This window comes from Bos javanicus, chromosome 6, assembly GCF_032452875.1.
Source record: "Bos javanicus breed banteng chromosome 6, ARS-OSU_banteng_1.0, whole genome shotgun sequence".
NCBI classification, from domain to species: domain Eukaryota; kingdom Metazoa; phylum Chordata; class Mammalia; order Artiodactyla; family Bovidae; genus Bos; species Bos javanicus.
Genome location: NC_083873.1, coordinates 88,473,588 through 88,758,060, shown reverse-complemented (window position 1 = coordinate 88,758,060; position 284,473 = coordinate 88,473,588). Strand labels below are relative to the sequence as shown.

The 284,473-nt window shown below is 37.0% G+C and overlaps 2 protein-coding genes and 1 long non-coding RNA gene across 15 annotated transcripts in view; all 3 read left to right on the top strand.

Annotated features, from left to right (window-relative positions):
- The first annotated feature begins 112,858 nt into the window (after positions 1-112,858).
- ANKRD17 (ankyrin repeat domain 17) lies at positions 112,859-279,004 on the top strand. 12 transcript variants are annotated; one of them, XM_061420434.1, is made up of 34 exons: positions 112,859-113,779; positions 189,517-189,670; positions 194,540-194,696; positions 199,331-199,478; positions 199,738-199,885; positions 201,047-201,280; positions 203,993-204,087; positions 206,014-206,251; positions 207,350-207,541; positions 207,927-208,036; positions 210,173-210,260; positions 211,665-211,792; positions 212,037-212,180; positions 212,823-212,925; positions 214,390-215,142; positions 219,525-219,670; positions 227,740-227,851; positions 227,981-228,126; positions 230,904-231,046; positions 231,457-231,670; positions 232,696-232,871; positions 233,897-234,059; positions 237,353-237,448; positions 240,229-240,345; positions 251,074-251,245; positions 252,512-252,959; positions 253,409-253,564; positions 255,584-255,733; positions 257,083-258,719; positions 266,316-266,513; positions 275,495-275,743; positions 276,289-276,467; positions 276,868-277,032; positions 277,935-279,004. In XM_061420434.1, the coding sequence occupies exons 1-34, from the start codon at positions 113,357-113,359 to the stop codon at positions 277,992-277,994; spliced, it is 7,842 nt and encodes a 2,613-aa protein (XP_061276418.1). In that variant the 5' UTR covers positions 112,859-113,356; the 3' UTR covers positions 277,995-279,004. The 12 variants fall into 12 exon arrangements, with proteins under 12 accessions (XP_061276418.1, XP_061276416.1, XP_061276415.1 ...); XM_061420432.1 differs by having other exon boundaries at positions 219,522-219,670; XM_061420431.1 differs by having other exon boundaries at positions 207,903-208,036.
- On the top strand, positions 135,812-142,877 carry LOC133249685 (uncharacterized). Its single transcript, XR_009737058.1, has 2 exons — positions 135,812-136,645; positions 140,561-142,877. It is a non-coding gene; the product is annotated as an uncharacterized LOC133249685 (long non-coding RNA).
- A 4,765-nt stretch (positions 279,005-283,769) lies between the features above and the next one.
- The window catches only part of LOC133249684 (cytochrome c oxidase assembly protein COX18, mitochondrial), an 11,914-nt gene continuing 11,210 nt past the window's right edge, over positions 283,770-284,473 (top strand). Inside the window, exon 1 of one of the 2 annotated variants that reach the window (XM_061420443.1) lies at positions 283,770-284,199. In XM_061420443.1, coding sequence (XP_061276427.1) covers positions 283,858-284,199 — 342 coding nt within the window. In that variant the 5' untranslated portion in view covers positions 283,770-283,857. The remainder of the gene's footprint in view (positions 284,200-284,473) is intronic. The other variant, XM_061420444.1, reaches the window with a different exon arrangement.

Sequence of the window (284,473 nt, the reverse complement as noted above, 5' to 3'; positions counted from 1 at the left end):
GTATGGAAGCAATTCAAAACTTTCACTCACTGTCAATTTAATTTGACTGACAGAGAATCAAGTGCCCTCATGTGGTTAAGAGGTCATGATCAACCTGATATTGATACTGTATGTCCTCCCACATTTTTTAATTTCTCATTGGAATGTAATCTGGGAATCAATCTAGTTGGAGGGATAAAATGGAGGTGAACATATTAGCAGTAGACTTCAATTCTGGCCAACTGAAAAAGCTGAGACACTCTTGCCATTAGGCATGTGGAGATATATTTATCAATAAATAGCTCAATAATATATCCCATTGACCCCGTAGCCACATTCATTGCCTGGAGTGTGGCTCAATTCTTAGCCTGTTGCTGTATGACTTGACACTTCTTTGCATTCCCTATCCAAATCCAAGCCCCAATCACCACTGATTCCCATTCATAATCTTTTGCACGCAGTGTAGGGGAGTAAACAAAAAGGGTGCTAGAAAAGTTCAAACATGAAAATCTTCCCAATGACTCAACCACCCTGTGACACAAGGCCATCTGTAGAGAGATTTGTTCAAGGCCGCTTACTACCCTGGTACTATTGCTTCTTCATTAACCAAATTAAACTGATGGTTACAATAACCTAAATCAGTCCATTCAGAGGTTGCTTCTTTGGTTCATTTTGACTTTACCTTAAAATTGTGAGCATATTCCTGGGGAATATCAAATATGTGATGTGTCTGCAAGCATGAGGAGAGAAGGCATGTGTAACATTCCTTTACTCTCTAGGAAAAATCTGGTGTAGTCAGACATTAATACAGATGTCCTTCTTTTTAAACTAAAACACAATTTTATGTCAAAAAAATATGATTAGATTGCATGCTATTTTTGACATTCTTTGGTATCCAGATCCTGGGGTATGTCTAACTAACTTGTTAGAGTCTGCCTGTAACCATGGTCATCTAGGAAGAATTTCTTACCCTGTGAACTTGAATTTATTTCCTAACACCTGATGGCACAATCCAAAATCAGTATTAGCTTGCTCGTTATTGCCAAAAATCTCTACAATGCACCAACTACAACAAGATCCTGATTTCAACTATCTTTAGAACAGTTTTTCATAAAGAGTCACAAAATAAATTTCATGTACTGACCAGTATTTTTTAGAAAAATGAAATGAGCAGAATTGATCAGAGTGCATTACATATTGTAGGGAAAATATCATTTTGTGGAATGTTTGCTATATATGTGTATATTAGTTCATTGTGTAAAATGTATTTCTTACTATGGTCACTGTTAAAACACTTGAAGATCGATTCCTCCCCTCACATAAGCTCAGTATGTGAGTATGTTCAAAATAGATTTGTCATCTTCCCACCACAACCCTCATTTAATTTTTTTCCACATTTATCCACTTAACCTATTATTCCTTAATTCTCCATGTCACTCATTTTTATAAGCTCGTAGTAATTTTAATATCTTTTTCTCCTTAACCTCAAGTATCCAATCTGTTCCTAAATAATTTTGATTCATTCTTTAAATCTCACATTTATCCTTAACTCCAAAATACTTACATAACTCTGGTTCAGGCTCTCATCAAATAATGCCTGAGTTATTATAATAAACTCTTAATTAATGTTCATATCTAATATTTATATCTTCTAATTAATCCTAAGACTTTTTTCCTTGAAATTTTTTAATGTTTCCCTGTTACATTTTAATAAATTCCAGGCTCCTTACCTTGGTATGCAAAATGTTCAGAAACTTGATTCACTAGTTTATAAAATCCATGAAAGCAGAAGCTCTATCTTTCTCAATTCCTTCAATATCCTCAGGGAATAACACATGATTGGCATGTAACAGATATGCAGTAATATTTGTTGAATGGGTGAGTAAAAGAACAAACAAATAAATGAAGGAATGGTCTCTGTAGCATAATCTTTTACTTCTCTTTCACATATGAGTTCCCCTACTGAGTCAGGAATATTCGGTGTAACATTTTTCACAATCCTATAAAGTATATAACACTGTAATGAGAAGACTGTGCAAGGGGCTGCAAGGTCATCTTCATCTTATCCAGCCTACCAAGTTCATATCCAGACCAAGGTCTCTGTTTATTAGGCAGTCTCCCACCATGATGACTTTCCTCTGCTTTCTATTTCCTCCTCTTCAGAGCATACCTCAGAACTTTCTCTCCCCCAGTCTTATAGTCTTATCACTGTCTTCTAATCATTTCTGCTACTTTTATTAGTTCTTAATCTACCTCTTGAATTTTATGGTTTGATTAAATTTTCATTTTTTTAAGAGTAAAGATTTGTTCTCTGATGGCTTAGTTGGTAAAGAATCTGCCTGCAATGCAGGAGACCTGGATTCGATCCCTGGGTTGGGAAGATCCCCTGGAGGAGGGCATGGCAACTCACTCCAGTATCCTTGCCTGGAGAATCCCCATGGACAGAGCAGCCTGGTAGGCTACAGTCCATTGGGTCGCAATGAGTTGGACACGACTGAGTGACTAAGAACATTGCATTCTCCACAAAATCTCGGTCTAGTACTAGACACCCAATTCAGTTCAGTTTAGTTTCTCAGTTGTGGCCGACTTGTTGCAACCCCATGGACTGCAGCACACCAGGCCTCCCTGTCCATCACCCAATTCCTGGAGCTTGCTCACATTCATGTCCATCAAATCAGTGATGCCATCCAACCGCCTCATCCTCTGTCGTCCTCTTCTTCTCCCAACTTCAGGGTCTTTTCTAATGTCAATTCTTTGCATCAGGTGGCCAAAGTATTGCAGTTTCAGCTTCAACATTGGTCCTTCCAATGAATATTCAGGACTGACTTCCTTTAGGATGGACTGGTTGGATCTCCTTGCAGTCCAAGGGACTCTCAAAAATCTTCTCCAACACCACAGTTCAAAAGCATCAATTCTTCGGCACTCAGCTTTCTTTATAGTCCAACTCTCACATCCATACATGACTACTGAAAGAACCATAACTTTGATTAGGCGGACCTTGGAGGCAAAGTAATTGTCAGTAAAGTAATGATGCCTCCTCCCTATAACTGCCATTTAAATTCACCAGAACAACCTAGTAGAGAAATGTTAAACCCATTAATTAAATTTAATTTTAAAATTTATGAAATGTTTGTATAGTGGGAAATAGGAAATGTTATTAAATATCCATCTCTAGCAAATTTAAGAGACATACAAGTAATTGCATACATTCTTCCATGTAGTATTTATGAGTATTCATTCACAATGTTCATTGGGTGAACAAATAAATAGACAAACAGTTTCTAGTCTAGGGTCTATAAACCCTTTGATATCCATAAAAGCATCATGAAAGTCCATGGGTTTATTGGGCTTCCCTGGTGGCTCAGACGGTAAAAGCATCTGCCCACAATGCGGGAAACCCAGGTTCGATCCCTGGGTCAGGAAGAACCCCTGGAGAAGGAAATGGCAACCCACTCCAGGACTCTTGCCTGGAAAATTTCATGGATGGACTATAGTGGTGGGCTATAGTCCACGAGGTCGCAAAGAGTCAGACACGACTGAGCAACTTCACTTCACTTATTGTCAATAGTGTAAATAATAATAATAGAAATTTTGCATTCACTCATGATGAAACTTCAAATATTAAGATCTCAAGTGCCTTTACACTAGGTTAGAGCTAGTTCAACTATACCGAAGCACTGCTGGGTGTGTCAGGAGAAAAATGTAGCAGTTTATTTAATAAACATTTATAAAGTGCCTACAGTGTGCCAACCCCTGTTCCTAGCAGTGCTCAGATTAGCTCATTTGCTCCTCAGGAGAACCTAACAAGGGCAACACTGTTATTATCTTTATTTTACAACTGAAGAAACCGAGGTAAAGTAACTGAGGTTAGGTAACTAGCCCAAGGTCAACAGTTACTGAGCAACAGAGCAAAGATTATAAACAAAGATACGTAGAGTCAACTGGTAATGTCATTCAAAAAATTAGGGCAGTTGTCCTCCAATGATAGTCCTTAAAAACTTTCATTATACTTGCAAAGCCACATTCACTGGCATTGGCAGCAGAAATATTTTTCCTTCGGTTTGAGCTGCAGAAGCTCCCATAAGGATCTACCCTTCGCATTTTGTTTTATTCTTTGTTCTCCTAAAATCAAGTCTCTGTCACAGAGGCATGGCTTTTTACCTTTCCTGGGAGAATCCCGGAGGCTGAAGCAGCAAGATAGACAACTGATAGAGGTGACAGTGCAAGATAAGGAGGAAAACAGAAGCTGGCAACCACACTGGGAATCAAACACTAAAGTATCCGTAAATATTTCAAATTTCAGATGATCCAGCAATAAATTAAAGCTGGAATCTACTATTTTATTTTATTTTACTATTTCAAAAACAAGCACACAAATCCTTATCTTAAAATATTTAAACTCATATTCTTTTCAATCACTGCTCTTCCACTTCTAGAAGCCCTATAGAAAGGATACTCTTCCATAACTCTAAAAGCCAAAGTCCTTCTAAGCCACACAAAGTCCTGCTCATCCTAGGAAGATTAGGTTTGAGGTTATTTTCAATTTAGTTTTACTAACAACTGCCTTTCAAGCTCAGTGGGTTAGATAAGACATCTGTGGAATTTGTTTGAAGACAAATGGATGCTCAGCTATAAAGCTGCTGGGTTAAGCAGAAGCAGAGTGGACTGGAATGATAAATACAAATACAAGCCATGTGAAGGTGATATAATTGATATTTTCACTTCAACTCTTGAAAGGGAAGTTGCTCAGTCATGTCCAACTCCTTGCAACCCCATGGGCCTACCAGGCTCCTCCATTCATGGGATTTTCCAGGCAAGAGTACGGGACTGGGTTACCATTTCCAGAGAATCTTCCCAGGTTCTATTCCTGGGTCTCCTGCATTGTAGGCAGATGCTTTACCCTCTGAGCCACCAGGGAAATCCAAGGTGGCAACCAGAAAAAAACAAGGTATTCATGGTAATGTGCATCTTCTCAGTAATAATTATTTGGGAAATTTCTGGATGAGCTCATATAGCTATGACATAGAACTGCTACTGTACATTTTTCTCTTTGTTATTTATTCATTCAGCTCACTCAAATGAATATCTAATGTCTCTTATATTCCCCACATATTTTTAGAGTCTCTGTCAGGTACTATATGGGTCAGTATCATGTGTTGAGCACAGACTTGGAAACACATTTCCCAAGTTTAAATGTCAGTCCCACAATTGGTTATAAGCAAGTTACTTCTGCTTTCTCTACTTCGATTTTCTCTTTTCCGAACTAGGGATAATGTTAATTCATGGGATCATTATGAGGATTAAATGAGTTAATGCATGTCAAGAGTAAACAGTGCCTGGCACTTATTGACACTTAATGAATTTTAGGAAAATCAGGCTGGCACTAGCACAGGCTCTTACTTTTGAGTGTGTTCAAATGAAATTGAACCTATAGACACACATGCAAGAACACTTTAACTAAGAAGGCAAAACTGCACAGGGATAACTGCGAACAGGCCTTTAGAGACGCTGAAGTTATCCAGACAGAAAAGGCCACAGGGAGCTCCTCAGAGCAGGGTGATCAGAGGTATGACTTAATCTAGGTCTTAGAATATGGGTTCCATCTGGACATTTTCCTATCCTCATTATTCTGACCATACAGTTATAAGGGACAAAAGCAAGATCTTAGGACTAGAAAAGTCCTTATAGATAATTGGTTCCATGTCTTTTGTTTTACAAAAAAGAGTATAAAGGCCAGGTAACCAGCTCATCATGCTTCCCAAGTGGTACTAGCAGTAAAGAACCTGCCTGCCAATGCAGGAGACATAAGAGACGTGGGTTTGATCCCTGGGTCAGGAAAATCCCCCAAAGGAAGGCATGGCAACCCACTCCAGCATTCTTGCCTGGAGAATCCTATGGACAGAGGAGCCTGGCGAGCTACAAGTCCATTGGGTTGCAAAGAGTAGGACATGACTGAGCACGCACATACATATATATGTGACAATCAGAACCAGATTTACCTTCATAAAAAAGATAATAAATTTCTACTTTTACTTATTTGCAGTCCCACTAAGTTTCAAATGGTATTTTTGTGTAATATTGCCTGGTTATCCTTATGAATAATTCATTGGTTAGTCACATACACTCTCTGATTTAATGATACAATACCTATCTTGGCAACCATACCTGTATATCTTGACCCTACACTTTAAATATTCTTGTGCAAATAATGAGATAGATTTATAGTTGCATTTAATTTGGACAAAGAGTTAATTTAAAATCTTTCTTGAGAATATACATTGTATTATAATCAATTTGGGTCCTTTATGATATGCACAAAAATATGACTATGCACAGAAATTCCTCCCAAGGATTTTACAAGTTAAAAAGCAGAGAAAAGCCAAAAAATCTATGATATAAGACATTTAGCAATGAGGGCTAAATAAAGATATAGGCAAAAAGCACTTCTGTTCATTCAAAGTTTGGTTTCACATTTTAATATATAGAAATATCTCATCCTTTAAACTTTAGAATCACCTCTGATCATAGTTAATTTCTTTTTCATACAACAAAGCATCCTGTAGAAATCTTTCAATATACTAAAAAATGAAATCATCTAAAGATTTTTTTTTAAACTATAACATCAGGCCACATAACGTTGAAGGCCAATAACCTGATGTTTACACTTTAATCCTTTACCACAGATAATTTGCAAAACCCAGGCAGACAGCAAATACTTTACAACTCTGATCAACAAAGAGTGAACTATGTCCATTGAAAAGTATACTCTGGGCAAATGAATTACAGAAAGTCCACACAAAGAAGTGACCTCCAGGGAGTAGCCTCGCTTTGGGGAGAAGAAGAAATGCTGAGTCCAGCATTTGTGTTATCAATCAGGGAGACCTTACCTGGTAGATATTTAATAAATGTCCCATCATTCTATAATGTGGTGATAATGAACAATTGTGAAGAGCTCCAATGGTAAATACAATCAAACAAGCACTAACTTAAAATATGACAGTGATCTAATCTGGGGAGATATTTTAAACTATTTGTTATGTCTCACATGTTCTGCTGAGTCCTCTTAACACATCAGTGAAGAGGTGTTTGTAAGGGACAACCTGGTGAAGTAAAACTAGAGATTCTAGTATCAGTTTTCTATACCTGACATCACTTTAGCTCTTCCAGTATGAAAAGTCTTAAAAGTATGGCTGTGGGTGCCATACATGTGAGCGTGCTCAGTCGTGTCTGACTCTTTTGCAAGTCCATGGACTGTGGCCCTCCAGGTTCCTCCGTTCCAGACAAGAATATTGGAGAGGGGTGGCATTTCCTACGCCAGGGGAATGGGTGCCATCCTACACACAAATGAGCGAAACGATTCCAGGGACATTAGACTTTGTTTGTAGAAGTTCTTTTTCCCTCTGACCTGCTGTCCAAACCTCATAATGTACAATATAAGAAGAACCTACAGCTCTTATAACAACACTCTCATGTTCATAGAGAAGTAGCTCAGTACACAGACTGTCTCAGTGTGATCTTCCCTCCACCATTTACTAGTTTTTGCCATCCAACAGGTTACTTCTTTATGCCCCAATTTCCTCAACTATAAACTGGGGACATGAGTTTGTTTTAAAGGATTCAATGACTTAATATATGTAATGTATCTAGAAAGTACCAGGCACACAGCAAGAACTCATGTTAAGTTGCTTCAGTCATGTCTGACTCTTTGTGACCCTATGGACCTTAGCCCTCTAGACTCTTCTGTCCATCATATTCTCCAGGTAAGAACAATGGAGTGGATTGCTGTGCCCTCCTCTGGGGGATCTTCCCCACCCAAGGATCAAATCCCCATCGCTTATGTCTAACCGCATTGACAGGTGGGTTCTTTACCACTGGTACCACCTGGGAAGCCATAAGAATTCAATAAATGTTGACTATTATTACTATATATTTTATTATTGCACTGTATGTTATAAACACACAAGTACATGTATGTGTGGAAATTGTGATGTCCAAAAAAAAAGAAAAGAGCAAACAAATGGGAATGAAGAGTCCAAGATGTTTAGCAAACAGGATATACTTTAGGTGTAGAGAGATAAAAAATGCACACAGCAACTCACATATAGCTTATTTTTTATTACTGATATGTGCCCAGATGACTCCAGGAAACGTTGGCTAGGTTAACCTACCAATCTTTGTAAATAACTTTTACATTCTCCCTATTTCAAAGTCTTAATATAGGTAAAAGCAGCCAAGATTAATCTGGGATCCCTAAGGGGAAAAAGTTTTAAAAACTACTAGAAATTTTTTATTTTATTTCATTTTAAATATACATGTTACATGTCTAGAATAGTGCCAGGCACTGAGCAGGACCCTGATACGAGTGTTAAAACAGGAGTTAAGAGTCAGTTTCAAACTCTTGCCACTAACAGGCTGTGACCTTGAAGTGAATTACATTTCTGTCTCAGTTTTACAGCTACAAATGCAAGAGATAATAGTGACTACCTCTTATTCTTAAGTGTCCTCTGGTGTTCAGCACTTAAATTTTTTTAAATGAATTGTCTCATTATTGAATAGTCTTAATCATTCTCTAAAACATCACAGGAGAGATCATTTCTCTAAGGATTTTTACCTTTTGTCTTAATCTGACCAAAAATAAATTCCTCAGGATGCCCTTATTTTATAGGAAAATTCCCAAAATTTGGTGGGGGGTGGCTTTGACACTACTGCCACTGGTTATTTACCAAATACTCACTAACTGAAGATGATCTGACTCCATAAAATAAAATATCTGTACCTACGTGATGGGATCACATTTAATCTAGTAACTTCTCCTTTCTACATAAAATGTTGATTTTTGTCAAAAGCAGTTAAGGTATTCTGTGCTAAGTGCTTCGAAGGAGGGCTATAAAACGATAGACAAAGAGTTCTCTTTAATGTTTGGGTGGCTTCTAAAACGTAAGCTCTTAGAGGAGTTGAAACTATTCCTGAAGTAAACAAAATGTTTGGGAGAAGTGCTTGAGGAAGAGCAAAGGACAAGAGATAAGACAAGAAATAATTTCTTAGGCTGGGGAGAGGAGACAGACATGGAGACAGATACTAAAAATATAGTCCCTGGCAAATAACAGATGAAAGGACTTATATGTGGAATCTAAAATATGATACAGGGATTCCCTAGTCACCAGAGGTTAAGAACCCACCTTCCAATGCAAGGGACGTGGGTTTGATCCCCGGTGAGAGAGCTAAGATCCCACAAGCCAAGGAGCAACTAAGCCCTCCTGCCACAGCTAGAAAGAAGCTAGCACACCATAGCCAAGATCTGATGCAGTCAAATAAATAAATCTTATAAATAATAAATAAAACGTGATACAGGCAAATATACATACAAAACAGAAACAGACTCACAGACATAGAAAACAAATGGTTTTCTATGGTTTATGGTTACCAAAGGGGAAGCGGAAAGGGAATAAATTAGGAGTTTGGTATTAGCAGATACAAACTACTGTATACAAAATTTAAAAAGTCCTACTGTAGAGCATAGGAAACGTCATTCAATATCCTCTAATAAGCCATAATGGAAATGATATAAAAAGAAATATATACACACATATGTGTGTACATACATACACTGAATGTACATATATGTACATATATGGATATACATATATATGTATGACTGAACTACTTTGCTGTATGCCAGAAACTAACATAACATTTTAAATCAACTATATTTCAATTTAAAACAAAAAAGAATATGGTCCCTCAGAGTCAGAAAGAAAGGCTTGTCTGAAAGGTTCTTTTTCTCCAGAAGTGAAGGAAAGATTAAAAAAAAAATTAGTATCTTGAGAGAAGGACAGACCCTGTGTTCTACTCAGGAAGGGTTTGGGAGGTAGCAAGACCCTAAAGAGGAATAACTGTGGGGGGTGTCTTAAGTTATTCCAAAGTGAGGAAGATGAAAACAACTCTACTTAAGCAAGTTCAAAATTGAAATAAATTTCACTTAAAAAATTTAAAGACATTTTCATTCTTACTGCTTTATTCAAATACACGCATGTATTTAAATAAAACTAATTTTTCTTTGAAAATTGACTATATCCCCCAAATTTTTAGGAAATGTCAAGGGTATCACAATGCATGATACATTTAAGAACCTAGGATAGCACATATAATTTTAAAAATAATTTAAATAGATTAATTATTCAGACTTGTTTTTGCTATTATTTATAAATCGTATAATTTTATGAAAATAAGTTATAGTACAAAGATTTTTCAGAAGAAACTGGATATAAGAGCCATGTTCAAAATGTCCTTCATCTTGATTAAATTATCAATACCTCTAAATACATGTTTTTTCAATATAGTCACAATATTGCATATATTTGCACATATTCAGAAGCTTCCTTCATAGCTTAGTCAGTAAATCATCTGCCTGCAATGCGGGAGACTTGAGTTCAAATACAATTTTTCGGTAGCTTCTATTAGTTATTTTCTTTAAACAATGGAAGTCAGATTTATGATTCAATCTGACCACCTGGATTTGCTACATTTCTTTCAGTTTTTATATCACTGTTACGTATATTCAAGAATTTAATCATATGTTATAGTAAGAATTTTTAGATAACTCTTTAGCTAACTTTGAAATATACTAAGCATTTAGTCAGTCATTCCACAAACTTTTACTGAGTGCCTATAGAGTACTAGGAATTATGCTAAGGTATAAGCAAAATACCTTGTTACCAATACACCACTGTTGAATAATCAATAATAAATATTTTCAACAGGTAGCTTTTAACACATTTTCATAAAGTCCAATGTATTAGTGGAGATTATAGTGAGGTGATTACACTACTAAAATTCTGTAGTTTACAAAAAGCTTGGGAAATTAGAAAATTTCATTAATATGAAAAATGCATAGGAATAGCTAATTTATTTTTCAATTACATATGTTACATGAAATTGAAATGAAATGAAACAAAAATTTATCCTCTCATATTCCATTTGATTTACATTATTCATCCATATTAATATATCAGTTATAGATGTAATTTGACAATTTAGTAGTAAATTTTCAGAGGAGAAGAAAGAAGGAAAAAAGAAAAACCCACCTTGAAAAACACATATCAGTTGCAAGATGCTTCCTAATTTTAGAAATGCTACAATGATAAAATAAATATTCATTTTAGATTAGGAAACTAAGGTATTTAAAGACCATTTTGAAGTTATTATTTTATTTTCATTGAGCAGATTTATACTACTCGGAATGCAGAATACAAATTTAAATGGACTACTCCTTGAAAATTATACAACTTTTGTCACAGAAATATCTAATGAAGTATCACTACTTCAGATAACAAATTTATCTGAAGCTATCAATTGCAATCAGAATTTATCAGCTAATTTTAATATCGAAGATGTCACACATACCTTATCATACATTCTATCAATTCTGCATATACATCAAATTCATAGATCATTGTAGTAGCTGATGTTCCAGCCTCAAAATTCAAAAAATAAAGAAATTTTATAATAAATTGTAACAAATTTTATGTTTATAGCAAACTTGCATATACCATTGCAAGTTTGCTATACCAACAGAAAAATTATAGAGTCTATGAATTCAGGATGTATTTAAAGTGAATTTAATTTTATTTTATTCAAATTAACACAAAAGATGGTACTCTGAGTGCTGGGAAAAATAAACTAAGACGTATGTGATACCAGTCCAATTAGAGAATCAATCAGAATAGAAAAATATATCAGACCTAATTCAGCCACCTAGTCTCAATGACCCTTCCATGTTATATATCGTTTTAAAGGTTGAAATATGTGAGATAATATACAGTCAGTCAGTCAGTTCAGTCACTTAGTCATGTCCAACTCTTTGGGACCCCATGGACTGCAGCATGCCAGGCCTCCCTGTCCATCACCAACTCCCAGAATTTACCCAAACTCATGTCGATTGAGTCGGTGATGCCATCCAACCGTCTCATCCTCTGTTGTCCCCTTCTCTTCCTGCCCCCAATCTTTCCCAATATCAGGATCTTTTCCAATGAGTCAGTTCTTTGCATCAGGTGGTCAAAGTATTGCCGTTTCAGCTTCAACTTCAGTCCTTCCAATGAATATTCAGGACTGATCTCCTTTAGGATGCACTGGTTGGATCCCCTTGCAGTCCAAGAGACTCTCAAGAGTCTTCTCCAACACCACAGTTGAAAAACATCAATTCTTCAGCGCTCAGCTTTCCTTATAGTCCAACTCTCACATCCATGCATGATCACTGGAAAAACCACAGCCTTGACTAGGTGGACCTTTGTTGACGAAGTAATGTCTCTGCTTTTTAATATGCTGTCTAGTTTGGTCATAACTTTCCTTTCAAGGAGTAAGCGTCTTTTAATTTCATGGCTGCAATCACCATCTGCAGTGATTTTGAAGCCAAAATAAAATAAAATAAAGTCAGCCACTGTTTCCCCATCTATTTGAGAAATATACAATAGGTCCTTAAAATTGTTGTCTTAACTCTGAATTTGTTAATACCACAGTAATGAGTTACTAGACAAAGTAATTAGAAACCTAAAAAGCAATACTGAAATATACATGGGGCTGGCTAGACATTTTAGGTGACAGCCTGGCTTACAGTAAATGCACAACATATTTTATTTATTTGGTGAAAGACAGAATAAGTGAGTTACTCACTCAACATTCCAACATCCTCAGTTAAAACATATGACTCAGCACAAGTATCAACTTTTACATACAAAGGACCTTCAGAGTTGCTTGAAAGTAATACAAACTGTGAATGTTAATCTGCAATTTCTAAAGATCTAACTATTCCAAAACCTTTGACTATGTGGATCACAATAAACTGTGGAAAATTCTGAAAGAGATGGAAATACCAGACCACCTAACCTGCCTCTTGAGAAACCTATATGCAGGTCAGGAAGCAACAGTTAGAACGGGACATGGAACAACAGACTGGTTCCAAATAGGAAAAGGAGTATGTCAAGGCTGTATATTGTCACCCTGCTTATTTAACTTCTACGCAGAGTAGATCATGAGAAACGCTGGGCTGGAAGAAGCACAAGCTGAAATCAAGATTGCCAGGAGAAATATCAATAACCTCAGACATGCAGATGACACCACCCTTATGGCAGAAAGTGAAGAGTAACTAAAAAGCCTCCTGATGAAGGTGAAAGAGGAGAGTGAAAAAGTTGGCTTAAAGCTCAACATTCAGAAAACTAGGATCATGGCATCTGGTCCCATCACTTCATGGCAAATAGATGGGGAAACAGTGGAAACAGTGTCAGACTTTATTTTTCTGGGCTCCAAAATCACTGCAGATGGTGATTGCAGCCATGAAATTAAAAGATGCTTACTCCTTGGATGGAAAGTTATGACCAACCTAGATAGCATGTTAAAAAGTAGAGACATTGCTTTGCCAACAAAGATCTGTCTAGTTAAGGCTGTGGTTTTTCCAGTGGTCATGTATGGGTGTAAGAGTTGGACTGTGAAGAAAGCTGAGCACCAAAGAATTGATGCTTTTGAACTGTGGTGTTGGAGAAGACTCTTGAGAGTCCCTTGGACTGCAAGAAGATCCAACCAGTCCATTCTAAAGGAGATCAGCCCTGGGAATTCTTTGAAAGGAATGATGCTAAAGCTGAAACTCCAGTACTTTGGCCACCTCATGGGAAGAGTTGACTCATTGGAAAAGACTCTGATGCTGGGAGGGATTGGGGGCAAGAGGAGAAGGGGACGACAGAGGATGAGATGGCTGGATGGCATCACTGACTCGATGGACATGAGTTTGAGTGAACTCCGGGAGTTGGTGATAGACAGGGAGGCCTGGCGTGCTGCAGTTCATGGGGTCGCAAAGAGTCGGACATGACTGAGCGACTGAACTGAACTGATTGCATTTAGGAGCACGACAAAACTGAGAACTAAAATATCGCCTGCTGTATCAGTAAGCAAAAGATGTTGCAGCCATCAGGTCTTTAATATTACAGCCTCCAGATGGTGAGCCCTGAGAGAACTCAGGGAAGAGACAAAAGGGCTGTTCACTACCAAGCCTATCTAGCAGTTAAGTGCTGCAGCCACCAGCAACAGTGTGCCTGAGGAGACTCAGGATACTGGCCCAGACAGTTGAGGTACATTATCAAAGGAATGATCATGGTAAGCCCAGACTCATGTATCTTCCTATACATAGAAAGGCACTAAATTTTTCAACTTGGTATATCAGGGTTTCTTTTATGAAATGTAATTTTTTGACATTCCATCTACCTGGTCTTTGTTGCAAAAACTCCTATATATCCTCGCTCCTCCCTTGCCGCATTGGAGCAGTCTCTCAGAGTTACCTGAAACGCTACGTCTCAGGCTTGAGTTATCAGTTTGTCCACTGAATAAAACATAACTCTCAACTTTAAAGTTGTGCACTATTTTGTAAGTCAACATAACAGTAAACTCATTATCTGAAGGTCAACAAGTGACTCAGTTGGCTCCAACAAAGAACTAACATAAATCAAAATCTCAGGGAGAAAAGGACTTCCCTGGTGGCACAGAAGATAAGAATCCCCTTGCCAATGCAGGGGACATGGGTTCAATTCCTGGTCTGGGAGGATTCCACATGCTGTGGAGCAACAAATTCCATGTACCACATCTACTGAGCCTGCACGCTCTAGGGCCCACGAGCCACAACTAGTGAGGCCCTGTGCTGCAACTACTGAAGCAAGCGTGCCCTGGAGACAGCAAGTCACGACTACCAAGCCTGCATGTTGCAGCTACCGAAGCTCACGCGCCTAGAGCCTGTGCTCCAAAAGAGAAGCCACAGCAACAAGAAGCCTGTGCATCGCAACCAGAGAGTAGCCCCGCTCTCTGCAACTAGAGATAGCCCACATGGAGCAACGAACACCCAGCACATCCAAAAATAAATCAATACAGAAATGTATCAGTGTGTACACGTCAGAAAATAAACTTTTTAAAAATCTCAGGGAAAAAAAATACTTGTATAGAAATACTCCTTACAAGTAATGGCTTTCTCTTAATACATCTGTTACTGCCTGTCTCTCTATCTGTGCTTCCTCCAGTGTGGCAAACAAGATTTTGCATGGTAAATTGAATTAAATAGAATTTAGTTAATTTACACACTTAGAATAACATTGCAATAAAATTACTTTTTCTAGTGTTTTATCCAATACAGTGAGAATACTCTTTTTTATATATCCTGCTATAAATTGAGGCAATGATAGCATGTATTCTTGTTATAGAATGCCATGGACTGCTACTGTTCTATCCTCAGTATTCCCTGTTTTCCATAATCCACCAATCTTCTTTTTTTGTCAAAGAGAGTAGAAATATTTCATTTACTTGAACCTATCTTAAGCATTTGTAGCTTCATACTGTTCTCTCTCTTAACAAGAATTCTCATATGGGGGCTCAGACAATCCACATAAAATACGAGAAAGCAAAATCAGAGTAGGCCTGGGAAAGCCTCAAAAAGCTAGAGGCTTTGAAATCTGGAATTTTGATGCTGCACATTAATAAGGTTTTCCACATACATTAAAAATCTAAATGCACAAAATTAGAGCATCTTGAATCAGAGAAAGACAATAAATGCAAGTCACAGCACTTAAGCTCTACTTAGGTTTTCTTATTCCATTTGTAGCCTTGGATAAATTCAAGCTCTTAAATCTCACTTCTACTTGGTGGGATTTTGTAATTCAGTTCAAATCAGTTCAGTTCAGTAACTCAGTCGTGTCTGACTCTTTGTGACCCCATGAACACAGCACACCAGGCCGCCCTGTCCATCACCAACTCCCGGAGTTCACTCAGACTCATGTCCATCGAGTCAGTGATGCCATCCAGCCAGCTCATCCTCTGTCGCCCCCTTCTCCTCCTGCCCCCAATACCTCCCAGCGTCAGAGTCTTTTCCAATGAGTCAAACCTTCACATGAGGTGGCCAAAGTACTGGAGTTTCAGCTTGAGCATCAGTCCTTCCAAAGAACACCCAGGACTGATCTCCTTTAGAATGGACTGGTTGGATCTCCTTGCAGTCCAAGGGACTCTCAAGAGTCTTCTCCAACACCATAGTTCAAAAGCATCAATTCTTTGGCACTCAGCTCTCTTCACAGTCCAATTCTCACATCCATACATGACCATTGGAAAAACCATAGCCTTGACTAGACAGACCTTTGTTGGCAAAGCAATGTCTCTACTTTTTAACATGCTATCTAGGTTGGTCATAACTTTCCATCCAAGGAGTAAGCATCTTTTAATTTCATGGCTGCAGTCACCATCTGTAGTGATTTTGGAGCCCACAAAAATAAAGTCTAACACTGTTTCCACTGTTTCCCCATCTATTTGCCATGAAGTGATGGGACCAGATGCCATGATCCTAGTTTTCTGAATGTTGAGCTTTAAGCCAACTTTTTCACTCTCCTCTTTCACTATCATCAGAGGCTTTTTAGTTACTCTTCACTTTCTGCCATAAGGGTGGTGTCATCTGCATATCTGAGGTTACTGATATTTCTCCCAGAAATCTTGATTCCAGCTTGTGTTTCTTCCAGTTCAGCATTTCTCATGATCGACTCTGCATAGAAGTTAAATAAGCAGGGTGACAACATACAGCCTTGACGTACTCCTTTTCCTATTTGGAACCAGTCTGTTGTTCCATGTCCCGTTCTAACTGTTGCTTCCTGACCTGCATATAGGTTTCTCAAGGCAGGTTAGGTGGTCTGGTATTCCCATCTCTTTCAGAATTTTCCACAGTTTATTGTGATCCACACAGTCAAAGGCTTTGGCATAGTCAATAAGGCAGAAATAGATGTTTTTCTGGAACTCTCTTGCTTTTTCGATGATCCAGCAGATGTTGGCACTTTGATCTCTGGTTCCTCTGCCTTTTCTAAAACCAGCTTGAACATCTGGAAGTTCATGGTTCACGTATTGCTGAAGCCTGGCTTGGAGAATTTTGAGCATTACTTTACTAGCATGTGAGATTAGTGCAATTGTGCAGTAGTTTGAGCATTCTTTGGCATTGCCTTTCTTCGGGATTGGAATGAAAACTGACCTTTTCCAGTCCTGTGGCCATTGCTGAGTTTTCCAAATTTGCTGGCATATTGAGTGCAGCACTTTCACAGCATCATCTTTCAGGATTTGAAATAGCTCCACTGGAATTCCATCACCTCCACTAGCTTTGTTCTTAGTGATGCTTTCTAAGGCCCACTTGACTTCACATTCCAGGATGTCTGGCTCTAGGTGAGTGATCACACCATCGTGGTTGTCTGGGTCATGAAGATCTTTTTTGTATAGTTCTTCTGTGTATTCTTGCCACCTCTTCATAATATCTTTTGTTTCTGTTAGGTCCATACCATTTCTGTTCTTTATTGAGCCTATCTTTGCATGAAATGTTCCCTCAGATCAGATCAGTCGCTCAGTTGTGTCCTACTCTTTGCGACCCCATGAACTGCAGCACGCCAGGCCTACCTGTCCATCACCAACTCCTGGAGTTCACTCAGACTCATGTCCATCGAGTCAGTGATGCCATCCAGCCATCTCATCCTCTGTCATCCCCCTCTCCTCTTGCCCCCAATCCCTCCCAGCATCAGAGTCTTTTCCAATGAGTCAACTCTTCGCATGAGGTGGCCAAAGTACTGGAGTTTCAGCTTTAGCATCATTCCTTCCAAAGAAATCCCAGGGCTGATCTCCTTTAGAATGGACTGGTTGGATCTCCTTCCAAGTCTATCCCCCAACCAGTAACACTGAAGAAGCTGAAGTTGAACGATTCTATGAAGACCTACAAGACCTTTTAGAACTAACACCCAAAAAAAGATGTCCTTTTCATTATAGGGGACTGGAATGCAAAAGTAGGAAGTCAAGAAACACCTGGAGTAACAGGCAAATTTGGTCTTGGAATATGGAATGAAGCAGGGCAAAGACTAATAGAATTTTGCCAAGAAAATGCACTGGTCATAGCAAACACCCTCTTCCAACAACACAAGAGAAGACTCTACACATGGACATCACCAGATGGTCAACACCAAAATCAGATTGATTATATTCTTTGCAGCCAAAGATGGAGAAGCTCTATACAGTGAGCAAAAACAAGACCAGGAACTGACTGCAGCTCATATCATGAACTCCTTATTGCCAAATTCAGACTTACATTGAAGAAAGCAGGGAAAACCACTAGACCATTCAGGTATGACCTAAATCAAATCCCTTATGATTATACAGTGGAAGTGAGAAATAGATTTCAGGACCTAGATCTGATAGATAGAGTGCCTGATGAGCTATGGAATGAGGTTCGTGACATTGTACAGGAGACAGGGATCAAGACCATCCCCATGGAAAAGAAATGATCTTTTTCTTTTGGTATACCCTTGGTATCTGTAATTTTCTTGAAGAGATCTCTATTCTTTCCCATTCTGTTGTTTTCCTCTATTTCTTTACAATGATTGCTGAGGAAGGCTTTCTTATCTCTTCTTGCTATTCTTTAGAATAGAACTAAAGAACAGAGTTAGTTAGAACAGAGTTAGAATAGAACTAAAGAACTAAAGAACAGAGTTCTTTAGAACTCTGTATTCAGATGTTTATGTCTTTCCTTTTCTCCTTTGCTTTTTGCTTCTCTTCTTTTCACAGCTATTTGTAAGGCTTCCCCTGACAGCCATTTTCCTTTTTACATTTCTTTTCTATGAGGATGGTCTTGATCCCTGTCTGTACAATGTCATGAACCTCATTCCATAGTTCATCAGGCACTCCATCTATCAGATCTAGGCCCTTAAATCTATTTCTCACTTTCCTGTATAATCATAAGGGATTTGATTTAGGTCATACCTGAGTGGTCTAGTGGTTTTCCCTACTTTCTTCAATTTAAGTCTGAATTTGGTAATAAGGAGTTCATGATATGAGCTGCAGTCAGCTCCTGGTCTTGTTTTTGCTCACTGTATAGAGCTTCTCCATCTTTGGCTGCAAAGAATATAATCAATCTGATTTTGGTGTTGACCATCTGGTGATGTCCATGTGTAGAGTCTTCTCTTGTGTTGTTGGAAGAGGGTGTTTGCTATGACCAGTGCATTTTCTTGGCAAAACTCTATTAGCCTTTGCCCCACTTCATTCGATATTCCAAGGCCAAATTTGCCTGTTACCCCAGGTGTTTCTTGACTTCCTACTTTTGCATTCCAGTCCCCTATAATGAAAAGGACATCTTTTTTTGGGTGTTAGTTCTAAAAGGTCTTGTAGGTCTTCATAGAACCATTTAACTTCAGCTTCTTCAGAGTTACTGGATTAGGGCATATCCATCAGTAAAAACCTGTAATGAGCTTACCTGCCTAATAGGAGTTTTTTTAAGTGGTGTTGGACAAGCTGTGGAAAATTCTTAAAGAGACAGGAATATCAGACCCCCTGACCTGCATCTTGAGAAATCTGTATGCAGGTCAGGAAGCAACAGTTAGAACGGGACATGGAACAGACTGGTTCCAAATAGGGAAAGGAGTACATCAAGGCTGTATGTTTTCACTCTGCCTATTTAACTTATATGCAAAGTACATCATGAGAAATGCTGGCCTGGATGAAGCACAAGCTGTAATCAAGATTGCCAGGGGAAATATAAATAACCTCAGATATGCAGATGACACCACCCCTATGGCAGAAAGTGAAGAAGAACTAAAAAGCCTCTTGATGAAAGTGAAAGAGGAGAATGACAAAGCTGGCTTAAAGCTCAACATTCAGAAAACTAGGATCATGGCATCCTGTCCCATCACTTCATGGCAAATAGATGGGGAAACAGTGGAAACAGTGTCAGACTTTATTTTTCTGGGCTCCAAAATCACTGTAGATGGTGACTGCAGCCATGAAATTAAAAGATGCCTCCTCTTTGGAAGAGAAGTTATGACCAACATAGACAACATATTAAAAAGCAGAGACATTACTTTGTCAACAAAGGTCCGCCTAGTCAAGGCTATGGTTTTTCCAGTAGTCATGAATGGATGTGAGAGCTGAACTCTAAAGAAAGCTGAGCATTGAAGAATTTATGTTTTTGAACTATGGTGTTGGAGAAGATTCTTGAGAGTCCTTTGGACTGCAAGAAGTTCCAAGCAGTCCATTTTAAAGGAAATCAGTCCTGAATATTCATGGAAAGGACTGAAGTTGAAGCTGAAATGGCAATACTTTGGCCACCTGATGTGAAGAATTTACTCACTAGAAAAGACCTTGATGCTGGGAAAGATCGAAGGCGGGAGGAGAAGGGGGCAACAGAGGATCAGATGGTTGGATGGCATCACCGACTCAATGGAGATGAGTTTGAGTAAACTCCAGGAGTTGGTGACAGACAGGGAAGCCTGGCAAGCTGCAGTCCATGGGGTTGCAAAGAGTTGGACATGACTGAGTGACTGAACTGAACTGAACTGGACGAGCAATTCAACTTCGTTGAGTCTCTCAAGTTTCTCATCTATAAAATGAAAGGACAGGGCCAGATGATTCATAAAGTTTTTTCTCCAATTTGGATTCCTCTGAAGCCACTATAAAGTGCAGATTTTTTGCTCGATGTCTAAAAACTAAATCCCTAAGAGTAAGGCTGTATAGCATCAGCCAGAGGAAATAAATGTTTACTCCCTCAAACATGAAATAGCATTTATGATGAACCTTGCTCTAATCACTTTACCCATAAGCACACTTTTAATCCTCACAAGCAAAACAGGTATCATTATTACATCGTTAACAGATAAGGAGCATGAAGCATCAGGGTAAGCAGTTCAGCTTGTTCCAGAGCACACAGCTAGTAAATAGTGGAATCAGGATGCAAACCCATGCTGTTTGGCTTCAGAATCAGTGCTCTTTACACTGGTTATTTCAGACTTGCAGAACTTTTCCAGGTTCCCTACACATTAACTAAGGTCAAGGGACAGGACTGACTAGATGTGTGTTGTAGGAGCTTTGGAAGGATATGTGACTTGAAACTGCTGATGTTGCAAATTTAACAGTGATCAAAAATAGCCTATCCTTGGGAAAAAAAAATTATAATAACCCTGAAGTTCCACCCAACATTATAATGATATTTGTTACTAATTCCATTCAATATTACCTTTAGTTGGAAACATAACTGCATATGATTTAATTTTATATACTACACTTTAAGTTTTGCCATTTACTCACAAATTTAAAAAAATAACTTCTTAGACTAAGCACGTATTTTTGTTTGAAATATGATCCACATAATTTAATTGGATGGGCCCTGGTCTTTTATTCTAGGACTTTGTGATAGTTGTAATAATGTTGTATATCAATGCAACACAATTTCTCATGTAATGTTAAACATAATTATTTCAATGACTCTGGGAGACAATGAAAATAGTCCAGAGAAAAAGACAAACAGATCCAAGGTTAAAATTTGGGTAAGTAGTAGCAGGACATAAAACCTAGTTCTTCTAAGTTGGGGTCAGCAGCTTTTCATTATCCTAGTCCTCATTTAAAATACCTTAAGTAGATAATCAGTTAAAGAATAGAAAGATTTATCAATTACTATCAAACTATACAAAAGATACATATGTCAAATAAAATATTTTTAAAGCAACATTTACCAAAAGAAAACAAAACTACTACAACAACAACAACAAAAAAACATGATTTATTCTGTATTTTGGGGGAGGTGAAAGAATGAAACTGGGAAATAACAATAACAATTGTGCTTTGGTTATGCATTGTAAGGTAGAAAGGTGAGCTTGTCTTTTTAAGACCTTTAAAAGAAAACTGAGAACCAATCACAATAAAACTAGGGAAGAAGAACCTAAATGAGCTTTAGGAGGTACTTACTGAGTTAATGTGCTTGCACATTAAGCATCTATTAAATGAGTTTCCATGAAATTCAATCTCAACCAATGATGGTTTATATGGTCTCACTGAAAGAGCAGTCATTTTTGCAATGCACAAAAGATGTCTTCAATTAAAAACAAGATATCTGATTTATACTGTTGACTTAAAAAAATGCACAATGTGAGAGTTGTGAGTTAAGTTTTCTGGGGCATAAAATCAGGATTGCAGCCCAGGAGAAAGCATTTCAGATAGCTCTGAGAAACTGTTCCAAAGAGGAAGGAGGGGAGGTCATATACATGTGATTAAGGTGAAAGGGGAATCTATGAAATCAACACATATTTTTCCAGAAATTTTCTGCTACTCTGATGAAGTTTTAAGCTAGTCACAAGAAACAGTCATTACCATGAAGGATTTTAGTACTTTTCTAGCGAAAGGCAAGGAGAAGGCAATGGCACCCCACTCCAGTACTCTTGCCTGGAATATCCCATGGATGGAGAAGCCTGGTGGGCTGCAGTCCATGGGGTCGCTAAGAGTCGGATACAACTGAGCAACTTAACTTTCACTTTTCATTTTCATGCATTGGAGAAGGAAATGGCAACCCACTCCAGTGCTCTTGCCTGGAGAATCCCAGGGACGGGGGAGCCTGGTGGGCTGCCATCTCTGGGGTCTCACAGAGTCGGACACGACTGAAGTGACTTAGCAGTAGCAGTAGCAGCGAAAGGCAAAGGAGAAAATGAAAGATAAACCCATTTGAATGCAGGGTTCCAAAGAATAGCAAGGAGAGATATGAAAGCCTTTCTCAGTGATCATTGTAAAGAAATAGAGGAAAACAACAGAATGGGAAAGACTAGAGATCTCTTCAAGAAAATTACAGATACCAAGGGAACTTTTCATGCAAAGATGGGCACAATAAAGGACAGAAATGGTATGGACCTAAAGAAGCAGAAGATATTAAGAAGAGGTGGCAAGAATATACAGAAGAACTATATAAAAAAGATATTCATGACCCAGATGATCACGATGGTGTGATCACTCACCTAGAGCCAAACATCCTGGAACGCGAAGTCAAGTGGGCCGTAGGAAGCATCACTACGAACAAAGCTAGTGGAGGTGATGGAATTCCAGTTGAGCTATTTCAAATCCTAAAAGATGATGCTGTGAAAGTGCTGCACTCAATATGCCAGCAAATTTGGAAAACTCAGCAGTGGCTACAGGACTGGAAAAGGTCAGTTTTCGTTCCAATCCCAAAGAAAGGCAATGCCAAAGAATGCTCACACTACCACACAGTTGTAATCATCTCACACACTAGCAAAGTGTAATGCTCAAAATTCTCCAAGAAAGGCTTCAACAGTACATGAACCATGAACTGCCAGATGTTCAAGCTGGATTTAGAAAATGCAGAGAAAACAGAGACCAAATTGTCAACATATATCTGTTGGATCATCAAAAAAGCAAGAGAGTTCCAGAAAAACATCTATTTCTGGTTTATTGACTATACCAAAGCCTTTGACTGTATAGATCACAACAAACTGTGGGAAATTCTGAAAGAGATGGGAATACCAGACTACCTAACCTGCCTTGAGAAACCTATATGTAGGTCAGGAAGTAACAGTTAGAACGGGACATGAAACAACAGACTGGTTCCAAATAGGAAAAGGAGTACATCAAGGCTGTATATTTTCACTCTGCTTATTTAACTTATATGCAAAGTACATCATGAGAAACGCTGGCCTGGATGAAGTACAAGCTGTAATCAAGATTGCCAGGAGAAATATCAATAACCTCAGATATGCAGATGACACCACCCTTATGGCAGAAAGTGAAGAACTAAAGAGCCTCTTGATGAAAGTGAAAGAGGAGAATGAAAAAGCTGGCTTAAAGCTCAGCATTAAGAAAACTAAGATCATGGCATCCTGTCCCATCTCTTCATGGCAAATAGACGGGGAAACAATGGAGACAGTGGGGGAATTTATTTTGGGGGGTTCCAAAGTCACTGCAGGTGGTGACTGCTGCTCCTGCTGCTTCTAAGTCACTTCAGTTGTGTCCGACTCTGTGCGACTGCAACCATGAAATTAAAAGATACCTCCTCCTTGGAAGAAAAGTTATGACCAATCTAGATGGCATATTAAAAAGCAGAGACATTACTTTGTCAACAAAGGTCCATCTAGTCAAGGCTATGGTTTTCCTAGTAGTCATGTATAGATGTGAGAATTGGACTATAAAGAAAGCTGAACGCTGAAGAATTGATGTTTTTGAACCATGGTGTTGGAGAAGACTCTTGAGAGTCCCTTGGACTGCAAGGAGATCCAACCAGTCCATCCTAAAGGACATCAGTCCTGAATATTCATTGGAAGGACTGATGCTGACACTGAAATTGCAATACTTTGGCCACCTGATGCAAAGAACTGACTCATTTGAAAAGACCCCGATGTTGGGAAAGATTGAAGGAGGGAGGAGAAGGGGAGGACAGAGGATGAGATGGCTGGATGACATCACCAACTCAACGGACATGAGTTTGAGTAAACTCTGGGAGTCGGTGATGGACAGGGAGGCCTGGCGTGCTGCAGTCCATGGTGTTGCACAGAGTTGGACACGACTGAGTTACTGAATTGAACTGAACTGAGGTCTGAGGAGAAATAAGAATTGGGCTCATAATATCGGCTCCTGAAAATATCTAACTATCTGAAGACCTGTCCTACCAGTCCCCCGCCACTCTCTACCAAGCTGAGAATGCCTCATTTCTGCTCTCCACCTTGAACTCCTTTCAGGGGATGTTGAAGGTCAGCAGCTCAGCAGCTCATGATTTAATCCTTGTAGAGATAGATGGCAAGTGCCAATTTATAGTCGACAATAGATATTTTTGTTTCAGCAGCTAAGAAACTAAACAAGAAAAAGCCTAAACTTGAGTTTAGCAATCAAGTTGTGAGCTTAATCCTGTTGTTTGCACAGAGAATGTTGAAGACCCCTAACAACTGTATTAGGCCCCCTGACCTTCATGAATAAACAATTAAAATTAAACTCCAAAAAGAACAATCTAAAATTGTGGGGTATGGGAAAAAACAAAAATAAAATATAGTCACCCATCTGTAGAATCAAGGAACCTACAGTGGAAAATGATTACCTGAACCTTGAGATAAACATTAATGATTAAAATGAGGATGATGGGTCCCCAAAGTAATAAACTTTTGCTTGCACTGAAAGAGTGTCAAGGTTATCACTGCTTTTCTCTAAACAAATTCTAAAACCCACGCACGGTAACCTTTGGAATTTTAACAGAGCATCACCAGACTTGCACTGATTGCTTCAGTTTACATGCCACTGGTCATAGAACTTTGAACTGATCATTTGGTTTGGAAAACTTGAAGATACTGTATCTCTTTAAGTTAAACAAACCCTTGGACATACACACATGCTGTTTAATGAGTGTGGTCCCCCACAAATGGAAAATTTTCCTGCTAAAGAATTGAATAGAATAGTACAAACCAAATCGAAGAGTCCCCAAGTTGTAAAACTGATCTAATTTTGCATCTTTTCTCTCATCTATATATTATATACTTATATTTTTTAAAAACTTTGCCTTTCTGCTTCATTATTCAAGAGAATGAACCTTTGTAATCTAAAGCTATACCTATTTGGACTTAACATTAAAATGTCTTATGTAGATATCGTAGATATGATAAAACTTCGTTTTTGCTTTACAATATCTTTATTCAAATACAGAGATGTTTATAAGCAAATTTCTGATAGTGCAATTCTATTTTTCTGCTTAATTTCATGAAAATATCATTAGCATATTTTATAGGAAAAAGTAGAGCCCCTTGGTAAACCAAATCTACATTTAATTCAATAGCAAAGAAAGTTTAAGCCATTTAATTAAATATATGAAAATAATTTCCCACAAACATTGACAAAAATGTTCTGAATACTAATAATTTTATTGTATCTAATTACTACATCTCAGAATAAAAATATCAAACAGAAAATAAACAGCTGTGTTAACTCTGACAGTATTCATTTATTTTTCTTTTATTGAGGTTTTAAACACATTGGTGTTTGCTTTTTGTCTAGATTCTTCTACTGCTTCAGACTAGGCTAAAAGTGGGTGGAGGTTAGAATACATTCAAGAACTTGCTAACAATGCAAAAATTGCCCAGTCTAAGCTCTACAATTGAAGGCCGGTCATAGTGACAATTCAGTGACATTCTCCTATTGCTTTTTCATTTCCCAAACTTTTAAGTCAGTCATGAGCAAAGATAATATAAGAAATCTGAAGTTCAACCCATGTATCCATTTGATACAGGGCAAAGTTGTATGACTAGACCATGTGACAGGAACAGAAACTCAATGAGAGACCCTTTTTATACCTCAGTTTAATAGAAGCATTCTCAAAACAGGTTGTTCAAATGCATTTAAACTCACAGTGCTTATCCTGCAGCAATGAGGTTTTTAAAAGCTTCTCAATTTGCATACCATTGGGTGGAGGACACCCCATCCAGTTTACTACAGGAACATCACTCCAATAGTCTTATACCTCGCCTCATTCGTATGTTTGTGTTCTACCTGTCTGGTCTTGGTTGACAGTTGATTTTCTAACCCTGTGTTAAACTGGCGGGTATCCATGAGAGCAAAGAGAACTTCAGGAATGTCCTTTTTTATCATGACAAATAAAGAGAAAATGATTGTTTTAAAGTCTAGAAACATTTACAATTTTGTAATTCACCCAAACGAAAAAAAAAATAAGTATAGTCAAGCTGATCAGGGGAGTGTCAGGAAGCCTGGAGCTCTGAAAGCCTGGTTTCTACTCTGACAAAGGAGTCCTGGTAGTACTGGATACCTGGACAGTAGCAGAGGCAGACTTCCCTATGATTAACTGAAAGATTAAAGAAAGAGAAGTGGTGAGGCCTCCCACCACTGCACTCTGTATGCTCAGTCGTGTCCTACTCTTTGCAACCCCATGGACTGTAGTCTGTCAGGCTTCTCTGTCCATAGAATTTTCCAGGAAAGAATACTGGAGTGGGTTGCATTTCCTACTTCAGGAAATCTTCCCAACTCAGGGATTGAGCCTGTGTCTTCTATGTCTCCTGTGTGTGCAGGTGAATTCTTTAGCAATGAGCCACTTGGGAAGCCCACCCCTGTAAGGCCTGTGAATGTAGAGTTCAGTTCTTAACAGGAATTTTCAGTACATCTTGTAGTGAGATCCAGCCTAAAGAAAAGTGTGTCATAGCCATGGTTCTCCCATGTGCAATTAGCTGATAATGACACCTAAATGAAACTACTCATTCCTCTCAGTTTCCTCCAAATGCTTTCCATCTCTACCACTGCTATGAATTGAATTGCCTCGTATTCAACCGTAGTAGGAAAATATTTGCTACATGTTTCATGCATAAAAGAGGACCAAGTCAATGGCATTTGACTGGCCTCTTTTACATTGATTCCATAAAATTACATTATTCTAGTTCCTCATTTCCTTGAGCCAATTGTTTTCTTTTTTATTTGCTTATAACACTTTTTTATCATCGAACCAAGGGCTTCTTCATCTTCTATTGAGTCAGTCAAAAATCAGGTAGTTCTTTCTTCTTTGGGTCTTTCTATTTACTCTCTCTCTGTTTCATTTCAGTTAATGTATTATAGGCATACTTCAAACCACAAGCAGGACCTGTATATTACTTCCACAAATATCTTCCTAGAATATTATGTGCAATCATTACTCTCCTTTTGCTCAAAAGTTTGTAATGATTCTGTATTGCTTAAAAAATTAAATCCAAACTAATAATGTGCTGGAACTTGTGCTTGGTATGCAAAGCAATTGGGGACAAGGAACGTCACCTGCAGTATCAGTAAACAAGGGTTGCTGTGGCCATTATGCCATCAGCCAATGCAGCCACAACTCCACCCCGTCTCAAATATGCAGAAATTAACAGAATTGCATGATGATAGAGTTCTTTAATATGATCTACAACATTGTGTCTTACTAATTTATAATCATATGTTACACAAATGAAGGAGAGGTAGGACACTAAGCTGATGGGTGTGAAGTCAGGGCAGGACAACCCTATTTGGTGAATTCTGCTTTGCTTCTGAGTGTAGCCATATATGGTGCCACAGAGCTTTATCATAGTTATGCACATACAGTTGAATTTTAGCATTTTCTCCCCTGTGTAGAGAGTATGCTGTAGAATCTTGTGGAATAGGAAAGTTAAATGCAGGAATACTGAGAAGACTACACAATACTCCAGATCAGTGAAAGTTAAACACATATATTCAGCAGACTGGGAACGCTAAATCTTAATCATTTCTTCAGGTTAACTCTAAATCAGAAAAGAAATGAGGTGCCGAACAGTGATCATCACACTGACCTTCTTGGTCTGTCTTGTGATAAGAAATGGTATTCTAGACAGGTCACAAGCAGAGTGGCCCAAAACGTCAGGGGGTAACAGTCCCTTTGGCAATAGTTTAATCACTAAGTTCAATGTCACATGGAAAAGTAATCTAGAACATTCACAGCGTGTCTTATCCCAGAGAGCCCACCCACACATGTTTGTCTATGTGCTCTACACAAAATTTTACCACTCCTGCTGAGAGCTTGTTTGTTGACCCAGCCATGAAACACTAAGCTCAGGATTAGAAGTCACACATTACCAAGATAGAACTCATTCCCTCAACAAAAAGTAACAGAAGACAAACATCCCTCCCTTCTACAATTTTCCATTCTTATTCCAATGTTTTCTCACTACTCTCAACAAAACACCATATCTCCAAAACACCAAATAAACCTTTGGCATTTACTTTGAGACAAGATACAAGAGTCACTAACTTCCTTTTTTTTTTTTTTCCTGACATGGGCCTCCTTCTCACTTGCATGGAGAGAATTTCCTCTCTCTAACCCTTTATTTACTTCTAAATTTGATGTTCAGTGGGACTTGAAAATATCTGGCCTTGCAGAAGAGAGTATAAATGGGAAAAAGCAGTATTATTTGCCATTGTGAAGCGACCAGGTAAATGTGAACCCAAGAAATACATGTGAGATCCCATTACCATTCTAGGGGAGTAGGTCTCAATTATTCATGTGTTTAAAATCAGCAATGGGATAGTAGGATATCTCTTACTAAACCATATTCTTTCAACAACATTCCACACTAAGAATGATTTAATCCAAATTTTCAAATGATAAAATTTGCACAGGTATAATTGTGCAAATTATATAGTAATTATACTATATATATATATATATAAATGTATACACATAGCAGATGACATGATGCTATATATAGGAAAACCTAAAGATGCCCAACTATTAAAACTGATAAATGAATGCCACAAGGTAGTAGAGCGCAAGATTAATCTACAGAAGTCAGCTGCATTTCTTTACACTAAAAATGAAATATCAGAAACAGAATATAAACAACAATCCCCTTTAAAATCACATCAAGAAAAATATTTAGGAATAAATCTCACCAAGGAGGTGAAAAGCTTATATGCTGAGAACTACAAGACAATAATAAAGGAAACTGAAGATGATTTAAAAAATAGAATGATATCCCATGCTCTTGGATTGGAAGAATTAATATTGTTAAAATGTCCATACTATCCAAAGCAACCTACATATTTAATGTAATCTCTATCTAAGCATCCATGACATTTTTCACAGAACTAGAGCAAATAATCCTAAAATTTATAAGGAATCATAAAAGACCCAGAATTGCCAACGAAATCCTGAGAAAAAAGAAGAGAGCAGGAGGGCTAATCCTTCCAGACTTCAGACAATACTACAAAGCCACAGTAATCAAAACAGCATGGTATTGGCACAAAAACAGACACCTGGGTCAATGGAACAGAATAGAGAGCCCAGAAATAAACCCACACGCCTATGGTCAATTAATCTTCAACAAAGGAGCCAAGAATATACAATGGGGAAAGGACGGTCTTTTCAGAAAATGGCATTGGGGAAGTTGTACAGCTGCATGCAAATCAATGAAGTTAGAAAACTCCCTCACAGCACACACTAAAATAGATTCAAAATGGTTTAAAGACTTAAATATAAGACATGACACCATAGAAATACCACTATTGATGGAAATGTAAATTGGTGCAGTCATTACAGAGAACACTAGAAGTTCCTTAAAAAACTAAAAATAAAGCTATCATATGATCCATTAATCCCACTCCTGGACATATATCCAGACAAAACTGTAAGTTGAAAAGATTCATGCACCTCTATGTTCACAGTAGCACTATTTACAATAGCCAAGATGATGTATGATATTGTGTGTGTGTGTGTGTGTGTGTGTGTGTGTATGTACAACAGAATAGTATTCAGCCATAAAAAAGAATGAAATAATGCCTTTTGCAGCAACATGGATGGACCCAGAGCTTATCATACTAAGCAAAATCAGAACAAGAAAGACAAATACTATGTGATATCACTTATATGTGGAATCTAAAATGCAATACAAATGAACATATTTACGAAACAGACTCACAGACATAGAGAACAGAGTTGTAGTTGCCAAGGGAGAGAAGGTGTGGGAGAGAGACATATCAGAAGTTTGGGGATGAGCAGATGCAAACTATTATACACAGGATGAATAAACAAGGTACCATTGTGTAGCACAAGAAACTATATTCAATACCCTGTGGTAAACCATAATGGAAAAGAAAATGAAAGAATATGTATGTGTATAACTGAATCACTTTGTTGAGCTGGCCAGACTCCTCTGTCCATGGGGATTCTCCAGGCAAGAATACTGGAGTGGGTTGCCACGCCCTCCTCCAGGGGATCTTCCCAACCCAGGAACTGAACCCACGTTTCCCGCATTGAAGACAGATTCTTTACCAGCTGAGCTACCAGGGAAGGCCCTTTGTTGTACAGCAGAAATCTAAACAGCACTGTAAATTAACTATACTTCAGTAGCATTTTTTAAATATGATCATTCACATCTAAATGTAACACTGCATCAATTCAATGGAATATGATGCCCCATACAAAAAAGGAAAAAACTCTTATAAATGCATATGAAATTATCTCTCAGGTATATTTCTCAGGAAAATAACAAAGTATAATAAAATAAGAACAGGAGTTTTTAAAAGTAGTGTATTAGGAGGGACATATAGGTATTGACTCATCATGGTAAAAAAGATCTGGCTTGACTCAAACAATCTGGAAGGATATGTAATAAAATGGTAACACTTGTTGAGTCCTGGGGTGCTGGAGCTGGATGACCATGGAACAGTTATGGAATGGATACTTTCCACAGAAATATTTGTTTACGCCTTTGTAAACATGTGAATCATCTTAGTGTATTATTTATTCAAAAATAATTGAAACTAAAACTGAACAAACATTTAAGGCATGAAGTAGTCTTATAATCTTAGTACTGGTAAATTTTGTTGTTCTTATTTTTCAATCACTAAGTTATGTCTGACTCTTTACAATCCGTTGAACTATAGCACACCAGGCTCCTTTGTCCTCCACTATCTCCCAGAGTTTTCTCAAATCATTGAGTCAGAGATGCTATCTAGCCATCTCATCTTCTACCACCCCCATCTCCTTTTGCCTTCAATCTTTCCCAGTATCTGAAAGTGAAAGTGAAAGTCACTCAGTCGTGTCCAGACTCTTTGCAACCCCATGGACTGTCCATGGATTTCTCCAGGCTAGAATACTGGAGTGGGTAGCCTTTCCCTTATCCAGAGGATCTTCCCAACCCAGGGATCGAACCCAGGTCTCCTGCATTGCAGGTGGATTCTTTACCAGCTGAGCCACAAGGGAAGCCCAAGAATACTAGAGTGGGTAGCCTATCCCATCTCCAGCAGATCTTCCTGACCAGGAATCGAACCAGGGTCTCCTGCATTGCAGGTGGATTCTTTACTAACTGGGCTATAAAGGAAGCCCTCATTTCCATTGAGTATGCTCTTTGCATCAAGTGACCAAAGTAGTGGAGCTTCAGCTTCAGCATCAGTCTTTTCAATGAATATTCAGGGTTGATTCCTTTAAAATTGACTGGTTTGATCCCCTTGCTGTCCAAGGGCCTCTCGAGGGTCTTCTCCAGCACCACAGTTCGAAAGCATCAACTTTTCCACACTCAGTTTTGTTTATTATCCCACTCTCGCATCCGCATTCGTATATGACTACTGAAAAAACCATAGCTTTGACTATACGGACCTTTGGCAGTAACATGATGTCTCTGCTTCTTCTTTTTTTTTTTTTCTGAAAAAAGCTTTATTGTTTCCACTTGGCCCAAGGCTTGAGAAAGGGCTCCAGAGTGTTGAAAAACTGCCTAGTAGATTCAGAGAGGGGCTTCAGGCAGCCCTGATGTTAAGGGAGCTCCTCAAAGGCCACTGGGTTCCAGAGACTCCTAGTCATGCTTGAGGATGAGCTTTTCAAAAAGATATTTGCCCAACCCAGCTGGGGACCAGCCAGCCTGCAGAGGTGAGTCGGGTGGTCACCCATCTTCTTGAGAGTTTCACCTCATTTGGAAGTGGTTCTCCCGGAAGTCACAGATGTGGGGGTCTACACAGGCAGAACCCAGTCTATGCAGACCCAAAAGGGCCTGGTTCAGATTCTTCTCCTTGAGAAGGGCAGCTTCCATAGCATCCTAGGTTTTACCCCACTCATCTTGAGATGCTTCTGTATGTCCAGGGAGAGGGCGCAGCCGCACTGGTTTTGCATTTTCAAGAGACGCTGTGTGCCCTCATGCTTCTCCTTGACCAATTTGCATAAAAAAAAAAAAAAAAAACGTGGCCCACATCCTCCAGAACCACATCGTCCTGGTCAAAATAGAAGCAAAGAGAGAGGTAGGTGTTGGAGACCCACAGATGCATGTTGACCAGGAGGTGGAGGGCAGGCTCCACCTATCGAATAATTCTGATGAATCTGGGAGCTCATGGTTGATCGGTAATAAGGAGTTAAGATTTAAAAAAATGGTCGCTGGTCCCAGTGATCACGGACAGCTGAGTGGCTGATTCTGAATGTTGTGACTGGAAAAAAGGTTGGAGAGTGGTCGGAGCCTGAAGCAAGTGGCATCCCTAGGTCTGTTCGGTCCAAGCACTGTGGAAGCAAGAGACAGATCCACGGGACTGCTGAGCGCACTTCCGATGTCTCTGCTTTTTAATACACTGTCTAGATTTGTTTTCTTGCACCATCATAATAATCCTAGGAAAGTATAGATGACATTAGAAATCACATATTTCATATACCTTCTTATATAGTTTCACAATTGGCTATAGACGCTAAGGAGAATGAGAAACTGCAGAAGCATACTTCAGAAGTTATATCTAGCTTTAAAGCTTTAAAATCCAATTAACTCTTGATCATTGCACATAGTATTTTGCACTGAAGAATAACAGAATTGATCTTAAAGAGATTAAGGAAAAGCAAAACAGAAAATTTACCCTTTGCAAATGCAATCATTTTCATACTAGTTGGAAACTAGACAACAAGCTATATTAATGTACACTTTATTGAATAGCCCCTCTAAGATTATGAGGTTCTCTCAAGTACACACCATCTCTTACTGATCCTTGTAACAACCAGTATCAAGAGCAGTGATTTTTCAAGTTATGTTTCTGTGACACTGGAGTGCTTCAGATATTCTGCAAATATTTTATTTTATTTACTTCTTTTAATTATATATAGTGTTTAAACTATGTATGTGTGTATACACATATATATCTACATGTGTTATATATATCATACATATTAATAAAATATATATTATATATAAACACATTTTATTTAAGATTTTATACCCAAATTGGAGACTTTGGAGACAATGAAAATATTAATTTCTGGGTATCTCCCTGGCGGTCCAGTGGTTTAAGACTCAATTCTTCCTCTGCAGTGGACACAGGTTCAATTCCTTGTTGGGGAACTAAGATCCCTCATGCTGCATGGTGCAGCCAAAACAAAAAGAGAGAGAGAGAGAGAACAAAATATTAACTTCCATGACTAGGAAATCTTACTTTTAAATAAATGTAAGAAAAATATTCTCTATGCGTATATTAGAGCTTCTGAACATGTCAGTGCTTAGGAAGGTTGAAACTTTGCAACTGGTATTTTTCTAACATTCAGAACTAGACATCCATGTATAAAAAATTTTATAGAAGATTCATTCTGTTCTGCTGGATAGGCAATTTCAAACTGATTCTTTCTAGTCCCTCTTGGATAAAGAAAAATATCTGACTTCAAGTTACCTTACTCCTTAAGATGGCTAAAGCCTCCAACCTTTTGGGAGTGTGTGCATTACAAGTGTCCTGGGCACTGTCAAGCAGAAAATTATCTGAAAGTGGGCTGAGCAGAGCTTCAAAGTACAGAGGATGTCACTCCAAACTGGATAAATGATAGCGAACTGACCCTTTTTGTGGCTGGTTTTGAGCAGTGACAACAACAGAACAACATGGAACTCTTCTAGGTTCCATGAAGTTTCCCAGTTCTAGAACATTTGAGGGAGGCCTGCTCTGGCTGCTTGGAGTGAAGGGGAGGGGATTGTGAAATTCTGTCTCTTACCTCTTCTTTAGTCATGTATAATTTATAACTGTGTGCATATTCTGTATATCCATGGGAAAGTCGATGTTGCCATCTTGCTAATGTCACTCTAGATACTTGGAACTATTTTTCTTGAAACCTTGCAACTTAGGGCTTCCCTGGTGGCTCAGATGGTAAAGCGTCTGCCTGCAATGAGGGAGACCCAGGTTCGAGTCCTGGGTCAGGAAGATCCCCTGGAGAAGGAAATGGCAATCCACTCAGCACTCTTGCCTGGAAAATCCCATTGATGGAGGAGCATGATAGGCTACAGTCCATGGGGTCGCAGAGTCGGACACGACTGAGCGACTTCACTTTCACTTGCAACCTTGGTGTTAGAGACATTTGAAAAAAACTGGCCCAGGTCAATAACCGTGACAAAAAGCAGGTTGAAGACAAATTTAAAATTCCCTTCTTATCCAAGTAAGACCATTTTACCTTTAGCAAAATTCAGAATCATATAGCATAGTTAAAAAGGAAAATTTGAGAAACATATAGGTTGGAAAGTAGTCTTGCAAATATTGTTACTTCAACCTTGAAGTAAGGAGATAACATAAGAATTATGAGTCATTGTGAAGTAATTTGATTTCAAGAACTTGATTTTAATAACCATAGATGGACAAAACAAACTTACTTTATTCATGTAGGGGTTAGCTGTGATAAATAATAGTCTTATTTTCAATAGCCCTTAATGCTTTTTCAAATTTGGTAGGCTATATTTTACCTTTTAAAAATATATGAAATTTATTTATAAGTGAGAAAATGTTCACATATAGTCTTAATAAACTGGGCTTCGTAAATATAAATTCTCAGTATTTCATACAGGACATAACTTTCTTAGGTTATTTCACAACTGTCATTGATTCATTCATTCATTCAACAAATATTATTGCTGCATATTAATTTTAAAAATCCTATTGTCATAAAATTTACCTTCTAGCACAGGGAGACAAACAATTTTAGCATAATAAATAAGTAAATTATATTTTAAAGGGTGCATGGTATTATGGAAAAATTAAAATTAGAGCAAATAAAGGGAGACTCAGAGTGCAGGCAACATAAGATTGCTTGCAATTTTAAATAAGGCAGGCAGAGTAGACCTCACTGAGAGTGTGATAGCTGGGCAAACACTTGAATGAGATAAGGTAGGTGTCACATATGTATAAGGATAAAGAATGTTCAAGACAAAGGGAAGAACTAGTGCAAAGGCTCTGAGACAGGAGCATCCCTGATATATGGGAAGAATAGTGACAGTCGGTGTGTCTGAAATAGAGTGATCAAATGGAGAGAGACCAGAAGAAGTCAGAGAGGTAAAGACAGCAGATCACAGAGCATCCTATTGGCCATTGAAGGGATTTCAACTTTCACCCAGAGTGAAATGGAAAGGCAATGTACGATTTGCCTATATAATATAGCAAACAGTATTACTCTTGCACAATAAGAATTGTATAACAGCATGAAAGTGAAAGTCGCTCATTCGTGTCCAGCTCTTTGCGACCCAGTGGACTGTACCTCTCTCCATGGAATTCAACAGGCAAGAATACTAGAGTGGGTTGCCATTCCCTTCTCCAGGAGATCTTCCCAACCCAGGGATTGAACCTAGGTCTCCTGCATTGTGGACAGATTCGTTACCATCTGAGCCACTCTCTCTATGCATGCGTGCTCAGTAGCTTCAGTCGTGTCCAACTCTTTGTGACCCCATGGACTATAGCCCACCAGGCTCCTCTGTCCATGAGATTTTCCTGGCAGGAATACTGGAGTAAGTTCCCATTTCCTTCTCCAGAGGATATTCCCAACCCACGGATCGAATCCTCATCTCCTGTGTCTCTGGCTTTGCAGGAAGACTCTACGGGGTAATGGCAAACTATGAGTTCTGTGTGAATGTGTGTGCTTCATCTCTCAGACATGTCCAGCTCTTTGTGACTCCATAACTGTAGCCTGCCAGGCTGCTTTGTCCATGGAATTCACCAGGCAAGAATACTGGAATAAATTGCCATTTCTTCCTCCAGGGGATCTTCCAAACCCAGGGACTGAACCCATGTCTTCTGCATTGTCAGGAGGATTCTTTACCACTGAGTCACTGTATATATATAATTCCTCTTCTAAAATCCTACATTCTGGGGAGATTTTATTCTAAGACCCTATTATGAAAATTGTTGAGTAGTCACTATGTTCCAAGTGATGTTCATTAATTAATTCAACAAACATTTATTAAGTGCCTTAACCATCTTCAGAGACAGTTTTCTCATCTGTAAAAGAGAGTAATAAATATATTTCTTACACTATAAGGTTCTGTGAATGATATTCTGGTTGTTATATGGAGAGTAGATATTAGTGAGAAAACATAGGGAGTGTTATTAGGGGATATAGCAATTATTTAAAGGAGAGTCCGAGGTAGTGGCAAAAGTGGTGAAAAAATCACCAAATTCAGGACATGTTTTGGGATTTAAGCCAACATAATGTAATGATTGATGAATTCGATGTGGCATGTAGGGCAAGAGATGAAACAAGGGTAATTGCTATGTTTTGGCCAAAGTTACTGAATAAATCATGGGTCCATTTTATTCAGTTGTTGAGGTTGGACATTTTGGAGAAGGAATTGAGTTCTATTTTGGATATATTACATCTTGGTTACCTGATAGGCATCCAAGATTTCAAGTAGGCATTTGGATATATAAATTTAAACCTCAAAGGAGAAGCCAAGGCTGAAGATTTAAATATGGCATATACCAGATGGCAACTCTACCATGAGATAAAATTAATTGCTTAGATAGAGTAAAAGAAGATGACCAGGGACTGAGCTCTGGGGAGGAATCAACAGAGGAAAGAGAAATGGTCAGTGAATTAGGAGAAAAACTAGACAAGTGAGACGTCCTCATTTAAAGATAAAAATCATTAAGGATAAGGAAATAATCAGGAAATAATAAGGAAATATCTCAAAATCCCTTGAAATTTTGTGGAAATGAGGCCTGAGATTTGAGCATCAGTTATAAAAAGATGAGGAGGTCATTGTTGACTTTGACAATAGTAGTTCCAGTGGAGTCATGTGGCTATCGCCTGACTGAAGAGAGAATTGAGGTGGGAGTTAAGAAGTAACAGTGGAAGAGTAATTAAAGACAACTCTTTTTTCCCCTGAATTTTGCTATAAATGGGAACAGAGAAATGAGGCTGTACTGGAGGAAGTCTTGGGCCAAGTAAGAGTTCTTCAAGATGGTGGTGATATTTATATTCTGATGGGAATGATCCCAAAGAAAGGAAAAACTAATGATGCAGGAGAAAGGAGCCAAATGAAGGAGAAAATCCTTGAATATGCCAAATGCTATACATGAGTTGAAGAGTAAGCCTTTAGACAGGAGCTAGGATAGTTCAGCTACTGAACAAGAGAACCCAAAGCTTAAGAACAGGTGAAGACAAGATGGTAATTTGAGGGTTGGAAAGATGAGATAGCTGTCTTATGATTGTGTCTGTATCCTGAGTTAAGAAGGAATCACAGTCATAGCTTAGAACGATGGGGAAGAGAGACTTTTTTTCTGATTTTCTGATACTTTTTTCTTCCTGGAATCCTTGGCCACTTCATATATGCATGTCCTGCACCCAAAAGGGATCCACTTGATTTAGTGCTCTGCTGCTGCAGTCTTGAAGTTCTTAATAGTTTTTTTTTTTTTTAACAAGGAGCCCCATATGTTTTTTGATTTCTTGTTGAGCTGCAGAAATTAAATATCTATCCATGCTGGAAGCTTTTGACTCTTCTTCACCAGTGTTCTAGAATTTCATGAAGTACCTGGTATGAGTTTTTTCAGCCATTGCACTGGATCATAATTCCCTCTTTTCAAAACAGTCATTACAGTTGACCCTTGAACAATAGGGAGATAGGGGTGTCAACCCTCTGTAAAAATGTGTGTATAACTTTACAGTCAGCTCTTTATAACCATAGTTCCTCATCTGCACATTCAGTCCTCTATGGATCACGTACCATCACTATGGAAAAAATCCGAATGCTAGTGGACCTGCACAGTTCAAACCTGTATTGTTTGAGGGTCAGTTATAATGTCCTTCAGGTCTAAGAAATTTCCTTGCATTGCTTCACTGACAATTTCCTCTCTTCAGTCTTTCTCTTTATGCAGATTTATAGTTTGGTTCCTGAAGGCAGAGTGAGGAAATCAGAAAGTAAGACAAGAAAAAGAGAAAAGGCAGTGACGGCTGTGTTGATGGGTAAGTTACTACTGTGGGCACTTGGGGCTTGGTCCCACTGGAGACTCCTTGAGGGCCCGAGTGGAGCACAATTTAGAACTGTCAGCAGCTCTATCCCTCATCAAATGAAGACTTTTTCTGGGAACTTAACCTCCAGCATGCCCCCATGTCTTCTCATAGCAGACACTTAAGAGGGTAGCACATTATAGGCTCCCAGTAAATACTGATTGAATGAATAATAAATGAGATATGTAGAGATTTCTGGAGACACTGGATAGAATAAGAATAGAGATCTAAAAATATCTTTAAAGCACATTAACAATTTTTAAAAATAAAACAATAAACAAACTAGTGTTAGAGTTTGCTTCTGTTTGTTTTCCTGTATAATATTATTTAATGCACTAATCTTCTATAACAGAAAGACCTCAAAATACCGTGGCTTATAAAGAGGAATAAATTCAAGTCATTTGTAGTGCAGTGGATGAACCTAGAACCTGTTATACAGAGTGAGGTGAGTCAGAAAGAGAAAAACAAACATATTAACACATGATTTTTCCAGTAGTCATGTATGGATGTCAAAGTTGGACTATAAAGAAAGCTGAGCACCGAAAAACTGATGGTTTTGAACTATGGTGTTGGAGAAGACTCTTGAGAGTCCCTTGGACTGCAAGGAGATCCAACCAGTCAATCCCAAAAGAAATCAGTCCTAAATATTCACTGGAAGGACTGATGCTGAAGCTGAAACTCGGTACTTTGGCCACCTGATTTGAAGAACCAACTCATTGGAAAAGACCGTTATGCTGGGAAAGATTGAGGGTGGGAGGGGAAGGGGACGACAGAGGATTAGATGGTTGGATGGCATCACTGATGTGACGGACATGAGTTTGAGCAGGCTCTGGGAATTGGTGTTGGAGAGGGAAGCCTTGGGGAAGTCCATGGCGTTGCAAAGAGTCAGACGCGACTGAGCGACTGAACTGATGCGGAGTCTAGAAGGATGGTACCAATGAACCTATTTGCAGTGCAAGAATAGAGATGTAGATGTAGAGAACAAGCTTGTGGACATGGGCGGAAGGAGAGGGTGGGGTAAATTGAGAGAATAGCATTGACATCTATTACGTGTGAAATAGATAGCTAAAGGGAAGAGCTATACAGCACAGGGAGCTCAGCTTGGTACTCTGTGATGACCTAGAAGTATGGGATTACAGGAGGAGGGGAGACTCAACAGGGAAGAGATAAATGTATACTTATAGCTGATTCACATTGTTGTACAGCAGAAATCAACACAACATTATAAAGCAATTATCCTTCAATTAAAAATAAAGTACAGTGGCCTAACTAAAATACAAACATCATTTCCCTAAAGTAACAGCCAGATATAAGCAGTCTGGGGCTGACATATTAGCCATCTTTAATCTGATGCCACCCATCTCTGGACTCAAATCAATTGTACCATGCTCTGCATCCTCGAGCTAGTGGAAACCGGCAAAAGAGCTGGGGGAAATAGGCTCATCCCTTTGAAAGATAAACCCAGAAAAGGCACACCTCACCTTTTACTCACATCCTGTTGGCATATAGTCACATGGACAAACCCAATTCCAAGGAAGGATGGAAATGCAGTCATTTTCTAGGCATGCCCAGATAAACTTGCTGCTGCTACTGCTGCTGCTAAGTCGCTTCAGTCGTATCCGACTCTGTGCAACCCCATAGACGGCAGCCCACCAGGCTCCCTCATCCCTGGGATTCTCCAGGCAAGAACACTGGAGTGGGTTGCCATTTCCTTCTCCAATGCATGAAAGTGAAAAGTGAAAGTGAAGTTGTTCAGTTGTGTCCAACTCTTAGCGACCCCATGGACTGCAGCCCACCAGGCTTCTCCATCCATGGGATTTTCCAGGCAAGAGTGCTGGAGTGGGGTGCCATTGCCTTCTCCACCAGATAAACTTGGGAGTCTATTATTAAGTGGGTTCTGGTAACGGAGGCAGTTTCTCACAAATTTATATTTATATACAAATATAAATATACATTTACACATAAACAATATTTCTGGCTCATATGGTAAAGAATCTGCTGCAATGCAGGAGACCTAGTTTGATCGCTGGGTCAGGAAGATCCCCTGGAAAAGGGAATGGCAACCCGCTCCAGTATACTTCCCTGGGAAATCTCATGAACAGAAGAGCCTGGCAGACTATGGTCCCTGGGGTTATGAAAGTTGGACACGACTGCGTGACTAACATACACACACAATGATTTCTAGTGTGGCGAAATGGAACTTTAGAATCTAGATAAGAGACTAGCTTGCATGTGTGTTAAGCCACTTCAGTCATGTCAGACTCTTTGAGATCCTATGGACTGGAACCCGCCAAGGGATGGAAATAAGAACTAATGTCTTCTGCACTGGCAGGTGGGTTCTTTACCACTAGCACCACCTGGAAAGCCCAGAGACTAGCTTCAGTTCAGTTCAGTTCAGTTGCTTAGTCGTGTCCAACTCTATGCCACCCCATGAATCGCAGCACGCCAGGCCTCTCTGTCCATCACCAACTCCCGGAGTTCACTCAGACTCACTTCCATCGAGTCAGTGATGCCATCCAGCCATCTCATCCTCTGTCGTCCCCTTCTCCTCCTGCCCCCAATCCCTCCCAGCATCAGAGTCTTTTCCAATGAGTCAACTCTTCCCATGAGGTGGCCAAAGTACTGGAGTTTTAGCTTCAGCATCATTCCTTCCAAAGAAATCCCAGGGCTGATCTCCTTCAGATGGACTGGTTGGATCTCCTTGCAGTCCAAGGGACTCTCAAGAGTCTTCTCCAACACCACAGTTCAAAAGCATCAATCCTTCGGTGCTCAGCTTTCTTCACAGTCCAACTCTCACATCCATACATGACCATTGGAAAAACCATAGCCTTGACTAGACGGACCTTTGTTGGCAAAGTGATGTCTCTGCTTTTGAATATGCTATCTAGGTTGGTCATAACTTTTCTTCAAATGAGTAAGCGTCTTTTAATTTAATGATGGCTGCAGTCACCATCTGCAGTGATTTTGGAGCCCAGAAAAATAAAGTCTGACACTGTTTCCACTGTTTCCCCATCTATTTCCCATGAAGTGATGGGACCAGATGCCATGATCTTCGTTTTCTGAATGTTGAGCTTTAAGCCAACTTTTTTACTCTCCTCTTTCACTTTCATCAAGAGGCTTTTTAGTTCCTCTTCACTTTCTGCCATAAGGGTGGTGTCATCTGCATATCTGAGGTTATTGATATTTCTCCCGGAAATCTTGATTCCAGCTTGTGCTTCTTCCAGCCCAGCGTTTCTCATGATGTACTCTGCATAGAAGTTAAATAAGCAGGGTGACAATATACAGCCTTGACATACTCCTTTTCCTATTTGGAACCAGTCTGTTGTTCCATGTCCAGTTCTAACTGTTGCTTACTGACCTGCATACAAATTTCTCAAGAGGCAGGTCAGGTGGTCTGGTATTCCCATCACTTTCAGAATTTTCCACAGTTTATTGAGATCCACACAGTCAAAGGCTTTGGCATAGTCAATAAAGCAGAAATACATGTTTTTCTGGAACTCTCTTGCTTTTTCCATGATCCAGCGGATGTTGGCAATTTGATCTCTAGTTCCTCTGCCTTTTCTAAAACCAGCTTGAACATCAGAAAGTTCACAGTTCACGTATTGCTGAAGCCTGGCTTGGAGAATTTTGAGCATTACTTTACTAGCGTGGGAGAAGGCAATGGCACCCCACTCCAGTACTCTTGCCTGGAAAATCCCATGGATGGAGGAGCCTGGTAAGCTGCAGTCCATGGGGTCGCTAGGAGTCAGACACGACTGAACGACTTCACTTTCACTTTTCACTTTCATGCATTGGAGAAGGAAATGGCAACCCACTCCAGTGTTCTTGCCTGGAGAATCCCAGGGACGGGGGAGCCTGGTGGGCTGCCGTCTCTGGGATCGCACAGAGTTGGACACGACTGAAGCGACCTAGAAGCAGCAGCAGTAGCAGTTACTAGCGTGTGCTGCTGCTGCTGCTAAGTCACTTCAGTCGTGTCCGACTCTGTGCGACCACATGTGAGATGAGTGCAATTGTGCGGTAGTTTGAGCATTCTTTGGCATTGCCTTTCTTTGGGATTGGAATGAAAACTGACCTTTTCCAGTCCTGTGGCCACTGCTGAGCTTTCCAAATTTGCTGGCATATTGAGTGCATCACTTTCACAGCATCATCTTTCAGGATTTGAAATAGCTCAACTGGAATTCCATCACCTCCACTAGTTTTGTTCGTAGTGATGCTTTCTAAGGCCCACTTGACTTCACATTCCAGGATGTCTGGCTCTACATGAGCGATCACAACATTGTGATTATCTGGGTCATGAAGATCTTTTTTGTATAGTTCTTCTGTGTATTCCTGCCACCTCTTCTTAATATCTTCTGCTTCTGTTAGGTCCATACCATTTCCACCCTTTATTGAGCCCATCTTCGCATGAAATGTTCCCTTGGTATCTGTAATTTTCTTGAAGAGATCTCTAGTCTTTCCCATTCTGTTGTTTTCCTCTACTTCTTTGCATTGATCCCTGAAGAGGGTTTCTTATCTCTTCTTGCTATTCTTTGGAACTCTGCATTCACATGCTTATATCTTTCCTTTTCTCCTTTGCTTTTTGCTTCTCTTCTTTTCACAGCTATTTGTAAGGCCTCCTCAGACAGCCATTTTGCTTTTTTGCAATTCTTTTCTATGGGGATGGTCTTGATCCCTGTCTCCTGTACAATGTCATGAACCTCCGACCATAGTTCATCAGGCACTCTATCTATCAGATCTAGGCCCTTAAATCTATTTCTCACTTCCACTGCATAATCATAAGGGATTTGATTTAGGTCATACCTGAATGGTCTAGTGGTTTTCCCTGCTTTCTTCAATTTCAGTCTTAATTTGGCAATAAGGAGTTCATGATCTGAGCCACAGTCAGCTCCCGGTCTTGTTTTTACTGACTGTATAGAGCTTCTCCATCTTTGGCTGCAAAGAATATAATCATTCTGATTTCGGTGTTGACCATCTGGTGATGTCCATGTGTAGAGTCTTCTCTTGTGTTGTTGGAAGAGGGTGTTTGCTGTGATCAATGCATTTTCTTGGCAAGACTCTATTAGTCTTTGCCCTGCTTCATTCTGTATTCCAAGGCCAAATTTTCCTGTTACTCCAGGTTTTTCTTGACTTCCTACTCTTGCATTCCAATCCCCTATAATGAAAAGGACATCTTTTTTTTGGGTGTTAGTTCTAAAAGGTCTTGTAGGTCTTCATAGAACCGTTCAACTTCAGCTTCTTCAGCGTTACTGGTTGGGGCATAGACTTGGATTACTGTGATATTGAATGGTTTGCCTTGGAAACAAACAGAGATCATTCTGTCATCTTTGAGATTGCATCCAAGTACTGCATTTTGGACTCTTTTGTTGACCATGATGGCTACTCCATTTCTTCTAAGGGATTCTTGCCCGCAGTAGTAGATATAATCGTCATCTGAGTTAAATTCACCCATTCCAGTCCATTTTAGTTCGCTGATTCCTAGAATGTTGACGTTCACTCTTGCCATCTCTTGTTTGACCACTTTCAATTTGCCTTGATTCATGGACCTGACATTCCAGATTCCTATGCAATATTGCTCTTTACAGCATCAGACCTTGCTTCTGTCACCAGTCATGTCCACAACTGGGTATTGTTTTTGCTTTGGCTCCAACCCTTCATTCTTTCTGGAGTTATTTCTCCACTGATCTCCAGTAGCATATTGGGCACCTACTGACCTGGGGAGTTCCTCTTTCAGTATCCTATCATTTTGCCTTTTCATACTGTTCATGGGGTTCTCAAGGCAAGAATACTAAAGTGGTTTGCCATTCCCTTCTCCAGTGGACCACATTCTGTCAGACATTGTACACAATTTGAAATAATTACCAGATATGTCTATAACTGTAGTGGTATTAAAATTTTATTCTCACTATACTCAGATGTATGATAATAAAATATATAGCTTTTTTTGTTTTCCATAAATAATTATGAGTTCTTTTCCCATTGGGGGAAAGGGGTACATTTTTAATTTTTGAATTACAGTATCTGGAGTTCCCTGGTGGTTCAGTGGTTGGGACTCTGTGCCTCCACTGCCAGGGGCTCATGTTCAATCCCTGGTCAGGAACTAAGATCCCACAGACCAAAAAAAATTAAAATGACCAGATGAATTACAGTATCTGTATCAGTCAGACCAGGCTGCCATAACAAAATACCATAGATTGGGAGGCTTAAAGAAAGTAAATCTGTTTTCTCCCAGTTCTGGAGGCTGGAAGTCCTAGATCAGTATTCCAACATGATCAGGATCTGGTGAGAGCTCTCTTTGTGGCTTGCAGGTGGTCATCTCCTCTCTGTATTCTCAACGGCACAGAGAGAAAGGTACTAACTGTACTGATTCAATTACGAGGATCCCTCCTTCATGACCTCATCTAAACAACATTACCTCCTAAAGTTCCCATTTGCAAATACAAGCACACTGACAGTTCGGGCTTCATCAGATGAATTTTGGGGGGAGGCACAATTCAGTCCATAGCGATATTTTCATCTCTCCTACTTTAAAAAAATCTGCTTCATAACTCAGTCTGTTTTGTTTTGATTAAGTGGCTGTTCTTTCAAGTTGTGCTCACCCCAGCATTACCCATAAATGGCATCAAGCTATATGAACAAAGAGGTCCATGTGACTTCGTGGCCTTGGGTAAAGTTAGAGGCCTGCACATATACGGTAGCCAGGCACTGCCCCTGAGGTGCGGTCGGCAGGAACCCATCGCTGGACACTTCACTGTCTGCTTCAGTGTATACAGCTACGGAGAGGGAGGTTTATGAGTGTGAAACATACCGTGGCTTGGCCTCCCCACACTGTTCTACCCATTTACTCTGTTAGGGCTGCCCCATGTGGAGCAGGGTCTCCCTGCAGACTGGTGGACACCCAGCTGACCAGAGGAATGGAGCAAAAACCCCTCTGCTCTCAACACCTGCCCACCAAAATAAATGCACCCGCACCCTCAACAGACATGACTTAGCAGACATGCTAAGTCAGACATGACTTAGCAACTGAGCAGCAACAGCAATGCCATCAAATGACCTAACACATCTCCCCTCTAGGATTTCAGCCCAGAGAGGGGAGGTCAGGATATGTGTATCTCATGGCTCTCTTGGTATCTAATTCTCACAGTCTCCTGGGGACTAAACAGGCAGATTCAGGCTTTCCTCCTCCTTCAAATCCCTTTTCCACTGTAGAATAGTAAGCCTCATGGTACAGCCACCATCCTTAGAACCAGTATCATTTCAAAGCTGGGAAGAAACTCCATGATCAGAACCCCTCAGAGCTGGTTCTTGATATTCATGTGGACTAAAAACTTGGACAACTTTCTTCTTTCTCAACCAAATCTAGATTTCAAATGTATTTTTAAAAATTTTATTGGCAGAAAAGAGTTGAACCACTCTATTTTGTCTTTATGTATTATCTAAAATTTGCAAAATTACACAATAGTACAGGACATAGTAAAATGTATGCATCACCCACATTCAAAAATTATCAACATTTTTGATATTGTTTAACCTACAACTCACTTTTTTCTTCTGAATTATTTTAAAAGGAATTCTACATACCATGTCATTTTTTTCTTTCCCTTTGCATTCTTTCTGTAAGTCCAAATTCTACCAACACTTAAAAAATAGAAGCTAGGTACATTAGGCTAACCAGGAAAAAAATGTTTGAGCATGAAAATGCATAAGAATAAACTTTCCTAGCACATTAGAGAATCGCCAAATTAAAAGACATTTGTTTTACAGTAAGTGCTTTACATTAAAATATGTTTCATTTCATTTTTAATAGTAAGCTGTAATTCTATAATTATTTTCTCACTTTAGTTTAACAATTTTCCCTTAAAAGTCTTTCATGTTTAAAATTTAAACATCCTTTCAGTGACCAATTTATAATTGACTCACATTTAAACAAAAGTATCTGAAAATTTAAATTTTTCTTTTTATACGTTCTCATTTGAAAGTGTAATGCACATTACCTTATGACATTGAGGAAAGTCAGAATGGAAATTTTATGTGTACTGTGAGTATAATTATGTATTTTAAGTAGATACATGGAAGGAAGGTGTATAAACTAGAAAGCAGAATAGTGATGTAATTACCTTTCTAGAACTGAACCAGAAATTTTCTCCCATTGAAGTTTCCAGATATTCCATAATGTAGTTATAGCACTTCTATAGAAGAGTATTATTTTTAAAATAGAAATATATATATTCTAAGGATCTTCTCACTAAAATTTCTCATTTTTTTCACTTTATATGGTGTCTTGCCAAATTACAAATTATTTCCAATGTTTACCCAGTTACACAGTGTATACCAAGAGCTCCAGATGGCTTCTTACAACAAAGTGAAAGCAGTCTTGTTTCTATTAAACAGACTCATGAAAATTTTCAAGAGATAAATGACGCAAATACATTTTGATGGGGAAACCAAACACTAGAATACATAAATCTCTTATTTGCTCTTTGGGGTACGTGCGAAGACTCTGTAACATTACTCAGATGGTGGCAAAATGATGTTGAGTATACAAAGGGGATTGAACAGGGAGTCAGGGAACCTGAGTTCTAATCTCCAGGATGCTATAAATTGCTCTGCAATTTGATGGTTTTCTAACCTATTTGATCCTAGTTATCATCTGCAAAACCTGAAGATTATTAGCTTCTCTCACATCACAGTGCTGGTTGGCAGATAAAGTACATTAACGTTACTTTAACTTAATGGGTTATAAATCACAATCCAAAGGCAACTAAAATGGTAATTGTGGCAAGCGTCTGATTAGCAGCTATATTAAACAGGACTAATTCAATTCCTCAAACTTAATGCAAATCAGAGTTTGGGAGGAAAAAACGGGTTTAGCAAGAAAGTGAGGACATGAGTTTCAGCAAACTCCCAGAGATAATGAAAGACAGGGAAGCTTGGCATGCTATAGTCCATGGGGTCACAAAGAGTCGGACACGACTTAGCAACTAAGCAACAATAATAAAGTGATAAGAAGAAAATTAGTTGGAAAATATCAGAGTACTCAAAAGAAAGACATGGAATTTTCAGAAACATTATCTTTAATTAACCAAAAAGCTCTACATTAATTACTATTAGTAAATTATGTTTGCCCACATATCTGCCCCTTTACTAAATTGAAACCCCTAATGATGGTGTAAATTCATGTGCTCTGCTATCTTTTTCCATCAATACATGCACATGTAGCCTTTTGGTTCATGGATAACAGTCCTGTTTATAAACCTCTTTGGCCTATTTCAGGTGCTCAGATCATGTTTGTGGAACAGAATTGAATTAATTTATATAGGCCACTTAGATATTGTGCAAAGAAAGCTACCCAGTTTCAACAGGGGCCAAAGGTCCAAGAGAATTGCTATTTGCACATAACTGTTTATTAAATGTCTAATGCACTTTAAATGTCCGTAAATTATATAAGTCAAGAAGTGCATAAACTTATTTTAAGGCAAGACATTTGCAAGTAATGCAATCATATAAAAGAAAAACACTGTAAAAGTATTTTTCTTTACTTCTAGGAACCAAAAATCTCTCAAAGTGAGTATAATTCATACACCTATGATATATAAATATCTTACTTCCCTAATTCATAGATACCTTAGAAAGAACTTAACAGTAAAGATACTACACATCTAGAAAGAGTATTTTGCATTGCCTTTGTACACCATTAAGCAACTTGAATTATTTTGTCAGCCAGCTAATATTTTAACCACCTGTGGCTTCCTTGGTGTTCATCCAAATATTTGTTTTTTCACGTAATGTTCACTCCATGGCCATGGTAGCTTTTAAACATTAAGCTCTTCTACCTTTGGACTTCAGGGCATTAACAGATATTAGGCATTTCTGCTGTGTTTTCTATGAAGGGAAAAAAATATTCCATAGTGCTTTATATCATGAGGAAAATAGTCCATAGTCTATAATGGTTGGCTCTGTGTAATTACAATAAAAAGCTAGCCCTTTCTGAGCACTTATAATGTGCCAAGCACTGACTTTTACAGGTATTATTTCACTTGACCCTCACAGCAAGAAGAGGAAATGGATGCTCAGAGGAGTTAGGTAATTTACCCAAGGCCATAGACCCAATTAGTAAGTTAGCCAGAATTCAAACCCAGATCTGACTTAAGCACCTGGCTGCTAGCACACACCATGCTGTTAGTTCAAGAGCGCTTCACTAAATCTTGCTGCAAATGTGGTATTTCAAGAATATAATGTATCACAACATTGTAAAGTAATTATCCTCCAATAAAATTAGTTAATTAATTTTTAAAAAGAAAGTAAATTCAATTCTAAAAATAGTATTATAGTCATAGCTTTAAAAATATTACACAATAGAAATCAAGAATAGTGACAAGACTGAAATATTATGTTTTGAAAGAAAACTCCAATATCACATTAATAAAATGTATTCATAGTTACATATTTAATATTAATTAACCTCAAATAAGGATCCATTGAGTAATTTTTCTATAATAAAATCTGAGCAAAAAAAAAAAAAAAGGAATATAATGTATACTAACACTTAAGTAGTATAACCTTTCCAATTCCTCTACATATAATCATTATTTCACCTGTGCCTAGAGCTATAAGAAAGGAAGGAAGAGCAGGAGAGAAAAGTAAGGGGTGAATAATATTTTTTATTTTTCTCCACTGGAAAATATAAGTTAAATTCCAAAAATATATCATTTGGATCATATTAGTTGATTCGTAAACAATTACCTCTCCACTCCAAACCCATTCTTCCTTTCGGTATTTTGTACAGCTGGGATTGAGATTCTGAAAATTGCACTTCTGTCAGCTAATCCCTGTTAAAATCTGCCAAAGGCAGCATCAGAAGTAAATGAGAAGGCTGAAGGAGGTCTGATATATAATGCGGAGAAAAGCAGAAGTTGCTGGAATAGGAAAGATGCAACAGAGAAATTCAGTAAACACAAAACGTGGTTCTTTAACGATTTTAACAAAATTTCCAAACCTCTGACATAACCGATTGAGAAAAAGAGAATGCAAAATCTTATGTAACATACTTTATATTAACATAATATTGTACATCAATTATATTTCAATTAAAGAATGAAAGAAACAGTGAGAGGCTTCCCTGTGGCTCAGCTGGTAAAGAATCCGCCTGCAATGTGAGAGACCTGGATTCGATCCCCAGGTTGGGAAGTTCCCCTGGAGAAAGGAAAGGCTACCCACTCCAATATTCTAGCCTGGAGAATTCCATAGACTATATAGTCCATGGGGTCACAAAGAGTCGGACACGACTGAGCAACTTTCACTTCACTTGCATGAAATGTTCCCTTGGTACCTCTAATTTTCTTGAAGAGATCTCTAGTCTTTCCCATTCTATTGTTTTCCTGTATTTCTTTGCATTGATCACTTAGAAAGGCTTTCTTATCTCTTCTTGCTATTCTTTGGAACTCTGCATTCATATCCATATAGCCAAAGCTATGGCTTTTCCAGTAGCCATGTATGGATGTGAGAGTTGGACCAGTTGAAGAAGGCTTTATGCCAAAGAATTGAAGCTTTTGAACTGTGGTGTTGGAGATAATAAATGCTTAGTCACTCAGTCGTGTCTGACTCTTTGTGATCCTATAGACTGTAGCCTACCAGAGGGGTGGGGTCCTCTAGGCAAGAATACTAGAGTAGGTAGACATTTCCTTCTCCAGTGGATCTTCTCGATCCAGGGATCGAACCCAGGTCTCCTGCATTGCAGCAGATTAATTCTTCACCATCTCAGCCATCAGCTGTTTTGTTTTTGTTCAGTCATTCAGTCGTTTCTGACTCTTTGTGACCCCATGGACTCCGGCATGCCACGCTTCCCTGTCCATCACCATCTCCCGGAGCTTGCTCAAACTCATGTCCGTTGAATCAGTGATTCCATCCAACCATCTCGTCCTCTGACATTGCCTTCTCCTCTGCCCTCAATCTTTCCCAGCGTCAGAGTCTTTTCTAATGAGCCAGCTCTTCGCATCAGATGGCCAAAGTATTGGAGTCAGCTTCAGCATCAGTCTTTCCAATGAATATTCAGGATGAATTTCCTTTGAGATTGACTGGTTTGATCTCTCTGCAGTCCAAGGGACTCTCAAGAGTCTTCAACACCACATAGCCACCAGGGAAGCCCCAAATAAATAATAAAGGTAACTAATCAGCATACTCTAAAGCAGTGTGCAGACACTAGTTATCTTTCTCGGGTTGTTGCTATACTACTTTCTGCCCTCGGTCCTATTGTACCAGGGTACTTTCTCAACCTCACCCATGGCTCTGCACCCGGTTAGCTGTTCAGTCTGTCAGGCAGTCTTCCAATGGCAGTCAGATCTACCACGGTCTCCTGAAGCTGCGTATCGTTTATCTGAGGGACTGCTGTACAGCACTCACTGGGATGAGAGCGCCACCTCGTGTTGCATCGCTGACTGTTCACAATCCCCAACGTGATTTCTTTTCACTAGAACTCCTTGCAGATGAGGCCCCTGAAGCTTCCTCCCGGGAGTAATTTGGCCACGAAAGTTGCTAACAAATATTTTCCAAAAAAAAAAAAAAAAACAGAAAAAGAGCCCAAGACCTTTTCAATATAGTAATGGTGCTAATGCCTGAACTTACTAGATTGGGCCCTACATGCTGCTCCCCATATCCTTAACCTATGTCCTTTGAATATTTGCTATATTTGTTTTTCATAGATTCTTTTAAAATTATGTTTTAAACTACAACTGAAATTATGATCTGAGAGCTGAAATAGGTTTGGTAGAAACCTACCCTGCTCTCTCTCATAGAGGCCCATACTCAATAATAAGTTCTGAGAAGAGATTCCAAGAGGTTGTTTGAAAGCACATTCCTTGGTGTCTGCAGAAGACGCTACAAGCCTTTGCAGGCAGACCAACTATTTAAACTATTTTAAAAGAATTATTAGAGAAAAAAATTTTCTTAAATTCCTGGAGAATGACCATGAATAGACTCTTATTGCCACTTCCTCCCCACAGTTTTCCACAGGTAGTTTTGCTTTACTTTTCTGCTCTTCTGGAGAAAAATGAGTTTCCATTTTTTCCTTATATTTGTTGAAAAATGAGCTCCCAATACCTGGGAGCTTGTTGATGCTTTCTTAGTTAAAGTATAAACCAATATGTGCCCATAACCACTATACTTTATTGCCTTTAAATATAAAATGCAAAGACTTTCCTGGTGGCTCAGCAATAAAGAATCTGCCTGCAATGCAGGAGACAGAGATTTGGGTTTGATCCCTGGGCCAGGAAGAGCCCCAGGAGGAGAAAATGGCAACCCACTCCAGTATTCTTGCCAGGAAATTCCCATGGAGAGAGGAGCCTGGCTGGCTACAGTCCATGGGGACACAAAAGTGAGACACAACTGGGCGACTGCACATATAAAATGCAATAATTATAAGGATATACTAGTGCTCATACCTCTTAAGTAAAACCCAAGATAAATAAAGTATGTATAAATGTCAAAATAAATATAAATTTGGAAGTAAGATGATCATTCAAAACTTACCATAAAATTTAGTATCAAGACATTGTAGTATTGGCATAAGGGTAAAATATACATTAATGTAAAAGAATAGAGAGTCCAGAAATGAACCCATACATCCATAATCAACAGATTTTAAATAAGGTGCCAAGACCACTTATAGGGAAAGAATAATCTTATTTTTTTTCCCCCTTCAGCTTCATTTTTTTAAATTTATTTGTTTTAATTGGAGACTAATTACTTTACAATATTGTATTGGTTTTGCCATACATCAACATGAATCCACCACGGGTGTACACGTGTTCCCAATCTTGAACCCCCCTCCCGCCTCCCTCCCCATACTATCCCTCTGGGTCATCCCAGTGCACAAGCCCCAAGAATCCTGTATCCTGCATCGAATCTGGACTGGTGATTCGTTTCTTATATGATATTAAACATGTTTCAATGCCAGTCTCCCAAATCATCCCACCGTCTCCCTCTCCCACAGAGTCCAAAAGACTGTTCTATACATCTGTGTCTTTTTTGCTGTCTTGCATACAGGGTTATCGTTACCATCTTTCTAAATTCCATATATATGCATTAGTATACTGTATTGGTGTTTTTCTTTCTGGCTTACTTCACTCTGTATAATAGGCTCCAGTTTCATCCACTTCATTAGAACTGATTCAAATGTATTCTTTTTAATGGCTGAGTAATACTCCATTGTGTATAATAAGAATAATCTTTTAAAAATAGTACTGTGACTAATGATAACCACATACAAACAATGAGGTTGGACCCTTACCACATACCAAATACAAAAATTAACCCAAGATATAACCAAGACCTAAGTATGAGAGTATTTATATTTATATAAACCTAAATCAAGTGGGGCTTAGAAAGCATCGCTACAAACAAAGCTAGTGGAGGTGATGGAATTCCAGTGGAGCTATTTCAAATCTGGAAAGATGATGCTGTGAAAGTGCTGCACTCAATATGCCAGCAAATTTGGAAAACTCAGCAATGGCCACAGGACTGGAAAAGGTCAGTTTTCATTCCAATCCCAAAGAAAGGCAATGCCAAAGAATGCTCAAACTACTGCACAATTGCACTCATCTCACACGCTAGTAAAGTAATGCTCAAAATTCTCCAAGCCAGGCTTCAGCAATACTTGAACCGTGAACTTCCTGATGTTCAAGCTGGTTTTAGAAAAGGCAAGAGGAACCAGAGATCAAATTGCCAACATCCGCTGGATCATGGAAAAAGCAAGAGAGTTCCAGAAAAACATCTATTTCTGCTTTATTGACTATGCCAAAGCCTTTGACTGTGTGGATCACAATAAACTATGGAAAATTCTGAAAGTGATGAGAATACCAGACCACCTGACCTGCCTCTTGAGAAATCTGTATGCAGTCAGGAAGCAACAGTTAGAACTGGACATGGAACAACAGACTGGTTCCAAATAGGAAAAGGAGTACGTCAAAGCTGTATATTGTCACTGTGCTTATTTAACTTATATGCAGAGTACATCATGAGGAATGCTGGCCTGGAAGAAGCACAAGCTGGAATCAAGATTGCTGGGAGAAATATCAATAACTTCAGATATGCAGATGACACCACTCTTGTGGCAGAAAGTGAAGAGGAACTAAAAAGCCTCTTGATGAAGGTGAAAGAGGAGAGTGAAAAAATTGGCTTAAAATTCAACATTCAGAAAACGAAGATCATGGCATCTGGTCCCATCACTTTATGAGAAATAGATGGGGAAACAGTGGAAACAGTGTCAGACTTTGTTTTTGTGGGCTCCAAAATCACTACAGATGGTGACTGCAGCCATGAAATTAAAAGACGCTTACTCCTTGGAAGGCAAGTTATGACCAACCTAGATAGCATATTGAAAAGCAGAGACATCACTTTGTCAACAAAGGTCCATCTAGTCAAGGATATGGTTTTTCCAGTGGTCGTGTATGGATGTTAAGAGTTGGACTGTGAAGAAGGCTGAGAGCCGAAGGATTGATGCTTTTGAACTGTGGTGTTGGAGAAGACTCTTGAGAGTCCCTTGAATTGCAAGGAAACCCAACCAGTCCATTCTGAAGGAGATCAGCCCTGGGATTTCTTTGGAAGGAATGATGCTAAAGCTGAAACTCCAGTACTTTGGCCACCTCATGGGAAAAGTTGACTCATTGGAAAAGACTCTGATGTTGGGAGGGACTGGGGACAGGAGTAGAAGGGGACGACAGAGGATGAGATGGCTGGATGGCGTCACTGACTCTATGGACGTGAGTCTGAGTGAACTCTGGGAGTTGGTGATGGACAGGGAGGCCCTGCATGCTGGGATTTAAGGGGTTGCAAAGAGTCGGACACGACTGAGTGACTGAACTGAACTGAACTGAAATATGAGAGTATCTAAAACTATTAAACTTTTAGAAGAAAATACACATAATCTTCATGACCTTGGATTAGGCAGTGATTTCTTCAATATGACACTAAAAGCACTAGCAATAAAAGAAAAAATAAATTAGACTTTGTCAAATTAAATACTTTTGTCCTCCAATAAAAACCCTCAAGAAAGTAAAAAGTCAACCTATAGAATGAGATAAAATGTTTGTAAATCCTATATCTGACTGGTACTAGGATATAAAAGGAACTACAACTTAATAGTAAAAAGGATATATAATCCAATTCTAAAATAAGTAAAGGATCTGAATCAGACCAGATCAGATCAGATCAGTCGCTCAGTCGTGTCCGTCTCTTTGCGACCCTATGAATCGCAGCACGCCAGGCCTCCCTGTCCATCACCAACTCCCAGAGTTCACTCAGACTCACATCCATCGAGTCAGTGATGCCATCTAGCCATCTCATCCTCTGTTGTCCCTTTCTCCTCCTGCCCCCAACCCTCCCAGCATCAGAGTCTTTTCCAATGAGTCAACTCTTCGAATGAGGTGGCCAAAGTACTGGAGTTTCAGCTTTAGCATCATTCCTTCCAAAGAAATCCCAGGGCTGATCTCCTTCAGAATGGACTGGTTGGATCTCCTTGCAGTCCAAGGGACTCTCAAGAGTCTTCTCCAACACCACAGTTCAAAAGTATCAATCCTTAGGCGCCCAGCCTTCTTCACAGTCCAACTCTCACATCCATACATGACCACAGGAAAAATCATAGCCTTGACTAGATGAACCTTTGTTGGCAAAGTAATGTCTCTGCTTTTGAATATGCTATCTAGGTGGTCATAACTTTCCTTCCAAGGAGTAAGCATCTTTTAATTTCATGGCTGCAGTCACCATCTGTAGTGATTTTGGAGCCCACAAAAATAAAGTCTGACACTGTTTCCACTGTTTCCCCATCTATTTCTCATAAAGTGATGGGACCAGATGCCATGATCTTCGTTTTCTGAATGTTGAGTTTTAAGCCAACTTTTTCACTCTCCACTTTCACTTTCATCAAGAGGCTTTTTAGTTCCTCTTCACTTTCTGCCATAAGGGTGGTGTCATCTGCATATCTGAGGTTATTGATATTTCTCTCGGCACTCTTGATTCCAGCTTGTGTTTCTTCCAGTCCAGCGTTTCTCATGATGTACTCTGCATAGAAGTTAAGTAAACAGGGTGACAGTATACAGCCTTGATGTACTCCTTTTCCTATTTGGAACCAGTCTGTTGTTGCATAGAAGTTAAATAAACAGGGTGACAGTATACAGCCTTGATGTACTCCTTTTCCTATTTGGAACCAGTCTGTTGTTCCATGTCCAGTTTTAACTGTTGCTTCCTGACCTGCATACAGATTTCTCAAGAAGCAGATCAGGTGGTCTGGTATTCTCATCTCTTTCAGAATTTTCCACAGTTTATTGTGATCCACACAGTCAAAGGCTTTGGCATGGTCAATAAAGCAGAAATAGATGTTTTTCTGGAACTCTTGCTTTTTCCATGATCCAGCAGATGTTGGCAATTTGATGTCTGGTTCCTCTTCCTTTTCTAAAACCAGCTTGAAGATCAGGGAGTCCACAGTTCAAGTATTGCTGAAGCCTGGCTTGGAGAATTTTGAGCATTACTTTACTAGTGTGGGAGATGAGGATCTGAATAGATCTTCAAAATAATATACAAATGGAGTATAAGCATAAGAAAAGCTGCTCAGAATAATTAGCCATCAAGAAAATGCATATAAAAAACAATAATGAGATATCATTTCACACCAACTAGGATGATTACAATAAAAGAGAAAGACAATAATAGGTGTTAGCAAGTATGTAGAGAAATTAGAACCCTTATACATTGCTGCTGCTGCTGCTAAGTCGCTTCAGTCATGTCCGACTCTGTGCGACCCCATAGAAGCCCACTAGCCTCCTCTGTCCCTGGATTTCTCCAGGCAAGAATACTGGAGTGGGTTGCCATTTCCTTCTCCAATACATTGCTGGTAGGGCTTAAAATGGCGTTGTCACTAACAATCTGGAAGTTCCTTAAATGGTTAAACATAGAGTTCCTATATGATCCAGTCATTCCATTCCTAAAAATATACCTACAGGAAATTTATACACAAAAATGTACACATAAATATTCACAACCACAATATACATAATAGCCAAAAAGTGGAAACCCAAATGTCCATCAATTGCTGAATGTATATATAAAATGTGGTATAGCCATGAATAAATAGGCCTTCACATTGCAGTTTTGGACTATTATTCAGTAATAAAAAGAAATGAAGTAATGATACATGCTATGACATGGGTGAACCTTGAAAACATGCTAAGTGGAAAAACAGTCACAAATACCATATATTGTATGATTCCATTTATACGAATTACAAGAATGGGCAAACTGATAGAGACAGTATATCGCTAGGGCTGGGAAAGATGAGATTAAGGGGTGACATCTGCAGGATGTGTGTGTGGGGGGGTTATCAGGTAAGGAAATATTCTAAATAATTGATTGCAGTGATGAATGCATAATTATGAATACACTGAGTGACTTCATTTTCACTTAAATTATACACTATTTTTTTTACATGCTGCACAGGCCTGGGCAGTGAAAGTGTTAAGTTGTAACCACTGGACAGTCAGGGAATTCCTGAATTGTACACTTTAGGTAGGTGAATTGTATAGCAAGTGAATTATATCTCAATAAGACAATAAAAAATGCTAGTTGTACATGATGGTTATTCAGGAATATTTTGCCTTGAACACAGAAGCAGAGAATCATGTGCTGATTCTGAGAGAAGTCATAAGTCAGATGTAAATGCAAAAAACTGCAAGCCTCTAAGCCTCATGTGGGCTTCCCAGCTGACTCAGTGATAATCTGCCTGCCAATGCAGGTGACGTGTGTTCAGTCCCTGGGTTGGGAAGATCCCCCGGGGAGGATAGCAACCCATTCTAGTATGCTTGCCTGGAAAATTCCATGGACGGAGGAGCCTGGTGGACCACAGTCCAAAGGGTTGCAAAGAATCAGACATCACTGAGCATGCACAAAGCCTCACGTAGTTGCTCTTCAGAAATGTATTAAAGATATTACTGGTTTAAAAAACTAGGAGGCTAATGAACAAGCAAAGAAAAAGTACTTAAAGTAGTGAAACTGCTGTAAAGCTTACCTTGATGATATTGAAGATACAAAGTCATATTGCTAAGTTATTAGCATAGACATTCAGAGCTTATTTTCAGGTTTTCTTTGCTGTTGAAGCAAAGAGAAAACTTAGTCACTATTCTTGTGCAACAAATAACATATTGGTTTGCTTGGAGATTACTCAACTTCTTTAATAAATCTTAAAATGACAACAAGTGGTATTATCAGTACTTCAGGAGACGTCCTGTTCTTGAACTAATATTTGTAAAACCATGAACTGCTAAGGAATACTGCCTTTTAGAGTAGGCATGTTTCCCCAGGGACTCAGCCGGTAAAGAACCTGCCTGCCAATGCAGAAGACACAAGAGACTCGCATGTGAACCCCGGGTCGGGAAGATCCCATGGAGAAAGAAATGGCAACCCACTTCAGTTGGGAAGATTCCATGGAGAGAGGAGCCTGGCAGGCTACAGTCCATGGGGTCACAAAGAGTCAAACATACTGAGCACACATGCACACACATACACACGTAATATCTTAATAATGAAGAACTGCTTTTAAAAACTTCATTTTTACCTGAAAGAGCCATTCAAGGATTCAAGGCAGAAATTTCACGGAATATTCTAAGTAGAAATACAGGGAAATTTCTTTAATGTCAGTTCTACACTTATGTTATTTTTAAATTGCTTTATATATAGTATATAATAAAACATGTATATCCATATATAACATGAAAGGAATAAATTATGAAACAAAGAAGGGCTTATGAAGGGAAGGGAAGAGTGGAATTGGGGAAGATGAGGAGATTGAAGAGTGATGATCAGGGATGACTACATATGTATATTAAGCTATGTATATACATATATGGGCTTCCCAGATGGTGGTGGTAAATAATCCACCTGCCAATGCAGGAGATGCAAGAGATGCAAGTTCAATCCCTGGGTCAAGAAGATCCTCTGGAGGAAGAAATGGCAACCCACTCCTGTATCCTTGCCTGGAGAAGGAGCCTGGTGGGCTATGGTCCAGGAGGTCACAAAGTCAGACATGACTGAAGCAACTCAGCACAGCACAGCACAGCATATGTATATATACATATTACTTTTATGATTTTTAAATTAAATTTTAATTGGAGGGCATTGCTTTCAAGTTTTAATTTTGAACTAATATCCAACCATTGATGAATGTACTAATCATCTTTTGCTAGATGATACTGCATTAACAGAAATCTTAGTCTCTCAAGGGCTTATAGCAACAAAGATGTTACTGCATTTGTCAGCTGGGGGTTATTGTTTACTCCACATTCTCTTCCCTTCTCCATTCGGATAAAGAAGCAACTTCTATGTGGAACTTCGTCATAGCTGTGGTAGGTGGAAAAGTGAGAGAGCAGAACCTAGGATGACTCAGAGCTTCTGATCAGAAATGGTACACACAGATTCTGCTTATTTCCCATTGGCCGATTTATGTTGCCTGGTGATGCCTGATACCACTGAGCAGGAAAGTGTAATCTTCTCACAGGGAAGGGCAATTCTGGGTACATGACTAAGCCTGACATTAGAGTATTGGAAATTATCAAAGTTTAACTGGAAAAAGCAACAAATACATTAAGAACAATAATCTACCATCACCATGAACCATATAATCTGAAGAAAATCTTAGCGATCATCTATTTCATCTCATTCAAACTCATCTGTGGATAAAAAGTCAGAGACTAGAAAGGAAACGTTATTTCCTTAGAGTTATAAAACTAATTTAGAGTCAAATCTTTGATAAACAGTCCACTTTCTCTCCCCATAGCAGAATTCACCTTTGTGTTTACATGAATAACCTGTAAATGAAAAATAAATGGTTGGGTAGGTCAACTTAGCTATAAATTTACACAGAAGAAAAATATGCCCAGAGTAACTATTTTCAACCAGCTCTGGGAGTTGGTGATGGACGGGAACCCTGGTGTGCTGCAGTCCATGGGGTCACAAAGAGGAGGACACTACTAAATGAATGAACTAAATTGAATTAAAGGTTGTATAATTTATATCCAACAGGGAACTTACATAGAGAAGAAAAATTATTTCTATTTCTTGGAAACAGTACAAATAAGCTCTTGATTTGTTGATTTAAGGACAGATTTAATAAAGTTATGGAGAAAATATTGATGATGCCGATTAAACTTAAAAGTGTATCATGTCATACTACATTGTAAGTAGCATAAAAATATTAGAGAAATTCTTTCAGTATTTTAAAATTTTATCTGATTCAGTAAAAAAAAAAAAGAAAAAGAAAAAAAGTTACACAAACATAACTATAATACAAAGCAACAAGTAGCCAAAAAGAGTAGGAAAGGTAGTAATAAAGCAATGATGTTCCAGTGCACTTTTATCAGAAACTACAAATCTAAAAATAGGAATGATGTTTACACATGTTCCCAAAAATTAGAAAAGTTTTATTACAAACATAATTAGAATTAGTGCTTATCAGAGTGTTTTGTCATAGTAAGTCTTCAACACACATATTGAATTGTACTAAAGGTGAATGTGCCAGAAAGAAAAATCTGTAGAGGGAGAAAAATTGGCAAGGACTGAGTTTAAGAAGAGGCTCACTGATGATAAGGCAGAAAGGTAGCAAGGGACATAGTAGTCACTGTCGTATCCGACTCTTTGCAACCCCATGGACTGCAGCACACCAGGCTTCTCTGTCTTTCACTGTCTCCCAAAGTTTGCTCAGATACATGTCCATTAAGTCAGTGATGCTTATCTAACCACCTCATCCTCTGTCAACCCCTTCTCCTCCTGCCCTCAATCTTTCCCAGCATCAGGGTCTTTTCCCATGAGTCAGCTCTTCACATCAGGTGGCCAAAGTACTGGAGCTTCAGCATCAGTCCTTCCAGCGAATATTCAGGGTTGATTTCCTTTAGGAAGGCAAGAGACATAGAGGGAAGTTGATATTCTAACAGTCACACCTGTGGTGAGACAGATGGTGGAACCAACTCATTCCGGGGTGGGGGGCGGTGCACAAGTAACTGGCATCTTCAGAAGTTCTAAGGACTGGGTTCCACCTTGAACAGTATCCTCAAAGGAACAGGATTGAGGGGAGATAGATACAGATGTCAATTTATCTGCCTTTCATTTTGAGTTACCTAAAAGAAAAACTTCAGGCTTCTTTGCAGGGCTTTCTATTTTAATGCTTTATGAGATTTCAAGCATCCCATTGACTCTCTCATTATATATAGTCTCATCTCTTGCAGATACTTTTAAAACCCACAAATGGAGAACAGGAGTTAAATGCAGGTGAAGACTGAAATTCAAATTAGCTTCAGATTAAATATTATCAGACCACAAATAAGCATCAGTGATAGAGTCTCTGATTTCCCTGGTTTTGATGAATAAAGACAAGGCAAAATAGATAAATGATAAATAAACAAGTCTGAAAAGGGAAAAAACTGCAAAAAGAAAAATTTAGGAACAAGACAAAACTCTGAACTTCCACATCTTTAACTTCAGAAACAAAAACTGTGGAGTAAGATATTTCATGACATAATCGCAGTTGTAGTTTAGGTTTCATAAAGGTGTTTTTGCTTTTAAATTATGTTTAAATGAGAAACCTCCCTGGGAATGTCTAACTGAGGTGTCAAAATGAGTGTGTTGCTTTCATTTCCTTGATTTGCATATCAGAAGGATGTACCCATTGTTTTATTTCATAATGTGGTACAAAGAAATCAGATGCCATTATCTCTAGAGTCTACTGCATTTAAAAGATTAACTTGCGTAAGCAGAATTTTTCAACTTGATAAAATGAACAATAAAAATGGCCTTGACAGTTCAAAAAACAAAAATGTAAAGTACTATAGATAGAATATGTAGGGTACCTAGAGTGCATCTAGAGGTAAATCGAAAGTCTTAACTGCATTTATGGGGGATTGGGGAGGGAAGGGGGGGGATTAAATATGTTAAGAAAATATTTAGAAGCAGAGGAGAGAAAACCTAACAAACTAGCTCCAGAAAGGAAATAATAAAACTACACTCAGAAACTGAAGAAATGGCAAAGAAAAAAAAAAAACAGAAAATCTGAAAGGTAGTTATCTGAAAAAGCTGAATTGAAATAGACAAGTTTCTAGAAATCAAGGGGAAAAGACGCAAAACAAAGCATATCAGGAATGAATCAAGAGGAGATCCTTAAAATTATAAAATAGTAATGCAAGTTTTGTCAGTACTTTTTGGTTTTTTATATTTTATATTTCAATAGATAGTACATTCATGTGGCTTTAAACTCAAAGTGCTCCACATCTATATGATAAAAATTCCCCTACCACCATATTCTGCAACTACCCACTATCTTTCCCAAAAACACTCTAAGGTTTGTCAATTACTTATAAAAGCTTCCAGATACTTTATTCATTTATACATTAACACAAATATGACTTCTCTTAGCCCTTTTCTTGCTTGCTCTTTGGAAGAAAAGCTATGACAAACCTAGACAATATATTAAAAAGCAGAAACATTACTTTACTGACAAAGGTCCGTATAGTCAAAGTTATGGTTTTTCCAGTGGTCATGTATGGATGTGAGTTGGACCATAAAGAAAGCTGCGAGCTGAAGAATTGACGCTTTTGAACTATGGTGTTGGAAAAGACTCTTGAGAGGCCCTTGGACAGCGAGGAGATCAAACCAGTCCATCCTAAAGGAAATCAGTCCTGAATATTCATTGGAAGGACTGGTGCTGAAGCTGAAACTCCAATACTCTGGCCACCTGATATAAAGAACTGACTCACTGGAAAAGACCTTAATGCTGCAAAAGATTGAAGGCAGGAGGAGAAGGGGACGACAGAAGGTAAGATGGTTGGATGGCATCACTGACTCTATGGATGTCAGTTTGAGTAAGCTCTGGGAGTTGGTGATGGACAGGGAAACCTGATGTGCTGCAACCCATGGGGTCTCAGAGATAGACACGACTGAGCAACTGAACTGAACTGACCACTTTTTTCACACGTAAAATAAATTTAACTGGTAGGTTTAAAAGATTCTTCATGACAAAAATGTACAGGTATATTTCCCAAAACCTTCAAGAAGTTTATCATGTCTGCCTTATAAAAGCTGTTTAAGATAACTAAGAATGGGGAAGATTTTACACAGACATCAATGTGGATTGGCTCATTCAGTACTATTCCACCTCCTTAGAGCAGCAGAAGTCATATAACATATAGCATTTCCCAGAACTGCTCTTGATCAGATTCCAGATGTGATTTGGGCTCTGATATGCAATTTTACTCCTGTGAAACTGTAATTTGACAGTGAATCAAATGGGGAAGGAGGCAGGTTGCAAGGCATCCACTATGCTGTGGTGGATTGTGACAAACTCACTGTGGTTCCTGAGCCAGTAACAAGCAGCAATGTCCTGACTGCAGAGGATGTCCTGGCTGCAGACGACTTCTGGATTAGTAGAGGTGGTGTAATTTTGGAACTGGCAATACAGAAGCTTCTGTATATCGACTGGCAGGTAACTTTCTGATTCAGTGGCTTTCTAATCTTAGCAGAGATGGTAGCATCTTAATCTGTCAAAAATTTTTATTACTAATTTACTCTCCTACATAATTCTTTTTTTAATTGAAGTATAGCTGATTTACAATGTTACATTGGTTTCAGGTGTACAACATTGTGATTTAATATTTTTATAGATTATACTTCAATTGAAATTATAAAACTTTTTGGTTATACTCCTTGTGCTGTACATTATCTTTGTGTCTTACTTAATTTATACCTATTAGTTTGTACCTTTTAATCCCCTTTCCCTATTTGGTCCCTCTCCCATCCTTATAAGTAACCACTTATAATCACTAGTTTGTCCTCTGTATCTATGAGTCTGTTTCTACTTTTTTATATTTATTTGATTGTTGTACTTTTTTAGATTTTACATACAAGTGAAGGTGTACAGTATTTGTCTTTCTCTGTATAACTTCATTAAGCATAATACTCCCCATGTCCATTCATGTTGTTGCCAAAGGCAAAATTTCATTATTTTTTATGGCTGGTTTGTTGTGATATAAACCACAGCTTCTTTATCCATTCATCTGTTGTTGGATGTTGAGATCACATCCTTATTTTGACTATTATAAATAATGTTGCTATGAACATATATATTTTCTAATTAGTGTTTTCTTTTTCTTGGGATATGTACATAACAGTGGAACTGTGGATCATATGGTAGTTCTATTTTCAGATTTTTGAGGAACCTCTACACAGTTTTCCATAATGGTTCATACCAACTTACATTCCCACCAACAGGGCACTAGTGTTCCCTTTTCTCAACATCCTGGCCAACAATTATTATTCATTATCTTTTTGATGATACCATTCTAACAGATGTGAAGTAATAGCTCATTGTGGTTTTGGTTTGCATTTCTCTGATGATTGGTCATATTGAGCATCTTCTTATGTACCTTTTGGCCATCTGTATGTATCTTTGGGAAAATGTCTAATCAGATCTTTCAATCATTTTAAAGTTGAATCACTTGCTTATTTGATATTGAGCTGTATGAGCTCTTTATATATTTTGTATATTAACCCCTTACCCCTTATCAGATAAATCATTTGCAATTATCTTCTCCCATTTGGTAAATTGTCTTTTCATTTTGATGATAGTATCCATCACTATGCAAAAGCTTTTAGTTTAATTAGGTCTCATGTCTTTATTTTTGCTTTTATTTCCTTTGCCTGCAGAGAAAGACAAAAAAAAATATTGGTAAGACTTATGTCAAAGCGTATACTGCCTATGCTTTCTTCTAGGAGTTTTGTGGCTTCCAGTTTTAAATTTAGGTCTTTAATCCATTTTGAGTTTATTTTTTTATATGGTGTGAGAAAATACTAATTTCACTCTTTTACATGTAGCTGTCCAGTTTCACCAATATCACTTACTGAAGACACTGTTTTTTGTCCATTTTATATTTTTGTCTCCTTTGTCATAGATTAATCGGCCATATGTGTGTGGGTTTATTTCTGGGCTCTGTATTCTGTTGATCTATGGGTCTGTTTTTGTGCCAGTACCATGTTATTTTGATTACTGTAGCTTTGTAGTATAGTCTGAGGTCAGGGAGCATGATACCTGCAGGTCTATTTTTCTTTCTCAAGATTGCTTTGGTTATTTGAGGTCTTCTGTGGTTCTATAAAATTTAAGATTATTTGTCTTAGTTCTGTGAAAAGTATCTTGGGTATCTTGATGCATTAAATCTGTAGATTGCTTTGGGTGGTATGGACATTTTAACAATATTAATTCTTCCAATCCATGAACATGAAATATCTTTCAAGTTCTTTGCTTCATCTTCAATTTCCTTCATCAATGTTTTATAGTTTTTAGAATTTAACCTTTACCCCCTTGATTAAATTTATTCCTATTTTATTCTTTTTGATGTAATTGTAAATGGGATTTAAAAAGAAACTTTTTATTTTGTATTGGCATATAGCCAATTAACAATGTTGTGATAATTTCTGGTGGAGAACAAAGGGGCTGAGCCATACATACACATGTATCCATTCTCCCCCAAACTCTCCTCCCATTCAGGGTGCCACATAACATTGCATAGAGTTACTGGTGCTATACATGAGGTCCTTGTTGGTTATCCATTTAAAATATATCAGTGTGTACATGTCCATGGAATTGTTTTCTTGCTTTCTCTTTCTGACAAGTCATTTATTAGTGTGCAGAAAAGCAACAGATTTCTGTATGGTAATCTGGTATCCTGCAAGTTTACTGAATTCAATTATTAGTTCTAATAGCTTTTTGGTGGAGACTTTAAGGTAATAATTTTTTTTAGATTTGACATCAAAAGGAAAGATAATGATAGCAAAAATAATAAGATACATTAAACTAAAAAACTTCTGCACAGCAAAAGAAGCAAACAATATAAAAAGACAACCTATGGAGTGAAAGAAAAATAATTGCAAAGCATATATCTGATAAAGCATTAATGTCCAAAATATATATAAAGCCATACAACTTAATAACTTTAAACAATCCAATTTAAAAACAAGCAGAGGAACTGAGTAGACATTATTCCAGAGAAGACATACAAATGGCCAACAGGTACAGGAAAAGGTGCTCAATATCACTAATTATCAGAAAAATATAAATCAAAGTCACAATGAAATACCATCTCACAGCTGTTAAAATGGCTATCATCAAAAAATCAAGAGATAAAAAGCGCTGGTGATGGTATGGAGAAAAGAGAACCTTGTGCACTGTGGGAATGTAAATTGGTGCAGCCACTGCAGAAAACGATATAGAAGCTCCTTAAAAGATTAAAAATAAGTATCATATAATCCAGCAATTCCACTTTGGGGTATACATCTAAAAGAAATGAAAACAGAATATTGAAGTAATGCCTGTACTTACACATTCACTTTAGCATTATTTGCAATTAGCCAAAATATAGAAACAACTTGTGTCTGTCAATGAATAAATGGATAAAGAAAATGTAAGACATATAGAATATATGCATATGTGTGTATGTAACAATGAAATATTAGTCATCCATGAGAAAGGAAATCCTGCCACTTGTGATAACATAGGATTTAAAGGCCTTATGCTAAGTAAGATAAGTTAGATATGGTGCTGGGAAAACTGGTCAACCACTTGTAAAAGAATGAAACTGGAACACTTTCTAACACCATACACAAAAATAAATTCAAAATGGATTAAAGATCTAAACATAAGACCAGAAACTATAAAACCCCTAGAGGAAAACATAGGCAAAACACTCTCTGACATAAATCACAGGAGGATCCTCTGTGACCCACCTCCCAGAATATTGGAAATAAAAGCAGAAATAAACAAATGGGACCTAATTAAACTGAACAGCTTTTGCACAACGAAGGAAACTATAAGCAAGGTTAAAAGACAGCCTTCAGAATGGGAGAAAATAATAGCAAACAAATCAACTGACAAAGAATTAACCTCAAAAATATACAAGCAACTCCTGCAGCTCAGTTTCAGAAAAATAAATGACCCAACCAAAAAATGGGCCAAAGAACTAAACACTTCTCCAAAGAAGACATACAGATGACTAACAAACACATGAAAGGACGCTCAACATCACTCATTATCAGAGAAATGCAAATCAAAACCACTATGAGGTACCATCTCATGCCGGTCGGAGTGGCTGCTATCCAGAAATCTACAGACAATAAATGCTGGAGAGGGTGTAGAGAAAAGGGAACCCTCTTACACTTTTGGTGGGAATGCAAACTAGTACAGCCACTATGGAGAACAGTGTGGAGATTCCTTAAAAAACTGGAAATAGAACTGCCATATGACCCAGCAATCCCACTGCTGGGCATACACACCGAGGAAACCAGAAGGGAAAGAGACACGTGTACCCCAATGTTCACCGCAACACTGTTTATAATAGCCAAGACATGGAAGCAACCTAGATGTCCATCAGCAGACGAATGGATAAGAAAGCTGTGGTACGTATACACAATGGAGTATTATTCAGCCATTAAAAAGAATACATTTGAATCAGTTCTAATGAGGTAGATGAAACTGGAGCCTTACAGAGTGAAGTAAACCAGAAAGAAAAACACCAATACAGTGTACTAATGCATATATATGGAATTTAGAAAGATGGTAATGATAACCCTGTATGCGAGACAGCAAAAGAGACACAGATGTATAGAACAGTCTTTTGGACTCTGTGGGAGAAGGCGAGGGTGGGATGATTTGAGAGAGTAGCATTGAAACATGTATATTATTATATGTGAAACAGATCACCAGTCCAGGTTTGATGCATGAGACAGAGTGCTCAGGGCTGGTGCACTGGGATGACCCAGAGACGGGTAGGGGAGGGAGGTAGGAGGGGGGTTCAGGATGGGGAACACATGTACATCCATGGCTGATTCATGTCAATGTATGGCAAAACCACTACCGTATTGTAAAGAAATTAACCTCCAATTAAAATAAAAATTAAAAATTACCAAAAAAAGTTAGATACACAAAGACAGATAAATAACTGCATAACATCACTCGCATGTGGAATCTTTGAAAAAAAAATCAAATTCGTAGAAACAAAAAGTAGAAAATTGATTGCCAGGAGCTGTGTGGGGTAGGGCAAATGGAGAGAAGTTGGTAAAGGGTACAGAGTTTCAGCTGGGGATTCCCAGGTGGCCCTAGTGGTAAAGAACACACCTGCCAATGCAGGAGACATAAGAAATGTGGGTTTGATCCCTGGGTCAGGAAGATCCCTTAGAGGAGGTCATGGCAAGTATTCTTGCCTGGAGAATCCCATAGACAGGGGAGCCTGGCAGGCCACAGTCTATAGGACACAACTAAAGTGACATAGCATGCTTGTGCAGAGTTCCAGTTATAAGATGAGTAAAGCCTGAGTATCTAATATAAAAATGGTGATTATATAGTTGATAACACTGGATTATATAATTGAAATTTGCCATGAAATTAAAAGACGCTTACTCCTTAGAAGGAAAGTTATGACCAACCTAGATAGCATATTCAAAAGTAGAGACATTACTTTGCCAACAAAGGTCCGTCTAGTCAAGGCTATGGTTTTTCCAGTGGTCATGTATGGATATGAGAGTTGGGCTGTGAAGAAAGCTGAGCACTGAAGAACTGATGCTTTTGAACTGTGATGTTGGAGAAGACTCTTGAGAGTCCCTTGGACTGCAAGGAGATCCAACGAGTCCACTCTAAAGGAAATCAGTCCTGAGTGTTCATTGGAAGGACTGATGCTAAAGCTGAAACTCCAATACTTTGGCCACCTCATGCGAAGAGTTGACTCACTGGAAAAGACTCTGATGCTGGGAGGGATTGGGGGCAGGAGGAGAAGGGGATGACAGAGGATGAGATGGCTGGGTGGCATCACTGACTTGATGCACATGAGTTTGGACGAACTCCGGGAGTTGGTGACGGACAGGGAGGCCTGGCGTGCTGCAATTCATGGGGTCGCAAAGAGTCGGACATGACTGAGCCACTGAACTGAACTGAACTGAAGGGAATAGAGCTGAAATATTCTCAAAAAACTTAAAAATAATTATGTGTGGTGAAGGCTAGGTTAATTAAAAGGGAAGAATCCTTACACAATGTATTTGTATATAAAATCATCATGGCATACAATTTAGATATCTTACAATTTTATTTGTCAATTATACTTCGATAAAGCTGATTTTTTTCAGTGATAATGAAGTTGATTTACTTTTCCATCTTAAGCAAGAAAAGCTTTTGCAAATGTTGCCATCTAGTGGTTTCAAACTTAAAAGAAATAATTAATAACTAGTAAATTGTTCAACCATGTTTCCTCAGAAAAATTTCCTTAGCAGTTTTCAAATAAACAAATGTTACACGTGTGCCTCTCCCTTCAGAGGAAGTACTCTGGACTTAAGCTATTGGACTTTAAAATGTGGCTTCATCATTTACTAACTGAATGGTAAATGCCACAGGTAAGATGCTTAACATCTCTGGAAAATGCATATAATTGTACTACCTACCTCCCAGAGTTGTTAAGAAAAATTAATAAGAAAATCCACATTAACTTGTTTAGCACTGCATTTAGTTCACAGTATACACCCAACAAGTAGTAATGAGTATGTTACTTGATGGGGAAAGAGTTGCAAACTATTGGGCTGCCAGTGAAAATGAAGTTTGAGTAATATAGCACTTAAAACTATGGTACTTTATATTGTCAATTCTGGTTAGAGTGTTATACTTCTTTCTTAAAATAGAAACATTGGTATATGGTTGCTATCTCCATAGCAGGTATTAGTGACTCGTATTCTCTAATTGTAAAAGGTCACTGAATCAAATTATAACTGTGATTTACTGTAAAAATATTTATAAAATATAATTCATCCCTGATTTAGTCTGTTGGCTATTTTATTTTAAAAATGTACATCTTTCTATGAGAGCACAAATGGAAGCGGAGGAAAGGCAGCTTCATTAGTTGGTTAAAAAAAACTGAGGCTCATATAAGATGCAATCATCTCTAAAACTGCCTGTCATGAAGGCAAGGCTGATGGGATTGGTCCTTTCTTTATGATATTCTTGAGCTGTAATACTGCAATGACTTACTTTATTGTTCAAAGCAGTTTCTGCAGTTTATTTTAACTTGATTTCACCTATCCAATGATGCATAAACAGTGTGACTTTTAAAATATATTTGACTAAAATGTTGCCTGAGATCTCCAAGAATATGATGACAAAATGTTAGATCACATCACTATTGAGAATTTAAAGGTATGCCACCAGCAATATTCATAGTATTAGTGGACTAGAGTCAACCTGAAAGGAAAAAATCATGCCACAAGACTCTGTCATGAACACTTCTTTATTTTCATCAGAAACTTCATGAATAAAGCACGCTTTCTTTAAGTTGCAGAAAATTATGGATGAATAGATATGTCAGGCAGCCTCTAAGATGACCCTGATTATTCCTGCCTCCTGGTATTCATACCTTTGTGTGATCCTCTCCCCTTGTGTGTGAACTGGTTCTAATGACTCACTTCTAATGAATGTAATATAGCAGAAGTGACCAGAGACACCTCTGAAATCAGGTTATAAAGGGACTCTGGCCTCCGTTTTGCATGCTTTTTTCTTCCTCTCTCTTGCTAACTCACTGTGATGCATCCCCGCTGCCCTATGGAGAGGCTTCCCTGACTAGAAACTGAGGGAGACTTCTGGCCAACAGCCCCAAGGAACTAAATTCCACCAACAATCACACAAGTGAGCTCAGAAATACATCCTCTCTTAGCTGAGGCTTTACAAGAGACTGCACTCCAGACACCTTCATTATAACTTGATAAGGGACTTTCAGGCAGAGGCAACCAGATAAACCATGCCCTGGATTCTTGACCCACAGAAACTTTGAGATAGTATTTTCCCATATTGTAAGCCACTAATTTGTGGGGATAATTTATTATAAAGCAATGGATAATTAATTCAGCTGATTAGGGTTCAGCAAACCACAGCCTGGGGGCCAAATCTGGTTTAAGGTCTGCCATTGTATGGCCCTTAAGCTAAGAACAGTCTTTACATTTAAAAGAGTTTGTTTGTTAATGAAAGAAGACTTATATGTAAAAAAGACCCAAGGCTCACAAAGACTGAAATATTTCACTAGCTTTTTCAGATAAAGCTTGCCAACAGTAAATAATATAATCAATAGCAGAATCAAGATTCAAAATAATTACCTTCACTCCCTAAAATAAAGAAATGAAGGAAATGAGATAAAATTTAGCAGTCATTAATAAAAAGTTCTGCCCTGAATTTCAAAACTCAATCTCAGAAATATAGGATTAAAAAAATAGAAAGAAATATAGGATTGTGATCATGTGACTAGAATTAGGATATTTCAGTGGATCCCAGTCTCACAAAAAGCTAAAATATAGAATGGATGCGTTAAGTTAATATAATCCAAGATTGCATTAACATAAATATAAATCTACTTCACAGAGAAATATAACCTCAAGACTACCCAACTCAACACATGTGGTCTATTTTAACATGGATCATTTTAAAATTGTTTAGAAACAATGGAGGAGGCATTTGCATTTGTTTTAGTGGGAAAGGCTTTTAAATTTACTTTCTTAACTAACTGCAAGATACTTTTTGAAAAAAATCAACATGATAAGTGGAAATACTAGCATCCAAATTTACATATTTTATCTATATTAATCTTTCTCCATATTTTTTACTTGAATCTTCCTTTGATGCTTATTTGTATTTTATAATATTTATATTTTTCATGGGTGTCTTTCCCTTCCCCTAATCAACTGGAAAAATACACACAACCTAAAAGTTGAGAGTTATGTTTTATTAAGTGGGAATTTTTAGGACTTCAAACCCAAGAGACAGCATCTCAGGTAACCTAGAGAGAACAGCTCTGAGGAAGGAGCAAAGGTGGGAAGGAGTAAGGTTATATAGACATTTGCAATGAAGAGTAAGTAGTCTGACTGTCAAAAATATTTCTGTGAATTAAAGAAAACCAGGTTATCTCAAGTTAAGGGATTTAGCACTTTTCTCTTTGGGAGGGCTTCCTAGGTGGCTCAGTGGTAAAGCATCTACCTGCCAAGCAGGAGACTTGGGTTCAATCCCTGGATTGAGAAGATCCCCTGGAGAAGGAAATGGCAACCCATTCCAGTATTCTTGCCTGGGAAATCCCATGGACAGAGGAGCCTGGCTGGCTATAGTCCAACAAGAGTTGGACACAACTTAGTGACTAAACTACCACTTCTGTATGAGAAGATGCAAGAGTCTAGGCTCACTGAAATCATTCCTTTCATAGGTATCTCAGCTGTCTGGGGCTAATATTTTGGTGAGTTTTTCAGTGCTCACCATAAGGAGTGACTGCAGCCTAATAGCTGCGAGATGCAAGTATTCTTCTCCTTCCTGAGTGCTCTTAGGGCTCAGGAATTCACATTTGGAGGGCTGGAATAAAATCCCTGATAACTGTGACATCTTTGTTTACTGATATGGCATAAAATACTCCATTTCTCACCTTCTATACCAAGAGCAACATACCTGTGTTTGACTATGGAGTTGGGAGATAATTGTTGTATTTAAGAGTATTATGTCCTATCTATCTTCTATAACCTCTTTAAATTGGCCTATCTCTCTTTATCATCCTTTCATATCCTATATACATCTGTGCCCAGAAATGTATCCTGGAGCTTTGAGTTAAGAGTTACTGCAGAATGAAATGCAAGATCATTCATTTTAAAAACTTTAAATTCACATTTATACTTGCCATGAATAAGAAACATAGAGACTAACCAAAAATGTTTCAATTTATTTGAATTCAATGAGTTTTGAAGACTGTCTAAAGATATGATGCACCCAGAGACATAATTAGCTCCACTTGGCAGCCCACTCCAGTATTCTTGCCTGGAAAATCCCATGGACGGCGGAGCCTGGTAGGCTACTGTCCATGGGGTCGCAAAGAGTCGGACACGACTGAGCAAAGGGAAGATTCCTTTTTTACAGTAAAATCTACTCTCTCCTGGCTATTTTTTTTTTACTGAGGTAGCTTATTTTAACATTACAGCCTACAGTTCCTTGTTTCCTTTTATTCCTGAGAAATTGCTCTGAACATAGTAAGAAGTCACTGACTCAGACCCAGTGGCTTCTTCAGCTTTCACACCAGCCAGTGGTAGACAATCAGGGAAGACTGGGGATAAAAAGAAACTTTGATGCTGAATTCTGAAAAGCAGAATATGGAGGAATTAACAGAGTTCCTCTCAAAAATATTTCTCCCTGAGGATGAGTGAAAAGTGGCTGCTATTTTCATATTCTAGAAGGGGGTACAGACTTACACTAAGCTGACTCAATGATGAAAAGAATAAAAGAAAGAAAATACAGAGGAGAGAATTGGAATAATAGTACTTCTGCCTATACTGAATATATTTGAATTAAATTACTTAAATATATAAGGTTAAAATTTAAATCTCAAACCTATATTTGGGTAATGGTCACGTTGGACTCTATTTTGTTCTATCAGCCCATTACTGGTAACTCTCCACAATAAACTTAATATTTAACTTCAGTCAGTTCAGTCGCTCAGTCATTTCCAACTCTTTGCAACCCCATGGACTGCAGCATGCCAGGCTTCCCTGTCCATCACCAACTCCTGGAGCTTGCTCAAACTCATGTCCATTGAGTCAGTGATGCCATCCAACCATCTCATCCTGTTTTCCCCTTCTCCTCCTGCCTTCAATCTTTCCCAGCATCAGGGTGTTTTAACAATATTCTCTTAATATTTAAGTCATAGATTAAGATAGTCTATAAAAATCTTTAACTGCTAAGAATGTAGATGGAAATTATTATATTAAGCATCTTAATAATGAGTGTCTCCATAAAAAATGTATTTCTTATAAACTTTGACTATGAGAAACTAGGAGATGAAAAAAATTCTTTTAATTTGTTTTAATAACTTGGGGAAAAGAAAGGGAAACCAAGAATGAAGTAAACCAGCAAACTGACTTGCTTGTTAAAAAGGAAATTACAAGCATATATAACCAGATTTTATATTTGTAGATTAGTTATCAAGTAATTTACCGAGATTATTCAAAGTCTTTAATATGAAGGCTTTAATAGAAGGTGAGTTTTATTGCTAATATGTTTTTGCTTGTCTGAGAAGAGCAAAGTCACATGTCCAGAAAATACTCATTTTGATATGAGATATATATAGTTATATGCCTATTGTATCTTTATTTTGAATTGTAGTTTTTCTCTGTTACCATGTATTAGTCTTAACAGACTCACAGGGCAATTAGAAATGAAAATACCTCTAAAATTAGTGTTTCTTAATATACATTTTATCATTTAATTAATATTAAATATGCTAGTATTTATATTACTAATACAATTATTATATTTTATACTTATATATCTGGAGACAGAAATGGCAACCCACTCCTGTATTCTTGCTTGGAGAATTCCATGAGCAAAGGGCCTGGCAGGCTATGGTCCATGGGGTTGCAAAGAGTCGGACATGACTGAGCAACCATCACTCTCTCACTCACTCATATATAATATGGAACTTCATTTTTCTCCTGATTTTTCTAAAGTAAACAAACAAAATGGCAGTAGAAAATATATATATATATATATATATATATATATATATATTATTGGCATGTCCCACTAACACAGTCTGTTTCTTTTTCCTTGTTCCCTCATTAGAGTGCCCATTGATTGATTGATTGAAGTCTCTCAGTCGTGTCTGACTCTTTGCAACCCAATGGACTGTAGCCTACCAGGCTCCTCTGTCCATGGGGTTTTCCAGACAATAGTACTGGAGTGAATTGCCATTTCCTTCTCCAGCGAATCTTCCTGACCCAGGGATAGAACCCTGGTCTCCCGCATTGTAGACAGACGCTTTTCCGTCTGAGCCATCAGGGAAGTCCATATTCATCTTTATTTTAAATTATTGTTTTTGTGATAGACAAAATGTTATGTTTTTTTATTTAAAACTTTTATTTAAATATTTATTTAAAACTTTTTATTTAAAATTATAGCAAAACATATTCTGGTTGCTTCATGGATTCATAACGATCATCTTAATGTGCTAATGCTCAAAGACTTTGTAAAATGAAATAGGGTGTCCCTTGTGGAAGGCCAGGTGATTAGTCAGGTCCACAAGGTGCCACTTACCTTGGTAAATTCTTCACTCTCTTCTCCTTTTACAGACTGGGACACCCAATTTGTTTCCTGTCCTAGAACTGATTGAGTACAGGATCTTGTTTATTCTAAGAAACCTTAAAGAGATTGATGTATGATGAAACTAGAATAGCAAGTTATTAATTTATAATGAGAAATAAAGCAGTAAAGGTGCAAGCATTCCTTCCTGTGTTTGCTTTGACCTGCCTATCACATTCTATCCCTCTAGGCAAACTCCATGAAATGTCTAATGGTAAGGGAGGTAGCCTGACTGTGTGCTGTGCTTAGTTGCTCAGTTGTGTCTGACTAGCATGGATGATAAACAAAAAAAGAATCCTTGGAATTTCCCTGTTGGTAAGACTCCAAACTCCCAAAGCAGAGGGCCCAGGTTCAATTCCTGGTGGGGGAACTAGATCCCACATGCATGCTGCAACTAAGAAGTTTGCACGCCACAGTGAAGATCCCTTGAGCCACAACTAAGACACAGCATGGCCTAAACAGATAAATAAAAGATTAAAAAGAAAAAGGATCTCTAAGTAATTTGAATGCCTGTTTACATAACCACCCTAAATAGTTCTTAGAAAGATCACAGTGTCCTAATCAGTGCTGAATGGGCGCATATCAGTTTTGTTTTCAAGACCTCTCCTCTTGGTTGTCGTCATTTCCATCACCAAACAACCCAATCCTCAGCTGGTGCATTCTTTCATTAAATGTATCAATGAATTCATTTGGGTTACAATTATATATTAATACTTTGGACTTGAAAGCCCATCTCCTTCTTCTGTCCTCATCCTTTGGGCTTTGATTTTACTGCCTCCCTCTTGCAAAAAAATATTTTTTTCTTAAATATTAGTTATTTAAAAATACCCATTATCCCCATATACCCCAAATATTCCTTACAAATGGCATCATAGTATTACATTGAGTTCCTTCACCATAATTTATTTAAGCAGTTCTCTGTCAATGGCCATTTGTATTTTTCCCTTTCCCATGCTATGAAATCATAATGAGTGTCCTTTTTTTTTTTGGCATTTCTCACAAGGATCAATTCCTTTGAGAATCAGAGACTCAAAGGGAGAATACATTGCATACATTTATATATTTATTGCCTAATAACTTCACAAATTATTTGAGTAATTTATACTGATACTAGCAAAATACAGCAATTTCAAAACAATCTCACCATTTTAACTTCTTTGAAATTTTTAGTATGTTAATAAAAATAAAATTATAATATGTTGCTATTTCAAATTACATCTCTATTACTTTTGGAACTGATCATTTTTCATGTCTCATTATTAATTTTTCTTGTTAACTGAGTCAAATTATATTCTTTGTTCAATTTTTTTTTCAGAATTTGGCATTTAGCTTATCACTTTGTATAAACTGTTTATATGACAAAGATATTGTTTCTGTCAATACAGAGCCTAATATTTTCCCAATTATTATTTTGACTTAAAATGTTCATATAGGCTCTTCTGTGTTTTAGAAATCTCTTCACATCATGTTCAGGCCATTTAACGTATTTCAATATTTACTTTTTAAAAAATAATATCTTCCATTCATTTATTTCCCTATTGTTCCAAAATAGTTCATTTATCATATGTTAAAATAAATGATTACATATAGCTAGTTTTTCTTTTCAACATTGCTTACAAGATTTATCAACCATCTTGAATAATGAATAAATCCCTGCAACCTCACAGTTCACCAATACCATGTAAGAGTTGCCCCTGAAAGAAACAGCTCAATCACAGTGAAAGTGAAGTGAAAGTGAAGTCGCTAAGTCGTGTCTGACTCTTTGCCACCCCATGGACGGTAGCCTATCAGGCTCCTCCGTCCATGAGATTTTCCAGGCAAGAGTGCTGGAGTGGGTTGCCATTTCCTTCGCCAGGGGATCTTCCTGACCCAGGAATCGAACCCGGGTCTCCAGCATTGTGGGCAGACGCTTTACCGTCTGAGACACCAGGGAAGCCTTGCTCAATCACAAATCTATGCCAAAAATCAAAACTTCTTCCTTCACAAATTTTGATTGAGGTTCATATTTAAAACTCCTGTCCACTTTCTTCATTCACTGTGTTTTAATATTTTATGACTTGTATCTCACAATTTAAGTAACACAGGCCTCAGTTTCAGTTGTTCTGGAGAATTACTGCCTATCTTTTTGAAGTGCTCTCCACAAGATCTCCGTAGTGATTTATTTAGATTGGGTCTTCCTGGGTTTCCTGAGTACATATCCTATCATAATATATTTATTGTATCACATTATAGTATATATTAAATCACATTTCAGTCACTTAAATTCATTTGCATTTTGATGTGTAACTCAGTAGCCTAAGTGTGCTCTTGTTCAGTCGTTTCAGTCATGTCTGACTCCTTGCAATCCTATGAATATGTAGCCTGCCAGGCTCCTCTGTTCATGTGATCTTCCCAGCAAGAGTACTGGAGTGGATTGCCACTTCCTCCTCTAGGGAATCTTCTTGACCCAGGGATTGAACCCGCGTCACCTGTGTCTTCTGCATTACAGGCAGATTCTTTACCCGCTGAGCCACTGGGGAAGCCCAGCCTAAGGGTATCCTGAAACTAATAATTACACATGTTGAAATATGTTAAAGACAGTATTCTTCAAAGAACAGTAAATTCTCTCTGTTACTTGTATCAGTTATCAGACTCTACAGAGAGAAAAATGGAGGGAAGTAGGGAAGAGAGGGTACAGGATAGAATGAGAATAGAATTTATAGTAATACAACTTTCTTCAGCATATAAATGGAAACATTTCTTTTATTATTTGTAAATGACTGCAGTTTTCACTTCATGATGCAAGGCTCTCTACCAATTTTGATAAGAAAAACAATGAGAAGTTCTGATCACACTATACATCTTCCAACTTTTGTATTCCCAAATTCTAAATATAGGAATGTATAGATTTAGATATACATAGCCAAAGGCAACAAAGAGAGCCTTTCAACTATGCAAAGACAAGTCTTTTCCTGTTAGTCTAGTCCTGTCTGTTTCCCTAAAACTCTTATGTGTATCTCTAGATTGTCACAATGTACATCAGTAACACAGTACAAATGGGAGGAAATAAAAGATGAGAAAAAAAAACCATTTAGAACAGAAGACTAGATTAACAGCTTTGAAATAATTAAGGCATTTTAGAGTGAAAACAAATAGAATTATAAGAGGGAAACATCATTATAATTCCTCACTCTGTAATATGAATAAAAATGAGGGTGAGGTGCAGGGGATGGGGTGGAGAAAGAAATAGAATGGTACGATGCTTACCCTATTCCTGGGTAAGCCCCATGAGCATGTTTAAATGACCCCTGGTATTCATCCAATGTAGTCAAATCACTTTGGAGGACAATGATTTTTAAGTCTTTACCATTCTCAGCAAACATACTTGAGGGTGGAATTTCACACTTAGAGATTAACAGCAAAATTTTCTAGTCAAGACACTTGGCCAAACAGACGGCTTTGTTTGCAACAAAAAGTATTATTTGCCTTGTGAACATGGAACCAATAGAAAGTACTAAAAGTTATAGATTGTCACAGTTGATTTTTAATATTTTGGGTTTAACATGAACCCTAAAATCCTAATTGAAAAAATAAGATTAAAAAAATGTTTATATATAAAAGTATATATACATATATACTTTTTGACAGATATCCCATATATACAAAGTGAGCTTTGGTAAAGATACATAACTTAGGGCCACAGCAGAAGAGCAGCTGAGAGGGGGCAAGGGATTAAATTTTTTTAAAAAGATACATAACTTAAATTCTCAAAAAGAGATGATTTTCCCCCAACCATCCTATAGAAAGTAAACGCTTTTTCAAAAATCTATTCATGTTTTTAAAAATCCTAATAGTCATGCCAAAAAAATTATCAAAAAAGATACTTTCTGCTTCTGTAGATGTTAGAGAAAACAAAAAACTCTTCCTTTAGATCTTATGCACTATTGAATTTTTCCATTAATGTTTCATTATACCCCTTTCTACATGTTCTAATTTCAAGTTGAAGGTTGAGGCAGAAGGCATAGAGTAGAAGTTTCACAAAATGTTGCCAACCTAGTCTCCTTTTTAAAATGATTTCAACAGTATATCCTTATTCCCAACCATCTAAGCTCGAAACTATTTCTCAGGGTCCTAGAGTTTCCATAATCTGTACCTAACTTTCCTACTTTATTCTCAATAACTCTGAGTATTTATCTTCTTTTCTGGTTGGGCCTATTAAACTAATTCATTCAATAAATATTTATTTAGTGTTTACCATGTAGCAGGGGCTTCCCCCTAGTGGTTCAGCAGTATCTGCCTGTAATGCAGGAGTTGCAGGAAATGCGGGTTTAATCCTTGGGTTGGGAAGATTGTCTGGAGGAGGGCAAGGTAACTCTTGCCTGGAGAACCTCATGGACCGAGAAGCCTGGCGGGCTACAGTCCACAGGGTGGCAAAGAGTCAGACGCCACTGAAGCTACTTAGCACACACACATGCACCTTGTAGCAGATACCAAACCACAACGTGGTGGTGGCACAGGTTCCAGAACCAGACAGACCAAGTTAAAACACAGGGTAAAATACCACTTCCTGTGAGGTTCCTTAGGGTGTGAGTTTCCTTAACCTCCGTTTGCCTGTTTCCTTATCTTTCAAAAAAGGGTAATATAGTATCATAATTTTGTTGTAAAGATTAAAGGAAATAATACATATCAAGTGCATAGAACAGTTCCTGACACATAGAAAGCCCTCAGCAAACATTATGGTAGTGTATACTGTATAAGAAAATTTAAAAACCAAACCAAAATTTGGTAAATGCTAATCCAGGGAAAGTACAGGGTGTTTTGGCAGGGCCAAAAAAGGCAATTACATTGACAGGAAAGGTTTCCCAGGAAAGTGACATTGAAGCTGAGTCCTGATAAATTGGAGTCAACTTGGTAGTAGAAAAAAAGGAGTAGTCCAAGCAAGAAGAACTATATGTGAAAATGCATTAACATGGTACTTTTGTGAAACTAAATGAATTCAGGAGAGCTGAGGAATGAGAGATGAGTCTAGAGAAGTGAGGCAGGATCCAGGTCACAGATTCTTTGAGTTTCAACTCCATACCAAGAATAATAAGGAATTTTTGGATTTTAGAAAGAAAGGCAATCTGACTCTATTTCAGGTTGAAAATAGGTAGCTGCAGAGTGGAGAATAAACTGGAGAGAAAAAAAAGAACAGGGTTATCTCTTGTGTCTTACAGTTATGACAGGCTCTACCATCTTTCAGAGATCATATAAACACCATAGTCTTTGGAAAGCCTTTCTTCACTTCTTGAACTCTCATTGATCACTTTCTTCCTTCTAAACTTCCTTCCTCCATATTTTTTTACTCTGACAATGTACCTTTAATTCATAATCTCACCACAAGGCTATTATCTGAGAGGAGGAAGGCAGAGGAGAGAATTAGTCATCTGTCTTTTCAAGCATGGCTCCAAGAAAGACTCACAAGCTATTCATGTCTTGCAGGTTAGATTTCTAGAAAGATTCTAAGACTGAGTTTAGTATGCAGGGAGTACTTGTGGAACTAAGGTATACCCATGGGATTGACACCTGTGGAAGGGAAAAAAAGAAAGCAGGAGTGGGAAGAGGGAGAAGTGGGTAGAGCTCCAACCAACCCCTTTGGAAGCTTTGGAGTCAGAATGGCCTTTACATGGCAAGGTCTTTATACTCGGTCCACTGTTGGATATAGGACTTCCTACGTGGTTCTCTGGAACCGAGGCAATCTTCAAAGGCGCTGAAAGCTAATGGCTATCTATGGATAGCCCCTTCAGTGGCTGAGGCATCAGACCTTCATTGAAGGGATCCAGGTGGCATATCGTAGTGCCATCACACTAGGTTAAGATAGCTGGGACTGCTTATCCAAGAAACTTGACCAAAAATATTCATCTTATTTCTATATATTCCATATACCTCCTAGAAGCTATGACTTCTTTCCTAGAAGAAGGATGAGGTTTCAGTGTGGACAAGTGGAGAGGAGGACTGTGGAAGAAAAGAAAAACACAAGGAAGAAGCTGAGTTCCAAATTGAGCAAGAATGTTAGGGGGAACATGTCGAGGCATATATGTTAGCTAGGAATCTTCTGATTAGAAGGTTATCGTCATCAACTAACCAGAGATACACAATGCTGTGGACTCCTAGAGCACTTAGACATTGAACTTCACTTGAGTATAGCATTCCCTCAGGCCATTGATTACTGCTGCTCTCATTATTGGATATATATATATCCAAGAATGTATATATATATATGTAAAATATTTGGCCTGTTAAATGGTGTTCTTGAAACAGGGAGCAGATAATAACAGTGAATTTACAGTTGATGGCATGATCTATTTTGCACCTGTGGCTCAAATTCAAAAGAGAAAAGGTTCACTCTTAAAAAAATTTCTGTCCTTTAGAATTCCATAAATGAAATATCTATGGCAATCTCTCAACCCTCTTTACTCCTTTGTTGGGGCCCTGGTACTCTTTAAGAGAAGAATGAGAAACCTCAATTCTTCCAGGATTTATTCACAACCTCAAAGCTGTGCTGGTATGAATTGTCTACCTCCAAGGCTTTAGATTGACTCAGAGAGAGCATGTAATCTTATTCCACATTCAAGGAAGCATTGTTAGGGAATGGTCTTCTGCACACACTTGGAGGAATTGAAGTATTTGGTGATACTCTTGAGCCATTAGAACACTTAGGTGTTTTATTTTGATTCTCCATGATCTAGATGTGTCAAAAAATATGGCCTTATATGATTGCCTGGTTTTCATGGCCCTAGGGCCACTGTACTATCTTCACCTCTGAAGAAACTCCAGCAAATGTATCTCTGAGACCTCTTAGTCTGAATGTCTAGGCTGGATTATGTGAATTTAGCTAATGCTGAAAACCACATTTCTCAAAATTCTTTTCCCTCTATGTTACTAGGTTAGAGTTGACCAAAAGAGCTGCATGAAGTTTAAAAAGGAAAAGTGAAGCAGAGACCATCACTCTTAGAAAGTCATCATGGTCAGACATGGTGACAGAGTGACACAGAGTATTAGCAAGTACCATCCTATCCTCCCCCACATATGGCTCATCCTCAGCTGCTGGTCAACAGTGACCCCAGGCTCTCCACCAGGTACTAGACTGCTTATATCAGGTATATATAAAGCAAAAGAAATCTATGAGTTTATTGATGGACAAGGTTAATCATGTCTGGAGAGTCTTTTCTTGAAGGCTGTCATGGTCCTACAACCACAGTCAAAGAAGAAAGACTTTATCAGAGGGTATTAAGCAGCAAACATTTAGGCCAAACAGAATCCAAGGAATCTCCAGAATTACTGGAAGCAGCCCTGAAGAATCAAGAAGTCATTTTCACCAAAGTGAATCAAAGACAAATGTTGACCTGACTGGATCCTGGGAGCCATTCAAGACCCCAAACATGAAACATGATACATAAGGATATATGCATGCATGCTAAGTAGCTTTAGTCATGTCCAACTCTGAGACCCTAAGGACTGTAGCCTGCCAGGTTCCTCTGTCCATGGGATTCTCCAGGCAAGAATCCTGGAGTGGGTTGCCGTGCCCTTCTCCAATAATGAAACTTTTTTGATGATACCATTGTTTATAAGACTTGCATCAAAGCAAGCTCAAGATACCCTAAGAAAAATTATATCATGATCCTCAGAGCTCATTAAAAACTTGTTACAATGGTTTGTCATAACCCTTCCCCTCCACATAGATTTTGTATAATTCTTAGTACTCCCACCAAGATGGGGCACAAGGTATCTTTTCCATTAGATCACATTCTGCTTCAGAGCTTTCTCCCACTTAGTTGGTAAGCTTAATAACAATAGGGGCCATGTCTGTTTTTATTCACTATTGTATCTTTATTCTAGCCCAATGCCTAATACATATATGGTAGGTGCTCAATGAGTATCCGTTAAATAAATGAAAGCTTAAGTTGACAGTCTCAAACACTAAGTGAGATAATACAGAGAAAAGACTTTGTGGCTCTTCTCATAACAGATGCATACCACCTATTATTCCTATTACTACTTTCTAACCTACACAAGAACATGGCTTCTGACCCATAAAGTAGGGGCCCTTTCACTTCCAGGTTTTCCATCCTTGCATCCCAAATTCATTTTCACTAATCCTTGTGCACATGTCCCTAGAATTTCACTCTAGTGAACTCAAATCCTTTGCAATTTACCCCAGCTGCCAGAGACAAGGAGCCAAAATACACACTAGAGAATGATCTGGACTTTGCCATTATTATAGCTAATTCTGGTACTTCATCTGGTACCTAGCAGAGGAAAACACCTATAAACAAGTATTGTGAATTTCTCATGTAGGTTCCAGTGGTTTGGATTGAGGTATGACTCCATGATCAGAAATATGGGTTATGGTCCCTACAGAAGTAGGGATTGAGTACTTACAGAATAATGAAAGTGAAGCAGTTTGAAGTGGGTGTGATTATTAGAACACTCTTTTGAGAACAGGCCAAGAATCAAAAAGAAGAGACCAAACAACAAAGTCTAGTTCAAAGGACAGGAGAACTATAAATTGGGAATGGAGCCACAGTCAAAGGCCAGATGAACTATGGAATGAATGAGTGCAGATCAGAAATCTGGGAGATGTCTACACAATAATTACAGTGAACAGATCAGAGCAGGCAAATGCCTGGGGCCATAAGGTACAAAGGTGGAATAAACCTCCTACTAAAGAAAATTGATTCCTTCAAAGGCAATCCCTGGGAAAGTCTTCCCTTCCTTGAAAGGGCAAGCCGGGGTGTTTGTATAGTAGTCAGAAGGAAAATCAACCCATAATTAATTTCCTTTCATTCAGCCCCACCCTCCACATATTTAGCACATGACCCCACATCCAATAACAATCAAGCTTCAGTAATAGGCAAGCTTCTCTGGTAATTAATAGGGAGCTTCAAGTGACCCAGCTCATTTCACACTGAGAATGCTAAATCCGTTAGCCTCATTACCATCTTACTCCTTTCTCCTACTGTCTTCTTGTGTCACGCCAAATCATGACCTCTGATTTGTCTTCCAGTATTCAGCCAGTCATTCCTTGCAGCTGACAACAGATTCAGTTTCACTGACTTATTCTACAGGTTTTTGACTTCAGTTCAGTTCAGTCGTTCAGTGACTCTTTGCGACCCCATGAACTGAACGCCCCTGAATGCCAGGCCTCCCTGTCCATCACCAACACCCTGAGTTTACCCAAACTCATGTCCATTGAGTCGGTGATGCCATCCAACCATCTCGTCCTCTGTTGTCCCCTTCTCCTCCTGCCCTCAATCTTTCCCAGCATCAGGGTCTTTTCAAATGAGTCAGCTCTTTGTATCAGGTGGCCAAAATATTGGAGTTCCAGCTTCAACATCAGTCCTTCCAATGAACACTCAGGACTGATCTCCCTTAGGATGGACAGGTTGGATCTCCTTGCAGTCCAAGGGACTCTCAAGAGTCTTCTCCAATGCCACAGTTCAAAAGCATCAATTCTTTGGTGATCAACTTTCTTTATAGTACAGCTCTCACATGCATAAATGACTACTGGAAAAACCATAGCCTTGACTAGACAGACCTTTGTCAGCAAAGTAATGTCTCTGCTTTTTAATATGCTGTCTAGGTTGGTCATAGCTTTACTTCCAAGGAGCAAGCGTCTTTTAATTTCATGGCTGCAAATCACCATCTGCAGTGATTTTGGAGCCCCCCAAAATAAAATCTGTCACTGTTTCCATTGTTTCCCCATCGATTTGCCATGAAGTGATGGAACTGCATGCCATAATATTAGTTTCTAAATGCAGGGAAAGCATTTGACACAATTGAACATCCTTTCATGATAAAAAAAAAAAAAGAAAACTCACAAATTAGGTATAGAAGGAATGCTCCTCAACAATAATAAATGTCATATATGTCAAGCCCACATCATATGCAAAGGTAAAAAGCTGAAATCCTTTCCTATAAGATCAAGAACTCCAAAAAAAAAAACAAAAAACAACCTAATATATAGTCAGCTAATCTTCTACAAAGGCACCAAGAAAATAAGGCAAGAATAGATTCTTCAAGTGTTGGGAAAACTTAATATATACATGGTAAGAATGAAACTGGACCCTTATATTACACGATACAAAAAAATCAACTCAAAATGGATTAAAGATTTAAATGTAAGATCTGAAACTGTAAAACTTACAGAAGAAAAGATGGGAAAAGCTCCTTGACATGTGTGTTAGCTATGACTTTTTGGATTTGACACCAAAAGTCAGGGCAACAAAAACAAAACTAACAATATATCAAAGTAAAGAGTTTCTGCATAGTAAAGGAAACAATCAACAACATTAAAAGGCAACCTATGGATTGGGAGAAAATATCTATAAACCATATATCCAATAAGGGCTTAATATCCAAAATACATATGGAACTCATATAGTTCAATAGCAAAACCAAACAACCCAATTAAAAAATGGGCAAAGGATTTGAATAGACTATTTTCCAAAGAAAACGTACAAATGGTAAACAAATGTATAAAAAGATACTCATATTAGTCGTTATCAGTGAAATGCAAATCAAAATCACAATGACGTATCACCTCACACCTATTAGGATAGCTAATATCAAAAGATATCTAAAGTTGAGAGGATATGGAAAAAAGGATCCTTTGTGCACTACCGGTTGAAATGTAACTTGGTATGATCATTATTAAAAACAGTATGGAGGCTTCTCAAGAAATTAAAAATAGAACTACCATATGATCCAGCAACCCCACTTCTGGATATATATTAAAACACAAATGAAATCTATCTTGAAGAGATATTTACATTTCCATATTTGTTGAAGGATTATTCACTATAGCCAAGATATGGATCACATTAATTGTAAGTGGTCTAAATAGTCTCATTTTAAAACTGGAGACTGTACGATTGGGTAAAAAGCAAGATCCAACTATATTAACATATAGGTCTTAAAAAAAAAAAGGATGAAAAAAACCACCCCATGTTAAGATTAATCAACAGAAAGCTGGGATGATTATATAAATATCTAACAAAATAGATTTCAGAGCAAATATTACCTGAGTTGAAGAGGACATAAAACAGATAGGTTGCTTGAAATATACAAACTACCAAAGCTCATTGAAAAAGAAACAGATAATCTAAATAACTTTATAGCTATTAAATAAACTGAATTTTCAGTTAAAAACCTTCCTATGAGAAAACTCTAGGCTCATATAGCTTCACTGGCAAATTCTACCAAATATTTAAACAAAGAATAATACCAATTCTATACAAACTCTTTCAGGAAATTGATGAGGAGGGGATACTTCCCAAATCATTCTGTGAGGATTACATTACTCAATACCCATTTCATAAAATTACATTTTAAGAAAACTACAGACCAATATATCTCATGCTTATACATGTAAGGACATGTAACCTTAAATGGCAAAGGGGACTTGACAGGTACTATTAAGGCTCTTGTGATGTAAAGACTATCCTGTATTATCCAGGTGAGCCAATGTAATCTAAGAGTTCTGAAAAGATGAAAGAGAAAGAGAGTTAAAGAAGATGTGATGATGGAAACAGAAGTTGGAGGATTGTGCTTTAAGATGGAAGAAGAGGTCACACACCAAGGAATGCAAGCAACTCTAGAAGCTAGAAAACTCAAACAGAATTTCCCCTAGAGCAGGCAAAGAGAATGCAAGCCTGACAACACTTTCCCAGTTTAGCCCAGAGAAATCTATTTCAGACTTCGGATCCCAATTGTAAGATGATAAATTTGTGTTGTTTTAAACAACTATGTCTGTAGTAGTTTAATACAACAACAGTAGGAAACAAATACCCTTGACTTACGAGAAGATTATTTTTAGAGCTTCTATTTTTGCTTGAATAAACTTATATTCTGTACAATATTGCTCTTTACAGCATTGGACCTTGCTTCTAAAACCAGTCATATCCACAGCTGGGTATTCTTTTTGCTTTGGCTCCATCCCTTCATTCTTTCTGGAGTTATTTCTCCACTGATCTCCAGTAGCATATTGGGCACCTACTGACCTGGGGAGTTTCTCTTTCAGTATCCTATCATTTTGCCTTTTCATACTGTTCACGAGGTTCTCAAGGCAAGAATACTGAAGTGATTTGCCATTCCCTTCTGCAGTGGACCACATTCTGTCAGATCTCTCCACCATGACCTGCCCATCTTGGGTTGCCCCACGGGCATGGCTTAGTTTCATGGAGTTAGACAAGGCTGTGGTCCTAGTGTGATTAATCCCAAAGAAAGGCAATGCCAAAGAATGCTCAAACTACCACACAATTGCACTCATCTCACACACTAGTAAAGTAATGCTCAAAATTCTCCAAGCCAGGCTTCAGCAATATGCGAACCGTGAACTTCCTGATATTCAAGCTGGTTTTAGAAAAGGCAGAGGAACCAGAGATCAAATTGCCAACATCCACTGGATCATGGAAAAAGCAAGAGAGTTCCAGAAAAACATCTATTTCTGCTTTATTGACTATGCCAAAGCCTTTGACTGTGTGGATCACAATAAACTGTGGAAAATTCTGAAAGAGATGGGAATACCAGACCACTTGATCTGCTTCTTGAGAAATTTGTATGCAGGTCAGGAAGCAACAGTTAGAACTGGACATGGAACAACAGACTGGTTCCAAGTAGGAAAAGGAGTACGTCAAGGCTGTATATTGTCACCCTGTTTATTTAACTTATATGCAGAGTACATCATGAGAAGCACTGGACTGGAATCAAGAAAAGCTGGAATCAAGATTGCCAGGAGAAATATGAATAATCTCAGATATGCAGATGACACCACCCTTATGGCAGAAAGTGAAGAGGAACTTAAAAAAGCCTCTTGATGAAAGTGAAAGTGGAGAGTGAAAAAGTTGGCTTAAAGCTCAACATTCAGAAAACGAAGATCATGGCATCTGGTCCCATCACTTCATGGGAAATAGATGGGGAAGCAGTGGAAACAGTGTCAGACTTTATTTTTGTGGGCTCCAAAATCACTGCAGATGGTGACTGCAGCCATGAAATTAAAAGACGCTTACTCCTTGGAAGGCAAGTTATGACCAACCTAGATAGCATATTGAAAAGCAGAGACATTACTTTGCCAACAAAGGTCCGTCTAGTCAAGGCTATGGTTTTTCCAGTGGTCATGTATGGATGTGAGAGTTGGACTGTGAAGAAGGCTGAGCGCCGAAGAATTGATGCTTTTGAACTGTGGTGTTGGAGAAGACTCTTGAGAGTCCCTTGGACTGCAAGGAGATCCAACCAGTCCATTCTGAAGGAGATCAGCCCTGGGATTTCTTTGGAAGGAATGATGCTAAAGGTGAAACTCCAGTACTTTGGCCACCTCATGGGAAGAGTTGACTCATTGGAAAAGACTCTGATGCTGGGAGGGATTGGGGGCAGGAGGAGAAGGGGACGACAGAGGATGAGATGGCTGGATGGCATCACTGACTCGATGGACGTGAGTCTGAGTGAACTCCGGGAGTTGGTGATGGACAGGGCGGCCTGGTGTGCTGTGATTGATGGGGTCGCAAAGAGTTCGACACGACTGAGTGACTGATCTGATCTGATATTCTGTACAAGAGTAGAATGCATTGAGAATTAACCTATTACTGTGCAACATCTGAATTTAGTATAACATTCAAAGAATTACAAATAGAGATCATTTATTTGATGAGATTTGTCTTAAAAAGATACAATGACTGGAAGCAGGAAAGACAGTAATTGACAACATTTGGACTGAAATATTTACTTATTTAATAAAATAAAATCCAACCTGAGAAGATACTCCATTTGACATAGTTTGCTCTGAGTTTATCAGATACTTATATTAACCAATATAAAGATTATGTTTCCAAATAAAAACATTGAGGTCAAGAGAAAAGTCAACTGAGGGCATTAACAATTTAAAATTTACTAAGTGTAAAATTGCCGGGAGAAATATCAATAACCTGAATATTCACTGGAAGGACTGATGCTGAAACTCCAATATTTTGGCCACCTGATGCAAAGAGCTGACTCACTTGAAAAGACCTTGATGCTGGGAAAGACTAAAGGCAGGAGAAGGGCATGACACAGGATGAGATGGTTGGATGGCATCACCAACTCAATGGACCTGAGTTTAGGTAAACTCCGGCAGTTGGTGATGAACATGGAGGCTTGGCATGCTATGGTCGATGGGGTCACAAAGAGTCGGACACGACTGAGTGACTGAACTGAAGTGTAAAATATGTTAAAGAGTTTAGAGATATTCTTATGAAAAATTACAAACATATTACCATGTAAAATACATTCTTCAGTGTAGCTGGGTGCCAGGGAAAATGGGCAGATGTTAGGTGAAGGATACAAACTTGCAATTATAAGATGAAAAATTTCATGGGATCTAAGGTACTGTATGGTGATTATAATTAACAATAGTATATTACATACTGGAAAGTCACTAAAGAGAGCAGATATTAAATGCTATCAATACAAAAGAGAAGGTAATTATTTGAGGTGATAGAAGTGTTAACTATATTGTGGCAATTATTTCATAGTATATATGTGTATCAAATCACACGGTACACCTTACATTTACACAATGTTAGATGTCAATTATATCTCAATGAATCTGGAAAAAATGCATTTTTCCAAAATGAAAATATACAGGATATGAGACAAATATACTTGTGAAACTGATTAAAATACATAAATATGTATAGAATAATTACTGGCTGTTATTTTGAATGTACTAATAATCAGTATTAAGCAGTTTTAATATTTTCTAGTGTATTCAGACTTCTTTTTGAAAGTTTTCAAACAGACTGTTTTATAGGGACACTAATATAATAAAAGCAATTTGTTGGTTAATACGTAGTTTAAAAAATTATGTAAGTTTAATTGTTTACTGCTCCATTTAAATTCTTAAGTGTCTCAGACTGGACAACATAATTGTTGTCATTAGGTCTTAATAGTGACTTGTGCCATTCCACAGCCACCACTATGTTCTCAGACCAATGTTCTCTGTTATTAGAATAAGCATCTGATTTCTTTAAGATCAGATCAGATCAGATCAGTCGCTCAGTCGTGTCCGACTCTTTGCGACCCCATCAATCGCAGCACACCAGGCCGCCCTGTCCATCACCAACTCCCGGAGTTCACTCAGACTCACGTCCATCGAGTCAGTGATGCCATCCAGCCATGTCATCCTCTGTCGTCCCCTTCTCCTCCTGCCCCAGTCCCTCCCAGCATCAGAGTCTTTTCCAATGAGTCAACTCTTCCCATGAGGTGGCCAAAGTACTGGAGTTTCACCTTTAGCACCATTCCTTCCAAAGAAATCCCAGGGCTGATCTCCTTCAGAATGGACTGGTTGGATCTCCTTGCAGTCCAAGGGACTCTCAAGAGTCTTCTCCAACACCACAGTTCAAAAGCATCAATTCTTTGGCGCTCAGCCTTCTTCACAGTCCAACTCTCACATCCATACATGACCACTGGAAAAACCATAGCCTTGACTAGACGGACCTTTGTTGGCAAAGTAATGTCTCTGCTTTTCAATATGCTATCTAGGTTGGTCATAACTTGCCTTCCAAGGAGTAAGCGTCTTTTAATTTCATGGCTGCAGTCACCATCTGCAGTGATTTTGGAGCCCACAAAAATAAAGTCTGACACTGTTTCCACTGCTTCCCCATCTATTTCCCATGAAGTAATGGGACCAGATGCCATGATCTTAGTTTTCTGAATGTTGAGCTTTAAGCCAACTTTTTCACTCTCCACTTTCACTTTCATCAAGAGGCTTTTTTTAGTTCCTCTTCACTTTCTGCCATAAGGGTGGTGTCATCTGCATATCTGAGATTATTCATATTTCTCCCGGCAATCTTGATTCCAGCTTTTCTTGATTCCAGTCCAGTGCTTCTCATGATGTACTCTGCATATAAGTTAAATAAACAGGGTGACAATATACAGCCTTGACGTACTCCTTTTCCTACTTGGAACCAGTCTGTTGTTCCATGTCCAGTTCTAACTGTTGCTTCCTGACCTGCATACAAATTTCTCAAGAGGCAGATCAAGTGGTCTGGTATTCCCATCTCTTTCAGAATTTTCCACAGTTTATTGTGATCCACACAGTCAAAGGCTTTGGCATAGTCAATAAAGCAGAAATAGATGTTTTTCTGGAACTCTCTTGCTTTTTCCATGATCCAGTGGATGTTGGCAATTTGATCTCTGGTTCCTCTGCCTTTTCTAAAACCAGCTTGAATATCAGGAAGTTCACGGTTCGCATATTGCTGAAGCCTGGCTTGGAGAATTTTGAGCATTACTTTACTAGTGTGTGAGATGAGTGCAATTGTGCGGTAGTTTGAGCATTCTTTGGCATTGCCTTTCTTTGGGATTGGAATGAAAACTGACCTTTTCCAGTCCTGTGGCCACTGCTGAGTTTTCCACATTTGCTGGCATATTGAGTGCAGCACTTTCACAGCATTATCTTTCAGGACTTGGAATAGCTCAATTGGAATTCCATCACCTCCACTAGCTTTGTTCACAGTGATGCTTTCTAAGGCCCACTTGACTTCACATTCCAGGATGTCTGGCTCTAGGTCAGTGATCACACCTTCGTGATTATCTGGGTCACGAAGGTCTTTTTTGTATAGTTCTTCTGTGTATTCTTGCCATCTCTTCTTAATATCTTCTGCTTCTGTTAGGTCACACCATTTCTGTCCTTTATCGAGCTCATCTTTGCATGAAATGTTCCTTTGGTATCTCTGATTTTCTTGAAGAGATCCCTAGTCTTTCCCATTCTGTTGTTTTCCTCTATTTCTTTGCATTGATCGCTGAAGAAGGCTTTCTTATCTCTTCTTGCTATTCTTTGGAACTCTGCATTCAGATGTTTATATCTTTCCTTTTCTCCTTTGCTTTTTGCTTCTCTTCTTTTCACAGCTATTTGTAAGGCCTCCTCAGAGAGCCATTTTGCTTTTTTGCATTTCTTTTCCATGGGGATGGTCTTGATCCCTGTCTCCTGTACAATGTCACGAACCTCAATCCTTAGTTCATCAGGCACTCTGTCTATCAGATCTAGGCCCTTAAATCTATTTCTCACTTCCACTGTATAATCATCAGGGATTTTATTTAGGTCATACCTGAATGGTCTAGTGGTTTTCCCTGCTTTCTTCAATTTCAGTCTGAATTTGGCAATAAGGAGTTCATGATCTGAGCTACAATCAGCACCTGGTCTTGTTTTTGTTGACTGTATAGAGCTTCTCCATCTTTGGCTGCAAAGAATATCCTCAATCTGATTTTGGTGTTGACCATCTGCTGATGTCCATGTGTAGAGTCTTCTCTTATGTTGTTGGAAGAGGGTATTTTTTATGACCAGTGCATTTTCTTGGCAAAGCTCTATTAGTCTTTGCCCTGCTTCATTCTGTATTCCAAGGTCAAATTTGCCTGTTACTCCAGGTGTTTCTTGACTTCCTACTTTTGCATTCCAGTCCCCTATAATGAAAAGGACATCTTTTTTTGGGTGTTAGTTCTAAAAGGTCTTGTAGGTTTTCATAGAACCGTTCAACTTCAGGTTCTTCAGTGTTACTGGTTGGGGCATAGACTTGGAATACTGTGCTATTGAATGGTTTGCCTTGGAAACGAACAGAGATCATTCTGTCATCTTTGAGATTGCATCCAAGTACTGCATTTTGGACTCTTTTGTTGACCATGATGGCTACTCCATTTCTTCTGAGGGATTCCTGCCCACAGTAGTAGATATAATGGTCATCTGAGTTAAATTCACCTGTTCCAGTCCATTTTAGTTTGCTGATTCCTAGAATGTCGACATTCACTCTTGCCATCTCTTGTTTGACCACTTCCAATTTGCCTTGATTCATGGACCTGACATTCCAGGTTCCTATGCAATATTGCTCTTTACAGCATTGGACCTTGCTTCTATCACCAGTCACATCCACAGCTGAGTATTGTTTTTGCTTTGGCTCCATCCCTTCATTCTTTCTGGAGTTATTTCTCTACTGATATCCAGTAGCATATTGGGCACCTACTGACCTGAGGAGTTCCTCTTCAGTATCCTATCATTTTGCCTTTTCATACTGTTCATGGGGTTCTCAAGGCAAGAATACTGAAGTGGTTTGCCATTCCCTTCTCCAGTGGACCACATTCTGTCAGATTTCTCCACCATGACCTGCCCATCTTGGGTTGCCCCATGGGCATGGCCTAGTTTCATTGAGTTAGACAAGGCTGTGGTCCTAGTGTGATTAGATTGACTAGTTTTCTGTGAGTATGGTTTCAGTTTGTCTGCCCTCTGATGCCCTCTTGCAACACCTACTGTCTTACTTGGGTTTCTCTTACCTTGTGCGTGGGATATCTCTTCACGGCTGCTCCAGCAAAGCGCAGTCGCTGCTCCTTACCTTGGATGAGGCGTATCTCCTCATTGCCGCCTCTTCTGACCTTCAATGTGGGAAAGCTCCTCTAGGCCCTCCTGCGCCTGCGCAGCCACCGCTGCTTGGACATGGGGTTGGTCCTCCTCAGCCGCCACCCCTGACCTCAGACGCAGGGTAGCTCCTCTCGGCTGCCGCCCCTGACCTCAGACTTGGGTAGCTCTTCTCTGCCGTTCCGGCACTGTCGCAGCCTGGCACTCTCGGCCGCTGCCCCTGACCTCAGACGTGGGGTAACTCCTCTTGGCTGCCGCCCTCCGGGCATGGGGACCTCCTGGCCTCTGCCCAGACCTCGGACGTGGATTAGCTCCTCTCGGCCGCGCTCAAGTGCGCTGGTCGCAGCCGCCCGCGCCTAAGAGTCACTGAAGCCACTAGTAAATGATATGACCATGTAGATGGCTCACATCACCACCTACTCTGTGTATAATGCCACCATTCTATCAATCCACACTTCCCTGTGGTGACCAACCCAACAGGGAATTCTCTATGACCAGTTGACTCAGGAAGAAAAAATTCAATTCTGGTTTACAGATGGTTCTGGAAAATGAGCTAGCATTACAGGAGGTCCCAAATATACCTGTCCCTTATTTTGCCCATGTCCCTGTATGCCCAGCCAGACTACTAACCACTACCCATAAATTGGCAAAGGACATTACTTTTCCAAATTAAAAATGAGATACACTGACTAAAGTTCTTCCCCTTGGAGTTAACTCTGAATAAGAGTGTAATGCTACAGCAATATGCTTCTGGCAGGAGCCAGCTCATTTTCCATGTAATGTACTCTGCATATAAGTTAAATAAACAGGGTGACAATATACAATCTTGTCATACACCTTTCCCAATTTTGAACCAGTCAGTTGTTCCATGTAAGGTTCTAACTGCTGCTTCTTGACACACTTACAGGTTTCTCAGGAGATGGGTAATATGGTTTGGTATTCCCATCTCTTTAAGAATTTTCCACAGTTTATTGTGATCCACACAGTCAAAGGCTTTCATGTAGTCAAAGAAGTAGATGTTTTTTCTGGAATTCCCTTACTTTCTCTATAATCCAATGAATGATGGCAATTTGATCTCTGGTTACCCTGCCTTATCTAAAACCAGCTTGTACATCTGAAAGTTTTTGATTCAAATACTGCTGAAACCTAGCTTGAAGGATTTTGAGCATAACTTTACTAGCATGGGAAGTGAACGCAATTGTCCAGTAGTCTGAACATTCTTTAGCACTGCCCTTCTTTGGAATTAGGATGAAATAAATCTGTTATAGAACCTTAATCTAAAACCTAGACCAGCTAAAAAGTTCTCTTACCTTGAGGACATTTCAAAGTTGGTAACATTAAATAGATTGGAGTAGTACATCCAAATGTAGTGTGTATGTGCTAGGTCACCTCAGTTGTGTCTGACTCTCTTGCGACCCCAAGGACTGTAGTCCGCCAGACTCTACTGTCTATGGGATTCTCCAGGCAAGAGTAGTGGAGTGAGTAGCCATTCCCTTCTCCAGGGGATCTTCCTGATCTTCAGAGATCAAACCTGGGTTTCATGCATTGCAGGCAGATTCTTTACCATCTAAGATACCTGGGAAGTACTAAATGGTAGTATATGTTATTTTAAAAATTAGGAAGCGGCTCATCAAGTGCTTTCTTAGTGATATGGGGGAAAGGTGCACCACTTTTCCTATTGTGTTGATAGGAATACCTTGAGATGCTGAGACCAGCTGATCCTCAGAAATTTCACTCAGGTCACAGTTACCTGGATTTTCATTGGAGTTTATCTCCTGCTCCCTGAAATCCAGTCACCCCTTACTATATCATTAAACTAGTGTAATATCATGTAAAATTATAAGATGGTGAGATGTTAAAGGTCTCTGCAGGCTACATTGTAACTGAGAGCTAAAGAATTGACACAGATCAATGAAAGTGTATTTGTGTTCCTTCAACATAAAAACACTTTTTTTTGAGTCCTGTGCTAAAGCTGAAACTCCAATACTTTGGCCACCTCATGCGAAGAGTTGACTCATTGGAAAAGACTCTGATGCTGGGAGGGATTAGGGGCAGGAGGAGATGGCTGGATGGCATCACTGACTCAATGGACATGAGTTTGAGTGAACTCTGGGAGTTGGTGATGGACAGGGAGGCCTGGCATGTTGCGATTCATGGGGTTGCAAAGTCATGACTGAGTGACTGAACTGAACTGAACTGAACTGATTCTTACTGAGATGGGGCTTCCCTTGTGGGTCAGATGGTAAAGAATCTGCCTGCAATGTGGGACACCCTGCTTCGATCCCTGAGTCAGGAAGATCCCCTGGAGAAGGGAATGGAAATCCACTCTAACACTCTTGCCTAGAGAATGCCACAGGCAGAGGAGCCTGGCAGGCTACAGTCCATGGGGTTGAAAAGAGCTGGACCCAACTGAGTGACTACACTTGCACTTGCACTTTCTTACCAAGATACAGTGAAAAAAACAATTGCCAGATTAATAGCCATATTCTAACTGCTAGAGGTTATGTTGATTTACTTTATTAAAGACACCATGTCTGGAGCAGCAGCTGTAACTAGAGTCACCACCTGATTATATTTACAGTAGTTCACAGTTATTCTCCAACACTCTAAGACTGTTCTACTTAGGCAAAAGAAGATAGATAAACGTGAATAGAGAGAATCATTGCCACTACATCTGTCAAGTCTTTTTATGGTAGCACTAATCATGCAATTTTTCCAGGAATGCAGCTTTACTTTACTTATTACATAAACAACAATTCTAATCGGTGGATCACAGTGGCGCTCCAAGGCCTGAGGATTCAAGTTTGCTGAGTCAGCACCTAGTAATTCCAGGGTATTCCCTTTTCCCAATCGATCAGCTATCACTACATAACAGACTTTCCCCAAATTCAGTGGTTTACACAATTATTTATTCTTGTTCACACCCATGGGTCAGCTTCCCTAGATTGCATTAGAAAGGATTAAGAAGCATACACAAATGCCACGCATGCATGTGTGCTAAGTTGCTTTAGTCGTGTTTGACTCTTTGCAACTCTATGGACTGTAGCCTGCCCAGCTCCCCTGTCCATGGGATTCTCCAGGCAAGAATACTGGAGTGGCTTGCCATTTCCTCCTCCAGGGAGTCTTCCCCACCCAGAGACTGCACTCTCATCTCTTCTGTCTCCTACATTGGCAGGAAGGTTCTTTACCACTTTTCCAGGTGTGGGCCACCTGGAATGCCCACACAAACACCCACATGTATTATCTCAGAAAACCCAAAGAGGCTCAATGGGTGTTTCTTTTCTTTTTTATTGGCAGCTTTGCTGATCTCAGCTGGGCTTTGACACATATCTTTAGTTGAGCTGAGGTACAAGTTTGCTAGTGTGGGTCTGTTTCACTCTTTTTCCTTGACTATGTGAAATATTAGCTAGGATGTGTTCTCATAACAGTGATAGAGAGGCAAGAAGTCAAACAGACATGTTCAAATACCTGCCACAGCTCAGAACTGGCAAAATGTTACTTCCATCTACATGATCTGGCCAAAACAAATTATAATGCTGGGCCCAAAGTAAGGAAGCAGGAAAATACTCTGTGGCAATGGTAAGGATATAGCAAGGATGTGGCTAGAGATAGGGGTAAGGAAATGGGGCCAAGCATTAGTAAATATCCATGGGTCCCTTATAGAAAGTAAGGAGAAAGGGACTTGCCTAGTAGTCCAGTGACTAAAACTCCACATTTCCAATGCAGGGGGCCCAGGTTCAATTCCTGGTCAGGGAACTATATTCCACGTGCCACAACTAAAGATCCCACAAACTGCAATGAAGATCAAAGATGCCATGTGCCAAACTAAGATTTGACACAGCCAAATAAATAAAAATTCAAAAAAAAGTAAGGAGAAAGATTTACAGCATGTACCCGCGATGCATGTATCTTCCTCATGTGACCACTTCTTGGGGTTCTTAGAGACTGTAAAATGACTCAGGTTGAGAGATTACGTAAGAAACTGTGATTTTTAGTATGTTTTAAGTTATATCCAGGTCACTATTTTGCACAATTCAGTCAGTTAGTTCAGTCGCTCAGTCGTGTCCAGTCAGACTCTTTGTGACCCCCATGGACTGCAGCATGACAGGCTTCCCTGTCCATCACCAACTCCTGGAGCTTACTAAAACTCATGTCCATTAAGTCGGTGATGCCATCCAACCATCTAATCCTCTGTCGTTCCCTTCCTCTCCTGCCTTCAATCTTTCTCAGCATCAGGGTCTTTTCCAATGAGTCAGTTCTTCATATCAGGTGGCCAAAATATTGGAGTTCAGCTTCAGCATCAATCCTTCCAGTGAATATTCAGGACTGATTTCCTTTAGGATGGACTGGTTGGATCTCCTTGGTGTCCAAGGGACTCTCAAGAGTCTTCTCCAACACCACAGTTCAAAAGCATCAATTCTTCAGTGCTTAGCTTTCTTCATAGTCCAACTCTCACATCCATACATGACTACTGGAAAAACCATAGCTTTGACTAGACAGACCTTCGTTGGTAAAGTAATGTCTCTGCTTTTTAATATGCTGTCTAGGTTGGTCATAACTTTTCTTACAAGGAGCAAGTGTCTTTTAATTTCATGGCTGCAGTCACCATCTGCAGTGATTTTGGAGTCTCCCAAAATAAAGTCTGTCACTGTTTCCATTGTTTCCCCATCTATTTGCCATGAAGTGATAGGACCAGATGCCATGATCTTAGTCTTCTGAATGTTGAGCTTTAAGCCAACTTTTTCACTCTCCTCTTTTACTTTCATCAAGAGGTTCTTTAGTTCTTCTTCACTTTCTGCCATAAGGGTGGTGTCATCTGCATAATCTGAGGTTATTGATATTTCTCCTGGCAACCCAGCATTTCTCATGATGTACTCTGCATATAAGTTAAATAAGCACAGTGACAAAATACAGCCTTCATACTCCTTTTCCTATTTGAAACCAGTCTGTTGTTCCATGTCCAGTTCTAACTGTTGCTTCCTGACCTGCACACAGGTTTCTCAGGAAGCAGGTCAGATGGTCTGGTATTCCCATCTCTTGAAGAACGTTCCACAGTTTGTTGTGATCCACACAGTCAAAGGTTTGGGCATAGTCAATAAAGCAGAAATAGATGTTTTTCTGGAACTCTCTTGCTTTTTCGATGATCCAGCAGATGTTGGCAATTTGATCTCTGGTTCCTCTGCCTTTTCTAAATCCAGCTTGAACATCTGGAAGTTCATGGTGCATATGCTGTTGAAGCCTGGCTTGGAGAATTTTGAGCATTACTTTGCTAGTGTGTGAGATGAGTGCAATCGTGGGGGTAGTTTGGCATTCTTTGGCATTGCCTTTCTTTGGGATTGGAATGAAAACTGACCTTTTTCAGTCCTGTGGCCACTGCTGAGTTTTCCAAATTTGCTGGCATATTGAGTGCAGCACTTTCACAGCATTATCTTTCAGGACTTGGAATAGCTCAACTGGAATTCCATCACCTCCACTAGCTTTGTTCACAGCGATAATTCCTAAAGCCAGCTTGACTTCACATTCCAGGATGTCTGGCTCTAGGTGAGTGATCACACCATCATGACTGTCTGGGTCATGAGGATCTTTTTTGTATAGTTCAAGTGTGCACAATTCTCACTTGTAGTAGGTCTTGTGCTCCAAGAGATACCATCTATATAGACTACAAAGTAAATGGTTGCTAAGAGTTATGTGTAATGTGGCAACCCTGACTGTTCTTGTTAGCTGCCTATCTATTTAGTCCTAAGAAGCTTCATGATCACTTTGCCATTACCAAAGATCTTTCATTCTGAATTCCACTGTAGTCTTACAGTTATGCCAATCACATCTACTGTGTTTCTGTTGCTTAAATGCAATAAATTGATCTGTATTACTGTAGGATTATCCTATTTCTATTAAAATAAGAGGGCCTCTGTAACCCCCGACTTTATCTCCAGGCTTTTGATGATGGAAACAAGAGTGTTGAGCTTTTCAAGACTGCTGACATTTCTGTCACTACTTTGTCAGTATCTCGATGAGGAGAGTATCCTTTGGGCTCTTTTGGGAGACAATGGAAAGTAGGAGAAAGAGTGAACATGATAAATCACTCAAGTTTTTCTTTTCTCCTTAAATCTATTCATTCCTCTACATTTTGTTAAGGAACGTATGATATCTCAAATCCACTTAATTTTGTCCACCAGCAAAATACATTTCAGTTCCTCAAGCCAACGAATGATTGTAACTATTCCAAAATGATTACATCTAAATTAATTATTAATATAACTACATGGATGAGACTCCTATATCAATATTTGACTCTAAATTTGTATTCCTTCCTTTTTCCATCTTCATACGTATTTCCAGTTTGCTGAAGCTTATCAAAATCTTGCCACTTTTATTCATAGACCTCTTAATTGATTATGACTCTAGTTACAGATCTGGACTGGATACAAGAAGTGGGAGAGATATGACATGTGATAGCTCCCTCAAGTGGGTTGCTACAAGGATTTCAGGGAGGGAAAGGAAAGTCTTAACAAGAAGAGGGCTTGCTGGCAAGGAAGACACAGTGAGGTTTGATGTTTTGTGAACTTCAGAGTTATATGAATTCACCCAAATGTTCTCAGGATCCTATTATGTCCCAAATAGTCCCTGATTTTTACATATACGTCCTTGAAATCCTGTGAATTCTCAGCCTTCATTTTAACCCTGCAATTTGGAAGATCAGATTCTATGTCTTATTTTCAGGTATGATTTCTCTGGACCTAACGATGCAAGTTTTGCTTAGGGCAATTATAGAAGCTCCCCAAAACTCTAATCATGCCTAGAGCCTGGAATTTAAAATCTTGGATTTGTCATGGTCTTTATTTAAGCTTTGTTTGGTATAATTAAAAGCAGACAATCCACCCCACAAACCCGTATTCCTCATTCACATTATATTCATATGGCTTGCCAAAGTTTTGACATTAGTAAACACTTCATTCTAGGAAATCTCAAGTGATTATTTAAGCTACAGATTTCCTGAGTCCCACTCACTGATGCTAAAAGAACTCTTGCCTGTTTAAAACCCACTCAAGTCAGATAATCAATCACAAGTTCACATTGTCTTGAGAAAGTCACTGTTGGTACTATTTTATTGGTCAGAGTTAAGTTGAAAGGGGTAAATATACTGTGGTTAAGCAGAAAACAATATATTATAGGACACTGAATGGCTTATAGAATTTTTTTGATGGATAGAAGAAATGGATTTTAGGTGAACGTCCAGAATTAAGACCTACAGCCACACCTCAAAATAAGGGCACTAAAGGAGCTATCTGGAAGGGAAAATGCAACCCACTTCAGTGGAGAAAATTTTGTAGGGTACAGAATTCTACACTGGGGTTTTTACCTCTCTACGGTTTAAATATTTCACTTCACTCTCTTTTTGATTGCATGGTTTCTGGAGAGTGTTAGTCACTCAGTTGTATCTGACTCTTTACAACACCATGGATGTAGAGCTCCTCTGTCCATGGGATTCTCCAGGCAAGAACACTGGAGCGGGTAGCCGTTCCTTTCTCCAGGGGATCTTTTTGACCCAGGGATGGAACCAGGGTCTTCTGCATCGCAGGCAGATTCTTTACCACCTGAGCCACCAGGGGAGAGTCGGGACATGACTTATCATCTGAACAACAACCACCACCAAGAAGTTAAATGCTAATTCTTATCTTTGCTCCTCTATGGGTAAGGTATTTTTTGCTTCTGGCTTCTTTCAAGACTTTATCTTTATTTTTGATTTTCTTAAGTTTTAATATGATATGTCTTCTTGTTGCTCAGTTTCTAAGTCATGTCCGACTCTTTGCACCCCATGGACTGCAGTACACCAGGCTTCCCTACAATGCCTGCCTTAAATAAATTGATATATCCATTGTATATTCAATACAAATCACATCTAATGGCATGAGAATATGCTCACATATATTAAGTAAAACAAAAAGCATGCTAAAAAAGCAGAAGAAACATTTTCATTTTATTTAAAAATACACGCCAGTTCAGTCGCTCAGCTGTGTCCGACTCTTTGCGACCCCATGGACTGCAGCACGCCAGGCCTCCCTGTCCATCACCAACTCCCAGAGCTTGCTCAAATTCATAATCCTTGAGTCAGTGATGCCATCCAACCATCTCCTCCTGTCATCCCCTTCTCCTGCCTTCAATCATTCCCAGCATCGGGGTCTTTTCCAATGTGTCAGTTTTTCTCATCAGGTGGCCAAAGTACTGGAGCTTCAGCTTCAGCATTAGTCCTTCAAATGAATATTCAGGTATGATTTCCTTTAGGATTTATTTAGGAATATCATCATTGGCTATCTCTAGCTGATGGAACGATATGTTCCTGTGTGTGTTTTTCTATTTTGTTAATGTTCTATAATCAATATGTATTGTTTTCTTTAAATCCAGATGTCAATTGTTTTCACAATTGACTTTTCACAAAGTAGAGAATTAACTCAGGTGGCAATGTCAAGCATAAGATGGAGTAGGATAGGATCAGAGACAGAGAGATTAATAGACTATTGCAATAGAATGGATGAAAGACGGTAGAAGCCAAATTAAGGCAGTGGCTGTGGGGACAAAGAAAGTAGATAATGAGAACATAGACTGAATAAATAGGATTTGATAATCCTAGATCCATTTAGGTTGTAGATAAAGGCTAAGGAAATATTAAACACTGTAAATCCACTGGTAGCCCTGGATCTATATGGGTTGGGGTGGAGGTAAGGGTTATGAATTCACTAGTCTTAACTATAGTAAATAAAATTGTGAACTTAACATGCGATTACTTAGGGACAGTTAAAATAGAAATAGGGCAATGGCCTGAATCATGGGGAACTCAATATTTAAGAGCCAGATAGAGGAAGAAAGGCTTATAAAGAATAAGTAGGATTGATTTAAAAGGTAAAGCAACTAGGTTGTCATGGAAGCTAAAGGAAGGAAATTTCAAACAGGAATTGGTCAATGGTGCTAGTAACGAAAGCATCCTGCTTCTAATGTTTACTCCCTGTGAAAGGACTTCAATCAGTTCTGGGTCTTCCTCTATACTTAGGGAGATTTGAGTGACTTACAAATAGTAAATTTCTGAAGAATGTCTGATTTGGTTTTGTCCTCCAACCTCCAAGAACAAAGTTGTCCAGAGACCGAATTTTCATTTGATCCTCCATGCTGTCCCTGTCAAGTGTTGCTAGGAATTGGAGGTATGCTGCTGCTGCTAAGTTGCTTCAGTCGTGTCCGACTCTGTGCGACCCCATAGATGGCAGCCCACCAGGCTCCCCCGACCCTGGGATTCTCCAGGCAAGAACACTGGAGTGGGTTGTCATTACCTTCTCCAATGCATGGAAGTGAAAAGTGAAAGTGAAGTTGCTCAGTCATATCCGACTCTTAGCGACCCTAGGGACTGCAGCCTACCAGGCTCTTCCGTCCATGAGACTTTCCATGCAAGAGTACTGGAGTGGGGTGCATTTGCCTTCTCCAATTGGAGGTATAAATCTGTCTAATTCTGGGGATCAGTTGGCAGGCCTATTTACCCACTAAGCAACATCAACCAACGTAACTTTATCAGTAATAAAGTGATATTTTGGTCCCCATTTCTATCCTTTATTTTTAACTTGTTCAGAACCTAGGCAAGAAAAGGGGAATTGGTTTACTGGGACCACTTGGAAACTACAACTGATGTCACATTCCACATCAGGGAAGTCAGGGGTTGAAGAGACTAATGGCTAATGACTTTGGCAGTTAGGAAGTAATCATTAATCACTCTCTTCCTTAATAAAGTCGATCACAGTTTCTCCAAGGAAGGCAACTGAGGAAGTATCTCCATGGGGTTTCAGTGGGATAATATTAACTACTGCTCCAATCCTTGTTTTGTAAGATTCTCTAAGAATGGAACTATGTCACCCAGAGGACTATAGCATTTTATTTGCAAATGTATAAAACCTACCTTAAAGTAGCTTAAATGAGAATGGCAGGCATGGGAAGGAAAAAAGAAGTTGGTGGCCACTTAATTAATGGATAATGGGTTAGTCTATGATCCCAGATTTCAAATGCATTTAGACTCTACTTTCTATTGCCAATATTGCCTTCTTTTCTTCTATGGGTATAACTTGCTTTGTTAAGTTTCATTTATTGCATTTTGCAGATCCTGCATTTTTTAAATATTATTGCATTTTGCAGATACTGCATTTTTTAAATAAAAGGTTTGTGGCAACTCTGCACTAAGCAAACCTATCAGCACCATTTTTCCTACATCATTTGCTCACTTTGTATCTCTGTCATATTTTGGTAATTCTCACAGCATTTCAAACATTTTTATTACTATATTTGATTTGGTGATCTGCGAAAGTAGTTGTGATGCTACTACAACTCGCTGAAGACTCAGATGATGGATAGAGTTTAATACCAATGAAGTATTTTTTGACTTATGGTATGTACATTTTTTAAAGACATAACAGTATTGTACACTTAATAGACTACAATATAGTGCAAAAATAACTTATAAACACTGGGAAACCAATAAATTCATGTGACTCACTTTATCAATATTTGCTTTATTGTGGTAGTCTGGAACCAAACCTGCAATACCTCTGAGGTAAACTTGTTTATCAGAGAAGGCAATGGCAACCCACTCCAGTACTCTTGCCTGGAAAATCCCATGGACAGAGGAGCCTGGTAGGCTGCAGTCCATGGGTTCGCTCAGTCAGACATGACTCAGCGACTTCACTTTCATTTTTCACTTTCATGCACTGGAGAAGAAAATGGCAGCCCACTCCAGTGTTCTTGCCTGGAGAATCCCAGAGATGGCGGAGCATTGTAGGCTGCCGTCTATGGGGTCACACAGAGTCAGACACGACTGAAGCGACTAAGCAGCAGTAGCAGCAAACCTGTTTATGGTAAGATAGTTTTGCTCCCTGTTGTGTCGAAGATGGTGAGTGGCAGCTCTAGCCTAAGATTGTCATACATCACTCTGGAGATTGGCTCGATTCATGCATGCACCTATCTTTATGGCAGAGTAAAAGTCATATAACCGAGAGCTTCATTCCATAAAAGATAGGAATCTCCTGAAAAGCTAGACATACTAAGTGTTGTCCACTACACTACACAACAACAACTAAGTTGTTGACTACCTGGCACCTATTTATACTTGTGCTTTACTTAGTATGTAGAACTTTTTAAATATCCTGGTCTAGGACTATGTAATTATCCCAGGGACAATTGAAATACTCTCTACTCAAGGAGGAGATATGCCAAAATCTCATCCAATGTTTTCATCTTGCTTGGAAACCAAGAGTTCTAGGTGATATGCACTTCTTTTAGATAGATTTGGATGTTGCTCATCACAGTATAGCATGACAAAGATAATTTTATTAGTACATACTTAAGGAAAGTAAATGAAGTGAAGTCGCTCAGTTGTGTCCGACTGTTTGCGACCCCATGGAAAGTAGCCTGCACCAGGCTCCTCCGTCCATGGGATTTTCTAGACAAGAGTACTGGAGTGGGTTGCCATTTCCTTCTCCAGGGAAGCTTCCCGACCCAGGGATCGAACCCAGGTCTCCTGCATTGTAGACAGAAGCTTTACCATCTGAGCCACCAGGAAGCCCTGGTCAAGGAAAGGGCACTCTAATTAGTAGTAGGTGAGGTCCTTGGTCAGTTAATACATCTTGAGTTTGCTCTCTCAAAGATGCTCCCTGATCGCTTGCCCATACATCAGAGGGTATCAGAATTAAGCAAACATAGGTCTTTGTTTGCAAGGCTTTGTAAGTTTTGTCTGAACAAGTCACTTAAAATCTTAGTTGGTTACTGGTTACCTTGTTTTTTGGTAACTCCATGGTTTAGAAACCAAAAACAGATGGTGTGTTAATCTGTTTTCTGTCCCTTAGCAATGTGTTGCAAGGCTGGAAAGCAGTTTATCCTCTAGTCAACTAAATTAACTGTGTGTTACCATTTTGGCCTTTGCATCCAATATTATAAGCCGAGGAATGAGTTTAGGGATAACACTGCTAGAATTTATCTCTGTTTACTTGCCCCCACGTTGCATCTCAGGGAATGGCTACTCACAGTGGGACTAATTTGTCAACAATTGTCAGACAGGATATATACAGCAAAATGCATGAGATGATCAAGAATCAGGGCTTTTTTCAGGATTCCAGTTATATTTTTCACTGAGTTTTCAACTCTACCTCTGTTGCCCTACTTTAGCTCAGGACAGAGAATATAGGTTTTCCAAACCTGCAAGATGCAGGTTTATTTGACTCTCAGTCGCATAGGTTTCTGAGTACAATCAAAAAGGGGATGTCTAAGAAATACACAATTGTTTCTCTGTCCTCAAAAGGGACTGGTTCTAGGACCCACCACAGACACCAAAATGTGCAGATGCTTGGGTCTAGTTGTCAGCCCTCTAGATCCGCGGATTCTAAATTTGTAGATTTAATCACATATGTGGAACTTGCCAATACTGAGGGCCAACTGTATTTATTTATAAGGGTCAACTGTATTCTTTCTTCTGCATTCCTAATGCTCGCTTGAGCTGAAATGTATCCCTTTCTTGTACACACTCCAATGGAGTGTGCTAATGGATACACTCCAAAACCTGATTCCCCTAAAATGTTAACTTTGATGTAGACATTATCTAACATCTAAAATTTAACAATTGCTTGCTGGCTGCAACACGTTAAACAAATATCAACAAACCTCCTAGCCAGGGCCAAGGAATTGTTATCAGAATGCCACCCACCCAGACTCACTAGTTTTACATTTCAGGGTATGTCAGTTGTTGACACTGGTACTACTTTATGCACTAGACAAGATTAAAAGCCTAAACCTTGCCTGTTGAGATTTCTTACCCTTTTCTAGTTTAACAGTCTGTTTTGAATTTCATGTCAATTTTGGATGCAAGTTTAGAGAGTTCAAACTAACATATTATTAGGCTTTTCTCTAAGATTTTATCCTGTTGCTGGAGGTAGGTCCTTCATTATCATGGCATTGTCAGATGGGTATTTGGTCTCCCTGCTATATAAATTTGTTGCTCTAAGGTCTACCATTGATATAATTTGCAATCTAGTCTCTCAAAAAGTGATTGTTTTTTGTCTGCCCTTACTTTAGAATTTATGGGTAGGGATCTTCTATCCAAATCATGAACCCAGAGCCTGTGCCATGAGTTTCAATCACCCTGTACTACAGCAAGGAGAAGGCAATGGCAACTCACTCTAGTACTCTTGCCTGGAGAATCCCAGGGACAGAGGAGCCTGGTGGGCTGCCGTCTATGGGGTGGCACAGAGTCGGACACGACTGAAGCGACTTAGAGCAGCAGCAGCAGTACTGCAGTAAGCCTATGTAGAGCAACTGGGCTGGCGAATCCAATTTATATACCTCTTATGGAATTCTGTATCTCCTTTACAGTTCACTGCAGTCAAGGAACATGCAGAAGTGGGAGTGGTTATCAATGCTGCCTGGCCCTCTGCTTAACATATTATGCTGCCATTTCTACTTGACTGAGGTTGCCTGTGTTGGGCAAAGTTCCAGGTGGGAAGCGGGGCTTAAGCCACAAGCTCCCTGCTTTTGAATTCTGAAGTCTTCCTGGCAGTATCTATCCCTTACCAATTAAGGTTTCAACTCTGACGAGAGAGCCAACATGTGTCTCAATTCATGAGCATTTTCCCCCTCTTGCAATACCACTGAGGCTGTTTCTACTTTCTTAAAATGATTTCTCAGACAGGTTCATGCCACTTAGCAACCAAAGGCAACAGAATTTTAAATTTTTGCTTAAGTTCAGCCAGAGTGAGATGCCTTGCTCAATAAAGCTAGCCAAAATGTTAAGTTGTCTCTGACTGGCTTCCTTTTGTTAACCTTCCCATTCCTAAACCAATCACCATGACTGAGGGATTAGGGTACCCCCCCTCACTCCCGTTAGATTGATTCATGGGCTCACCCCTCTGATATAAGAGTTAAGACCAGGAAATGGATGGCTGCACATGGGGTAAGAAGGATAGGTCTATCCTAGTAAGGACAAACTCTCAAATCTCAGTGAGTCACACAAAAGAATGCATTGAACTCTAACACAATAGGCAGGCAGCTACCTTCCAAGTGAAGATTCAGGAAACTAGAGTCTTTCCTCCTTGTGACTTCACCATCTTTAACACATGGTTTCCAATACAAATGCTTTAAGTTGCTGGGGAATATGGAGATGCTCAAGGACTTTTCATGTGACATGTTTTATGTACCAAAGATGCAACAGGAGCACATCATTTTCACTTACATTCCACTGGTTAGAACCTAACTGGCACATCTAATGATAAGCCTAATTGCAAAGGAGGCTGGAAAATATAATTTAACTGTGTGCCCAGAAAAAGAATCTAGAGCCTGTAAGAGCTCACTATTCTGATAACTAAATATCTACTATATTTTATCTCTCTTCCCACACAAAGAACACATCCTATCCTAATAAAGACAATCTAAAAGTTCTATCTAGTTACTAGTTGCTTTCTGTGGGTAGTTTTCCTCCCCTGGCGGACCACATTTGTCTCATTCCAGTTGTGAGCCCCTGAGCCTGGGGCTTTTTTTTTTTTTTCATACCCCAGAGTTTTTATTTTACAAAGAAAAGTAGTAACAGTCCTTTGTTTGATGGCTGTGAGATTGAGACAATGATAAATGTAGAACATTTGCTGACATCATCTGTATATTATGTTGAATTTTAATAGTTTTTATCCTTGGAAAAGAATTTCAAATTTACTGTAGAAAACTCAGAACATGCAGGTAAGAGATGCAGGTAGATACTTTTAAATCATTCTACCATATCTATATTGATAGTCTAAAATACACTTTTACTTCAGAGCACTTTTGGATCTAGACAAAGGCTGCAGAGATCGTTCAGCAGGATTTTTTTTTTTTTTTTATATAATTTAGTGATTTTATTTGACACTTTTAAAATTCATTTTGGACCTAGCATGTCCTGGGGTTTTATACACTGACCAAACTGCTCTGCTAGAGACAGTCAAGTTCAATAGCAATTTTCTTTCATATTTATCCATTTTTGTTTGAGAAATATAAGGAGTCTGTATCACTTTTTATTTTATATGACATCATCATTTTTATTATACATTTATTATACATTATACATTTATTATACATTATACAGGCTTAAAGTCTAGTTTTTAGGTAATGTGCAGTCCTTTTCTTAAGGTCTAGATGCAACCTATGAATTAAATGCACAAGTTATCTCTAATATCACCCCAAGTTCCAGGAAACGATGTACAGTTTTGTTGTTGTTTGGTCGCAAGGCCGTGTCCAACTCTTTACAACCCCGTGGATTGCAGCATGCCAGGCTTCCATGTCCTTCACTAACTCCTGGAGTTTGTTCAGACTCATGTCTTTCAGCCAGTGATGCCATCCAACCATCTCATCCTCTGTTACACCCTTGTCCTCCTGCCCTCAATCTTTCGCAGCATCAGGGTCTTTTCCAGTGAATCAGCTCTTTGCATCAGGTGGTCAAAGTATTGGAACTTCAACTTTAGCATCAGTCCTTTCCATGAATATTCAGGGTTGATTTACTTTAGGATCAACTGGTTTGATCTCCTTGCAGTCCACGGGACTCTCAAGAGTCTTCTCCAGCACCACAATTCAAAGCATCAATGCTTCAAGCATCAAGAAGCATCAAAGCCTTCTTGATGGTCCAACTCTTACATCTGTACAAGATTACTGGAAAAACCATAGCTTTGCTCTTATACACAATTTTGATGGTAAAGTGATGTCCCTGTTTTTTAATACACTGTCAAGGTTTGTCATAGCTTTTCTTCCAAGGAGCACGCATCTTTTAATTTCATGACTGCAGTCACCATCTGCAGTGATTTTGGAGCCCAAGAAAATAAAATCTGCCACTGTTTCCATTTTTCCTCCTTCTATTTGCCATGAAGTGATGGGACCAGATGCCATGATTGTAGTTTTTTGAATGTTGAATTTTAAGCCAGCTTTTTCACTCTCCTCCTTCACCCTCATCAAGAGGCTCTTTAGTTCCTCCTTGCTTTCTGCCATTAGAGTGGTATTATCTGCATATATGGGGTTGTTGATATTTCTCCTGGCAATTTTGATTCTAACTTGTGATTCACATCATGTACTCTGCATATAAGTTAAATAAACAGGATGATGATATACAGCCTTGACATACTTCTTTCCCAGTTTTCAAACAGTCCATTGTTCTGTGTCCCATTGTAACTGTTGCTTCTTGACTTGCATGAAAGTTTCTCAGGAGGCAAGTAAGGTGGTCTGGTATTTCCACCTCTAAGTTTTCCACAGTTTGTTGTGATCTACACAGTTGTCTGATCACAACAAACTGGACCAAAATATACAGTGGTAGAGCAGAAACAGGTAACTAGAATATGCTCTCACTGGAAAAAGAGAAAACTGTGAGACACCAGGCAATATAGATATATAAAAAGGATGAAATATTGAGCAGGAATTTTCTGATCCATCTCCCCTGAGAGTGGAGGAAATTTTGATGAGATCTCAACTTAGTTTCGGAGAGAAACATGTGCCCTCTGTCTTCTATATGGCCTCATATGGGCCTCTGAAATGTTCTTTGTCCATTATTCTCCATGGCCACATCCTATGTGAATACTGGGGAGCTATAAAGCATTTATGTTCTATTTTCTACTTATGCAAATTTGGGGTTGAACAGTTCCCTCAAGTGAGCAAACTTGAATTGGGTTCATGATTTGATTAGTGGTAAAATTCCTTCAAAAGTTTAGCCCTATCATCTGTTTGCTTCCAGTAACTACACCCAAAGTTCTTGCTTATGTAATTCTCAAAAATGATTTACTTCATTTCCTTGCCCCTATGTCAGTTTTGCAAGAACATCATCCCAGCTATCTTGAGACCATCTAAAATAATGGTCTTGGATGGAAAGGCCAAAGTCTTGATCTGATCTTTGTTCCAGGACTAAATCTTGACAGGACTGTACTCAAGGCCTCTTCTAGCTTTATATTTTACTCTTCAAGGTCTAGAAAAACTCTGCTTTTCCAATCTTTCCAAATACTTTTATGCATGTTCATTTCTGCAACTGTTTTCTGAGCTTATCTGTTTAGTAATATCTTACTAAAAGTAAAACTCAAAATATAGTATTACTTTGACTCTTTTCAACTATTTCCTCCTATTGAGACTCAACTGGGTCACAATCTCAATAGGTGGATAATATGCTTTTAAATTATCATGGGTAACTGTTTAAACACCTCTTTTGCCACTGCAAAACATGGGTGTCCTTCCGTTCTCTGATGCCAGTATCTCTAACATCTGCTACATCACCAAGGCAATGTAACATATTTTAGGTTACTGTTTTAGCAGTACTCCACTTCCAGTACCAATTTCTGGGTTAGTCATGGTCATTCAAGCTCTGGAACATCTAAATTCTCAAATCTCAATTTTCTCTCATACAAGAAGTCCAAAAAGGAGTGTTTCTAATTTGGAAATATCTATATTCCAAGTAGTAATTTAGCCACTCATGATCTTTCTCTGGCTCTGGCATCTTCAACATACTCACTAGCTTCAAGTTGATGGAGAAAGAGTGAGGATGGCAAGGACTTCATTAAGCCTGGAAATGAGCACATCACTTCCACTTACATTTCACAGGCTAAAAGTCAATTACAAGACCACAACTAACTAAAGGGAAGTTGGGATAATTAGTCTAGCTGTATCTCCAAGAATAAATAAGTTTCATGAATGACTCTGCTACAAGGTTCTAAAAGGAAAAAAAAAATGCTAGATAAAAATAATAGAAAGTCACTCCAGAGGCTTTGTCCATTTCAGTAGGTTCAATCTTATTCTACAAGTTCCAATAAATTATTTCCTTATTATATAAAAGATAAGAATTCATTTTCTTCTAAATAATGGGATTAGAGTATTTTTGATAGTGTGATAGATGCAGAAATTAGACTGCAGAGAGTTAATAAATGAGATTCAGATAATAAAAAGAGACATTGAACATAGAGTACTTTTTAAAGCTTGGTTGTGGAGGAAAGGAGATAGAGTGGAAGGACAATTGTAGAAGCCTGAAGACAGAAAAGATAAAAGAGAAATACGGGATTGGAACTAGAGAACAGATGGACAATTCATCTTATGTAAGAGCAGGGAGTGTGTCATTCCACTGATATTGGAGGAAAGGAAAGATTCGTTAAGTACCTAAGTTTCTAGCATTTGGCAAATTGAAGGCATTTTTGTCTAATAGCATCAGCCTTCTTGTGAAGCTTGCTCAAGTTACATAATTCTATGTGGCTGGGATTTAAAGACTGCAAAAGTATTCTAGTGGGTAGGATGAAAAAGGTGCTTCAGAATATACAAGTAGGAGGGAGGAATCCACCTGAGGTTATGACTTAAATCTGTAGTGTTAAGATATACAATGTTCTGGGCTTCCCTGGTGCTCAGAAGGTAAAGAATACAGCTGTAATGCGGGAGACCTCGATCCCTGGGTTGGGAAGATCCCCTGGAGGAGGGCATGGCAACCTACTCCAGTGTTCTTGCATGGAGAATCCTCATGGACAGAGGAGCCTGGTGAGCTACAGTACATGGGGTCGCAAAGAGTCAGACACGACTGAGCACCTTAGCTGCACAATACTGTTCTGCACTTAGCAACCACTGTACAAGAGGAACAGGCAGATGGCTAGCACTCTCTGTGTATTTACTATAACACTTATTTCACTGCAAAGCCCCTGGAAGCAGAGACTTAGATTTTAGAAACTATGCACATAGTAGGCACATGATGAATTTTTTCTTGAATGAATCGATTCAGTCATTGCCAATTCTGCCATAGTACTCTGCAGACTACTGGCAACTGCCCACATTTCATATGGTATGCCAATGCTAAAAAGAAAAAAAAAATGCTAAAAAAATTCAGGCACATTCAGCTAAACTTAGCAGTCTTAAAATGGCAACTATGTCAGCTGAGGCATACTTTTTATCTTGTGCCAGTACATCTGTCTTTGATATTTCCTTCATTTTCCTTATGCTGCTGTGCCCTTATTGAACCTGAAAGGGATAATTGAGTTCAATAAGCTACGCTATTATTTTAAAAGTCCTCCAAGTTCTTCAGACACCCACAAATGAACTCACAACCCCTATCACAATATTCCTTCCAAGAGATCCACAGACAAGGATGATTACTTATGATGCTTACTTCACAGAGAAGTGAAAAGCCGAGAAGGTGATGGAGCGGAAGGACTAAATCGGGGTCATTCACTAAAACGTCTGCAAAGTCAGACACAGATCCTGCTTCCTTCTCCTGTCTTCAGCCCTTTAGAGGAAACTTTATAGAGTTGCAGTGATCTCAGACATCACCTAACCGAACTCCTTATGTTGGTAACACAAGTGTAAACTCAGTTTCAGGAAGTCTATGATCCAAGACTCAAACTGAGGCAAAAGGGGCTCTTTCCTTTATACTACGCCAGCTCTCAAGATCCAAAGCCCTAACTCACCATTTGGCGGTGGAAAAAATGGCCAGGAACGAAACTACGTACGGCAGTCCAGAACCAGGCCCCACCTTCCGGATCAGGCTGTCCGGGCCTCCTGCTAACAAAGCGTCTGGCCCGAGCTTCCGTACCCGCTCCCACCCGGCCCGGGCTGCTCCGCTCCAGCCCTCCCGCTCAGCCGCCCGCCCCATGCACCGCAGCACCACCCGCTCGCGAAGGCCGGAGACCCGGCCCTCTAAGTCTCACTTTCGTCTTTCGGCCACCCGCGCGCCACCACTCAGGCGACGGCTGATGGCGTCACTTGTACTTCCGCCTGCAGCTGCGTTCTAGACACCAGCGAGGAAGGAAGAAGGGAGGTCTGAAGGGCTGTGTGTGGGGGAAATAGCGAGGAAAGAGAAGCGATCCGGGTGCTAGCGGGCGCTACGGCAGTCACCGCGGCCCTCCTCTGTCCCCGCCGTCCCCCCCATCGGAAGTCGCCCTAGGCACACTTCCCCCGATTCTCGGTAGTCTCCCCTCTGCTAGATCTCCGGGCACCCGGGTCTCCCTCTTCGCTTCCCCCACCCCCAGCTTGCTCCCTCACGCTCCCTCCCTCCCATCGTCAGGCTCCCCGCCCTTAGTATCGCGAGACGAGGTGAGAGCTGGCGGAGCGGCGGCGGCGGCGGCGGCAGTAGAGGTGACCGAGGCGGTGGCGGCGAAGGCGGCACCGAACGCTGTGTCGGCCCCGGTGCGGCCGAAGTCGCGGTAGAGCGTAGCCCCCACGCCCCTCCCCCGTCCGCGCCCTCCCTCTTTCCCCGGAGATGGAGAAGGCGACGGTTCCGGTGGCGGCGGCAGCGGCGGCGGCTGAGGGAGAAGGGAGCCCCCCGGCGGTGGCGGCGGTGGCGGGCCCCCCCGCGGCGGCGGCGGCGGCGGCGGCAGCAGCGGAGGTCGGCAGCAGCATTGGCGGCGGCAGCGGGGCTCGCTCGGCCTCGTCTCCTCGTGGGATGGTGCGAGTCTGCGACCTGCTCTTGAAGAAGAAGCCGCCGCAGCAGCAGCACCACAAGGCCAAGCGTAACCGGACTTGCCGACCCCCCAGCAGCAGCGAAAGCAGCAGCGACAGCGACAACAGCGGCGGCGGTGGAGGCGGCGGCGGCGGCGGAGGAGGAGGAGGCGGCGGCGGCACCAGCAGCAACAACAGCGAGGAAGAAGAGGACGACGACGACGAGGAAGAAGAGGTTTCTGAGGCAAGGGCCTGCTTTCAAAGGAAGAAGGGAGGAAGGGAGTGTAAAGGGTCGGGGCCAAAGGTGGGAGGGGACTTGCGAGGGGACAGATTCCTGTGGGCTTGATCTGTCTTCGGGGCTAGGCTTTACACCGCTCGCTTTCTTTCCCGGGCCGAAATCGTGAGGTGTGGACATGTGGGGGAGGGTAGCTGACACGTGGGGGTGGGAGGACCGCAGAGTCCACAGAGTTGCTGCACAGCACGTTACCCTGGCATGGTTCACACGGTTAGGGGTGGAAGGAATTGGTTAGATTCACTGTGTGCACACTCGGCGGGGTCGGCCTCAGGCCAGTAGGGCCCTGTTACTCCTGGGGCGGGGGCGGGACCAAAGCGGGAGGGGTAAGATAATAGGTAGGAGAGTCCCTTGGAGAACGATTAGGAGGTTGGTAGATTTCTCCCACTAGTGAGGTGGAGGGGAGCAGTTTGAGGGGGAGGCAAGCTTGTAATGGACTGAGAGCTCAGTGTTTGTGTATGTGAGAGACACGTGAGAAGCTGTACTTTTCCATACTGTTCTGCTGCAGGTTCCCACCGCCCCTCCACCCCCCCCCCCCCCATAATTGTGGCTGCTGAAGTCACCTTCACTTCCTCGATCTCTCAAAGATTTTGGATGAACGGATCTTATATCCATTTACATTGATATATGACTCAGTGGATGAAAAATGTATTTGATCCTTACATGTACATACTCATACATTTTCAAATGCTTCCTTGGTGAGGAAGAATTAAGCTAGGCCCTGTTGCTTTTCACAGAATGTGGAGCAGCCTAAGAGGCTGCTTGGGAGCCAGGCTTGGTTGTGGTGAGTTGGAATAGGAAGAAGGCCTCTTGGTCTGTCCTAGTGATCTGGTTTCATAACTGTTTATAATTTTTCCTGGGTTCACAGACAGGCGGCGTTGCAGGCCCTCATTCTTCAAAGAAGGCATTTAACCAAAAGCTCAGTAAAACATCATACTGAGAACAAGCTAAGAGTTGGCCTTACTAGTTAGCAGGTCTTTTGTAACTCTCTTGTCTGCTTCCTGAAATGGAAGCTAGAAAATCTCGATCTGAAGAAAGAAGTTGTAACTTAAGGCAACAGAAGGAAAACCGCTTTTTAAAGGCTGATTATAAATTTAGTTATAAGAGAGAACAACTAAATTATATAAAAGTACCACTTGCCATTTATTCTCTTCCACAAATAGCTTATTTTGATACAAGGCTTATTTTGATACAATTTTTTGAAAATTGCATTATTGGAAGTTGGGTTCCCTAATTTCAAATAAAGAAATAACCTTTTGAAGAATTTGAGACTTGTCTATTAGTAGAAGAATAGATTCTCTTTTACCTCAAACTGAATGAAGTTATATCTGAAGAGATGTAATCGTTGGAAGTATGTATACCAAAAAAATGGGCACTTGCTACTATTCCTGTTTAGCCTACTGAATTCTAAGGGTAGGTTTGTATTGATAGATTTTGTATTGACCTAGTTGAATGTTTCAGAATAGTGTATAGCTCAACTTGCATATGAAACAGTGAAAAAAGGATGGAACAGGATCCTTATTTCCAGTAAAATCTGTTATGGTAGTTAGAACTCTTCAATTGCATTATTTTTACAGAGACGAGAAAACATTTTAGAAATAATCTCATCCAACCTTCTTATTTTAAAAATGAGGATAACAATTTTTTTTTTTTTTAGAGGCAACTGACAGTGATGGTAGCAACAAAAGTGGAAATCAAAGTTTTGTGATGATTCAGACCAGTATACTTTCCATGACAGTTTAGTCCCTGTATCCCTCTCCTGACCTCTTTCAAAAAATAGGCAGTCCGTTGCAAGCCAACACAGTCAAACAGCTTGTGCAAAATACCCATATTTTATTAAAATTTTAAATTCTCTAACAAAATGTCAAGCTCTGGTTTGGAACTTAATATCAAGTTGAGTGCAGTACTTACTGAAATATTATTTGTCTCTAAACTTTACATATCTAGATAGTTCTGTCCATTGGAATTTGGCTTAATAAGCAAAACTTAGTAATTCATTAAATCATGTAGAATAGGCTCAAGCTTATAGTGGTGTTAGTTTTGTAAGTTGGGTTTGGTTTTCCTTGGAAGATAGTGATATATGTTGACTGATCAGTTAGAGAAGTGTTTTCTTTATTTTTAATATGCTTTATTCTGTCTTCTGTCCAGCAGTATAAACAATGGGTTTGTCATTTGTTATGGAGATGAGTCAGGAAAAATAAGTGGAAGAAAGCACAACTATTAAAAATAAGTCTATATAGGTACATGATGAAGGATAAGCAAAGAGAAGTACGGTATGTCTCTGCACCTGCCTCCATCCTTGATTAGCTTTATTTATTTATCTGTACTCTATAAGCTAAATGGATGAGTTGCGCAGTGTTTTTCGTTTTACTACCATTTTATCGACATGTCAGCAGAACTTTAACTTTACAAAGCTAGGAAATCTTAATGGCTGATAGTTGTACTTAAGTCCTTTCTCTAAGTCATCCTGTTATTGCTACACGATGAAAAATATGGATTGCATCTTTGAGATTCTCCTTCAGATAAAAATCATCAAAAGGTTATGGTTTTGCAGTTATTTAACTTGAAAAAGTGGAGGGTAATATAACAAAAAATATCTATGTGTACTTTGATGAAATGCTAGCAGGATATTTTGCATATTTTCTGAAAGAGGGAACATTGGAAGGAAAGGAGATTCAATTTAAATAAAAGCTTTATTTGAATGTTTAAGAAAAAGAATCTAACTTTTTCTAAATGTTAGTGTAGGTTATTGAGAATTGGATTTTCTCTTCAGTATTTCAGAATAGGATAACCATGTTGCAGATAATTTGTGCAACTTCAGATATTCCTTTACCCACCTCCCCAATCTGATGCAAAACCTTAGATCAAAAATTGAAAATTATAATAATTCTCTCAGCTTTCAATGAGTGACTGACCAATATGGAAAATAGATGGAAATGTATTTCCTAACATAAAAACTCTGATGCACTTTACTGACTAGTGGATTAAATGAATTAAATAGTTTAATTTGAATAGTGTAAGAAAAAAATACGGAAATTGCAGGAGTTGATACTCCATTTCATAAACAACATTACATTCTGTTGAACCTATTTTTAAATGTAATTGAATGGCATCAGTGTTTGCTAAAGCAGACACTGATGCCTTTAATAGCTTGCTATTAAAGGTAGAACTCATGTTCAAAAGTTAACATTTTTGTTAAAGATGCATAAAATTTAATACAGTAGGAGTTGATCAGAATTCCATCTATATTTGGTAGGTAATTTGAGGTTTTAAATTTAAGTAACAAACCTAGTGAAGCTATTTCATACAAAGGGAGCCCAGTAAATAAGTTAGGACTTAACTTATTCATTCACTTTTGAAAGGATTTGCAAGGCCAGGGAGCATCTGTTTATAGACAGACATCAAAGACCTAGGGTTGTTTCAGAAGTAGATTACGTTTCCTCAAGTTCAATTCCAAATCTTTTTTTTTGTTTTTTGTTGTTAGTTTTTTCATAGAAAAATGCCAAGTTCCTCTGTTGTTATGGTAGAATCCCAGATTAGCCCATAGAAGCTTATCTGTTGCCCTGTTTCACCTCTTAATTGACAAAGCAGTATTTATAAATAAGATGGTAAGATCTTTGAGACAGTGGTTCTGTTATAATTAATCTTGTATCCTATTCTGCTTGAGCATAGTACTTAATAAAAATTTTTTCAGTGAATAACTAATAACTAAGGAAGATCCAGAATTCATTTAGGAAACCAAGAGTAGGTATAGAGTTCCTTCCTTCTTGGATCCATGGCTGTCCAATAACTGAAATTTGGATTTTAACATCGTTCAATTACTTAATTACTTCTCTTAGTAATAGTGAGCTCATAGGTATTAAGGGAAAGCCATTTAAACCAAGACATTGATTGTTGATTGCCTGATAAGTACCTAAAGATAGATTTATATTTATCAAATCGAGTACCTTAGGGAGATTTACATTTTGAAAGCATAATACAAACTATTATTCAGTACCAGTCTAATGTAATGGTTAAGGGCAGGAATGGAGCTTGAATTCATACCCTTGATCCATCACACACATTTGTAATCTTGGGCAAGTTACCTAATGTCACTCCGGTTTCCTCATATTTAAATGATGATAATAGTAGATTCTACCTTACAGCATTGTTTTGAGAATTAAATGAGTGAATTTAGTTTTCATATATTCCCATTTTCACCGTAGTGCTATGATGTCATCATATTTGTTTCATTATTCATAAATGTTTGTAGTTTCTATTATACAGGAGGAATTTTGCTGTATTAAGTAAGTAACAGTGAGCAAAACTATTTTAAGACACACTGATTTAAAATGCACCAATGATTAAATAAAAGTTTGAGGAAGTATGAGAGTGAAAGCAAATGGTTAAATGTATATCCCGAATAAAGTATGAGAGGTATACAAATGTTGGGAGGGGATATTCATCATATTCATTTAAAATGCAAAGATACAGGGTTAGAAGGGTTTTAGGTAACTTCTTCAGGGCCACATAGCTGCTAAGTGGCAAAGTGGAACTTAACCTTTGATTCAAAGCCTGCCTATTCATTCATATATTGACATGCTCTGTTATGCTGTATGATGTTGAGTACAACTTTATCTGATGTTGACATATCAGCTAAAGTTAAAATAAATTCAGATGACATAGGGGAGGATACTTTTTGGTAGTAAGGTAGTCACTGAAGACAAATTACCTACCCTGAACATTGCTTTTCTTGTTCTATAAAGTTGGTGGGTTGGGAGGAGAAATACAGAGAGCACAGATAAGTATATTCACATTTTCACCATTTAGAATTAGCAGTTAACATAATGAAGCTTTATAGTGAAAACCACCTCCTCTACTGGCAATCTTTTGCTTCTCCCTGCCTTTTAAGACTTAAACATTTCAAGGTTATCTTTATTAAGCTAAGAAAAAAAAATTCCTTTTAAATAGGAGATGTTAAGTTGGGGTCTGGATAAGCTAAGAATACCTTGGAGTTAAATAAACTCAAGATTTTGTTGAAGGTGCTTATATATATATATTTTTTTTTTCCTTTTCTTCCCTTCACCTATAGTATGTGTGTAAAACTTCCATTAGATACCATATTCAGAGAAGCATTTGACTTCCCTCCCTCCTGAAACATTCTTACTTCAGTGGTTGTAGGAAATTAGGCAAGCATTTATATGGATTGTTTAGAATTGGGAAACTTGTTTCTAAGGTAATGTGGTAATGAAGAAGGCATAATTGTGTTGTGAAGTAGGAGATCCAAAATTTATTTGTTTTCCTGGTTAATTAACACTATGCCTACTCTCCTCTTAAATCCTTATATTTTGCCTTTTAATTGATGAAACGCTTTTATCTAGTCTGCTGTGTTCTGTCAGATCTGAAGACAGAAACCCTTGTCTTCTGCATCTCTATACCTCTACTGTATTCTACCAGTACTATACCATGTGTGTTATACCTGTGTCAGGTTTTGGTGAAGTCGGATCTCTGAAGTAAAAATAGTTTGTAAATATATCGTCTTTAGTCGCTTACTCTGGAAATATTTGGGACCTCAAATCTTAAGTCTTAAGGTTATAGAACTTGGTTGCAACTATTTATGGTGGACCCCTGTCAGATGCTTTTATTAGATTATAATTATTCAGTTTAGTCTCGTCATTAACTTCACCAACTTAATTGGAGTTAGTATTTTAAAATTTTCGATGTGGAATAATCATCAAAGCAGTATGTTTTGACTCCCAGAAATTGACTGGACTATTCGCTAGTTTGCTTCTACTGACATCCAAAGTCAACCAGCTGTTGACTAGGAGGTCGATTTTCAGGTCCTTGAAACAGTGTGTTTGCACTCTGTAGTTTTTTATGCATTTTTGTAAGGATAATTTAGTGGGTTAGAAAATGTGGATGTAATGAGCTTCCTTGTAATTTTTCCATACTTTATTATAGATGAGAAGGAATTTTCACTTCATAATGATATGTGAATTACTGCCTACTGATACTACTTATATTTTTGTTAGGACCGATAGGGGGCACCAACATCCATGGTAGCCTATGCCAAATCTGACTTCTTTCAGCTTTCACCTTTTGAAAAAACAAGTCATTAGGAAATAGAAGGTGGTAGATAAATATGAATACTCCTTCTAGTCCCTGGAACCTTACCTTTATGGTAGAGTTGTACCTATCCACTTGCCACACAGAAGCAAAATACCCTTTCTGCCTTAGTGTTTTTACTTAACTTTTTTTTTCTTTTGTCTTTAGAAACTATTTTTATCCAGTCAAAGTGCAAGTGGAATTGTGGAGCATTATAGGTATTATTTTATCATGATTTGTAAATTTAGGGTTTTAATTATTGAAAAGGGACATGCTGGAAATTTTATCTTCCCCAAAAATGCTGTGAAAAAATCGATATAGACCTAATTATTGAAAGCATAACTTCGGTTGACTTCTGTCATCCTGTGAAACTCATAAACATTACCTGATCTTTTTAGAGTTGGCTTTTTAAGTTTCTTTCAGGGTGAAGCTAGAGATAAAAGTGGGTCAAGTAGAAAAAAATGTAAAGATCACGGTACTTTACGAATTCTTTATAGAGCCGATATTATTGTTTTTATAAATAATTTTGACATAATAAAGTCTCAAAGTATGCAGGTATTGTTGAATTGTGCTGATGGAAATGGACAACAAGATTATTGAGAATAGATTAAAAAGGTTAAATAGGGTTATATGAGTCAGGTAAAAAATGAGCTTTTTTGATTAAATGGTCTGAAAGAAAGCCTGCTTTTTCAGTAAAAGTGCAGTATAATGTTGAACAAGATTGAATAAGGTTTTGGAGATAACCAAAGTCATAATTCTTATTTTAAATAATGATAAGGTACAACTGCACAAAATAGGTTATATGTATTTCTGTCTGCTGTACCATGAAAATGAAATGATGACCAAAACTAGGCAAGTTCTAGAGCGAGAGCTGAAAACTGATTGGATGGGGATGGATTCCATGATCAAGGAGGACTGCAGATTATACAGTTATATTCTCATTACTCCAGTAACTCACATAGAGTCACAAAGTGAAGAAAATGTGAGCTGTATTAGATAGTGTTAGTTCAATTTTGAAAATAAGTAAACTCATTTCTTGAGATTATTTGAAAGTATAGACTAAACATGGCAAATATATGAAACTAGTTTGTAGCTACGCATCTCTAGCAGGGCATATTCTCCTCTCAAGCTATCATTTACTCTCATTTAATCTTCCATTTTTTTAATCCTCCCTGCCCCCAATAAAAGAACAGAACAGAAAAGAAAAAAAGAAAAGTGAAGAAATAAAGACCTGTCCTAAAATTAATTCTTGGTCTGGTTTTTCCTTGTGAATTGTTTTTCAATTAAAGAACCTTTGAGTGAAAAATATTTCAGAGAGATCTGTAGAAAAATTGGTGTTGTCAGTTTTGAATTTGGAATAAAAAAATATTAACATGAAGTTCTATTCCTTTTCTTTCCTTTTGCCCTAAACCTGAAACCTGAGAAGAAAAGGAAATCTTATGTTTGTGTTATACCAGGTCTATTTCCAATTCTGTCTTTGACCCCCAATATTGTCTTTTTCCTTCTCTGTGCCACGTTTCCCTCTTGTTTTTTATATGAAGTTAATAACAAAACTAGTCCTGTTGCAAAGCCTCTAGTGTAGTTCTTTCTGGTGTGAGATTCAGTATAGGAGTTAATTCTTTTACTTGCCGAACATTTATTGTGTATCTGCTATGTGTGGCTGTTTTTAGTCTATGTTGTAATAGTCTCAGTCATTTCCTTCTCAGTGAATATGAGTTAGCCATATTTAAAATCATAGCTGTATGCATTATAGTTAGGAAAACTTTTAAACTTGCATACATGAAAACTTAGCACAGTGTTGGAATTGTGTTTTTTATGGTTTTTAGAAGATAGGTATCGCTATTAGTATATTTTTCTAAGTTTTTTTTAAGATGCATTATTGAGACCTAGCATAACTACTTAGGAATTATGAGGATTTTGGAAACACTGAGACATTATTCCCAGCTTCATGAAATTTAAATCTCATTGAGACAAAATTAATAATAATTAAAAACTGTGAGGATGTTTTTAATCCTGTGTAATTACCTGGAAGTCTAACATTTTTCAGTGTATCTGTTTGCTTTTAGAACTGGTTTCATTATAGAGATTGTTCTGTTTTTGCATACCAGTGGGGTGGACTCTATATCTTTTATGTGTGTCTCTTAGAATACTCACTAATTCTTGGTATTATGCTCTTTTTTTCTTTTAACAATGAGATCTGTATGTGACTTTTTTTAGAGTGTCCAAGACTACTAAATTACACCAAAGAATCATCCATTCTAATTTGACCTTGAAGATTTTGTAAGAAAAGAGGTAGCTATACTAATATGCTTATGGTTGCTACAGGTAGAGATGTGTAAAAATATGAAAAATTGAATTACAGGACAGTGCAGAATGTAACGTTAAATATCTTTTAAGTTGGATTTTAAATACAGTGTTTATATAATTGTTTTAATTCATTTCCTAAGTTGTGTCCAATTCTGCAGCCCTATTGACCGTAGCACTCCAGACTCCTCTGTTCCCCACTGTCTCCTGGAGTTTACTCAAATTCATGTCCATTGAGTCAGTGATGCTTTGAGTTCCTATAATTAAGTGTACATATTTGTAGAAACTTACAGATATTTGTTGAAAGTTTGGCAAAATCAAAGAAATCTGAGAAATACAAAAATCACTTATAATCCTCTTTCCAGAATTAATCATTATTATTTGAAATCATCTTTGCATTCTTTTTTCTTCATGTATATTAATCAAATTGTTATACAAAGCAGAGCTGTCACTTACACATTTTGTCTTCTGTGTTTCATTTGTGATCATTCTTAGAACATATCAGTTAAGGAGATGTTTTCATGTAATGATTACATACTTATTTAGCTGTAAGAACTAGTGATACTTGCATACTTTAAAAAAAATAGAGTCTTCTAACACATAAAGGTTTTATCCAGCGCTTAGAGTAAACACTGCTAGTTTGGTGTATGTCAAATGTTTTAGTTTCTTTCTTGGTGATAGTAAGTGAATGAGAGAGAAGGGGTGAGTGTGGGTGTGTGTGTTGAGGGGTGTGTCTGAGAGTATATTAAGATTTGACTTGGTCTCATTTACTTATGAATGTTTCATAGTGTGCTGTTTGTAGTTTATTTGATCTTTTATGTTGGTAGACATTTAGACTGTTTCAGTACATTGCTATACATATTATACATTGTTGAAGCAAACATCCTTTTACATTATTTTTGACTACAAATGTATTTCTTTGGAATGGATTCCTGGAAATGGAATTTGAGGGTGAGAAGTTATTCACGTACTACATTTGATAAATTCTCTCGTTTTACTTCTTTCAAAAATGTTTAAGAATGATATTGGATTTGATCATCTTAGTTTTTAAAATCTGTTAAATAAAAATTAGTGTTTTGGTTTTGTCTTCATTCTCCTTATTACTGTTGACATTGAGCAAATTTTCATGGTTATATTTTATTTGGATTTATTTTGAAATTTTCCTCTTTTATCCTTATTATTCTAGCGTTTTTTTTTCTTTTAGTGGTATGTGGTTGTATCTATATTTATGGCTATTAATCCTTCATGGTGTCATTTGTTACACATATTCTCTATCAGTTTACTGTATTTCTACAATGTAGAAAATTTTTTATTTTTTTGTAATAAGTTCTAGAAATATGACTTCTAGAGACCTTCTTTACCCTAGTATTTAAACAAAATTTCTTAGATAGTTTCTTTTGGTATTTCTGATTTTTCCCCCAAAGATACATGGCTTTTGTTTTGGATGTAGTATTTAATTGTTTCATTAGCATTTGACCCTGTTGACCAATCCTTGTCTCTTAAAAAGTACTGTTCTCTTTGCTGGTGTAATACCAGCCTCTCCTGTTTTTACATTACTAACTGGTTTTTTTGGTCTTACTGCTTGCTCCTACCTCCTTCATTGTATATCCTTTGGTTATTTGGTACCACATTGCTCTTCCTGGACCTTTTCGTCTTGTATCTGCTCACTTTTTAGGTGTTTTTATCTCATTTTGTGTCTTTATATATGCAGTTGCTAATGACTCAAGTTTATGTCTCCGATTTAAACCTTCTTGAGTACCAGACTGAAACTTCTGGCCACTTAACAGTTGTACAAACCTTTCTTCCAATGTGTAGTTTTCTTTCTCAAGAGAATCTATCCAGAGCCCTAGCTGGAAACTACATATAGGTCAGTGTAGGATGTCTGCATAATGCTTTTCTCCTTAATTCAGTCCAGGTGTCTGTAAAATAAACAACATTATCTATCCTTCTTTTGCTCAACCCATTGTACAGTGGTGAGTAGGAACAGGATAATCATAATAATAGCTTCTTTGGAGAAGAAAAGAATAGGTAGACCACAGTCATTGGTCCATAGTAATAATGAAATCCTTCTGGACAGAAGACTGCCCTGGCAGCTATGTAAAATCCTTGATAAAATTCTTGGTTTTGCTCTATAGGAGAAATGCCTTTTTGACTATTGTGTGTATCCTTGGCTTTGTTCTTAGGTGATTCTTTCTTGTTATCCTCCTTTGCTGCATCTGAAGTAGTAGGTATTTGAGAGTGTGACATTCCTAAGATTGCAAAGTTTTATAGCACCATACCAGTTGGCATACATTTAGAGGCTGCAGGGTTACTTAAACTTCAGTTATAGAGTTTTATAGGCCAGTAATGTGGTTTGATGGTAAAACTCAAACATTTATTTAATTGATTTCTAAGTTAGCACCATGTGATACTAACTACAGCAGAAGATCTCTTTTTGTTATATTTTTTGAAATCAGCTCATTCTCCTCTCTCTTCTAGACTTTTTCCTTTCTCCCTGTGTTACCTGGCTTCCTTGAGAGCATCTGAAATGTTTAGCTCAGGTGACATATCAGTCACAGTTTAACCAGAGAGGCAGAATGAGTAGATTTATATATGTTAGGTATGTAGATAGGTAGGTAGGTAGGTATTAAGAGCATACAAGGAATTGGTTTATACAATTCTGAGGGCTGGCTAACAAATATGAAATTTGTAAGGTAAGGAGTTTGTTAAGAGTTCACCCAAGCTGGAACCCACGGATATATGCTGAAGCTGTTGTTCATAGGCAATTAGGAAAGAAATATCCAGCGAAGGGTTACCAGTTATAGACTTAGTATTTGGAGTCACACTCATCAGGAAGAACCCAATCTTTTACAAGCTCATCTGACTAATTTAGGCTCAGTAAAGGTGATCACTCTGGCTTAAAACAATCAACTTATTAGAGACTTTAACTATATCTGCAAATCCCCCCATGCAATCCCAAAGAGCAGCACCTAGACTAGTGTTTGAATAACTGAGAGAAAGTATTTACAAAATGACTGTTGCCCTTCTTTCCTCTTAGTTTTCCCTAACCAACTTGACCCATCAAAAATCATCATAGGTGGGAAAGCAGCACTCTTTACCTGATCTTTGCTATATCTGACGAAGAATCTTTGAGGTCACAAAGTTAACTCGTGGTATTTGGAATTGCAAGACACTTGCCTTTCCCAAACCCAAGAGACCTCCAGATTACTGGGCTCTTACAGGTAGAGTTTGCTATAGAGAGATCTTCTCTCAGTGGCACTATTTTTATATCTATTTCTGCTTGCTGCTGCTGCTAAGTCGCTTCAGTCGTGTCTGACTCTGTTCGATCCCATAGATGGAAGCCAACCAGGCTCCCCCATCCCTGGGATTCTCCAGGCAATAGTACTGGAGTGGGCTGCCATTTCCTTCTCCAATGCATGAAAGTGAAAAGTGAAAGTGAAGTTGCTCAGTCGTGTCCGACTCTTAGCAACTCCATGGACTGCAGCCTACCAGGCTCCGCCACCCATGGGATTTTCCAGGCAAGAGTACTGGAGTGGGGTGCCATTGCCTTCTCCCCTATCTCTGCTTACAAACTGCTTAAACTCATAGGTGAGTTGCTGTTTCTAGTCATTCATTAAACAGCTAACACATCAGTGTTTTTAGTTTTTCTAACTGCTTTTCTTATAGCCCCATACCTGGTAGTTAGGTGATTTGCCTTACTCATTATTGCAGGCAAGAGTTTTACAAAATGGTTTTGCTTCTGCATAACAGAGGTTGCTAGGTTCCCAGCCTGAAATATGCTTCCTTGCCACCTGTTCTTCTAAACCTTATCAGAGTTTTTTGATTAGTTACAGTATAGGATAGCTTATTGGAACAAAAAGACTCCAAAACACATGAAGTTCAAGCAAGGAAGATTATGTGATAACCTGGGGGTAGTCACTATCTTCAGGTCATTTTGTGTAGCTTAAGTTTCTGATCTTTTGTTATACCATCACTTAACCTGTGCTGTCTAGTATGGTAATGATTAGCCACATATGGCTAGTGCGTGCTTGAAATGTAGCTACTATGACTGACAGTCTGGATTTTTAATCTTATTTAATTAAATGAGCATTTGTGGCTACCATATTGGAGAATGAAGGTCTAGAACGTTTCTGTCATCACAGAAAGTTTTATTGAACAGCTCTGCCTTAGAGTGTTAACTTCATCTACAAGGTCTGATCATTGGCTTACCAGCATTATGTTCATGTTTCATCCTGTTATTATCTGAATTGTATTTCCTCAAAATTCATGCTGAAACCCTAACCCCCAGTATCTCAGGATATGGTTATATGTAAGAATATAACTTTAAAAAGGTAATTAAAGTTAAGTCAGGTCATGTGGATGTTCTCTAATCCAGTCTGACAGGCATCCTTATAAGAAGAACTGTGGACATAAAAAGAGACCCCAGGGATGTGTGCATGCAGAGAAAGGCCACGTGAGGACACAGTGAGATGGCCATCTCTAAGCTAAGGAGAGAGGCCTCAGAGGCCTACTGGCACCTTGATCTTGGACTTCTAGTTTTAATAACTGTGAGAAAATAAACTGCTGTTGTTCAAGCCACCCAGTCTATATATTTTGTAAGGCAGCCCTAGCAAACTAATACATAGCCTGTGAGAAATAAGAAATAGAAAAATGAGCACAGATAACTTCCTTTTGAGGAATTGACCAAGAAATTGCAAACATAACTTCATGTTATATCCTATTGGCCAGAGCTTAGTTATGCATCTATACCTAAGACCTAGCTCTTGCTCTGTGTCCATTATACCCAGATATAACTTGTGGGAGAAGTGTTTTACTAAAAGAAAAAAGGGAATGTGGATATTGAAGATAATTAACGTCTTATATAAGTATAATTTTAGGATTACATTGTTCTTATGGCTAGCAATATAAGAAAAAAAGTCACTCCTGGTTCCTGAAATAATCTTTTTGGCCTTGCTTGGGTCACATGTCCATTCCTGAACCAGCAACTTCAACTATGGAAGAAGAGTTTTGTTCAGACCTCCATCATGTCTTTTCCACTCCATCTAAGATGTGGACAAGGAGAGGTTGTTCCCACTTGAACCTCATGAAATGGTTTCCCAAAGTGACTGTTTCTGTTGCCAAAAAGGTGATGTAGGAGAATGGGAAGGGAAAGGGTATTGGACATAAGACCTCCAAATTATACCTTGAAACTTCCTACCACACTCCACCTTTGTTGCCATTACTTTGGCACTTGCTGTTTTCTTACTTAGACTTCATATAGCGGCTTCCTAATTTGATCTTGCTCTCTTCTCTTGTCTACCATATTTCACTTATTATTCATGCAACATTTAGGCTAGTCTTTCTGAAATGTAAATTATCATTTGACTTCTCATTGCTCTTAAAGCCCAAACTTCTAACTTGGCTGTAAGGTTTTATATGCCTACTCCTTGTTGTTCTAGCCTCATTTTGTATCACTTTCAGTGCATTCTAACCACACTGACCTTTTTCTTAGAACATGTGGACTTTCTCACTTGGGGTCTATTTACTTTCTTTCCAGGATGGTCTTCACTTGGCCCTTCATTTCTTCTCATCTTTTAGGTTTCACCTTATATATCCTTCTCTGTACAGGATTGTTTGCAGGAACTTTTCTCCCCTACTTTTTTCCACCTTCCCTTTCAGCTTTTTGTATGTACCTGGGTAGATTTAACTGGGGTGAGAAATAGACAGCTCTGTTGCTCTTGGACAAAGCTTTATTAGTATTAAATACTTCAGTGGACTCATATCTGTTTCTTACCACTTTAAAAGGAATTTGTGGGTAGTAAGAGTGGGGGGAGTTGAAGTGTTTTAACATCCCCAAATTCCTAACAGCTATTTGTTTTATTCATATGTCCATATCAATTTTAGCTGTTAGGTTGCACCTTTTGAAATTGTTTTTTGTACATCACAAGTCATCAAAAATATGATTTCTGTGGTTCAGCCTAATGTGTTAACATGTCTTAGAGGCAATTCTTCCATATTGATCTTCAAGAATTTGGGATATTGTGTGTTTAACTTGTCAGATGGCTTTTGTAAATTGTCATTGAATATGCCTATTGAGATTTTGATTGAAATACATTGAAATTTGGATTAATTTGAGGAGAGATAGATGTATAGTACGAAACATTCCTATCTTGAAAATATAGCATGCCTGTATTTTTCAGGTCCTTTGTCTATGTTTAATAAAAGTTTACAGTTTTCATGTAAGTTTTACACATTTGTTGTGGAGTTTATTCCAAATTATTTATAGTTCTTATTGCTATCTTGAATGGTATTTTTTCTTCTGTTACCCTTTCTAATTTAGTTATTTTTGGAGTCTAGGAACATATTGATTTTAATATTTTCATCTTTGTGTATATGGCCACTGAACTTAATTCGTCTCAGTTTTTTTTTTTGACTAAAATGCTATATTGAGTCCAATAATGATTGTCTTCTCTTTTTTAGTATGTACATCTGTGGTTCTTCTTTTCTTACTGCATCAGTTTCGAATACTCCCAAAATGCTGAATAAAAGTAATATAGGCTATCTTTATCTTTCCCTTGTAATGGAAGTGCTGTTTGGTCTTCAAGTATAATCCTATATTAATTTTGGCTTCCTAGGTGGCGCTAGTGGTAAAGAATCCTCCTGCCAAAGCAGGAGACGCAGGAGACATGGGTTCGATCCCTGAGTCAGGAAGATCCCCTGAAGTAGGAAATGGCAACACACTCCAGTATTCTTGCCTGGAAAATTCCGTGGACAAAGGAGCCTACTGGACAAAGTAGGCTACAGTCCATGAACCGCAAAGAGTTGGGCACAACTGAGTGACTGAGCATGCATGCACGCATACACATACTCCATTCTTTATGAGCTTCCCTGGTGGTTCAATTCAGGAGACCTGGGTTCGATCCCTGAGTCAGAATGATCCCCTGGAGAAGAAAGGCTAAACACTGAAGTATTCTTGCCTGGAGAATTCCATGCACAGAGAAGCTGAGAAGCCTGGTGGGCTACAGTCCATGGTGTTGCAAAGAGTCAGACACAACAGAGCAACTAACACTTTCACTTTATCAATTTAATATATCTCTTTCTCTTACCCTACTAAATAGTATCAGAAAAGGTATACTGAATTTTATCAAATGCTTTTTTGACATCTATTGAAAAGATAATTATTTCTTTCTTCCCCCTCCCAAGCTATTCATATAGTGAATTGCAATAATAAATTTACTAATATTAAACTGTGTTTGAAATATTATGATGTAGTTTTAACATTCTGTTGGGTTTTATTTTATTAACATTTTAATTTGTATTTTCTATGGAGATTATTCATTTCATATTAGAGTTTTAAACTTATTGGGAGAAACTATAATTTCAGTCTTACATCAGTCTTAAAAAAATTGTGCTTTACAGATTTAATTTATATGTAGCCTTTTACTTTTAACCTTACATGTTTTATTTTTAACTGTTTTGCCATTGAGCTGCTAGAAGTTTGATCAAGTGCTTTATTTGATCTCTTTATAGTTAAGTAATTGTTTAGTGGTTTAAGTAATTTAGTGTGTACTTCTTAATTTTTTATAATTAAAATAATTGTGGCTACCAATACAACATAAAATTTATTATTTTAGCCATTTACGTGTACAGCTAAGTAATGTTATATACGTTCACATTGTTGTGTAGTAGATCTGCCGAACTTTTTCATCTTGTAAAACTGAAGTTCTATACTCATTGGACAACAGTTTTCCATTTCCCTTTTCTCCAGTACCTGGCAGCCAATGTTTACTTCCTGTTTCTATGATTTTTGACTAGATACTTCATATATGTAGAATCATATGGTACTTGTCTCTTTGTGACTGGCTTATTTCATTTAGCTTAAGATTCATCCATGTTCTAGGACTAAATATTCTATTGTATGTATATACTACATTTTGTTTTATCCATTCATCCATTGATGGACATGTGAGTTGCTTCTACCTCTTGGCTATTGAGCCTCTTAATTTTACATTTAATTCATGTGATTCGAATTTATATTGACTTTGGAGGAAGATAGGAACTTAGTCTTATGTTTCCAAATAGTTAATCAATTAATTTAGCTATTTCATCATCTGTCATTTCATATATTTAAATAATAGAACAATAGACTGGATTATACCTGCTCAGTACGTGCATCTTTATATGTATTACATTTGTATAAGCTTAAGGTCCTTAAAATTAGTTGTTAACACTAAGCAGTTTCCTGTACTTTTTAGTAAGTAGCTAACATCCGTAGGATTTTATGGTTAACAAAGTAATTTTCCATATTTTGCACTTTACTTAGTGGTCTTTTTAAATCCATGTGTGTGTATATATATATATGTATGTATGTATATTTTTCTTCCTGTAAGCCGGCTTGGCTTCTTTCTTTCCTTTCTTCCCTCCCTCTCTTCCAAATTTCTGCTGAAGAAGTAAAGGTCCTTTCAGCACCAGCATCTATGTTGTTGTTTAGTTGCTAAGTCGTGTCCGACTCTTTATGACTGCATGGACTACTGAGCTGCCGGGGAAGCTACCAGCATCCAGTGTGCTGTGCTTAGTCACTCAGTCGTGTTTGACTTTTTGCAACCCCAGGACCTTTTGCCCACCAGGTTCCTCTGTCCATGGGGATTCTCCAGGCAAGAATACTGGAGTGAGTTGCCATGCCTTCCTCCAGGGGATCTTCCCAACCCAGGGATTGAACCCAGGTCCCCTGCATTGCAAGCGGATTCTTTACCATCTGAGACACCAGGGAAGCCCAAGAATACTGGCATGTAGCGTATCCCTTCTCCAGGGGATCTTCCTGACCCAGTAATCGAACAGGGGTCTCCTGCATTGCAGCTGTATTCCTTACCAGCTGAGCTACCAGGGAAGCTCACCGGATCTATACCATGTTCTTATTGATTTGTGATGTTGCTAGTCTTAATATGCTGCCTTTGAACTTGAACACCTCCATACACTTTTAGGGCAGGATCAAGAAACTATGGATGTGTTTTAGTTCTCTTGCATTATCATTCTAGTGTTCTTTAGTTTTGTTTCAATATTTTAAAAATATATTTCACATAAGCCAGGAATAATGTAATACTTATGCAGTTGCTATTTAGGAAATGCCAAAATAGAAGAACTGCTATATGACCTGAGACAGACAAGTCTTAATTGTACTGAATCCTTTAAATTAAACCTTGGCTGAAGTATGCAGCCAAGTATGCAGCCAAACTGTGACTGATGTTTATTTTGTTTGTTTAATGTTGGTGGAATCTTAAAGGGAGATTGCATTATCTTTTTTTCATCTTTTTCTATTTTTTTTTATTGAAGTATAATTGCCTAATACTGCTATGTCAGTTTCTACTGTACAGCAAAGTGAATCAGCTATATGTATGCATACATCACTTTTTTTTTCTTCCCTCTTCCCCCATCCCCCTTTTTTTGGATTTCCTTCCCTTTTAGGTCACTACAGAGCCCTGAGTATGCATTATCTTCTTTCTGTTTTTATTAAGTCATGTAGTAAGTATAAATTGTAAACATTTAAACAGTAGAGGAAGATAAAGTATGAGTCAAAGCTCCCTTCTTCTGTAGCCCAAGGTATAGATTTTAGTCACCAAGTCACGTCTGACTCTTTTGCAACCCCATGACCTGTAGCCCACCAGGCTCCTCCGTCCATGAGATTTCCCAGGCAAGAATACTGGAGTCAGTTGCCATTTCCTTCACCAGGGGATCTTCCTGATGGGTGAATTCTTTACCATTGAGACACCAGGGAAGCCCCCAAGGTATAAATTTTAAGTGTGTACATTTCATGGCTTTATATGTATTTGCACATATATATCTTCACATGTATCTGTGTAAGCAAATTTTTGTTTTATATAAAGGGGGTCATTATATAGATATTCTGAAATTTTCTTTTTAAAATTAATAATCTTATCATAGACTCTTCCAGTGTAAATGCACATATTGATTATCTTATTCCTCGTAATGGCTGTGAAATGTTCCCTTGTCATGTATCATGACTTCCCTGATTTTGTTGAGTGTTTATACCCAGTGTTTTGGTTTTGTCCAGTGTTCTTCCATTACAAATAATACTGCAGTGGATTCTTTTTGATATGTATCTGTGTCTGTGTATGTTTGTATTTTAGGATATATTTCAGTGGTGAAAGTGCCGGACCAAAGGTACATGGGTCTGTTTCTGTAACTGACATTTTATTATGTGAATGAGCTCTGTATTTTTTAAACTACAGTGGGTTTTTAGTGGTTTAGTATGTTTTAGAATGTGCTATGTCATATGTTGGGTTACAAGCCCCATTGATATCTAGTCTCTGTGGATGTCATTCTCTGTTAAATGTTTTATTCATTAAGAGACAGATAAAATATCACCTCTTTCCTGAAAGTATTCATAACACTTAGAACATTGGGTAATTATAACCCCAATAACTAATATTTTAATGAGTGCTTACTATATACTATAATTATGTGTAGTGTCTTATTTAATCCTCACAACTCTAAGAGGTAGATAATACTATTATCCACAGTTTGTAGTTGAAAAAAAAATCAAGGAAAAGAATAACTTGCTCAAGGTCACAGTAAATGATGGAAATAGAATATAAACATGAGCAGTCTCACATCAATGTCTGCTTTTTTTTTAACTGGTATAGGTCACTGGTTCCCTTCTGTTCCCTGATCTCCCTAATAATTGGCTCAAGAGATATTTGGTATAAATTATAGAACTCACTAGCTCATTTAATCTTGTATTTAGGTCTTATTTACAGATCTGTGTGAATGACGTCTTTTTCTAATTTATGACATACCTCTGGGTCATTATACATAAGGCAATGGCAACCCACTCCAGTACTCTTGCCTGGAAAATCCCATGGACGGAGGAGCCTGGTAGGCTGCAGTCCATGGGGTCCCTGGGAGTAGGACACGACTGAGCGACTTCACTTTCACTTTCATGCATTGGAGAAGGAAATGGCAACCCACTCCAGTGTTCTTTGCTGGAGAATCCCAGGGACGGAGGAGCCTGGTGGGCTGAAGTCTATGGGGTCACATACAGTCGGACGTGACTGAGGCGACTTAGCAGCAGCAGCAGCAGCAACAGTAATAGTCCTGGTACGTTTAAGAGTTGTTTAGAACACCATATTATAGAACTGCACCCCACCTCCTTAAAAAAAAGACTTTATTGGAGTATAGTTAACGTTGCTCTGTTCTGTTACATTTTGTTATTTCCCTGAGTCCATCTTTAGCAAAATTCATGTGATCCTGAGATGGATTTCATAGATTGTGAGTGAATAGTATACTATTCTGTACCTTTTGTGGAACATCAAATCAAAATACATAACTTGTAGATAAGTTGTTAAGATGTGAAGTGAGAAGTATGCTGTCTTAGACTTACCACATGTCTTAATTCATGCTGTCAAGTAAGTGTGATAGGCAAGCTGAATCTCAGAGCCTAACATAAAAGGGACATCATAATACCTTCTTTTGGGTGGGGGGTCAGATGAGATGATTGTGTCAAAACATTTGTGAACTATAACAGTCTCCATAAATACTAGTTTTTAAAACTGAGGTTTGAGGAATAATGGAGAGCATTGTGAATTGGGTTACTGTTTAGTAGTATGTTTGGCTATTTTTAAAAAGTACAATTTAAAATCTGTAATTAAAAAAATTTTGACTCTCTTATTTTCTTTCCTAACTCCATTTAATTTGATTATTTTATTAATTCATAGATTGCCAGTAAAACTCTTTGGCTGTAATTGTGCATGTGGATTAATTTATTTTAGGTGGAGTCAGTGTTAGCATAGGAAGTGGGATTCTGTAGTGAAGTGTTAGTCACTCAGTCATGTCCTATTCTTTGTGACTCCATGGGCTGTAGCCTGCCAGGCTCCTCTGTCCATAGAATTCTCCAGGCAAGAATACTGGAGTTGGTTGCCATTCCCTTCTCCAATTCTGTAGTGAAGATTTTACAAATGATAGTTGTATGGGTTAGATGATCTTTTAGGATTGTATTCAGAATTCGTTAGATCTTTAGTACTTAAATAGAATATATTCTTCAGTTCCTCTAGAATTTAATATTTTTTACTGCTTAACCATACTGTTAATAAAGAGGGAGAAATAAGAGTAATGGGAAATGCAGCATCCTTTTCTTATTCTTATCGGCTCTTCTGGGAATGATGAAGCAAACCATATTTTGATGACTTCTCTGCTGTAAGCTTAGCAGGTGATTCAGTGATTCTAGATAAAATGGCAAAGTATAAAGCAAAAATCTGACTATACTGTTTTCTTAAATCTCAGAATCTTTAAAACATAGCCCTAACTTGCTTTGTGGATTGGTCTTTCATTTGTACCTTTCCTGCTTTGCTTTTCTTACTCTGCCCAGTATTACCATCTCCCAGTTTGAGATCCTCTCCACTGTTTGACCCAGCTTTCTGGCTACAACCCAAACTCTGATACTGAATTCTCTTAGTCAGAACCTAGTTCTGGAATATATTTTAAGTTGTTAATGTGTCTTAGGTATGTGGGAGGTTGTTCCATATGTAGAAGTTCTTACCTACTTTAGCCCTATCACCAGATTCTCTTATTATCTTGTATCCAAGACATAAAAAACATGGGCTTGGTATTGCAGCTTTTTGTCTTCCATGCATGAGAAACTTCGTTTTGTTTCCCACAGAGCTCAGAAGAACAGAATAGCAAGAGGACCCATTCATTGAGTCTTGAATGTTAAGATTCATGAATCTCAATCAAATACTAAGGTCTCTTGACCTCACTTCTAGAAGCAGAAGTTTCCATAAAAATATTAATTGAAGGGTATTCCAGTTTCATTAAATCCTAGACATGTGAATACCTGACAGTTTCTGTGCCCAACATAATATTACATTCCATTATGAAATAACCCATTGCCTTTTATTTTCTAATATTTCTCCTGGAGCGGAGGGGGTGCAGGGGGTGGGGGCATTGTATAGAAAGATTTAATTCAAGGTGGGAAACTTGCTTTTGTATCCTGCTTTAATACTATGTGACTTTGGGAAAGTTACTACTTAACTTCCTTTTGTTCATCCATATTGGAACTAATAATTTTTTCTAAAGAATGGAGATAATGTAAACATCTAGTACACTATTTTATGTATTGAAGGTATTGATTACTTGGAAATTTTGTATTTAACTGTAAATGTAATATTTGAATTAAGTCCTCATTGTTCTTTTACAATCAGGAGCGGTTTTCTTTACCTTTTATAGCTCCTGGATTTTAGTTAGATTCTGATGAAAACTGTGGACCTGTGCTCCCTCACATGTACTTAAATATATTCATACAATATTTTGCAGATTTTTCAGTAGGATAAACTTTTGAGACATAGGTCTTTGAACCTTGGATTATTTGTATTAGTTGAAGAGTACCAGATTTCATCTTTCATCCATTGAGATCAATGACCTTCTGTGCTTTTTATCATCTCTAAAATTAAACAGTAAACAACTCCTTCCATACCTCTCCCCAAAGAATCGTGTCAAAGATAAAGAATTTTTCTTCTAGAAATTGACACTATATAACCTTTCAAAGGATTTTCTTTGGGGATGTAATAGATTAGAACATTATAAATCACTACCAAAAATTTTCCTTCCTTGTTCTTTTTGAAATCATTGGAATCTTAACTCAGGGGAAAAACTTGTTGAGAGATAACTGGTTTTTGTATCTGCCTTTCTTCCCCCTATAGGTATGACAGATGTCTTAGGGAATGATAAGATATACTTAATATTTATAGCTATTTCCTCATTCTATGTTCAACACCAAACTGTAAATTTTAATTTGACTTCTTCCGGCTTATTTTACAATTTTTGTCTTTTATTTTAAATATGGTGCATTGATTGCATTCCTTTAACTTTCTTTGTTCCCAGCATCCCACTTAGGTTATTTAAAGATTGAACTAAACCACAGTTTTGAAAAGCAAGAAACAGATATTATTACATTGGTCAAACTACCTTAAAGAGAAGCAAAAGAACCTCATTAGCTCTTTAACTTTGTGTGTACTCAGATGTGTGTGGGGAAGAAGGGAAGAAGATCCAACTTTAGGCATAGATAAGTCCAGATTTGAATAATATTATCAGTACTGGTTTTCTCACAACATTTTTACTCTCCCTTTTCTTCTTGAATTAGTTTTATTTTCAGCTAGGCAAAGATGGCTGCCAAAGGAGAGGGGGCTGGGATATTCTAGCCAGTGGTGGCTGGGAAGACTCACCTCTACCCAAATCACATGAAATATTTTCCCCACAGACATGAGGGATTATATTACTAGAAAGGTGGGCCGGGGATAAAGCATGTTGAATAGTAAAATTACAGTTCACAGTCCACTACAGGTACCATCAGAGGACCAGAAATTTTGAAGAAGATAGAAAGCTCACGGGATCGCATTGACAGCAAAATCTCAAAGGAAACTGGAACTCAAGATACCAGAGGTAAGCTCAGGTTTTCCTAGGGGAACCTTGGAAAGGCTCCAGGCTTGGAGTCAACAAGGACAGAGAACAGTAGTAATTGAGTAATAATCAGGAATTTTTTAAAGAGTTACTTGCCAGAGTGCTGGGTTAGTTGGACCTCCATCCTCCCCTTCCTCCAGTCTAAACAGCTCTGGTGGCAGTGGTGCCTGCCCTCAGGCCTGAAGTCTAAGAACTGCTCTCTTTTAAGAAAGTAGACTAACAGTTCAGTAGGACATCTGAGATCTTGGAATCTGAGAGAGTAGCAGAGGCACTGAAGCTTGCTTCTTCAGAGAAAAGCACTTTTGGTGGATCCCGGCAGGCTTGACTTCTTGTTTAGGTACCTTTCTGGGGTGCCTGCTTATCTGTATGCCCTAACTACTTAAATGGGATCACACTCCCATTTAAGTGAGACACCATTTGCAAAAACAAGTCCGAACAACATCAGAGAAAGCCAAAAGTAATCTTTTATAAGCCAGTATAAATAAACAATTGAGGAGAATCAAGATGGAAGACGATTAAGAGGAATGAAAGAACAACTGACCTCAGATAAAATTCCGAAGAAAACTTCAAAGAAAAAAAAATGTAATACATATTTTACTAAGATTTAAGAACATGTTGCAATGATTAATCAGAGTTTCACTGAAAAAGTGGCAGAGAAGCAGAAAAGATTTTGAAAATTACAATGATAAATGTTAATGATTGGGTTAAATAACAATTTAGCATTAATCAAGACTGGGTTATTGATTTTGCGCTAAAGACGAAGAACTCTAGATATGAAGCAAAAGAAAAAAAGATCTGGAAAAATGGAGAGGTATGGAAAATATATCACAAAGTTTTCACATCTGTAAACATTAATTCTAGAAAAAGTACAGAAAGTGGGAAGGAGACAAATACTGAAAGAAATAATTGAAATTTCATGAGCCGAAGAAAGATAAAAAATTTCAGATTAAAGGAGCCCATCTAGTACCACGCAGGAGGACGAAAAAAGACCTACATCTAGACACATCTGGTAAAATTTCAGAACTCGAACATAAAAAGAAAATTCTCAGTTACAGCTAGAGAGCGGGAATAAAAAATGGAAAATCCAATAACTGAAATCTTAGGAGCCATACTGAATGCTTGAAGACAAGCAGTATTTTCACCATTTAGGGAAAAATAGAGTCAGACACGACTGAGCAACTTCACTTTCACTTTTCATTTCACTTTCATGCATTGGAGAAGGAAATGGCAACCCACTCCAGTGTTCTTGCCTGGAGAATCCCAGGGATGGGGGAGCCTGGTGGGCCGCTGTCTATGGGGTCGCACAGAGTCAGACACGACTGAAGCGATTTAGCAGCAGCAGCAGCAGATTTGCACCTAAATTTTTTATACTGTACTATTTATCATGTGAAGACAAGTAAATTTTTACCCTGAGAAAAAACTATGTATCTTATATAACTATATTTGAGATATTATTATACAATGGAAAATATAATCTGAGATAGATGATACGGTAGTAGGGAAGTGTCAGGGGAAGAAACTGGTAGCTTCAGTGGCAATCTTGGACCTTCAAAAAGAACTAAAGAAAACTAGAAGAAAATTCTTAGACTACATGGACACTTCTTGTTCAACCAGTAATGTCTAAATGATATAAAATTGCATTTCCTTCAGGGATTAGTATTTACCTAGTCATGTTATAAATGCAGTTAATTTTTAGTTTTTAGAATCAACCTGCTGCTGCTGCTGCTGCTGCTAAGTCGCTTCAGTCGTTTCCGACTCTTGGCAACCCCATGGACTGCAGCCCACTGGGCTCCTCTGTCCATGGGATTCTCCAGGCAAGAAGAGTACTGGAGTGGGGTGCCATTAGAATCAACCTAGAAAATATATAAAATAGATTTAATTATAGTTGTGAAATAGTTAAGGAGTATAGTTATAAACTTTCATAATAAAAAATGTTATAACCCTTAAAATTGGTAGATAGAGGGCAACAAAGAAAGAGTCAGTGTTCATTTCTTCAGTGGGCGGTAAATAGATAACACATAAAAATTAATAAATCAAGAAATAGAAGTCAAGTAACAAACTTAACAGATATTGAAATTAAGCTTGTAATCACACTACAAATCAGTTAACAATGTAACGATGTATTGCTCTTTTATTGCAGGCAAGTAACAAAAAGATTTACTGTTCATCTTGTGCCTTTGCAGCCTTTGTATCTTTAAAAATCCCACCTTCGTGCATCATATTTATAATATTGAAAACATTGCAGATGTGTTGTATTTACCTAGTTAGATAATGATACTTTTATTTATAAAGTAACAGTCCAGGACCACATAGTTATTAGAAACTATGTGAGGTGGAAATACTGGACACATGAAATTAATTCCAGGAATTTGGGGAGTTGCATAAAATATATGAATATTTTTACATAAGATGCAGAAGTATTTCTTCACTGACTTTCCCTCTTGATTTTGTATGTCAATTCTGGACTCATTTCCATGATTCTTTTTTTTAAAAAAAGTTTGTTAAAAATTTAGATGTATTAGAAAAATTTGAGTCCTTCCCACCAATGGCCCTAAATAAAATGACATTTTCTCTGGCATACTGAAGACTGGGATTAGAAGCATGGTTTGTTCATAAGAAGGAAGTCATGTGATCAGGGAGAGCTACAGCTACTGGAGACATGATTATCTTCTGGAAGAACTGGAAGAGTTGAAAGATGGGAATAGAAATGGCCTTTGTTATCCTTCTAAAGATGGGTCTTATGTCCCTGACTGGACAATGCTTATTGAGTGAAGGAATTTATTTTGATACCACTTCAACTTAAAGATAGGTTGGCATTCCTGTTTATACTGTACATAGGTAAAATGTTTTTTGAAAGCCTAATTTTAGGAGTGTTGCATCAGAAATATATTTTGGGAAGCGTATTTCTAATTGTATGTTTTTCATATTTGATTTTAAAAATTATAAAATCCTATGCTATTATATGTCTTTAAGTATTGAAAGTGTAAAATACAAAAGACCCTAAGACCTATGTATATTATAATGATTCTACTTAAATTACATGTAGTTTTCTAAGCAAGCTGAAGTTCTAAAAAAAAAAAAAAAATCAACTTATGCAAATATATACTCTTAAAATATTTTATGAGAAGTACTTTTAAAAAGAAGCATTATACTGGAAATCGGGGAATTTGTGTAAGAGAGTTTACCTGAACATAATATATTTGGCAGTTCTGTTACACTTTTAAACACTTTGTAAGCTATTAGTTTTTCAGTGGCTACCATTTAAACTATTAATTACTTTCACAGAGAGATGTTATGATACATGTTCTTGAAGAGGATGGAAATTGTCGATTGGTGAGGGACCTTTGGAAAGATATGAATGTGGGTTAAGTTTGCTTTCATAAAACATGGTAGTAATTTCATAAAATATGCTAATGTTTATCTGTTACACACATAAAAATTGTAAATATTAACTTCCATTTACTTATATTGTGTTAGTTTTTGTTGGCAATTTGGTAGTAAAACTAAATATTTGAAATTTGTGAGAGAAGTTGAAAGTAATGGTAACATTGCTTCTAATATAGCTATGTTGTGGGATATCCTCCTGATGACCAAAGAGTCACAGTTACAGTGAATGAAATCAGTATTTATACACACACACACACACACACACACACATATATACTTAAGTATATATGTGTGTATGTATGAGGGTGCTTGTATTCGGATTCTGTCTGTAGATCCACCTTGGAAACTTTAGAATGTCAGAATTATGCTCTGAGATTTTCCTTTTGTGAAGACCCCTGAAGATTCTCTATCTCTAGTCAGGATCAGATTAGTGGAAAAGGGACCTCGCTTTGCAATTTTTGGCCTAGTTTTTTGAGAACATAGACAATTGAAATGTAATACATTTCTTAGGAGATGGATTATGAATCTGAAAGTACTTGCAGCAGTTGGCGTGCAGGCGGAACTTTCAAGATTTGTGGTGAACAGATAGGCCAGGAACAGCAGAGTGGTAATAGGCATCGTGACAAAGCAGACTGATGGACCTTGTTGCCAGCAACTCCAGACCGTCAAACAACCAGAGAGATGAGATTGCAAGGTTGCCTGGATAGTTTTTACATCCTGATTATCTTCCATGCCTTTGGTACTATTTTAAGTGACCTGGAACTGTTTGTTATGTCCCCTGGAGTAGAATAGTTGTCCTTTAGAAAGGTAGTAGATTGGGTTTGGGCTTGTCATTCGTTGTTATTTGTGTTTTGTCCTCATCCTCTCTACTCTCCCCACCACTGTGTCTGTGGAGTGATGGTAGGGAGGTAGGCTCTGTGTGTGTGTGTTGGGGGGGCAGTGTATTTATTTTGCAAGTAGATACTTACTCCTTTTAAATATAGGACATTTAATGTATTGCTCACCAAATTGAGAGTGCTTTACTGTCAATAGATTTAGCCTATTTGAAACAAAACCCAAAAACATTGAACTTATTCCCATTATATATGTACTGGTTTTTCTTTTTGAAATGTTGGACAGACAAATTTGGGAGGTGAACATTCACTAAAAACAATAAATATCGTATCAATTTTGTATGAAAGTGAAAATGTTAATCACTAGACCCTATTGTGAAATACTAGGAAAGAATGAATTCATGGTGTGACCCATCATGGGTGGAGACAAGAAATGCAAGAGTCCAGCCGGCACAACTGTAATTGCAGATGTGAAAGGAGGGAAAGCTGCTTTGTTTTTTACTTTGCTTAGTATATTACTTATATTTGGACAAGATTGTGCTTGTATTCAGTTCTGTTCTGGATGGAATCTATGTCTGGATGAAATATTTGTTTAAATATAATAATACTTTTTATACTGTTCTTAGTGGAGTTTTGAGTTTTATTTATTAGATTAAAGAAAAATGGAAAGGAACTATTTATCAGAGAAGATGGAAAAAATCATTGAAGATTTTGATTTTAAACTTTATGAAGAATCAGGATCAAGTTTTTCTAAATGATAGACTCTTGAAGGTACAGTAACTTTGTCATTCTATATCCACTGTGTAGTATAAAGCCTGTCACCTAGTAAACACTCAGTAAATAGTTGTATAAATGAATGATAGTTATAATGGTCTTTCTGAAAAAGTTTACTGAAGCCTTTTTATCATGTTAGACTTGAGAAAAATTTTATTTAAGAAATAAATACTCTTTGTCATGTTTAGAATATACTACTACATGGTCTTTGCATGATTTTATGTATGCAAGTATAATTTTATATATCCTTACTTAATTCTTTGTTACCTAAGCCTTTTAGCTGTTCCTCACATATCTAAAAACCTGTCCAACTGTTAACATTTATTTTGGAGGTTCTGGTGAAGTTTCAGTCATCCTTATTTTAAAATATTATCATCAAAATTAGACCTGGAATATATGTGAGGAGACTATGAGAGAAGCTGTTTAATGCTGTTTGTGTTAATAAAACCCCATCTTTTTCTTAGTTTGCATTCAATTTTTTTTCCCAATAATGATGGAAGGATTACTTTAGAATTTTATATTTTCAAAAGGAATAGTTTGAAGTAAATGTGGAAGGCAGACTAACACTATTAGTTTAGTAAGAACATAACCAAAAAAATCGTACAGAATTATTATATGCAGAATCCTTATAATACTAAATTCTGACAGAAACTTCACAACTTACTAAGTTAAAGAATCCATTAATCCTAGATGGGATTTGTATTTAAGAGGAACAGAATTTTTAGAAAATTAGATAATTTGTCAGTTTTATTTTTTTATAATTATTTTATTTTTGGCTGCATTGGGTCTTTGCTGCAGAGCCCAGGCTCTTTGTTGCCGTGCTCGGGCTTTCTCTGGTTGTGACAGTAGTCGCGGCTACTCTCTAGCTGCGGTGTGCAGGCTTCTCATTGAGGTGACTCTCTCGTTGCAGAGCATGGGCTCTAGAGCACAGGCTCAGCTGCTCTGAGGTATGTAGGATCATAGTTCCCAGACCATGGATCAAACCTGTGTACCCTGCATTGGCAGGTGAATTCTTAACCACTGGGTGCCAAGGAAGTCCCAACATAAAGTTGTTTTTTTTTTTTTTTTTAAACTGAAGGATAACTGCTTTACAATGTGTGTTGGTTTTTTGCCATACATAAACATGAATCAGCCATGGGTTTACATATATCCCCTCCTTCATGAACCTCCCTCCCTGTCCCACCCCTGTAGGTGATCACAGAGCAGCAAATTGAGCTTCCTCCATCATACAGCAAATGCCCACTAGCTATCTATTTTACACATGGTAATGTATATGTTTCAATGCTACTCTTTGAATTTGTCCCACTCTCTCCTTCCTGCTCTGTGTTGAAAGTCTCTCCTTTATGTCTGGAACTCTATTGTTGCCCTACAAATAGGTTCATCAGTACCATTTTTCTAAATTACACACATATATGCATTAATGTACAATATTTCTTTTTCTGATTTCACACTGTGTAACAGCCTCTAGGTGTATCCATCTCACTAGAACTGATTGAGATATGTCCATTTTTATGGCTGAGTAGTATTCCATGGTACATATGCACCACAACTTCCTTATCCATTCATCTGTCAGTGGACATCTTGGTTGCTTCCATGTCCTGGGTCTTGTAGATAGTGCTGCACTGAACATGTGTCTTTTAGAATTGTGGCTTTCTCAGGGTATTTGCCAAATAATGGGATTGCTGGGTCATATGGTACTTTTATTCTTAGTTCTTTTTCTTTAAGAAATCTCCATACTGTTCTCCAGAGTGGCTATATCAATTTACATTCCCACCAACAGTACAGAGTTCCCTTTTCTTCACATCCTCTCCAGCATTTATTGTTTGTAGATTTTTTGATGATGGCCATTCTGACCAATGTGAGGTGATACCTCATTGCAATTTTGATTTGCATTTCTCTAATAATGAGTGATGCTGAGCATCTTTTCACGTGTTTATTAGCCATCTGTATGTCTTATTTGGAGAAATGTCTGTTTAGATCTTCTGCCTGTTTTTTGATTGGGTTGTTTGTTTTTCTGATGTTGATCTGCCTGAGCTGCTTGTATATTTTATAGGTTAATCTTTTGTCAATTGCTTCACTTGCAATTATTTTCTCCCAGTCTGAGGATTGCCTTTTCATCCTGTTTATGGTTTCCTTTGCTGTGCAAAAGCTTTTAATAAGATCCCATTTATTTATTTTTGTTTTTAGTTCCATTACTCTGGGATGTGGGTCATTGAGTATCTTGCTATGATTTATGTCAAAGAGTCAAACATCAGGTTTTTTTTTTTAAGCTAGAGATTTATTGTTATTTTGTAATTAATAAATTGTCAAGTTGGTTATGACACTACCCCACACTGTATACCACCATTTGCTAGTACAAAAGCTTTTAAACCATACTGAGGCATAGGGCAGAGAGAGCAGAGACACATGAATATCATCCTTAACAACTTCCTCTTAGTCATGCCTCTGTCTTAATCTTTGTACATGTTTTCTTCCAGGGGAGAGTGTCAGAACAGTGCATAAAATAGTGGGCAACCTGCCATTTACCGTTTTAATACCAAGCAACTTACAGAAATAATGGAATTCAGGTTGTGTTTCCCTTGATTTTACTAGTCTGAACTCATTTTAGGTTACTTTAACATTTTAATTTCCCTTAACTGTACATAAGAGAATATGATGACTAAGAGAATACTGAACCAGAGTCAGCCAAATATACTACTGACCCCAAAATTATGTTTTAATAGGTCCTAAAGGAATGTGGCTCAAATGGTAAAGAATCTGCCAGCAATGCAGGAGATCCCAATTTGATCTGTGGGTCAGAAAGATCTCCTGGAGAAGGGAATGGCTACCCACTCCAGTATTCTTGCATGGAGAATTCCATGGACAGAGGAACCTGGTGGGCTGCAATCCATGGGGTAGCAAAGAGTCAGACATGACTGATTGACTAACAGAGGAATGTACCACCCCAGTGGTTTGAGAGTTCAGCAGTGACATAGTTTTAAATCCATGTTTCCATCAAGAAATTTACTGTACAGTTATATTCAAGTATATGCAGAGTATGTGGGCCCTTTTGTTGGGCATATTCATTGCAATATTACAAAATGTTGGAGCAATACAAATGTCCATCAAAGGGGAACTGATTATAGTACAGGATTTTATTAGTGAAATTTAAATAACAATCAAAATCAGAGAGAGATATACAAATACTAATCTGAAACGATTATGGAATATTACATTTTAAAATGGAGATGTAGGAAAGTATGTACAATATCCTTCTGTTTTTATAAAAGAAAATCTTGCACTAAGATATGCTTCATATATGTAGGTTATTTCTGGAAGAATATACAATTTGTGCCTTTTAGGGGTTGGTGAGAGATAGGTTTACTTCTCCCTATATTGTCTTTTACACAGGAATGTTTTCTATGTTTGTGCATTGCTTTTGTAGATAAAAACCATAGTTTAAAGAAAAAGAAAGTAACCTATGAAGGTAACGAAAAGCATTTACTATGGTGTATTAGATATATCAAAAAGCTCCAGTCATATAATAGCATGATTGGTTTAGGAGAAATATAAGGTAAATTTATAGAGATAGTTATATATAGTTATTTTAGTAATGTATATAGACTATCAGAAATTTGACCAGATTTTGTTAGCCTTTTAATTTAAATTCTATTTAACTTTTTAAGGTATGTATGTCAGTTATGCTTGGTCCAGGCTATTTTACACTTCTACTGAAATAGAGTAGAAAAGAAAAATAGAGATGTAATGACTACATTTCATACATTTTAAGAGGTGAGATTGGTTCAGATTTTCTTTTTCTAATAGTTTGTTTTTATGTAGATGGGTGAAATAATTATATTTCTTTGTTTTGTTAAGTGTCTTTGTTTTGTTTAAAAATGTGGATTTTGAAAAAGTCTTGCCGTTTCCTAAGTAGAAAAAAGTGTCTTTGTTTTGTTTAAAAATGTGGATTTTGAAAAAGTCTTGCCGTTTCCTAAGTAGGAAAAAAAAAAAAAATTGATGGGAGCAGAACTTTACAAGGAAGATTTGATTGGAAAAAAACACAATGTTTTATGTGGAGGAACAAAACCATACAAAATAGAGTTGCTTGCTTGTCAACAAATCTGTGTGTGTGTGCGTGTGTGTGTGTGCGCGCGCGCGCGTGTGTGTTTGGTTTTCTTTTTCCTTGTTCAAAGAAATAAGTGCTGGGCCTAAATGAAACGGTGCATTTTAGAAGATTCCTTTATTTAGTCTTGCTATTTATTGAGCTTCTTCTGTCATTTTCCTCTACTTTTTATGAGAAGCTTTTCTCTTCACTTTGGACATTTGGAGCTTATTGTGTTAAGTATTCTCCTTTATGATTTAAGTAACTTTTGTTCGTTTGTGTTTGTTTGCATAACTGTTAGTAGGTTAACTATTAATTATACTTTAATGCTTTTGCCCTAGATGAAAATTAAAGATTTTAAAATCCATTTTAGGCAAATGGGGGAACAGGTTTTTTTGCCTTCAAACTGATTGAACTAGAAGGATGTTAGCTTACTATTAGGATGTAGAATCTTATAGCAGATGTATATGAATCTCCTTTCACATACCCTTTCCCCCAGAGTAACCTGTGCTGTGGCATAGGTCCTCATATTAACAAAAGAACCAGAAAATAAAATTAAGAAGAAATTATTATTTTGCTGTATAACAAAGAATTACAGAAAGTCTCAAAAGTAGATTATGTTTAAATTCAGTATTTCTAATATCTTATTTCAATGGCCTAAAGATAATAATCACAGAACAAGTAAGTCTTAGTGGTAGCAATAATTTAAAAGGGATTAGGAGAGCTTCCCTGATGGTCCAGTGGTTAAGAATTCACCTGCCAATGCAGAGGATACAAGTTCAATCCCTAGTCTGGGATGATTCTACCTGCCACGGATATGCCACAGCTACTAAACCCACTTGCCCTAGGGCCCATGCTGTGCAACAAGAGAAGCCTGTGCACCGCAACAGAGAGTAGCCTCCGCTGACTACAACTAGAGAAAGCCCACACATAGCAACGAAAACCCACCACAGCCAAAAATAAATAAGATAAAGGGATTAGGATGCATAACTGGATATCAGATGATTCCTTTATTCATGCATTTGTTAATTTAATCAACAAGTACTTAAGTCCTTGCTCTCTGCCAGAGACTGCTGGCTCTGGGTATACATTGCCAAACAAAGCATTGCCTGCTTTCATCAAGCTTGTGATCTGTAAGGGAGAGACATGATACATGATATATAAACATCTATAATTCTGTAAGAAAGCTATAATGACATATTTATTAGTGAAAATTTAACAGTAAATGTCAGAAAAGCTTAAGAGCAGCACCGTATTATCCTAGTACAGAGGAGAAAGAGACAGTGAATGGTTTGATTGACTTGAACCTTAGGGGCTGGATGATTTGTCAAAGTTAGAAAGCCTATTCTTATCTTATGAGAAATAAGAGTGTTTGAATGTTGAGTTCCTTGAATTCAAATCTGTCATTTCTTGCTTCTGTTGGAAAAAGGTTTGAGAAAGAAACTTTGTTGTTGACTTCTCTTAATCTACTGCTAAGTCACTTCAGTCATGTCTGATTCTGTGCGACCCCATAGATGGCAGCCCACCAGGCTCCGCCGTCCCGGGGATTCTCCAGGCAAGAACACTGGAGTGGGTTGCCATTTCCTTCAATGCATGAAAGTGAAAAGTGAAAGTGAAGTCTCTCAGTCGTGTCCTCTTAGCGACCCCATGGACTGCAGCCTTCCAGGCTCCTCCGCCCATGGGATTTTCCAGGCAAGAGTACTGGAGTGGGGTGCTGTTGCCTTCTCTGTCTCTTAATCTAAGGATGAGGCAGTTTATTTCAGGTAAGGAACGGACTGAACTGGAAGGAGGGAAATAGTGAGAACCAGTTTTCTAGTTCTTCATAAGCTATGTCTTTACACTGGACATTATTTTGTTTGAGAAGCTTCCAAACAGAAATGTAAGCACTATATATGATCTTGGAAAAATGTTTTTACTATCATTTGTTTTCCATTAATTTCACACATCCTTTGGAGTCAGACTATTCTGGGTTTGAATTCTACCTCCACTTTATAACTGTGTACTGTGTGCAACTTGATTTTCTTATCTGTAAAACGAGGATCATATCATCTGGTGGAAGTATAGTAGATAGTTCAGAGGACAAACTCTGGAGCCAATTACCTGGGTTCAAATCTTAGCTTGTTAATTTAGTTGAGAGTAAGTTGGGAGAGGTGCTTAACTTCTCTGTACCTCAGTTTCCAGAATGGAGATAATAATAGTTCCTGCCTTTTATTGAGATTTAATGAGTTAATATATACAAAATGCTTAAAATAGTTTATCACATAAGTAAGCACATGGTAGTTATTAATGTTATTAGTTTCAATTATTACCACCTAGGGTATTGTGAAGGTTAAATAACTTGTTTATTTAAAAAATGATTTGTATATTGCCTGACACAATAAAAATATCTCCTAAATAATCAGAAACTGAGGAGTAGATACTTCATCTCATTGAGTCTTCATATATACCTGTTTAGAAGAAATTTTATCTGTCGTGTTTATTGTACCTAGGATAGTTTCTGATATACAGTAGACAGTACCTTTTTGTTTTTTGTTTGTTTTAAAGATTTGTTTATTTTTGGCTGTGTTGGCTTTTCTCTAGTTGCTGCGAGTGGGGGCTACTCTCTAGTTGCCTGCACAGGCTTCTCGGTCCACTGGTTTCTCTTGTTGCAGAGTACGGGCTCTAGGGTGCTTTGGCTTCAGTGGTTCTGGGTCCTGGGCTCTAAGAGCACAGGCTCAGTAGTTGTGGTACACAGGCTTAGTTGCTCTGCGGCATGTGGGGCCCTCCTGGACCAGGGATTGAATGCGTGTGGACAGGTGGACTTTTTACCACTGAGTCATCAGGGATGCCCAACAATCCATTGTTGAGTTAATGTTATCACATTTTACAAATAAATAAACTAAGGCCCAAGAAAATTACAAGGTGTTTATACTAAAAAATAACATCACTTTGAGGAGACATTACTGGAAAGGCCATTCATATCATCACTTAGAGTTGACCATATGTGTTAATAATAACTCCCTCTAATTTTTTCCTTTTTCCTTCTCTTTAAAAAAATTCACTTTCTTTAGTTAGGTTAGAAAAATTTAGACTAGAGGAACTGTTCACCTTAGAGTTACAATTAAAGTTGTTAATCTAATTGAGTGATTACTACAAATTCAGTTTGTATGGCACTCTTAAAGTGCAGGGTTGTTTTGTTAATACTACAGAATAGAGCATAAAACATTTTTCTTTTCCCATTGTGTTTTCTATATTCTAGATTATATAAGGAAGAAATTTGACAGGGTATTGGGTTGACCAAAAAGTTTTGAATTTTTCTGTAAGATATTATGGAAAGCCCCAAGCAAACTTTCTGGTCAACTCAATAGTTTCACTCAACTGAGGTTCTATTACAGTAGTAAATATAATAAAAAATTAGCTCTACCATGAGTCACCCATATTTGCTATTTAATGATCCAGAACCAGTGTTTCTAAATTTCATGCATCTGAAATATTTTAATCTTTTGTAGTATTATTATAAGGGAGGGAGAGGTCATTTCTTTGGTTAGTAAATAAAGTTAAAGGCATTTCTAGAAAATGCATATAATCTTGATGTGTTATGGCTTGCTTCAATGACTGTGAATCTGTTGAATATTAATCTCATTTCTCAGATATTTCCAAACGATTAGTTTATAGAATACCAGATTACCATTAAAAAGCTACATTAAATTATTATTTTAACACCTGCAAGTCAACTCCTATATGTATTATATAATGCATATGCCTGATGTAACAAATTCCTAGTTTGATAGCACCTTGCCTCCCTCTTTGTGTATTTAATACAGCCATTAATCTCACTACAAGGCTTTACTAAGGATAAATTGCTACGTAACCCACTTCAACCTCTTTTGTTCAACCAGGAAGCCAGACATGTTTAAGCTTTTTAAAAAATACATTATTATTTCTTTTTTGAAATTTTGGAGTTTTAAAATTTGAAATGGTAAAATATAAGAGACTGTATCTGTTTTGTCTGTTGAAATTACTTGGCTGAAGTTTGCTTTGGAATAGAGCTTCTGTATCTTTAAAAAATACACAGTGAGTCACCCCCTGCTCTTTTGGTAGATGCCTGGCTAGTGAACAGCTAAGCTGCTTTAGGCATGTAATAGAACATTCCATTTCCTGTTCCCTTGCTGACACAGAGGAGTGTTCCTGCTGGCAATGATCTAATCATAGTGCAGTAAGAAACATGGCAGTTTGATAAAACATGGTGGAGACAGCGGCTGAAATGGAAGCATATGTTCTAGAAGACATTCTTGAGGTAGGGCTAGGTTTGTAAATGAAATGAAAGTTGAAATCTGAACAAAGAAATCTTATCTGCCGGAATTATTTTACAGATGAATAGATTAGAGGAGAGAGCAAAGAGAGGCAGAGCATAAAAGCAAGATACGGTCAGACCTTATTCCGTGTGAGAATGTGGCAATCTAGTTCACATGATTACTAAATAAGTCTAGAATTAATTTGTTTAAACTTAATGTTTTGTAAATTGTAGATATATGTTTGATAGGGGGAAAAAAGAAAGAAGGAAAGGGCTTTGGACTTAATAAAAAGCCTTGTGCTGGTGGTGACCTTTAGATTAACTCATTAGAAGGTGGGGTCTGCAAAGCAGCTTTGAGTAGGTTTAGTATCATATGTCTTAGAATTCATTTACATATCTAAGCCCACAACTCTTGCTTGCAGTTAACTATTAAAAACAGCTGCTTATTTTAGTTTCTAGGGTAAAATTAAGCATATATATCAATCTATTTGCCTAATTTAGCTGGTACATCTGGTTCTAGGTTTTTCATGTGACTTTAATTATTATAAAATAAATTATTCAATTAAAAATTAAAAGACTGTAAAATTTAAGGCACCAGTGCTTGAGAGCTCACAAAAATCTGTATTTTCAGTCATGAAAATTTGAATTGTATTTTCTCTTTTTTCCTCCTTGTGTCAGTGTTATAGAACCTATTTGCGTATAAATCAGTGCAAGGAAATACATGTCAAAGTGAAACTATAATTGGTTTTGGCCTTGGATGTAGTATACCATCATATTTTTATTTATAGATATAAATATTTAAATAATTTTCTTATTTTGGGGTGTGTAGGGTTTTTCCCTCCTCATTAAAAAAAAAAACTGGCTAATTTTTATGATGATTTAATGATGGTGAGTGATATTCCTAATACTTAGACTCTTAAGATAATTTATTAAATATTTTACTGTCCTCAGGAAAAGAATTTTTTATGGGGACAGGGCTTAGGAGAATAAACTGCAAAGGGAAGCCAGGCGGGGTTAACAGGAGAAAAAAGCCTATGCGCATTATAAAGTGCTGCATGATCAATGAGCATTTTCTGGAGTCCCTCAGTGTGTGCTTGGAGCTGACATTGCAGCAAGTCTCATGGTTGTTCTGCAGAATGAAAACTGATTCTATTGTGTTATCTAGCTCCTTGCAGACACCTGCCAATGTACTCTTTCCCCCTCTCCTTAGAGTTTTATTGTCTGAGTTGAATTCTCTGGTTAATTTCCATTCTTTTCCTCTTTTCTTTTTTTAATTTTGATACTGTTAGTGAGTTTCCTTAGAAATGGTATGGTAAATTATCCACTTAGAAATAGTGATATATATTTTCATTGAGGAACTTCTGTAATTAGCAGTGGTCACATGGCTATTAGTAGTTCAGATTAAAGAAGTCTGTTTATAAAGTTCTAGGAGGACATTTTTATTTGCTTTTTAAAACTTTTGCTTTGAATTTTAAAAGAAGCGTACCTTATAGATTTCAGTAAATTCATCTGACATTTTCTTTGGTCGTTTTAAATTTCAGCATATAATAGATTTTAGAAGTCTATTTATTTTCTGGGAAAAGCCTACTTGGGCATAGTTTTGTGTCTTAAGTATAAATTTTTCTAATACTTCCTTAAGAGTTGACTTTTCATTATTCACACTAAAGCACTAAAAGTGTTTAATGTCATGGTAAGATTTTACGTTACCTAACTTGTTCATAGTTACTAGTTAGTTGCAGAGGTTATTTACTGTCTGTAATTTTAATTATTTGTCCTAATTCTCTCTCTCTTAATTTGATTCCTATATACCTGTCACATTAAACCATACTAAGTGAGTAGTTTTGTCTTTGTTTCATGTTATTTTATTTAAATGAGTATTTGTCAAGTATTGGCAGACTAGAAGTGAAAAATTTCCAACTAGTAATGAAATATTCTTCTTTTCAAAAATTAGAAGTACTCATAATGGGGATGTCCCTGATGGTCCAGTGGCTATGACTGTTAATGCAGGGAGCCCCAGGTTCGATACCTGGTCAGGGAACTAGATCCCACATGGCACAACTAAGAGTTTGCATATCATAGCTAAAGATCCTGCATGCTGCAACCATGACCTGGCACAGCCAAATAAGTATTTTTTTAAAAAGTACTCTTGATGACCTAATGCTAATAGTAAAAGTTAAAAAAGAATAAACTTCCTAACTCTGAAGCTAAATGTACCATTTTCTAAAGTACCTCATATGGCATATTTTATACAATGAGCTTCCTAGAAAAAAATTTTAATGAGTTAACTCATTGTGTAAATGTCTAATAATGAATAATGAAGTTCATCTATATACCACAGTGATAATTTTATTATTGTATCTAATATTAAGCCATTTGAAGTTTATCACCATATTTTTTTCCATAATTTTTATCATTCTGACTTATTTATTGAGCATCTGGAATTTTATGTAGATTTCTGATTATTTACATTAAACACTGAATTCCTTTTTTTTTTTTCTGTCTTTGAATATAACTTGGTCTTTTGAATCATACATTTTACAAGGTACTTTTATTTAAGTGTTAATAAAAAGAAAGCTTAAAATCAACATCGTTAGTGATTTAGTACAGATTAATTCTTGTAATGCAGTGGTTTACCTTTTAAATTGTGATTGTTTATTGTATATACCCACATTTATTTAATGTACATTTTTAAGTGATCATCAGTCTTGAGTAAAATACTGTGTTTCTAAAACTTATAGTACAACAGAAAAAGATTGATTTCAACTTATATCATTGCTTCTCAGCTCTCTATAGTAATGGATTTAATAGAATAATTTAGTTATTTAAATTATCTAGATAATCTGGTCAGTGATTTTTTTCCTCCAAACCGAAGTAGTCAAAGTGTTTCTGTTCCTTTTGCCCACCTTAACTAATATTCAGGAAAATGGCCACCTACAGATGATAGGGAGCCTACATAAATACCTCTTTCTTTTTTTTTTTTTGCTTATTTTTGCTGAGACATGATTATAATTTTAGAACTTTGATGTTCTTCCTCTGAGTCGTATATAATAATGGATCTTAGTACTTAGAAAGATCAAGAAGAAAAAAAAGTTCTCCAAACTTTTATTTTTGAGGGGGGGGGGGGGTGTTTCCAAGTTTGTGTGTCCAGGTGCTATGCATATAAACCTGAGATATTATATAAGCTTTTTAAATATGAAAACAAAACATGAGAGGTCAGATACTCGATTACTATATATTCTAGTTTTATTCTCTTTGAACTATGTTTAGTAGTTTTCTATAAGAATTGCTTTAGAAATGAAAAATTTTTATAAGTATTTCTTTTAATTTTAATCAAGTTCAAAATACTTTCTTCAGGGTATAGCATTTGATACATTTTTGCCTTAAAAATATCAGTGTTTTGAAAATAAAAATATTTACATTTTTAAGAGTAGTAACTTGCCCAGTCTTGTTCCTTTGTCAGCTAGATCCAGAGTGTCTAGCTTCATCTGTACTTTATTTTACAGGTTGTAATATGTAAGCTAAAAGCCCTTATATCTCTGTGGTTGTTCCTTAGATATTCAGTGGGTTGAGGATTTGGCTGAACGTTTTAGGGTTTAATTAAATTAAGGATTCGATTAAACATATTAAGTAGGTTTATTATGGAACTATTTCTTGCATTTGTATTTATCTTGAGATTGGAGGGGTTTTAATCTTGAAAGAGTCGCAGGGACATTGTTGTTTCTTTTTGATTTGTCACCATTATGGGCTAGTGGTAAATAGTGCATTTTCATCTAAACAGGGGAATTCCACTTGCTATTTATTTAAAAATTATTTTTAGTAATGATATAAAAGCTCTTCAGAGTAAACTCTTTTGACAGTGTCCTGCTATATTTCTTTTTATTCTATGAAATACATTGGCTTATGTAATACATATTCTTCATATGTTGTATCAGTAAGCCTTCCATGAATTTCTAAATTCTATATCTATGTAGTTAGTATAATGCTGTTGACATTTTTCACTAGGAAGATTTGGAGTTACTCGTATGTGTGTGTGTTCACATGCAGCCACTCAGTCATGTCCGATTGTGTGACCCCGTAGACTGTAGCCCGTCAGGCTTCTCTGTTCATGGAATTTTCCAGGCAAGAATACTGGAGTGGGTTCTCATTCTCTACTTGAGGGGAATCTCCCTTACCCAGGAATAGAACCCGCAGTATCTTGAAAGAAAGAAAGTGAAGTTGCTCAGTCGTGTCCGACTGTTTTCGACCCCACGGACTGTAGCCTACAAGGCTCCTCTGTCCGTGGGATTTTCCAGGCATGAATACTGGAGTGGGTTGTCATCGACTTTTCCATCATTTCATGAGGCACCTGGTATTCTAATCATTAGCAAAAAACAGCCAGAGAGAGTCTCAGCTGTATACAAGAAAACAGTGCCCCAATGGACCCAGGCAAAACAGGAAAGCGTTCCACTTGTCTCTTTGTCTAGTCTTCGCCAGGATGATTGATATAAAATGATTGATATTGGCAGGCAGATTCTTTACAATTGTGCCACCTGGGAAGCCCCTGGGAGTTATTCTTGGGACAAATATAATTTGATCTAGAGACAGAAAAGTTTAGCTAAATATATAAGTTATTTGAATTAATAAATGTAACATTTTCCATTCATTAAGAGGTTTTGGAGACATTAGACATGTTGGCTATATTGAGTCTTATAATTTCACTCCAGAATTTATTGAGCATCTTCAATATGCTAAGCAGTTGAAATTCAGTGAGATTAGTCCAGCTAGCTTTGCTTCATCAAAGTAAAAATTCAGTAGACAGAATGTCTGTCATTGGTATTTAAACATTCTTAAATTCAGGATGTGTACAGATGTATGTTTGAATGCTTGTATCTTACTTCATTTGTTTTTCTGGATAGTTTTAGCATTCTGATTTTTTTAGTAAGCAAATATTTTTCTTTAAGTACTTTTAAGTTTTGTGTGTGTGTGTGTGTGTGTGTGCTTATCTAATTGTTATGCGTGTTTATGAATGTCAGGCTGTCTAGAAAGTCCCCTAGATGTCATTGTCATCTATTTATTTGTAAAGATTTTGCTGTTGCCAGTTATATCAGTATGTTGTTATACATATGTTCATATAACACGCTCACATATGCTTGCTTCTATATACTCTGTGTACAAACATTCACGTCTCTGCTATATTATGCTTTATGAATACTCTTATTTGAAAGTTGAGTCTGTCTTGAATGGAGGGGCAGAAGTTGCAACATTGCTTTCACACACCAACTTTGAGAGAATGCATACGAGAGTAGTAGAAGATGACTAAAAGATAGACTTAACGTTAGTAATCCCTCTAAAGAAGACTAATATTTTAGTGGAGTAGTTTCAAACCTTTCAAGTGAAGGTTTCAAACAGCTTGCAAAAGATAGTGTAACTACAGATATGTAAATTAATGTTACTCTCACAAGAAAGTAATGTCAGGATTGTCCAAATGCTACTAGTCCCACGTTAATTCAACACAGTCTGGTGCTTAAGGTGGAACATATTGTGAAACATGCATTAGGAAAGGTCTACGTCATGTGTTACCTGCATATACATGTAGCAGCATTGGCACTTTCTGTTTTTGAAGTATTTGGGTCCTTGTTCTGATGCTTGACTGAATAACTCATTCTGGTGTTGAAGTGACTTGATCACCACAGACTTGCTGAATATCAAAGTCTTGCTTAATCACTGGTTTGGTTTTAGTACATAGCTTCCAGATTTGCCAAAACAAAGGTCTTTCAGGAGGTGTTTACAAATATCTTGAGGTAACTTTTGGTTTTGGTTTAATGAGTGGCTAGATTGTTGGCCATTAATATTGGTCTTGGATGGAACCATGCTTCTAACTAACTGGCTATATATGGACAGATAGATATATGTTATATGTAGGATACCCACATAATTTTATAGTGGCAATGGAAATTGGCCACATTAGTTAACAATTTGTTGAAAATTTAAGTTATTATACAGAAGGATTGTGCTATTACAGTTTTACTTAATTTTATAAAAATAACTTTTCCGAAAGAAAACAACTGAGAAGAATGGCATTATTTTAGATTTTTACAAATACCTTTGAAGTCTGGCTTAATAGAAGATATGTCTGCTTTTATATTTAGTCTGTTGCAATACATTATTTTAGAGGAAGTCTAAGAAAAAGTACCGTCTTAACATTTAGAATATTTTAATAGCCATTTTGATAATTGTGAAAATTTTTCTTTGATACCAGTCCTAAAACTATGATGGTTTCCTGGAGGTTAGTTGTAGTGTAGAATCTGAAACATTATCAGCGAATTTTTTGAACTTTGTTCAATTAAAACCCACTGGTTTTTTGTGTATCTTGAGTAGATCATTTGGTGCATGATTTTGTAGCATCGTACTCTGGTCAATTGGAAAATACTGATTTACTGAGTTCCAAATATTGCTGCCTTTTATTCCACAATATAAAAAAATAACATTTACTAATACATCACTCTTCTCCTTAGAAAAATAAAGAACTGGAAAGCTGTCACATTCAGTGACAGATATAAATTTTCCAAAATTATAATGTATACTTGAAAGTTTGAATTTATCACTGATGAGAAAGAGAGTTGTTTTTGATGAAATGATATCAGTGTTCCATGAAAAAAAGGTATTGGTTTAGATCACATTTACACAGGTGTTTTTCTTGAGACAACTGCAGTATCTAGGTATGCAGCAGAAATGTTTTCCATTTTGTTACACTGAATATTAAAAGGTAATATACTCAAGGTGGAAAATTTAAAAATTAGTACTTTTTATTGCTTCATAATGGAAATTCACCCTTAATTTTTTTCACTTAATTATGAGTGCATGGCAGACAAGATATGATGATTGGTGATATGGCCATGATTTGTGTTAAGGGAATAGCAGTTTTTACCCACCATTATTTTTGTATCATCAATTTAATGTCAACAGTGAAACAGGCAAATAACATTTTAGTACTGTATTATAAAAATAGTTTTGACTTCACAGAGCCTCTGAAAGAGTTTTGAGGATCTCTATGGATCTCGCGGAACATAGTTGAGTAACTGCTAGTTTAGTATATTGCCCAAGTTTACAGTCAGTAATGGCATAAAACTAAGATTTAGATTTAAGTCTACTCGATTAAAATGTTTTCTTTTACCATATTATCAAATTTTAAAATTTATTACATAGTCCCAACTTCTCTAACTTCTTTTGTCACTCTAGGTTTCTCTGTCCTTCAACTACAATACAGCAGATATAAAATAAAACGAGGGAAAAATTTTGTGGAAAAAAATTTAAATATGTTTTGCAATTCGTCATTCAGAATTTATACAAAAGGATTTTGAAGATTCCTGAGTGAAGGAGGACAGATATAAGTAGAAGTGGTTTTGCTCGCAGAATAACATTATGTAATACTTTTAATTTTGATAAAGATGAATAAAGATTAAAAACTTAAATGGGTTATGAATTTCGTCAAATGTCTTGTTATAGTTCAGAATGATTAGGAAAGGAGTTTATATATTATAACTGTTTGAATTACTCATATGTTAGTGAGTGGAAACAAATAGATGAAGTATGTGTCAAATTCAAATATTTTTCTCTTTAAAGATTTTAGGCTTTTTTCATGTATTTATTTAGATGCTTTGGGGGTTAGTTATGGTGTGCAGGTTCTTTTTCATTGTGGTGCACAGGCTCTGAAGTGTGTGGGTTCAGTAGTTTTGGAGCTCAGTAGTTGTGCACAGGCTTAGTTGCCCTGCAACTAAGGATCTTATCTTAGTTCCCTGACCAGGAACTGAACCCATGTGCCCTGATGTTGGTTATCCAAAGACTAAGCCATTTCACTTTCCTCTGCAAAGTAGCAAATTAAGTTGTTTAAAATCTACTTTATACTTTCCTCTTGTATTTGTATGTACAATGTTTTTGCCACAAATTAATTTTGAAATTGGCACTGAAATCATGTGGTCTCATAGGAAAAAAGGATCTGTAACATCTGCACATCTCTTGTCTTTATGCTTCTTAAATGCTGAATACAACTCTTCTCCCCACCTACCAAATTCCAAGTGACTGTTGGAAGATTCCCTTGGAGAAGGGCATGGCAATCCACTCCAGTATTCTTGCCTTGAGAATCCCATGGACAGAGGAGCCTGGTGGGGTTGCAAAGAGTTGGAAGTGACTTAGCATGCACACATTCATTGAGATGAGAAGCAATGTTGAGCCAGTGTTAACACAGCTTGTTGGTGATCTCTATAGTCTGGATTCCTTCTTTAGTCTCAAGCCTTTTATCATTTATCCTGCTTCTGACTTTTGATACTTGCTGTCCACTTTGTTTTGATTTCTTACTCCTGCTACAGATTATTTAGATTCTGCTCCTCCTCTTGATGTTTGGATATTATGAACAGCCTAACTCCTCATTTGTTGAGCTTCTTATTTTTCTAACTAGTGTTTATCCTTAACTGGTTCTAACCTTGAATTTGTTCTGTTGCCATTTCTTCAGTCTTTGTCACATTCTACACTTGTAATTTATGCCCTGTCATCATACAAAGATCAACATATATTTGTATGAACTATTTAAGCAAGTATGAGAAATAGTTTCTAAATTCTTATGTTCCATAAGGAAGTACTGGTTAAGATTTTCCAAAAATTTGTGCTGGTATTGAAGTGTTCACAAATATTGGAAAATTTTCCTTTCTATTATTTTGTCACATTTGTACAATATTATCTTCTCAAGAATCTTTCTCAGTTTATTTTTCCTATTTTTTTTAAGTTTTATTTATGAAATAAATGGAGATAGGACTGGATAGAAAGTTGCTTTCTTCTAAATGTATTTATTTAAGAAACCAAAATATTAAGATTAGGCTTTATATATGCCATATGAAAAAAGTCTTCTTAGGTAGATCATTTTGTAAATATTTTATGAATTACAAAGAATATATCTTTTATAAAGTATGATAAGTGAGAATGCTAAATTACATCAACATTGACTTTTAAGTATTTTTATATTTAATAGGCTTCCTTTTTAATTGTCTTGAGCTTATAGTGAGATTGTATGATTTTCTGTGAATAGTTTTATTCTTCTTGATGTCCTCAGTGACGTAGCATTGTATCTTGAACACAGTAAATGCTTGTTTTTCATTTGGAGTTACACATGTACAATGAAGGAATTACTGTACTGTGTTTTTATCTTGGAAAGTTCTCTGAACTCTTAGTTTTGGTTAGGTATATACATGGAATGAGGCAGAAGAGTAACAGTTAATCATGTTATTCAGATCAACCCAGGTGATCTGTAGGTTGGAGTTCTAACATAGTCTTTGTATGTTATTTGAAATAATATTTTTCTTTTTATTCTTGCACTTTTTGGTCTCTAAAGTTAAATTGTACTGTATAGTTTTTCTAAGATCCCTTCTATATATATTAAAGTCTTGACTAGAACTTTAAAGATAGTAGCTTCAGTAACTTCTAAACAAAAAGTTTGACATGATGGTGTGTTTTACAAGTTTTAAAACTTCTTTTGCTTTGTTATTTCACGTTTAAGAAGCAAATACAAGTGCAGTGTTGCACCTGAACTATTATTTGACATCCTTCTATCCACCCAACTTTATTTTTACATTTAATCTGAATTGTTTATTTTTACATTGTATTATAATATTCTGTTACTACTTACAGTGTTTACCTGCTGCCCTCTTCAACATCTATTCATTATTCAAAATTCTCCTTCCCTAGGGTTTTTTCCCTCTCTAGCCTTTCTTTCAAGTTCATTATCTCTTATCCTGTCCTACTCTTAAAAAGTAACGTTAGAGTGTGTACATTAGAAATATTTTAATGTCTCTGTAATGTGCTTGATAAATGTTGAATTCTTTAATATGGATACCTTGACTCTCTTTAAAAAAAAATGCTTTCTGCATTTATGTAAAAGATATTTCATTCCACAAGAGAATTTGAAGTGTCTTATAAGAGTATACTGAACTGAACTGATGAGTATATATATTCTGAAAAATAAAAATACAAAAATCAGAAGTAGTAAATTAATACAGTGGTAAAATTGACTTCAGTTCAGTCACTCAGTTGTGTCCGACTCTTTGCAACCCCATGAATTGTAGCACACCGGGCCTCCCTGTCCATCACCAACTCCCGGAGTTCACGAAAACTCATGTCCATAGAGTCGGTGATGCCATCCAGCCATCTCATCCTCTGTCGTCCCCTTCTCCTCCTGCCCTCAATCCCTCCCAGCATCCAGGTCTTTTCCAATAAGTCAACTCTTCCCATGAGGTGGCCAAAGTACTGGAGTTTCAGCTTTAGCATCAGTCCTTCCAAAGAAATCCCAGGGCTGATCTCCTTCAGAATGGACTGGTTGGATCTCTTTGCAGTCCAAGGGACTCTCAAGAGTCTTCTCCAACACCACAGTTCAAAAGCATCAATTCTTTGGCACTCAGCTTTCTTCACAGTCCAATTCTCACATCCATACATGACCAGTGGAAAAACCATAGCCTTGACTAGATGAACCTTTGTTGGCAAAGTAATGTCTCTGCTTTTGAATATGCTATCTAGGTTGGTCATAACTTGCCTTCCAAGGAGTAAGCGTCTTTTAATTTCATGGCTGCAGTCACCATCTGCAGTGATTTTGGAGCCCCCAAAATAAAGTCTGACACTGTTTCCACTATTTGCCCATCTGTTTCCCATGAAGTGATGGGACCAGATGCCATGATCTTAGTTTTCTAAATGTTGATGTAGATTGAATTAACTAGCAACAAGAGCCAAATTAGAAACTTGATAAGTTTTGAGATTTGTGTTGTTCGTAAACTCTGTAAGCATGGTGGATGTTCTGGAGAATTGATACATTTTGTGCAATTTAGATCTTAGAAAATAATTTCTCTTTGTGCCCCTGTATTGGACCTACTGCTTATTGTATTAAATAACTCCATCTTCTAAAACTAAACAAACTTGATATTAGTTTCTACAAAATGTAAGCCAAGGATTTACTGATAAAATTCGGTTGGGTTTAAAAAACTAGTACTGTAGCCTGAGTACTCAGTTTTCTGGTAGTCTGGTTTGTTTCAAGGATAAAATTTAGAACACTCAGAGCAGAGATTGCAAACTCATGGCTTCTTGGCTGTATCAGACTTAGGAATGTATTTTGTATAGCTGACATAATGTTGGCCCACGTGATGGTCATTTATTTAGATTTAAAAAAAAAATTCATCTCAGAAGTTTTGTGTAGTTTTCACTGTTTGGGCCTTACAAATGTTCTATTAAATTTTTCCCTGTAAGGGATGGAAGACTTCTCTACCCTCTTAGATTCAGTGGTTGAGATGTGCAAATTGAAAAGAAGTCAAAACCGAAAGAAGCAATTAGGCCTGGGAGCTTATATGCCATCTTTTTTTTTTTGGTTCCATAAGGTCTTAGTTGTGGCACACGGGCTTAGTTGCCCCATGGCAGGTGGGATCTTCGGGTCGTAGTTCCCTGACCAGGGATTGAACCAGTGTCCCCTGCAGTGGAAGGCAGATTCTTTACCACTGAACCACCTGGGAAGTCCTGCTTATATGCCATCTTAACAACGGATGATAAATGGTGTCCTCACTAGCCAAAGGAATGGAGAAGGCAATGGCACCCCACTCCAGTACTCTTGCCTGGAAAATCCCATGGACAGAGGATCCTGGTAGGCTGCAGTCCATGGGGTCTCGAAGAGTTGGATACGACTGAGCGACTTCACTTTCACTTTTCACTTTCATGCATTGGAGAAGGAAATGGCAACCCACTCCAGTGTTCTTGCCTGGAGAATCCCAGGGACAGGAGAGCCTGGTGGGCTGCCGGCGACTTAGCAGCAGTAGCAGCAGCCAAAGGAAAAAGAATTTGGACTTCTTGGATGTAGGAGGGCAACGATATAGGAAAACTGATTGGTAAATGTTGTTGTTCAGTCGTCCGGTTGTGTCTGACACTTTGTGACCCCATGGACTGCAGCACGCCAGGCCTGTCTGTTCCTCACCATCTCCCAGAATTTGCCCAAGTTCATGTCCATTACATCGGCAAAGCCATCCAGTCATCTCGTCCTCTGATACCGTCTTCTCCTGCGCTCAGTCTTTCCCAGCATCAGCAACTTTTCCAGTGAATCAGCTATTCGCATCAGATTACCAAAATACTGGAGTTTTAGCTTCAGTATCAGTCTTTCCAGCAAGTATTCAGGTTGATTTCCCTTAAGATTGACTGGTTTGATCTCCTTACTGTCCAAGTAACTGGGTTGTCTATTGAAGTTTCTTATGCGGAGTTAAGTTTGAGCCATCACCAGTGATAAGAGTCATCTCCAATGACAGTGATTAAGAGTCTTTCTCCTCTTCCTGGTTTAGGAGAGGCCAAGATGAAATACTTAGATTATTGTAAATGATAATTCTTTATATTTTATTTGGCAGTTGTTTGTCCAATATACAAATGGACATTTGTATATTGATCTTATATCCTATTGGCTTGCTAAATTCACTTGGTTAACCAGGGTTGTTTTTTGTTTGTTTGTTTGATGGTAGAATTTTCTACATGCATGGTCATCTCTGCAAATTAAGTCAGTTTATCTCTCCTTCTCCCCTGTTTTTAATTTCTTGCCTTGTTGGCCTACGTAGGACCTCCAGTAAAATACTGAATAGAATTGGTGACTTATTGGACCAAGTTGCCTTGTTCCTGATCTTAGCGGGGGAAGTGTTCAATTTTTCCTAATTAACTATGATGTTCTTTATACTTTTTTCTAGATTCCCTTATCTGGTTAAGATATCTACCCCTAGTTTGCTAAAAAATTTTATTATCAGAAGATACTGAACTGTCAGGTCTTTTATCTGATTCTGTTGAGATGATCCTTGATTTTCCTTCTTTGTTCTGTCATTATGTGAATTATATTAATTGACTCTTGGATTTTTAAGCCAACTTTGTATTCTTAGAATAAACTGCATTTGGTCATGATATATGACCCCTTTTGGATATGGCTGGATTTGGTTTACTAGTATATTATTAAGGATTCTTGTTCTTCATAAGGCATATTGATCTTTAGTTTTCTTAAAAAAAAACATCTGGCTATTGTGTATCAGAGAAATGTTAGCCTTATAACGTGTTTGGAAGTACATCTTTCTTTACTATTTTCTGAAAATTTGTTTGAGTGATTGAGTTGAGCAATGAAGCCATCTGTACCTTGTGTTTTATTTGTGGGAACATTTTTAATGAAAAATCCATTTCCTTTGATAGATACATGGCTATTTAGCTTTTCTTTGTCAGTTTTGAAAATTTTAATTCTTTTTGCGTAATTTGTGTATTTCAGTCTAAGTTGTTGAATTAATTGACATAAGGTTGTTCATAGTGGTCTTTATTATTTTAAATGATGGTAATCAGCCATGAAATTAAAAGACGCTTACTCCTTGGAAGGAAAGTTATGACCAACCTAGATAGCATATTGAAAAGCAGAGACATTACTTTGCCAACAAAGGTCCGTCTAGTCAAGGCTATGGTTTTTCCTGTGGTCATGTATGGATGTGAAAGTTGGACTGTGAAGAAGGCTGAGTGCCGAAGAACTGATGCTTTTGAACTGTGGTGTTGGAGAAGACTCTTGAGAGTCCCTTGGACTGCAAGGAGATCCAACCAGTCCATTCTGAAGGAGATCAGACCTGGGATTTCTTTGGAAGGACTGATGCTAAAGCTGAAACTCCAGTACTTTGGCCACCTCATGCGAAGAGTTGACTCATTGGAAAAGACTCTGATGCTGGGAGGGATTGGGGGCAAGAGGAGAAGGGGACGACAGAGGATGAGATGTCTGGACGGCATCACCGACTTGATGGATGTGAGTCGGAGTGAACTCCGGGAGTTGGTGATGGACAGGGAGGCCTGGCATGCTGTGATTCATGGGGTAGCAAAGAGTTGGACACGACTGAGCGACTGATCTGATCTGATCTGAATCTGTAATTATTTTTTAGTAATTCTTTCAGTTCTGATAGTGATAATTTGTATTTTCTCTTTTGTTCTTGTAAAACCTTTATCAGTTTTTTTTCTATAAACTTTAATTTTTATTTCATGTCATTGACTTTTCTATGTTATTTTCATTTTCTGTGTCATTGACCTATGCTCTTATATTTCCTATGTAGATTTAATTTGTTCTTATTTGGTTATTTTAAATGGAAGCTTAGATTATTGTTTTTAATGTTTCATCTTTTTTACTGTATTAAAGGCTGTAAATACCCTTTCTGTGCACTGCTTTAGGTATATACCACACATTTTTATGTGTTGTGTTTTCATTATAATATTTAGTTCTAAATGCTTTATAATTTTCCTTGTGATTCCCTCTTTGATTCATTCTGCCTTTCTCAACTGTGGTTTCATGGGAAAATTACACTTTAATGCTTAAGACATCTCTTTTCTCTTGTGCATATATAATCATGTTGTTTATATAACATCCTTGGGAGAATGGAGAAGATAGTCTCTCAAGTCATTTATGGTCATCTTGTCACTCAGATGAGGAACTGTTTTTCAGAAAGTTTGTGGATTATTTAAAAGTATTATATGTGGTCAGAGAATATACTGTACTGCAATTTCAGTTCTTTTAGGTATATTGAAGCTTGTTTTATGGTCGAAAATATGTTTCATTTTTGACAAAAGTTCATGCATATCTAGAAAGAATATATTTTCTGCAGTTGTGGGGTGAGTGTTCCATAAATATCAATTATGTTAATTAATAATGTTCAAGTCTTTTATGTTCTGACTGATTTTCTGTCTACTTGCCTAGCAAGGACTAAGATGAGTTTCAAAATTTAAACTATAATTATGAAGAGTCTTGTTTTTTTCTTTCTGATCTGTCAGTTTTTGCTCCATTATATTTTGGAGCTCTGTTACAAGGTATTAAAGATTTAGGTTTATTATATGTTCTTGCTAAATTGATCCTTTTATGTAATTAAATGTCCCTTTTTATCTTTGTTAGTATTCCTTGTTTTATCTCAATTCTGCTTTGTCTGATATTAATAATAGCTCTACCAGCTTTGCCACAGCTGATATTTTCATGATATGTCTTTTTCTATTCTTTTAACCTCTCTCTGTCTTTATACTTAAAGTACGTTTCTTTTAGGCATCATATATTTAGCTCTTGCTTTTTTATCCAGACTGTCAGTCTCTGCCTTTTAATCAGTGTATTTGATCCATTTTTACTTAATGTAGTTATCAGTGTTTTGTGTTTAAGTCTACTATTTTGCTAATTGTTTTGTTTGTCCCACTTTGTTATTGCCCCTTTTTCCATTGTTCATATATTTCAATAGATTGAGTATTTTTAATATTTCATTTTATTACCTCTATCGGGGCTTCCTAGATGGTGCAGCGGTAAAGAATCTACCTGCCAGTGCAGGAGAGGCGGGTTCAGTCACTGGGTTGGGAAGATCCCCTGGAGTAGGAAATGGCAACCCACTCCAGTATTCTTGCCTGGAAATTCCATGGACAGAGGAGCCTGGCAGACCATGGGGCTGTACTGTGGGGCTGTAAAGAGTCAGACACAGCTTAGTGACTGAGCATGTAAGCACAACATCCTGCTAAAAGTGACATTGCCTCTATTTTTTTTTTGTTTTTTTTTTTTTCCTTCAAAGTTTAGTTCAAATAGTATTAATTGCTCTGTCTCAAGTTCATTGGTCCTTCTGCAGTGTCATCCAGTTCATTTTTAATAACAGATACTTTATTCAGCAGTGGAAATTCTCTTTGATCTTTCAGTTTTGTAGATTTTTATTTCTTGCAGCAATTTGTTCACATTGTCTTTGTATCCGTGAACATTATTTTAAAGAGCTTTAAAGTTTTGTTTGCTCATTCCATTCCTGTCATTTCAAGATCTGTTTCTATTTATGTTTTTTCCCTAGTTACTGGACGTACTTTCTTTTTTGCAAGTCTAGTAATTTTTGTTTGATGCTGAATAATGTGATTATTGGGCTTCTTAAAGAGTGCACTTGCTAATGCAGGAGATGCAAGAGATGTCGGTTCAGTCCCTGGGTCAGGAAGATTTGGAGAAGGAAATGACAACCTGCTCCAGTACACTTGCCTAAAAAATCTCGTGGACAGAGGAGCCTGGAAGGCTACAGTTCATGGGGTTGTGAAGAGTTGGATATGACTGAGTACACATACACTTAACTTAGTGTGATTATTACATTGTCAAATATCTAAATATTATTGTACTTCTTTAAGAAGTATTGAATTTAATTTTGACTAGCAAGTTACTTGCAAATAAGATTCATTCTTTTGAGGCTTGTTTTGAAGCGTTCTTATGGCATCTTTCTAGTATTTATACACCAAAGTTAGAGAAGCCCCTCTCATTCATATATGTGACCTTTCTGGATTCTCTACCAAATGCCTGAAGTGGTCAGTGAAATCCTTTTCCTCTGGCTGGTTGAATCTCTTCCTACAGGGTTGAATCCAACCCTATAGGAGCCCTTACAGTTGTTAGGTTATAGCTCTGTAATGATTCTGTTCCTGGTTCTTCTCTCCAATTTTCTGCCTCATAAATTTTAGCATTCTCAGCTTCTCCAATTTCTGGTCTTTGTCTCCTGAACGAAATAGGGCTTAGTTCTCTGCTTTGTTTTCCTCAAATAATGCTGGATGTAGTAGAAAGATGAAGAGGTAGTAGGATTCACTTCTTTCTTTGCAGTTATCATACCCCTGTTTTGTCTAAAGAAATGGGAAGCTACCAGTTACTTTGTTGTAACTCTAAACCATATAGTCACTGTATGTAAACTGCTGGGTTGTGGAGAGAGTTATACTAAAATAGACCAAGTTGTGGCAAATTTGCAGTGAAATATCTATGGTGGCCAATGCTGCTGCTGCTGCTAAGTCACTTCAGTCGTGTCTGACTCTCTGCAACCCCATAGACGGCAGCCTATCAGGCTTCCCCGTCCCTGGAATTCTCCAGGCAAGAACACTGGAGTGGGTTGTCATTTCCTTCTCCAATGCATGAAAGTGAAAAGTGAAAGTGAAGTCGCTCAGTTGTGCCCGACTCTTCATGACGCCATGGACTGCAGCCTACCAGGCTCTTCCATCCATGGGATTTTCCAGGCAAGAGTACTATGGTGGCCAATAGAATGTCACATCTTACAATCTTTCTAACTCTTACTGTTTAGTTGTAAAGTTATTTCATAACTTATACATGCAGTATTTACTCAACAGGTACAGTGTCAAACAAGTCCATTGTAAATGCTTCCGACACAATCGATTGCCAGTATTAACTGTTTATAGCATACTGTGTTTTTGCAGCAGCATTTAATATACTTTTCATAGTACATTTTAAAGAAGCCTGCTGCTGCTGCTAAGTCGCTTCAGTCGTGTCTGACTCTGTGCAACCCCATAGACGGCAGCCCACCAGGCTTCCCCGTCCCTGGAATTCTCCAGGCAAGAACACTGGAGTGGGTTGTCATTTCCTTCTCCAATGCATGAAAGTGAAAAGTGAAAGTGAAAGTGAAGTCGCTCAGTCGTGTCCGACTCTTAGTGACCCCATGGACTGTAGCCCACCAGGCTCCTCCATCCCTGGGATTTTCCAGGCAAGAGTACTGGAGTGGGTGCCAATTGCCTTCTCCGTTAAAGAAGCCTAATCATGTTTAATGAGAAATTCTAAAAATTGCTCTCAGCTGCCTATGTTTTGGAAAGTAAATACATTTTGAAGCAGTTAAAAAAAAAACAAAACTGTTTAATGTTATTACTAATGGCAAACACTCTATTGTCAGGTCTTTAGGAATGAGATGGAAAGCTTCATTAATTATAAAATTTCATAGAAAACTTGAAAATTTTTAAATGGTTCAAAGAAAGATAAAATGAGCAATGCTAAATTTTGCTGTTTCCTTTTAGTCATATGTTATGCAGATAGTTACATGCACTTTTTAACAAATCGGGACTCTGTTATTTAAAAATATTATATATCTTGATTTTTCCCGCCACACATTGTATTTTTAATTTATTTTTTAATTGGAAGAAAATCACTTTACAATGTTGTGTTTGTTTGTGCTGTACAACAATGCAAATTAGCCATAATTATATATATATTCCTCTCCCTCTTGAGCTTCCCACCCCGTAGAGCTCCAGGTTGTGCTCCTTATGTTATATAGTAATTTCTCACCAGCTATCTATTTTATACATGATAGTGTATATTGTACGGAGAAGGCAATGGCACCCCACTCCAGTACTCTTGCTTGGAAAATCCCATGGACGGAGGAGCCTGGTAGGCTGCAATCCATGGGGTCGCTAAGAGTCGGACACAACTGAGCGACTTCACTTTCACTTTACACTTTCATGCATTGGAGAAGGAAATGGCAGCCCACTCCAGTGTTGTTGCCTGGAGAATCCCAGGGACAGGGGAGCCTGGTGGGCTGCCGTCTCTGGGGTCGCACAGAGTCGGACACGACTGAAGTGACTTAGCATAGCATAGCATAGCATAGTGTATATTGTAAATGCTACTTTCTCTATTCATCCCACTCTCCTTCCCCACTGTGTCTATAAGTCAGTTCTCTACATCTGCATCTCCATCACTTCCCTGAAAAAATTCATCAATACCATTTTTCTTTATTCTGTATATTAATATCTTGATATATGATATTTTTCTCTTTCTGACTTACTTTACTCTATAACAGGCTCTAGGTTCATCTACCTCACTAGAACTGACTCAAATTCGTTCTTTTTTATGGCTGAGTAATATTCCATTGTATACATGTACGATACCATCTTTATCCATCCATGGATAGATGGACATCTAGGTTGCTTCCACATCCTGGCTATTGTAAATAATGCTGCAGTGAAAATTAGGGTACGTGTATCTTTTATAATTGTGGCTTTCTCATGGTATATGCTCAGTAGTGGGATCCTCGGTCCCCACAGAGTGGGATTGCTCGGTCATATAGTAGATTTAGTCCTAGTGTTTGTTTTTTTTTTTTTTATGAAATCTCTATACTGTTCTCCATAATGGCTGTACTGGTTTACACTCCCACCAACAGTGCAGGAGGGTTCCCTTTTCTCCACATCCTCTCCAGCGTTTATTGTTTGTAGGTTTTTTTGATGATGGCCATTCTGACTGTTGTGAGGTAACAACCCATGTAGTTTTTTTAAATGACCTAATTTATTTTTGGCTGTGCTGTGCCTTTGTTGCTGCACGGACTTTTCTCTAGTTGCGGAGAGCTGGGGCTGCTGTCTAGGCGCAATATGTGGGCTTCTCATTGCAGTGACTTATCTTGTTGTGGAGCACGGGCTCTAGGGTGTGCAGGCTTCAGTAGTTTTGGCTCCTGGTCTTTAGAGCACAGGCTCAATAGTTGTGGTGCACGAGCTTAGTTGCTCCGTAGCATGTGGAATGTTCCCAGACCAAGGATCGAACTTGTGTCTCCTCCTTTGGCAAGAGGATTCTTTATCACTGAGCCACTGGGAAAGCCCTCATCTTTGATTTCTTTCATCAGTGTCTTCAGGTTTTCTGCATACAAGTCTTTCGTCTCTTTAGGTGAGTTTATTCCTAGGTCTTTTATTGTTTTAGTTGCAACGGTGAATGGCATTGTTTTCTTAATTTCTGTTGTGGACTTTTCCTTGTTAGAGTGTTTAGGAATGTGAGGTATTTCTGTGTATTAATTTTGTATCTTGTGACTTTGCTATATTCGTTGATTAGCTCTAGTTAATTTTCTGGTGGCATCTTTAGGGTTTTCTATGTATTAGTAAATATGTCATCTGTAAACAGTGAGAGTTTTACTTTTTCTTTTCCAATCTGGTTTCTTTTTATTTCCTTCCCTTCTCTGATTGTCGTGGCTAGGACTTCCAAAGCTGTATTGAATAATAGTGGCCAGAGTGGGCACCCTTGTCTTATTCTTAATCCTAGAGGAATTGCTTTCAGTTTTTCACCATTGAGAATAATGTTTGCTGTGGGTTTGTCATATATCACCATTATTATGTTGAGGTATGTTCCTTCTATACCTATTTTCTGGAGAGTTTTACTGTAAAGGAATGTTGAAGTTTGTCAAAAGCTTTCCCTGCATCTGTTGAGATGATTATATGGTTTTTATCTTTTAATTTGTTAATATCACATTGATTGCTTTGCATATATTAAAGACTTCTTGCAGCCCTGGGATAAAGCCCACTTGATCATAATGTATGATCCTTTTAATGTGTTGTTGGATTCTGTTTGCTAGAATTCATCCAAAACAGTAGATTGGACTTGTTATTCAAGTGCACATGGAACATTCTCCAGAATGCATGTGGAACATTTTCCACATCTTGGGTCACAAATCAAGCTTTGGTAAATTTTTAAAAATTGCAATCATTTCAAGTATTTTTTTCTGACCACAGTGCTTTAAGATTAGCTATCACCTTTGCTGACAAATGTCGAAATAGTTAAGGCTGTGGTCTTTCCAGTAATCATGTATGGATGGGAGAGCTGGACCGTAAGGAAGGCAGAATACCAAAGAATTGATCCTTTCGAACTGTGGTGCTGAGGAAGACTCTTGAGAGTCCCTTGAACAGCATGGAGATCAGACCAGTCAATCTTGAAATCAACCCTGAATACTCATTGGAAGGGCTGGTGCTGGAGTTTAAGCTCCAATCCTTTGGCCAGCTGAAATGGGAAGAGCCGACTCATTGGAAAAGACCCTGATGCTGGGGAAAATTGAAGGCAAAAGAAGAAGAGGGCAACAGAGGATGAGATGGTTGGATAGCATCACTGATTCGGTGGACATGAACTTGGGCAAACTCTAGGAAATGGTGAAGGACAGGGAACCCTGTCATGCTGCAGTCCATGGGGTCGTGAAGAGTTGGACACTGCTTGGCAACTGAACAACAATCGCTGATGAAAATAGATGCAAAAGTCTCCTCACACATTATTTATATTTTGCTGTATCCTTATATTTTGCTGTATCCTTATATTTATATTTTGCTGTATCCTTAAATATTTTCTGGAAGTATCAATTTAAATATGTCAGTTTTTTTCTTTTGCTATTATAAATAATTTAGCAATGAGTATTTTCCTGTGTTTTCTGTATTTCAGAAAACTTCTAGTAGATTTCTAGATCAAAGGATATGGATTTTGAAACCTTAATTACATTAATATATATTTTGTGTAAAGATTTTGAAGCATAAGGAAAAAGCATATCTTAATACTTGTGTCTTGGTCTTTTGCTCACATCTGATATATTTTTACTAGACTTCAGAATATTATATCCTAATTTTTAATATATATATACCTTGAGCGTTTTTCTGTTTTGGTGATTGCATAATATTCTAGCTGAAGAATATAACTGACTGCTTTTATATTGTTGGATACTTGGGTTATTTTTAGGTTTTCTACTGGAAAAACATTTTTAAAATGTCAGTTGGTCATTTTCTAAGGAAATACGGCTTTATTTTTTGAAGAAATCTCTATGTACTGATGTGAATCTTTGTCAAATATGAAAAATTTTTTCTGGGAAATTTACATTTTATATAAGGGTATTTTATATGTATATGATTTTTAATTTACTTTTTAATTGAAGGATAACTTCTTTACAGAAATTTGTTGTTTTCTGTCAAACATCAGTGAGAATCAGCCATTAAGTATATATATGTCCCCTCTCTCTTGAACATCCCTCCCATCTTCCCCCATCCCACCCCTCTAGATTGTTACAGAGCCCCTGTTTGACTTCCCCTGAGTCATACAACGAATTCCCATTAACTGTCTTTTTTACATATTGTAAATTTCCAAGTTACTCTGTCCATATATCTCACCATCTCCCTCCTGTGTATCTTTGTGAAGATTGTCTTCTTTTATATTTAAAAACATCTTTTCCTCTTCTGGAGATCAGCTAATATTTATCTATATATTTTTTTATCCAGTTCTACTGGAGTTTATTTTATATTGTGATACATGATGTGAAAAAAAGTTGAGAATCTTAACTTTTTCCCCTAGCACTATTTAATGAGATGATTAATTAGTGAGGTCATTTTGTATTTCAGGGCACCTGTTCTTTACAGTATCAACATCTCTTTGACTAGGATTGACTAAATTCTATGAATAATCCTTGAGTAAGAACAGAGTTAAACTTGAACACTAGTCCTCCAAAGGTGTACATTTGGCATTATAGTTGTTCTTTGATGGACTGATACAGTCCAACCCCTGATGGAAAGTAGAGTGTGATCATGGTGGTAGTTGAGGTAAGGACATCTTAAAGGTAGGAGTGAATGCTTGATCACAAGAATACAGTGATCCAGCTTTATTCATCAGTGCCTAGCATAGTGCTGAGTACATTAGAAGTATTTTGATGTGTTTAATAACTGAGAGAAAGTGTGAGAAAGATTCTGACGCCCTTTATGTGATTTAGAAAATATTTGATTGTTTTTGAATATAAACAAAGGCTAATGGCATTTAGAATTGTTAAATGCCTTTCAATTAAGAGAAGCTGTTTTTGTCTTCATACATAAGCTACTTTCATGATGGAGTTAATTAATCTTCACCTTTTGAGCAGTGGTTTAACCTTGGTCTTGCATTTGCATTACCTAGGAGCTTTTAAAAATTCTTAATGCCCAAGCCATACCCCTACAAGATTAAATATCTAAGGTTATCTCCCAGGCATTAGTACTTTTTCTGTTAATTCTGTTGTATAGCTAAATTTCAGAACCACTGCTCTAAGACTGGTTAAACAGAATATAAAGCAATATACCCCCTAATTCTCCAGATGTCTTACTCTATTTGGGCTGCTATAACAAAGTACCATAGATTAAGTGGTTTGTAAACAGAAATTTACATTTCATAGTTCTGGAGGCTGGAAGTCTGAGATCTCAGGGTGCTGGCGTGGTGTTAGGTTCTACTGAGGACCCTCTTTCTTTCGTGTTGCAGAGAGCCATCTTGTATTTTCATGTGTTGGAGTGCAAAAAGAGGAAGCATGTTCTCTTATAAGGGCACTGATCCCATTGACGGTGTCTTCCTCATGACTTCTAATCCTATTACTTCCCAAAGGCCTCACTGCAGTAACATTACATTGTGAGGTAGATTTCAGCATACGATTTTGTGGGGGACACAAACATTGTAGTCCATACTACCAAGGAAGTAAAGTTGCATCTTTATTAAATGCTGAATAGAGCAGACCTTTGAGTTGGCTGACATTTCGTAAAAAAATTCAGAAGAGGAGATTCTCCAGTCTATTATGATAGACTTTTTCAGTGTTTAAATAATCTGGACAAAAATGTTCTTTCTGTATTTTATAATATAAACCTATTTTGTTCTATAATCAGTGCAGACAGAGACAAAAGCTCTCCTGTGTTTCTTTTTTAGGATTCTGAAATTCATGATGGGTTAAAAATACAAGTCAATCTCTGTTAGGACAAGAACATTTTTAGTGTTTAATGTCTTTCTGGCCTCAAAAAAGGATATATACTAAACTGTATGAATTTTCATTGCAATTATACTCCTCTAGGTGAAAAAGATATAATTCATGGATATACTCTGCTGTCAGAAATATTTTTAAGATGATAAAAAATGGAAAGCATGGAGGTGTATTTCAGGGTTTCAAAATAAAGGACTTGTCAAAGTTAAATATCTTTAATGATATAACTTAATGACATAATTCAAGAAATATTTATTGACTGCTTCCTTGGTGTACTGCTCTTGGCTTAGACAACAGCAATGAAAAGATAGATGAAGTTCCTACTTTCTTGGGACTTTTATTTTAGTTGAAAAGACTGACAGTATGTAATTTGACTAGAAAATAAATAATAGAAGTTAATATTATCATTATTACTATTGGAAAATGAAGTCAAGGTGATGGGGATGAACCATGACAGAGAGAAGGAGGGTTCACAGGGTCACAAAATCATACTCTGCTGCTGCTGCTGCTGCTGCTAAGTCACTTCAGTCGTGTCCGACTCTATGCGACCCCATAGATGGAAGCCCACCAGGCTCCTCTGTCCCTGGGATTCTCTAGGCAAGAACACTGGAGTGGGTTGCCATTTCCTTCTCCAATGCAGGAAAAGTGAAAAGTGAAAGTGAAGTCGCTCAGTCGTGTCCGACTCTTAGCGAACCCATAGATGGAAGCCCACCAGGCTCCTCCGTCCATGGGATTTTCCAGGCAAGAGTACTGGAGTGGGGTGCCATTGCCTTCTCCGCAAAATCATACTCTAAGGAATGACAAATTTAAATGAAACCTGAGTGATCAGAAGAAACTAGCCATTTGAAAATCCTAGTAAATGGCAGCAGAGAGGGAACTGTAATTGTAAATTTCTAGGGTATACCTCTACATTTAACTTTTTTAAAACCTTTATCTTCATTTTTAATTTTGGCCACGTTGAGTCTTGATTGCTGTTTGTGGGCCTTCTTGAAGTGTGGAGAGTGGCACATGGGCTTCTAACTGTGGCGGCTTCTCTCGTGGAGCACAGGCTCTAGGGCGCACAGGCTTCAGTAGTTGCAGCATGTGGGCTCTAGTCCCTTGTGGCGAAAGGGACTTAGTTGCCCTGCAGCATGTGGGATCTTCCTGGACCCAGGGTTGAACCCTTGTCACCATCATTTGCAGGCAGATTCTTAACCATTGGACCACCAGGGAAGTCCTACATAATGTTACGAAGGGGACTGGAAGAGGTTGAATTAATGATTCAACCTTGTATTTTATATAAGGTAATGGAAAATTGAGAAAATGTTTTCTTCAGAAAAATAGATGACTTCATGCTGGAAGGTGCCTGATATCCTATTTCTTTGTCCTGCTGGATTTTTTTTCCCCTTTCTTTTCCCTCCCACTTTCCTTGTCTCTTTCCACCCACCTTTATTGCCATAATTTGAGGCAGTTGGAGCCACAAATAGAAAAAGATGTGTTGGGGAAAGAAAGGCTAATTTTTAGAATGTGCTATAGCTACTTTCTCTTGGATGGGCTCACAGGAAGTAAGAGTTGTTAAGATCTTTGATATCAAACTCTTCAAATTCTTGTATATCTTTTTCATTGTGTGCTCAGTTGCTCAGTGGTATCTGACTCTTCGGAGCCCCATGGACTGTAGCCTGCCAGGCTCCTCTGTCCTTAAATTTTCCAAGGAAGAATACTGGAGTGGGTTGCCATTCCTTACTCCTGGGGATCTTCCAGACCCATATTGATTTATTTATTTACTTGGCTGCACTGGATCTTCATTGCTGCATGCAGGCTTTTTCTAATTGTGAGTGGAAGCTATCTCTAGTTGCAGTGCGCTAGTGTCTCTTGTTGCGGAGTGCTAGCTCTAGGGCATGAGTGCTTCAGTAGTTGTGGCACATGGGCTCGGTAGTTGCATCTCTAGGGCTCTAGAGCATAGACTCAGAATGCTGGAGTGGATTGTCATGCGCGTCTCCAGGGGATCTTTCCAACCCAGGGATTGAACCTGCATCTCTTATGTCTCCTGCATTGGCAGGCTGGTTCTTTACCACGAAGGCCACCTGGGAAGCCCTACATTAATATCTAGAGTGGAGGAATTAAAGAAATAAAAAACTGACAATATCAAATGCTAGTGAGAATCCAAAGCATCCAGAACTCTCATACATTGCAGGTGGGAATGCAAAATGGTATTGTCATTTATAAAAGTCTGCTGTTTTCTTAAAAATTTAAAAACACAATTTTTTTCTCATGTGTTTATCCATAGGAAATGAAAACATGCCCACATAAAGCCTAGTACTCAAATATTCATTAATTACTGAATAGCTAAGCAAAGAGATATATCCATATGATGGAAAGGTATTCAGAAATAAAAGGGAATGAACTACTGATGCGATGCGTGCTGTAGAGTAGATGAATTTTAAAGGCATTGTGCATTTGTAAAAGAGGCTGCACTCAAAACTTTGAATAATTCCATTTCCTTCTGGAAAAGAGAAAAATGAAAGTAACAGAAAGCATGATTACTAGGGTGGTGATAAGAGATTGCCTATAAAGGAGCAGGAGAAATGTTTGCGTATAAGAAATACTGTCTATCTTGATTGTGGTGAAAATTATATAACTATATATTTGCCAATATCCATAGATTTGTATGGGACTTCCCTGGTGGCTCAAGATGGTAAAGAATCTGCCTGCAATGCAGGAGATGCAGATTCGATCCCTGGGTCAGGAAGATCCCCTGGAGAAGGGACTGGCTACCCACTCCAGTATTCTTGCCTGGAGAATTCCATGGACAGAAAAGTCTGGCCAGTTACAGTCCATGATGTCACAGAGTCTGACACAACTGAGCGACTAACCCTTCACTTGCAATCTTCCCTCCAATAGATTTATACAACTAAAAATGGGTGAACTTTATTCTAACTTATACTTTGATAAACCTGATTTTCAAAGAAATTTAATTGGCTATAGGAAGAAAAAGAATGGAGGGAAATACAGTGTTCTCTTGATTTTACTTCTCTTGGGAAAACAAGCTGTTGCTGTAACTGAATCTTACAGTGACTTAATATTGATGTCAGGCTGTGCTGTGCTTAGTTGCTCAGTCCTCTCTCTGTGACCTCATGAAATGTGTAGCCTGCCAGGCTCCTCTGGAATTCTCCAGGCAAGACTACTGGAGTGGGTTGTCATGCCCTTCTCCAGGTGATATTCCCAACCCAGGGATCAAACCCAGGTCTCCCACATTGCAGGCTGATTCTTTACCATTTGAGGCACCAGGAAGCCCGATGCCAAGACTTTTTTTTTCTGTTTACTTAAAAAGTATTTCTGTTGCATGTGCATTTCAGACTGAATTACATATACTAGCAAGTTAATCCTATATACCTCAAAATAATACAAATTGTTTTGATACTTCTTTTGTAATTTTTGTTAGAAATATGGAAATAAGTTATTCTTGATATTTTTGAGGATCTAGAATTTAAAGTATTAAATTTTCTTTGAAGATCTAAATTATTAAATTATTTGCTAGGATTACACAGTAGAAAACTATGTTGTCCTTTTATTGGTATTTTTATAAGGTAAGCAGTATAGAAGAGTACAGATAAGTAAAATTCTCTTGATGATTTCACTCCTTGATCACCACTTGAGTTATATATTTTGAAATTTTTGTTTTCTTGAATATACATATATTTTGTTTTTAATCAACTTAAGCAGACATATACCATGCCTGCTTTTCTGAGACTTAAATTTTTCACCTAATGAAATGTAATATTGATACTTTTCGACATCAGTGTTTGTGTATTCATTCAGGAAATATGTTTGAGTTTAAGCTTAATGTTTTTAAGGCCCTGTTCTGTTTGCAAAGCAAGGAACAAAGTATGGTCCTTGCCTAAGTGAATTTATATTCAAATAAGATAATAAACAAGTTGGAAAATGTCACTGCAGTGTTAAGTTTCATAAAGATAAATAAGTCTAAAGAGATGAAAATTAAAGGGACAGAAAGAATAGAGTAAGTACATTTAAATAGTCATGGTATAAGTCTTTATATGTAGATCTGCTTTGTTCTTCAGATGGTTGTTCATTGCTTCATAACCCAAAACTATTATTCTGTTGATGGGTATATGGATTACATAATTTTTTCTGTTATCAGTTCTATAATAAACATACTTGTACATTTTTTTTTTGCTGACATATACAAGTATTTCTGCAGTCTAAATTCCTAGAATGAAAATTGCATTTTAAATGTTGATTATAGAGTCTACCATATTATTCCCCAAAACAGACAATATCTGTCAATGGATAAAAAATAATACCTCATTTTAATTTGTATTTGCCTGATTGCCAGTGAGGTTGAGCATATTTGTTGGTCATTTGTTATGTCTTGTATAAATTGCCTACTCATATCATTTTGCCTATTGTGGGGTTTGCCTTTTTCTTACTGAAATTTTAGGATTTCATTAAAATTCTGTTTATAATATAACCATCATATTTTATGACATTTTCTGCTAACCTGTCAATTGTCTTACTTTATGGAATCTTTGGATTTTTCATTTTTATACTGTCGAAATCTATCAGTCTTTTCCTTCCTAGCTTCTAGGTTTTGTGTCTTTCCTGAAAAGCCTTCTTATAGTAATTTAGCCTTTTATGTTTTCTTCTACTATGTCTTCAGTTTTATTTATGTTTCTAGTAGATTTTAATTCATCTGGAATTTTTAAAATATATGTTTTATGGCTGAGACCTAACTAATTTTTTCAGTTTTGTAACCATTCTCCCAAAATAATTTATTGAACAATGTCTTTTTTTCCCACTGACTTGAAGTATCATCTGTATCATAATTTAAAAGTCCAAAATATGTTTGTTCTGGATTTAATACTCCATTGTTTTGATGATTATCATTTTATATTTGACATCTGGTAGGGCACCCCTCCCCATTGTCTTTTTCAAAAAAATTTTGGCAATTTCTGTGTATTTTCTCTTCCAGATGAACTTTAGAATCAACATGTCAAGTTCCATTAAAAATCCCTTTGGGATTTTGATTGGAAGTGCATTGAATTTACAGATTAATTTGGGGAGAATTGACATCTTTACACTATTGAATCTTCCCATCCAGGAACATGGTATGCCTCTCCATTTCTTCAGGTGTTCTTTTATGTCCATTAGTAAATTTTATTGGTTTTTTTTTTTTCATGTAGGTCTTACATTTTTCTTGTTAGGTTTATTCCTGGGTATTTCGTAGTTTTTGTTGTTACCGTGAATTACATCTTTTCTTCCATTTTGCACTTTATTTTTCAATTGGTTATTGCTAGTATATAGGAAATCTGCTGATTTTTGTATGTTGATCTTACCATTTACTTAATTGTTGATTGATTGTCTTGAAATTTCTAGAAGGATGATTATGTTTTCTGCAAATGATGGCATTTTGTTGTTTCCCTTTTCAGTATTTATACTTCTCTATTTTTTGTTTTGTTTTCTGGTCTTATTGCATTGCTTAGGTTTCCAGACCTGTTCCCTACTAGTTCTGATTTGGACATCTTTTCTGATTTAAATGGAATGCTTCTAATTTTTAAACTTCTACATTTATATATGCCTTAGATTTCTGATAGAATACCTTGTCAGAAACAAAAGTAACCTTCTTGGCTTAAAAGTATTTCTGTGGTAATAGATAATATGTTTTATCATGTGTTTTTGTTAAGATGATACATATTCTTTTCACCTAGCAGTTTAATGTAGTATATTACATTAATATATTTGCCTAATATTGGTAATGGTGTTTGTCATTTTTAGTATTTATTCAGCAAGTGTTTGGATGCTTGTAATATTGTATTGCATTGTGCCAGGAACTTTGCCACAAACTGGTGATAGCGCTGAGTAAGTCTGATTGGTTCCTCTCTTTTTTAAATGGAGAAGAGAGATAATAAGCAAGTACTCAAGAACAAGATAATTTTAGACTATGGTAGTACTGTGGAGGAAATAAAGAGAGTGGTGTGGTAGAGAAATGAGGAGAGTACCTCTGATATTATCATCTGAGAAGGTAAAATATAAACTAAGACCTGAAGAATGGTGAAAGCATTGGCAAAAGCATTCCAGGTAGGGGAAGATCACATATGACTGTGTCTCATGTTTTCTCGATCCCCTTTCATGTATGTGTTGTGCACTGTACTTTTTATACAACTGCCAAATTAACTTTGTAAATAATATAATAATGTTATGTTCCTTCTGAAAGGTAGATGTATAACTATTGTTAAGGTTTCTTCTGTGGATATATTCTATTACATTTCTACCTTTCCTTGAGGTAATTTTGATGATTTCTTTTCTTAGAAAATCATCCATTTTTTTTTTAGACTTTCCCATTTACTGATGTATCAGTTGTGCTTAGTTCTCTAATTTTAATGATTCCTTGTATTTTTTATTCTCTGGTTTTCCATAATCAGACTTGTTAAAGGCTGTTTCTCTTGTCAGACTTACCCAAGAAGTAGTGTTTGGTTTTATTTATTACTTTCATATCTCTGAATTTCTTCATTTCTATGTTTATCACTGTAAGTTATATTGATATATTTTTATTTGTATTTTATTTTTGAAACTTTTTATGTGTTTAAACCTTTTTTGTCTTATACTGAATATATTTAAGGCTTTAAATTTTTCTTTAAGAATTGCTGGGACCAATTCCATTTCAAATGATATGCTCACAATGTTAGTTTTCACTTTCTCTATATTCTAAGAGTTCATTAGTAGGTTATTTTCTTTTCTTTTAAAATTCTCAAGTGTAGTGTTATCCTTTTATTGATAATTTTTAGTTTCCTTTAGCTTTATGGACCTCGGATGTAGCCTGTGTTATTTTTAAAAAAAACCTGTTGAGATTTTCCTTTGCTTAAGATATAATCAGGTTTTTATTTGCTTTCAAAGACTATGTTCTTTGTTCATATGATATACTAAGTTCTGTTTCACTATGAAATATAAGTATAGTTTGTTAATTCTATTTTTGAAGTGCCCATACCTGTATTGTCTACTTGATTTCCTCATTTTCTGATAGGTATTTGGAAAGTTTCCCGCTAAGTTGTGTGAATTTTCAAGTTGCTTAAGTTTCTAATATTTTTACTTTATATGTTTCTGTGTTGCATTGTCAGGGTACGTAGAAGTTGAGCTGTCACACACTCCCAGTATATTGTATCTATTATTATTATAGATTTTTTTTCTATGTAATATGTTTTGCCTTGAATTCTTCCTTTATTCATGTTAATAATGGCACCTTTGATTAAGATTGCTTTTTTACACCTCTGTTTTCAACTTTTATGACAAAATATTTTAGATTTTTTTCTCTTGTAGTACCATGTAGTTGAGTTTTTTCCTTTTTTCTTATTTAAATCCTAATCTATAAGATTTTCCACTCTCTTTTATATTAAATAGTTAAGTCTTTGGGTTTTTGTTTTTTTTCCTAACATTGACAATTAATGACAAAGATGCATTTTCTTATTATCCCACAACCTGTCCCCCTTGTGTTTAACTGAATTTGAGTTTTTAAAATTGTTTCCCTCCCAGTTTGAAAAATGTTTTCTTCCTGTTCTTCAGAAGGCATTTGATTGAATTTAAACAGTATTTGTAACTAGTTGCTTCCTTTTTTATTAAAAAGTATCTGAAATGTTAACAATAAATTATATTCTACTAATTTCTTTTTTAACTGCTTGGTCTTATGATTTCTTGGCTGTCCTTTTCTTGGATTCATTTTAGTTGTTGAAGGCATAAATTCTCTAAATTCAGAACTGTTTGTGGTTTTTAAATTTTAAAAGTACTTGCATGTCTAAAAATTATTTTGTTCTACAGTTTAGAATTTTTTAAAAGTTAATTGTGCTTCACTTCTTTTCAGATTGTCTTCTAGCATTTAGTTTTGTATTTGAGAAGTAAATTTTACCAGGTTATGACTCTAGGCGGGGTGTGTGTGTAATCTGTGTGTGTGTGTGTGTGTGTGTGTAATCTGTATGTGTGTGTATATTTGCATGTACATTTTAATGCCATTTTACAAGAAATTGTTTTATTTTGAGGCTCTTTTTATGATAATTGATGAATAATGATATATACCAGAAGTAGGCTAAATTTATAACTAAATTATTTTGTACTGTTGTTATTGGATTTAAGGAAATCCTCGAAATAATATGTATCTTTAATTCTGTTAGCAAGAAATCTACTTACAAACTCTAGATATGAGGATTCCATAGAATTTTTACTTATTTTAACCATTAATAATTTGTCCACTTTATAAAGTTTATAGTTTCCAAATTTTCACACTAAACTGTTGTAATTTCATAGTGAGCTATTGGAGGCAGATAAGTACTTTGAAGCATAAGAAAAGAAATCATGTTGTACTATTGGGCTTTGTGTTTCCTTATACCACTGATTCTTAGCATATTCCCAGGTCTTGACTGAAATTTATTAGAAGGATAGATAAGTATGAATGAAAGAATGTAGATATTAATCAATCATAAATCAATGAATAGACTTTTGAAAGCTAAATTTATTTTAGTCAAATTTTCTTCAGTTTTATTTATTTTAATCTTAAGATACCAGTACCATAATGTCAGGCTCTTTGTTGATATTCTTTTTCCAGGGACTTTTAAGTGGGCTCTTATTTATTTTCTTATTTTATTTTAATGTATATGTAAATCAGTGTTCAGTGACTCTACTACTACTGGAAAAGTGTATCCCAAATATACTAATTTTGGAATAGTTTAGTCTTTATTAAGAATTGTACTATTTTAGCTGGATTTTACCCTATTTAAGACCATAAAAAATACAGAGCAAAGAAATTTTTCTTAGGCTTCAGGATCATGTATGGAAGAGAATAATTATGATGACTATATATTTCTTATTTTATGTATAATAAATCTATATTCAAAGAACTAAGAAGAACACGTACTATGTTTCTCTGGGCTTGTTTCAAAGATATAGTGTAAACTGTTAAGAATTACTCAATCAGTGTTACAAAATTTCAAATTAGTCTTTTTTTTTATATTCACCTGTTTATGTGTGACCTTTTGATATTATTATTATCTTGAAATTCAGGTTACCAGCTTGACATTCAATGATAAGTGGAGGGTAGTTTTCAGAACAGCAAAAACAGTAATAAATTGAGATAGTGATGGCATAGGAGGATGGGAGTGTTAAAGTTCAAGATATCCAAATTCTGTAGTTGATAGCATTCTCATTTTTTAAATTATGTTTACTCTTTAAGACTGACTCTTTTTCTTATCCCCACTTTGCATAATCTTTCATTTGATATATTGATCAAATGATTGATAATTCCTAATTAGTTTCTTTATGTCTGTTGTCCTGTATGTTTAAAACCATCTTTCACATGGCCTCTTTCTAAAACACTGTTCTAATGCTTAAACCCTTCAGAAGCTACCATATAAACTGTGGACTTCTCCGCATAATACTGAAAGGCTCCATCTTTTTTACTATTTTCACTTGGAAATATTTTTTCCTTCGTCTTTACAGTCTCTGTATTAGCATCTGTTTAGTACTACTTTCCAATCTTGTTTGATACAGTTAGCTATTTGTACATAAAGTTGCCTTTAGAGTTGCCTTTTTTATATAATATTTGTGGGAGGCATTGATTGTTAAAAAATCATTTTGTATTACCATTCTCCCTTGGCTGTCCTACTACTTTGCGCATAGTATGTAATTGGCAGTGAATATTTGTTAAATTGAATGGAATTTGTAAATATGATACCTAGTTAATCAGAATATACTATATTCTTATTCTTTGGCTTCCCTGGTGACTCAGATGGTAAAGAATCTGCCTACAATGCTGGAGACCTGGAATCGATTCCTGGGTTGGGAAGTTCGCCTGGAGAAGGGAATGGCAACCCACTCCAATATTCTTGCCTGGAGAATTTCATGGACAGAGCGGCCTGGTGGGCTATACAGTCCATGGGATCACAAAGAGTCAGGCACCACTGAGGGACTAACACTTTCACTTTCACTGTGTTCTTTGGCGTGAATACTAGTTTATTACACTATAAAATGGACTGCTTTTCTCTAATATAGCAGTGATAATATATTTGTTCTGAAGAGGAGTTAGTTTGAAATGTTATGCTAATGTTCACAATTGGTCCAGATGACCCTTTATTTCCATGTTTTCACGTGACTTTGTGTTTTGAGTATTCAAGGACTAGGACTTCCATTAATAGCATTAACAAATTCATTCACCTCTGACCATTGTTAAAAAGACTTTGGCTTTTATTGTTAAGCATTTGTGTTCAGTTTATTTTGAGAAGAAAGTAAAAAAATACTTTGTTAATTGGATAGTATTACTTTTAAGTAATTTTTTTTAAACACAAGCAACATCTGTAGTAAAACATCACCCTGAAACTTTAAAAACTAAAAGGATTTAATGTACACGAAAGTATAAAGACTAGTGAAATAAAACCTCTGTAAATCTCCTTTTCAGAGATTTAGCATTATCAAGAATTTGCTACTCAACTTTCGTTTTCCTGAAATACTTTATGGCAAATTCCTGACAGTATTTGTGTATACTCCCAACATGCATCTCTAAAAGATAAAAGCAGTTTCTTACCTAACCAGAGTGATTCCTTTATACTATACTATACCAACTCATATTCAGATTTCTTCATTTGCCTTGAAAATTTCAAATAAGGTCTATATTATTTTGCTGGTATGTCTCTGGAATGTCTCTAATTTAGAACAGTTCTTCCCTTTTACTGTCTTTCTCTCTCTTTTACAACATATTCTATATTTTAGTTGTTTTTGTTTGCTTCTGTTTAACTCAGTGGTTCTCAACTTCCCATCCCTAGAATTTTTGGTTTTTGTTATTTCCTCCAAGGGGAGATTTGGCACTGTCTGGAGATACTTTTGGTGTTGCAACCTGTGATAGGATTGCTATTGGCACCTAGTGGGTAGAGGCCAGGGATGCTGCTAAACATCCTGAAGCGTGTAGGACAGCTCCCAACAACAAAGAATTATCTGGCTCATAATGTCAGTGATGCCAAGATTGAGAAGCCCCAATTTAATTTGTTCCAGATACTTGCCTTAATAATTTTTATAAACTAGAAGTTAATTCAAGGAGGCAACAGTACTTCATAGGAGGTACTGTATATTTTATGTTGCATAAATCAGGGACATATAATGTTTAGTTGTCTCACTTCTTTTAATTGAACATTGGGTTCAGGTGATGGCAGCTTTATCCCTTAAATACGGAATTTAAAGTTAGCTTTTCTAGAGCAAAGTGAAACAACAGCCTCTTTTACTGGTAGAAAGAATATTGGAACTTGTTAATTGTATAACTGATCTCTTTTTGTTAGATGTTTAGAAACTTGCTGTTTAAATACAGATCCTGTGCTTCTGTTTCCTCATCTGTAGCAATAAACTGAACCTGGCGATTTCTAAGACTATTGCATTTTGATGGGACTATTGCATTTTGATGGTGATTTCTAAGACTTGTGCATTTTGTTCTTTGCATTAGATAAGAATTTGATGCACATACACCATTTTATAAAATATCCAGCTAGACAAAACCACACATCCAAAGTAGTTTAGATATAATTTAAATTGTCATGCTTTGAATATCGATAACTTTGACAGATTATTTTCTTTAGGGAAGAATGAATTTAATAAGGACATTCATTTCCTTCTGTCTCTCCCCTCTTCATGAAAGTTATTTATACATTTCATCTAAGGAGTTTCAGAATATTTATGTGAATTTATTATTCAAACCATTTTTAATGTTCCAGAACTTAGCTGTGACTGAAAATGAATTTTTTCTATAGAAATAATATGATAAAAATGAGTTAGGTTTGAATCTAGCCTAATTGTATTTTGGTTTTTAATCTGAGTTTCCTTAGCTAAGGACATGTTAAGGAGGTGTATGCCCATAACTTAGTTGACATTTGAATAGAGTTACTTATTTTTGTATTTTTGTGACTACATCTCCTTATATCTACATGTTCTATAATGTTGTTCAACAATCTTTTCAGGTAGGAAGAGAATTGGTGTTAAAGGAAGGAGCTGTCTTCTACTTCCTCTTCAGAACTCCTATGACGCTTTTTTTCTCTTTCTCTCTCTTTTTACCTTATGCACTTCTGCTCTGTATTATTGTTATTGTTTCATTCTCACATTAAAGAAGTAAGTTCCTAGATACAAGGCCTAATTTTACACATGTGATAGTAGTAAACAGCAGTATCTCTTACTCAAAATTGGTAATAAAAGTGTATTTAATATATCAATGAATATAGCATTTTGTCATACCTGCTACCTAATACTTGACTTTTCTGTGTCTAGAAAATATACCTTTATATAACTACCTCTCCCTTCCCCAAATACACTACAACCTTTTAGTATCTGAAAAGAAAGGAGCCTCAAACCATCTCTTATTTATTAAAGAATGATTTGAGTCCTCACAATGAGATAGGCATCATTCTAGTGGCTCCATACCAGCTCTGCAAACAAATTCCCTATTTCTGTGGAGTTTAGATAGACAAAATATATGTATATATCTTAGTCAAAATTTATAACAAAATTATGCAGAAAAAGTGTTTAGAGATGGATGAGATAACTTGCTTAGCTCTCATAGGTAGCAAATGAAGCAGTAATGGTACCTAGGTCTTTAGATCCTGATGGTATCCTTGAAATTAGTTTCTTTTTCATAAATTGGGAGGTAGGGCAGGATATAATAGACATCCACTCCTGTTTTCTTTATCGTATGCCTTTTAAAATTTATAGAGCGTTTCATAGGCATTTGAATCTACTGTTTTTTAAAATATCAGGTTCTTCACATAGTAAAAATAGTAGGGGTTTACCAGGTGGGTCAGTGGTTAAGAATCCGCCTGCCAAGCAAGAGTCAAGGCTGGATCCCTGGGTTGGGAAGATCCCTTGGAGTCTCAAATGGGAACCCTCTCCAGTATTCTTGCCTGGGAAAATCCCATGGACAGAGAAGCCTGAAGGACTACAAGTCCATGGGTCACAAAAGAGTCAGACATAACTTAGAGACTATACAACAACAACAACAAAAAATAGTGGGCTTTAAAATTTAAAAATCAGTGTAAGAGCTTTCAAAAACATTGATTTAGCTATTTGGCTGTGTGGGGTCTTAGTTGCAGCATGTGGGCTCTTCATTTTGGCACACGGGCTTTTCTCTAGTTGCGGCGTATGGACCCGGTAGTTCTGGTGGCTAGGGCTTAGGTACTCCCCCTTCTTAAGTATGTAGGATCTTAGTTCCCCAACGAGGGATTGAATCCCCTGTGTTGGAAGGTGGGATTTTTAACCACTGGACCACCAGGGAAATCCCTGTAAGAACTTTTATGGATGGAAATTTTCTTGGGATCCAGTGGTTAGTACTCCTGGCTTTCACTGCTGAGTGCGCAGATTGAATTCCTAGGCCGGGGAATTAAGATCCTTGAAATTGCATAGCCAAAAAAAGAACTGTCATGGAATTGATTTAATAAAACATATTTCTGCATTTAGTATGCCTCATGAAAAGATTGAGGTGTATTTTTCTTAGTAAATTTTCACCAAACTTAGTTAAGATGAGGTGTGGCATAAGGGGACCTTATATCAGGAAATTGCTTTTGATTGAGATTTAATACCTTCTATGATCTAATTTGTAACTTTCTGACTTTTCCTATAGTAAATCCTATATTCTAGCATGTAGAAAGTTTATGTTTGTCTACCAGTACTGTATTCCTTTTCCTTTTGTCTTATACCAATTAGTTATTTTGGTCAAAATCCCTTTATATTTTTTTTTTTTTTTGCATGCATTGTCTCCTTTGAACAGTTTTAGTACCTTTTCTCTGTACTTTTTGTTTGGCAGTCTGCACTGCTCTTTGGCTCAGATGGTAAAGAGTCTGCCTGCAATGCAGGAGACCCAGGTTTGATCCCTGGGTCACAAAGATCCCCTGGAAGAGGGAATGGCTACCCACTTCAGTATTCTTGCCTAGAGAATTCCATGGACAGAGGAGCCTGGCAGGCTACAGTTCATGGCGTCGCCGAGTCAGACACAACTGAGTGACTAACACGCTTTCACTGCTTTTTGATACATTTTGTTTTCTAAAACATTAATTTGAAATATTTAATTTTTCATCTGTTCATTTTACCTATGTACATTTTTTTCATGGTTATTTACTCCTTTTTTTTTTTTTTGTCTTCTATTGTATTGAAAAGCTATAGATACTTTAACAGAGAAAATATCATTGGGATGCAATGTTTTCTCTAGAAAGACTCATATTCTGAACCATGGTTAAAGATAAAAAGACATAGTTTTTACCATGCTTAAATTTTGAATCACATATTTCTATGACCAAACCAAGGTGAAAAGTCCACTTTCTAATATATAACACTTAAGCTTTCACTGCTTCCTTTATAAATAATTTAAAGTTTATTTAAGAAGTTTATTTTAATCTCCTACCCATCATAGCAATTGTTATAGATTTTTAAAGTTAATATATAGCAAAGTTTTGGAAAGTTTTCAAAGATTTAGAGATTATTTTCAGACTATTCTCTGTGTATTTATATTTGAAATATTAGAAATATGAAATATTATTTCATATTAAACTGTATTGGCTTAAGGGAAATTTTGAAAGAAACATTATCTCCCCCAAATTTAACATTCAGTATTAAATATGTATAGATTAAAAATAGGATTTATGTCTGATTGCTAAACAGGTGACTTTCAAAGATGGAATGATACAGAGTTTCTGATGTTATATTGGTTAAGAATTTATTTCATTTTAGTTATTACAATGTTAAAAGTACTTTAAACTTGTGAAATAAATTTTACCCAAATATGTTAGTGATATTTTATATAATAACTATCACCTTTTTATCAGCAAAATAAAAAAAATACATCTTTCTACATATTCTTAAGTTGCACTATGACAAGGGATGTCAAAATAAAACTTTTCCCTTAAAAGTCTTAAGAGCTGCTATTTCTAATTCTTTACATTTCTTTTCATTGAGTCTGGTATATGTTACTGTATCAGTGGTTCTCATTGTATGATCTGCAGCCCTCTCAAGTTCTCAGAAATCAATTAGAGTGTTCAAAAGGTCAAAATTGTTTTCATCACTATACTAATATGTTACTTGCCTTTTTACTGGGTTGATTTATTTGCACTGATGATACAAAAGCAATAGTAGGTAAAATTGCTGGCCTCTTAAGGCCATGGCATCAAATTATACTAGTATCATTGTATTTATCATTACCATATACTCAGAGTTATAAAATTAAAAAGCCACTTTCACCTGAAGAATAATCTTGATAAAGCAGTAAATACTGATTTTTTGAAATCTCCATATGTGACTACATACCCTATTAATGTTATTATGTGATAAAATGGGACGTACACATAAAGCACTACCGCTGACAGACACACTGTGTCTATCAAACTTAAGACATTTGGCAGATGTTCTCAAAAATGATCGAAGTGAGCCTATCACTTTAAGGAAAACCGTCAGTACTTGTTATTAGTGATAAAATTAAGCTTACAGGCACAAATTAGAATTTCGGAAGTTTTATTTGCCTGAGCTTCACAGCTTTGCAGTACTTAAAAACTTTTGTAATGAAACCAGTAGTGATATTAATGATGTGATTTTTGATATTGCTGGAGAAGGAAATGGCAACCCACTCCAGTATTCTTGCCTGGAGAATCCCATGGACAGAGTAGCCTGGCAGGCTATACAGTCCATGGGGTCACAAAGTTGGACATGACTGAAGCAACTAACACTTTGATATTGTAGTTTGATTTTGAATTTGGTAAATATTAGTAAATATAACCCCTAAGGGAAGTCTTTGGGAGCAGTACAGTACTTTATAGGTGTATAAGGGTGTCCTGAGAACAAAAGATTTGAGAATAGCTGATTTAAGTCTTCTACTGCAGTCAAACATGTCTAACTAAGTATTAACATCATAACCTCCCTCATGCGCTACCCTTCCCCCATGAAAATAGACGAACACCTATGATTTCAGTAAGGAAAACAAATAGATTACATATGATATGAATAATACTTTCTTAAAATATTCTACAAATTTAATTTTCTACTTTGAACTGTGGGCTTATATATTCCATTGAAATTATTTAGGATTGCCTTGTATTTATCATTGATACTGACGTTAAAATATTTTTCTCTCTTCTTCCTTTTTCTTCTGTTTGTTTCTCTTCCCACTTCCCTTTTCTCCTTTCATTTCTCCCTTCCTTCCATTTTTGGTATTTGTTTTCTAGGTGGAGTCTTTCATTTTGGATCAAGATGATTTGGAAAATCCAATGCTGGAAACGGCTTCCAAGTTACTTTTGTCAGGTACTGCTGATGGTGCAGACCTCAGGACAGTAGATCCAGAAACACAAGCTAGACTGGAAGCTTTACTAGAAGCTGCAGGTAAGTCTGCAAACTCTACATATATAATAAGCCTACCTAATTTTCCAAAGTTCATATGACTCTTAAAAATTCTAGTTATTATAAATGTATGATCTTAGATATTTAGTATAAGACTATTGATAAAAGTTAAGGATTACTTTCTGGAGAATTACATGGAACATTTCATGAAAGCACGTTTTCATTGCCAGAATCCAATTGACAGGTTACTGTAAACCTTATAAACAGAAACTTCATATACGGTCAGTTTATATTCATCTTGAATTCTATTTTTGCACATTCATCCACTATATAAAATGTATTTATATTCCCATATTAATACTCACAGCACTTTCTGTCTTTTATAGAAATGCATAGAACAGTGAAACTTTTGATTTATTCTTTGTGCATGTTTTCTGCTGAGATGATGCTCTGTGCCTTCTTGTGTTAGTTCTCATAATCAAGTGTCCTTTCCACAATCTACTTTGGGTTACATTTTCCACATTTTTGTGCCTTTTGTTGGTAATTTCACTGTTTAAAATGGCTCCAAAGTATAATGCTGAAGTGCTCTCTAGTGTTCTAAATGTGAGCAGGTTGTGATGTGCCTTGTGGAGAAAATAGGTGTATTAGGTAAGCCTTTTCAGCTCAAGTTACAGTGCTGTTGCCTGTGAGTTCAGTGTTAAAGAATCAAGTATAATATATTAAAAACACACATGAAACGAGCTTATTATTGACTGGTTAATGCAGATGCTCAGGCCAGAGTCTTTCAGGCACCTAGCCCTGTATTTCCTTTTGGAGGAGTATTCATTAATTGAGTGTTCCCAGTGATTTTACAGAACATAATTACCATGAATAATAAGAATTGACTGTGTATAATTCCTTCCACTTTTTGCGTCATACACTGTTTTTAAAACCTTGTAAAGTGAGGGAAATGAAAATTGTGAAATTATTTAAAAATATGTCATAAGAGTAACAGGGAATGATTCTCCTGAAATGAAGAGACTTGAATTGAATATAAGAGAGCTGTTTGTTTTCTCTTGTCCGAAGAGGCAAAACCAGGTTTAAAGATGCTACATGAAGGTATATTTCAGCTGAAAGGAGCTATCTTTGGAGATAGAATTCCTTTTTATAGAATGCTAATAGTTGCTTTGTTTTTCTCATCTTTGTGTTTATTCCCATTTTTTCCCGTTTTCTTTACAGTAGCTAACAATCAAGATATCAGCTAAGCTGAGTTCTCATCTGTAGGCTATAGAAGAAAATTCACTTCTAAGTTTATGTTGGTAGTGGAATTCAGTTCCTTGGAAATGTGGGACTGAAATCTTGATATTTGTACAGACTGTCAACTGGAACTGCTCTCTTGTATAGCAAACCTGTTTGAGACTGTCCACATTTCCTTCATCTTCATATCAACATGGCATGTAGAATCCTTGTGCTTTGAATCTCTGACTTCTTTTTCCAACCAGCTATAGAAATTTCTTTGCTCTTCCTGGGGTCATGTTTGATAGGGTCAGGCCCACCCAGATAACCTTGTTATCTTCAGGTCAGCTATTCCATGGGAAAAGTGAAAGTGAAAGTCGCTCAGTCATGTTGACTCTTTGCAACCCCATGGACTATACAGTTCATGAAATTCTCCAGGCCAGAATACCGGAGTGGGTAGCCTTTCCCTTCTCCAGGGGATCTTCCCAATCAGGGATTGAACCCAGGTCTCCCGCATTGGAGGTGGATTCTTTACCAGCTGAGCCACAAAGAAATCCAAGAATACTGGAGTGGGTAGCCTATCCCTTCTCCAGTGGATCTTCCCGATTCAGAAACCAAACTGGGGTCTCCTGCATTACAGGTGAATTTTTTGCCAGCTGAGCTATCAGTGAAGCTAATCATGAGGATAAAAATCTGTCAAATTCACAGTCCCAAAGATTATATATAGTGTGTACACCAGAGCTGGGTATTCTTGGGAACATTTTAGAATTCCTAGTATACCAATGATTGTACAGAAGCCACTCCATTTCTTTGAAACCCCAAATGTCAATATCTTTAAGTCTTTTCTCTGTGGCTGTTTAACTTCTTGCCTGTTTTTGTCTAGGCTTCCCTGGTATCTTAGATGGTAAAGAATCTGCCTGCACTGCAGGAGACCTGAGTTTGATCCCTGGGTCGGGAAGATCCCCTGGAGAAGGGAATGGCAACCCATTCTTGTATTCTTGCCTGGAGAATCCCATGGATGGAGGAGTCTGGTGGGCTACAGTCCAAGAGTCAGACATGACTGAGTGACACACACATTTTTGTCTAGTGAAATAGAAATGCTGGCTGCCAGCGTTTTGAGAGCTGAGAGTAGAAAGGGGGCCAAGGATCTCACTGTTTATCATGCATATACTCATCTGATCCTCATTTTCAGTTTAGTATTATCTTTTCTTCATCTATACTTGATGTGTCCTAGCCCAGGGTCTTTCTGGTTTAGTTTATTTAGAGAACAGTCATCTGCTGTGCAGTTTGTGGATGGAGTCTTAAATGTCTAAATGCTCCTCATAGGAGTTCAGCCAGTCTCTCTGTTTTCCAACCCAAACCTTACCCTTGTACCTGGAACCTGTATATAGCTACAGGGCCGATCACCTTATTTCTCTCGATTATCTATGGTTCTGCTTACTTTGTTTTGCCAAGTCAGTTACATCTCGTCTTTACTTTGTATTCATTAATATTAGCTTTGATTTATAAACTTCTTCTAGTTTTATCAAAGATGAAGTTCCTGTTATATTTTAGTTTTCCTCTGAGTAAGTTCTAAGAAGAAAAAGGGCAGAAATAATTATCTTAAAATAATCTTGAAATAAGAAATCTAATCTTTTAATTCACCTTTTCTCTGAAGTTATATGGTTCTGTTGATTAAATGTCATAACTTGGAAAAAATAATCTGGTCATGTATGTTTTATTTGATCTCAACTGATTAATATCTAATAATTGAATAAGACTAGTAAAAAAGATCACAGTAATCCAGAATGGTGAGATTAATTTTCAATCATTATTTATTTGAAAGGTTGCTATATATTTCTTAGATTACTTCCTAGTTATTTTTATAAAATAGATATGAAGATACAAGAAATCCATACAAATTTAATATAGAATATTTTGTTCTCAATGTTATTTCTTTTTAAAACGGAAATTACTTTCTACTGATCCAGATGTATTCTCTTGTTTAACGGTTTTTTTTGCTGTCATTGACAAACGGTTGTTAAATAGCCAGTGAGGGCTGGCTGAAATGGTGGGGCTAATTCTCTCCTGTGAGAATGCATCTGTAAGCTTGATCTTAATAATGTTAGGATATTTAACTAACCACAGATGTCTTATTGACTAAACACTACTATAGCAGGTTTAGACTATAGCTGGCTTTTGGTATTAGTAATAGGAATTATACAGTAGGTATCTGTCTTATCAAACCAAGACTGCTTTTATTCTCTGTACATCTTGATTGTAACAGACACTAATTTGATTGCTCCTTACATTTGTTACATCTAAAATCAGAAAGACTTCTTGCCAGATTTATTCCATAGATGTTATATTTCATATCTTGAATTTTTCAGAAAGGAAAGCAAATGCATGTAAACTTTTATAAACTTCAAACACAAACTTATATGATATTTTTGAGTCTTTCCACTATTAAAAGAAATCTGCTCAAATATGTTTATTATCATCATTTGGGAGATCTTTTTGGTCTGTGTCTTAGTTAAATAGTTTCTTTAAAAACTTATATTTGAATCATTTAGGGGTCTTCTTTAAAATTGTAGGTTATCAGTTGGTAATTTTGGGTTCTGAGATTCTGCATTTCTAACAAATTGCCAAATGACAGTAATGCTTTTTGTTTATGAACCATGTGTTATGTAGTGGGGTTCCTTAATATCCCTTATAACATTAGATATTTTATCTTCAAGTTAGAGCAAAGATTCTTAAATCCTGGCTGTACATCAACATCTCCTTAAGAGTTTTTAAAATATGTAGATCCCTAGGCCTCACTTTTACCTGAATTATATCTTTAGATATAGGAGAGCTCAACATCTGAATTCTTGAAAGGCTTCACTGATGGGTGGCCTGTATTAAGCACTGCTGAGTTAGAATAGTAACTAAGAGAGATCAGCTTGCTTTATAGTAATATCTAGAATAGCAACAAGTTATGTCTCATGCACATGGTAACTAACCATTTCTGTTTTTGAAACTTAAAAAAAAAATTTGCTATTCTAAATGTCTTTTTTAGACATGATGCTTTTAGACATGATTTTGGGTATGTGTATTAAGTTGTAGTTGTAATTTGAAGCAAATAGATACTCACAGGTAGGTTATCTTTTATGTAGCCTGTGGTGTCTTTTCAGTCCATTTTTTGGTCACAAGTGGTAGTAGCCCAACTAAGTGTTCTTAAGCTAAAGTGGCCATATACCAAAAGTATGGGGTTGGTGCTAGCTTCTGGCACTGCTAGAATCAATGAATCAAATAAAACTTTATCAGTAATATCTCCTTTGTATTTCTCTGCTCTCCTCTATATTAACTTATTTTGGGTAGTCTTTTTCTCCTTGTGGTGATAAAAGTGGCTAAATAGCACTTGGCAATTTGGCAACCTTTAAACATAGGTTCTTCTTCTAATGTATAGCAAACCTCTATGGATACCCAGTTGTTCCAGCATATACCAGCGACCCATTTCTAGAACCAGAGAGTCACAGAGTTGAGCATGTATGGACTACATAAAAGGAGTAAGATTATTAGACAGTTGGAGAACAGTGCTTTCCCAAGATTCTAGCCAGGCAATATATATCTGTCCACTATATCATTTGGAAGTTAACATAAATAGTTAAGTAACTTGAATTTTGCTTTGTTTCTCCTTTTGGGTATATCCAAATTGGTGTGAAAATAATATAATAGGAATAGGCAAATTATCTACGGCTGATGGTAAAGCCTTTGCAGATCCTGAAGTGCTTCGGAGGTTGACGTCATCTGTTAGTTGTGCGTTGGATGAAGCTGCTGCTGCACTTACTCGCATGAGAGCTGAAAGCACAGCAAATGCAGGGCAGTCGGACAAGTAAGTATATTTCTACTGTGATCAGTATAAAAATATTTTCTTAAAGATAATAAAAAAGCTAACATTTACTGAGCATATTTTTTGTGCCTGACACGGTACTAAATAACCACTTTACATTTGATACCTTGTTTATACTAAAAAAAACCTAGGTATAGATTTTATTTTTATTTCCATTTTATTTATGAAAAACTGAAAAGAAGTAACTTAATCAAGATCAAATAAATAACAGGCAGCAGAGCCAGAACACCCCTATCTGTCTGACTACAAAACTGACTTCATAGCTAATATGTTATAAAAGACCTGTTGCTGATTTAGATTTTGTTTTCTTTTTTTTTTTAATGTTTTCCTGATAAAGAAGTCAATGATTTCTAATTAGTCATACCATTTTCTACTTCATGTGCATGAGAAAAAAAAAGTGAAAGTTGCTCAGTCATGTCCCAGTCTTTGTTATCCCATGAACTGTAGCCCCCCAGGATCTTCTATCCATGAAATTCTCCAGGCAGGAATACTGGAGTGGGTTGTCATTACCTTCTCCAGGGGATCTTTCCAACCCAGGGATCGAACCCTGATCTACGTTGAAGGCAGTTTCTTTATGGTCTGAGCCACCAGGGAAGCCCACTTCATGTGTATGGTAGTGGTGGTGGTTTAGTCGCTAAGTCACGTCCGACTCTTGCGACCCCATGGACTATAGCCTGCCAGGCTCCTCTGTCCATAGGGTTCTCCAGGCAAGAATACTGGAGTGGGTTGCCATTTCCTTCTCCATTTATGTCATTGCTATTGCTAAGTCATTCAGTCGTGTCCGACTGTGTGTGACCCCATAGACGGCAGCCCACCAGGCTCCCCTGTCCCTGGGATTCTCCAGGCAAGAACATTGGAGTGGGTTGCCATTTCCTTCTCCAATGCATGAAAGTGAAAAGTGAAAGTCATGTCATAGTTCTGACCATTTTGAAGGGATGGTTTTTATTTGTTTTTGAATGTTCAAAAATTTTGTAGATGTAGTTTCCATGACTTGGATATGATTATGTTCCAAGGATGTTACCTTTCTGTGTCCTGTAGTTCCTTTTATATAATACTTCACATTTAGTAAGAACTCAGTAAATATTTTGTGACTTGGCCTATTAAGTTTTTCTAATGATGTTGTGCAATAAAAAAAAAAATCACGTCATCTTGTATATAAAACAATTATGGATAGTATAGTTAAAAATATAATGCCAGGGAAGCAGCTGGAAAAGAACCATTAATAACATGTTACTGTCTTGATTCCTCAAAGGCTTCTTTTTTTCCCTTTAATTAAAAACAAGCCATTAAGCCATTTTGTTTACAGTCGACCCTTGAACAACACAGGTCTGACTGCACAGGTCCATTTATACACAGGTTTATTTTTTTCTTTCTTTTTTTGGCTGCACTGCAGAGCTTGTGGGATCTCAGTTTCCTGACTAGAAATTAAACCTGGGCCACGGCAGTGGCTACCAAATCCTAACCTATAGACTACCAGGGAACTCCTAGCACAGGATTTTTTTGATAATAAATACTGTACTGCTGCACAGTCTGTGGTTGGTTGAATATATAGATATAGAAACATAGATATAGAGGAACTATAGATACAGAGGAACTACATATATGGATGGCTGACTGTTAAGTTATTTGCAGATTTTCAACTGAGTAGAGTGTGGTTACCCCTCACCCCCATGTTGTTCAGGGGTCAACTGCATTTTAGCCATTGCCTTTAAACAGTTGAGGAAATAGGAATATTCTTTTGTGTATGAATTTAGAGAATAAAAAATAACATTCGAGAATTGTCTTTTGTATAATAGTATTTTTAAGACTGAAGGAGAGGTTATATAATATTAGCAAGAGTGTGAATTTGCTGTTTCTCTTAACTCTGTCTTCATTCATCTAATTCTTCATTCATTTTATTAATTTATTTTACCATCCTTCTCATTGATTGACTCTAGTTAACCTCAGGTTCTGTTCCTTAGTTACCATTCAGTTTTAGTAGCCTACAATATTATTGATATTCTTTAGATGTTTTTCAATGTAGTTTCTTCTGAGACTGGCAAGAGAAGAGATTTTAAACACCTTGGGGAGTATAGTTCAAATGGGAAATAGGAACAATAAAGGGTCATTGATTCTTTGGCATTGAAAGTACTAGACGTGATCAGCAAAACAGTAGAGCATGTTTGTGACAGTCATATTTGTTCAGCAAAGTTTGAGAACCAAGGGGAGTGCAGTGATGCTATGTGCCAGATTTTACATTAGTTAAGTGTGGAGCCATGTGCCAAATTTAACATACATTTTGCTTGGAAGTTTTGAACTTCAGCTGTTGCTAGAGTAGTTCCTGAAAGGCTGTTTTAAAGCTAACACACCTAAGGAAATGGAGTGAAAGTTCAAATGGGAAAATAGAGGAGAATGTGTGCCTGAGGGGCAAAGAAAGAACGAGTATGTTTTTTTACAGGAAATGTCATGTGGGAGGGATTTGTCCTGAACTTACTTAAAGGTGATAGAGAACACTGAGTCTAGAGACTGTCAGTGCCTGTAAAATGCAAGATTAAGAGAAACTTATTAAGTGCTGTTTAAGACTTTCACTTTGGCAAGGGTCAGTACAGTTAACAAGGGACTTAGGGCAGAAAACATCGAATGGAAAAGTGCTAAGGTAGTGTTTGGGGTTGGAGGTCATGTTGCATTTTTAATAGAGTAATCAGGGATATTCTCACATAGAAGGTGGTTTTTTAGCAAAGACTTGAAATAGATAACATTGAGTTATTTGGGACTTTCCTGGTGGCTCAGATGGTAAAGCATCTGCCTACAACGCGGGAGACCCGGGTTCAGTCCCTGCGTTGGGAAGATCTCCTGGAGAAAAGGCAATGATCTGTGCCTGAAAGAAGTTCTCTTGTCAGGGGGATAGCAGATACATAAATCTTGGCCTTGCAGCCGAACTAGCATGTTTAATGAAAAACATGAAATCTAACTTGGCTAAAGTAGAAAGAGTAAGAGTGAGAATAGTAGGTGATGAAACCAGAGAAGTAAAAGGAGTATGAGATCCTCCCACTGGACAGGATAAGAATTTAACTTTTACTCTGAGTAAGGTTAGAGGCTGGTGGAGGATTCTGAGCAGAGGAGTCACATGATCGACTTCCCTTTTTAAACAAGATCTCTCTGGTACCATCATTGAAAAGCCTGGAGGAGAGCAGGGGTAAAAGCAGGGAGACTGCTTAGAAGACTTTACCATAATCATGACCAAGGATGATGTTGAAACTGAGTTTTAGTGGTAGTAGGGGAATGGAAAAGAGGTTATCCTTGGATGCCTTTAGTACCTAAAGTGTCAGGGCCATGTTTTAATAAGAAGCTGTAAGAATTGAGGTTTATTTTAAATAAAGAGAATATTAATTGAGACTTGGATTTAGTGTTTTGCTAAGAATGAATTTTATCTATAAGTGAAAGAATCTTTAGAAATGTCCATAATTGAAATTCTTATGGGCGATTTACAGGGCAAAACTTACACTTTCAGTCTAATTTTCTGTTGTTCTACCACTTCTTTGACTCTCCTTTTTGCTTGAATTAAGCCTTTGCCTTACCTGCGTGTTTTTCATACTTACCCAAAATGTGGTGGTATAAGTAAATACTTCGGAAAAAAAAGAATCTGCTTATCAGTTATTTATCAGTTCAGTTCAGTCACTCATTCATGTCTGACTCTTTGCGTCCCCATGGACTGCAGCATCCAGGCTTCCCTGTCTATCACCAACTCCCGGAGCTCGCTCAAACTCGTGTCCATTAAGTCGGTGATGCCAGCCAACCATCTCATCCTCTGTCATCCCCTTCTCCTCCTGCCTTCAAATTTTCCCTGCATCAGGGTCTTTTCCAGTAAGTCGGCTCTTCGCATCAGGTAGCCAAAGTATTGGAACTTCAGCTTCAGCATCAGTCCTTCCAATGAATATTTGGGACTGGTTTTTTTTAGATTTGACTGGTTTGATCTTGCAGTTCAAGGGACTCTCAAGAGTCTTCTCCAGCACCATAGTTATTTCTAGATTAGTCCAAAGTATATGCTCAAAACTTTCTTGTCTCATTTCCTTTTACTTAATTGTAGAACCCAGATAGGCCTTTATAATTAGTGAAAGTTTTATCCATTTCATTAAATTTTATAAAATTTTTCTAGGGGCTGAGCTTTGCAAACAGAACTATAGTTGTAACTCAAATTTTTCTTCATGTGATCTTCTATACAATTTTATGTTTTAAACTTTGGGTTGTTTTTTTTTTCCTACAAATAGTAAATAAGACTGTCTTTCAGCTACATGACGAAAAACAGTTTATAATGTTAATAATTTTAATTGAGTGACTTTTATATGTAGATTTTAAAAACTCAGGCTTCCCTGGTGGCTCAGACATTAAAGAATCTGCCTGCAATGAGGGAGACCTGGGTTCACTCCCTGGGTTGGGAAGATCCCATGGAGAAGGGAATGGCTACCCACTCCACTCAGTGAACTGAATCATTTTATTTTCTTTTTGTTATGAGTCATATTGAAATAATCATTCTTATTTAGTGCTACTGTCCAGATTAACTTCAAAAATCAATACTTAATGCCAGGCAATTTTTTATTTTCTTACATCCTGATATCGTACTATTCTTCTCCTAATAGCCGCAGTTTGGCAGAAGCCTGTTCAGAAGGAGATGTAAATGCTGTGCGAAAGTTACTCATTGAAGGGCGAAGTGTAAATGAACATACCGAGGAAGGGGAGAGCCTTCTTTGTTTAGCTTGTTCTGCTGGATATTATGAGCTTGCACAGGTTTGTATTATCAAAATAAAGCTCACAGGTTTTTTTTGTTTTGTTTTGCTTGTTTTGTCAAAATTTGGCCTGTGTATTAAGGAAGTAAAATGAAATCAACCATCAGGCTCATTTCAGGAAATAGTTTTGTTAGATATAATTTTTGTTTATTGGCTTTTTTCTGTAATATGACTAGGTAGGTGTTAATGTAAATGTATGTTCAAGAAATTTTGATGAATACATAATTTTCTAATATCCTTTCAACTTTTTCTTTTGTAAGGTTTTGTTGGCAATGCATGCGAATGTGGAAGATAGGGGGATCAAAGGTGACATTACACCCTTAATGGCTGCTGCTAATGGAGGACATGTCAAAATTGTGAAGTTGCTGCTAGCTCATAAAGCTGATGTCAATGCACAGTCTTCAACAGGTTTTGCATACCTCTTTTTCAGTATTTAAATCTTAACACCCTCTATTAGTAATTAATTCAGATGAAAGTGCTCATTAGTGATGCTTTTGCAGTTATCAATACTGTAGATTTGTGTACATCTGTGCATTAGGCTTAAAGTATATACAATGTGTTTTGAATGAAATATCTCCTGTTTTATGTATGAGGGCTATCTTGGCCTTGGTTCTTTTATATTAAACACTGACTGGGTTAGACGGACCATTTTCTCAGAAGTAAAGAAGTATAGGCTACACCTCCCAAACACAGGTTTTCTATTTATCAGGGAAGAAGGGAAGGGAAGATAGGGAGAAGAACAAGAAGGATATGGAGCAGAAGGTAGGTCTGTCATTGTCTAGTGCTATTAAATTGTGGCCTAGAGGAAAACAAAGGCATTATGCTCCACAAGAGACAGAATGTTAATCTAAATCAATTTTTTTTTTCTTTCAAACTTGGGCATAGATGAATTTGTATCCAAGCTCTAAAATATATGAAAATATATTTTGTGCATTTCCTTCATGCAAGATTTTCAAATTTATTAAATATTTTAAATAATTTTAAAGGTCTGTATAGGTTCTGATTTGAGGAGGTTTTAGGAATCCTTATTTTACCCAGAAGTTAAGTTTTTTACCCCCTCTTAACATGGGAAATTTTTATCATTAAGAGGGAATGTTTTTGAAATTATTTTAACTTTGACTACCAGTTAATTGATGTTTAAAGTTGTAGTAAAAGCAATGTGTGATTAAAAGGACCAGTATGAGGTATATCTATATACGATGAATAATTGCAATCTAAAGAACAAATACACTTTGGGAAACATTTCTCAGATTTAAAGTTAGAATGAATGTGACTTTTTTCTCATGAGAAAAGTTTGTTTCAGAATTGCTCAGTTCTTTTATAACCCTACAGTTGTGATAAGTGTATATGATTTTCCTCATGTGTTTAACCCTGATTTTGAAATGGAAAAAATAGGGAGTTGGTTTCAGTAAGATAAAATGTAATAAAGAAAAGAATTATATGTATAAGTGTAATGGCTAAATTTATTAAAGTTTTATAGTCTCCTATGTCAGTTTTCTCTTTGATACTAAATAAACCTGTTTTATTTTGCTATTTTATCTGAATGTCTATTTTTCTTCCTTAAAATAGGCAATACAGCACTTACATATGCTTGTGCTGGAGGGTATGTAGATGTTGTAAAGGTGCTCTTGGAATCCGGTGCTAGTATTGAGGACCATAATGAAAATGGTCATACTCCTCTTATGGAAGCTGGAAGTGCTGGACATGTGGAAGTAGCCAGATTGCTGCTAGAAAATGGGGCTGGCATTAATACGCATTCCAATGAATTTAAAGAGAGTGCCCTTACATTAGCTTGTTACAAAGGTACAGTAAAAAAAACTGTTTTTTTTTTTTTTTAAATGAAGTTTTTAAACTCATGAAATGACAGTTCATGTAGTATGGTTATTCACTTAAAAAATAAAAGATGGTAATAGTATATAGTATGTTATAAATAAAAGTGTTTAAAGTATTTCAGAGGTTAAAAGTTTTTAGTATGTGGAGTTTATATAATTTTAAAAATATTCAATATTCTAAATATTGTCAATGAAAAATAGTAATTGACCCAGTTTTTATCAGAAACATAATTTTAATATGCATTGTACTTTTTAATGTTTATGCTTGTGTTTTCACTGGTTTACACAAAAGTATCCTATTGAATTCAGACGTATTTAGGCTGTAAATTTAAAGTAAACGCAGTGGAAATCAAAACGATTTATTAACAAGAAGGTATGTAAGCTGTTTCTCATGAAGAAGGAGAAAAATGGAAAAGAAAGGGAGGATATATGCAAAAAAATTAAAAGTGATGTGGAGGCAGTTTGTATTCAAAAGAACAATTTTTTAGAGTATCATCAACACGTGTAATAAAGGAAGAGCTGGTTGAAATTGAATCTACCTGCCCAGATATAGTTGTACAAAGAGGTTAGTAACATAGTCTTCTAAGTGACATCAGTCAACCTGAAAATGTCGATAACAGTAAAGTATCTTATTTTGGGGGTGAAGATAATTGTCTGAATAAATATTTAATTTTCAGCTAGCTTATGATTTAGATTCTGGATTCTAAAATGATAGCCACAGAGCCATATATTTTTCAGAATCAACCTTTATGACAGATAACTGTCTATAAATGAAGAAACTTTTCAAAATGAAAATCTCATGAAATATTATATGTGCCTAGCTATTCAATTCAATGTTTTCTACCATCTGCAGCTGTGTCTTGTTTCTATCATAAAATAAGTGATACATTTTTGACCCAGAAGCATCAAGAAAAAGCTCTTGAAAGGCAAAATACAAAATTTAAGGAAGCACTCACTCTGAGTGGCTGAAGCTTCATATCCACTAGCTTTTGAGTGAAAGGGAAGTCACTCGGTTGTGTCCGACTCTTCGTGACACCATGGACTGCAGCCTACCAGGCTCCTCCGTCTGTGGGATTTTCCAGGCAAGAGTACTGGAGTGGGGTGCCATCGCCTTCTCTGAGCTTTTGAGTGAATGTCTCCTTAAATTTTGCACCCAGGACTTTGATTCCCTCACTCTGGTGTTGGCCCCAATGTTGTTTTTCTATTTCAGAGCAGCCAAAGTTTTGTTAGGTCTTTAGGAATAATTTCAGTTAAAAACATGGCTAAAATAATCCTTATACAAATAAATGACTAAAATTTAAGTTAAATGTTAAAATAGGCTCCCAAGGACTTTTGATTATCTGGTGTTACAGATAATTCAGATTAAGGGTGCTTAGGAAGCCCAGCTGAGGTCTCTTAGTTCTCTACTTCTGTTTGGTAGTTAAGCAGAGGTTGATCTTCATTGTGAGGAGAGGAATTAAGCCTTGGGACAGCCTCTAGGGCAGGCTGATTGGGTGGCTTTCTCTCACCTTTTCACAAATAGTTTGAAAGCAAAACTGGCTCCATTTTATCACTGAAAGCCACCTGGCCAGTGAGCATAGAGATGGGGTTATATATAACTACTCTTCCCTCTCTGCTTTGCTTATAGCCCCATCCTGCTGAGATTAGGGCTTGCAGGCTTTTATTAAAGAAACTGGATAAAGAACTGAGCTCCGGGAGAACATTTCTACTACTTCCAGGGATCTGTGCACACTCTTAACTTTGCTCTATTTCTCGTGAGGTCTCCTAGGATACCTCCATTGACATGGAGGAGATGGGGAAGGGATAGAATTCAGGCCAGGACTAAACATTGATGTGGACTTTGGGAAGGGAGAATGACAGAGAAGAAGGAAATAAAATTTGTTAGCAAAAACAAGGTATGGCATATACAACACTTACTCACCAAAGTTAATTTAGTTTTAACTATGATTCCGCTATCCAGTCCTTCCCTCCATTCCCAGTTGATTGAGAATTGACTGAAGCTCATTCCAGATACAGTTGGGGAAAAAATTAGTAACTTTTCTATTGTTTCTTACATGGTATCTGAAGTCCTTTTAAAAATATAATCGGTAATCCTTGTAACTACTCATAAGGTAATCATTATGTGAATTGAAGTTTATGGTTTATTTGAAACTATGTGAATATATATGTATGTGTCTAAATGGATAAATATAAATGGTGTTGTTTAAAGGGTATTTTTATATATGCAGTTTCCAACTTACATACAGCTTGTTCCTAAAACATCTGTGAGTTTGTTATTGAAACTTAAAGCTCATTGCCTCATAAAAATAACTTCATTGGTGATTTTTCATCCCAGGCTGCAGTTCACAAAAGCTAATTTAGTCTATAGTATAAATAACTGTGACATGCCTGGGCTTAACAAGGTTGTGGAGGGGATATTCCAGGTGCTGCATTTTAGTGCCAACCTTGTTCACCTGCAGCGAGGATTCTAGTAACAGCATTTTCTGGGGCAAAAGGGTAAGGAGTAGAACAGCACAGATTACTTGTATAATTTGTGTTGGGCCGTCAAGGATGGCTTGTAGCTGATTTTAGTATTCTGCTGATATATTTATTACTGTAAGTTAAATACAAGTTTTCAAAATATAACTTTACTTTTTTGGACTAATAAAATATTTTTAAGTAATCTTATAAACTTTTGGTTTAGGACATCTAGAGATGGTGCGATTTCTTTTGGAAGCAGGCGCAGATCAAGAGCATAAAACAGATGAAATGCACACTGCTTTAATGGAGGCTTGCATGGTAAGATTGGTGAAATACATACTTAAAATTTATATATTAGATAGAGACAGAGCCAGTGGATAATGGGTGCCATTTCCCTGGGTTCCAAGATTCTATTTATCATGACTTACCATGATCAGAACCTTAGCTATCTGAGTTATCAGTCGTTTTCAGAGCCAGTTGAACAACATTAACTTTTATCAGAGTGCTTTCTGAAGCTTTGTAGCACAACCTTCATTTTCTTGGTCTCACATAACTATACTGGTTTTATATAATTGGTGCAAAAATGACTTTCTGACAGATTGATCAAGAATGTTAAAGACGAGATCATAATCCACAAGAGTATGTACATAATACAAAGTAAACATGTTCATCAAACCCACAATTTAAAATCTATGAAAAATTTGAGATTAGAATATTGTTTGTATTACATAATTCTTCCTCTGTCATAGTCTTTTCTCAACCCCGAATTCCCTTTTTGAAGAACTTTAGTTTGTTCTTGAGAATGTGTAAGAATAGTACTCTTAAACTTTTGTATTTCAGTCTATGACTTGTGGCACAGAAATGTATCATAATAACTTTATAGAGAGATTTATGAGAAAACATACCAAAGATAGAATGACCCCAAATTAATTTGGTTTCTTGTCTCAAATTCCCTTCAGAGAATGATTATTGAAATGATGTTAAATTTTAATTAGTAATTTAAAAAATATTAAGTAGCCATTTAAGCGATTTTTGTTTTTCTTATTGCCATACCAGTGTTAAATCATTCTTTTGAACAAACAGGTTTTCTTGGAGGGTTTAGAGTTCCCCACCTGTTAAAATGAGGATAATATCCTTCTCTAGGGTTGTTTTGAGGATTAAATGACAAAATGTGTGTAAAATGCTCAGTAATATCCCCATGATAAGGAACTTAAAACAGTTTTGCCACCCCCACTAGAGAAACAACTTATGTGTAGATTAAATAATTAAAATGAAATAGTCTGTGGACCTACTCTTCATGCAATGGAATTAAATGTTAAAGCAAATGAAAGATATTAGTAGAGGCCATAGGTTTAGAGACTTGCTATGAGACTGAGATTTTAAACTGGACTTTGAAGGAAATGTAAGAGTTGACTGCTTATGGAGGAAGAAAAGTCTGAGCTTAAAGGAACAGCATGGTAACAGCCAATAAGTAAAATAGTCATAAAACCATTAAAGTTGTGTAGTATGGCAAGTACCAAGGTAACAATGGGCATGACATGTTCGAAAGAAGGTGAAATATCTGTGAGGTGATGAAGAAGGAAAAAGTATATCAAAAAAAGAAAGAATGGAAAAGTGAGCCGTGGAGTTGCCAACAGTGTGGGAAAGGGAGGAAAGCTGTGGGAAAGGGATACCGATAAAGGAAACAGAGATATTAAGTGAGAACTTCTTTTTCTTAATTTTCACTGGCATTTGATTGTGAATAACAAAGGAAGTACCATGTACATACTGTGTTTCCCTTTCACTAATACATCATGCTGAATTCCCCCACTCTAAAAAGTATTGCATTTTTCTTTTTCTACCTAATCAGAAATTTGCTTGTCCTTAAGATTCCTATGAAAATCCTACTTTCCCCTTTCTAAACTTTATCCTGTTGGCATTTAAGCTTATACTATTCAGTATTGATGTTATCTCACAGTAATCTCTTGTTTTGTGTACTTAACTGTGTTTTTTTCCTGTTGGTAAATAAGTTTTTTGATTGGAAGCATTTTTCTACATATTTTATATCCTCAGTCTCTGTTTACCACTACAATAAATACTGAAGGAATAGAAATAGGTCAGCTTGCTTATTCAACTCTTAAATGTAGATTTATTAATTCTTATTTGAATTGATATCAGTGAACTTCATTGTATAGCAGTTGAGAAGTATTTTTAACGATTTTTTAAAATGTTGCTGATTCACTTTTTTAATTACATTGTAATCAGGATGGCCATGTTGAAGTAGCTAGGTTGCTTCTTGACAGTGGTGCCCAAGTGAACATGCCTGCTGATTCATTTGAATCGCCGTTGACCTTGGCTGCATGTGGTGGGCACGTGGAACTTGCAGCTTTACTTATTGAAAGGGGAGCTAGCCTGGAAGAAGTCAATGATGAAGGCTATACACCACTGATGGAAGCCGCTCGTGAAGGACATGAAGAAATGGTGGCTTTACTTTTAGGCCAAGGTAACCAATACCAATCAAGATACTAAGGCATAAATGTGTAACATGTAAGATGATAATTTATAAAGTTGAATTTAATTATTTTATCTTTCCTTATTTTTTCTTTCAGTAGATTCATAATGGGGTGCTAAAGTATTTGCTCTGAAAATAACTCCCATACTGTGCTATTTTAATATTTAAGAGCTTTCAGAGCCTTTGTGTGCTGTGTGAATAAAAACAGAAAACTGGGGGTGGGGTAGGGTTATAGGTTATATATTTCTTTCTGTGCCTTAAAAATTATCATCTCTAGTAGTATTGTGAGTTTATAGATATGTATAAAGCTTTTAGGACATTTTTGTCATATAGTGCCAGTTAAGACGGAGCAGGCAATGGCACCCCACTCCAGTACTCTTGCCTGGAAAATCCCATGGACGGAGGAGCCTGGTAGGCTGCAATCCATGGGGTCACTAAGAGTCAGGCACGACTGAGCAACTTCACTTTGACTTTTCACTTTCATGTATTGGAGAAGGAAATGGCAACCCACTCCAGTGTTCTTGCCTGGAAAATCCCAGGGGTGGAACAGAGTCGGACACGACTGAAGCGACTTAGCAGCAGCAGCAGCAGCAGCCAGTTAAGTGTTAGCTGTAGTGATGGTGGTAGTAGTGATGATAATGTTCTTCTGACCTTGGACAAGTTAATTAATCTCATTTCCTTAGCTGCAAAAATGGAGCTAATAAAAATATGTAAAATGCATTAAATATTGCCTGACAAATAATAGCATGTTAAATATATATTATTTTCATCAGCATCTTTACCATCATTATTTTGGATCTTTATAACAAGGGGCTACACTTTATTTTTTCTAAGTCCTTAAACCACCTTGACTTGGATCAACTCCTTCTGGCTGAATCTTATTCCAGCAGTGTATATCAAATACGGCCTCATGGATGTGGTTTTGATAGTTTTCTTAATTTTTAACTGCCTCTTGAAGTTGGGGGAGAAGCACTTTATCATTTAGTGAAGTAATATAAATGTTCATTTTTGAAATATAGTTTATTAGGAAATAACCATTCTTTGCTTATCTCTGGAATAAGTTAATGACTTTCTTTAAATATATTTTAGGAGCAAATATCAATGCACAGACAGAAGAAACTCAAGAAACTGCCTTGACTTTGGCTTGCTGTGGAGGGTTTCTGGAAGTGGCAGACTTTTTAATTAAGGCAGGAGCTGATATAGAACTGGGGTGTTCTACCCCTTTAATGGAAGCTGCTCAAGAGGGTCATTTGGAGTTAGTTAAATACTTATTAGCTGCAGGTAGGCATTTTTGCATTTGGGAGGTGTTTTTGTTTTTTTGCATGATTTATATAAGTAAAAGTGTTACAATGCAAATAACTTTTTTCTGATGTATGATGCACTGGATGTGTGTAGAAAAAAAGATACGTTTTTGTGTGTATTCTGAATAAATAATTTACCTTATTGCTGTTCAGAGTATCTGCAGTCTTAATTTTAAGCAGTAGTCTGTTTCTAGTTTTTTTTCTTTTTTGCTTTTAAACATGCAGACAATATTCTCTATTTCTATATATGAATAAGGCTATTTTGTGTAATCTGAGGCGATATGGCTTCTCTAAAAGGAATTTCAGTATCCACATTTGTGTTTTATGATTCTTTTGTTAAGGCTGTGTGTCTAACACCACTGCAGGAGCTAATGTTCATGCAACAACAGCAACAGGGGATACAGCACTAACATATGCCTGTGAAAATGGTCATACTGATGTAGCCGATGTCTTACTTCAGGCAGGAGCAGATCTGGTAAGCCATGGCACTTTCTAAATCTTAGTAATTAAAGCTAAGACAAGAAATTAACTTAAAATCCTGTGGAGACTGTAGACAAAAGGTATTTCTTTACTTCTAATTTTTTGTTCACCTTTTCACCATTGTTTATTCATTTAGTCATATTTTTTCCCTAAGCTGTTTTGTGTCCATTCTTATTTCCTCGTTAGCAGCAGTATCCAGTCAAATACCCCTTTCCCACTACAAAAAGGGGAAAATTTTGTGTTTGATATGTTAATAATTAATGGTAATAATTAGTATAAGTTTTCTTTTAGGTACTTAACTATTTTTAGAAGTTTCTTTGATTTGTCATAAAAAGGCACATATTGCTTAGGGGCATTTCATTGTAGTTTAGGAAATAAATTGTACCTGTACCATTCAAAGCATTATTAAATAAAGGAGTTAAAAAGATAAGTAATATTTTCTTTCAGATACCTTTTTTTTTGTTTTAAAAGACTTACTTATTTAATTTTTTGTCTGTGCTGGGGCTTTTTCTAGTTATGCTTCTTGGGCTTTTTCTAGTTATGGCAAGTGGGGCGGTGCTCTTAGATGCAGTACGTGGGCTTCTCAATGCAGTGGCTTTTCTTGTTGTGGAGCACAGGCCTCAGTAATTGTGGCTCCCTGGGCTCTAGAGCGCGAACTGAGTAGTTATGGTATAGGGGTTTCATTGTTCTGCGGCATGTGGGATCTTCCCAGATCAGGGATTGAATTCCTGTCTCCTGTATAGGCAGGTGGATTTTTTTTGCCACTGATCCACCAGGGCAGTGCCCTCAGATAACTTTTAGTGAGAAGGGTGAAATACTGAGGTCATTCTTAGATTATAAAGAGGTGTCATAGGGAAAGGATAAGCAGAAAGCTCAGAAGAGGTGAAGACGTCATCTGAGATGTTATGTTTGGGGCTGGATAAGGTTTAGAAAGATAGATACCGTGATGTTGTAACAAAAGAGGTTCCTCCAGTTGGAAAAATTAGTAGGAGTACAGACTGAGAGATAGGGAAAAATAAAGCAATTCTGTGTGGGGGCATAAAGGCATTCTTCCAGTTTAACCTGTGTGGGAGTAAGAAAAGTAGGTTTTAGTTAAACCATGAGCACCTGTGTGTTTTCATGTAGCAGTTCATGGTTTATAACAGAAACTCACACAGGCAGAAACAGGCTCCTCAATTAACTGGTTTCTTAAAATTTATTTAACTTCTCATTTTGTGAAAGGAAAAGATTAAATTAGATTACTGTTGTGGTCTCTTTTGGCTCTGTGTTAGCACAACTCTTGAAGAGCTTACGACTCATGTTATATTCTAGCTGTAGTTATGTGCCTATCTCTCTTAGGTTTTGACCTACTTCAGCTCAGGGGCTGTATTTCCAGTGTTTACCACAGTGACTGTGAAACATGGCAGCAGTGTAATCTTGCTTAGTTAATTGCAGTTAAAACAACTTAGTGTATGACTTAAGAGAAAAATCATGAGATGTAAGTGTAAAAAGATTGACATATAAAATGCTTTATAAAAGGTAGTTTTCTCAAACCTTTATACTGTAAGACCTGTAAGTTTTTCCTGTGCTGATATTCTGAATCACAAGAATGCAGTTGGTTCTCCATCCTTTTGAAACCTAGAAATCTGTAGTAATATCTTGTCATTGGTAGTATTAAAAAGATATTCAAATTATCACTGTCTGTGTAAGGTAAAATAGAAGTAATGAGAAGTATATAAGAGAGTGGTATACTTTAGAAATTCATACAGATAAGATAAAAACTTATGAAAAGAAAATTACTTGTAGTGGTTGGAGATAATGTTGATTGTTTGGAGAGGGCTGTGCTAGAGTGCCATTCATTGCTCGAGTTCTACAATCCCTTTTGTAGAGATAGAAGGAAAAATTAGCTAGATGGATTCAGATAATGGCATAGCAATCACTGAATATAATTTCAGTTCTTAATATATTTCTAAAGATCATGCTTCTAATTTGAGATAGTTTAAAGAATGTATTCCTTGATTTACTTCAGAGCAGGTTATTTAATATATTTAGATGCCAAAATTAGTCCAATTCTTTTCCTTTTGATTTTCATGAAAAAGAATAATTGTTCACTGGAAATTAAATATCAAATAAGTCTGTACTTTTTAAACAGGAGCATGAATCTGAAGGTGGAAGAACTCCTTTAATGAAAGCTGCACGAGCTGGCCATGTTTGTACTGTTCAGTTCCTAATTAGTAAAGGTAGGTTTGTGTAAGGCAGTGATTATTTCCCAGAGATGTCTATTCCCTGCCCTTGGGTATTAAGAGATTTAGAGGTAAAGGACATTTTGTGGGTATCATGTGATGGAGGAATGCTACTGAGATTTTTGTGAGTGGGTAGTCGATAAATACCCTGCAACACATAGAACCATTCCATGAAGAGTTGTCATACTGGGTACACACTTGTTGAGTAACATTTCAATAAAGAAAAATTTTTCTATGTAAATGAGGGCTTAGATTGCCTGAAGTCTGTTCTGTTCATGTAATAATTTATCTTGAAACCTGGATTTTTGTGCCAAGTTTCTGCCACTGATTAACTTGAAGGCAAGACACTTTTCTCCTTTATTTATATTTCCCTGGGCCTAGGTTTCCTTCTTTGTAAACTATAAAGAAGTAATCATAAAAATAGCACAGCCCACCCAAAAAAAGCTAAAAATTGAAATGGAAAAAATATGCCAAAAATGCATTTTCATTCGTGGTCGTTTATTCTGTTTGAAAACCAACATCCTTATTAACAAAAGTAGCATATTATTACTTTCTTTAAATTATCTCTTTGGTATTTACTATATGAGTTCAAGTTGAAACTTTTTCATGAACTTCGGTATAGGAGATTAAAGATTTTGCTTTTGATTCAACATTGATAGAGAGACTATGTAGATGATATACAATTAAAAAAGCAATATATGCCATTTCTTTTTTACCAAAAATACTGAAGTTTGTTAATAAATAAGAAATAATTTATTGGTCAAATTATTTTAGGCAATTTAAACACGTGTTACATGTTTATGAATAACACATGATATTCAAGAATGAAATTATTTTCAGTTATTATCTCTTCTCTTCCTTTGTTTAATTTTAGTGAATCTGATTCCAGTTTCTTCCTGCTATTTTTTCCATTTCCCACATGCTGCAAAGTGCTGCAAATCAGGGATGAGAATTTTACTACTATTACTTCATATATTTTGTTAATTCCTTCCATTATTTGGCCCATAGAGGGCAGTGTGATTTATTTATTTATTTATTGGTTTTTAGTCATCTTGCCCACTGAAGATACAAAAATTTAGATAAAATTTTATATTTTACTTTTATAAAACAGTGATTATATTGAGTGATATATACTTTTATCCTAAATTTTTAATGTTGCATACTTAAACATTTATGGATGAAATTATATGTTTGGAATTTATTTTAGAATAGTTCAAGATGGGAGAGGAGAATGGATGTGGGTATATGTGAAATGAGATTGGCCATGTTTATAATCATTGAAGCTGGGTAATGAATATGTGGGGCTTCATTATCCTGTTCTCTCTACTCTTTGATTTTGAAGTCTACCATACTTTAAGAAACGTTTTATTAACATTATTTTTCATGGATTGTCTGTTTTAGGAGCAAATGTGAATAGAACCACAGCTAATAATGACCATACTGTACTGTCCCTGGCTTGTGCAGGGGGTCATCTGGCAGTAGTGGAACTACTTTTGGCTCATGGGGCAGATCCAACTCACCGTTTAAAAGTATGTAACTCAAATGTTTCAGGTAGTATTGTGAATTAATCTTCACTCGAGCATAACACGTTATCTACAAGTTCAACTTGTATTGACATTCTGAATGTGTTCATTTTCTGTTTTTAGAGGAAAGTGTTCTTTCCTAAAATTGGAAACTGTAATGTGTCTGGGACCTGTTGGCTTTATCTTCCTTAATGGTTCTGTAAATTAATTTGAAAAACTGTTTCTTCCCTTTCCATATTCACTCTTTTAGGATGGCTCAACTATGTTGATAGAAGCAGCAAAAGGTGGTCATACAAGCGTTGTTTGCTATCTTTTGGACTATCCTAATAATTTGCTTTCAGCCCCTCCACCAGATGTCACTCAATTAACGCCCCCATCCCACGATTTAAATAGGGTAAGATTCTAAACTAAAGCATTTTTATATTATATTATCTTTATCCCTTTTTTAGTCATAGTTCCGGATTAAACTAGAATGATTGTTTTTTGTTATAATATGCAATTCTCATTAAAGATAATGTATTTGATACAGTTAATGACCATTTAGTATAATACTCACATTCTAGATTGATATCATTTTGCTTTGCTTTCTGTTTTAAAAAAATATCTTGGAGGGATTTCCTTGTCCCAGTGGATGGGACTTTTGTGGTGTGGCCAGAAAAAGAAAAGTCATGGAAATAATTTGATATCAGCATATTTTAAGTAAATATATTGTTTCCTGAGATTATGTTAAAAAATACTTTGAATGGATCTTCATAACTTATTCTTCATTCTGTGGCATCCAATCGCACAGTCATATCCAACTCTTTGCGACCCCATGCATTGCAGCCCACCAGGCTCCTCTGTCCATGGGGATTCTCCAGGCAAAAATACTGGAGTGGGTTGCCATGCCCTCCTCCAGGGAATTTTCCCAACCCAGGGATCGAACCCCGGTCTGCCACATTGCAGGCAGATTCTTTACCAACTGAATCATTTAAAGCATATTATTTAGTGGAAGGTATAGGAAAGGCAGAAATATAATCAGTTTTATTTGTCTTAGGCTCCGCGAGTACCAGTTCAAGCACTGCCCATGGTTGTCCCACCTCAGGAGCCTGACAAACCACCTGCCAATGTTGCCACCACTCTTCCCATCAGGAATAAAGGTCAGTTATACTTCTAAAGCCTTCAGGTTGTCCAAGTAAAAATAAGATTCAAAAAAAAATAGCCATTTAAAATTATTTTTCCACAAAGAAATGAATTTTACTAAGTTGGCATAAAAATTTTTTTTTTAAACAATGAAAAAAGCATGTTATTGGGAAAGAACATAGCTGAGAGCATGGATTTGTGCTGGAATGAGAAGTATTAATAGAAATTCAGATGCTCATCTTTGATGCAATTCTGATTATCTGTGATTTTCTCTAATAACTAGTAATTTCTATTCATGTTAAAATATTAGACTGGGTATAATTGGGTGACATTTTTGTAAATTACTGAAATTTCTGTAGTGATATAAGGCATAATATTAATAGCTAGATCAAAATTAAATTTTATTTTAGAGTAACTGGTTTAATATAGATTTTATATCTGAAATGCCTTTTCTCAACCAAGAATTCAAAGTTACTTCAGATATGGTTGTGTGTTTCTTTAGAACTCTCAGGTCCATATTTTACTTGTGGATGTTACATCATGTATGATTCATAAGTCATGTCCCGAAACAGCGACTAGTTTGAATCAGTTTTTCTTTTTAGAGAGTTTTACCTGAAGCACCAGTGTGGCTTTAACTTTTTGGTTTTTGGCTACCTGTATTATTTTACCAACAGTAATACTAAGTATTTCCACCAGTTCTTTTCAATCACTGCTACCAATCTAGAGCCTTGGCACCTTTTTCACTTGGTATACCAAGCAAATGATTGCTATACCGATAGCCAGATACGTTTATTCACCTGGCTGTCGGAAGATACGATGAATGTCATAGTTCAGCATCTTTTCTTCCAGGGAAACTGAATTCCAGTTGTCTACTGGCCAAGTAGCTTTATGAATATGTGAATTTCTATCTTACCTTTATCAGTCTTGAAGATGGTAGGCCCCAACAAATATTTATTTTAGTTGAATTTTAATTTCTTGGTACTTCTTAGTGGTTTGAGTACTCTTTGTGTGTATGTGTGTGTGTTTAAAAGGCACAGATTATTAAATGTAGAAAAACCTTGACTTAGAGGTTTAAGTTTTCTCTACATCATAATAATTTAGCATTATTTTTCTGTTCTTATGATAAGTTTTTACATCTTTATGATCAGGTGAAGTATCTATCTACACATAGTCTTAGATTTTGTTTTAATTGTACCACTTTGATATCACAAATCTGCATCCCTCTATTGTCTAATTTTAGCCATGTGGTATTTTTAAAATTCTGAAATTGATTTCCCAAAGATTATTCTATGCACATAAAATACATACATTTTATATTTATGATGTAGAAGGTGGATTTGTTTTTAACTCCTTAATGCATTTTCACCTTCTGTGGATATAATAACTTGGTGCATAACTGTTGGCACTAAACCTCCCAACAGTAACTCTGTAATGAGGATGCCATTCATGTGCACTTCTGAGGGGGTTTCTTTTTCACACAGCTGCTTCTAAACAAAAGTCCAGCAGCCATTTGCCAGCAAACAGCCAGGATGTACAGGGTTACATCACCAATCAGTCTCCAGAGAGCATTGTAGAAGAGGCTCAGGGAAAGTTAACAGAACTGGAACAGAGGATAAAAGAAGCCATAGAAAAGAATGCACAGCTGCAGTCGTTGGAACTGGCTCATGCTGACCAACTTACCAAGGAGAAGATCGAGGAGCTGAACAAAACAAGGGAGGAACAAATCCAGAAGAAACAAAAGATTTTGGAGGAACTACAGAAAGTAGAACGAGAGTTACAACTGAAAACTCAGCAGCAGCTAAAAAAGCAGTATCTAGAGGTTAAAGCTCAAAGAATTCAACTTCAGCAGCAGCAGCAACAGTCTTGCCAACATCTGGGACTGCTGACTCCGGTTGGGGTTGGAGAACAGCTTTCTGAGGGAGACTATGCACGGTTACAGCAAGTGGATCCCGTTTTGCTTAAAGATGAACCCCAGCAAACTGCTGCTCAGATGGGTTTTGCACCAATCCAGCCTCTGGCCATGCCTCAAGCTTTGCCTCTGGCGGCAGGTCCCTTGCCTCCAGGGTCCATCGCAAATCTTACAGAACTGCAAGGAGTGATAGTTGGACAGCCAGTACTGGGCCAAGCACAGTTGGCAGGGCTGGGGCAAGGAATTCTGACAGAAACACAACAAGGGTTAATGGTAGCCAGCCCTGCTCAGACCCTCAATGACACGCTGGATGACATCATGGCAGGTGGGTTTATATTGTTACGAGCAGGTATCAAATATGATTTGCTTAAGGCGAGTAAGAGTGTGCCAGAATTTTTTGCCGTTACCCAACTTAAGAACTATTTCTGGACTCTTGACCCATGTATATCTTTAGAAATATTATTTCAATCTCAGAAGTTCTCAGATGGATACAGGTCAAATTAAAAATTAGTTCATTCAGTGCAAGTGACTGAAACTTTCTGGCTTAGGTGGGTAGGCTGGGAATCTAAGTTTTTTGGTAGTCGGGTTGATGTTTAATTTTTTGTTTGTTTGTTTCTTGTTTTTTCTAAGTTAAGAATACTGATAGAATTTTGGCTTTTTTGCTTCTGTATTCACACCAGGGGAAGTTGATAGAAGTTGAACTGCAAAACTAGTAGGATACATCAGAAATCTTATTTGTGAACAGAAATACTTTATATCCTGATGGATCAGACTTCAAATCTGATGAATATTTTTTAAAAAATGTAAATACTTTTACAACACTAAAGTACCACCAAATAAGATTTGATTATATAGTATGTCAGTGATTTATCCTTTATGAATGTTAATGTGTAGTTTCTTTCTAATTGTAATTGTATTATGGAAAGGAGTAGTCCCCCGACAGTATCATAAATGATATATCTTTAACTGGGTAACCAGAGAATTTTTTAAACATTTTAATTAGTCTCATTGGCAAAAAAAAATATTTTAGGAAGTTGTTTCAGTGGTTCTAGTTCTATTTACTTACTGAATATTTTTCGTGAGTTTTATAACAAACTAGTAGAATGAGATTTCACAGGGTTATGAACCGTAAGAATACTATACTGAAAAGGACATTTTTTTCCATTAAAAAAAAAAAACGAACCAGAAAAGGAAGGAACAGGGGAAAACAAAGGGATTAAATAGGTGAATTTTGATAATTTTTATCTGCTCTCTTCTCCCTTTTTAATTCTTTGGTTTATATTTAAAGGATGCTTGAAGTTTTGAAACCATGTTTACATAGCATTATATATGATAGATTATATATAGTTTAACTTTTAATTTTTTAAAAGAATAAGAGAAAACTAAATTGTATAGTGTTGAGATATTTAGTTGGGCCTCCTGGCTATTCAGTGGTAAAGAATCCACCTGCAGTGTAGGAGATGTGGGTTCCATCCCTGGGTAGGGAAGATCCCCTGGAGGAGGGCATGGCAACCACTCCAGTGTTCTTGCCTGGAGAATCCCATGGACAGAGCCTGGTGGGCTACAGCCTGTAGGATCTTAAAGAGTTGGATATGACTGATGTGAAGAGCAGGTATATATGAGATATTTAGTAGGTAACATTAAGAAACTAAGAAACCAACTAATGAGACAGATTTTGTACTTAGAAATTAAAATCGAAAGTTTCCTAGTTCTCTTCTAGTATCACCTCAACAGTAATATGTGGAATGAAAATTTCTGATCTTAGAGGGTCCAGTAACTACATCAGAAAAAAATGCTGTTAATCATTAGTAAGAACAATAAAGATTCTTGTGTTAAGAAGTATAAATTTTTTATAGATTTGAAAATTACTACCAATCACCATTAGCTATTTATAATAATTGGGAATGTAATTTTAAAAACAGTAGATATATTATGAAAGTTGAAGCATACATTATTAGCTCCAAATCCCAAATTTGATATTTCTTTCATGACCATTCATTTAGATCGTAATGGTATTCTTTCTATTATGTAAATTGAACTACCAAAGAATGTATAGCATTGAGTTACTCATTCAGTTAAGTGAAGAATTGACATTGCATACCAATGAATATTTTTAAAATTTTGATATGCTATCAGAATTTACCTGATGTTCTTGGGCATAGTTATCAATAATGATTTGCCAATTGTATGATTTTTATGCCAGTCAGAATCATTGGAGGCTTGTAAAGTAGTTTTTCTGTGATTTGTTTACCAAACAAAATAATTAAATTCTCCCTGTGTTACAGTATCTTCATATACAATTTTTTTAAAGTAAAAAACTTTTCAGGAAATATGACAAATACTTGTCATATTATAAAAATACTTTGCTTGTTTATTCTCATTTATATGGGGAGAGGAGAGATGGCCAGAATAAACAGAATTAAAAACCACCAGCTACCTCCCTGCAACCCATCCCTGCATCATGCATGTACACATGCATAAACATACACATATACACTCACTTCCACAGCATTTCTTTAAACTTTTCTGTGGTAGTACTTGTTATTTCAGTTAACTAATAACCATTTCCATTTCTTTGGATTTTTAAATATCTTACAACTTCATTAGGCTTAGTCTTGTCTTTCTTTTTTCCTTAAACATAATCTCTGTCCTTTATTCATTAGTCCCAGTTTATTAGATGCTCTTATAAGGTTCAGTCGCTTTTTCTCTAGCACTTGGCTGGCCAAGATCTTCTATCTTCCCTGGTTTCTATACTAGCCAAAGCAAGATCAGTTCCTTGTTTAACCAGTCTTAACACCTTGCTTTGCTGTGCTCTCAAGATCTCCTCTTTCCTTACCTGTTGTTAAAACCTCTGAACTCTTAACACCAAGGAAGTTCCACATGTAAAGATCTGGTCTGTACCATAGTTCCTTCAGGTACCTACATATTTACAATTATTAATTTTAATTGTAGAGAATGGATGAGTGACAGGCAGTTATTTAGTTTTAGTAAAACAATTTCATAGGTACCTGAAAGGAAGCGATATGAGGAAATTGATTTTTCCTATTTCCTTGACCAAAAATAAGAAAACCAATTTAATATGTTCTTTAGAAGAACTTACTCTAATGGAAATATAAATTATAATTTAGCCATTTAATGGTAAACTAGACTTTTTTGTTGTTTAGTATCATGAAGTAAAAATCAATTTTTTGGACAGACTGATGTTCATTCTGTTTAAGCTAATTTTGTGTTTAGGTTAGCATTTTTATTTGTGAATATCTAATCAAAGGAGAATATGGAATCTATTTTAAGAGCCATAGATTTTATATGGTTTTGATATTTTTATCTAAAATGTGTGAATTGTCTTGATCTTTTTCTTAACATACAAAACTACCAGCATGGAGTAACAATATCAAGGCCATTAGGTGATTAATAAAATAGTACGTACCCTTTTCTATTGATCTGGATCCCTAAGGATTTGAAGAGTGTGTTTTGTTTGTTTTGTTTCCTCCTTTGTTTTTGTTTTGGCTTTTAAGTGGACTTAAAAATGTATAATTATAGAATGTGTGTTGCTATAATGTATAGTGTATGTTTGTGCCTGAACTGAGGATTTCATGTAAAATAGATTTTTTTAATTGACAATCATGTTTATAATTGTTATAATAAGGTCAATTTCAGTTTTGTTCTTGGTAGTATCATAAATAACCTCTTGCTGGTTTCAGATCCAGTTGTGAATCATGATTATTTTCTGTCTGATGTAGTTGATAACTACGTTGGTAACTTACATCCATACTACTGTTGATCATTCAAGATTAGCATTTTCAATAAGGGGGGAAAGGATTGATATTCACATGTCAACTCCAAAAGTCAGTTGATGAGGGAGTAAAGTACCCTCAACTGCTACCACCTTGAAATTCTCCCAGCTCAAGTACTGACCTAATTAGCCCCTTCTTAATTTGCTTATTTTGGTGAAAATAATATCATGGCAAAATTACACTTATAAGAACTAACAATAATCTACATTTGAAGGATGGTTGCGTGCATGCATTTATTTCTACCCTAATCTTTTAATTTCATCCTTCTAAGTCCAGTGTGATTGCTTGATTGATTGGGCATTTTACCTCCTTCAGAATAATTTCTGTACATGAGAAACTGTTTCTGTGTGAGGATCAAATTTATATATATACATACTGTCATACTGAGGGCCACCCCCTATCTATAGCTAATAAATGAATAGGAAGTATTTTAAATAGTCCATAGTGAATATCCCCAGTGATATTACTTTCATTAGTTCTAGACTGTGAGGTGTGAAATTGGCAGGTAAAAGTCATATTTTCTCCTTCTGAACTTGACTATTTTAACTTTTATTCCTTTTCTGATTAAGAAGACATATGGATAACCGTTTGCATGTATTACTTTTAATTCATAAAAATATTTTTGTTTTCAGGGTTATTTTGAACTAAAATTTTATGATTACATACCATAAGAGGGGAATTTGTTTTCCACATGGATTATTGTTTAGCAAATGGGTTACTTTCAATATATATTTAAATTTTGCTCTGTGTCCAATGTCAGAAATAACCAGGAAAATGAGTTATTAGTGCTCTGGCAGTCTCTCTGTAGATATTTTGTTTTTAAATATCTTTAACTATTTTCTAATAATTATTTCTTGCTGTTACCTAACAGTGTTTCATCCTTATTAAGTGCAGTTATTTTGTCCAACAGCAGTCAGTGGAAGAGCATCTGCAATGTCAAACACTCCTACCCACAGTATCGCTGCTTCCATTTCCCAACCTCAGACTCCAACTCCAAGCCCTATCATCTCTCCTTCAGCCATGCTTCCTATCTACCCTGCCATTGACATTGACGCGCAGGTAAGTCCACACCCAGGAGTGACAGCTCTAACTGCATTATATCATTGTGAAACTTTCATCAGTGATTTAAATCATCCTAGACTGCTTTTGCTTTGTCTCTGGGCAAAGACTTGAGCCACAAATGTAAATTACAAAATCCACATTTAAAGCAATAAAATTCCAAGCACAGATTATTACTGATAATTACTGTGAATATTTGGTTTCCACAGTCATCAAGTAATCTTTTTTTATTAAACTTTAGAACAGGATGTCAAGAGACAAAACTTAAGATTTGTGTATTTTATCTAAACTTTAATTAGAAGCTGTATTTTAAAATTCATACTGGATTCCATCTAATATCATGTATATACTCAGTTGCATTTATATTGTCTTTGAAAATTCTGATCTTACTGACAGAAGTATGTAATAAGTCTGTGTGTCTGTATATAACACCTGTTAAGTTCTTTAAAAAAAAAAAAAAAAGTTATTTTAAAACATTCACTTACCATGAAACCTCAGAGCAAAGTGAGGTTGGGAAGAAAGGATAGCTTGTATTTCTTCCTGAAGTAATGCCAAGAGGCCTAGCTTACAAGACTGCTGAAGGAGGTAAGGGTATGTGGCTTTCTTTAGGACTGAGAAATGTTTGCAGTTTATTTAGTTTTGTGTTTTGATTAATACCTGATAGAGAGACTAGTATGAGAGTGGTGGTGTACATTATAAAACTTGTTTTATAAATGATCAGTTCTTTATAATTATCAGTTTTAGGGAAGGAGACAGGGAGAGAGAAAGTGTGTGTGTGTAACATTGCACCATTAAGGGGCTGTACTATTAAGCTATTGAAAATAAAGCCTCCTTTTCATTAAAATGTTTCTTGGTAATACTGTGGAAAAGGAATTTAATTTGTTCTTACTTGCTTTTCTTATTATAAGAGCTAACTTTGTTTTGTTTTGAGCACTTAAAATTGTCAGGGGCTATTTTTAAGAAATAACTTTATTTAATCTTCAGACTACGCATATGAGTAGCTACTCCTAAAACCCCATTTTCCAGATGAAAAAATCAAGGCTAAAAGAGACATTAAGAATTGGGCTTACAATCACTTCATTTAACTAAGAAGTGGTGGGGCTGGTAGTCAAACTTAGGTTTGTTTAACTTCAAAAGTACTCTTCCAGATACCATACTATAAGCCTCATTTTTCATTAAAAAAAGAAAGACATTGATTTGATGAACCACAGTGGTTTACATTTCTTAAGGATTGCATTATAGAATTGGATTGAACTTTTTATTGAATTTGCATTATTTTCTCCAATCTGTTTTGCTCTGAATCTATTAATGTTTTAACCAGAAGTATTTTTTCTAGTTTTTATGGGATCAAAAATTGGTCCATAAGTAAAAATGAAACTTCACCAAAATATAAAAGGATTTCTTTTTTAATGCTTTAAAATAAAACAGCCCCAGAAAAGGTTCCATTAAGTATGATCATGAATTTATTGAATTTGAGATTATTACAATGAAATATCTAACTTTACCACTTAGCCAGCATAAATTAATTTCTAAGAAGCTGCATAAAAATACTTTTAAAATATTAAAATTTAAAATACAATATACATTTTAAATGTAGTACACATTTTTATTAAAAAAAATTTGACTATGGCTCCTTAAAAATCTGCTTCTTTACATGAGGTTTTTCAGATGGGTTAGGCTAATTTGAGTCACAATACTTTTCTTGAAATTTACCATAATTGAATAGTTAGGAATTAGAAATTTCTTGCATTACATGTTTTAGAATACATAGTACAGAATTAATATTCAGAAATAATTGCTTACCACTTTTTCTTTAACTTTCAGTGTTGCTTTTTTAAATTTACTAGTTTTTATGATACCAAGAAGTTACTTAAAGTGGTATATATAAGATTCTTTGGTGCTTAATCCATCTGAAGTTTTTATTAGATTCTCAAATACAAATGCCATGAGATTTTACATAATGCATATTTTGATTTATATGTGACAGTACTGTGCTATTATAGACAGGTGATATGATGAAAAAGTTAGTACCAAGATTCTTCTATTATGAAAGATTAAAAGTTCTCTAATTGAATCCTTCATGTGTTTATTTAACAAAACTTAAACTTTTTGTTCTTAACACTTTACAGATACTTACTTCTTTTTCTTTAACTTAATCTTTATAACAGTACCATGAAGTAGGTACTGTTACTATTCCCATTTTATAGGTGAGGAGAGAGGTCTTACCTAAAAGCCAATTTTTAGTGCAGCCAGCTTTCAAATGACTGAACACTTTGGGTCTAGAATCTAAAAAATGAATCTGGCTAGATAACAAGATGTCATGTGTGTTTAATCTTTGCATTGTTTTAGCATATTTCCTAGATGTACCACATATTTATCACAAATTTTAAGGAAGAACAGAAGTTTAATTTTTAATGCTTCAGTACGTCTTGTTTTGGGGCTTCCCTGATGGCTCAGACATTAAAGATTCTGCCTGCAATGTAGGAAACCTGGGTTCCATCCATGGGTCAGGAAGATGCCCTGGAGAAAGGAATCGCAGCCCACTCCAGTATTCTTGCCTGGAGAATTCCATGGACAGAGGAGCCTGTCACAAAGAGTTGTACATGACTGAGTGACTAACACACACACACACACACACACACACACACACACACACCTCCTTTCGAAATGCTAATGATTCTTGGAAAATGGTTGTTTAGTTGATCATTATAGCTGGGAACTAATATTTGATTTCATTTATTCATTTATTTATTTTGTTATGCTTGGTCTTCATTGCTGTACTCAGTCTTTCTCTAGTTGGAGTGATTGGGGACTACTCTTCCTTGCAGTGTGTGGGCTTCTCATTGTGGTAGCTTCGCTTGTTGCAGAGCATTTTCTGTAGGCACACAGGCTTAGTTGTTCCGCTTAATTTCTGACCCTTAAAGAGTGCTAAAGATAACAAGTTTGCATTTTTTATAAGAGTCCTCAAATCTTATGTTCTATAACTAGAAATCACCCTTGGTGTTGTTTGTATTGAATTGTTTGGATATTTTCCAGACTTTTAAGATTACTAATACCGCACGCTATGCTGGTACCAGAATTTATTTTAGCAAACATCAATAAATGATAGTTTGAAGTGATTATTTGGGACTGTTTTACTATATATTCTGATAACATAGCTCTGCTCTCTATTTTTATTTTGCTTAAGTGATATAATAAAACTTATACCTGGATACTCTAGATATAGAAACATGTAGATAGGAATCATGTAGAGATTTTTAAGAGCTATGGTTTTATATGAAACAGTAAATCTGGTTGTCAGAGTTGAATCCCTTGAATTAATTAAATATTTTCTATGTATTATTGTATTAAATTTTAATTAACTGTGCTGCCGCTGCTGCTGCTAAGTCGCTTCAGTTGTGTCCGACTCTGTGTTGCCCCATAGACAGCAGCCCACCAGGTTCCCCCATCCTGGGATTCTCCAGGCAAGAACACTGGAGTGGGTTGCCATTTCCTTCTCCAAGGCGTGAAAGTGAAGTCGCTCAGTCGTGTCCGACCCTCAGCGACCCCATGGACTGCAGCCCACCAGGCTCCTCCGTCCATGGGATTTTCCAGACAAGAGTAATGGAGTCGGGTGCCATTGTCTTCTCCTTAATTAACTCTGCTGCTGCTGCTGCTAAGTCGCTTCAGTCGTGTCCGACTCTGTGCGACCCCATAGACGGCAGCCCATCAGGCTCCCCTGTCCCTGGGATTCTCCAGGCAAGAACACTGAAGTGGGTTGCCATTTCCCTCTCCAATGCATGAAAGTGAAAAGTGAAAGTGAAGTCGCTTAGTCATGTAGGACTCTTAGCGACCCCATGGACTGCAGCCTACTAGGCTCCTCCGTCCGCTAGACACTAAAAGTGAGAAAGAATTAGTTGTTCTGTTCATGAGTTCTAAAACCTGTGTTCTGGCATGAACTGAACTTGTGTTCCAGTTCTAAACTACTTGACACTTTTTTCCTCAAATTTCTAAAGGCTTTCCTTAAACTTGGAGTATCTTATTGCAGTACATCTCAAAAACAGAAAAAGTAAAAGCTTTCTAAGTAATTTTGATGACTTCTCTTCTGTTTTTAATAATTAGCATATATCTGTTATCTTTTAAAGAAGGTAAATACATATCAAGACTGAAATTGTAAAACTATGTTTTACCTTTAGTGGTATAAATATCATTTGGTACTTCTCTCTTTTTCCTGTCTTTGCAACTTGGAAAATAGTTTCATCATGATTTAATGAAATAAATTAAGGAGACCAGAATAAAATGAATTGATAGTAATATGTAATACTCTGCCATTAAAGCATTCTACCTTAAAATGCACCTATTTTCTACTTGTTTATATTAAATGTTTTAAGTGGGTTGTTACTATCTTACTGATTTGTCTCATTTATTGAATGCCCTAAAGTGCTATCCTTTTTGATCTTATATATGACCCCTGATACGGTTAGAGAATGAGATGTTTGGGATTGTGGAGGTCTACGAGTGTTCATCTCTTTAAATTCTAACAGTTTTCAAAGTACTTTAATAAATTTCTTTTTTTATAGTTCAGATATATTTTTTCAATTATATTCCAACTCATTAAAAGTTGCCTTTTCCTTTAATATTGCATTTGTCTTATGATTCTTCCTTGGTTTTTTTTTCCTCTTATAAAATTGAGTAATCATTCCTGGTAACTTATAAACCTGAATCATGATAACAGCATAGTATGATACAGAATGGTATATTTCATGATATTGTGAGCTAAATGAAAATTTTCTTTAGAATATAAACCTGGAAAGCTCTTAACAAAGCTCTTTTTTCCAGATTTCTCTCAATATATGACCAAGAATGTGACTTAATAACCAGTATAATGTAAATTCAGTGTTACTTTACCTTCTAGAAAATCATCATCTGTGTTTCATTTCCTAGATTAAAAATATTCAAAAGCGCTTTTTTAAAAAATATATATATCTTGTCAGTAGTTAATTTTAACCCAAATTCCTACTTTAGTTAAATTGTTTCTTGATGTATTGCAAATCAGGATATTTCTTACTGTTTTGGGAATGCATAGGTATGTATTTGAGAGGGTGAAAGTTTCATTTCAGGACCTTTAAGTTTGTTCTTTATTGTTCTAATAGGTTGTTGTAAAGTATTAGCTGCTTTAATTTCCCCTTAATGCAGAAATACAGTGAAGTGACCTACTTTTAAGTTCCCCAAGGAATTTGACTAACCAACCACCCTCCTCAACTTTAAATATTTTTTCCTCCAACTCTTAAATTACTCACATTTCTCTCTTAGTTTGAACCTAAATTTCCTTTGTACAGTACCTGTAAACTTCTAGTAAGCAGAGACTCTTTTACCTTTGTCAGCCCTGGAGTTCCTTACAGAGTACTTTGACTAAAAGATGCTTAATAAATGTCAACTGAATTGGTATTTTATAATGTGGAAAAAAACCCAATTTTACTGATTCTCTAAAATTTTTCATGCTTACTTTTTCGAAACTTTGTCTCTTCATTCTCTGTTAAGAGTGACACTGGTTTACTAAATTACTCTTTAACCCTCAGAAAACTTTTAGAAAACTTAATAAACTTGGTAAAGTTGACTCTTCGTCATAAAGATGGCTCTTCTACTGATAGTCTGTACACTAACATAGAGAGTGCATAATACAGTTAGACTTAATATTACGCTTCCCTCAGTTGGCTGTGCCTTAGGGCTGCGCTGTGATGTTATAGGGTAAGCAGCATTTTGTTACCCAAGATCCTCTTGGTTTTCTTACACCAATCTTTATCACTCATTAGCATGTGTGACCATTAGGTTATTTCTCTGACATTTGTCCCCATTTCTCTAAAGTCAGACACAATAATTCCTTCCTTATAGACCTGAAATGAAGATCAAATACTATAACACAATCAGAGCTGTCACTCATTTAAGTATTCATGTCCTCCATTGTTGTAGTTGGTGCATCTCTCCCTTGGGGCCAGTCTATCCCTGATCTCTGCAGTCAGTAGCTCTGCTCTCTGCAGCCTTTTCTGCAGAGCAGCTTTTGCAGTCACCCTCTTCATCCCTGACTAGTAGGCTTTTTCTTATTTCTTGATTCTATTTTTTCCTTCTGTGTCTTGTTACTCAGTTTTTTATAATGGAGCTTGGTTTTTAGAGTTACTGAACTTGTGGGAGATTATGCCTGTCCTTTTTGCATTTATTATATGACATAATATATATATATCATATATGTAGTCTTATTTTAATTAGCGAGTCTTTGATTCTATTACCCTTATAGCTACTGTCATTTGTTCAACTTAATTCTCATCTGTTGTTTCCTAGGCAATACATCACTAAGGTAGAGAATGCAAGCATAAATAAGACATATTCATTACCTTCCAGGAAAAGATAGTCCCATGAGGGTGATAGATACATAATTGTACATTTTCTGGTAGCCACATTTTAAAAAAGCAAAAAGAAATAGGAATTAATTATAAGGCTATATTTCACATAATATATCCATAATATTATTTAAACATACAATCAATACTAAAAAGTTACTGAGGTATTTTACATTTTTACTTCATACTAAAGTCTTTAAAATTTAGTGTGCATGTTATACTTACAGGTTAGAATGGTCAAATCATAAGTCATAAACTTTCCTGACTTTAGCACCAAAAGCCTCTCATCCCAGAAACCGCCTCCATACTGGGCAAATCCAGATGGCTTGCCACTCTATTTCTAAATATATATCTCAATATAACTTCATTGGAAATACTTGATTTGCATTTAGATTTGATTAAATGACTGAAAAAGTAGGTATCATTATTTAATTTCCCCCAGACATACAGAAAAGGTTTCTAATAACCAAATTATCAGTTTTTAAGTTAAAATTAAATAAAATTTAGAATTCAGTTCCTCAGTCACTGTAGCCATATTTCAAATACTAATAGCCACATATGGCTAGTAGTTAACTTTTTTGTATAGCACCGGCTTAGAGTAATAAAAACGTGAGGACTTAATTCACTAAATAAGTATTTAAACCATGATAGAGTATGACCACTGGTAAATCCAGTGTTTGTCCCTATCCATTGGTAGAAGTCAGAAGTAAACTATATATTAACAGTGTCATCATGTCTTAATTTATAGGTCTTTGTGTTTCAAAGTACTCTGTATCTTATGTATATTTTTTGTTCCTTTGACTTTTTATGGGCTTTGTTCCTTGAATCCAGTTACTTGAAAATAGTGTTTTCATTTCAAGACTTGTTTTTCAGCTTTCTTAGTTGAGTCCACAGTAGCTAATTTGGCCCAATAGCTGAGGATTCTTCTCAATATTCTGTGTGTTTTGAGGGCCTTTCTGCTCTGCTGTGGGAATCAAACCATTCCCAGTCCTGTTTAACCTCTTGGTGTTGTTCAGCCCCTTCTAGTGGTCTTTCCCTGGCCTCCAATAATTTTCCTTATGCACATGTGCTGATCAGAGCTCAGCTGAAGATTCTAGGGGAGCCCTCTGTGGATCTCTGGAGAACTGTCTGAATGTAGCACCTTCCTCCCCAGTAGTCTGCCCCATGAATTCTAGCCCCCTTCACTTCTCCAAACTCTTCTTCAATTCCAGGGAGACTGCTGGACTCTTTTTGGGTATCCTTTCCCTTCACTTTAGCCTGGAAACTCTCTGGGCAATACAGTATCATTTCTGTCTGCAGTGATCAGTGTTATGTATTGCCTGTCATTTCACATAACCTTCCTTTTTTGTTTGGAATGGGAAAATAAATCTTGTCTGTGCTACTCCATTTATGTGTAGAAGAGAAAGTGAGTCCACAGTAGTATTTCTTAAAACATGTAGCTGAAAATTACATGTGGTTGGAAAATCATACTTTTTTTCTTGCTTGCTTTAAGAATTGCCCATAAAGTTCAAATATTAGTCTTTATTAAAAAAAATTCACAAGTTAACTGCTAATGGGGAGAAAAAGATTTAATATCCAATTATTTGATACAGTAGAGTGGTATATGTGTGGGTGTGTATTTGGTATATGTACATATTATGCAATTGATGTTAACATTTTTAACTGTCTAATGAACTAATCAACAATTTTTTACAGACTGAGAGTAATCATGACACAGCGCTAACGCTTGCCTGTGCTGGTGGTCACGAGGAACTGGTACAAACTCTGCTAGAAAGAGGAGCTAGTATTGAGCACCGAGACAAGAAAGGTAGATAAGAAAAGTTCATTAACTTTTTTCTAAATTTGTATCTACTACTTGTAGTCCTATATTGATGCTTAGATAGAATAGAAAATAGCACTGTTCCTTTGCTTAGCTAAGATCTTTATTTTACTTCAGGTTTTACTCCACTCATATTGGCTGCTACAGCTGGTCATGTTGGTGTTGTTGAAATATTGCTGGACAACGGTGCAGACATTGAAGCCCAGTCAGAAAGAACCAAGGATACACCACTATCTTTGGCTTGTTCTGGGGGAAGACAGGAGGTATTGTTGTTCCCAAGTATAATTTCTTTTCCTCCCTCCATTTAACAAATATATGGTTTAATTTATATGATTTTGTAGGAACAGTGGACAGACATTAAGATTTATCACAGTAATGAATCTATTAGCTTTTTAGCAAAAGGATAAGAATTAATGTTAGCATAAGCTGTCTTGACAAAAAAAGCATACATTGTTTATTATCCTATTCATCTATAAGTACTGACTGCCGTGGAAATCCCTCTATCCTGCATTCAGACTAATAGAATGATTAAGACATCCCAAATCAAGTCAGCAAGCTTCCCATAAACAGGGCCTGTATTCATTCATCTTTTCCTCTCCCAGAGTATTTAGTATGAAAAGTACTTAAGCTCAGCCTCTGTTGCTGTCTACATATAAGATTAGTAGGGAATTAAGAGTGTTCAATTTTTAGTTGTTTTGAGTAATTTTATCTTTTAATTGTTCCCCAACCCTTCTTAACTCTAAAGGTTGGTTCTTGGGTAATATTATATAATCTTTTAGCTTTTTTTAGCTAGAACAGCTGGTGTACTTAGGTGTGGACTCAAGAACTTATAACTTACTCACTTGTGTGTCTTCTTTGGACATTTAATAATCAGTTGGATAACCCCATTTTAAATCCATTTTTTAAATCCAGTTATATTCACCAGTTGTGCTGTCTCTTTGGATTGATAACTTCTCAATAGGGAGTTGTTGAGTCTTATATTTAGGAAGCACTCTAGGTCATTCTCTTTTTCTATTTCACCATTCTCATTATTTTATGTATTCCACAGTGGAGGTGATTCTACCAGTCAGAATTGTAAATGTTTTGTTTTTGGAATATAATGAATAAAATTTTGACTTAACTGAAATTTTTGATCACTGTGTGATTTGAAGAGCTTCCCAGCAAATCTATATATCTCAATTTAAACTTCATTGGAAATACTTGATCTGTGTGTGTGTGTGCTCAGTCACTCAGTCATGAATGACTCTTTGCAACCTTATGGACTGAGAGACTAAGCGCACGCACACAAACACACACACACTTTATTGCTTAAGGGACTCCTTGTAAGATAAAATAACCTAATGCCAATTTGGGAACTTGATTTATAATCTTATTACATAAGCCACTTAGGCTTACTGACTAAAGGAAAAATCTGATAGAAAGTCACAGCTTCAGAAAAAGACAAAAATTGTATGATATTGCTTACATGTGAAATTAAAAAAAAATGATACTAATGAACTTATATACAAAGCAGAAATAGACTCACAAACACGGAAAACAAGCTTACAGCTACCAAAGGGGAAAGGAGTAGCTGATGAATAAAACAGGAGTTAGGGATTAACATATCCTCACTACTATATATGGAATAGATGACCAACAAGGACCTACTATATAGCACAGGGAACTATACTCAAAATTTTAGAATAACCTATAAGGGAAAAGAATTTGAAAAGGAAAAAATTATATATGTATATAACTGAATACATACGTGTTCAGTATATATATGTATATACAACTGAATTATTTTGCTATACACCTGAAACTAACACACAGTAAATCATATATGCTTCAATAAAAAAATAAAATTTAAAAAAGAAAGTGGTTAAGAATGTGAACTTAAAAAGACAAAAAAATGGTATAATAGACTAAAAGACCCCTGAATGACACTTAAGTAAATGCTAATATTCTCAGCTATCGGGGAATGTAAATTAAGACCCAGTGAGATATCACATCTACTAGAATGGCTAAATTAAAGATTGACAGTACTAAATTTTGCCAAATTGCCAAAACTAGAAACAGTAGTGATGTTCATCAATAGAATAGATAAACTAGTGTATTCATTTAATGGAATGCTGCACAATACATACAAGTTACTCTCAAACACTGTGTGATTCATTTATATGAAGATCTATGGTAAATGAAACTAGCCTGTGGGTAGAATTGACTGGGAAGGAACATGAATAAATAACAAATGGGAGAGAGATTCAGGAGGGAAGGGACATGGATATACCTATGGCTGATTCTTACTGATGTTTGACAGAAAACATATACAAAATTCTGTATAGCAGTTATCCCTCAATTAAAAAAATAATAAAGTGGAAAAGGCAGATTTAAATTAGTTTTATCCATTTGTCAATACTCGGTGAATATACAGTTTAAGTTTTGTGCATTTATTTAAAGTTACAGATTTCACCTAAAAAAAAAAAAAACCTGAAAAAAAATAAGAGGTTAGTTACTTGTACACTTGCTGATGTATTTAAGGGAAATTGTAGGTGTCTACACCTTACTTAGAAACAAAATGCATCAAAGATGAACAGACAAGTAACTGTGATAGAAAAGTAAGCATAATAGAATATTAATAGTAGAATCTACGTGATGAATGTATGTAATTTTTTTCAATTTTTCCATGTGCTTGAAAATTTTTTAGTAAAATTTTGGGGAAAAATAAGTATTAGCTTTACTCCAAAATTGTTTTTTACATTTAGTTTTTAAGGACATTTACATGTACAAATGAAAAAATCTATATAACACGTGAAGTATAAATCTTTCAATGAAAATACTGTCATTTCAACAGATTGCAAAATGGATTTTACTTATCCCTTTGTTGACTTCTAAGACCTTTTGCTTTTCATTTGAGACTGATTTTGTGCAAAGGATGAAAGGACTTTCCCTTTCTTTTATTATAGACAATATACCAGAAAAAAAGAGAAATCATAAATATACACCTTGCAAATTGTCTCGCCATAAGAAGAAAGCCATTTTTTCCCTTTTCTTTTTCCAGGTGGTGGAGCTGTTGTTAGCTCGAGGGGCAAATAAAGAGCACAGGAATGTTTCTGATTACACACCTCTAAGCCTGGCTGCTTCTGGTGGCTATGTGAATATTATCAAAATATTACTAAATGCAGGAGCTGAGATTAATTCTAGGTAAGTTTTAGTCTCTCTCTCCAAGTCCCTTAAGAGCGTAATGTTAAAGATATTTGTAGAACAACACATCTTTAATGCCATACTTAGGAAATGCCTGCATTACAGATTTAGAATTCAAATTTAAAATTATTGACATACAACTTGAAAAAATTATCAATTGCTGTATTTCTTACGGAATTCAGTAACTTCACTTTAATAATGAGTTAATTTGATTTTAGTCCAAGTTATTGTACAGAAAGTATTCTGGTTCTGGGTAGTAAAAGATTTGAAGTGTGTTCTTAAATAAGTGTACAGAATAAAGAATCTTAATCTTCAATCATGAGATAGAATTCTGTATTATCATCCAATTTTTCCAGGACATTTAAAAATGTATATTTTTCCTTCTGTTCTTCCCATACTTCCACCCCCAGAACTGGTAGCAAATTGGGCATTTCTCCTCTGATGTTAGCAGCTATGAATGGGCACACAGCTGCCGTTAAGCTCCTGTTAGACATGGGCTCTGACATTAATGCTCAAATAGAAACCAATCGGAATACTGCCCTTACCTTAGCCTGCTTCCAAGGAAGAACTGAAGTGGTTAGTCTTCTGCTTGATAGAAAAGCAAATGTGGAACACAGAGCTAAGGTAAGAAGAGGTCTGAGATTAGCCTATGGATTTATTTCTTTGACATTTAAGGTATACATTGGCAATATGCTTATTATAATTCTAGTACTTTGTAGTAATCTCTTTGTAGTCATCTCTTACATATATATTTATACATTTAAACAGAAGCCATTCTATATGACTCAGTTAAGCATCACCTCTTTAAAATACCTTAGCAACTTCTTTTTTTTTAATCTTTGAGAGAGACATTGCTTTCTTTTTCTTTATTTTTTAAAATTTATTTGTTTATGGCTGTGAAAGGTGTATCTGTGGCACGTGGAATACTCTTTGTGGGCATGCAGATCCCTCCATTACACATGTGGGCTCTTCACTGCTACACATGGGCTTCTCTCTAGTTGTGGTCCATGGGCTTAGTTGTCCTGCAGCATATGGAATCTTAGTTCCCTGATCAAGGATCGAACCCATGTCCCCTGCATTAGAAGGTGGATTCTTAAGCACTGGGCCACCAGGGAAGTCCCAGCAATAGATTTTTGTAGGTAATAATGACATTAGGGTTGTCAGCTAAAAACTATATACTATCATTAAAGAGAAGAGAGGAACAGAGCTTCCCTGGTGGCTCAGTGTTAAAGAATCTACCTGCAATGGAGGAGACCAGGTTCAGTTCCTGGGTCGTGAAGATCCTCTGGAGGAGGAAACGGCAACCCCTTCCAGTATTCTTGCCTGGAGAATACCATGGACAGAGGAGCCTGGCAGGTTACAGTCCATAGCGTCACAAAGAGTTGGACACGACTAAGTGACTAACACTTTTCACTTTCATATGCCAAGTACTTTCATCGTTTTTTTCCCCCACAAATTAACATTAGGCAGAATCATCTGCTTTCAGTAGATGTCACTGTAACTGAGAGAGGTTAGTAGTGTCAGTGTTGGAATTGAGATATGAATTTTGGTAACAGCTATATAATATAATTCCCCCAAATTATTATTCTTTAACATTTTGGTACTTTCTAGTCTCTTATGTGTTGTTTTTTATTTTTCACTAAACCTAGACTGGCCTCACACCACTAATGGAAGCTGCCTCTGGTGGTTATGCAGAGGTGGGCCGAGTCCTTTTGGATAAAGGTGCTGATGTTAATGCCCCTCCAGTGCCCTCCTCGAGAGATACAGCTTTAACCATAGCAGCAGATAAAGGGCATTATAAATTCTGTGAGCTTCTTATTGGCAGGTATGATGTTACCATACTCCACATGTGATACGGGGTTACTAGTGATGACTATTCTCTGTGCAGATTGTACTATTTAAAAATCAGATGTGATTACTTCTATTAACAGTGTTTTTTTTTTTTTTTAATGTTTTAAACCTACCTATGTTATTTTCCACCCATACAGAGCTATGCTGCATTGTTATTTTCAGTGCAGCCCAGGAATACTTTACTTCCTTTTTTGTCTGGGTATACACTTTTTAAGTGCTATAATAAGCTGTTGTCAGCCATAGTCCCATCACCCTCATAGTTTTGCAGAGATGTCACCCTAATTCGTGTAAGTCTGGCAATAATCTAGGCTTCACCATTGATTTTTCATGTTCTTTATGGTAATTAGGGCTTTTAAGTGAGTTATGAAACTGTTCAAGATATAAGATAGAGTCCACTTAGAGGTTGCCTGCCAGTCTTTCAGAGTTGCTTGTCTGCTAAATTTGATTGGCATGGTGCCCTAATAGTAGTATTTAGTAGTAGCTACTATCAACTACTGTTATTTGCCATGAGTCTTATTCACCGTGGTGCCCACTGAGTGCTAAACCTTCATGTTATTTTAGGATTCATTCTTTTCCAAAACCACATAATATAAATACATGAATACGAATAATCTGAAAGATATAATCACCTCATAGGATACTGTTTGTGCTCTAGGATACTGTTTAGTATATTATGATATTAACAGGATGTATCTTCTTATTTCTCCAAAAAATTTTTACATTTTCTCAGGATTTAAAATCAAAATTATGCACAAAGAATGAATTATTTTTAATTTAAAATAAGAAAAGCAGTTATTGATGTATGGTTAATTTTGATTTAGTGGCTTTTAATTTGATGAATGGAAATTCTTTATAATGTAATTTTGAGAGAAACACATTTTAGTCCTATGTATTTTTAAATAATTTTTTTTCTTTAAAGAATATTTTCACAAGTTAATAGTTGACTTTTATTATCATTTGTGTCATATATTTGAAAGTGATATTGTGTCATTCATTTAGGGGAGCCCATATCGATGTACGTAACAAGAAGGGGAACACTCCGTTGTGGCTGGCAGCAAATGGCGGACACCTGGATGTGGTTCAGTTACTGGTGCAAGCAGGTGCAGACGTGGATGCAGCCGACAACCGCAAGATAACTCCTCTTATGGCAGCATTTAGAAAGGTAGAAGTCTTTCATTCTCATCCACTTGGGTGTTTTCACTTAGACTAGGAAGTTCATCATTTAATTATCACTAAAGACCCTCATTTTAGGAGCTAACAGCAAAGGTAAAAACAGTAAGATAATAAGCAAATAATCACTCTGATGGCAACATTGAAAGTTAGATAATAGGTATCCCAGAAAAGCTATCAATAGTATCAGTATTGGATGTCAAAGCTAAGTAAACTTTTAAAAATTGTACTATGTAGAATTTTCAAATTCTAGTTGCAGTCTTACTCTTTTGCAAAATATGAATCCACCTAAGAGTAATTAATTACTTATTTATGAATGAGTGTTTTCTTGTATTAGCACACAGAAAAATTTAACTTAAATTGATTTTATTTTTAATTATTCACATTAATTTCTAGAGAAAAAAAAGAAAAATGAAAATTGAGCTGCCAATATTTGAAACCTTCAGAAGTAGAAATAAATTTTGTGAAATTAAAACTTTCTGTAGTGCATAACATAGAACTATATCTAAGTTACTTGATTTAATGATTTGATCTCCTAAATGCAGGTCTGATTTGTTATTTGGAAAGCCAGTTTATTATTCCAGGGATTATAGTTTTGAGCTTTCTCATTCAGTAGGTAAAATCTCATACAGATTCTAAATTATTTTGTTGTATTGAAAAATTGTTTTTTAAAAAAATCATCTTTTCCTTTTTTCTCTTATTAATTTCTCTTATTCTTTATACCATCTCTTCCCTGGGTGTTCCAGGCTACCTTCCCACTGACTCTGAATTTTCTTTCCTCTCTAATCATACTTATTCTCAGTGACTAGCTCCCTCTTCAAGCAAGCTAGCATATCAAGTTTATCTTCCTAACCATTTCACTCTGTTAGTATCCTCTTCAGGAAACTTCCTGTCTCGCCAGTCTCTGTAATCCTCTGAAACCGAATCTTAGCTGTTATTCAGAGACTAGTCTAGTGCCCTTTGAACTCATCTCGCATTGAGTCCCTCATGTGATTTTTCTATTTGCTTGGGCTTTTTTGTGTCACTGTCTCTCATATCACCTTTGTTCTCATCTCAGGAATGCCAATGTCCTTCCTCAATTTTCTAAAATTACTCATTTCTTGGGTGCAGTGTAAATCTCCCCTTCTACAGAAACTCTTCCCATTCCATTTGAGCTCACATTGAAATACCTTATCTCTTATAACATACATATACCTCATGTTTCCAAATAGACTTAGCTCCTTAAGCAGGGCACTTACCTTTTATACTCTTTCGTTATTCATTTCATTACTTATTTTCTTATTACCTACTGTGTACAATTGTACAGATTCCAAGTGTTGCATTTTGTACAAAATGTAATAATCATAGATCCACAGGCAAAATTAGGTAACTGAATTGTCCCATATAAATATTTTTAAATACTGTAGAAGTGTTAATGAGGCATCAAGCAAAGGTGCAAATGCCATTTAAGGTATTCATTAAAAGATACAGGTAGTTTTAAAAAATTAATTAATTTATTTTAATTGGAGGATAATTACTTTACAGTATTGTGGTGGTTTTTGCCATACATCAACATGAATCAGCCATGGGTGCACGTATCCCTTCATCCTGAATCCCTCTCCCACCTCCCCCCCCACCCCATCCTTCTGTGTTGTCTTAGAGCACCGGCTTTGAGTGCCCAGCATCATGCATTGAACTTGAACTAGTCATCTGTTTTACATATGGTAATATACATGTTTCAGTGCTATTCTCTCAAATCATCCCACCCTCGCCTTCTCCCACATAGTCTAAAAGTTTGTTCTTTACATCTGTGTCTCTTTTGCTGTCTTGCATATAAGGTAGTCGTTACTATCTTTCTAAATTCCATTATTTGCATTAATATACTGTATTGGTGTTTCTCTTTCTAACTTGCTTCACTCTGTATAATAGGGTCCAGTTTCATCCACCTCATTAGACCTGACTCAAATACATTCTTTTTTATAGCTGAGTAATATTCCATTCCGTATATTACCACAACTTCCTTATCCTTTGCCTGCCAATGGACATCTATGTTGCTTCCATGCCTTAGCTATTGTAAACAGTGCTGCAGTGAACATTGGGGTACATGTGTCTCTTTCACTTCTGGTTTCCCTGGGGTGTATACTCAGCAGTGGAATTGCTGGGTCATATGGCAGTTCTATTTCCAGTTTTTTAAGGAATCTCCACACTGTTCTCCATAGTGGCTGTACCAGTTTGCATTCCCACCAACAGTGTAAGAGGGTTCCTTTTTCTCCACACCCTCTCCAGCATTTATTGTTTGTAGACTTTGATGGTGGCCATTCTGACCCACGTGAGATGATACCTCTTTGTGGTTTTGATTTACATTTCTGAAATAGTGAATAATGCTGAGCATCTTTTCATGTGTCTATTAGCCATCTGTATGTCTTCGGAGAAATGTCTGTTTAGTTAAAAGGTACAGGTAATTTTAAAAGATGTAGATGAGAAGGTAAAAAATAAAGGCAACAGAGGAAATGTACTGACTATAAACATATGTTTATCCATCTGTTTAGAGGTGTTGTGTCAATAATAGTATAGATTAGAGAAAGTAGAGAGTCTCTTGAATAGGGTCTAAAGATTTTTAACATAGAGAATTTTGTTAATAGTAAATAATATAACCATTGTTCAAGCTTTAGGCACGTGTATCTTATTTTCTTTTAATACCTAATACAGTACTATCTGTTCAGTTTTCACCTGAAAAAAAGAACAAAATTGTTATTTCTACTCTTTTGATGCTTAACATGGAAATAGGATGCTAAGATCTAATGAGTTAGCTGGGGCTGGAGGGGAAGGTGAGGTTTTTCTTTCACACATATCATGTATTTCTTCATACTGACTTTTGGTTATCTTTTTAAAAATTCAGAATGGTTTAGACTAACACTGACTGACTGACTAGAATTTTAGCTCAAATTATTCTATATCTTTTCAGGAGTTGGAATGAGAGTGAACGGTGTAGATTTATCTAATTCATTAAAACCAAAGCCTGTCTCTTTTTTTGTTTGTGTGCTCAGTCGCTCAGTCATGTCTGACCCTTTGCGACCCCATGGACTGTAGCCTGCCTGGCTCCTCTGTCCATGGAATTTTCTAGGCAAGAATACGGGAGTGGGTTGCCATTTCCTATTTCACTTTTTTATTTGAAATGCCAATAATACCCAACTTAACTCTTTATTTTGTGGCACGAATGCCAATGAAATCGTTGTTCAGACAGACTAGATTTACTGAATTCTGATAGAGTTTGTTTTCAGTCTGACACTGATATCTGTTTTTTAGGGTCATGTGAAAGTGGTGCGCTACTTAGTCAAAGAAGTCAATCAGTTTCCATCAGACTCTGAATGTATGAGATACATAGCAACGATCACTGATAAGGTAATACACTGATTAAATTCATCCCCACTGTATGAACTTGGGATCCCATTTGGCTTTTTTATATTTGTATATTCCACATTAAGAAAAGAAGCCTTAGTTTGAGCAATAATGTGTGGCATATAACTATTTTCATTTATGTAGTATTTGGGAATGAAGTATGCTGTTGAAGAAACTCTTCAGAGTATTTACTTACCTAATGAAGAATATGAAGTCAAATAGGCCTTAGAAAGCATCACTACGAACAAAGTTAGTGGAGGTGATGGAATTCCACTTGAGCTATTTCAGATCCTGAAAGATGATGCTGTGAAAGTGCTGCACTCAATATGCCAGCAGATTTGGAAAACTCAGCAATGGCCACAGGACTGGAAAAGATGTTTTCATTCCAATCCCAAAGAAAGGCAGTGCCAAAGAATGCTCAAACTACCGCACAATTGCACTCATCTCACACGCTAGTAAAGTAATGCTCAAAATTCTCCAAGCCAGGCTTCAGCAATACGTGAACCGTGAACTTCCAGATGTTCAAGCTCGTTTTAGAAAAGGCAGAACCAGAGATCAAATTGCCAACATCCGCTGGATCATCAAAAAAGCAAGAGAGTTCCAGAAAAACATCTATTTCTGCTTTATTGACCATGCCAAAGCCTTTGACTGTGTGGATCACAATAAACTGTGGAAAATTCTGAAAGAGACGGGAATACCAGACCACTTGACCTGCCTCTTGAGAAACCTATATGCAGGTCAGGAAGCAACAGTTAGAACTGGACATGGAACAGCACACTGGTTCCAAATAGGAAAAGGAGTACGTCAAAGCTGTATATCCTCACCCTGCTTATTTAACTTCTATGCAGAGTACATCATGAGAAACGCTGGACTGGAAGAAGCACAAGCTGGAATCAAGATTGCCGGGAGAAATATCAATAACCTCAGATATGCAGATGACGCCACCCTTATGGCAGAAAGTGAAGAGGAACTAAAAAGCCTCCTGATGAAAGTGAAAGAGGAGAGTGAAAAAGTTGGCTTCAAGCTCAATATTCAGAAAACGAAGATCATGGCATCTGGTCCTATCACTTCATGGGAAATAGATGGGGAAACAGTGGAAACAGTGTCAGACTTTATATTTTTGTTCTCCAAAATCACTACAGATGGTGACTGCAGCCATGAAATTAAAAGACGCTTCCTCCTTGGAAGAAAAGTTATGACCAACCTAGATACCATATTGAAAAGCAGAGATATTACTTTGCCAACAAAGGGCCGTCTAGTCAAGGCTATGGTTTTTCCATATGGATAGATGTGAGAGTTGGACTGTGAAGAAAGCTGAGTGCCAAAGAATTGATGCTTTTGAACTGTGGTGTTGGAGGAGACTCCTGAGAGTCCCTTGGACTGCAAGGAGATCCAACCAGTCCATTCTAAAGGAGATCAGCCCTAGGTGTTCTTTGGAAGGAATGATGCTAAAGCTGAAACTCCAGTACTTTGGCCACCTGATGCGAAGAGTTGACTCATTGGAAAAGACTCTGATGCTGGGACGGATTGGGGGCAGGAGAAAAAGGGGACGACAGAGGATGAGATGGCTGGATGGCATCACTGACTTGATGGAGGTGAATCTGAGTGAACTCCGCGAGTTGGTGATGGACAGGGAGGCCTGGCGTGCTGCGATTCATGGGGTCGCAAAGAGTCAGACACGACTGAGCGACTGAACAGAACTGAACTGAATGAAGTAATAAAACATTTTCTATGATAGAATTACTTTAGTTTTTTAGATAGTACTTAAGCTAATTTAATTTTAATGTTGATGATAAACAACCTAAAGCAAGTTATTGTTACTATTCATTAGTGATATAATCTAACCAGACTGATAACTCTTCTGAGAGGAACAAGTCAGTGAATTTTTTTTATACTTAAGCAAAAATTAGCATAGTACTTTTACTTATGGTCAAGAAAACTCTTAACATGTTCAACATAATATAAAAATCAGACTGTCAGCTTAAGAATGAATTTGCTAGGATATTTTTGCAGGAAAGGAAGAGAACATAAAATAAATCCCCTTAGAATTCTAATTGAAATCAAAATATTGGAATGAAATCCTAAGACATGCCTCTGAAAAATGTGAAAATGTCTTTCATTTTCTCAGTTATTATGTGACAGCAACTTTTCTCATTAATTTTTGATTTAACATAGCTAATCCACTGTCTTGCCTGCCTCTAGATTTTTTCATGAGAATTAGTATTCCTAGATATCTATGTAGGGGGACAGAAATTGAAAATAAGGCTTTATCTTAGTATGGAAATATCCCTTTCCTGTCAAAAAGTGTGTTCTGAAAATGAAATAAGAGAAAAGTCTATAAATATTGTTTTTTATGAATGATTCAGCATAAGAAGTTACAGAAACAAAGTATTTGAGAACAGTTCTTGCCAAATAAGTATTTAAAAAGTTTTTAAACCCATTCTCTTTTGTTGACATTGCCTTTCCTTTAGCCTGTTAACGACCTAACAGATTATTGCAGGTCTATTTGCAGTATGATTTCTCATTTTTAAAATTATAGGACTAAATAATTTTAGTACCAGTCAAATGGATATTATTTTGAAGAACAGTAGAGGCTCTTTGCTTATGTATTTTAAAAAACATGCCATTTAAATTATGTTTTTATGTGTACCCTTTTTGCCCTACTATTGATCTTTACTGCTTATGTTCATTCGAGTACCTTATTTAATATTTTCATGTTTTCAGGAATCTCTCTAAATGTTAATTATTTTGAGGTTAGAAACATCTTAATTTTTTTGTTTTAGGAGATGCTGAAGAAGTGTCACCTTTGTATGGAATCAATAGTACAAGCCAAAGATAGACAGGCTGCTGAAGCAAACAAAAATGCCAGCATTTTATTAGAGGAGTTAGACTTGGAAAAGGTAACCTTTCCATATGATAACCTTTACATATGAAAAATATTATCTACTTTTTTCCTTTCTGCTTTTCTTCCTCCTTATTTGTAATCTGTGGTTTTTTGCTTTGTTTTGCTTTTGCTTTAAATTATGTTCATGGTTTTCTCTCCAAGTTTGGCTCAACTGGTAGAATTGAGTATTTTAAATATTGTTATATCATTAAAGTAGTTTTCTTTATGGTTAAATTAACAAAATGTTATTGTAGGAATTGCACTGATCTGGAAGTGAGAGAGCCTGGCCTCTAGTGCTCAGTTATCTTAACAAATGTTCTGTTAATCCCCATCCAAATCTCTTTCAGGCATACTACAGCATCATCCCCATTATTCCTGCAGGGAGTAAAATACTCCAAACATTGTATAGTTTGGACAGACCCATAGCTGCTTCTTTACTCTCTGTTCCATCACTGTCCTCTAGAATGTAATATTATAGAAATAGTAATCATAGAAGGAAAAGAATTGGTTGGTATTGAATATTATAGAATATATATTCTGCCATGTTTTATCTTTTTTAAAAAGGTTAAAAATGCTCTAAAGTTTAACATGAAGTTTTAAATATGCAGTAATAGTGGGGCTGGAGCACTGGCCCCTCCCCCACGCAGCTGAAAATCCACATGTAACTTTAGAATTGGGCTCTACGTATCTGCCGTTTCAAGTCCATGGATTTCAACCAACTGCAATTTGTGTAGTATTGTAGTACTTACTTATTTTAAGGAGTTCGCATGAAATGGGCCTGTTGAAGCCCATGTTGTTCACAAGTTATTTGTATATTAGAATATTTTTCATTAGAGTCAGGTACATTCTTTTTGTTTAGACTTACTATGTTAAGCTACACATTTCATCTTGCATGAAGAAACTAAAATTATTTTAAACATTTTTTTCTAAAGTCAATGTAAAAATACTCTATTTTCTGAAAAATATATTTAATATTAAGGTTTTTCATTTAAAAAATTTTTCTAGTTTATATTCTGATCAAATAAAAATTAGCTTTTTCTTGGCCACTTTGAGGTTTTAATTGAATATGAACATATTGTTACAATCACTGTAACGATTGTTATAGTGATTGTTACAGGCTATTATAATACAGTATTATAGTATTATAATATCCTGAGAACAATTTGTTATAATCACCGTAACGATTACTTTACCTGTCTGGAAGTTAGAGAGCCTAGCCTCTATAATGCTCAGTAATCTCAACTAATGTTTTCTTAATCTTCATCCAAATCTGTACTACATTGATCCTGAACCTTGTAATTTGTTGCCAACAGATTTATCAGAAGTACCAAATGCACTAGGAAGACATACACGACCAAGGCATAACCAGCTAGTGAAATATGACCAGTTCCATCTAGTATTTATTTAATGTTTACTAAAATACCAGGCGATATATAGGGCCAAATTATAGGAGAGAATGTAAATTATTTGAGTCTTCTCTATAAAAGTGTTATTACCCTCATATTACAGATGGAGAAACTAAATCTATGGGATAATAAGTAATTTACCTAATCTAGGATAGGATTTAAATCTACTTTTTTATTCTAAGTTCCCTGGTTTCCTTGCTCCCCTTAATTGAAGTCCACCTGCGTTTTAGTGCTTCCTCCTTACAGTATTATAATGTCCTGTTTTTGTATTACTCTCTCATTTTTAAATGTTAGATTCTCTAAGTATTATTTAATGATACTGTTTCTTTTTGCATTGTTATAAATCTCAGAAGGGCTTCCTTGGTGGCTCAGTGGTAAAGAACCCTCCTGCCAGTGCAAAGGACACAGATTTGATCCATGGGTCAGGAAGATCCCCTGGAGAAGGAAATGGCAAGCCACTCCAGTATTCTTGCCTGGGAAATCCAATGGATAGAGGAGCCTAGAAGGCTACAGTCCTTGGGGTCACAAAGGAGTGGGGCACGACTTAGCAACTAAACAAAAACACAGTTGTAGAAAGCATCCTTTTTTTTAGCTGAGACATAGATGTCTGTTTTTAAATAAAATTTTTGTTTCATCCCTTTGTTGTTTATACGTTACATGAAATACATTTAGGAATATACTGCAAGCCTGTGGATTACAAAGTCAAACAGCATTTAGGCATATGTCCAGTTGTGCATGTCTATTCTTAATGTGAATGGGTTTTTCTTTGTTACAATATGTGCAGTGTAAACTGTGAACTCTGCAAAGTTGACTCATATTTTAGTCTCCCTTTCACATCTTTCTACTCTTCTTCCCTTCTTTATTTTCATGTTCTGATATTCTAAATACTACAGTTTACTTGTTTGTCTCTCTCTACCACTAGAGTGTATGAACCACAAAATGATGCCTGGCATGTTAGTAAACATTTGTTGAACACATAAATATTCATGTATGTGAAGATAGTATACTTGAAAAATAAAAGAATGATGTGAACATAATACTCTAATACTTGCTTTTCCCACTCTCAATAACTGAAAAATATTTTCAGTTGATAGTGATTTATAACTGAGTAATATACTACATAGTAAGTTTCCAGTATTGTCACTACACATAATGTTGCAATAAACATTATTATACATATTTTGCTATATTTTGGCACTTTTATTTTTATGGAATAAGTTTCTTTCTTCACATGAGTCAGTATATTTTAGATTTGATACTTCCAGAATATTTCCCTAATACCATCAGCAGTACATAGTGTTGTTTCCTTGAATTCTTGCCAGCCTTTCTTAACCTTGATGTTAATGTTTTCAGAGCCTCAGATTTAAAGCAATTCGATAGGAACTTCCTTCAGTGTCATTGCATATTTCCCCATAATATTAATTCTTAATCATAAATTAATTAGATGTAAATTATTCCATATGCATTGATACTTTATAAGCAGTTTTGAATGAGGGTGGTATATAGATTATGGAGGAGACTATTCTGCCTGAACTGCAGCTTCTTTCTAGTGTATTTGGTAAATTATCAGATTGAGATGTGTTACGGTTTGGTTCACAGTTTTTTGCTTATGATTTACATCTAGAAAAATACACCTTTTTGCCATTTGAGACTTGGTACATTCTGGCTCCACCATTTCTGATTTAGAAACATCACTGAAGTTGGTCTTATTTAGTTTAACTTGGATGTTCTACATGGATAACTTATTACTTTAATCAACCTTTCTAATTTGAAAATGTTGGTTAATAGGTTTGTGAAAATTGCTGCTCAATACGGCTTGTTATATTTATCAGATTACCTTATGCTTATGCAGCAAACATTTGATTCACTGAGTATTTACTATGTGCAAGAGTTCATGCTCTGGAGCAGTTCCTCTGGTCTAACTTTGGAATACTCGCAGTTAGTTGCTTGATCTCTTAGGACATTAACAACTAGGTTATGCTTTGGGCTGTTAGAATCCATGGTGGATGTTATTGGTCTGCATTTTTAATGTTTTTACCCCTGTACTTTATCACTTCTTATTTCTCCCCTTTGTAAACTTTCATTAATCTTTTAGGGAATTATGTAGGGTATATTTTTAAAATATTTCTAATGGATGTTTTCTTTTTTGTCCGTTTTTGAACTGATTCATATGCCCACCTCACAATCACAGTTCTATACATTTCATTCTCTGATTATCACCTCTTTTCAGCTTTACTCCCTCTAGAGTAAAGCTGCCTCCAACAATCCTGAAAACATTCTGTCTACCAGTAAATAGTCAGATCCATTTATAATGCCACCCTTCACTGGCCTGACTCTTCTTTTTCCTTATTCTTACCTCAAGCCTAGTAACTAAGTTTCTAAGAGGGGGGAAAAAAAGCATCAATCTTGATGACTAATTTTACTTTAAATGTGTGACAGTGAACCCTTTAATGCTGCCCAGTAGTCATACTATATATTTCCCTAGTTTATTCTGCCTCTCATCTAGACCACTGTTTCTTTCTCCTTTATCCTGTGACATCTAGTATATCCTCTTTTTTCAACCTCAGTTGATGATCTTGCAGCCTACTCCAATCAGTGAGAAAACCGAAGCACCAGAAGAAAACTGCCAGAGACATCCCCCCTGTACCCATATACCTCCTACTAGTTACTGGATAAACTTATTGTAACCAATCCCTCCAATTGTGAGCTAGATCATATTTTCTGTCTGCTATGGCTTACTCAAAAACATTGTTGTAGCAATTGTCTTTTCTTCTATATCATTTTGCTCTCTTTCCTGAATCATCCTCATCAACATGCACATTTCTTTATCCAGTCTTAAGAAAGCTTTTGATTTCTCCAGTACCTCTCTCCTGCCCCTGTTTCTTTGGCTGCAAGCCCATTTCTGTGCTCCCATTTGCAGCAGAACTCCTTGTCTACTTTGGTAATTTCCAATTCCTTTTTTCTTGAGTCTACTCCTGCTAGGTTGTCACTCCCTCAGCTCTACCAAACTATGTTTTTATGGTCTCCAGGGACTCTCATGTAGCTAAATCCAATGATTACTTCTCTATCCTTATCTTACTAAACCTAGTAACACGTGACATACTGTTTTTACTTAGCCTCCATTACATTACACACTCTTGGTTTTTCTCTTAATCTTTCTGAGTATTCCTTCTTGTGTCTCTAGTTCCTCCTCATCTCTTCTCTTAATTGGTAAGCCATTTAGCTTTTTACAGGATCTTCTTTATCCATTGATCATCTCATCCTGCTTCTTACCTTTATATAATAGCTGATCCAAAATCTATATCTTTAGCCCAGACCTCTTCCCTACACTCTAGTCTCTTATATCCAGCTAGCTACTCAACATGTCCTTCTGGAAACCTAATTAAACATCTCATACTTAATGTCCAAATATGAACTCCTGATCTTTGCCTACTCCAAACCCACAACTCTATAATTGCCCAGGCTAAAAATCTTGATATGATCTTTGATTTTTTCTCCACTGTGTTGCAAAATTGAGTGACCTTTGCCTTGGATCTCTATCTGAAATCCTAGTCTCTATTCATCTCTTCTCACTCTGGTTCAAGTCACTAATATCATCTCTTACCTTTATTTCCACAGTAGTCATTTAACTAATCTCCCTGATTCCATCACTGCTCTGCAATCTGTTCTCTGTTTAACACTTAAAGTGATCATCTTGTATCACTTAGACCAGATCACTCTTTTGCCCAAAACCCCACAGTACCATTTCACTCAGAGTAAAAGATAAAAGTTTTAAAAATCCCTTTTGGGATGTGTCTGGTGGTGAAAGTAAAGTCTGATGCTGTAAAGAGCAGTATTGTATGGGAACATAGAATGTTAGGTTCATTAATCAAGGTAAATAGGATGTGGTCTGACAGGAGATGGCAAGAGTGAATCAGTGAACTAAAAATGGATGGGAATGGGTGAATTTAATTCAGATGACCATTATATCTACTACTGTGGCAAGAATGCCTTAGAAGAAATGGAGTTGCCCTCATAGTCAACAGGAGTCTGTGATGTAGTACTTGGATGCAATCTCAAAAACGACAGAATGATCTCGGTTCGTTTCCAAGGCAAACCATTCAGCATCACAGTAATCTAAGTCTATGCCCTAACCACTAATGCTGAAGAAGCTGAAGTTGACCGGTTCTTTGAAGACCTACAAGACCTTCCAGAACTAACACCACAAAAAAGATTTCCTTTTCATCATGGGAAACTGGAAGGTAAAAGTAGGAAGTCAAGAGATACCTGGAGTAACAGGCAAGTTTGGCCGTGGAGTACAAAATGAAGCAGGGCAAAGACTAATGGAGTTTTGCCAAGAGAACATACTGGCCATAGCAAACATCCTTTTCCAGAAACACAAGAGATGACTGTACATGTGGAGATCACCAGATGGTCAATACCAAAATCAGACTGGTTATATTCTTTGCAGCCAAAGTTAGAAAAACTATATACAGTCAGTGAAAACAAGATTTGGAGCTGAGTGTGGCTCAGATCATGAACTCCTTATTGCCAAATTCAGACTTAAATTGAAGAAAGTAGGGAAAACCACTAGGCCATTCAGGTATAACCTAAATCATGTCCCTTATGATTATACAGTGGACGTGACAAATAGATTCGAGTGATTAGATCTGTTAGAGGGCCTGAAGAACTATGGATGTAGGTTAACATTGTACAAGAGATGGTGACAAAAACCATGCCCGAGGGAAAAAAAAATGCAACAGGCAGAATTGTTGGCTGAGGAGGCCTTACAAATAACTGAGAAAAGAGAAATGAGAGACTTCCCTGGTGGCCCAGTGTCTAAGACTCTGAACTCTCAATACAGGGGGCCTGGGTTTGATTCCTGGTTAGGGAACTAGATCCCACATGCCACAGCTAAGACCCAGTGTGTATATATATATTTATATTTTTAAGAGAAGCGAAAGGCAAAAGTGAAAGTTATATCCAACTGAATGCAGAGTTCTGAAGAACAGCAAGGAGAGACAAGAAAGAAAGCCTTCTTAAGTGAATAATGCAGAGAAACAGAGGTGGCAAGAATATACAGACGAACTGTACAAAAAAGATCTTAATGACCCAGATTACCACAATGGTGTGGTCACTCATCTAACGGCAGACATCCTATAGTGTCAACTCAAGTTGGCCTTAGGAAGCATTACTACAAACAAAGCTAGTGGAGGTGATGGAATTTCAGCTGAGCTGTTTCAAATCCTAAAGTTCTGCACTCATGCCAGCAAATTTGGAAAACTCACCAGTAGCCACAGGACTGGAACAGGTTTTCTCTTTCTATCCTAAAGAAGGGCAATGCCAAAGAATGTTGAAACTACCACACAATTGTGCTCATCTCACATGCTAGCAAGGTAATGCTCAAAATCCTTCAGCCTAGGCTTCAACAATATGTGAACCGATAAATTCCAGGTATACAAGCTGGATTTAGAAAAGCCAAGGAACTAGAGATCAGATTGCCAACATCTGTTGGATCATAGAAAAAGCAAGAAAGTTCCAGAAAAACATCTACTTCTGCTTCATTAATACACTAACACCTTTGACTGTGTGAATCACAAAAAACTGTGAAAATTCTTAAAGAGATGGGAATACCAGACCACCTTACCTGTCTCCTGAGAAATATGTACGCATGTCAAGAAGCAGGTTAGAACCGGACATGGAACAATGGACTGGTATGGAATGGTTCAAAACTGATAAAGGAGTACCTCAAGGCTGCATATTGTTACCCTGCTTATTTAACTTATATGCAGAGTACGTCATGCAAATTGCCAGGTTGGATGAATCACAAACTGGAATCAAGATTGCTAGAAGCAGTATCAATAACCTCAGATATGCAGATGATACCACCCTAATGGCAGAAAGCCAAGAGGAACCAAAGAGCCTCTTAGTGAAGGTGAAAGAGGAGAGAGAAAAAGCTGGCTTAAAACTCAACGTGCAAAAACCTTAAGATCATGGCATCTGGTCCCATCACTTCATGGAAGATAAGATGGGGAACAATAGAAACAGTGACAGACTTTCTTTTCTTGGGCTCCAAAATCACCTGCAGATGGTGACTGCAGCCATGAAATTAAAAAATGCTTGCTCCTTGAAACAAAAGCTGTGACAGCCTAGACAGCATACTAAAAATCAGGGACATCACTTTTCTGACAGAGGTCCATATAGTCAAAACTATGGTTTTTCCAGTTGTTATGTACACATGTGAGAATTGGACATTAAGAAGACTGAGCACCAAAGAATTGATGCTTTTGGACTGTGGTGCTTGAGAAGATTCTTGAGAATCCTTTGGACAGCAAGGAGATCAAACCACTCAATCCTATAGGAAATCAGTCCTGAATATTCATTGGAAGGACTGATACTAAAGCTGAAGGTCCAATGCTTTGACCACCTGATTCAGAGAACCAACTGTTTGGAAAAGAGCCTGAAGCTGAGAAAGATTGAGGGCAGAAGAGTAGGAGGCCACGGAGGATGAGATGGTTAGATAGCATTTATCAACTCAACAGACCTAAGTTTGCGACATTCCCAGTGACAGTGAAGGACAGGGAAGCCTGGTATGCTTCAGTCCATCTGGTCACAAAGAGTTAGACATGACTGAGCAACTGAAAAACAAGAACAACTACAGTGTCATTTCCAGCAGAGTAAAAGATAAAAGTCTTTAAATGCCCTGTTGGACCTTAGGTAATCAAGACCACTGATATGCTATCTGAAAGTGATTTTCTACTATTCTCAATCAAACTGGCCTACATAAACATGCCAAAGAATGTTCAAAACTACCACACAATTGCACTCATCTCACATGCTAGTAAAGTAATGCTCAAATTCTCCAAGCCAGGCTTCAACAGTACGTGAACCGTGAACTTCAAGATGTTCAAGCTGGATTTAGAAAAGGCAGAGGAACCAGAGATCAAATTGCTAACATCCGTTGGATCAGAAAAAGCAAGAGAATTCCAGAAAAACATCTATTTCTGCAATATTGATTACGCCAAAGCCTTTGACTGTGTAGATCACAACAAACTGTGGAAAATTCTGAAAGAGATGGGAATATCAGACCACCTTACCTGCCTCCTGAGAAATCTTTGTGCAGTTCAAGAAGCAACAGTTAGTACCGGACATGGAACAACAGACTGGTTCCAGAATGGGAAAGGAGCACGTTAAGACTGTATATTGTCACCCTGCATATTTAACTTACATGCAAAGTACATCATGTGAAATGCTGGGGTGGATGAAGCACAAGCTGGAATCAAGATTGCCAGGAGAAATATCAATAACCTCGGATATGCAGATGACACCACCCTTATGGCAGAAATGGAAGAAGAACTAAAGAGCCTCTTGATGAAAGTGAAAGAGGAGAGTGAAAAAGCTGGCTTAAAACTCAAGATTCAAAAAACTAAGATCATGGCATCCAGTCCCATCACTTCATGGCAAATAGATGGGGAAACAGTGGAAACAGTGTCAGACTTTATTTTTGGGGGGCTCCAAAATCACTGCAGATGGTGACTGCATCCATGAAATTAAAAGACACTTACTCCTTGGAAGGAAAGTTATGACCAACCTAGATAGCATATTGAAAAGCAGAGACATTACTTTGTCAACAAAGGTTCGTCTAGTAAGGCTATGGTTTTTCCAGTGGTCATGTATGGATGTGAGAGTTGGACTGTGAAGGAAGCCAGGTGCCAAAGAATTGATGCTTTTGAACTGTGGTGTTGGAGAAGATTCTTGAGAGTGTCTTGGACTGCAAGGAAATCCAACTAGTCAATCCTAAAGGAAAGGAAATCAGTCCTGAATATTCATTGGAAGAACTGATGCTGAAACTGTAGCTCCAATCCTTTGGCCACCTGATGCAAAGAAGTGACCCTGATGCTGGGAAAGATAGAAGGCAGGAGGAGAAGAGGACATCAGAAGATGAGATGGTTGGATGGCATCACTGACTCGATGGACATGAGTTTGAGCAGGCTCTGGGAGTTCGTGATGGACAGGGAAGCCTGGCATGCTGCAGTCCATGGAGTCACAAAGAGTCAGACCCAACAGAGCGACTGAACTGATCTGAACTGAGAGGAAACTTAGGTACTTTTGAAAGATCAGCAAAAGTTTCTAGGGGGCAGATACTATGCAAACAAATTCTATATCTCCAGTTTCCATTTGTGTTTTTTCCTGAAATCCATCTGCTTGAGAAAGTATCTCTGATTTTCTATAGATTCTCCTTAATTATTTATCTTTCCAAAAACAAAAATCTTATCTCTTACCCAAGAGAATGTAATTATGGTGCATTGCCTCTGGATGTGAAAACTTTCAACGTGGCAAAACCTTTCAGTCACCCTGAACAGGGATTATTTCAAAAGGGAGGAGGGGTGACTAACAAAGGCTGGAGACTAAAAAAATGAAATCAGACTGTTTCTCAAGAAACTTAAGTCTGATTTGGCTTATCAGCTTGTCTCTAAGCACTGGTTTCATTAGTTAGGCTATTGTGACATTTTCCATAAACTGAGTATCACTGTTTTGACATATATTTAAAATGCACATAAAATATATAGATAGCTTCCCAGGTGACACCAGTAGTAAAGAATTTGCCTGCCAGTGCAGGAGATGCAGGAGAGGTGGGTTCGATCTCTGGGTCAAGAAGATTCTCTGGAGGTAAAAATGGCAATCCACTCCAGTATATCTTGCCTGGAGAATCCCATGGACAGAGGAGCGTGGTGGGCTCAGTCCCTGGGGTTGCAAAGAGTCCAACATAACTGGGCATGTGAGCACAGCTCAGTGTTCTGTAAATGTATACTGTTGTTAATTTATCCCCACCCTGGATCTCACCACATGAATTTGCCTGTTTCCTTTTACTACCATAGTAATCAACTTTTGCAATGGAAAATATTAAACCTGTATTTTTCTACTAGAGGTAGACATTTTATAGAATATATTCTTAGGATAAGCAGTTTGTAATTTTCATAGAAGGCTTTCAAATTACCTTTCCAAAAACTCTGATATTTATACCAATGGCAGTGTAGGAAAGAATTCATTTTCCCAAACTTTTGCTATCTGATACCTCTTATAATCTACATTTCCTTAGTGACTATGGAGTTATATATATCTTTATCAATCATCCATTTTGAAATTAGGTTGTCTTTTATCATTAATTTGATCTTGACATTTAAAAATAGTATCTTCTCTTTACAGTGACTTGAGTATGATTTTGATCAGTGAGTTGAACGAAGATAACTTTGAATTTTATGGTATCCCAGTACCTTTATGATGAATGACATTATGTGACAACATTTTTCCAATGAAAATTCCAGTGTTATAATTCTGTTTTATTGATTCTTTAACAGTTAAGGGAAGAAAGTCGAAGGCTGGCTTTGGCTGCCAAACGAGAAAAGAGAAAGGAGAAGAGACGAAAGAAAAAGGAAGAACAAAGAAGAAAACTAGAAGAAATTGAAGCCAAAAATAAAGAAAACTTTGAACTCCAAGCTGCTCAAGAAAAAGAAAAACATAAAGTTGAAGGTATTTTCTCTAAATCGTCTAATTTCTTTCATATAATGCTTTCTATTCAAAATTATATTTCATTAAATATAAATAACTTAAGATAACATTAAATATCAATGAGTCAAGATAACAGTAGATCTTTTATATTATTAAACCCAAAAGTATTTCTATGCCCTTTTTATTTATTGAATTCATCCCAACTTTCCATTGTAAACAATTCCAAACCTATACACAAGTTGAAAGAATGACAAAACAAACACTTGAATACCCTTCACCTAATTTAAAAACATTTTACTATATTTGCTTTATCTTTTTCTCTAAGTGTATATACATATTTTTTTCCTTAAGCTATCTGAAAATAAATTGCTGATTTCTGACATTGCACCTGGAATAAATACATAAAATCATAAAAAAAAATTATCAGTACTTCCATAATTTCATATACAGTCAAGACCATGTTCAGATTTTTTCTTAAATGAGGAAATCACTTTTAATTACTTTCTAACTAAAAATCATTTGAGGTAAGGATAACGTTAGAAGGAACCATTGTCATTAAACCACCATATATGTATGGTGTGTATGTGTGTATTTCCCTCTCTTCCAGTCTTTTATTTTGAAAAATTTCAGGCTACAGAAAATTTTAAGAGTTAGTATGATGAATACCTGCAAGTCACCTAGATTCATATAACATTGTGGCACGTTTATATTTTTCCTCTTTTTTTTTTTGAATAGTCTTATATATACTGTACACAACAATAACATTATTACAATTGAGAAATTGAATAATTATGAATAATATGTAATATATAGTAACATATTCATTCCTAAAATAATTCCAAATTTTTAAAAAATGTTTATATATTTGTCTGCACCAGGTCTTAGTTGCAGGACACAGGATTCTTTTTTAGTTGCGGCATATAGAGTCTTTACTTGCAGTATGTAAGATTTTATCTGTGGCATGATGGATCTAGTTCCCTGACCAGTAATCAAATGTGGGTCCCCTGCATTGAGAGTATAGTGTCTTAGCCACTGGACTATCAAGAAGGTCCCCTGAAATATTTTTTTATAACTTCCTAGTATATGTTATTTAGAACTTAGGAACAGAGAGGAGAATAGATAAATCATATCCATCTCATCACTAGTGAATGATGGAATGACTGATGACTTTATATCTAAAAGTAGTAGTAGTAAAGTAGCCTCTCGGTTTATTTTTGTCAAGTGCTTAAAGCTAAATGTATGGCCAGAACACTAGAACTTGCTAATTCGGTATTACTGCTTCTACAGATGAACCTGAAGTCTTGACAGAGCCTCCAAGTGCCACAACCACTACTACCATAGGTATATCTGCAACCTGGACCACTTTGGCAGGTTCCCATGGTAAAAGAAATAATACCATAACTACAACCAGTTCAAAGAGGAAAAACAGGAAAAATAAAATTCCTCCGGAAAACGTTCAAATTATATTTGATGATCCACTACCAATCTCATACAGTCAGCCAGAGAAGGTGAACGGAGAGTCCAAGAGCAGCAGTACCAGCGAGAGTGGAGATAGTGATAACATGAGAATTTCCAGTTGCAGTGATGAAAGTAGTAACAGCAACAGCAGCCGAAAGAGTGACAATCATTCACCTGCTGTGGTCACTACCACTGTGACCAGCAAGAAACAGCCATCAGTTCTGGTTACATTTCCAAAGGAGGAGAGAAAATCTGTTTCTGGCAAAACGTCAATAAAGTGAGTTCCAATTTTTATTTTCACAATTTACAGTATCGTTATGAAACACTTTGTTGCTGAATTTTTTAGTAAAGCAGTCAAATGAAAAAGACAAAGTAAGTGTTAATCTTTGTTCTAAAGAAGGCACACTTCTTTAAAGAATTACTGTGTAATTTCTTCATTTGGGTTGTTAACCCATGAAGTATCAGTTATGATTTTTCAGAGATTGTTATTGTATTTCAGTTCCGCTATATTTGACTTCTAGATAATATCTTTTTAAAATCGCCCCTTCATATTATGCCTAGTATTGGAAAATGAAAAATAAATTTCTCATTTATTCATAATATTCAGAAAATAAAGAATAAAATCATGTGTTAGTTTGCTGTTATCATTAAAAAATTCTTCATCTGTTCTATATTTGTTGTTGTTGTTGTTCTATATTTAATTTGTGTTTTTCCTCTTTGTTAAAGATTGTCAGAGACTATCAGTGAAGTGACCAGTAATTCTCTCTCCACTTGCACAAAATCTGGTCCATCTCCCCTTTCCTCTCCAAATGGGAAATTAACAGTAGCAAGTCCCAAGCGTGGACAGAAGAGGGAAGAAGGATGGAAAGAGGTTGTAAGGAGGTAATTGATTATTTCTTTGTTTTTCTCATTCTTTTTATATGTGCTCTATTTCAAAAAGAAGTATAGTCTACCTTGTGATTAAATTCCCCAGCTGTTCCAAATGCTGCAAACAAACTGGTGGCCCAGGGCTGCCAATGGAGACAACCTATACTATATTTTATATGGAAAAAAGTATATGTTAATACTTTCAAAACTGGGAGATTTTACATAAAAAGTTAGGTCATTGTGTGTCTGCTTCACCTGCATAGATATGGCTTTTGGTAGTGAACTAATTTCTTTAAGGTAATAGATTGTCTTATTCTTCCTTGTAACCTTGAAGCCCAGTAGGTAGTGTCTATCACATGCTTATAAATATATGGAGAATAAATAAATATTGGTTTTAAACTATTCTTGTCTTCAAATCATAGAATATTTCTACTTCAAGAGTTTTAGAACTAAAATATTTTACTGTATTTTGCTTGGGATTTTTAAAATAATGTGTGTTAAAAAGTAAAACAGTATCCCAGAAACTGAAAGGTGGTAAGATACCACCTACCCAGAAAGGATGTGATCCAAAAAAAGTATAATGTTCATTTCTTTTCCTGTTTTCGGCCAAGACTTCCCCTCAACCTCCGTCTCTGTCTTCATCTCTGTCTGTCACATGGCTATTAAACTAATTAAAATCGTAACACCAGAGTTCATTCTCACTGTTAGTCACTCAGTCATGTCCGACTCTTTGCAGCCCCATGGACTGGGACTCACCAGGTTCCATTATCCATGCTCTCATATAAAAAGATAATTCTGGTTTTTGCATGCAGTTTTATTTATTTTTGGCGGTACCAGGTCTTCATTGCTGTTGCAGGCATCTCCTGTTGCAGCACTTAGGCTCCTCTTGTGGTTTGTGGGCTTCACTTGTTATAGCAAACAGACTCTGGAGCACTCAGGCTCTCTAGTTGTGGGTGCCTGGGCTTAGTTGCCCCAGGGCATGTGGGAATCTTAGTTCCCCAACCAGGGAACAAATTTCCATCCCCTCCTTTGGAAGGCAGATTCCCAAACATTAGACCACCAAGGGAAGTCCCTGCATGCATCTTATATTATAGTATACAAACAAATTCTTAACTAATTTAAAATAATGATCCCTGAGTTATGTTATTTAAGGGAAAAGGAATTATCAGGTGACTTAGTTATATATATAAAAGGGCAGAGAGGCAAGGTTTTTTAAAAAATTCTAATTTAATATTTAATCTATTGTGAATAAATAATTTACTTATTCATTGAAGCCTAATTGGCTCATTCTTTTTATTGGGAGTTATACTGTTTTTCTTTTAGAAGTATTCTTTAGTTTAGACTTGTAAGAAATTTATATCTACCTTTGCTGAATCTGAGTAATTTTGTGTTAGGTGGGTTTTGCTTTTTGGAATTCCAACAGGCTTTTCTGTTTCCTCACACAACTAAACATACCTTAGCAAGTGTCCATATTTGTGGATAATCATTTGAAGGCCTCTAGAAGAATGCAGGAAAACATGAATTTTCAGTATCATCCTTTCAGTTAAATATTGGGTAATAAAAACAAGAATATAAGGTGCAAGTCAGACACCTAAAGGCACTCACAAGAAACCTTGTTAACTCCTTGGGCTAGATTAGACACCCCATCAGTGTGTCTCTATGATACCCTGTTAGAGCACTTACGACATCGTGTTATGTTTCTTACTTGGTTTCTGCATAGTCATTATATGTGGGTGGGAACCCGTCTGTCTTATTTGCCATTAGTAGTTGCGTTTACACAGTGTATGTCTACATGGATGTGCTTTGTAGATCATAATGAAGGATAAAAGTCAAAAAAGCAAACAGTTTTTGGTAAACTAACTCTCTTTTTTTCTGTGGCTCTTAGTTGCCTTGTATCATTTAGGATGAGACTAGGTAGAAGAGGCTTATTCAACAATGTTCTGCATTTTTTATTATAAAATTAGTATAACTGTCTTAATTACAACCATTGATATTTATGATTTATCTTAATTTATTTTCCTAACCATTAAACAGGTCAAAGAAAGTATCTGTTCCATCAACTGTGATATCCAGAGTGATTGGAAGAGGAGGCTGTAATATTAATGCGATTCGGGAGTTCACTGGTGCACACATAGATATTGATAAGCAGAAGGACAAGACGGGAGACCGGATAATAACTATAAGGCAAAATTTTGTCTCTTTTTTTTTTTCCCTTTATATTTATTGCATTAGAGCTTAAAAATTATAGACAAGCTTTTGAGTTTTCAATGGAACTTTGTATTTAATAGCCTACTTTTAAATGAGAATTTGATTCATTTTAGAGAAAATAACTCTTAAAATTTGTTTTCTAATTTATATGTTCTTATGAAGTATTTCAAAGGACTTTAAAAGAATTTTTCTTTTTTGTGTGTATGACAAAGATTTGAATAATTTTTCCTTATATAAACATTTAATAAGGCATTCTTAAAACTTATTCTGAGAATTTTTTAGAAGGAATGGATTTCTAACACATTTTAGTAGTTTTCCATCTTAGTCTTAAATTAGCATTTGAGATTTATTATTCTCAGATTGTATACTTAGAGTATGAGCTCAGTAATAGATTTAAATCTAAAGTAGATATTTGTTTTGAATTAATATTTGAGTATTTTTAAGCTGTAATATCCTTAAAATAAAGATGATATTGTAAGAAATCATAAATTTGGTTGTGATAGACTGGTGCCCTTCATAGTAATAGAGGAGCTGATAGTTTAATAACTTGCCTCAACAGGAAGAAGGCAATTAACTCACTCTGCTTTATACTTATTCTCCTCTCCTATCTTTTTTATGCCTCTTCTTGGGTAGGTGTGGTCACACTTGCCTTATCCAGAGAAGAGGGAAAGCAGAAACCCTCCACCTCTGGGTTTCCATAAGGTTTTCCTGTCAATCACATATACTCCTAAACATTGAAGACTGGGTTTTGACCTTATTATGGCCATTGTTGGCATTATCAGGATTCTTCTCTCATTTTGAGACATCTGTCCAAAATAGTTAAAATAATCACTCTACTTATAAAGAAACCAGTAGTAAACATGCTGTAAATACTCATTTTACATACCTGAATTTAAAAGACTGTTTTCTTACTCAGTGCTATTATTGTTCTTGCTTACTTGTACTGTTTTTAATGTTGATCAATTGTTTAACTTAATGGTAACAGTATGGATTATGTAGGATTTTAAGTGCAGTGATTTTTCGATCTAGAATGTATTTCACAGTAGGAAAATGATTGCTTAGCCTGAGGAAACAATAGTGAAATTAAATTTTTTGGAAAGAAGTAATGTTTCTCCTTTGAAAAATATAGTGGTGTGTTGGACAGTTTATCGCTTTGCTTGCAAAATACCTCAAAAATAGAAAACTTGCTGCTTACCTTTTAATCTGTTCTCTGTATATATGTGCATACATATGCAGTGCACACACAAATGAATTTAGGCCTTATATATCTTAAAAAGGGGAAATTGGACCTAATTTTTTTTTTTTTTTTTTTGATCAACTTGTAGGGGTGGCACTGAATCAACAAGACAGGCAACTCAGTTGATCAATGCTCTGATCAAGGATCCAGACAAAGAAATTGATGAACTCATTCCAAAGAATCGTTTGAAAAGCTCCTCAGCAAATTCCAAAATAGGGTCATCAGCACCTACCACCACTGCTGCTAACAGTTCCTTAATGGGAATTAAAATGACGACTGTAGCTCTGTCATCAACATCTCAAACTGCCACAGCACTTACTGTGCCTGCAATTTCTTCTGCATCTACTCACAAAACCATTAAGAATCCAGTGAATAATGTGAGGCCTGGTTTTCCAGTTTCTCTTCCATTAGCATATCCTCCTCCACAGTTTGCACATGCTTTGCTTGCTGCTCAGACTTTCCAGCAGATCCGTCCACCAAGGTTGCCCATGACCCACTTTGGAGGTACTTTTCCACCAGCTCAATCCACTTGGGGTCCTTTTCCTGTCAGGCCTTTGAGCCCTGCCAGAGCTACTAACTCGCCTAAGCCTCACATGGTGCCTCGCCATAGCAATCAGAATAGCAGTGGTTCTCAGGTGAATTCAGCAGGTTCTTTAACTTCAAGTCCAACAACTACAACCAGTTCATCAGCTTCAACGGTGCCTGGTACATCTACAAATGGCAGTCCGAGTTCACCTTCTGTTAGAAGGCAGCTTTTTGTCACAGTTGTGAAGACATCCAATGCCACCACCACAACGGTCACAACCACAGCAAGCAACAACAGCACTGCACCCACAAATGCCACATATCCTATGCCTACTGCCAAAGAACACTACCCAGTATCATCCCCATCTTCCCCGTCACCACCAGCCCAGCCAGGAGGAGTTTCTAGAAACAGCCCTTTGGATTGTGGAACAGCATCTCCAAATAAAGGGGCATCTTCCTCTGAACCGGAAGCAGGTAGTCCACCAGTAGTAGAAACAACAAACGGTAGACCTCCAAACAGCAGCAGTTCTTCTGGGAGTTCATCAGTTCATTCTACTCAGCAACAGCCTCCGGGATCTGCTTCTCAGGAGCCAAGACCACCTCTTCAGCAGTCTCAGGTTCCTCCCCCGGAAGTCAGAATGACTGTTACTCCTTTAGCAACCACAAGTTCTGCTCCAGTGGCGGTGCCTTCTACTGCCCCAGTGACTTACCCTATGCCTCAGACACAAATGGGATGCTCCCAGCCTCCTCCTAAAATGGAACCACCTGCTATTAGACCACCCTCTCATGGCACAACTGCCCCTCACAAGAATCCAGCTCCAGTGCAAAATTCATCTGTTGCAGTCCTCAGTGTCAATCACATTAAAAGACCTCACAGTGTTCCCTCCTCTGTCCAGCTACCTTCGACCTTAAGTACACAAAGTGCTTGTCAAAATTCAGTACATCCAGCAAATAAACCTATTGCTCCCAATTTCAGTGCCCCCTTACCATTTGGGCCCTTTAGCACATTGTTTGAAAATAGCCCGACTTCTGCTCATGCCTTCTGGGGAGGATCTGTTGTTTCATCTCAGTCAACACCAGAATCTATGCTATCAGGAAAATCCTCATATTTGCCAAATTCAGATCCCTTACATCAATCTGATACTTCTAAAGCTCCAGGTTTCAGACCACCATTACAGAGACCTGCTCCAAGTCCCTCAGGTAGGTGGTATTTTCTGACATTCTTCACCTGCTCATTTACACAGATGATGCAAAAACTCTGGTTATTTTCTAGTACTTTTACTCTGACTGGGCCAGATGGACAAACTGTTTTACTAAATCAAATGCTGTTGTGAGTATTGAGTGTATTTAGTATGGCATTATTATTTTTTTTTAATCTTTTTAGAAACTGCAATGGATTTTACCTTAAATTTACCATAAGTAAATTTCTTCATCAGATACATTTTTCTCTCTCAAAGTAAAAAAAACAATCTCTCATATTTTAAATTAATAAGAAATGCCATCAAAAGTTTGCTTTTTCAAATAAAAACTACCACATATTTTTAAAATTTTATTTTACTTCCGCTTTACAGTCAACTCTACCTTCAATCTGCACCCCCCACCCACCTCTGATATCCACAAATCTGATCTTTTTCAGTGAGTTTGTTTGCTTTAAATTCTACATATAAATGAAAATATAAACTTGTCTTTCTCTGTCTGACTTGTTTTACTTAGTTTGATGCCCTCATGGCACATCCATTTATCAGAAATGGCAGAATTTCCTTCTTTTTTAATATATATATGGCTGAATAACATCCCACTGTGTGTGTTTATATGCCACACACACACACAGTGGAATATCCATATTAAAAAAAAAAGTGTATGTGGGCCACAACTGCTTTTCCATTCATCCATGAATGGATACTTAGGTTTTTTCCCATGTCTTAGCAATTATAAATAATGCTATTATGAACATGGGAGCGTAGGTATATTTTCAAGTTAATATTTTTGTTTCTTCTGAATATATTTCCAGAAGAGGAATTTCAGGATCGTTGTGGTAGTTCCATTTTCAGTTCTTAAGAAGATCCTCCTGTTTTCCAAGACACTGTTTTCCATAGTGTCTGTAGGCTGATCATATTTCAAGTGCTTACTTAATGAGCAGATGTAACTGGTAGCTGCCATATTGCACAGTGCAGATGTTGAACACATCTGTTAACATAAAAAGTTCTATTGGGCAGTGCTGATATTTAAAGAAGATCTAAAGATCTGGTTTTGAGTGGTTGCTTTTTCTTTTTTAACTTTTTACTTTGAAATTTTTTTTATATAAGTGTTCTTCTATAACTTCTATAATTATCCCAACTTCCCCTAGTGTAAACATCTTACATAAACATGATGTATTTATTAAAACATAGAAATTAATATTGGAACACTATAACTAACTAGAGACTTTATTCATACTCCACAATTTTCCAATAATGTTCTTTTTCTATTTCCATGCTTTACTGATGTCTAAAAATATTATTTATGCCTTTACAGAAAGGTTGCCAACTTGATGTGTGTTATTGAAGAGATGACATTCTGGGATTAATGGGAACTGATTGTTATGTTTACCTATTAGCACATAAATGTAATGAACATGATCAGTAAATATTTCTTTGCTGGGAGTTGATTGAAACATTTTTTATGAATTTTCAAAAGCAGTTTCTCTTGAGTCCTAAAACAATAGAATCGATATAATTTATTGTAAAGCTTTATATGCTAATACATTGTAATGCTTTTTTTTAAAATTTTATTGGAGTATATTTGATTTACAATGTTGTGTTAGTTTCAAGTGTACAACAAAATGAATTAGTTATATACATACATATGTCCACTCTTTTTAAGATTGTCTCCCCATATAGGCCATTACAGAGGAGTAGGTAGAGTTCCCTGTGTTGTACAGTAGGTTCTTATTATTTATTTTATATACAGCAGTGTATATATGTCAATCCTAATCTCCCAGTTGGTCCCTTACCCCCTGGTACCCATAAGTTTTGTTTTCTACATATGTACAGAGCTACATCTGTAACTTTATTTTTGTTTTGTAGATAAGTTTTTTTTATTTATACTCTTTTCTTGGATTCCATATACAAACTATATCATATATCTGTCTTTCTCTGTCTGACTTCACTCAGTATGACAATTCTAGGGCCATCCATGTTACTACAAATGGCATTATTTCATTCTTTTTTATGGCCGAGTAATATTTCATTGTACATATGTACCGCATCTTCTTTATCCATTCCTCTGTTAATGGACATTTGGATTGCTTATATGTCCTTGCTATTATAAATAGTGCTGCAGTGAACATTGAGGTGAACATATCTTTTCAAATTATGGTATATGCCCAGGAGTGGGATTGCTGGGTCACATACTATGTTAATCGCTCAGTCGTGTCCAACTGTTTGCAACCCCATGGACTGTAGCCTGCCAGGTTCCCCTGTCCATGGCATTTTCCAGGCAAGAATACTAGAGTAGCTTGCCATTTCCTTCTCCAGGAGATCTCCCCGACCTAGGGATCGAACCCAGGTCTCCCACATTGCAGGCAGATTGTTTTACCTCTGAGTCAGAGACCAGGGATCACATAGTAGCTGTTTTTAATTTTCTAAGGAACCTCCATACTGTTCTCCATAGTGGCTATATGAATTTACATGCTTACCGATAATGTAAGAGGGTACCCTTTTCTCCATACTCCCTCCAGCATTTATTGTTTATGGGCTTTTTGATGGTGGCCATTCTGACCAGTATAAGGTGATACCTCGTGTAGTTCTGATTTGTGTTTCTCTAATAATTAGTGATGTTGAGCATCTTTTCATATGCTTTTTAGCCATCTGTATGTCTGCTTAGAGAAATGTCTGTTATTTAATTTTTTAAAGTTGGAATTTAGTGAAAATACTTCACTTTTCAAAAAATGTAACATCTAGGTAATAATGTTCAGTTCAGTTAAGTTGCTCAGTCATATCCGACTATGCGACCCCATGACCGCAGGACGCCAGGCCTCCCTGTCCATCACCAACTCCCAGAGTTTAACCAAACTCATGTCCATTGAGTCGGTGATGCCATCCAGCCATCTCATCCTCTGTCATCCCCTTTTCCTGCCTTCAACCTGTCCCAGCATCAGGGTCTTTTCAAATGAATCAGCTCTTCACATCAGGTGGCCAAAGTATTGGAGTTTCAGCTTCAACATTAGTCCTTCCAGTGAACACTGAGGACTGATTTCCTTTAGTATGGACTGGTTGGATCTCCTTGCAGTCCAAGGGACTCTCAAGAGTCTTCTCCAACACCACAGTTCAAAAGCATCAAATCTTTGGCACTCAGCTTTCTTTATAATCCAACTCTCACATCCATACATGACCACTGGAAAAACCATAGCCTTGAAGAAACAGATCTTTGTTGACAAAGTAATGTATATGCTTTTTAATATGCTATCTAGGTTGGTCATAACTTTCCTTCCAAGAAAAGCATCTTTTAATTTCCTGGCTGCAATCATCATCTGCAGTGATTTTGGAGCCCCCAAAAAATAGTCAGCTACTGTTTCCACTGTTTCCCCATCTGTTTGCCATGAAATGATAGGACTGGATGCCATGATCCTAGTTTTCTGAATGTTGAGCTTTAAGCATACTTTTTCACTCTCCTCTTTCACTTTCATCAAGAGGCTCTTTAGTTCTTCTTTCTGCCATAAGGGTGGTATCATCTGCATATCTGAGGTTACTGATATTTCTCCTGCCAGTCTTGACTCCAGCTTGGGCTTCATCCAGTCCAGCATTTCTCATGATGTACTCTGCATATAAGTTGAATAAGCAGGGGGACAATATACAGCTTTGATGTACTACTTTTCCTATTTGGAACCAGTCTGTTGTTCCATGTCCAGTTCTAACTGTTGCTTCCTGACCTGCATACACAGGTTTCTCAAGAGGCAGGTCAGGTGGTCTGGTATTCCCATCTCTTTCAGAATTCCCCACAGTTTATTGTGATCCACACACACAAAGGCTTTGGCAAACTCAATAAAGCACAAATAGATGTTTTTCTGGAACTCTCTTGTTTTTTCGATGATCCAGCAGTTGTTGGCAATTTGACCTCTGGTTCCTCTGCCTTTTCTAAAATCAGCTTGAATATCTGGAAGTTCATGGTTCACATATTGCTGAAGCCTGGCTTGGAGAATTTTGAGCATTACTTTGGTACCATGTGAGAAGAGTGCAATTGTGCGGTAGTTTGAGCATTCTTTGGCATTGCCTTTCTTTGGGATTGGAATGCAAACTGACCTTTTCCAGTCCTGTGGCCACTGCTGAGTTTTCCAAATTTGCTGGCATGTTGAATGCAGCACTTTCACAGCATCATCTTTTAGGATGTGAAATAGCTTGACTGGAATTCCATCACCTCCACTAGCTTTGTTCGTAGTGATGCTTCCTAAGGCCCACTTGACTCTTCACATTCCAGGATGTCTGGCTCTAGGTGAGTGATCACACCATTATGATTATCTGGGTCATGAAGATCTTTTTTGTGTAGTTCTCCTGTGTGGCCACCTCTTCTTAGTATCTTCTGCTTCTGTTAGGTCCATACCGTTTCTGTCCTGTACTGAGCCCATCTTTGCATGAAATGTCCTCTCGGTATCTCTCATTTTTTTGAAGAGATCTCTGGTCTTTCACATTCTATTGTTTCCTCTATTTACTTGCACTGATCACTGAAGAAGGCTTTTTATCTCTCCTTGCTGTTCTTTGGAACCCTGCATTCAAATGGATATATTGTTCCTTTTCTCCTTTGCTTTTCACTTCTTTTCACAGCTATTTGTAAGGCCTCCTCAGATAGCCATTTTCTTTTTTGCATTTCTTTTCCATGGGGATGGTCTTGATCCCTGTCTCCTGTACAATGTCATGAACCTCCGACCACAGTTCATCAGATCTAGTCCCTTAAATCTATTTCTCACTTCTACTGTATAATTGTAAGGGATTTGATTTAGGTCATACCTGAATGGTCTAGTGCTTTTCCTTACTTTATTCAATTTAAGTCTGAATTTGGCAATAAGGAGTTCATGATCTGAGCCATAATCAGCTCCCGGTCTTGTTTTTGCTGACTGTATAGAGCTTCTCCATATTTGGCTGCAAAGAATGTAATCAATCTGATTTCAGTGTTGGCCATCTTGTGATGTCCATGTGTAGAATCTTCTCTTGTGTTGTTGGAAGAGGGTGTTTGCTATGACCAGTGCATTCTCTCGGCAAAACTCTATTAGCCTTTGCCCTGCTTCATCCTGTACTCCAAGGCCAAATCTGCCTGATACTTCAGGTTTCTCTTGAGTTCCTACTTCTGCATTCCAGTCCCCTATAATGAAAAGGACATCCCTTTTGGGTGTTAGTTCTAAAAGGTCTTGTAGGTCTTCATAGAACCGTTCAACTTCAGCTTCTTCAGTGTTACTAGTCAGGGCATAGACTTGAATTACTGTGGTATTGAATGGTTTGCCTTGGAAATGAACAGAGATCATTCTGTCATCTTTGAGATTGCATCCAAGTACTGCATTTTGGATTCATTTGTTAACACTATGATGGCTATTCCATTTCTTCTAAGGGATTCTTGCCCACAGTCATAGATATAATGGTCATCTGATTTAAATTCACCCATTCCAGTCCATTTTAGTTTGCTGATTCCTAAAATGTCGACATTCACTCTTGCCGTCTCCTGTTTGATCACTTCCAATTTGCCTTGATTCATGGACCTAACATTCCAGGTTCCTATGCAGTATTGCTCTTTACAGCATCAGACCTTGCTTCTATCACCAGTCACATCCACCACTGGGTGTTGTTTTTGCTTTGGCTCCATCTCTTCATTCCTTCTGGAGTTATTTTTCCACTAATCTCCAGCAGCATATTGGGCACCTACTGATCTGGAGAGTTCCTCTTTCAGTGTCCTATCTTTTGCCTTTTCATACTATTCATGGGCGTTTTCAAGGTAGAATACTGAAGTGGTTCGCCATTCCCTTCTCCAGTAGACCACATTTTGTTAGAAATATGTTAAGAAAGACTAAAATTTGGAGAAGAAAATGGCAATCCACTCCAGTACTCTTGCCTGTGAAATCTCTGGACAGAGGAGCCTGGTGAGCTGCAGTCCATGGGGTCGCAAGAGTCAGACACGACTTAGCAACTAAACCACCCACCACCACAAAGTGAATATATGCCTAAAGATAACATGTGAAAGGATATTTGCCATATACTAGCTAGTTTTTTGGGGGGCGGTGGGGGTGGGAATTAACCAAGAAGACTTGGGATTTTCCATCAACTTCCATTTTATATTTATGTATAATGACCATTATTTTTACTAATACTGTAAAACTATGAATAATATTACTAAATGTTAAAAACATACTAAAATTAAGATTTAGAGAAAAAGGAAATACCGGTTTTTTTTGAAAAGTATAGGAGAAGGACACAGTCATAGGGAGGTGAAGTTTTAAGGGGTATACAGTGATTAGAGCCAAAATTAGCCATGAAGTTCAACTTGAGAGTCCATCAGAGGGAAGTATTAGATTCAGGTCAAGACAGGCACGTTTGCCTTCACAGCTATTTCTACCACTATTTCTACACCCTAGAAAGGGAAAATTAATGCAGTAATAGCACTCAATGTGTAGACCCACCATGCCAGATATATCCTTTATGCCTATACATTCTATTTTATCTTTTTGATGCAGCCATCAAGGTTCACACATTGCTTTTGGCTACTATGTCTCTTTGATCTCCTCCAGTCAAAAACATCTCACCACCTTCTTTTGTTCTTATCCACATTGAATCCTTTGAAGAATGTCCTACATTTCAGATTTGCCTGTTTTCTCAATCCATGGTTACATTTTGATTAAACATTTCTAGCAGGAACATCAGATAGGTAATGTTTGAATCTCACACTGCATCATATCAGGAGGTACTCAGTAACAGACTGTCTCAATTAGCTATGGAAAGCATGGTCACTTTAGTTAAGGTGCTGATCATCAGATCTCTTTATTACAAGAGTATATCTACAGTCCTTTTTTTCTGTAGCTTTTTTATTTCATTTTTTGAAGGTTTTTTTTTTTTTTTTTAAGTAGCACTCTTAAGTTCACAGCAAAATTGAGAGAAAAGTACAACGATTTCCCATACCATCTGCCTCCATACAGGCCTAGCTTCTTTTATTACCAACATCCCACTCTAGAGTAGTACTTTTGTTACAATTGATGAATGTACATTCACACATCCTTATCAAAGTCTATAGTTTACATGAGGGTTCACTCTTGTAATGCTGTACATTCTGTGAATTTGAACAAAAGTCTGGTGATGTGTATTCACCATCATTCTATCATCCAGAGTATTTTCAGTATCTTAAATATCCTCTGTGATTTGCCTACTCATCCCTCCCTCCCCTTAAGTGTTTTTTTTTTTAATGTTTATTTATTTTTAATTGATTGATTTCTGTAAGTTTTTTTAAAGATAAAATTTGATCCAACTCCTTGCCCACCAAACCTATGTAAATTCTAGTGTTATATTATATCTCCATGTTTCTATAATAAATAATAATCTGTCAAAATTAACATTAAATATAAAATATTTTTCATGTTAATTTCCTTTTTATAGCTATCTTTATAAAATAAAGGGGGAGGTAATGAGTCAGTGAACTGGAAGAAGTAAACAAGGAGAAATTTTTTTAATAATCCAAAATATATTTGCATTTATTAGGAACCTCTTGGAATTTTAGGTTTTTCTAGTTTAGTTATATATCTTAAGGATAACTATTATAAATTATGATTTATCTTCTACGTTGTAGGTATTGTCAATATGGACTCGCCATATGGTTCTGTAACACCTTCCTCTACACATTTGGGAAACTTTGCCTCAAACCTTTCAGGAGGTCAAATGTATGGACCTGGGGCACCCCTTGGAGGAGCACCCACAGCTGCTAACTTTAACAGACAACATTTTTCCCCACTTAGTTTGTTGACTCCATGTTCATCAGCATCAAATGGTGAGTAATACACAGTAATTCTAGAGGAAGAGTTTGCCTTTATGTTCCCTTAAAAAAAAGTTTTAAAGTTTTTCAAAGTTTGGAGTTTTTAAGTTTTAAACCTCTTAATAAGTTAAATACTATACCTGGAGAAGGGAATGGCAGCCCACTCCATTATTCTTGCCTGGAGAATCCCATGGACAGAGGAACCTGGTGGGCTATAGTCCATGGGGTCACAAAGAGTGGAATGGGACTGAAGTCCCTTCAGTTCAGTTCAATTCAGTAGCTCAGTTGTGTCCAACTCTTTGCAACACCATGAATCGCAGCACACCGGGCCTCCCTGCCCATCACCAACTCCTGGAGTTCACTCAAACTCATGTCCTTTGAGTCAGTGATGCCATCTAGCCATCTCATCCTCTGTGGTCCCCTTCTCCTCCTGCCCTCAATCCCTCCCAGCATCAGAGTCTTTTCCAATGAGTCAGCTCTTGGCATGAGGTGGCCAAAGTATTGGAGTTTCAGCTTTAACATCAGTCCTTCCAATGAACACCCAGGACTGATCCCCTTTAGAGTGGACTATTGGATCTCCTTGCAGTCTAAGGGACTCTCAAGAGTCTTCTCCAATACCATAGTTCAAAAGCATCAATTCTTCGGCACTCAGCTTTCTTCACAGTCCAACTCTCATATCCATACATGACCACTGGAAAAACCATAGCCTTGACTAGATGGACCTTTTTTGGCAAAGTAGTGTCTCTTTTCAATGTGCTATGTAGGTTGGTCATAACTTTCCTTCCAAGGAGTAAGCGTCTTTTAATTTCATGGCTGTAATCACCATCTGCATTGATTTTGGAGCCCAAAAATATAAAGTCTGACACTGTTTCCACTGCTTCCCCATCTATTTGCCATGAAGTGATGGGACCAAATGCCATGATCTTTGTTTTCTAAATGTTGAGCTTTAAGCCAACTTTTTCACTCTCCTCTTTCACTTTCATCAAGAGGCTTTTTAGTTCCTCTTCACTTTCTGCCATAAGGGTGGCGTCATCTGCATATCTGAGGCTATTGAATTTCTCCTGGCAATCTTGATTCCAGCTTGTTCTTCCTCCAGCCCAGCGTTTCTCATGATGTACTCTGCATATAAGTTAAATAAGCAGGGTGACAATATACAGCCTTGACATACTCCTTTTCCTATTTGGAACCAGTCTGTTGTTCCATGTCCAGTTCTAACTGTTGCTTCCTGACATGCATATAGATTTCTCAAGAGGCAGGTGAGGTGGTCTGGTATTCACATCTCTTTCAGAATTTTCCAGTCTATTGTGATCCCCACAGTCAAAGGCTTTGGCACAGTCAATAAAGCAGAAATAGATGTTTTTCTGGAACTCTCTTGCTTTTTTGTTGATCCAGCGGATGTTGGCAATTTGACCTCTGATTCCTCTGCCTTTTCTAAAACCCGCTTGAACATCTGGAAGTTCATGTCCACATATTGCTGAAGCCTGGCTTGGAGAATTTTAAGCATTACTAGAGTGTGAGATGAGTGCAATTGTACAGTAGTTTAAGCATTCTTTGGTATTGCCTTTCTTTGGGATTGGAATGAAAACTGACCTTTTCCAGTCCAGTGGCCACTGCTGAGTTTTCCAGATTTGCTGGCATACTAGCACACAATAAACCATAATTAAAAAGAATATGGAAAGCAGTATATACGTACATGTACCTCTGTGTGTGTGTGTGTGTGTGTGTGTGTGTGTGTGTATAGGGAAAGATTGAAGGCAAAAGAAGAAGAGTGTGTATTATACACCAGAAACTAACAAAAAGTTGTAAATCCTATACCTCAATAAATAAATAAATACTATAAAAGGTGTAATTTATGTTCTTGGCAATCTGAAATTAGGAGGAATTTAAATAGAGTCTCCAGGTTTTTAAAGTATTAGAATCAACTTTAGATCAAATCTAGAATATTGTGTTTTTGAGGTTTATTTCTAAGATGGATCATTTTTTGAGAATCAAAAGTCTTGTTTTATCACCTGTTGATTTACATTTACTTTTAGATTTGAGAATGTAGCTTACATGAAGAAGGATTTGTAGTATAAGGCTACTTTTTTGTCTACTTTAAATCTCATCTGCTACGTAAACAGAGAATTCAGCACATTAAGAGAATTCTGTAATAAGGGTAGTAGGTTTTTTTGTATTTGTGGTTATTTATTTATTTAGTGAGGATAAAGACATCAAATTGCTTTCACTTTGAGGAAATTTTAATAAGAATCCTTTTTTGTTTTTTTTTAAGTTTTAACAATTTCTTCTAACAACATTAGAGCTCAGTTAATAGAGACTGGTTAACTGAGTGAAAGAATTAAAAAAAAAAATTCATATTTGAGAGATTTGCATGTCTGCCAGTGAAAGCTTGAACATATATAGTGAATTTACATATTGTGTAGTTTTTCTTGTGTTTATCAAATAACAGAGACTGTCACATGGAATATTACATATCCTTGTACTGCTAAGGCGCTTCAGTCGTGTCCGACTCTGTGCGACCCATAGATGGCAGCCCACCAGGCTCCGCCCTCCCTGGGATTCTCCAGGCAAGAACACTGGAGTGGGTTGCCATTTCCTTCTCCAATGCATGAAAAGTGAAAAGTGAAAGTGAAGTCGCTCAGTCGTGTCTGACTCTATGTGACCCCATAGACAGCAGCCCACCAGGCTCCTCTGTCCATGGGATTTTCCAAGCAAGAGTACTGGAGTGGGTTGCCATTGCCTTCTCCTATCCTTGTACCGGTGTCCCTAAGTTAAAATAAATGGTTTAAGAAAGAATAAATAAATAAGATGACTATGACAAAATCATGCCAGAAATAATGTAATAAGTATGCAAATAAGGTACCAAGAAAAAAGGAGAGAAGTTCATAGCGATTCCTGTTGAGGATACTTTACCTATCTTTGAAAAAGCTGAAGAAAGTTTCTTAAGAATCATAATTGAGATAAAGTGAATATAGTATAACATAGCTATTTAGCCTGGTTTATCTAAACTTAAACTATTAATAGAACATTGAAAGTAAATATAACTATAAGGAATAACTGATTATGACATTTTAGTCTTAACTATCTGGCTTATAATAAAAAGTTACAGCCTCAGTTATTTAAAGCTGTATTCAGTACAACATAAATTTGTGTACTGGAGGAATATGGATATTTATTTATTTAGTTCATTACAAGAAAGATCGATGGGGCTTCCCAGGTGGCACTAGTGGTGAAGAACCCACCTGCCAATGCAAAAAACATAAGACATGCAGGCTGGGTCCCTGAGTCAGGAAGATCCCCTGGAGGAGGTGATGGCATCCCACGCCAGTATTCTTACCTGGAGAATCCAACGGTCAGAGAAGTCTGGCAGGCTACAATCCATGGGATCACAAAGAGTCGGACACAACTAAGAACACACACACACAGTTGTCCTAAAACATTTTTATAGGTCTTTTCTGCTTTTGAACCATGAACCACTTAAGGTAAATGTGTTGTGTTTTCTTTTTAAGGTAAACATGTTGCATTTGTTTATATCTCTAGGGTCCTTTAAGATAGCATAAAGAACCCTTGTATATTTCCCCACGCCCATTCACTACTTGTTAACATGTTACCACATTCCTCCCTTTCCCTGCTGTGTATCTGTGTGTGTGTGAGAGGAGAGAGAGAAAGAAAGTGTGTGTGTGTGTGTGTGTGTGTGTGTGTGTGTAAAATATGTGTGTGTAGGGATTGTAGGGCTTTCTTCAGTTCAGTCGCTCAGTCGTGTCCAAATTTTTGCAACCCCATGAATCGCAGCACGCCAGGTGTCCCTGTCCATCACCAATTCCCAGAGTTCACTCAGACTCACGTCCATCAAGTCAGTGATGCCATCCAGCCATCTTATCCTCTGTCGTCCCCTTCTCCTCCTGCCCTCAATCCCTCCCAGCATCAGAGTCTTTTCCAGTGAGTCAACTCTTCCCATGAGGTGGCCAAAGTACTGGAGTTTCAGCTTTAGCATCATTCCTTCCAAAGAAATCCCAGGGCTGATCTCCTTCAGAATGGACTGGTTGGATCTCCTTGCAGTCCAAGGGACTCTCAAGAGTCTTCTCCAACACCACAGTTCAAAAGCATCAATTCTTCAGCACTCAGCTTTCTTCACAGTCCAACTCTCACATCCATACATGACCACTGGAAAAACCATAGCCTTGACTAGACGGACCTTTGTTGGCAAAGTAATGTCTCTGCTTTTCAATATGCTATGCAGGTTGGTCATAACTTTTCTTCCAAGGAGTAAATGTCTTTTAATTTCATGGCTGCAGTCATCATCTGCAGGGGTTTCTTACTGTACCATTTTACAGTTAGTTGCAGATACAGACTGATTTCCCCTAAATACTCCAGATTATAATATTTTAGAATCACAAGAACTTTCTCTTTCAAAACTGCAATGCAGTTAATCAACTTCTGCAAATTTTACTTTGATACATTATAATCTAATATATAGTCCATACTCATATTTCACCAGTTATCCCAATAATGCCTTTAATATCTCCTCTTTTTCAAGATTAAAATCAGTGTCACAGACTGCATGTAATTCCCATGTCTTTTTAGTTTCAAATAACCTGGAAGTGTTTGCTTAGACTTTATGAATCTTTCAAAGAAAGCTTTTTTTTTTTTTTAAGGTTACAGATCAGTTGTTTGGTAAAATGGTTCAATTTGTTTTTCTGATATTTCTTCATTTTTAAGTTTAAGTTATGTATTTTTGACAGGAACATCCCTATTAGTGTTTCAGCCTTCTCACGGTATTACATTAGAAAATATAAAATGTCAGTTTGTGCTGTTTACTTTGATCACTTGGTTTCATAGGTTTCTACACTATCAAATTATCACTTTTCCCTTTGTAATTTGTAAAGTAATCTGTGGGCACTTACTTTGAAACTGCTTTTATTCCTCATCAGACTTTGAGGTAGAATGTAAGGAAATAGGGAAGAAGGAGAACTTTTCTCAGTAGAAATAATAGTTTTGTTTTTGTAACCATGTTAATATTCACAAATTTAAAACAGAACCAACCTTGATGAAGGGAAAAACACTAAAATTGAAAATAAGTAAAAACAAGTAAACCTATCTGCATTTTAAATTACTAACATAAACCTACTAAATGAAAAAGAAACAATCTAAATTGAAGACATTGGTATTTAGTAAACCCAAAAGACAAATAGACTACAGACAAAATCTTCACTTCTACTTAGGACATTTGTATTTTATGTTATGGATGAGTGATTTTAAACCTACATGGGTTATATTATAGGGCTGAGCAAATGAATAAATAAGAATATTGAAAATGATGTAATCCAGGGCTCTGATTGTAGGAAGAGAAGAATGTAGAGTAAGGCAAGGAAGAATGCTATGAAATTGTATTGGAATTAGAGGATCAATATGAACTCATGATTTTAAAATGATGTTATGTTTCGGATTGAATCACATAAAGTTGCCATTTTCCCCCCAGAACTATCTACTGAAAAGGGCCTAGAAGCCATGGATCTTCAGTAGCAGTAAGCACATTCAGCATCCAGATCTGTCTGTTAAATGTTTTAATCCACTAAAAGAAACTAGGGCTTGTTGGGGAAATAGCTGATTTGAGAGCTGGGGCAGGAAGAGTATAAGAGAAGTCTGCAAAAAGTCTTGTAGTGTCAGAAAGTAATTAAGTGTTTAGATGGTTGGGGCATGTCAGAGGAATGCAGCATATAGCTTGAAGGAGCTCCCACTAGCCAAATTCAGGACAATTTAACCATCAAAATGAATAATGTCAGCTCACTGGATAAAACAAGAATCCATGGAGTACGTAATGGTTATAAATAAAATTTTACAATGCAGACGGGGGACTTACAATGTCATTACAGTATAATGACAACTCATAAATGTAAAAGGAATTACAATTTGAGTCATCATTTTGCAACTATTAGACTGGTTGATCGGCCAAGATTCTCAGACTTTTCCCTGTATTACTGAACTTTTAACTAGTTTGCATTTCATTACCTACCCAGGTTCGATCCCTGGGTTGAGAAGATCTCCTGGAGAAGGGAATGGCAACCCACTCCAGTATTCTTGCCTGGAGAATTCCATGGACAGAGGAGCCTGGTGGGCTACAGTCCATGGGGTCACCAAGGGTTGGACACAACTGAGCGACTAACAGTACTACTACTACTAATAAAAATCTTAATACTTTTTAATGACCATTTAGTTTGTTTTACCTCACTTCTGATTATTCTTTAAGTTATCTGTTCACATAAATGTCATTTCATAGCTTTGTTTATTTATGGTAGTCTTTCAAAATTTCGTTTTTCATATTTATCTATATATTTTTCATAAAAATTGCCATTCTGCATGCTGTTGGAAAACTAACCCAAGAAGCATTACTTATTCTTCACAATGTATTTATCTGGTTTTAGGTATTTGAACAGCTTGTATCAACATTTCTCCGTGCATTCCACTTCTTTTTTTCCCTTCTCCTCTATAGAATGTCAGGACATGATATTAGGACTCTGGCAAATTAAACTAGGATATGTGGGACATGGGTCCCTTACTTCCAAATAAAAAAGTTAAAAAAAGAAAGCAGAAAACCTTCCTGAGGCTGCAAAACAACAGGCTGGTGATATCCAAGATCCTTCTGCATACAGCCTAGGCAGAGATCCCCTGAGCCCGTATCCCACTCAGACTGCTAAGGTCTATCCTGTCAGTGCTCAACCCGTCCATGCTTTGAGTACTGATCACTGGTGCTCTGTGAGTTTCAGGCTTTGGCAAATCTAGTCAGTGGGTCACTTTGACATTTCAGTCTTATAAGGCTCTTTTGTATCCAAAAGCAGTAAAAATAATAATAATGACAGTTTTTTTTAAGGAAAAAATTAATTTTACATCATGACTCAGTATGCATATACCTGTGTGTGACTGAAATATATCTATAAAACAGTACTTACATCCTTACAGTATATGTTCATGCTGCTGTTTTTTTTTCATGCTGTTATTTTCTCTTCTGTTTTCTTTAACCTTGAAAAAAAAATTTTGTTACTCATAACTAACCACAGTCATCTCATGATCTACTGTAGTTCAGTTAACACTGAACTGAGGCGTGACAATGCAGTGCAGTTTTCCTGCAGGAGCATTTTTTCCATTTGTAAGTCATATTGCTCTTCCAATTTGAATTCAGAACTGAAGTGGATTTACTGAAACTTAAGTTTCAGGGTATCTCATTTGCAAGGGGCCCTGCCAAGGTCCTGTACCGAGTTTTGTATTTGTATTTTTTTTTTTTCTAAAACAGATTCCCAAGATTGTATTCCATCAAAACCTATAAAATCTGTTTTTTCTCTATAAGTTAGCATATTTAATAACATGACTCTGAATTAGATTTTTCTTGTTTATTCTAATTAAAGAAATTATAATAATTAGGGATAAGAACAAAAATTATAATTAGGCTCTTTTCGTAGCAAGGACTGTAGACCTGGGGATCTCAAGGAAAGTGGTGCTTACCTCAAGGCTATGCAGGGTGATCTTTGAAACCATCTAAGATTTGAGACAGCTATTACCTCTCTGTCTCTCTTTAGAGGATTTATGGTCTCTCACTCATAGTCTGTTTCTTGTCAGTCCTCTTACTACTGACTCTCTTTACATATAGGCTTCTTCATAATCTCATCTTGTATGTAGCCCTCAAAGATTCAGTTCATATTTAAACCAGTTATTTCTGTTTTCAAATAAATTGTAGCTATGCACTATGCAGGTAACTGTTTTGACTTTCTAAGCTTCAAGTTCCTCTACAGTTTAGCCTCTATTTAATTTTAAATATGCTTTATATTTAGACTTTAATAAGAAAAGTATGATTGGTTTTGGTTTTCCTTCTTCACTGTGGTGGCTTCCCTGGTGACTCAGTTGGTAAAGAATCCTTCTGCAATGCAGGAGATCCAGATTCGATCCCTGGGTGGGGAAAATCCCCTGGAGAAGGAAATGGCAATCCACTCCAGTATTCTTGCCTGGAAAATTCTATGGACAGAGGAGCCTGGTGGACTACAGTCCATGGGGTCACAAAGAGTCAGACACTACTGAGCATCTGAGCATGTATAAAAAAAAGTAGAAGAGCTTGAAATATATCCCAAGTTCTACTCCAAAGAAGGTTGTTATTGTTTTGGGCTTCCCTTGTGGTTCAGCTGATAAGGAATCTGCCTGCAGTGCAGGAGACCTGGGTTCGATCCCTGGGTTGGGAAGATTCCCCTGGAGAAGGGAAAGGCAACCCACTCCAGTATTCTGGCCTGGAGAAATCCATGAACTGTGTGTATAATCCATGGGGTCACAAAGAGTTGGACACGACTGATCGACTTTCACTTTCTTTCACTTTCTTCACTATAGTGTATAAAGAGACTAAATCACTAATGAATATTCCCAAATTGTGTGTATTAAGAACTAGCCTTGTTTTGATAAGTAAAACTTAAATTGCCACTTCTAAGAGTGTGTTCTGTGGAATATCCACAAGGTACAGTGAATCAGTTGGGTTATGAAACATAGCCTTCTGTTGGTATTTTATCAGCATATTAAAGTTCTGTGAAGTCCTGATTTAAAGAAACTTATTTTTTTTTAACATACAACCAAGGGACAAATATTCCCAAGGAAAATAGTTTGAAAATTGCCAATACAATCAGTGATTTTCCCCACCTCCATTTTGTTGTCGTTGTTTCTTTTTAATTTAAATGTTGTCTTCTCATTGCTCTGGTGTTATATTTTACTTATGGTCAAGGGCAAATTAATTTAAATATTAATTAGTGTGCAGGCAGCATTCACATTTCGCATTCTACTATCCCAAAACTAAATAGGAAAATTGTGAGCCAAATTAAAAAATGACTGCAAAGTCACAGAACTTTAACCAGATTTTAATATACATAATTTATTATGTAAGCATTATACTCATATTTCTAAAATTTTGTTTACAAAATTACAGGCTCTATAGAGACAGTGTATATTATTTCCCAATATCTTTTCTCTAGATTCTCCTGCACAGTCAGTATCCTCTGGAGTTCGTGCACCTTCTCCTGCCCCATCATCAGTACCTTTAGGGTCAGAAAAGCCCAGCAACGTCTCTCAGGATAGAAAAGTTCCAGTCCCTATTGGGACGGAACGTTCTGCACGTATCAGGCAAACTGGAACTTCAGCTCCATCTGTTATTGGGAGTAATTTGTCCACATCAGTAGGACACAGTGGCATCTGGTCCTTTGAAGGGATTGCTGGCAATCAAGGTATGGTATGCTATTCTGCTTATTGGAAGTTAAGTTTATATATTTAACCAAAATATTAAAATATTTAAATAATTTTAATTTAAAAAGCAGTATTTAATTATCATAAACATTCTTTTAAGAAAATATGTGTTCATATCTCTTCATTTTGACTAATCAATTTATTTAAGAGTTTGAAACTTTTTTTGTTCACCTGTGATCTCTCACTGAGTTAATCATTGCTGAGTATAGTTTAATGCAAGCATATTATTTTCTTCATTTCATCATATTAAGGAAATATTAATATTTCCTTTGGGGCTCTTTAGTTTTATCTTAGCTTTTTTTTTGTTTTGTAACACAAAGTGTTTAGGTTACATTATGAGGCTATTGTTTCACTACCTACAAACATGGAAATATTGTGGTAAAGATATAAAAGTAGGTCATTATTCTGAAGGAATTCACATCCAGTGTAGAAAATATTAGACATATATAAAGTTTTTTTTTTTTTGCTGTTTTCTGATTTTAAATATCTCCCAATTATTTTTTTCTGCCTCTTCATCTTCCCTCAGACAAAGTAGACTGGTGTAACCCTGGGATGGGAAATCCTATGATTCACAGGCCAATGTCTGATCCAGGAGTGTTTTCACAGCATCAAGCAATGGAGCGAGAGAGTACAGGAATTGTAACTCCTTCTGGTACATTCCATCAGCATGTTCCTGCAGGATACATGGACTTTCCTAAAGTTGGGGTAATGGTGATTTAAAAGCATGTTCATTAGTTCTAAATGATTTTCTGATTATTAGCCTTATTTTACTTCCCATGTATAAGCATTTGTGAAATGGTGCTGGAGCTTTGGCTTGAAATTATAGGTGAAAATCTAGCTAAAATATAAATATTTATAAATCCTGATTTTGTCTGAGTTGTTTAGAGAAATGTTTTTTGACAAAAGATTTTATATACTAGGCTTGCACTGTCTTCTGTCTAATGCTGGAAGAAATCATATTGGAAAATAATTTTTAAATCACTTAGATAGCTTACATGTTCCAAAATGAGGTGAAGTTTCAAATACAATTTTAGGGTATTGATTATACTGGGAAAAATAATAACCAGTGACTTCAATGTGCATAATCCTTGTTTTCTTTTTTAAGGGTATGCCTTTTTCTGTGTATGGGAATGCAATGATTCCTCCAGTAGCACCACTTCCTGATGGTGCTGGAGGACCCATATTTAACGGCCCTCATGCTGCGGACCCCTCTTGGAATTCCCTGATAAAGATGGTTTCAAGCTCCACAGAAAATAATGGCCCTCAAACGGTAAGGCTGATCATTCCATGAACATTTATTTAATGATTATGAGCTTCCAAGGGGCTTCCCTGGTGGCTCAGACAGTAAAGAATCCAGCTGCAATGCGGGAGACCTGAGTTTGATCTCTGGGTTGGGAAGATCCCCTGGAGGAGCGCATGGCAACGCACTCCAGTATTCTGACCTGGAGAATTCCATGGACAGAGGAGCCTGATGAGCTACAGTCCATGGGGTCGCAGAGCGTCGGACACGACTGAGCAACTAAGCATAGCACCTAGCTGCCAAGACAAATGTAATAGAGATAAATCATGGTTGTGAGAGAGTTTGGTGAATATGGGCAGTTGGGGAAATTGAGGGAAATTTATTATAGCTGAAATATAGCAGAGGGATATGGAAAAGGGTACCAAAGGTAGTGGTTTGGGGCCAAAATTAGGAAAGACATAATATATTCCATTGAGTAGCAGGTGGTAGGTAAAAAATTTTAAGTTGTAAAGTATCAAAATTTAGTTGTGCAAAAAGGTCCATCTAGAGGTTATTTATTAAAAGTATTATAAATGTCAAAATAGTATGTGAGTGTGAAAATGCTTAGAGATGGTTGTATATTTTAACTTATTGTGGTATATATTTAATACCTGATTTTCATTCCACAATCATCAACCTGTATGTACTCAGATAACGGTTTTTTAAAAATGATGGTAATTCAGATCCTGTTCGAGGGGTAAGAGTAGAGGCAGGAAAACAACAGATAATAGTGGTTTATCACTGCTTTTCTTTATTGTTTCCCAGTATGTTGCCAGTTAACTGAGAAACTTAGCTGGTTTAGCTCATAAATATTCCTTAGTGTTTAAGAGTTTTATTTTAATCAAGTATATGTTAAATACATATTTAATAAAACGTGTGCTTTATATTCATAGGTGTGGACTGGACCCTGGGCACCTCACATGAACAGTGTGCATATGAACCAGCTTGGCTGATGAGGATCAGCTTGTTAGCCTGCAGATTCCTTTTCATTCAGAGGAAATCACAAGTGGCCGAAAAAAAAATTTATGCTCCCAAATCATTCTACTGATGTGCTTGACTGAAGTGTGTAGGCTTTTTGCAGAAGAACTTACTAACTGACCTATTTTCTGTGAACATTTGTGACTGCCCATTCCCCATCATCATCCGTTTTACCTTAGTTAGCCTTTTTCTTATCATTTTTCTTTTTTTCTTTTCCCTCTTCCCCTTTGGACATAACTTTCTGTTGAAGCTGTTCTTTGGCTGGTTGGTTTTAGTACTGTAAACTGCTTCTGAGCAAACACGGAAATTTAGCAAAATTATGTAAACTTGATCCTGAAGTTTTAGAATGGCAAATAAATGTACAATTGTTTACATAACAGAAAAGGCTAAGCAGAAAGTAAATTTCAATATGTCAGTATAGAGGCTCTACTTTACGTAGACTTAAATTAATGTGAGATATGTACCTTCATATTCAGAAATCTGGATGTTTCCTTCATACATTAAACTATTAATAAGTATAACTTTTCTGCTTGTGTAATTTAAGTATAAAGTAAAACAATGGGCATTATCAGTGAATGTTTCCCGACGCTGGCTTTTAAAATACCCGTGCTGCTCTCCTTTTGAGTTTGTTTGCAGCAAGGCACATATAGAGTAAGAAATTTTAACACTTTTTCATGTCTTTTTATTACCTTGTCACACTTTTAAAAACTAATACACACTTCTCTCTTCACTCTTTTGTTTCTCTCCTCACCCTTGCCACTAATACCAGTAAAATTTTCTTTCTGATCGTGAAATAATTCTATAAAGATTTTTACTCTAATGGCTGCTACAGAGAGATGGAGAATCTGCATCATCACCTGTGGTTTCTTCTAATCATAAAACATTCAGTCTTTCTGAGAATTTAAAAAGCCACCACTGGTTCCCAGTCAGCATATACAAGCTCTTATATACTGTTTATTATTAAACAATTCAGTGTACCATTTTATATTGGATAATATTGATTCTTAACATTGGGTTTGGAGTCATCAGGAATCAACATAAAAATTTCAGTTTTCAATAATTTAAAGGTTTTTTCCCCCCATATTTTAAAGCCTTCTTAATTTCTACACTTGTTTGTATATTATCAGTGAAAGGGATCAACAGCTAACTTGGGGCAAGTAATAAATTTGGCGTTGTCATTAAGACAACTTATGGTAGACATGAATACACAGGTTACAAAATAAAGCCTCCTGTTTAACCTGTTTATGTAAGACACAGGGCCACACTAAACTACTCAGTGGGATTTATCTATTCATTTCACTTGAAAAAATAAACAGTAACATATTCCAAGAAGAATATGTGTCCTACCCTGTCTCATGTGATATAATAAATAATATGGTTGAATTAGAAAGTAAGCATAAAAGTGAAGTAATGTCTTTAAAAAATAATAGACATAATTCCTCATTGGTGAAACATAAACATTAACTAAAATTCAGATAGATCACCCAGGTTAACAATATTAATATGGTTCCTTGACTGTTCAAGAAAATGAAATGATTTCTTTTACTCTGGTTACCTAAGTAAAGAGTAAAAAGATTTCTCAAACATATCCAGAAATTTATAAACACATTTGTATCTTTTAATTTAGAAGGTGGTCTTAAAATACATAAATTTGTTTTTCTCCCTGTCTGTGATTGATACAACCATATTTAAAGGAAAAGCTAAATGATATCCTACAAATAAATGTAGCTATGACATAAAATTATTGCACTTTACTAAGAAAGGGGTATAATGCTATTTAACAGAGTATTTTATGTATGACTTTTGCCACTATCCTATAACTTTTTGCTTAGTTTCTTTTCTGTGTTTACTAGGGTTATTTTCTAATTAAAATAATCCTGCTAGATAACAGATACCACCCAGTATTTATCACAACACATGACCTTGTGTTGACTCACAACAGTGGGTTTCTTAAGATAGGGTGTCTTGCTAAAAAACAGAGAGAAAAACTATTTTTTTTTTTTTTACTTCAAAGCTATGGGACAGGGGACTATTGATTGGAATGCTCCTAATTTAGTTTTTGGGGTCAGGCTTGTTAAATATAATACCATGGTTTTAGAAGTCTGTACTGGGAACATTTTTCAGATACATTTTTTATATTTCAGATGTAATGCAGTGCACTTTTATTTGAATAATAAAAAAATCATCTTTTGAGACCATGCAGGTCTTTTTTTTCCCCCTTTTTGGAAAGTATGTGGTATGTATAATTGCAGACTACATAAGGTATTTCTTTTCTCTTATCCTTTTAAGAAGTAGCTTAACTCTTAGATTTAACAGTTAGGTTAGTTCACACTTTAAATCCCAAAAGAATTAATATCCCAATTATTGTGTAATCTGTTTATACCAATCATTCCATTTTAGAAATGATTTTGTGTACTGGTGCCAAGAGAATTCCCATGGTATGCCTTTTCAACATATATTTCAGCATATACCAGTATATTCAAAAAAGTGATTTTACTATTTATGTGAAAGGTATTTTTCCCTTCTGTTTCCTCTTACTACAAAGTTAAATCAATCTATTAGTAATTGAAAATTACTTTTTTTGGGGTAATAACTATACTTATCTTACAGTCATTTTTCTTCTCAGGAAAAAGGAGGTAAATAGTTTACTAATAGTTCCTGTCTTGTTTATCATGAAAATATTATTCTATTTTTCTATTGATTAAAATGACCTAATTATACATTTCATAAATATTTTTGCACACTTTATTTTTAAAAACAATACAAAGTGTTAGATTAAACAGATAAATCTGGCATGACATTTAAGAATGCTAGAACTTTCAAATAAAGTTTTAACTCAGGATTATTTCAGAATGATTCAAAATATCAAAGGAAAACCATTTCACTGTTTTCCATTACTAACATGGAGATTGAGTATACCAATACTCTGTATTTTTACTTTAGATAAATGTATCTATTCAGATGTCTTTTAATATTAATGTTTGGGATATTTATAATTTGTAAATTCTAGATGCTCCTGAATCTTTTTGGAAATATATCCCAGATTAAGCAAGTCACAACACTCAGTTAACTGAATTAACTAACTGTTAATTGCAAATGATTGGGATTTAGGATGAGAGCATCATTAATGCTCTAATATTTAATCTACCGTGGTATACACCTTGATTGCAAAAACACCATCACTTATATTTTGGATAAGTGAATACAGAGAAAAATGTGTTACTGTGGCTTTGACATAAATAAGAATTTCTTTATGTGACAGTAAAAATATAGGACTAATACATGGGTCATAAGAGGTTTCATATTAGACTTCTACCTTGAAATCAGTTCCCACTTTTGAAAGTAAAAGCCAATATCGTATACTTAGTACTTAAAAGTCAATGATAATTCAAGAGAATTTTTTTTTAATGAGAAAAAAAGCTAATACTACATTAGGTAACTTTGATTTTAAAAGCAGTGCATTAATAGGAAAAAGAAATGTGATTCCAAGGGATCACTTTAAGTTGCTCATGAAAATATCCTTTAAAGTTTCTTTTGGTAAACACTTGAGAAGGTGTATTTGGGAAGAGAGAAATTTAAATGACTGTACATATAGACAGTCTATATATATATATATATAATAGCCTATATTCACATTTTGACCTCCATTCCTGTGTTCAGCACAGTGATGAATAAGAATTTCAGAAACTTCTGACAGTAAATATATAGTCTTTGTTTTTCAGGAGCTTTAAATAAAATTAAGAAAAAAGTTAGCTATGTGATGTAGTATGAATAAAAAGGAATGAGCTAATAAGTAGTTGAACTTTTTAGAAATGTTAAAAATGTTTTTTAAATGAACTTTTTAAACATAATATATCCATTTGCAAAGTATTAGGGTTGGCATCATTTCAGCTGGTTTGCCCAATATTTGTATAGTCACTCTGTAGTATACTTTTCCACTCAAAATACTCAGAGTATCACAATGTTTGTTACCAGTACATACATATACACTTTGTATTTGCATTGGGCTTTGTAATTGACAAATACTTCTCCCTACATTCTATACCAAGTAGATAGCCAGTCCTGATCATCTCCATTAACCAAATTGTAATCAGTATGTTTTAAGTATATGAAATTAGGTTAAATATTCATAAATTGTATTTAGATCACAATAGTCAAACTTAAAGCAGTGGAACATTTTTAAATGAGACTATAATCTGTGACCCCAAAATGTAGTACAAAAGGTGAGCCTACACTCATTGAAGAAGTTCCAGCCCCGACTCCTGAATACAAATCCACAGAAGGAAGTCTTAGGAATTTGATGAATAGCTTAAAAATTCTTGATTTAAATTATCTGAATAGTGAATGCATAAACGTGGAGTTTTTATTTTAGGATCTTTTTCCTTTCATCAACTCCTTTTCTCCTGCATATCAAAAGGTCACAGTCCTTAGGCTTAAATGACGCTGTGGAAAGTCCAACTCCTAATGTTATCAGGTCTCTGCAACGAGAGGAGTGCAGCAGCATAGAAGTTGTTCCTTTGCTCCCTCAACCTTCAGGCCAAGATAATTCCATGTAAAATTCTTTTCCACTTTAAACCAGTAGTCGGTACCAATAGGTTGCTTGTTTTAACTTGACAAACAGATAGGGAGACAGTGATAAAGGCTTTTACTTTAGGAAAAGAAATTCTATAACATATGTTGGGATGTGTGTGTTAACATATAAAATTTCATGAATGGATTTAATCATGTAATTTGAAGGAAGATCACTTCCTGAACCCAGAGAAAACATCTGGTACCCCTGGGTAGGTGCACAGTGAAGCAAGAACAGTAGCTCCAGTTTGACATTACCCCAATATTGGCCGGCACCTTCGTTTTAATCAATGATTTTGTTCCTCAACACAATTTGGCCTTTAGGTCTAGGGATGATCATTATGTTAAGAAACTCCATGTCATCCCATTGTGTTCCCAGGAACACAAAGCTAAAAACTAGTCCATGTACATTTTAGCCTGCTCCTTTTAAACAGAAGACAGCTGATGTTGCTGTTCAGGCTCCTGAAAGTTTATACACGATGTTAAGCCCCAATAAAGAAGTCACCGTGCTGCCAGTGATAACTCCCCTTAACTCAGGAGATGGTTCTTTATTCTTAATAAACTTTACTGCCCTTTATAATGAAAGATGAAACACTAAAACTGGTTCTGAAAATGCTTATTAGGACAGATGAGGCAATTAAATAATTTATACCACAGACTAAAGTATGCTTAGAGCATAAAGACTTGATTTTAACAACACAGAAACTCACGCCTCTCCAAACTGGCATTTCAGCAACGCGTTCAAGATAGATTGAGTATAATCTATCTCAATCCCTAGCGGAAGCAATCGGGGTGCACATAAAGACGTGGGGGGCTACCTTCTGATCACAAAAAGCACCCACAAAGTTTAAACCATGACATGATTAAGTCAAAAAGAACGGAAAGGTATATGCCGAAGACAGAATTTACAGGACGAGAGCTTCCTAGAGAACGCCTCGCCGGGCTCCGGGCACCAAGTCCCACCCGCAGCACTACAATTCCGGTCTAGGCTCGAGGAGCTCCAGCACAGCAGCGCGAAAGTTTCGTGTCTGCGCAGTAGGCTTGCTAGGTGCCGCGTGAGAAAGGTGGGACATTTCTGCCTCGTGCGTCATCTCTAGTGCGACTCAATACGTCACTGGCTTGACCGGGAAGGTCAATTGTGGCCACCCGCGAACTCAACGCCCACTTTACGCCGGGGTTGCCGGCGCATGCGCGTAGCGGCCTAGGCGGAGCGGTGCGAGCGCGCGTGGTCTGTGAGGCCGGCGTTTCGGACCCAACTCTGGCGCGGAGATGCTGTGCCGGCTCAGCGTTAGGTGGCTGCGGCCCCGGCCTGCCCTGCAGGTCCGTGTCCTGGACCCATTGCTCGCACGGGCCCCAGCAGGCGGCGCCAAGAGCTCTGCTCTGCCAGTGTGGGCGGTGGCATCGGTCTCCGCAGTTGGCCCGAGCGGCGCGGGAGGCTGGTACGAGGCCTTGGCTACCTCGGCGCCGGTGCAGGGCGCAGAGGACGTGCTGCTCTTCGCCCACACCGCCTCGGGCCTGCCCTGGTGGGGCAGCATTCTCCTCACCACCGTGGTCCTGCGCGGGGCCGTCACACTACCCCTGGCTGCCTACCAGCACTACATCCTGGCCAAGGTGAGGGGTGCCGAGCCGCGCGTGGACCGTGCGTACCCACTTCCGTGGTGAGGAGGGTCAAAGTCTCACCTGGGGCTTAAGATCCCCAGATACTTCCGGAGTACTTACTGTTAATCATCAGCACCTCTAAGGCAGTAAGCTTACAAAAAGGAATTAACACAGGCAGAAGTAAATGCAGATTCTCTTATGGCTCTGTAGCTACAAAGAGCATATTAAAGACACTTAATAGACTACCGTTTCTTCAGTTTATATTACTGGAAAACCCACGGATTGA

Coding starts and splice junctions, on each gene's coding strand:
- ANKRD17 (XM_061420430.1), top strand. CDS start 113,357: ATGGAGAAGGCGACGGTTCCGGTGGCGGCGGCAGCGGCGGCGGCTGAG. Junction 113,780..189,516: donor AGGAAGAAGAGGTTTCTGAG/GCAAGGGCCTGC, acceptor TTTGTTTTCTAG/GTGGAGTCTTTCATTTTGGA. Junction 212,926..214,389: donor TCTTCCCATCAGGAATAAAG/GTCAGTTATACT, acceptor TTTTTCACACAG/CTGCTTCTAAACAAAAGTCC.